Raw genomic sequence first — 288,358 nt, forward strand, 5'->3', positions numbered from 1 at the left:
CTTTTTGATAACATTCAACTCGCAAATGCAATGGTTTTATGCGTTATCTGTCCATCTTGTTCGTACTGTTGAAATAATACTACACCTAACCCAGTCTTGGCGCAGTCTGTTGCCATACAAAAGTCTTGCGTAAGATCTGGGTGTGACAGTATCGGTGCTTCCACCAACGCCTTTTTCAACTTCTGAAATTCTTGTTCTGTAGTATCATCCCACATCCATGGAGTGTTTTTACCAGTTAAAACTGCATAATCTGGGTATAGCTAGAGTGTCTATACAGATGAACCTTTTAAAAAACGTTACTAGTCCTAGAAAGCCTCTGAGCGTCTTCCTATTATATAGCGTTACAAAATTTCTTATTGCTTCTAGTTTTTCTGGTTTCGGTATTATTCCCTGTGCAGATATGACATGTCCTAGGAAGTCTATGTGTTGTGTTCCAAATTTGGATTTTTCCAAGTTTACCGTTATCCCATGTTGTTTAAGTGTTTTCAGTTAGGTATCCAAAATTTCATTATGTTTTTCCAACGATGACTCTGCTATGAGGATGTCATCCACATAACATGTCAATCGTTCCTTACTCCTTAGATAAAATACTTACTAGACCTCGAATAAAAGCTGCGGATGAAATGTTCAATCCGAAGTGGAGTCTTTTAAACTATAACACCTTCCAAAAGCAGTAAATGCAATACATTTCCTGCATTCTGGAGCTAATTCAATTTGCCAAAAGCTCTATCGTAAATCGAGTGACGAGAATACTTTTACATTATGAAATTTTTGGAGCAAATCTTCTAGTCTCTCGGGACGATCTGTTTCTGGAACTATGCTTGTGTTAATTTGTCTGTAATCTAACACCAAAGGTATTGTTCCATCCTTCTTTTCCACAACACGTAGTGGGCTGTTATAAGTTGACGGTACCTGTTCAGAAGCACTATCTTGTTCCATCTTATTTAACATCAAGAACACAGAATGTCGATAACTCAATGGGATGTTATATGTTGTTTGTTGTTGTGGTCTTCAGTCCTGAGACTGGTTTGATGCAGCTCTCCATGCTACTCTATCCTGTGCAAGCTTTTTCATCTCCCAGTACCTACTGCAACCTACATCCTTCTGAATCTGCTTAGTGTATTCATCTCTTGGTCTCCCTCTACGATTTTTACCCTCCACGCTGCCCTCCAATACTAAATTGGTGATCCCTTGATGCCTCAGAACATGTCCTACCAACCGATCCCTTCTTCTGGTCAAGATGTGCCACAAACTTCTCTTCTCCCCAATCCTATTCAATACTTCCTCATTAGTTACGTGATCTACCCATCTAATCTTCAGCATTCTTCTGTAGCACCACATTTCGAAAGCTTCTATTCTCTTCTTGTCCAAACTATTTATCGTCCATGTTTCACTTCCATACATGGCTACACTCCATACGAATACTTTCAGAAACGACTTCCTGACACTTAAATCAATACTGGATGTTAACAAATTTCTCTTCTTCAGAAACGCTTTCCTTGCCATTGCCAGCCTACATTTTATATCCTCTCTACTTCGACCATCATCAGTTATTTTGCTCCCCAAATAGCAAAACTCCTTTACTACTTTAAGTGCCTCATTTCCTAATCTAATTCCCTCAGCATCACCCGACTTAATTAGACTACATTCCATTATCCTTGTTTTGCTTTTGTTGATGTTCATCTTATATCCTCCTTTCAAGACACTGTCCATTCCATTCAACTGCTCTTCCAAGTCCTTTGCTATCTCTGACAGAATTACAATGTCATCGGCGAACCTCAAAGTTTTTATTTCTTCTCCATGAATTTTAATACCTACTCCGAATTTTTCTTTTGTTTCCTTTACTGCTTGCTCAATATACAGATTGATCAACATCGGGGAGAGGCTACAACCCTGTCTTACTCCCTTCCCAACCACTGCTTCCCTTTCATGTCCCTCGACTCTTATAACTGCCATCTGGTTTCTGTACAAATTGTAAATAGCCTTTCGCTCCCTGTATTTTACCCCTGCCACCTTTAGAATTTGAAAGAGAGTATTCCAGTCAAGGGATGTTATATGGAACTACTCTAAAAGGCTTAAGGTCCTTAACCTCGAATCTGTATTGTAGATCTTTAACTGCTCCAGGTTTCAGTTCAAATACAATCGCATGCTTGCGTAATATTCCATCTAATTCCAACCTTTGGTGATCTGTTCACCCTTCTAGACCCTTTTTTTTTTTTTCGATCTCTGTGTAAACGCCCTCAAGTATTCCCAAATCCATAGGCACTGATTCGTTCATCCTTAGATATCGCGGATTATTCTGGCGAGCAATATCTCCATCTACTTGCATTTGTAACTGTGTATAATTCCCATACATATCTTCATGTCTCAGGTTTTCCTCGAAATTTAAGGTGACTTCTAAAGTGACACTTCCTCTGCCCATATCCAACACAGCTTTATGTTGATTGAGGAAGTCAGCTCCGATAACCATATCGACTGACATCTTTGGTACTTTGACAGAATTCGTTTCTATCACATGACCCTGGCAGTGAAATCCAAGTCTTGTCTGCCTTGAGACGTTCGACGAACTTTCCACAATTGGTCCGTGTACTTTGACCTTTCGTGCTTTTAACACTAGTAAGTCATTGTCACTATTGCAACTATTGATAACGGTTCTGATACCGCCGTTAACTCACTCCCACTATCTACTATTGCGTTAACGACAATACCTTGACTGTTACACGAAGTATCCGAGTTATCTCTGAAGAACTCTCGCCTTCGACTTCCTCCATTAATATGACCTCAATTACTTCGTATTTTAACCGATGTATGTGTGTTTGTTCTGTCACAACTGGATGTTTATAGACATCCATAGTTGCGTTATTTTCCGTCAACATTTGATGGTCTTCATCGATAGTTTGGGGAGAAGTACTTCCCTTTTTTAACTTGTTCAACTGTAGTCTCGCTGCTTCTATATCGGCTTCTGCAGTAACCAATCTAGATATTAAAGCCTCATTTTCACACCTTGATACTTCCTTTATGTTTGTTTCCTCGTCACACATCTGTGTAATCGTGTTTAATTTGGATTTAAGAGCCTGGCAAGTATTGTTTAAGTGTGACATTACTTCACACTAAGATTCTGGGGAGTCGTCAGATTCTACATTAATTGTGTCTGTACTCGCACCCTGATTCAACTTGTTATCTGCCGCTGAGAGTTGCAGATTCAAATTTTCAGCTATGTCATCATTTATTACAACGCTGTTTTCTGTGTCTGGTGTGATAATTACGTAGTCTCGGCAATACTGCCATACTATGTCCTCGTCTGTGCAAAAACTGATTTATCAGACTGTTCATATCCTTTATAATCTGTTTCGTTTTCCGATCTAGACGGGATATTTCCCTGTCGTTTTCCTCTCCATTATCACCCTGTTCTTCCGGATTTTGTTCGATTCCCGCTATCCACAACGCCTCAGACTCTTTCTGCTTTTCTTTCAAAGTTTTGTGGAAGGGATCTTGTAGCATGTCGAACTTTTGATGAGGTGTACTTATCTTTACTTCCTTCTTTTTTCTATAGCCCGTATTAGCCGTATTTTGTCGGTTAATCCTATCGTCTTGATCAGTCGTAGCGTTACAGCTTACAGTAGTCTTATCCTGCTGAAAATCATTTTTCGTCTGTGCAAAATCAAACATCTGCACCACATACATTAATGCTTCGTCATAATCAAATGGTTCATTACTTGATAATGCTGGGAGTTCATCCTCATCGTCAGTGTCAGTCCAATCTATCTCGTCCCAACAACTCAGTTGTGACTTCCTCACTTTTTGTAGTATCTGTACAGATACATTTGATGATCGTTCTGTCGTTCCTCTTCCCAATTCCGACTCTTGTACGTCACACCTTAACCTATTTATTGCTGCGGTCGCCTTGTCATTCGTTTCTGCAGAAAGTGTATTATCTGCTTGAACTCCTACAATACCTAACGTCAGTCAATCCTCACGCCTTCCAGGATTTGATGGTAGTAATTCAACCTCCATCTGTGGTTTGTTTCTCCGGTAATTACCCGAAGTATTTGCCTGTGGCTGCGTTCTCGCACCACCTCCCCATCTGCTTTCTCTCCATGGATCTGGAGATCGCTGATTAAAGTCAGTCTGTCGGTTATCTCGAGTTCTCCAGTTTTCATTCCTATTTTCGTCTATATTCCGCCTGTTCCAATCACTATTAAAAGCATATCCATTACGCTGTGATCTAGTGTTTCCAATACTTCCCTTTCTGTAATTATTCCCATTTCGTCCAGAATTCAATCCCAATATCGGCCTACCATCGCTACCATTATTATTCTCTTTAGTGTTACGTGTTATTTCTAAATTATTCTGTCCTGTATTTGAATCAATTCTCCGTCGCTATATGGGTTATCCCTTTCCACCCGAACCCACACGATCGTGCGGGTGCAGTTTTTATTTTTTTACAACAAACTGTATCTCTTGCCTTGCTACCAACCGACCTGCAATGATCGTGCAGGCTGTGCGCTACGCGTTTCTCATGTTTATGTTGTCATTCGGCGCCAACAGAATGCAGCACATGTTGTTTAAGTTGATCGAGAAGTGAGCATCACAGAACACCAATATAGTAGAAGTGCAAAGACCACGTTATTATACGGAAACACAAAACGACACCAGCGCTACTTGTGACCTGGCTGTCAACTTCAATACGAAAAAATATGGCGCGAAAATCTCTTATGTGTTTTTCTAAATACGCGAACGACGCGCAGGTCGCCGAAGTGGCGTCAAATCGAAAGACCTGCACCAGGCGAACGGTCTACCCGACGGGAGGCCCTAGCCACACGACATTTCCATTTAGATGACAATATTTTTCATTTTATCTTTGAATGTGGGCCGCATAGTGCAGTAATAAAGGTTTTTGAGATATTGCAAAGTAATATATAAAAGAAATCTCAATCAAAAACAAACATTAACTACTCATAGCTGCAGTTTACATTGTGAAAATTTTCGTAAATTACGTCACCTTTTGACTGTGAAATTTTTTTGTAAAACTCAATATTGCGATTTTGGCCGTGTTGCCATTATCATGTGGAAATAAACGAGCTTTAGCACATGTCAGACTAAAAAATCATCTGACATTGCATGCATATATAAATGATTTTTAGGTTTCCACATATCCTAAAGCACATTATGTCCACTCGCATGATCGAAAGTGGAATAGTAGGTTACACAAATAAATAACTACACAGCTAAAGGATAACCAAGAGGTCATTTACAAAAAAAAAATCTGTGCTAAAAACCAAGGATGTACTGTAAAGTCTACAAAATCTGATTTATTATTTTTTCTGTTGATTGTTATTTATGGTTATTCAGTCATCCGAAATTAAACTTCTGCACAGTTCAAATAAATTTATGAAACACACAAAATACTACTTTACATCAACTGAAAAACAAATTGGGAGCAGAGCAGGTAGACACTCCATGAATGTAGCCAAAATGTTTTTGCCAATGAGACATACAAAGAAAATGAACTGCAACACACATAACATTTTTTTTCTTTTTTCCCCAACTTGGCTGTTAATTTGGCAACACCCATCATGTTTAAATAATGAAAGAAGACGCTGGAACAAAATTTGTTTTTAACATTTTTATTTATTTACTTCCTCTTTGAAAACTTTGTTTGGTACACTACTGAAAATTAACACAAATTCCCCTTGACAGCACTTTATTCATTATACTTTTGGAGGCCAATCATCACATCTAGAAAGTGTTAAGTTATGTTCCTGCTGAATTACCAGATTTTGTCATAACAAATCAAAGGCATGATTTTGATACAAGAACATGTAATTCTCTGCTTTTAACACAACATTTGTATATGTATAGGGAGCTTACTCACATTGTACACATAATAAACACTGAAATACAAAGTCTTTTAACATGATTTGAACTTCTTTTTAAGTTGTTGAATACACAATTTCCTCTTGTTTGTAAATTTCCTTTCTTTCACATACTTGTAGTTTATAAATGGAATGCTTGTCTTCAGAAGTCTCTCTTCAATGTCATGTTTATTACAAATTGTTGTATGAGACAGAACAAATGTTTTTTTAAAAATTATCATGTAGTCTTGTTGTGTGACCATGACTATTTAGATACTCATACAGCTGATCATGGAGTGCCCTTAGGAAAATCATGACTCTTTCACTTGCATATTTCAAATGAGAATGCTCCTCACTATTCTCTTTAAATGAGGTAAACAAATGATTTTCAGTCACAACAGAGGAGTAGAGACTGTTATTACATGTTTCACAATCATCTGGTACATCTATGGCTTTTAGAACACAGCCTGCTACATAGGCTAAGGATTGTTGATCTTCTACAGACTCGATGATACCATCTGAGTAAGAATAAATTTGCTCAGGTGTATCAGTGTCATTCATCTCACATTCACTTAAATGTTCACTCCTACCACTAGCTGCCAAAAAGTGACACAAACTGCTCAAGGGAGTGTAATCATCATTTTCACAGTTACTTACACTCATGGCTTTGAAAGGCAAAGTCATATGATTGACAACACAAGTCTTCAGAGCTTTTACAAACTGAAAACAAGTTGGGTTTGTATTAGCAATACCATGTTGTCTTATACAACAAAAGAAATTTTCTGAAGCATCTTGATTGATCGCCTTTAAATTTAAAGTACTTAAAGCCAACCACTTTCAAGGTCTTCCACAAGAACATAATAGACTGTAATGTAATCTGCCAACCTTTTATGATGCTAAACATATTAGTCTTGTTTCTTCCCGTTTTTAAATCTATTATTTGCCAGCTGCCTATTTCCCTCAATATGCTATACCACATTTCTAAATGTGGCGAATTTTCTGATAAAGCACACCTAAATTGTTTTCCATCCCTGGGATATTGCTCATTACTGTTGAGTGAATCAAAGAGATTATCTACCTTTTCCACAAACTCAGCTGTGTGTATAGCTTCAGATGGTAATGTGTGAGTAGAAACATATGTTTCAATTGCAGCTGCAACAGTATGGCAGCAACTTTTACCTTAATTTTAACATGGGAAACAGAAAAGTTAAAGTGTTGTGCTTTTAATTTGGGTAGAGTTTTGAACCGTTTTTTTATCCAAAAAGAGCACTGTACTGATGTACTCAAACTTTGCTGCTTTGTGAGGTTCAAATTGAATTTTATTATCTATCAAAGCATTTCTAGTGTTTTTGAGCAGATGTGGTACATCATAAATGGTAACAATTGGTTGATTATTGACGACAAAATGAAATATACTAGGCTTCAACAAATTTGCTTCACACAGTTGCTTAAGGGCCTTTTGGTTTGTTGCATTCTGGTCACATACAGTACAAACCACTTTGAACCCAATATTCTGTAGTTCACTTATGATGTGAACAATGAGTGATTTCAAATGGGTGTAGTGGAAAGTGGTTGCGGTAAGGTAATATGCTAGAACTTGTTTCCAAGTTCTGTGAATGCCTTTCAGCATAAAAACCAATGCTTGACTAGCAGCTACAGGTGAATGTCCTGAATGACCCATGTCCTGATACCCATAGATTAGCTGTTTTTATGCATCATAGTACATACCATCATCCAGAGACACTTCATCACAAAGTAGAGCACAATACTTGTCATTTTCATGCATATTACTTACTTCCCTTGCTAAAAAGTTTAATAAAGCTGGATTAAGTCCTGTATCGAATGGTATGTTGGAAAGCACTCCCTTGAGCAGCCTGACAGATGGAAGGGAGAAGTATGTGGCCAAATATCTGTACAACCGTGGTCTACGCTTATAAATAGATAAAGCAAATGCCTTATCTTGTATAGACCACCGTACTGCTGTGGACTGCATATTGGCATTTCTCAACTGACTATTACTAAAAGTTTTAGTCACATCATTCAACTCTTCTTCAATTAACTGAAATTTCCTGTCATCATACAACTCTTTTAGAATTTTCAATTTATTCCTCTCATTTTGTAGCTGTTTTTACAATTTACACACTCTGGAAACTGTAATTCTATGCAGTTTATACATTTTGTGTTTTCTTGGAGTTAAATCACGTTTAGAAACGCCAGATCCCATTACACCTGGACTACTTTCAACATCATAAACAGGTGAGGATGAAAAGCTGTACTCACCATCATCTGTGCTCTGTAAAGGGGGACTGCTTCATTGTATTACTGTACATTTTGCATTGTGACCTGTCTCGTGCACACTTATATTTGCACCCGATGTGGTGAAACCGCCACCACCACCACCACCACCACCAGTGTAACACAGATGGGTGGGTGATACAACACCAATTCCATGTGCTTTGGTATAACACCAGGATTTAGCCTGTGTCTAGTAAAGTTCACAAAATCTGCTTCATAAAAATGATCCTCACACACATAATAACTACCGTTGACACCATCTATATTACAGATCAATTTCCACTTCTTTAAAGTCTCACTTTTTGATGCAGCTGGAAATTTATAGAAATGTTTATTCTTGTGTTTGGAATTTGTTTTTACATAATAACTACTCCTGCATCCGGGAAACTTGCACGAGTATTTCAATTTCAATCTCAAACTGGATTCTTCTTCTCTTGTATGATCCATCCTCATGTGTCTGAAATGTTATTCAAATCTAAAATTAGGAACGACAAAAAAGATCAGGTATGGTTTACATTGATTAATGTTAAAGAAAATTCAATGTGAAATTAATTTCCTTATCAAAAATCATATTTGCTTATGTCTAAATGCAGCTATCCTGTAGTGAAGTATTGATAACTGTTATCATGGCTTGTAATCTGATGTGGTATTGCTACAAAATAGTGAAAAAACGAAACAAATTCTCATTTCTACTACGGATATGCACATCACTCTATATATAGCTGTGTGAGCGTAGTTGCACTATATTCTATATTCAACACTACTTCGTTAAACAGTGCTATCAGGCAGTAGAAACACTGCTTATTGTACCATTTCTGTATATTTCAGCATCTAGATACCATGGTAGATACCAAATTCAACTGTACATTATCAGCAACAGTTACAGCTGTAAATCTGTATTACATTGTGTTGAGCATTAAAGTGCGAGAAGATTTCTACTGCATTGGATATTGCCACAATAATACGTGTAAATGTCCAACTGCTTGAAGGACCTGCTTTGTGTGACTTCCAAACAAATGTCTTATTATGTGAGAACACAACCTTTGTCAATACAACAGCAACAAACACTTTTTACGTGGATAGAGTGTTATGTACTGTACAGAATATTTACTGTCGAAAACGGGAAATAGAACACACTCGAGGCATTACGAATCAATTGTAACACGTCCAATATTTGGTGTGTAGTAAACGGCACACTAAATGGTACTTATTATGTCACTAAGAGTACTTCGTGGCAAAAAGGAAGATGAATCAAAGCCAGAATTATATTCCGTTACAGGATTCGGGAAGTTGAATACCAACTATGTCAAATTCTGCTAGCATGGGATTCTCTATGAAATACAAGGAAATAGGAACAGAAATAAGAAATATACTCACCCTTTAAGTAAACTGAGCAATGGAAATTGTATTTCTTTGCAGTAACAAATATACAAGAGTCCACAGAACGTAATGTGATGATACAACCTCGTGTTCTATATGAAACAAAAGTAAAAAAGTAAATACTGAATCATCACACCATCAAATATTACGAATGCATCCCAGAATTAAGCAGAATAATAGCAACATACTTACACTGCAATTTAAACGAAAAATCACGATCACGTTGCTACGATACCAAAACAATTATAGAAGACTACAACATCCAATACGAACACGAGACTATAAATTGCTATACTTGCAGCGCTCCAAGTGGCCTGGGACCAAACCAACGTCGTGTTACCGGAAATCCCTATATGAGTTTCACCCCCCTGGTGAGCATTATGCCGGCGTCTGTTTAGTAGCTCATAATTAAGTTAAATTGAATTGTTTCGGCGATTTGCGCTGGATCTGGTTATTTGTAATAGTGTGTACAACATTGTGATATTGATAATTATTAGTAACTTCATATCTTTGCACAGTAATTGTGCGTTAAATTTGTACAATCACGATTGTGCGGGTTAGGTGTTGACTGTGTAACTTCATCCTCGAGTGGGTGTTGTTGATTGTGTCATTGGCCTCCCTATATTACTGCTTTTCATACAGTTTTGAATGGGAAAGTTTTTATGCACATTCCCGTTATTGTATGCAGGTTTATCAGACAATCAAATCCGTTCTGTGTTAGAGGATTCGGATTTGAGTGGCATTTCGTCAGATGACGACGACGAGTTCGTTCCGTCTCCTTCAAATGATGATTTGAGTGCCGAAGGAGTTCACACAGTGTCACAGAAGGTGTCAGACCACTGCTTTTTTGGAGATCAAATTTTGTTCAGAAGTTTCATCCACCAAACATTAATTACAGTGCTGTTGAGGTCAGTGACAAAGAGGTGTGATCTGAGTTACCTATTTCGTGTATCATTCCCATTTTCTTACTAAAATATCTTCTTTTTAATTCTAGAGTCTTTCACCAATTGGAACTCCTGCTGAATATTTCTGTTAATATTTCAGTGAAAAGTTTTTTGAAGAGGCAGTGAAATGTACAAATATGTAACGTGTTTCAAAGACAGGGAAATCCCTGGGGACTACAGCTCATGAACTGAAGGTGTTTTTTGGGATAAATTTACTGATGGGGTGCATGAGGTATCCTAGGCTACCCATGTACTGGAAGACATCTATTTCTTTATCAGCTATTAGTGACACTATGTCTAGAGACCGGTTCCTTGCGCTCAGGAATAATGTGCACTTTGTTGATACTATAAAACCACCTGAAGAGGCTAAAACTGATAGACTGTGGAAATTTCAGCCAGTGATCGACACAGTAAAAGCAAGATGTCACAGTTTGCCTCGTAGCTTTAACTACTACAGTATTGAGAGCTGAAGAGTTTGAAACACCGTTAGATGATACGTTAAGCACCTCCACAAAGGCAAAAGTTTACAAACCCCATCCGAAACCAGGTTTGGACAGGCGATATGATGGGTATGATCACTGGCTGACAGTGGATGATATTTTGTCACCACGAACATGTCAGTATGAGCGCAGCAGTTCCAGAACAAAGACAAAGTGCATAAAATGCAACCAGTGCTTATGTCTTGCAAAAGGAAAGGACTGTTTCAAATTATTTCACGAAAAGTGAAGCAGTCTGAACGATGACTTTGTGTTACAAAATAAATAAATAAAAATTATTATTAATTTTTTGGCCACAGAATATGATCTGCAATCTATGTAATATTTTTTATAATAACTAATAAATAAAAGTAATGAAAGAATAATTTTTTATTCATAACTGTTCCTCAGGTAACTTATAATATCAAACAAATGGCAGGAAGTCAGAGAATAATTTTAGTGAAATAAAACCTGACCCTCACGATTGTGCTAGTTGTTTTCCCGCCACATTTTTTATGGAAGAGTTTTTTTAATTATTTTTCCCAGTGTCTACTATGCCCAAGTATACAGAGAATTCAACTTTATTTACCATTAAAAAAAAAGGTGTTCAGGGTGAAAAGGGTTATATAAGTATTGGTTCCTTTTAGCTATATTATCAAAGAATTTGGCTGCTGTTTTCTCACGCGTATTTTCGCATGAGACGTTTTGTAATAATCCATATTTTATTTTCATCTGAGCATCAGGTGACCAACATCTTGCTATAAAGGCAGGTCTAAACGAATCATACGAATCGCAAGTTTCTGCTATCTTCGGCATAATTTCAGCAACACTTCCCTTCACATGTGCGCAAACAAAATCTAACTTGTGTTTCAGTGGTCAATGTGTCGTTATTCCTACTTCAAATTGGTCAATAAATGTGCGGAGATGGAAAATATTTGCATCTTCCTTATAGAGCTGGTATTTCCACACTGTAAGAATGTGGATATCACCAAAACCTCTCGCTTCTCTCGGTGATGTACCTTCTGAGTTTTGAAGACTGGAATTCTGTCCTTGGTTTGCGTCAAATCTACGCAAACGGGTGTAACTTGGTTCATCTGTAACATTTGTGCTGTAGAATCACTTGCAGGTCTCACTGCGCAATATGCGTGCATACCGCCCGCTTGACGTGAAAGCAATTCTGGCTCATTAGACGCCACAGTGTATTCGTCCTACAGGTTGCGGCGTTGCGTAACGTATCTCTTTAGTTTGATCAGCGTGTCACGCTTTGTGCTGTCCGCCCCCGGTAGCTGAGTGGTCAGCGCGACGGACTGTCAATCCTAAGGGCCCGGGTTCGATTCCCGGCTGGGTCTGAGATTTTCTCCGCTCAGGGACCGGGTGTTGTGTTGTCCTAATTATCATCATTTCATCCCCATCGACGCGCAAGTCGCCGAAGTGGCGTCAAATCGAAAGACTTGCACCAGGCGAGCGGTCTACCCGACGGGAGGCCCTCGTCACACGCCATTATTATTATTATTATTATTATTATTATTATTATTATTATTATTACGCTTTGTGCTTGACGTACTGATGGTGGTGGTGGTGGTGGTGGTGGTGGTGGTGGTTAGTGTTTAACGTCCCGTCGACAACGAGGTCATTAGAGACGGAGCACAAGCTCGGGTTAGGGAAGGATTGGGAAGGAAATCGGCCGTGCCCTTTCAAGGGAACCATCCCGGCATTTGCCTGAAACGATTTAGGGAAATCACGGAGAACCTAAATCAGGATGACTGGAGACGGGATTGAACCGTCGTCCTTCCGTGACGTACTGACCCTTGCTTCAAACCACCCCCTTGTATTCCCGATAGACCTGTTATTCTTTCTTGAACAAGTGGTCCCAATCCATACTGTTCCCTGCGGTTACCGTGATTTTCTGGCATACGCTGGTTTGGACTAATTTCCCGTTCGCCGTTTGCGGTTTCGGACTGGCATCCACATATGCCATTCCGTCTTACGTCACACGTAATTTCGCGCACCCTTTCTGTCGTATTACCGGCTACTGTTGGTTTTGCAGTCTTCACAGTAGTATCTACCGACACTGAAGTGGATTCTGTCGTCGTTTGCGATTCCTCACTAACGCTTTCTACATCACCTCGACTTTCGATCGAACGTAAAACTTCCAATTTCAGCCACTGAAATTGATGTTCGTTTTTCTCTTGTATTTTTAAAATACGAGCCTCGAATTTCTTTAATGCTGCATTTCTTTTCTGAGACATCGTCTGAGCAATAACAAGTTCTTTCGTCGACGCTTTGATGGCAAAAGCTTCGACCTGTTGTTTAACCTTTTTGACACTTCACGCAGCGTAATCTGGTCTATTTGGACAGTGTCAATGTCTGTTCTCAATTGTTTGTGCCCTGTAACGAGCGTTTGAAGCGAGATTTGCGCTTCCTTAGCTTCAGTTCATGTTTGAACTAACTGGCCTTGAATATTATCACGCGTTTTTTGTATTTCCTTGTTAGTGTCTTTCAGCCCCAGTGTCATGCGCCCTTCTATAAGCTTTTCTGATTCTTGAAACTGTGTTGTTTGATGTGTTGTGCGCCCCTCTAATTCTTTTTGCCCTTGTGTTATGTGCCCTTCTATACGCTTTTCTGATTCCTGAGATTGTTGTAATAAAAGCTGCAACATTCCAAATATATTGGCGTTTTCATCTACACCATTTTCACCAGTTACCATCTCATGTAACCGTTCCCTATCTCGTTTATCGTGAACTGTTTCCTTCACTTCCGAACATAGTGTAGGAGCACTAACACTCGTTCTTTCATGCAATTGCAAGCCTGCCTGATTCAATATAATTACGTTCTGTTCAATATGCTGTAAATCACCATCTACAGACTCAGCGTCTGATTCATTAGCAACGCCGTTCTCATGTCCTTCTTTGGACCATATTGAATATCATGTGTTGCATTTTCGGTCTCATTCGGTATTTCTATGTGTTCTGTCACGTGGTGTTCACGCTGATGTACCTGTTGCATGTCCAACTCGATCCTGTCAATATCTTCCACGAATTCTCTTTGTCTTAATCAATTATTTTCTGTCATTTTTGAGCGTTCCACTAAGCGTGACTGTTCGCGAATTTTCCGAACCTGACTACGCGTTAACATCTGATCATAAGACTTGATTCCACCCCAAAATATCATCCAAGGTCCTATATTCAATATTTGAACACGTTTCCTCGTCCTTTGTTTAGCCTTTTGGTTAATGGAATTGAGTCAAAACTCAACAAAACCCAATTCAACGATGTGTTGCGCCAGCAAATAAGAAGTATATGAATACAATTCTATCTACATTTACTACACAGTTGAGTCACATTTATTTTCACATTTTTTCTCCAAATTGCGTCAGCTTATTGTTTGGGGGGATTATGTGTTTTGTTCGTATCAAAAGCAAACCCTCAATCTATCAGAATGATGTAATTTCGCATCCCGGCAGGGTCGCCATTTGTGAGTGTCCTATCTTTGTGTCTGCACAGTGAGGGTACCAATGTGTGCAAACTTAGCTTACCACTTAGCGCGAAAATGGACAAAACATCTGAACTGTCTTCTCAAGCCCAGGGAGTTAAAAAGACATTCTAAATATTTATGAACCTGGCCCAGTAAGGCAGTTAATACTATGTGTATATCATAACAAAAATCTTTAGAAATGCTGCTGTCACTTAACTGGAATGCATGAATTGATAAAAGTGAAAGTTTGGGGTGTATTCTACATATAATTTATCAACTATGCTTCCAGGGGTCAAGTGATGCACTACAATCATGTTCAATTACTTTTGACTCTCAATAACAAAATATTTAACTGTTGGACATTCGAAGTGACGATTATTAAATCCTTATCTCTATATATGAAAAAAATTTTATCACAGGAAAGAATGATTAAAATCTTCATTAGCTCATTTACATCGATGATGTCATAGCTGGTCAATACACTGAGTTGGTGGAGAATAAGTTTACTTTTTAAACCAATGAAAAACTCTCATGTACCCAATGTGAGGGTAGGTTAGTATCCTAGCTTTTGATATTCAATGGTCAAAGCATACACAAGTTGGAGTGCGCAAAATCTTGGCTCAACATTTACCGTGGCCTAATGCGTGATGTCATTTTAACATTCTATTTTGATTTGAAATGTATTGCTTTACATGGCAATTTCTATTTAGATGGTTATTATGTGGCTTTACAGTCCTTTATAGCAGTTATTTGACTAATTTTACATTTTTCTCTAGTACTTGTGGTTAAGTTCTATTAAAATGGCTCATCCACCCTTTAGATGCTTTCTTTACAACAACTTCAGGCATTCTACAATTCTCAAACATTCATAATATTGATGATTGTGAAAGATGAGTGAAGTTAAGGAAGCATTTGTTTCTCTTATCTCTATTCTCAACATGTAAATACTACATGAGTATTGAATTGTCATCATGTTTAAAATAGTTAATATTTTTGCATAACACAAACTTTATATTCATTGAAATTTTTAGGTTCTAGGCACTTCTGTCCAGAACCACGCTGCTACTATTGTCACAGGTTCGAATCCTGTCTTGGCCATGGATGTGTGTGATGTCCTTAGATTAGTTGGGTTTATGTAGTTCTAAGTCTAGGGGATTGATGACCTGAGATGTCAAGTTCCATAATGCTTAGAGCCATTTGAACCATTTTTTGCACTCTTTATAATATTACAATGAATTCGTCACACGCATCACTTTCTTTCTTTCACACCATATACTTCAAACTTTGTGCTGGTTTTGTTTCCTGATGCTGCTGTCGATTAGTGGTGGTTGATGCTGCTAGTCAGTTGTAGACTCTGCTTGATGTTGGTGAAGATTATCGACATTTACAGTTCTGAGTGTTCAATCACAAATGCCATTACATGGTCAATTCCATGTTGCATTGTTTTGACGACAAACTGCTCGTCCATGGCAATACCATGACGTGACAACATAGGTGGCATAGTCCTTTATTGGTGTAGTTGCCATTGAGGTTGATGAGTGTAGCCCCTCGACGATTGCTGCAGTTTGATGACCCCATTATACATACTCTGTTTGATGATTTGACCACCTTTGGTTGGTTTGATAGAATGAAATAACTGCCATGGTTTAGTTGAATATTGATTTCTGTTGATTCTGCCAAGTCTCATACTGGTTTAAGGTATAGGATTTAGAAAGGAATCTTGCTATATTCTGCCCTCATATTGGGACTCTTTTTTTCTCTTCGGTTCTTGTTGTTTCTTCATGTCTTCTTTCTTGGAACTTGCAGTTTCTCGGGCTAGCGCTCCATACGGTGCGATTCAGTGCTACAGAACTACTTGAGACAAAACTTGATGTATTTCCCTACAAATTGACATTACAATCAACTCTGCAGGTACTATGAACTAATTTATATGAATTTTCAAAGATTTAATGTCCGCTTTGAAACACCCTGTATTGTTTGAGAAAAGTTCCAGCTGCAGTACGACAATCTTGGACATAGAGAATTTCGGAAACATTACCTTAGAATTAATAGGTTTTGGAACTTTCATCTGCTTTTCTGCTACATTTTCCTGAGGGTAAAATGAGTTTAGGAACAGTTTTTTTCTCATCAAACACGCTATATCACATAAAAGTAAACTCAGGTTCCATAAAAAGTGGATTTCACTAATTTTGAAGTGCTTTGCTTTTATGTTCAACAATAGCATCGAAACTTTGTGATTATTATAATAGTGCCATTAATAATGGTTTGGCAATTACAGAATGATACGTCTACAGGAAGTTTCCACTCGAGACGCCAAACATCACTCAATATTAGAGGTGTATTGCATACAAGTAAGCCCAACTCTAAAGTCTGACCATCAGTGAGAAGAAAAAGAAATTACTCACATATTATAACCAATTTTATTTGCAAATTCATAATATTCTTTATTTACCTAAAAATTTGGTTACCATCTACTTTTATTTATTATAGTTTTTTGTGTGGGACGGGCTAATTTTTCCTTTGCTTCAAGCCAAAATATCCATTACTGTAGAAGGACATTGCAAGGCAAAGAAACTGGAAGGCAGTATTGTAGAGAGCGAAGATGAAGTAGATGAATGTGTGATAAGAAATGTGATACTGTGATACTGCGGGAAGACTCTGACAGAGCGCTGAAAGACTCAAGTCAGAACAAGACAGCTGGAGCAGGCCACAGTGATTCACAACTCGAGATTCCTGGGAGCGCCAGACACGGCGAGACTGATCCACCTGGTGTGCAGAATAAATGCGGGAGAAATGTCCTCAGATTTGAGGAACAAAGCAATAAACCCAGCAGCTGCTGACGTGTGCCTATTACCGAAACATCAGTTTCATAATAATGTTAATTCTCATATTTTTCCAAGTACTGACGAAAAATTCAGTTAATCAGATTCATGAGTTATGGTTGCAAAATAATGACACGAAGTATTTAGTGAAGAATACTTACTTTCTTGTTTCACGTCATCTGCACTTCCCCTCCTTATTAAAGTTCTATGGTGAAAATAATTGTAAAAAATGACATTTAATTAGACATTGAGTACACTTTATTTGTGGTAAAAGATGTTCTCGCTGAGGTGTCAGTTGAACAATAATAACAGACATTTATGAACTGAAAAGGAATTTATATGGTTATGTGCTGTTCGTCTGCAAATCTGTACAAACTTTCTTTGAGAAGTCCTCTGTGGTACAGGAAGTGTTGTCAAGGAGGAACGTCTAACATAAGCATTTGAAATTATCACTGGAGTTATACTACCCATACTCCGAAAGAGACACTGTCCATATGTTGTGACTTACAACTCTGTACGCCCAGTTACTAACAGGAATTTCCCCGTCCTCCAATCCTCATGATCATATAATTTATTGACCTGTGGGTAATAAAAAATTTTTTGTTTGTGGATTGGTAATAATCTCTGCTTCTTGTATCATGTCAGCGGACAACTTGTGAAACTGAACCCTTTGCAGATGGGATGTTAAACTCAAATCTCCTTCCTGACGCCTTTCGAAAAATTCGGGTGCGGTGAAGTAAATACGTTCCTTGCTTTTATGTGAAAGGCCTTTACTGGAATTTCGAGCTGGAGTGATTGTTTTTTTAGTTTTGCACTCGCATTCGGTAATTAGAAACAGTATTTTATTTTCAATAGGACATACTTTGGGAGTATTTGTACAATTTTTAGGTTTTATATAACAGTTTTCATGATAAAAAGAATCACATTGGAAACGGTGGGTAAGAGAGGAAATACACAAGTATGTATACTAAACTCTCTTCTACACTACTTCATCCTAGAATTCTTACTGCCTGGAGATACTAAGGGTGCGCTGCGACCATTGCTGTTCTTGTTGTATATTAATGACTTTGTTGACAATACTAGTAGCAGCCTCAGACTTTTTGCAGATGATGCAGTCATTTATAATGAAAGAAGCTGCATAAACATTCAGTCAGATCTTAATAAGATTTTAAAGTGGTGCAAAGACTGACAATTTCCTTTAAATATTCAGAAATAACCCAGTAAATGAAGCAGGCAAAAGGGAATACAAACGTCTCAGAAATGAGAACGACAGGAAGTGCAAAATGGCTAAGCAGGCATTGCTAGAGGACAAATGTAAGGGTGTAGAGGCTTATCTCACGAAGGGTAAGATAGATACTGCCTACAGGAAAAATAAAGACACCTTTGGAGAAAAGAGAGCCACTTATATGAGTATCAAGAGCTCAGATGGAAACCCAGTTCTAAGCAAAGAAGGGAAAGCAGAAAGGTGGAAGGAGTATATAGAGGGTCTATACAAGGGCGATGTACTTGAGGACAATAATATGGAAATGGAAGAGGATGTAGATGAAGATGAAATGGGAGATACGATACTGCGTGAAGAATTTGACAGAGCACTGTAAGACCTGAGTCGAAACAAGGCCCCGGGAGTAGACAACATTCCATTGGAACTACTGACGGCATTGGGAGAGCCAGTCCTGACAAAACCCTACCATCTGGTGAGCAAGACGTATGAGACAGGCGAAATACCCTCAGACTTCAAGAAGAATATAATAATTCCAATCCCAAAGAAAGCAGGTGTTGATAGATGTGAAAATTACCGAACTATCAGTTTAATAAGTCACAGCTGCAAAATACTAAGCGAATTCTTTACAGACGAATGGAAAAACTGGTAGAAGCGGACCTCGGGGAAGATCAGTTTGGATTCCGCAGAAATCTTGGAACACGTGAGGCAATACTGACCCTACGAGTTATCTCAGAAAATAGATTAAGTAAAGGCAAACCTACATTTCTAGCATTTGTAGACTTAGAGAAAGCATTTGACAATGTTGGCTGGAATACTCTCTTTCAAATTCTAAAGGTGGCAGGGGTAAAATACAGGGAGTGAAAGGCCATTTACAATTTGTACAGAAACCAGATGGCAGTTATAAGAGTCGAGGGGCATGAAAGGGAAGCAGTGGTTGGGAAGGGAGTAAGACAGGGTTGTAGCCTCTCCCCGATGTTGATCAATCTGTATATTGAGCAAGCAGTAAAGGAAACAAAAGAAAAATTCGGAGTAGGTATTAAAATTCATGGAGAAGAAATAAAAACTTTGAGGTTCGCCGATGACATTGTAATTCTGTCAGAGATAGCAAAGGACTTGGAAGAGCAGTTGAATGGAATGGACAGTGTCTTGAAAGGAGGATATAAGATGAACATCAACAAAAGCAAAACAAGGATAATGGAATGTAGTCTAATTAAGTCGGGTGATGCTGAGGGAATTAGATTAGGAAATGAGGCACTTAAAGTAGTAAAGGAGTTTTGCTATTTGGGGAGCAAAATAACTGATGATGGTCGAAGTAGAGAGGATATAAAATGTAGACTGGCAATGGCAAGGAAAGCGTTTCTGATGAAGAGAAATTTGTTAACATCACATATAGATTTAAGTGTCAGGAAGTCGTTTCTAAAAGTATTTGTATGGAGTGTAGCCATGTAAGGAAATGAAACATGGACGATAAATAGTTTGGACAAGAAGAGAATAGACGCTTTCGAAATGTGGTGCTACAGAAGAATGCTGAAGATTAGATGGGTAGATCACATAACTAATGAGGTATTGAATAGAATTGGGTTAGAAGAGGAGTTTGTGGCACAACTTGACAAGAAGAAGGTACCGGTTGGTAGGACATGTTCTGAGGCATCAAGGGATCACAAATTTAGCATTGGAGGGCATCGTGGAGGGTAAAAATCGTAGAGGGATACCAAGAGATGAACACACGAAACAGATTCAGAAGGATGTAGATCGCACTAAGTACTGGGAGATGAAGAAGCTTTCACAGGATAGAGTAGCATGGAGAGCTGTATCAAACCAGTCTCAGGACTGAAGACAACAACAACAAAATTGTGCACCTCACAAAACGAAAAAAACGTAGTATTCTATGATTATAGTATCAGTAAGTCGCAGCTGGAATCGGCCAACTCACGCAAATACCTGGGTGTAATACTTAAAGGATTTTGAAATGGAATGATCACACAGGCTCAGTCGTGCACTGAGCAGGATTAGATTAGTTTTGATTAGATTAGTACCTCTTCCATAGATCATGAATACGACACTTCGTAATGAAGTGGAACATGTGAGGTTAATAAATGGTGTCCATACAAGATAATACAATACACAAAATGTTACATGACACTTAATATTTGTAATTTTTCTAGGGGGGGGGGGGTCGGGAAATTACCCGCTAACTATATCCAAAAATTCATCTAATGAGTAGAAGGAGTTGCCATTCAGAAATTCTTTTAATTTCCTTTTAAATGCTATATGGCTATCTGTCAGACTTTTGATGCTATCAGGTAAGTAAGACTTTTGTGGCAGCATAATTTACCCCCTTCTGAGCCAAAGTTAGATTTAACCTTGAGTAGTGAAGATCATCCATTCTCCTAGTGTTGTAGCCATGTACTCTGCTATTACTTTTGAATTCGTTCGGATTGTTAACAAATTTCATAAGTGAATATATATATATATATATATATATATATATATATATATAATTTTGTGACGTTACAGTGAATATCCCTGGTTCTTTAAATAAGTGTCTGCAGGATGATCTTGGATGAGCTCCAGAAATTATTCTGATTACACTCTTTTGTGCAATGAACACTCTTTTACTCAATGATGAGTTACCCCAGAATATGATGCCATACGAAAGCAAAGAATGAAAATAGGCGTGGAAAGCTAATTTACTGAGATGTATATCGCCAAAATTTGCAATGACCCTAATAGCATAAGTAGCTGAATTCAACAATTCAGCAGATCTTCAGTGTGTTTTTTCCAGTTCAACCCCTCATCAATGCATACACCTAGAAATTTTGAATATTCTACCTTAGCTACCGATTTCTGATCTAAGTCTATATTTATTAATGGTGTCATTCCATTTACTGTGTGGAGCAGCATACACTGTGTTTTGCAGGTAGAATAATGGGGAAATGCCATCAGTCTACGGAGATGTTGGTTACAAATTACTCTGCAACCCATTCTACAATATTACTCCAGTGGGATGGACCCGTACCATATAGGACTAAAAGGGGATACTGAACATGTACAGGAAGGACACTACGAATGGTCACAGTTTTGGTTGCCCCTCAGAGATGCTGAAGAAACTGAACTGGTAGACTCTTAAAGATAGATGTAAACTATCCCGACAGAGCTTACTTTCAAAGTTTCTAGAAACGGGTTTAAATGGTGACTCTAGGAATATACTACAAACCCCTACATATCAGGCACTTGTGACAAGATTAGATTACTTACAATGTGCACAGATGCTTTTAAACAATCATTGTTCCTATACTCCATACTCAGTGGAACAGGAAGAAATCCTAACAACTAGGACAATGGGACATACCCTCTGCCAAGCACTTCACATTGGTTTACAGAGTATAGATGTAGATATAGGGTAGAGAATTTAAAGGGAAATGGATAAGTTACATACGAGTATGGTGGCGATTAGTGACGTACAGTGACTGGGTGAACAAGACTTGTGCCTAAGTACACTGCCATAAATAGAAAATCAAATAGGGATAATACGGGAGTAGGTCTAATAATGAATAAGAAAATAGGAATGCGCGTAAGCTACTATGAACAGCATAGTGTATGCACTCTCGTAGCCAAGACAGACACGAAGCCAACACCCGCCACGGAGTACAAGGCTACATGCCAACTAGCTCCACAAAATGGTTCAAATGGCTCTGAGCACTATGGGACTCAACTGCTGAGGTCATTAGTCCCCTAGAACTTAGAACTAGTTAAACCTATCTAACCTAAGGACATCACAAACATCCATGCCCGAGGCAGGATTCGAACCTGCGACCGTAGCGGTCTTGCGGTTCCAGACTGCAGCGCCTTTAACCGCACGGCCACTTAGGCCGGCACCTAGCTCCACAGATGGCGAGGAAACTAAAGGAATGTATGATGAGGTAAAGGGATACACCGTAAGATTCCAGACGGATTGTATGATGTTAAGTCAGATATTTCTTAACCAGGTTTTAAACTGTAAGATATTTCCTGGAGAAGATATGAATCCTGAGCATAATATATTGCAGATTACAACTGAAGAAATTGCAAAAAAAAAGTAGGAAACTAAGAAGATAGAATCTGGATACAATGAAAGAACCTGAGATTATTGAGATTTTCAAAGGAAGCATTAGGCAACGTTTGAATGAAACTGGGGAAGCCAACGCTGTAAAAGAAGAATGGGTAGATTTGAGAAATGAAACAGTAAAGGCAGCAGACGATCAAACAGGCAAAAGGCATTTTTAACAGAAATCCTTGTATATCACGGGAGATATTGAATTTGACGAAAGAAGGGTACATAAAAATGCAACAAATGAAGCAGGCGAAAGGGAATACAGACGTCTAAAAACATAGCTGACAGGATGTGCAAATAGTTAGAGAGGAATGGGTGTAGGAGAAATGCAAGGCTATAGAAGCATGAATAACCAGGGGAAAGATGGATACAGCCTGTTGTTGTTGTTGTTGTTGTTGTTGTTGTTGTTGTTGTGGTCTTCAGTCCTGAGACTGGTTTGATGCAGCTCTCCATGCTACTCTATCCTGTGCAAGCTTCTTCATCTCCCAGTACGTACTGCAACCTACATCCTTCAGAATCTGCTTAGTGTATTGATGTCTTGGTCTCCCTCTACGAGTTTTACCCTCCGCGCTGCCCTCCAGTGCTAAATTTGTGATCCCTTGATGCCTCAAAACATGTCCTACCAACCGATCCCTTCTTCTAGTCAAGTTGTGCCACAAACTTCTCTTCTCCCCAGTCCTATACAATACCTCCTCATTAGTTACGTGATCTACCCACCTTATCTTCAGCATTCTTCTGTAGCACCACATTTCGAAAGCTTCTATTCTCTTCTTGTCCAAACTGGTTATAGTCCATGTTTCACTTCCATACATGGCTACACTCCATACAAATACTTTCAGAAACGACTTCCTGACACTTAAATCTATACTCGATGTTAACAAATTTCTCTTCTTCAGAAACGATTTCCTTGCCATTGCCAGTCTACATTTTATATCCTCTCTACTTCGACCATCGTCAGTTATTTTACTCCCTAAATAGCAAACCTCCTTTACTACCTTAAGCGTCTCTATTCCTAATCTAATCCCCTCAGCATCACCCGATTTAATTTGGCTACATTCCATTATCCTCGTTTTGCTTTTGTTGATGTTCAACTTATATCCTCCTTTCGAGACACTGTCCATTCCGTTCAACTGCTCTTCCAAGTCCTTTGCTGTCTCTGACAGAATTACAATGTCATCGGCGAACCTCAAAGTTTTTATTTCTTCTCCATGGATTTTAATACCTACTCCGAATTTTTCTTTTGTTTCCTTTACTGCTTGCTCAATATACAGATTGAATAACATCGGGGAGAGGCTACAACCCTGTCTCACTCCTTTCCCAACCACTGCCTCCCTTTCATGCCCCTCGACTCTTATAACTGCCATCTGGTTTCTGTACAAATTGTAAATAGCCTTTCGCTCCCTGTATTTTACCCCTGCCACCTAAAGAATTTGAAAGAGAGTATTCCAGTTAACGTTGTCAAAAGCTTTCTCAAAGTCTACAAATGCTAGAAACGTAGGTTTGCCTTTTCTTAATCTTTCTTCTCTAAGATAAGTCTCACGTGTTCCAACATTTCTACGGAATCCAAACTGATCTTCCCCGAGGTCCGCTTCTACCAGTTTTTCCATTCTTCTGACTTATAAAACTGATAGTTTGGTAATTTTCACATCTGTCAACACCTGCTTTCTTTGGGATTGGAATTATTATATTCTTCTTGAAGTCTGTGGGTATTTCGTCTGTCTCATACATCTTGCTCACCAGATGGTAGAGTTTTGTCATGACTGGCTCTCCCAAGGCCATCAGTAGTTCTAATGGAATGTTGTCTACTCCCGGGGCCTTGTTTCGACTCAGGTCTTTCAGTGCTCTGTCAAACTCTTCACGCAGTATCTTATCTCCCATTTCATCTTCATCTACATCCTCTTCCATTTCCATAATATTGTCCTCAAGTACATCGCCCTTGTATAAACCCTGTATATACTCCTTCCACCTTTCTGCCTTCCCTTCTTTGCTTAGAACTGGGTTGCCATCTGAGCTCTTGATATTCATACAAGTGGTTCTCTTCTCTCCAAAGGTCTCTTTAATTTTCCTGTAGGCAGTATCTATCTTACCCCTAGTGAGACAACCCTCTACATCCTTACATTTGTACTCTAGCCATGCCTGCTTAGCCATTTTGCACTTCCTGTCGATCTCATTATTGAGACGTTTGTATTCCTTTTTGCCTGCTTCATTTACTGCATTTTTATATTTTCTCCTTTCATCAATTAAATTGAATATTTCTTCTGTTACCCAAGGATTTCTATTAGCCCTCGTCTTTTTACCTACTTGATCCTCTGCTGCCTTCACTACTTCATCCCTCAGAGCTACCCATTCTTCTTCTACTGTATTTCTTTCCCCCATTCCTGTCAATTGTTCCCTTATGCTCTCCCTGAAACTCTGTACAACCTCTGGTTCTTTCAGTTTATCCAGGTCCCATCTCCTTAAATTCCCGCCTTTTTGCAGTTTCTTCAGTTTCAATCTGCAGTTCATAACCAATAGATTGTGGTCAGAATCTACATCTGCCCCTGGAAATGTCTTACAATTTAAAACCTGGTTCCTAAATCTCTGTCTTACCATTATGTAATATATCTGATACCTTTTAGTATCTCCAGGATTCTTCCAGGTATACAACCTTCTTTTATGATTCTTGAACCAAGTGTTGGCTATGATTAGGTTATGCTCTGTGCAAAATTCTACAAGGCGGCTTCCTCTTTCATTTCTTCCCCCCAATCCATATTCACCTACTATGTTTCCTTCTCTCCCTTTTCCTACTGACGAATTCCAGTCACCCATGACTATTAAATTTTCGTCTCCCTTCACTACCTGAATAATTTCTTTTATCTCGTCATACATTTCATCAATTTCTTCATCATCTTGAGAGCTAGTTGGCATATATACTTGTACTACTGTAGTAGGCATGGGCTTTGTGTCTATCTTGGCCACAATAATGCGTTCACTATGCTATTTGTAGTAGCTTACCCGCATTCCTATTTTCCTATTCATTATTAAACCTACTCCTGCCTGTAAGAAAATTAAAAATACTTGTTATGAAACCAGAAGTAGCTGTGTGAATATCAGGTGCTCAGCTGGAAAACCAGAACTAAGCAAAGAAGGGAAAGTAATATATAGAGAGGCTATACAAGGGGAATGAACTTGAAGGAAATGTTATAGAAAGGGAAGAGAAAGTAGGTGAAGATGAGACAGGAGATATGCTACTGCAAGAAGAGTTGCGCAGAGCACTGTAATAACTAAGTCGATACAATGCCTTTGGAGTAGACGATATTCCGTTAAAACTACTGATGATATTCTTAGGAGAGCGAGCCGGGACATAACTATTCCACCTAGTGTGCAAGACTTCAAGAAGAATGTAATAATCCCAATTCCAAAGAAAGCATGTGCTGAAGGGTATAAATATTACCGAACGGTGAGTTTAATATGTCATGATTGCAAAATACTAACACAAATTCTTTACAGAAGAATGGAAAAACTGTTATAAATCGCCCTTGGGGAGATCAGTTGGGTTCAAGAGAAATACAGGAACATGTGAGCCAGTAGCGATCCTACGACTTACATTGCAAGATAGGTTAAAGAAAGACAAATTTATGTTTATGGCCTTTGTAAATTTAGAGGAAGTATCTGACAATATTGTCAGGAAAAAAGGTTTTGAAATTTTGATGTTAGCAGGGATACAATACAGGGAGCGAAAGTTTATTTACAACTTGTAAAGAAACCAGACGGCAGCCATAAGAGAAGGAACGAGAAAGAGAAGCGATGATTAAGAAGGGAGTGAGACAGTGTTGTAGCCATCCCCGATGCTATTCAGTGTGGACACTGAGCAAGGAGTGAAGGAAAAAAAAAACTGGAGAAGGAATTAAAGAGCAGGGAGAAAAAATAAAAATTTTGAGGCTTGCCAGTGACATTGTAATTCTGTCAGAAACAGCAAACGACTACGAAGAGCTATTGAATGGGATGGAAAGCTTCTTGAAAAGAAGATATAAGTTGAAAAGCAACAAAAGCAAAACAAGGATAATGGGTTGTAGCCGAATTAAATAAGGCGATGCCGAGGGGATCAGATTAGGAGACAAGACACTGAAAGTAGTAGATGCGTTTCGCTATTTGTGCTGCAAAATAACTGAAGGAGATATAAAGTGCAGACTGACAATAACAAGAAAAGAGTTTCTGAAGAAGAGAGATTTGTGAAAATCGAATAAAAGCATCTGGAATGTAGTTCTGTATGGAAGTCAATAGTGGAATGGTTCAGACAAGAAGAGAACAGAAGCTTTTAGAGTATGGTGCTGCAGAAGAATGCTGGAGAGTAGACGCGTAAATCACGTGATTAATGAGGTAGTGAATCGTATTGGGGGGAAAAAGAAACTTATCCACAACTAGGCGAAAAGAAGGGATCAGCTGATAGGATACATCGTGAGGCATCAGTGAATCGACAATTTAGTAACAAAGAGATGTGTGAAGCGTTAAAATTGTAGAGTGGGCCCGAGACTTGACAACAGCAAGATGTTCAAATGGATGGAGGTTGCAATACTTATCTGGAGATGAAGAGGGTTACACAATTGTATCAAATGAGTCTGTAAACTGAAGACTGCAACAACCTCTACGGACTCCTAATCTGAATCTGTGCTCAGGTCATAACAGGGCAACTGGGGAAAACTTGTGAAGACTCAGAAAAATAACATTTTACAGATATTTTCGTATTAAAAGGCTATAATGCAGCATTTATGGTTTGTTATCTAACGGCATAAAATTTTACGTACTACTGTTTATTTGTCGAATTGATGAGACTTAAAAAATCAAAGTAGTTGAAATAATTAAGGTATTTGTTACAGTTTATTAACATTTATATTTTTAAAAAATATTTGAGATTCATGTTCATTCAAAGATCAGAATTCATTTTTAGAATAACGTATTCTAACTATAAGCAAATATGTTTGTCAGGCAAAAGCAAGATAACAAGATAACAATAGGAATTTATGACTCAAGCAAATTGTACCCAAATTTATTTCATGCAATACTTTTCCGAATAATCTGCTTTAAAATGAAAGTTTAAATAATCTTACTGGTTTATGTCTGCACTTCGTACCAATTAAACTAATTATAATCTGTTAATAACTTAAATGTCTTAAAATATCACTTCCATTATCACATGAAGCCGAAACGGAAAGCATGTCTTCTAATGCTGATTCCTCAAGCCTGTTTTTGGGAAACTTCATTTCTGCACAGGACATTTTTGCACTGCTGTTTGCGTTCGTGAGATACACACTAGTAGACTGACCTCAGTATTATGGAAACAAACTTGGGCGTTTTGTGCTGCCTGGTTTGGATGAAACGAGGTACGGGAGTGTGCAGTTTTCCAGAAAACAAATTCACTTCGAACTTCAAAATTCTGTTAACCGTACTTTTCGTCAGCTGAAGCGTCATGCATATGACCCGATGGTGCTAGGAATGTGGCGCGAGCTGGGTTTGAAAGCTGAATCTTGAGTTGATTCGTGTCGGTTGATCACTAATAAATGCATCCGAATGAAGCACACACAAAATATTCTACAACTTAGAAGAAAGTTCACATCACACTAGTAAAACAAGGACATTCTTTAATTTAGGTGTGGTGCAGGCCAACAGCCTGCACATCAGAATTGCTGATAACTAACTTAAGGAAGTTTGCTACCTTGGGAGAAAAATAACCTATGATGGACGAAATAAGGAGGACATAAAAAGCAGATTAGCACAGGCAAGGACGACGTTATTGGCCAAGAGAAGTCTACTGGTATTAAGCATAGGCCTTACTTTGCAGAACAAATTTCTGAGAATGTACGTTTGGAACACAGCACTGTATGGACCGTGGCAAAACCGGAAAAGAAGAAATCGAAGCGTTTGAAATGTGATGCTACGGAAAAATGTTGAAAATTAGGTGGACTGATAAGATGAGGAATGAGGAAGTTCGTGGCAGGCGGCATCAAACCAGTCAGACTGTTGACTCAGAAACAGAAGACATTCCACATTTAAGGTGTAAAAGCCACTGGTGTATTGCATGTCCGCTAGTGGAATTATGTACGTCTCCTTTCTTCTACTTTTCATCTACACTACTGTCCATTAAAATTGCTACACCAAGAAGAAATGCAGATGATAAACGGGTATTTATTGGACAAATATATTATACTAGAACTGACATGTGATTACATTTTCACGCAATTTGGGTGCATAGATCCTGAGAAATCAGTACCCAGAACAACTACCTCTGGCCGTAAGAACGGCCCTGACACGCCTGGGCATTGAGTCGAACAGAGCTTAGATGTCGTGTACAGGTACAGCTGCCCATGCAGCTTCAACACGATACAACAGTTCATCAAGACTAGTGACTGGCGTATTGTGACGAGCCAGTAGCTCGGCCACCATTGACCGACGTTTTCAATTGGTGGTGGAGAATTTGCTGGCCAGGGTAGCAGTCGAACATTTTCTGTATCCAGAAAGGCCCATACAGGACCTGTAACATGCGGTCGTGCATTATCCTGCTGAAATGTAGGGTTTCTCAGGGATCGAATGAAGGGTAGAGCCACGGATCGTAGCACATCTGAAATGTAACGTCCACTGTTCAAAGTGCCGTCAATGCGAACAAGAGGTGACCGAGGCGTGTAACCAGTGGCACCCCATACCTTCACGCCGGGTGATACGCTAGTATGGCGATGAAGAATACACGCTTCCATTGTGCGTTCACCGCGATGTCGCCAAACACGGATGCGACCATCATGATGCTGTAAACAGAACCTTGATTCATCCGAAAAAATGACGTTTTGCCATTCGTGCACCCAGGTTCGTCGTTGAGTACACCATCGCAGGCGTTCCTGTTTGTAATGCTGCATCAAGGGTAACCGCAGCCATGGTCTCCAAGCTGATAGTCCATGCCGCTGCAAACGTCGTCGAACTGTTCGTGCAGATGGTTGTTGTCTTGCAAACGTCCCCATCTGTTGACTCAGGGATCGAGACGTGGCTGCACGATCCATTACAGCCATGTGGATAAGATGCCTGTCATCTCGACTGCTAGTGATACTAGGCCGTTGGGATCCAGCACGGCGTTCCGTATTACCCTCCTGAACCCACCGATTCCATATTCTGCTACCAGTCATTGGATCTCGACCAACGCGAGCAGCAATGTCGCGATACGATAAACCGCTATCGCGATAGGCTACAATCCGACCTTTATCAAAGTCGGAAACGTGATGGTACCCATTTCTTCTCTTTTCACGAGGCATCACAACAACGTTTCACCAGGCAACGCCGGTCAACTGCTATTTGTGTATGAGAAATCAGTTGGAAACTTTCCTCATGTCAGCACGTTGCAGGTGTAGCCACGGGCGCCAACCTTGTGTGAATGCTCTGACAAGTTAATCATTTGCATATCATAGCATCTTGTTCCTGTCGGCTAAATTTCGCGTCTGTAGCACGTCATCTTCGTGGTGTAGCAATTTTAATGGCCAGTAGTGCATTTTAGTGGCAGAGCAGTTAGAAGCTGTAATAAATCCTCTAAATAAATGCTTAAACTACTCTCCTGGCGTACTGCTGCGCCACACGAGATCAGCGCCAAATAAGCTGACAGAAGACTCGAAAAAGTTCAGATAATCGCGTCCCTGTTTCTGTTACACCAGAAAGGAGGGAAGAGTGTCGCAGTTCTAATAGCCATACTGGAATGGCTATCATTAAAACTAAGAATATACAGTTCAGGGGGAAGAAATAAAAATTTTGAATTTTATCTATGAAATTGCAATTTTCTCCGAGAGTGTGAAGGACTTGGAAAGACAGCTGAGTGGAATGGATAGGGTCTTGAAAGGAGAATATAAGACGAAAACCAGCAAAAGGAAATTATGGGTAATGGAATGAAGTCGAAATAACTCAGGTGATGCAGGCGGAATTAGATTAGAAAATGAGACACTAAACGTAGCAAATAACTTTTATTGTTTGGGCAAAAAACTAATCGGTCGTGGCGGAAGTAGAGTGGACATAAATTGCAGAGGGGTATTAGCGAGAAAACGTTTCTGAAAAAGACGATTAAAAATTGAATGTAAATTTAAGTATTTCGCCGGCCGGGCTGGCGGAGCGGTTCTAGGCGCTACAGTCTGGAACCGCGCGACCGCTACGGTGTGTGATGTTCTTAGGTTAGTTAGGTTTAAGTAGTTCTAAGTTCTAGGCGACTGGTGACCGCAGAAGTTAAGTCGCATAGTGCTCAGAGCCATTTGAACCATTTTTTTGAATTTCCAAAACAATGAAACACCCATTTTTTAAATTTTTAACAGTGAAACCAAATAAAAATTTTCATTGATTTAGTTCTGACAATGCATTGATAATGAAATAATTTCATAAAACTTTTCATCACCTATTTCACTCCCTTAGAGGGTTGAATTTCCAGAAACACTGAAACACACTGTTTCTTATTTCTGAACGAAATGTGAAATACCAATTTTCCTAGATGTAGCTTTAAAAATGCTTTAGTAGGTCTTCAAATAATGACGTATTTTCAAATAAACTTCCACGCACTATTTTACTCCTTTAGGGATTGAATTTCCAAAAATGCTGAATTTTTTTTTTTTTTTTTTCAAGAAGCCTTTTATCCCATTTCTCATTCCCTTAGGAGTGGAATTTGGAACAATTTCTTGTTAAGCGATACCTATAGCATGAGATCCACACCCTCTCCGAATTTCAAGTTCTTATCCTTTCGGTTTGGGCTGGGTGATGATGAGTCAGTAAATCAGTCTGGCCCTATTTCACCCCCCCCCCCCCCTTAGGGGTTGGAAAAAAAACCTTGAACACCTGTTTTTTCAATTGTGAGCGAGTAGCTAAATACCATTTTTCAGAAATGCTTGATAGCCTTACCGAAAGAGTTCTAAGTTTCTCGTAGAAGTTTCCCCATCTGTCAAAAGCGAAACTGTAATTCTGCTGTTCCTAATCGATGCAAACGATTTAGGAGCAATCTCAACAGTCCTTTTAAACTGTTTGCGGATGATGATGTTATTTAACGTCTCGTAAGTCATCGAAAGGTCAAACCCAATCGCAAAATGATTTAGGCAAGATATCTGTATGGTGCGAAACGTGGCAATTGTCTCGAATAAGGAAAAGTTGAGCTCATCCACGTGAGTACGAAAAGAAATCCGTTAAATTTCGGTTCCCGATATACCTCACAAATTTAAAGGCTGTCAGCTCAACTAAACGCCTAGGAAATATAATTACGAACAATTAAAATTGGAATGATCACAGAGATAATGTCATAGAGAAGGCAAACCAAAAAGTGCGTTTTATTGGTAGAATACTAAGAAGGTGCAACAGGAAGAGAATCCCCTACTTTACGCTTGCCCGTTCTCTAGTGCTAGAGCTTCGTTATGCGGTATGGGACCCTCACTAGCTACGATTGACGGAGGACATCGAAAAAGTCATAAGAAAGGCAGCTCGTTTCGTAATAACGCGAAACAGGGGAGAGAGCGTCACGGATATAATAAGCGAGTTGGGGTGTCAGTGATTAAAACAAAGGCATTATTCGTTGCAGCGAAACCTTTTCACGAAATTTAAATCTCCAGCTTTCTCCTCTGAATGCGAAAACATTGTAGTATCACCAACCTGCAGTTGGAGACACTATCAACGTAAAAAAAAATAAGAGCAATCAGAGCCCCTACAGAAAGATATGAGTGTTAATTTTTCCCATAGGCTGTTGGGGAGAACTGCAGAGAAATAGACTGAATGTGGTTCGAAGTATCCCCTGCCAGGCACTTAAGTCTACATATAGGTGTAAAAAGAAGGTGCTTTTATTTGACATGACTTGGGAAAAATGATGTCCTATGCCAACTTTGAATAAACAAATAGCTATGAGTGAGAGGGATGCTTGAGTAACGTTGAAAGAAGTTGTTACTATGTTCTCGGGCAACAAAAGGGGCCCACATTATACTTCTGTTGTACAGTTGTAGACAACGCACAAGAAAAGTTCAAGATTCTTACGTCAAGAATCACTTTTTGAACAGCCGCTTGATTTTTTATTTCCAAAACTTTGCATGACGCCAGTGCGAAACAAGTAGCACTTTCATCAATCCATATATAGAAAGACAGTGTCGAGATCTCTGGGCTACAGTGTGGTGGAAGAGATGCAGGAACAGTTTATCGGTGAAAAGACAGGTGGTTTAAGAAGAAAAGAGAAAAGAAATATAAACCAATGGACACATAGTTCCTTTGTAATGAGAAGATGTTTGTCTGTTAATACTTCCATAAACCTTTGTTCATATTGACAGTTAAATTACGTTTCATTCCAATGTCACGTATACTAAGTTCCTAACTTATAACGTAGTCACATTGTGAGAAGGTTGTACGTTATGGAAAAAAAGAAAAGAGAGCTGAGGTCAGATAAGGATTCAATGCCCCATGGCAAGGTTAGGCTATTGCGGTACCTAACAACAGCGATGGAAAAATTTTTTTCGTTGGTCTATGTAATGTTAATTAATACCACTAAAACTAACTTGCAAAACAAAGTTATGCGTAGTAATAATAAGTCTGTTATGTTTATGACAAACAGTTTATTGCAACTTGATCCTCAACGAGGACGTGTGATGAAAATGTTCTCTGTACACAAAAGAATGGATTTTAATGGATCATCCAAGAAAGTTCCGTCAAAACCTTTCTCAAGCAAATACAGAATGTTTCTTCCAGCGTATTGAGAGAAATATGCAAGGGCGATATCGAAGTATTAAGGTTTTTTGCTTTTCTTTGGGGCTACTATGCCAAAATTAGCGACTACCTTGTGAAGTAAACTTGCATTCGCAACGTGTGGTCGTTGCTTTAATACAAAGTCCACGCAAACTAAGTTGACACTGCGCGATAGCTGATGTGGGCGACCGTAGAGGCATGTCTCCATCAGCCACCGTGCCGAATGTCAACTTAGTTCGTGCAGTCAGCATGTGGCCTCAACCGCAATGCCAGGCGATCAATGTCAATTTTTGAAACATTCGCCTTGTCAGATGAGCAGACTCCAAACAGCAGCGAAGAGCACTGTAACTTAGCATTATTCGTACTAGCGTGTACTTCATTAAGTGCTGACAAAATAACTCTTGATGATTCATCCTTTGGAGAAGTTGGATCATTCTCCACAAAGACGACCCTCAAATGGTCGACAACTAACAGTCGATGCACGTGTTAGTTTTCTCTGTCACACTGAGATACTCTGTGTTACTTGTGGACAAATGTTTTTGCACCACTGCAACGGTACTTTTACTTTGCTGACACGGCCAAATAGGAAAACCAATTCAGCGGATTTCTTTGTCCACTCCTGCAACCAGCCGGTTTTATTGCTTCGCTGTCCAGAATATAGAAAACAATTAGTGAAGAAAGAAAGCATTTATATTGTCACTCACATCTTCGAGCAATAATTTGCCATTTATTATTATACCGAACGATCTTAAGCAACTGTATTTTATCTATGTAAAGGACTTCGTTGATTCTCGTCGTATATGTTGCTTGTAGAAGTCTTAGTGAAATGGAAGACCCGTAAACTTCGTTGCTGCTTTCGATGGATCTGTTTTATTGACTCGCCGTTAGTGATACCGAAAAACATTTTAAACTTCTTTCAGAAAAATGCGTCCTTATAGCATCTACTATTATATTCGCCAGGTTTGCTTCACAGGCTGGTTGTTACAACTGAGGCGCAGATTATGTGCGCGTCTGTGTTTTAACACAAACGTCCGTACAATAAAGCTTAAAATTGCAAGACAATTTTATTTAGTTGTTTTTACTTTTGACCTGTACTGCAAATTACATTGTAACCACCGTAATGGCCAGTGGGCTGTTCGTTATCTCATAACGAAACATTGTAATAAACATTATATACATAGTATTTGCTTTCCCGGCACGGTCGCATCAGCTATTGTGCGACGCTTCTACTCTCCGAGTAAAGCAGCTAACGGTTAGAACGTTAGTGCAATGTCTTGCACTCCGGCGCTATGTTTGGCATCGGATTTTGGGAAGGGGAAAGAGGGGCAAAGGGAGAAAAAAGTATGGCGCCGAACCACACGCTAGGAGAGGGGGCAAAGGCAAGCAAGCAGACTGGGAATGTGCATGTGAGAGCGTTCGGGAGTGGGGAGGCGGGCTACATGAGACTTTCGGCAACCGCTGCTGCCTGGTAGGCGAAGTTCGCAATGAAACATGCTTTGTCCGGGTCTGCCAAGTTCGCATCGTAGCTGTCGACGTTGAAGATCACGGAGCCTGCGTTGCGACTCATCACATCTCCTTGTGCCTTCAGTTATTTTCTCGGCGTGAACTTGTGTCTGTCTGAGCTTTCTTGGATTCCGTGCGCGATAAATATTCGTTAGTGCCCCGACTTCTTATCTGTTACGTAAACAAGTGCCAGCGAGTGACGATCTCGGCAGATGTTAAGCGAAGCGTCAACTACAACGGAAAAGAAAGAAGCTGCAAGAGACGAATATGATTCACGAATCTGCAAATAACTATACATCAGTGTGAGCCCATAGTGAAAAAAATTGCCTTCTATCTCTAATCTTCCACAAAATTGCTGCAGGCTACAAAGCTTAAAAATCCTGTTGTACCTATACGTATTCGGAACAAAGACGGACAGCGTGAGTGGTGAATAACTTCAGAACTGCTATTTTATTAGTTGTGACTTTCGTAATGGTAAAACAGGAAGTGATATTCTGAAAATGCGCCTTACAGGAAAGATCTGTTTTAAAATAACACTATAAACGAAGTACTGAACAAGAGCGCAGTTTATGGAGATACTCGCTAGACCTTCGTTATAAGTATCTGAAAGAGCGATCTATTGGTAGAGGAAATAATTCGCTAGAATATTTAGTCATGTCTCTATGTCTAGTCTGCAAGACTTCGCGGAAGAGTGGCTTGGCGACAGTGAAGTGGATGAATATTCCTCTCAATTTGCGAAACACACCTGAGAATTTCAAATAAATGTAGTTGCTGTTTTGTGACCTAGTAGAAGACGCAACTTCGCCTCCAAAGACATTTCTGGGTATTATTTACCCACTGCGGTGTGTAGTACGTAACTCTTCCATGTGCTTAATTAAACGTCTTCGTAAGTAATACTGCAGTGCATCCCAAAGCCATCGCAATCGAAGACATTTTTGACTGGTAAGTACAGCCGTATAAACGAAGCATTGTTGAGTAAGGTGAGCGTTACAAGTTACTGTTTTCAAGAATTATTTCAAAAGTTCTGGGGAATTATTTGGCATCAGTCATAGAAAGGAAAGAACAGACTGCTGTGTATCTTTGGCTGAAAAGATAACATTGTTTTCGGGCAGCACTGCTGTATACATTGAATCTCGAACATCTTTTTGTTTAATCGTGTCAAATATATTTGGACGTTGTACTACATTATACGTTGCACGCTGAATAGTACCGACCCGTACAGTCACTGCAACACCTTGATCATAAAATTAAAAAAGTTTTACATTGTTGCGCATTGTTGTGTTACTGTGTTGATTATTATGAAGTGAGTGGGGGCAGTAACTGTTACCGCTAATACCTGACGACGTGCCGAAAAGTATTCGCCGGTGTAATATTCTCTTTTTCTACCCACAGTATGGACGATTGATTATTAGAATTATTATTTTTATCTTTGCCGGTGAGCAGATGGAAACCCATTAAAGCAGTAAAAGTATATTGATGTGCGTACACTTAAAATTCACGTGTAATACACCTGCATAGTATGTTTGGTTACCATTACACTCAGTAATGATTTTTTTTTGGAACATATTTATTAAGGGCGGGGGTGGAATAGCTCATTAGCGCATGGATATAGGCTACATTTTTATAATTCTCGTTTTCATTTCGTATTTTCCGTTGAAGTGCTTGTTTTCAGTAACACCAGTTATACAGCAAAAACGAATATTTATAAATTAAATTATTTCTTTTGTCCGATTTATTAAATCTTTGATTATTATTCATGTAATTTTTGTTTCCGTATCCTTCCGCATTTTCATTTGCGCCCTGCGGGTCACGCACTATTTTTAGTACCGAGTTATTGCGACAGATGTCTCGCGCGACGTTAAAGAATTAGCCGATGGAGAATTTTTAAGAATTACAGTTTTTGGCAGTGGTAGTTCAACAAAATGACAATTATTTCACAATTTGCACACATTTAATGTGCACTTCAATTCATTATATCGCTACGAATTAAGAGGAAACACCGAGCGTAAAAATGTTGTACATTCGTATTTGGCGGTAGTCATAGAGCCACCCGCAATCCCAATTTTTGGGACGCCGCTGGATACGCGTTTACGCTTGGCCGATGAGGCCGGTAGGAGAAAGAATGTAGAGGCAGGGTTAGAAGCAGCTTCCGTTCCAAGTAAGTATTTTGTAGTGGTAGAAGCAATATCGGTGGTAAGTTCGTTGTTTTTACGCATGTAGATGTATTTTTGTTGGACGTATCTGACGTAAGGCAATGTCAATGTCAATTACTAGAAAAATAGTAGCGCGAGTGAAAGTGAAAGTGGTTCTATTTGTAAGCGAGAGTTGTAAACACAGGAAGTTGTGGAAGGAGCTCTGTGTTGTCATTCCCCATATTGTAAATATTGTCACTGTGAGGAAATGAATTGTGATTGTGTAATGAGATGCTGGATTAATTGCACTTTTTTTATGGACGCCATATTCCACCATTTTTGTTTCTGTAGTTCAAGGACAGAAAATATCACTTTCATGTGATGAAACAGGAGGGATGTAAGGATAATATATGCGTAATATTCCATAAAAAAAATGATAATGCGAAACAGCAGAAGACTCTTGATATGCATGCCGTGTGATTATTACTGGCCTATTACTGACCGGCATTTGGTAATTATATATCTTGACATTTAAAATTATTCGGTTCGTTCACGTAGGTACTTCATATAAATTCTAACGTGGTTGCTGTTGTTATACTTGCAGATCAGCTATAAAAGAAATATTTTTCACCTGACATATCTGGTTACTTATGTCCAGCATATTTGTTTCTACATATAGCAGAATAATGTACTGAATGAAATTGAAATTTTTTGTTTTATTGAATTGATTGCTTTGAAAATGCGAAAACCCAGTAAGTAATGTTTTTGTCATTTTTATTATTTGCAGGCAGGTGAATATACGTAATGATGGCAGAAACACAGCACTTTTGCCTGCGTTGGAACAATTATCAGAGTAGCATAACATCGGCTTTTGAAAACCTTCGTGATGACGAGGATTTTGTCGATGTGACACTAGCATGTGATGGAAAGAGTCTGAAGGCACACCGTGTTGTCCTCTCAGCATGCAGCCCATATTTTAGAGAACTCCTTAAGGTAAGAGTATCTTGTATTTTCCATTTACAAACTTGATAAAATCACCATCGAGTTCTGTAAATGGCATGGAATGTCTTTCCTGCCTTTTAGCCTTGTAATTCCTTTAATTTTACAAAGTTGTTATTCCAGAGAAATTTATACATATGGTGTGGTAAAAATTTAGCTAGTTGGTGGGCATCATATAACTTACAGGGTTGTTTGAATTACTTAGTGTTTTGTAGTTTTACATAGTCTCATTAAAGTGATGTACAAGCTGAGTACATGTCATATTCGTAGAGTATATGCTGTATTTGCATTGCTGCAATCCTGTCTGTGTAATTAAAGAAGTTTTTCTTTTCTTTTTAACAAGTGCTGAAGCATATATTGTAGTGCGACTTATCTTTCAAATGTGCCAGTGAATCTGTTTTATTGTATAGTAAATATATGGAAAACAAAATTGTGATAATTTACAAAATGCATCTGAGAACAAGGCTAATTTATGGATCTGGAAGTTTTCAACTAAGAGAGGAAGAATTAAGAGAACCACTTACCATGTAGTACATGTAGTTAGCAAGTGATAAGTTGAAACTTCTTGCACTGTATAAAGTAGCTTCAAACCCCTTTTGTGTTTGCAATCCATTGTGACATATCATGCCTATCCATTGTCATATTGTACCTGGAAACAAAAATAACAAATTTAAGTGTTATAAATGCTGCTGCAGTGTGTTGACCACTTCACAAACGGATTAAATGTAATAGCTGCATTATTGACATTTTACTCATAGTTCAGGATGATTTCATTAATGCAGATCACGTGGTGTGTAGTCCTAAGAACACAAACAGTGAAAACTACTACAAAATCATCACATCATATGGTGTACTAAAAGGTTGAATTAAGTTAATTGTTTAATAAGTTTTTTGTACAAGTGTCTGGTGACGATTGGCACAGTTCATGTACATTTGCACACTTTGTTACGGATGCACGGTATCTGTATTGCACCTTTTGTGAGTTACATACTTCATCGAGCAGCAATATTGGCATATGTCAGGAACTCATAAGTGATGTATATAATACCCAATGTAATTTACTGAACAAATTAAACATGTTAGTACCAGGTGAGTTGTCAAGTGTTTAACATCCAGAGAACAATGTCCAGAAACAGCAGGAACTATATTTCTGGAAACAGCAGAGAGACCTCGGGTTATCAGAAACTTCGGTCATGTTAGGTGTTGAAAATACGTCAATGAACTTCATAGACAAATTGAGTGGTTGTGGCACAAACATTTCTCACACACTACGTAGTATAAGGAAACAAATTTGTAGATTTCCTTATGAAAGTAAGGAACTTTGAATAGATGCCTACACACTTGAGAATGACTGACAGTTGGCGCATTAGCACACATCTGCTGTAAAAAAAAAAAAAAAAAATCAGATTAAATAAAGAAACCGTATAACTCCACGGTGTAGAACCATGTAATTTTTTTCTTTAGAACTGGGTAAGAAACTTGGAGATATCTATCCAGAGATATGAACAAACTGTATCAGGCTATTAACAAATTCCAGGGGAAATTGATTTACTTCATGTCAAAACACCTTCCACATTCAGTCTACTACTCACAGGACCTGTTACAGTCCAATTAGAATTTTTGTACATCCATCCTACAGCCCAATCCACATCAAATGAATCTCAGTTGTTCTCATTGTTGAAAGAGTATCTGACTGGAAACAATTTTGCAGACAGTAAAGAAGTTAAAAGATTCAATTTGTAATGATAATGTTCTAGTAAAGCTGGTGATTGACATATACACCTCGTTAAATGAAAATTTTGAGCGTCATAAATGCCTTTACTTTTTGGATAAACCTTTTGCTTCCAGCTAAGTAGTTGAACTTTATATTTCTGATGCAACACACATGACATTACTGGTACATTTAAGAAAGCTATAAAATTATGTGACAGATCGTTGATCAGTACTTACATTCAGGAGATGGCATTTTAGTCATGTTGATGCTTACACAAGACCTGCCCTTCTTTTTCAGCCAGCCCCACCATGTCCCTCTCCAGAACTAATAGTTCTGAAAGCTAAGGTAGTTCTTTATACTTTTATTGTGTGTATGGTAGTGGAAAGGTAAAGGCACCAGAGAGCCAATTCTGATGTTACCGTTGATAATGGAAGCAGAACTAAAGAAAAGTGAGGTCACATTCATTGGAAAAGTGTTCAGCAATGTCGAGTGGTGCAAGATGTTCAAAATTCTGAGAAGAATAGGGATAAGCTGTAGGGAAAGATAGGTCATATACAGTGCGTACAAGGACCAAGAGGGCACAATAAATGGAAGACCAAGAACGGTGCCGGCTGCGGTGGCTGAGCGATTCTAGGTGCTTTAGTCCGGAAGCGCGTGACTGCTATGGTCGCAGGTTCGAATCCTGCATGGGGCATGAATGTGTGTGATGTCCGTAGGTTAGTTAGGTTTAAGTAGTTCTAAGTTCTAGGGGACTGATGACCTCAGATGTCAAGTCCCGTAGTGCTCAGAGCCATTTGAACCAAGAACGGCATGTTTGGATTAAAATTGGTGTAAGAAAGGCATGTAGTGTTTCACCTATACTGTTCAATCTGTACAACAAAGAAGCAATGACAGAAATAAAAAGAAATCTTCAAGAGTGGAATTAAAATTCAAGGTAGAAGGATACCAGTAATAAGATTTGCTGATGATATTGCTCTCCTCAGTGAAAGTGAAGAAAAATCACAGGATGTGGTGAATGGAATGCACAGACTATTGAGTACTGAATATGGATTGAGAGTAAATCGAAGAAAGAGGAAAGTAATGAAAAGTCACAGAAATGAGAACAGCATGAAACTTAACATCAGGGTTGGTGATCATGGAGTACATGACAGTAAGGAAATGTGCCACATAGGCAGGAAAATAACACATGACTGAAACAGCAAGGAGGACATAAAAAACAGACTCTCACTGGCAAAAAAGGCCATTCCTGGCCTAGGCAAGTCTACTAGTATAATCCTTAATATAAGAAAGGAATTTCTGAGACTATACATATGGAGTACATCATTGTATGGTAATGAAACATGGACTGTAGGTAAACTGGAACAGAAGAGAATTGAAGCATTTGTGATGTGGTGCTACAGACAAATTTGGAAAATTAGGTGGACTGGTAAGGAAAGGAATGAGGTGGTTCTCTGGAGAATGTCAGGAAAGAAATCTGTGGAAAACACCGACAAGAAGAAGGGACAAAATGGTAGGACTTCTGTTAAGAAATCAGAGAGTAACTTCCATGGTACAAGAGGGAGCTGCAGAGGGTAAAAACTGTAGAGGAAGACAGAGATTGGAATATATCCAGCAAGTAATCGAGGACATAGGTTGCAAGTGCTACTCTGAGATGAAGAGGTCAGCACAGGAGGGGAATTCGTGGCAGGCCGCATCAAACCATTCATATCTGACAACTCAAAAATGGTAGGGCTAAAAATTTTACACCCAAAAAGTAGATGTTGGCCAGCAATTCTGTCTCATAATTTTATAGTTTTCTGAAATAAATTTTCTATTTGATACTATTGTTACATTTCTACTGGTTTTAAACAGTTGTATGTTCAGAGTATGATTCAACGTATAAGGGCAAAAGCCGAAGTAACGCTTCATCAGATTTTTTGCTGTTACAGCCTTCAGTCTGAAGACTGGTTTGATGCAACTCTCCACACCAACCTACCCTGTGCAGGTCTCTTCACCTCTGAACAATTGCTGTAACCCTTATGCCTCTGAATATGCCTACAGTAATCAAGCCCTGGTGTCTCTATCTAGAAATTTTACCCCATGCACTTCCCTCTATTGCCATATTGACAATCCTTGATGCTGTGGTATGTACCCATCAACTGATTATTTCTTCTTTTAAGCAGGTTGTGCTGTAAATTTCTTTTTTCTCCAGTGTAATTATGTGCCTCCTTGTTAGTTATGTAAATGATCTGGTCATCAACTTTCTTCTGTACTACCAAATTTAAAAGCTTCCATTCTATTCTTGTGTGAATTGTTTATCAACCCCATTTCAGTTCTGTATTAGGCCACACTCAAGACAGATACCTTCAGAAAAGGCTTCCTTAAAGCATTTATATTCAGTGTTAGTAATTTCCTCTTTTTGAGTAATGCTTTCCTTTCTTTTGCCAGTCTCAGCTTCAGCTATCTTCAGTTACGTAACTCATTTACTACTGCTGGTGTCTCATTTTCATATCTATTTCCCTCAGCATCACCTAACTTCATTTAACAGTCTTTCATTATTCTTGTTTTACTTTTGTTTACTTTCATCTTATAATGTATTTTCAAGACACTGTCCATTCTATTCAGCTTGTATTCAGAGTCCTTTGCCATCTCTGACAGCTTTCATTATCACCTACTTCCCAAAATATTATGAAAAAATTGTCACTGTTCCATCGTGGATTTTCTATACTGCCTTCTCAGAGAAACAGGTTTAATAACATGGGGCTAGGCTACAACACTGTCACTCTCTTTTTGGCTGCTTTTTGTGTACAAGTTCTGAATGATGTTTTGCTCCCTGTAATTTACCCCTGCTACCTTCTGAATTTCAAAGAGTGCATTCCGTTCAACATTGTCAAGCTTTCTCGTAATCTGCAAATGCGAAATTATAGATTTCTCTTTGTTCAATCTTCTGACATAAGTCATAATGTTGGTATTGCCTTGCAAGTTGCCATATTTCTTTGGAATCCAAACAGATCTTCCCCAGGGTTCCTTTTTGTCAACTTTGTTATTCTTCTGTAAATATTTGTATTTGGCAGCCATATCTTATGAAATAAATAGTTCAGCAGTACCTGTCAGTACCTATTGCAGCTATTGCACTCTTTTTAATTCTGGGGTAATGTGCCTGTTTTGTATATTTTCCCTAACAGGTGAGATGGTTTTGTCATGGTCGGTTCTCCTAAAGATATCAGTAATTATGAGGGAATTTTGTCTACTTCAGGGGCCATTTTTTAATGCTCTGTCAAAGTCTTTTTACAGGATCATAACTACCATCTTGTGTACTTCTTTGCCCTTTTCTGTAATACTGCGTAATATTCTCTTTAATTTCATTTCTTTTGTGCTGCCTTTCCGTGTATTCCTTTCACATTTTAGTGTTCCCTTTTTTGCTTGGTGCTGATTGGCCATCTGAACTCTTGATCAAACAGCTGTTCTTTTTCCAGAGGATTCTTTAATATTCTAGTAGGCAGTTTTTATTTTTGCTATGCTTGTACAGCCTTACTTTTCTCCTCTAGCTGTTTGTGAGTGCAATTTTGCACTTTTTCGCTCTCAGTTTTTAGACATCTGTACTCCTTTTTCCCTTTATCATTAGCTGCATATTTTTACTCTTGCCAGTTAAATTCAGTGTATTGTGTGTTATCCAAGGATTTCTACTGGTCCTTACCTTTTTTTATGCCTTCACTATTTCATCTCTGAAAGCTACCTATTCACCCTCTGTTGTACTCCTCTCTGTCAGTAGTCTGTACAGTTATGACCTTTTGTTAGTGCCAAGCAGTGTTTTGGTTTTTGTCCTAGCTAGTTTAGTGCAGCTTGAAAAGCAAGAAGATCTTATTCACAATTCCCACATGTTGTCAGTACAGGAGACTCTTTCCAACTGAACTAATTAACATAACTCAAAACAAATACTTGTAACTAAATAGGAGGAGGTTACGTGGATAGGCCAACATTATGTATGGAAGCTTAGCTTTTCTTGTAATTGTACTGTATGTATATTAATTTAAACCATTAACTTTCCCTGTTTGTGTGTTCGTGGTAGTTAATAGTGATGTTGATATTGGCTATGTAAATTACGTGTACTGCTGCCATTGGCTCGAGAGATCACACAACATGACGTATGGTTGGCTGATAAAAGTGCATCACAATCTCGATTTCAGTGCTTCAGAAGCTACTATGCTGTGTTTAGTGGCATTTGTATTTATACTTACGTAATACAAAAATATGCAGTGTACTCATTGCCACACATCAAAGATCTTTCCAAAATGCATTGTTTTGTGCTAGGTTTAATTCTCTAAAGTGCTGGGAACTTCTACACTCATGTATAAAACCTTTATTGTTCAAAGGATTGATAATTTTTACTGCTCCGAGGGGAAAGTGTATTGTCACTTAACATGGAAAAACGTACTTTCACCAGGGGTACAGAGTATTTTCACCTGGAAAAAAAACGTGTTTTCACTGAGCGGAAAGTAAGTTGAAATGGGAAATCCAGGAAAAATACTTCCCCATCCCTACCAACCCCCTTATCTGTGTATACACCCTGTCTTTGCAACTGTGTTTTTTTGTTTGCAGATCAGTCATAGGATATTAAAATGTTTGTGTAGCAGAACAGGTACAACTGAGAGAAAGAAGTTTGTTTCATGTTCCATGGATTATTTTCCCCAATAAATCATAATGATGTGGAACAAGTCACTTTATATTCACATCACAAATTAATTTGCAAATATGGCTACACACTGAATATTTATAAGGTGGCGGTGGTTTTTTTTTTTTTTTTTTTTAATCAGTTGTGAGATAGTGATTCATGCCTACCACTTTTTATATGTTACAGAAACAGAAATTGTTTTTTGGAATGCAAGGAGTTGTCAAGGTTCAGTTTTTTACAACTTTGTCTTGCTGTCTATCAGACATTTTATATCACTGCGTAAGTGATCAAAAATTTTTGTTACACCATTGTACAACCCTTTTTGTGCTAGACAGTCTTAATGTGGAGTAATGAATGTCATTTTTCCTTTTGGAATTGTAGTTATGTTGTAATCTCCCCCCCTCCTTCCTTCTTCCAGCTATTGTCCATATTAAACAATGCCCATTCTCAGTAATTAATAAGCAAAGCCTTTATGAAGTCTTTGAGAGGATCAAAGATTACAATAAATTTTCATGTTTACTTAGCTTGTCACGTTGATATGGCTCCAGTTCTTCTTGTCTAGGGGTCTGATTCTTGAAGCTGTGTGTGTGTGTGCGTGTGTGTGTGTGTGTGTGTGTGTGTGTGTGTGTGTGTGTGTATTCTCACATTTTAGTATATCATACAGTCTTAAGATTTTTCACGTTAACAAAGCCGAAATTACATTGTTCACACCTATTATACAAAAAACCGTCTGTTCACATCAGAAGCAAGCTTACGACTCTCACACTTTACGGAGAAAACAATATTCCAAAGGGTTTACAATTTTGATTAACAAATGAATTCCTACTAGCTTTGAATTCCTATTAATTTCTGTTATTATTTCATAAATGACTCCAGAAATAAACACAGTAAGCAGTAAAGGATTGCATAATTAATAATAGAAATTTAAAGTGTGCAAATATTTCATAATTTCATGTGTCTCTAAAAAAAATAATTTTAACTGTTCATTCAGAACTAGTACATATCGATTATAACACTGAAACTATAATATTTTATAAAGTAATGCTTTTTCAAAAAAATTTAGCTTAAAATATAACATACTGTGTATAAAATTATATGAAAGTTTTCAGAAAAGCAACTGAACTGAGATAATATTGACCTGTCCAAAATTCGAAAAATAATGCTAGTATCAACAACTACTGTTGAGGAAAAGTAATGCTGGAGGAGGATGTCCCGTTACAACATCCCCCTCGCATAATATGGAAACCATGCGTTTACAGTATTAGGTTTGCCAAACGGTGTATAAAGTGATGCCAAAAGATAGCATACAGATTGCCAAAGTTAAATTCCAAAATTATGAGGGAATTTGAGGTTGTATGATCATCGCTTCCCTATGAACATAAGTATAGGTTAGCTTACAAAAAACTGCAAAAGGTATAGAAGGAAATACATAGCATCTGACAAATTTCTGATTACAACAAATAGTTCTTCTGGCTTACAATTTGTGTACAGTCCAAATAAGAGTGAAACCTGAGTAGTGAAATGACAAAATTAACATATGATGACAATTGCCAAAATTATGGACAAAATTCACACAAAGTTGCTCAAAACGTAAGAAAAATATAAACTATACAAGTCATAATTGGTACATACATGAGGACATGGCATTCAGATTTTCACATCTGTGGAACATTCTGTCCCAAGACAAATGCTACAAAGTCAAAACTACAACATTACAACACTAAACTATAGAAATAAATGCAGAGACAATTTAAATTACTAGAATTACAAGTTGCAAGTTTACATCTATTAAGTCACACCTTCAAAATCTTCAAAAGAAAAGAGAGAAAATTCAAAGCCTAGGCGTGCAACGAGTGAGCTGATTTGAAAAACTGACGACACCGGGTATAGACCAGAAGAATATACTCAATCATGAGTAGGACTATAACACAGAATCAATCAGCCACATAAACCAAAGTATTTAAGGATATGTTGATTCATGAAAGGAGAAAATAATGAAAAAAATATTAGTTCCTATGCTTATGATGTGACCCATTAATCCAAACCACAGATCAGCAAAAATGTTTAGACACAACAAAATGAATAAAGTTCTTAGATATCAATAAGTTCAATCATATGTAAAGAGTAATTATAGGAAGCATCTTGCCTTAATCAATTGTTGCATGCTCTCCTTGAGTACACACACACACACACACACACACACACACACACACACACACACACACAGTCGCGATGACTGTGGGTACCTAAAATAGAGTTAGGCATGTGTTTGCACATAACTCAAGTTCCAATGAGATATAATAATTCAGTACTCGGGATAAGTAGAGGTAATCAGAATCTTATAACTTTGAATGATGACATAATCAAGTAGCATGTGGACCAAAATCAGTGTGTGAAATCAGAAATTCATACATCTTGTTGTCAGTCTATACACAATTTATGGTCACAAACGTAAATGTCTTCCACACTATTTGCTAACTGTTCATACTACCTAACATAGAAGATTCATTTACAATTGATAAAAAAAAAATACATACTGAGTGTTGGGATAAGAAAATTCATTGAAATGTATAACTACTAACCTAACAGTGCCTAATTTTATCAGATTCTGACAATCATTTACAACATGGTTCATAGAACATACTTCTGAACTTTCTAAATTTTCGCATTTCTGTGCTGAACATAACAAATCATCAGTCATAGAACATCAACCTTCCACAGCATTATATCCGAGTCAAACCAGATTTAAAGTTACAAAATGTATTGGGAAGTTAATCCCCTGACTTGAAAAAACATACATTTATGTGGAATAACACTCTCCTTAACAGTGACTTCTTTCCTAAACAAATTGTTCCTTGAAATTTATATAAATACATGAACTTTGCATGTTGGCTGATTTCCTGGCTAGCAATTTATAAACTTCAGTCACAAGGCGGATTTAGTTGACATGCTTGAGCAGCCATACAGGAGAGTGGGAGTGGATACACCCATATCTTTCAGTTTCCTCCCTAGATTTCCCATCACACACTCCAATGCATAGGTAACTTCCTCTCTAGCTTTCACATTGACTCCTGAAACATTGTTTTATGTGCTAAGTATGCCTCACATCACACAGCATATGTTTTGCTTATCTATATTGAAAAAATAAGTATTTAGGGTTTACGTGTGGTCACACACATGGTATATTAATAAATAGAGCTAAATGCAGTGGAAAAAGACCTAGTAAGGTAATATTCATATATATACTAAATATATCTCAAAGTAACATTTACTTAGCAATTAGCAGATTAAAGAAATTATGTACACAAGCAAGACAAGTTGGACTGCATTGACACAGCATCCGACAAATGCCTACAAAATGAGGTATGGACCATAGTCCATGATGTACTGATATAAAAATACTGTGTTTAACATACGTCAGTGTTTGGTTTACACATGAAATTTCAAGATAGTGTTCCTAATGTTTACAGTGCACATGAATAAAATGAGTCTTCACTCAATTTGCAACAACACCCATGACTTTACCCAAAAGAGTTCGTGACGATTAAATTAAATCATTTTCTGCAAAGTACACAATAATAATAATAATAATAATAATAATAATATTTAATACTAATAGCACTCTAAAATAAGAAATCCATCACTAGATATTTAATGGCGTTGTCACATTTCAAAATTGTGAAAGAATCTACCCATTTAGTCACATGGCATATATGTATCAAAATCTAAAGCTCACATCTGTCACATAACAGAATTATATAGTTGTATGAACCTGCAAATATAGTGTGGCATAGATTTAAACTCAGTCAGTAGATAACAGACTGAACTTAAGAAATTACATCATCTTACATACTATCTTCTTGACAAAGGAGAAAGGGAAAGGAAAAAAAAAAAATGCTTACGGTACTCGTCTATAAGTGTGCAGTTCAGTGAATTTTAGTATACGCAAATCTGTATGCATTAGAATGCGGATTTTCAAGAATTTTGAATGGAAATATGTAAATATTGAAGAATTTCTTTATGTCAGATGTCAACACTTCAGATTTCTCTTTGGATTTCACCAGTGCAGGAACAATATCTCATACCTCAAACTTAGAAAATTTGCCTTTACCATAATGTTTCTGCTTTTCCCCTATCTCCCTGTTTTTCATCATCTCCCTTACACACACTTCTCTCTTTTGTGGTGACAGGATTTTACATGGTTGAAACTCAACATTCTCAGAAACAAAGGTAGCGGGTGTGCGATTAAACATGATTTCAAATGGTGAAAAACCTGTTGAAGAATGTTGTAAGCTGTTCATAATATCCTCAAAATTATTGACATGATCTATCCAACTGGTATTACTACAATATGTCTAAACAGTCTTCCAATTTTTCTCATATGGCTTTCTGCAGGATTTCTCGACAGATGGTAGACAGAGGTTAGAATATGCCTTATTTTAGCATGATCAACAGTCTTTTCAAGCTTGTGATGTAAACTGAGAACCATTATCAGATAAAATTGTTTTAGGAATACCCACCTGATGAAAAAATTTATTTTCAAACTTACAAATGATTTACTTACTGGTAGCTTTCTTAAGAGGATACAGCCGTATGAACTTCGAAAATACAACCACAAAAACATAACAAATTCCATTCTTAGACTTAGGGAGAGCTTCATAGAGGTCCACAGACACGAGGTCTAGGTTAATATTCGGCAGTATGTTTTGCATTTGACCTTTACTTGTTTGGTTACTTACCGTCACTTTTTGACATCTGTCACAGCTAACTGTCCTTCCTATGTTATAAAAATAGATCTTCCCCTGAATCTTTTGTGTACTTTTGGTTGATCCACAATGACCAAAACTCTCATGTGTATAAGTAATTAAAGTATCAATACATTGTTCCAGCCATCATAGTTCCCAATCATGTGAGCCAGTCTTATGTCTCCTGAATAAAATACCCTTGTGTACCTCATAATATTGTTCAGTCTTTTCTCCTCCTTTCTTACCCCACATGCTCTTAACCAATATCCAATTTTGATCATGATTTTGATACCTGCGGATGTCTTGCAAATTTTCAAGATATCTTTTTCCTCTTTCACACCTCTCAAGTACATAATTTTACACTCTTTAGCTCCTTCTCCAAAGTTGTTAGATGAGTCACTCCCTAAAGTTACCCTAAGCAAAGCTTCAGGAACTACATTGTCTGTGCCCTTAATGTAGCTGATTTCATAATTGAACTGCAGCAAAAACAAGGCCCAACGAGTAATTCTGTTATGGAACAGCTTACACTCCTTTAGATACAATAATGCTTTGTGATCAGTACAGATGACGACTTTGTGACCTAGTAGATAATTTTTAAACTTCTTGAATGCCCAGTGTACAGCCAAAAGTTCTTTCTCAGTTACAGTGTATGTCTTTTTGTGCTTCTGCATACTCTACTAGCAAATGCAAGTTATCCATGTTCAAGAACACCTTCAGCATCAACATCCAGAAATAAATGAGCACCAAATCAACATCACTACTGTCTGTGATAATACAAAAAGGAAGAGACAAATCCAGTCTGAACAGTATCCAAATGTGACACAACTGTACTTTGATCTCATCAAAAGTGTCCTGACATTCCTGATTCCAATCCCAAACAGTATTCTTCTTCAAAAGTTGACACAGGCATGAAGCATTCAAAGCTTAGCTGATACAAAATTTTCTAGAGTGTCCAGGTAACCCAAAAAATGACTTGTTTTTTGTTGCGAGGAGCAGGAAAATTAGCAACAACAAGAAGTTTCTCTTTAACAGGTGCAGTTCCTTTCACAGATTCAACATGTCCTAAAAATTTTACTTTTTCCACACCAAATTTACATTTACCTATTTTCAAAGCTGTACGTCCTGATTCCAGTTTTGAAAACACATTGTTAACAGATCCAGATGATGTTCCCAAGTCTTATCAGTGACCAAAACGTCATCAACATACACAATTAATTTTGAACTCACTTCACTTCCCAAGATAGAATCTAGAGCTCTTATGAATTCAGCTACATATACATTTAACCCAAATGACACCACACAGTATTGAAAAAACTTATGTACATACAAAAATGCAGTATACTTTCTAGAATTAATTTCAACTGGAATCTGGTGAAATACAGAGGTAAAGTCCAAACTACTCATGAATTTTACATAACCAGATTTGTGTAACAACTTGTCCATGTTTTCAGGATGGTCATTCTTTCTGATAAGAAACTTACTAAGATGTCTATAGTCCAAAACAATTCTCATTCCACCATGATAGCCTTTCACTTTTCATGGTCTTTCACTGAACACATTTCTAAAGTCCAATAACAAATTCCTAAGTTTTCCGTTTTGTTGGTCATAAGAGTTCTAGCTTACCTCACTTTAGAATCTACCATACTTTCAAAATACTGAGCCTCAGTCTCATCAAAATCTGTATAATCATCAAACATGTGGTACTCACCTTGGTTCACAATGTTTTGCAGATAGTTACAACTTTTCCCACAGTTCAAAATACCGAAATAGTTACAACTTTTCCCACAGTTCAAAATACCGAAATTAGTTTTCACAAGTTTTCACATAAGTATTACTTGTAGGTTCCAAAATAAACAATTCTTTAGCACTCCATCAGAAACAAGCCACAACTTCCACTGTCCAATCTATACCGTGAATTATATTTTCTTCCAGACTGGGGACGACTAAGCATCCATGTTCAAAGGTCTTGTCTTCCATACTAAACGTTAAAAGTACCTGACATTTTATCAGTTTGCTTTGCTTACTTGTACTCCTCTATCTTTACACCTACAACAGACATTTCCACAAAATTCTTACTATACTTGATCTTGTCTCTAAATTATTCAGATATGCCACAAATTGGGCTACCGGTATCAATCAAACAGTTGCCTTACCCCTGGTCAATCTTAATTTTAATGTAAGGACACTCAAAATAGGAATCATTCCCCTTGTCAGACACTTGATGCAAAAGATCACTTTCAATTTCATCAAATGCTCCATCCACATTGTCATCACAAAATTTTGTCAACTTTACAGGTATCATAACATTACTTTGATTACCCATGTTGTCAGGTAAAGATTGAAGACAATAAATAGATTCCATGGCACAACTAATGTCACTTGTTACAGAAGGAACACAAAACACATTACTGTCAAAGTTACATTTCCTGCTTTGGTTCTCTTTCACATCATTCCACCAATTGGGATACAAATTCTGACTAACCACAGCTAACTTATTCCAGAAAGCACCTTTATCTAAGTTATCATCAATCTGCTCCCAAACAAACTTCAAAAAGTTTTCACGTTTATTCTCCAGGCTCAGAGATACCCTCACCTTTACTGTTTGGATCATTACTCTGCATGACATTAATGAAAAACTGTTCTGACTCGACTGGTAGTCCATGACCCTCACTTATATCACCACATATGTCACTTACCTTTATTGCCAACATCATTTACAAATAACTCTGAAACTTCATTATTCTTAAATTCCACCAATACCTGATACTTAATCATCATCATATTCCTTCAAAATTACTTCATTAATAGCATCACTCATATACAAGTCTCATCTCTATCAATGTCCCTTACCTCACCTACATTCATTTACAATAAGCCACCAGTCTCAGACTTACAAACCTCAGTTGCTTCATAACTCTGTCACATCTACATCAGAAATACCACCTAGTTCAGATCCAATACTGTCATTACCTGATTTACATACATCAACAACACTGTTTTCCATACAGCAAAAGAAATCGTTAGTACATACTACACCAAAATTTTCAATACTCTCACATTATGGTTTGTGATTAGCACTTACATCAACATAATTAAATACAGTATCCCAAAATTCTTGATCAAAACATAAATTAGAAATCTGATATTCCTTCTGTTCAATTTTAGATACATAAAAATGTTATTACTGCCCAGTTGCAAGTGTAACTTAGAGGTCCTGTGCTTATTATGTTTTATTGCCCCAAAACCATGGACCTTCATTGAGACGAACACCTGTTTCCTGAGGAATTACGTCTGTTTCTTCAATTAAAATGCACTTGATTATTCCTATCCTGCTGCTGTTCAAAATTTCTCTTCCCATTGTGACTTTGATCTCAGTGGAAATTACCATTATCACTGTTTCTGTGATCACTCCCATTGTGGTTTCTATCATTCCTATTATTATGATACATACTTCTTTCTACTGCATGTAAACGTATTGTAAAACCTGTTCAAAACAATAGTCAGGTGAGTGTACCAAATCCCATTGGAATCTTTCTGGTAATCTCCTGTTAAGTGAACCAATCAAGGTCATTTCGTCCAATGGTTTGACAAGATATGATAATTTTTTAAACTGGTTAGTACAAAACTCTTTCAAATTGCTGTCCCTATTCCTATAATTAGGACCATTGAAAAATTCACTTTTGGTTCTCCCCTGTTCTGCTTCCAACCAAAATATATTTAAGAAATTTCTCTCGAAACTCATATGTTTCCCACTGATTTAAATTTAAGTATACACATGACAGAGCTTCGCCATCAGGAAAACTTTTAACAAATTTAATTTTTTGATTGTCATTCATGCCAGACACAAAGCTTAACTATGCAGTGCTGCAGAAAATCCACTGGATGTAAGTTATCTGATGGAAAGCTTTTGTTAGGAGTGTTGGACCATGCATTACCATTGTTTGCAGACTGATTTTTGTTAATACAACATTCCTGAACTGCTGAAATTTTTTGATCTAAAACAGTTACTTTGTTTTCCACATTTAAAATTTTTTATTTAACTTGGTGACATTTTGTTGGGTGGTAGCTCCTATCTCACGCAGTTTACCTGCTACGGTCTTTTGTTCAACTCTAAAGCTCTGAGGGAAAGTATATTGTCACTTAACATGGAAAAAATGTACTTTAACCAGGGGTACAGAGTATTTTCACACGGAAAAAAAACTGTGTTTTCACGTGGCAGAAAGTGTTTTGAACTGGGAAAGCCAGGAAAAATACTTCCCCCACCCCCTCTGTGGGTGTACACCCTGTTTTTGCAGCTGTGCTTTGTTGTTTGCAGATCAATCATAGGATATTAAGAGGTTGAGTAGCAGAACAGTTACGACTGAGAGAAAGAAATTTGTTTCATGCTCCATGGATCATTTTCCACAGTAAATCATAATGATGTGGAACAAGTCATTTTACGTTCACATCACAAATTAATTTGTAAATATGGCTACACGCTGAATATTTATAAGGTGGTGGTGTTTTCTTTATCAGATGGGAGTTAGTAATTCATGGTCACCATCTTTTATATATTACAGTAACAGAAATTTTTTTTATGGAATACAAGGAGTTGTCAAGGTTCAGTATTTTCCAACTTTTGTCTTGCTGTCTATCAGACATTTTATATCACTGGGTAAGTTATCAAAAATTTTTGTTACACCATTGTACAACCCTTTTTGTGCTAAAGACAGTCTTAATGTGGAGTAATGAATGTCATTTTTCCTTTTGGAATTGTAGTTATGTTGTAATCTCCCCCTCCTTCCAGCTATTGTCCATATTAAACAATGCCCATTCTCAGTAATTAATAAGCAAAGCCTTTATGAAGTTTTTGAAAGGATCAAAGATTACAATAAATTTTCATGTTTCTTAGCTTGTCACGTTGAGATGGCTCCAGTTCTTCTTGTCTAGGGGTCTGATTCTTGAACCAGAAAATCTCGTGTCAGGTCCTCACAGTTGGTTTCAACTAAATAAATCTGAAGATTGTTGGTTATGTAAATATATTTTCCCACATGTTGGTATATCATACAGTCTTTTGATTTTTCGCATTAACAAAACCGAAATTACATTGTTCACACCTATTATACAAAAATATGTCTGATCACATCAGAGCCAAGCTTATAACTCACATTCTGCTGGGAAAACATTATTCCAGAGGGTTCACAATTTTTCTTAACAAATAAATTCCTACTAGCCATTGTTCCATTATTAATTTCAATTATTATTTCATATATGAATGTGGAAGTAAACACAGTAAACAGAACAGAATTGCATGAGTAGTAATATAAATTTTAAATGTAGCATAAGTAATAATAGAAATTTTAAATGTGCAAATATTTCATTAGTGCAAATATTTCATTATTTCAAATGTTTATAAAAAAAATCCTGCTCATTCAAAACTAGTATTTATTGATTACAACATTGAAACTAAAATATTTTATAAAATAATTCCTTTTCATAAATTTTAGCTTGAAATATAACATACAGTGTATAAAATTTGAAAGTTTTTAGAAAAACAACTGAGATAATATTGACGGGTCTAAAATCTGAAAAATAATACTGGTATCGACAACTACTGTTGAGGAAAAGTAATGCTAGATGAAGATGCCCTGTTACAATGTGCATCATTGTTCATTTTGAACTGTAGTGGCTGGATTATTTACAACAAACTTCATGAGAGAATAAATTACTGTGAAGCAGTAGTCAGAATGCCCAACTCCTTAAATATATGTCTACAGTATGATTGTGTGTGATCACATAATATTCTTGCAACACATTTATGAGCAACGCAGACTTACCCCACAACATTATTTCATATGACATTATCAAATGAAAGTATGCAAAATATGTCAACTTGCTGTTTCTTTTCTCCCCTCTCCACAAGATTTACAATCATTCTGAGCACAAATATAGCTGAACTGAATTGTTTTAGCAATCCCAAAATGTGCTTTTTCCAGTTTAAATTCTCATCAGTATGGACTCCTAAGAATTTTGAAGTTCCTACTCTGCTTATTATCTCATCACCATGTGTTACACTTTTCATTTGTGTGGTGCCCCCAGATGTGCAGAATTGAATATGTGTGCCTTTTTGAAATTGAGGATGATATCATTTGCAGAAAACCAGTCTGTTAAGAGCATTGTTTACAACTTCCTCTGTTTGTGTATGTGTGCTTGGATTGATTACAATACTAGTGTCTTCATCAAAAAGAACTAATTCTTCTTGTATGTTAGATGGAAGATAGTTCACACATAAGAGGAACAGTAGTGGACCTAAGATTGAGCCTTGGAGAACTCTAAATGTGATTTCTCCCCATTCAGAATTAATTCCCTGGCTGTATTGTTTTAATTACTAAGTATAACTCCCTGCATTTTTTTTGTTTTGTTTAGATACGACGTTATTCATTGGTTGACTGTACCATCCATCCCATAAAACTTGAATTTGTCTAGCGTAATACTGTGATTCTCACAGTCAGATGCCTCATAGGTCACTGAATATAGCTACTGGCTCTGTTTTCTTATCTAATGTTCGTAAAATTTGATGAGTGAACATCTAATTGGCTCTCTCAGTAGGGCAACCCTTCTGAAACCCACTCTACTGAGGCTATTATTGTTGCTAAGGTTGGAAAATGATGTCAGCAGTGAAACAGGTCTGTTGCTTTTGACATCTCTCTTATCACCTTTCTTAAATAGGTGTTTAATGGCATATTTCAGTCTTATCAGTAAAACTGCCTTGAGTTAGTGATGCATTACATATTTCAAATAAGACTGGAGCAAATCCTAAAAACTTTATTGGTAACACCATCAAAAACAGATGAGATTTTATTTTTGAGAGAACATATAATTTTCTTAATTTCAGAAGGAGAAGATGGTGATCTATTCATATGATTGAATTTTAATAATGTTACGTTTTCAACATACTGCTGTGATTTTTCTCTTGAAATGTTTGTCCCCATAATTTCTGTTATATTTAAGAAATGATTATCAAATATATTTGCTACCAGTTAGATATCATTTATAGCCCTTCCATTCATTCAGTAATGTCATCCTGTTATCAGGCTGGTAGGTCGGCCTCTCATTTCGGTAAATCCCATATAATGTTAAGTCTTTCGTGGGACTTACTGATGTCTTGACATTATGTGCATGTGCTTTGATTTTTTCCAAGTTTTTGTAGTAATTTTGAATAGCTTTTATAATGTGCATCTACTGCAGGATCTCTACTCATTCTTGATCAGATACATTTCACTTTTCTTTTCACAAGGTACTTTAGTCCCTTTAGTGATCCCTTTTTTAAACATGTCTATTCACTGTCCGTGCTAATTAGCTTAGACAGAAAGCCATTTTCAAATAATGACATGACTTTATCATGTAATAGATTAAATTTTATGTTACTGTTTGGTTCATAATAAATTTAATACCAGGTCATCTCCTATAAATTGCTCATAAAAACATTTGTCCTGGAGTAGACATTAATTATTCTAATTTATTTGCGCTATGGAGCAACCATACTGTGAGACACTATGTTGTTTTTCCTAACTAATTGTGCACCAAGATCAGAAAGAGCATTTGTTACTAGATAAACAATTATTTTCTTGCTATGAGGGCACCACAAATGTACAAAGATTTGTTTAACTCATGGGAGAGCGTAATAGAAATACTGGAAAAAAAGGAAAAAAGTGAACTGGCTTATACTTGAAGATAGGCAAAGTTTCAAGAATAGGTATTTAATTGACGAATCTAGGAATACGCTTCAGGCTCTACGTATCTACCCCATAGGGTTTGCAAAATCTTGCTTAGACTAATTAAAGTGCACACAGAGGCAGTTCAGCAATCATTCTTCCCACATTCAGTATCCAGATTGAATAGGAAGAAGCCCTAATAAATTGTAGAATTGGAAGTACCCCCTGTCATGCACTTTACAGTGGTTTACATAGTATGGATATTAATGTAAGGATGTTATCTGAGCAGTGTGATGTGTCAGTAAAACTAGGATAAATATTAATGAACTTTGCTCGAGGGTGATTTTACACTAGCTGCTTAATGCACATAACTGCCAAAATAAGTTGAACGAGTGAAAGAAACAAATAATTAGCTTCATTTTAATATTTAACTGAGATTTTCAATTTTACTGTTGAAAGATTCTGTGTTACATCAACAATAATGTTGTTGGTGGTGGTTTTCTGCATTCATTACAGTGCTTGACTTAAATGCAGTTAATTAATTTGTCCCTAAAAGCTACTTCAATCTTGGACTTTGTTGACTCCCGTGTTCAACAAAGTTATAATGATTTTGCTAAACAGAACCAAGATATAGAATTTAGCATATTACAATTTTCTGTGCTGATCCCAAACTGTGACACTTAGGGGCGATTGTATAATTATTGCTAACTGGAGGTCAGTTTTGACATTAGTTCAGAAATTGAACTCTGTTCAGGACTCCACTTTCTTGTATAGCACAAAATACACTGGGCAACATGGCTAAAATCAGCTGTTGATATCATTATTGCGCTTTGGCTGCAGGCATGAATTTTACATTGTAGATACACAGTATTTATTATTGAAGGTGTTGTGTTATAAACATGGAGAAGAGTAAGCAGAAAAAGGTGTGTTCTTCAAACTTCTCCCCAGCCGAAAAAGATTTATTGTTGGACATTGAATTGGGTCAATATAAGACACAAAAGAAGACAACAAACCGATGAAGTTGTCGTTGCCGACAAAGAAAAGACGTGGGAAGAAGTCGCTGTTAATTTTAATTCACAGAACATATTAATGAATCATGACTGGAAATATTTGACAGTGTTGTGCAGCAGCATTAAAAAAAGAATCGGGGAAGATTTTAAACTGCAGTAAAAACAGTGTCAAAAATTTCCAAGGTTGAAATGGATAGACTTGTACATAAGTTCCCCAGTCTTATTGTAAACATCAGTGGAGACTTTAAACATCCCAGTCAATTGGGAGAATTAACAGCTTTGTTAGTTGCAGGCATGACAGGACATCTTGAAAACTAAATGCTTTCTCTGAAAACTAGTAGAACAAATTGTTTGGAACTCCACTCACAATGGAAATAGATTAGATCCAGTGGTAACTATTAGACCTGACTTCTTCGAGGATGTCTACATTGAAACTGGTATCAGTGAGCATGACACAGTTGCGGCAACAATGATCTAACTACAAAGGATACCTAAAACAAGTAGAAAATATATGTTCAGTAATTTAGATAAAAAAGAGTAGTGTCATGTATCAGTGAGAAACTTGGAACGTTAGCACAGGGCAGGTGCATGTACAAGAAATATGGCTCACGTTTAAAACAATAGTTGGCCATGCACTGGATAGACATGTATCCAGAAGAAAAGTTCATAATGAGAGGGCCCCTTCATGGCATACAGGCACTGTAAAGACACTTCTAAAGGAGCAGGAATTACTGCTTAATAGGTGTAAAACAAAGCATATGTCTATAGATAAAGATATGCTGAATGAAACATATTTCGCTGTCAAGAGAGCAGTGTGTGAAAAGCACAAAGAAATTCTGGTCATATGTAAAGGCTGTTAGTCCCACCAAAGGGTTTAGTTCAGTCATTAAAGAATGAGAGGAGAACTGAAATTGAGGGTAGCAAAACAAAAACTGAAATGCTTAACTTCATTTTCAAACTTTTCTTTATGAAGGAAAATCCAGGCAAATTGCCCCAATTTAATTCTAGGATCAGTGAAAAGATGAGTGAAATAAGTGTTATGGTAGTGTGGAGAAACAGCTAAAATCACTAAAATTGAACGAATTCCTGGGGCCCGATGGAATCCGTGCCAGATTCTGTACTGGATTTGTTGCCAAGTTAGCCCCCCTTTAACATCATCTGTCGTATATCCCTTTAACAGAGAACTGTGCCCAGTAGTTTGAACATTTGAACAAAGTACAGGTCACACCCAATTACAAGAAGGGCAGTGGACAGATTCCATATTCCTAGATTTCTGTAAAGCATTTGACAAAGTAGATAAAAAAGAGTAGTGTCATATCTCAGTGAGGAACTTGGAACTTTAGCACAGGATAGGAGCATGTAGAGGAAATATGGTTCTAGTTTAAAACAATAGTTGACCATGCACTGGATAGGCATGTATCCAGAAGAAAAGTTCATAATGAGAAGGTATGACCATATGGAATAGGTTCCCAGATATGCAAGTAGCTCGAAGACTTCTTTAAGTAATGGAGCCTAGTACGTTGTCCTCAACGGCTTGTATTCATCAGAGACAGTGGTATCATCAGGAGTGCCCCAGGAAAGTGTGATAGGACTGCTGTTATTATCCGTATATGTTAATGATTTGGCAGACGGGGTAAGCAGTAGTCTGTGGGTGTTTGCTGATGATGCTTGGTGCATGGGAAGGAGTGATCTTTGAGTGACTGTAGCATGATACAAGAGGACTTCGACAAAATTGCTAGTTGGTATGATGAATGACAGGTAGCCCTAAATGTAGACAAATGTAAGTTAATGTAGATGAGTAAGAAAAGCAAACCCATAATGTTAGAGTACGGCATTATTAGTGTGCTGCTTCACACAGTCATGTCAATTAAATATCTTGGCTTAATGTTGCAAAGCAATATGATATGGAACAAGTATGTTATGTTTGTAGCAGGGAATGCAGTATAGGACGCTATTGCTACCCATTGTTGAGTACTGTTTGAGTGTTTGGAATCTGCACCAGGTTAGGTTAAAGGAAGAATCGAAGCAGTTCAGAGATGGACTGCTAGATTTGTTACCAGTAGTTTCAAACAGCACTCAAGTAGAATGATAATTCTTCAAGAACTCAAATAGGATTCGCTGGAGGGAAGACGATGTTCTTTTCGAAGAGCGCTATTTAGAGAATTGGCATTTAAGGCTGACTACTGCTGTCAAGTACATCTCACGTAAGGGCCATGAGGATAAGATTTAGAGAGATTGGGGCTTATACGGAGGCATATAGACAGTCATTTTTCCCTCACTCTATTTGCGAGTGGAACAGGAAAGCAAATGACTAGTGGTAGAGGTTACCCACCGCCTCACATCGTACGGTGGCTTGTGGAGTATGGATGTGCATGTAAGAGTGATCCACAAAACTACTGTCTGATATCTTTGACATCAATTTGTTGTAGAATCTTAGAGCATCTACTGATCTCAAAACATAAAGAAGTATTTTGAAGAGAATGACCTCCTCCAATGCAACCAGCAAGGATTCCGAAAACACCGATAATACGAAATCCAACTTACACTTTTCTCACATGACATACTGAAAGCCTTGGATCAAGGATAAAGCAGATGGTAGACTCTGGTTTATTGGCAGAGTACTAGGAAAGTGCAATCAGTCTGCAAATGAGATTGCTTACAAATCACTCTTGTTACCCATTCTGGGATGTTGCTCAAATGTGTGGGACCTGTACCAAATAGGACCAACAGGGGCATGAATGTAGGAGACTGTCGCAGAGATGCTGAAGAAACTGAACTGCCAATCTCTTGAAGGTAAATGTAAACTATCCCAAGAGAGCTTACTTACAAAGTTTCAAGAACAGGCTTTAAGGGATGATTCTGGGAATATACTACAACATCCTCCGTATTACTCAAATAGGGATTGTGAGGACAAGATTAGATTAATTGCAGCACACAAAGAGGCATTTAAATAATCATTCTCCCTGTGCTCTTTACATGAGTAAATGGGAAGAAGCCTTAATAACTGGCACAATGGGACATACCCTCTGCCATGCACTTCACAGTGGTTTGCAGAGTGTACATGTAAATGGATAAAACTGGAAGCAGTAAGTTTGTCAGCCCTACTGTTATGGAAAATGGACAGAAGCTTATTACTTTCCTGAAGCCACAATTTATTCCTTTTTCAACTCCCTATGATGACACTGCAGACTTTCATCCCATTGTTATTTGTGGTGATTTTTGTACGTTTTAATACACTTAGATAAATTTTTGAAATAAATTTACTGCTTAAAAGGTAGTTAATGATACACAGAAGCACCAAAGAGACTGGTATAGGTTTGCGTATTCAAGTACAGATATATGTAAACGGGCAGGATATGACGTTGCAATCTGCAACTATACAAGGCAACAAGTGCCTGGTGCAATTTTTAGATCAGTTACTGCTGTTACAGCAGCAGGTTATTAAGATTTAAGTGATTAGAAACATGGTGTTATAGTCTGTGCATGAGCAATGGGACTGAGCATCTCTGAGGTAGTGATGAAGTAGAGATTTTCCTGTATGACCATTTCATGAGTGTACCATAAATATCAGGAATCCGGAAAACATCAAATCTCCAATATTGCTGCAGCCGGAAAAAGATTCTGCAGGAATGGAACCAACAATGACTGAAGTTAATCGTTCAATATGACAGAAGTGCAATGCTTCTGCAAATTGCTGCAGATTTCAATGCTGGGCCATCAACAAGTGTCAGCGTGCGAACCATCACCGATATGGGGTTTCGGAGCTGAAGGCCCACTTGTATACCATCTACGACTGCACGACACAAAGCTTTACGCCTAGCCTGGGCCTGTCCACACCAACGTTGGACTGTTGATGGCTGGAAACATGTTGCCTGGCTGGATGAGTCTTGTTTCATGAATCCATATACCCTGCATGTCAGTAGGGGACTGTCAAGCTGGTGGAGGCACTATAATGATGTGAGGCATGTGTGGTTGGAGTTGATATGGGACCCCTGATACATCTAGATGTGACTCTTGTCAGGTACTTGGGCATTCCAGCTTTGGTAGTGTGACACCCCACACGTACAGAATTGCTACAGAGTGGCTCCAGAAAAACTCTTCCGAGTTTAACACTTTCACTGGCCGCCAAACTCTGCAGACGTGAACGTTATTGAACATATCTGGAATGCCTTGCAATGTGCTGTTCAGAAGAGATCTCCACCCCCTTGTACTCATGGATTTATGGACAGCCCTGCAGGATTCATGGTGTCAATTCCCTCCAGCACTACTTCAGACATTAGTCGAGTCCATGCCACATCTTGTTGGGGCACTTCTCCTGCTCGCAGGGGTCCTACACGATATTAGGCAGGTGTACCAGTTTCTTTGGCTCTTCAGTGTATTATTAATTACATTCTTGTTTGCTTCCTGGCCTAATAGAGATTGAAATAACAGCAAAGGTGTTCATTCACATTGTCAGTAAACGAACAGACAACTGTAACTTCAAATGAAATTATTGTTCTTGCAGAAAATAAAAATGAAGAAGAATGTGTACATTTAGTTGGTAAGAACAGTATTGTGAGGTGACCGTGACCTCGGTACGTTACTGGTGCGGGATTTCACTGGAAACTCCTCCCCTAATAAATAAAGTGTTATCTGTGTCAGGCTCCTCATCCAATGCACTGACAGCGAATATTGTATTGTGCAAGTCAGATGCTGCAGCTATGCTAATTGTCATGTGATTTAGTTATACTCTTTAAGTCCTAAAGATAAACAACTCAATATTTTGCATATTGACAAACATTGACAGGGGGGGGAAGTTGCAAGTGAAGTGAAAAAGTTCCCAGGACTGACATGAGATCGAACCTTAGATCCTTGGAAAATTGTATTCCTGCATGATGCAATCACTGAGTCACTACCTGATTTTTACTAACTGACTTACTTGAGTGTACTGCTAGTTCTGTTCGTTAATTGTGCGCAGTTGCCATAGCAATTTAAACACTTGTTTTATAGTTAAAGTTTAATGTGAATTGTGTAGTTACTGCTGTTCTAGCCTAAAGAACATATTGTGTGTTCAACCATTATTGGTTGCTACATTAATTATGAGTAATCACCAAGAATTGTTAGGAGAATAATTATTATCTGCACTCATTACTTACACAGCTGATAATCACCCAACCCTAGTGAGGGGAATAATGTTTATGTCTTCAGCAGTGTATATTTATATATTTACTTAACATTTTTAACAATAATGGAAATACCTGGATATAGCAGCATGTAAAATAAGGGAAAAGCAACCACTCACCTATAGCAGATTGATGTGTGGAGTGCAGGAACACACAATAGAAAAATAACATGTGGCCACTGAAATGGGGGAGGAAGGGGGGGGGGGGGTTGCATGCATATGTATGTGTGAACGTACACACAATTGCTATAAAGAGAGCTAGTGTAAATGCTGTTTTCTGTGCTTGGTGTGTTGATCCACTATGAGCGAGTGGTTGGCTTTCCCCTGTTTTATGTACTTAATGTTTTTTAGGTCAGTAACAACTTCTTTATAACATCAATGTAAATTTGTGGACATATGACACATAAACTAAAGGAAAGATTCACCTCTAGATGACTGATGTTACGGCACGTAGAAATACGCAACAGAAATAGCATTGTTTTGAGCTCTTGCTGTAGTAGATGTACATACATTCATACACAGGAAACTTGCTGCAGTCATGGTCATGTGTGTTCTGGTGATTGTGGTTGTGTGCGTGAATGTGTGTGTACTACTACCACTACTATGTTAGTTATATTTTACAGTACAGTGTTAAAGATTAATATTTCTATTATTTACCCCATTCCCTTAAATGGCACAACATGCATATACTATATTAATAGATTTATTTATTCCTATTCAAGAATTCATCTATGGTATAGAAGGAGTTGTCAAGGAGATATGATTTCAATTTATTTTTGAAGCTATTACTGCTGTTTGTCAGACATTTTATTTCATCTGGTAATTTGTCAATAAATTTTATAGCAGCGTATTTTACCCCTTTCTGTGTCAAAGATAGGTGAGTAAAGGATAGTGTAAGTCTTTCTTTTTTCTGGTATTATAATCATGAATGTCACTGTTGTTTTTAAACTGGTCCATGTTGTTGAGAACAAATTTCATTAGTGAGTAAATGTACTGTGAGGCCGTTGTAAGAATTCCCAGTCTTAAAAAGATGCCTACAAGACGTGCGACTATGAACCCCACACATTATTCCAACCACCTTCTTTTGTCTAAGTGTTGAGTTACCCCAAAGTATTATTCCGTATGACATCAGAGAGTGAAAGTATGCAAAGTATGTTAGCTTACTAATTTCTATGTTCTCAAAATTGGAAATTATTCTTATTGCAAAAGTTGCTAGAACCTAGTCACTTTAGAAGACCCAAAATATGAATTTTCCAATTAAGATTCTCATCTATATGTACACCCAAAAACTTAGTATGCTCCACCCTGTCTGCTGACTTCTGTTGATGTATTATATTTATTGAAGGAACTGCATTTTTTGCAGCAGAAAATTGGATGTACTGTGTTTTTCCAAAGTTTAGAGCAAGCCCATTTGCAGAAAACCAGTTAATGACTTTTCAAAGACCTTGTTTGTATAGTTTTCAATTGGAGTTTCTTTTACTGAATTAATAATGATGCTTGTATCATCAGCAAACAGTGTCAGTTCACCTTCTTGTTTCAGATAAGAAGGGAGGTTGTTCACATATATCAAGAATAGAAGGGGACCCATGATTGAACCCTGTTGAACACTTAATGTAATTTCACCCCAGTTAGATGACGTGGCAAACTTATTTAAATCACTTGATCCTTATAAAGAAACTTCTTGTTTCCTGTTCTGTAGGTGTAACTTAAACCACTCATATGCTATCCCATTTTTACCATAGAATTGTAATTTCTGTAACACAATGTCATGGTTCACACGATCAAATGCTTTGGACAAGTCACAGAAAGTTTCTATTGGTGACATTTTACTATCTAAAGACTCTATTATGTGGACAGTGAAATTGTATATTGCTGTCTCAATGGAACAGCATTTTTTAAATCCGAACTGTGGTTTACAAAGTATCCCATTACTTTTGAGATGGCTAACTACTCTTTGAGTACATTATTTTCTCAAAGATTTTTGAAAATGCTGTAATCAAGGATGCTGACCGATAATTATTGACATCTGTGGTGATCAAGAGCTTGAAAGCGAGTAAAATGTTGTTTCTGTTGCTTGTTTCTATGCACACCACACACATCTATCAGCAATAGGTGAATGATTGCCTTTCCTTTATTTTATGTTTTATTTGCTTCATTTTAACTTGTATTTGCACAGAACATGTAATGCACTAGGTTTTGAACTGACTGTTGTAGTTGAACTCCACTTTATTCACAAAATATAGCCCAATCAAAAATGATCCTACTTCATGGAGACATAATCTGCAGTATTAACATTTATACACTGCAGATTTCCAAGGTTGTCTTGATCTGAGGTCATGTTCTGTGTTAATCTTAAGGTCAACTGCTTTATATTATCAGCCCGTAAAGAAAATTAATTTTTAATCTAAAGTGCTATTAGGTTTAAGGATGCGACATATGGTCATCTACTTCTACACAAATAATGAGCAGAAATTGGCATTTTAGCATGTAGACTTGTACCACACACTCATTTGTAGTAGCTGTCACCTGGAATAATTTTTCATTATGTGTGAGTTATGATTAATTATTGGCTCAAAAATGTCATATTTGTTGTGTACAGATATCACCATCATTTTATATGTGAATTTGTGTATAGCATTGAAAGAACACTGTATGTACCACATTGTTTGCAGTGTAACTTTTGAAAGACTGGCACCGTTACACAGCTCTTGTTTCACTATTCTTGTATCAACAGATTTCTGCTGATCATCTCATGGTCAGTATGGGAGTTTTTCTAGTACTCCATCTATAGCTTTGTTGTTTCTAGAGTACTCCTTGCAAGCACCCAGTGATAGTCCTCCAGGATGTGGCATTTGCGGATCTCCATGCACTTGTTGAATTTATCTACCATGGGGAAGTAAATGTGCACCAGCGCAATCTCAGCTCCTTTCTAAAAACTGCTGAAGTTTTAAGAGTTAGTGGACTTACGCAGCAAGCAGATGAAAGAGAAGAGGTAAGTCTGTAATTTCATTGAAATCTTTACCATAACTGTTTTTAAACGAATTCACCATAGCAGATAATTCTTCGTTTGGTTGTAGTCTGATGATGCAACAAGCCTTCCTACGTTTAATTAATGGTTCTCCTCCAGTTCTTAACAGTTCAAGCTTTTAAAAAGTTGTATGTGTAAGTAGTCTGCGAAATAAAAACATTACATTGCTGCTATAATTGCAGTGTGAAGACGCATAACATCACCTCATTTTGTTTTGTTGTCTCCCCTTTCCTATCTAACCCCATTTGTTGTCATTATTTATGTAGTGTTATTCTTCGCTTTCATTCCTTCTGTTTCAGCAGCTAATAAGTTATATTTTTACTACAATTGAAACTTGAAAAGTTCATGATTATTCGCATTCAGGGTAACTGCTGCAATACTACACAAAGTTAATCATATAAAAAGAATTTGCAAGATCCTTTTATTAAAGGATATGACCAACTATTGTGATTAAAATAATTTGTAAATGTTTTGAGTCCTGTAATGAGATAACCAACTTTAGGATAGGCCTGTCATCCACTTTTGTCCAAGCAATATAATCATCATCATTTGAAAATATATGAAGGTTAGTAATACACTGAGATGATAAAAGTAATGGAATACCTCCTAATATCACATCGGACTTCCCATTTCCCAGCATAATGTAGAAACTCTATGTGGCATGTACTCAGTAAGTTGTTGGAAGTTCTCTGCAGAGTTATTGAGCCATGCTCCTTCTGTAGCCACCCATAACTATGAAAGTGTTGTCTGTGCAGTATTTTGTGCACAAACTGATTTCTCGATTATGTACCATAATTGTGCATAGGGATTCATGTCGGGTGATCTGAGTGGCCAAATCATTTGCTCGAATTTTCCCGAGTTTTGTTCACACCAGTCATGAATGATGTGGTCCATCGACAATTCCATCATTGGCACTTTTATTTTCACAAGTCCATCTTGATCACACAGATTTCTTTACACTTTATTACCAGTTTTGGCTTCAGATCGATAAAATATTCTGATAAAAAATCATTGTCAAGTTAAACATGTGAGTACATGGTACGTGCTCATGGACTTGTGAAAATAAAAATTCCAAAAATAAAATGATTGCAGACTCATTTACAGACTTCTTGTCTTCAGTTGATAAATTCCATCATTTTTTAGGAACATGAAGTCCATTAATGGCTGCAGATGGTCTTCAAGTAGCTGAACATAATCATTTCCAGTCAAGGTTCGGTTCATTCGCACCAGAGGATCCGGTCCATTCCATGCGAACACAGCCCACACCCATTATAGAGCCACCACCACCAGCTTACACAATGTCATATTGACAGCTTGTGTCCATGGATTTGTGCAATCTGCCACTCTTGAGCCCTACCATTAGCTCTTTAACAGCCTAAATTGGGACTTATCTGACCAGGCTACAGTTTCCCAATCGTCTAGGATCCAATATGACCATATGGTCATGAGCACAGGAGAGGTGCTGCCGGCAATGTCTTATTGTTAGCAAAGGCACTCGCATTGGTCATATGCTGCCATAGCCCATTAACGCCAAATTTCACTGCTCTGTCCTAATGGATATGTTCGCTGTACATCCCATATTGATTTCTGTGGTTATTTCATGCAGAGTTGCTTGTCTTGTTTGCATTGACAACTCAATGCTAACACAGCTGTTCTGGGTCATCAAGCGAAGGTTGTCAGGCGCTGCATAGTCCGTGGTGAGAGGTAATGCCTGAAATTTGGTATTCTTGGCACACTCTTGATGCTGTGGATCTTGGAATGTTGAATTTCCTAACAATTTCCTAAATGGAATGTCCCATGCATCTAGCACCAACTACCATTCTGTGTTCAAACTCTGTTAATTGTCGTCATGTGGCCATAATCACGTTGGAAAGCTTTTCACATGAATCACATAAGTACAAATGGCAGCTCCACTGATGCACTGCTATTTTATACCTTGTACACATGATGCTACTGCCATCTGTATATGTGCGTATCACTGTCCAATGACTTTTGTCACCTCCGTGTTTTATTTCAGTCCTAAGTCTTTTAAACCTTCTGGTACTCTTGTATGAGAAGTTTTTTTTGACAGAGTCTCAATGATTTTGGTGGAAGTTGAGGAGATATCTTATTGTAGAGCCACCGAAATCATTTCCCATTTTACATTTGCGACATGTGGAATGGAATTTCGTCATCTTGAAAGTCATTTGTTATGTTAGTGGGAAGCAATTTTGTCAAAGAAATTTCTGATCTAATTAATAGTTATATTGTGAAACCAGTTTTTAGGCATACAGCTGAGTGTGTGTGTGTTTTATTGAAACAGAATTTTGTTGACATAGCTCACCTCCATCATCAGCTGTTACTAAAACAATTAGTAGCACCAATTGTGTCAATGAACTACGGCACCAAAGCATTGTTTTAGGAATACACACTCAGCTGTATGCCAAAGGATTGGTTTTGCAGCTACAATGCCAGGAGAACATGATGATTTATAACAGTTATGTTAATTTGTAATGCGAGTTTGACTGTCTATAAACACATTGTGAGTTAGTAATCTCATTTGAGCTAACCTTACTGTAATTATTATTATTTTGTATTTTATATAAAAGAAATCTGAGATTACTAGTGTGTTTAGTCCGCCGACAAAGTGAAAGATTACGAGGTGAAGAAGGTATGAACAACAAACATCAACCGTGCTGTGCCCCCCCCCCCCCCCCCAACTTAAATAAAGAGAATGGAGCCTTATTTCCTGAAGGGGGAAAAAAGAAACAAAGAGTTGGACTTATGAATGGCATTATAAGAGTGGTCAGAGTAGAATGTGTCTTCTGTTTGGATACTAACATGATAGTCTATTGGTGTGAGATGGAGAAGCAAATAACAGGAATGTAACATTAATACAGCATGCCTGGGGAAAATGTGCCAATAATGGAAGATAAAAAAAATGAGAGTAACAATTGAAATCTTTAATTATAATTTCCAGTTTTGTTTCAACTTTCTTAAAATACTGTTACCAACCAAAGTAGTTGCACTATTTGAAATGTGGCGACTAAAATAAATATTGGTTAATAATTGGCTAATTCACTTAAAAGATGAGTTGTAGTCATCATTTCACCTGACATTTAAATTTTTCTGAATGAGATATTCATTAAAAATAATTCGAGTTCATGAATTTGTGATGTAATGTATTAATGGTTTAATAGTTCTTTGAAAGGACTTTATGTGAGGTACAATTTGTTTCTGTTATGATGTCTGCAGGTGCCAGTTCCACCACACAGTTCGTTCCCACGCAATGCCCTGCACCACAGTCTCATGGATGACACTTTCTTCACCTCCCCACACTCGCCACCAGTACACTCGACTCCCACTGGTGTTCCAGTGAACCAGTTGCTGCGAAGAGCTGCCATGGCAGGCGGAGGCAGTGCCATCACAGGTTTTGGGAGGCGGGAGAGGCGGATGTCTCCAGATCATCAGCACCACAATTTACAGGATCCATCGGCCGATCAGTCACAGATTCCGATAACAAACAAACGGGCACGCACTTCTGAACCCACTACCGAAACAGCCCCATGCCCCAGCCAACAGCAGCAACCGTCTCCAGCCGATTTCTCGACTTCCAATTTTCCTTCTGGCAAGCAGTCACACCAGGGAAACATAAAGATGGAGGCAGAGGGTAATGGTGGTGGCGAGCGCGAAACTTCGCCCTCACCAAATGGCAGGAATGTGATGGACGGTGTCAAGTCGGAGCCTGCCGAACATTGTGGCACAGGAGGAGATGTGGAGAACAGCACTGACTCTGTAGAACAGGCTGATGAGACCCGCCAGCAGCAAACTAAAGGCGAACAAGATGACCATGACAGTGTTCAAGGACAGCCACCTTCCTATCTCTCTGCTGCTGAAAGCAAACTCTTTGGTTCCATTACCTCTGCTGGTAGCTTCAACTTCAGCATGGCAGCACTTGCAGCAGATCCAATTACAGGTGAGAACATTGGTAGATTAAAATGTCAATGGTGATGTTGTTTTAATCACTTTGAAGCAGCTTCATTGCTAATCTTGTGTGAGTCTTTTTGTATCTTCGTGATCATTGCATGCTACATTCATATGAGCTTTATTTGAGCCATGGCCTCCCTGTGTGTAGTCCCTCATAGATTTTAACTTTAGGTCAGTTACAGAGCCAAAAATATTTTGTTAAATATTTAACATAAAACATCAATCTCAACGGAAATAAACTTCTGAATTACACCATAACCTGCTATACTACCTTATTATCCACTCAAATGCACCAGAAGCACATGAAGTGCATTAAGAAGGTTCATTTTGTTTTATTTAATTTTTTTATTCTGAAACTCTATACTGTAAAAATAAAATAAATTTATTTTCGGTCACATCTTTTACTAAAATGTCCGTCGTCATTAAAATTACCCTTCATTTTGAAGCACAGTGAACAATCAGGTACTCTTCCAAATCCTCTGCGGTCATATAATGTTGATGATCAGAAAAAATGTTTTTGTAGGAGGAAAATGATCTCTCCCCATGACATGATGATGATGATGATGATGATGGATGATCATCATCTTCCTTTCAAGGATTATGCTGTTCTCTCTCCCAAACTCAAACAAAATAATTCCCATCTTTTTTTAGGCTTTCCAATATCTCTTTTTTCTATTTTGGTTGTAATTGAAGATCCTCTGAGGAATTCTGTGACCTGGAATTCTCATGAGGTGTTGATTCCAACTTCACGATATTTTTGAATTTTTTCATTCGTGCTGAAAATATTTAATTTTGTTCTAATATTTTAGTTTCGAAGCATATCTCTCCTTGTGCAGCCTTTCGTCTTTCTTAGGAAGCTCATCTCTGCCATTCAGATTTTGTTTTTTTGTCTTTTTGTGGCAAGCCAGCTTTTGTTTCCGTAGGATGACACCAGAATTGCTGTTACTTGATAGAATTTCATGATGGCTTCTTTTTGTACTTCATGGCCCAGTATTCTGCTGATGGTACCACAGACAGCCTGGAATTTTGTGTATCTTATTTCAATATCGGGATGCAAATCAAAACTTGGAGCACAGCCTAAATTAGAGATTTGAGACACTTGTTCTAAAACTGAATTATCCAAAACAGTTTTTGATCTGGACTGGATATTTTCCTCGGAATGCCATTATTTTTGTTTTGTTACTAGCAATTTTAAAGTTGTACTTCTTGCAAATTTTGTTCAGCTGGTATACTGATCTTTAGAGGTCACCTTTATTTTTTAAAAAATAATGATGTTATCAGCAAACAAAAGTATATTCAGGTATTCCTAATTAGTTATCTCACTTCCTTTGTTTACTTTACATTTTCCGTTTGCAAAGAATGAAGTCACTGTAGAGATTAAAAAGGATAGGTGGTAGTCCACATCCTTGTCTAATGATTATTTCTTCGAATTGATTCCTACCTGTTTCTTACTGTGTATGTAGTTTTGTAAAAACTTTTCACTACCTCTATTAGGCGATAAAGACATCCATACTCAAGGCATAATCTTCCATAGGCTATCGTGTCTCACAAGTCAAAGGCCTTCTCAAGGTCGATAAAGGCCACATGGGTTTCTTTATTAAATTCTCTTGTGTTTTTCTATGATGTTTTAAATTACAGACACATTGTCTGTGCATGAACTACCTGATCTGAATCCATTTTGTTCTTCAGAAATAATAGTTTCTGTAATATTCATCATGCGGTTATTGATGATTTTTAATTATAATTTAAATCCAGTGTTTAGAATATGTATGCTGTGAAAGTTTTTACAGTCATTACATTTCCCTTTTTTGAAAAGAGAGATTACTTCTGCTGTATACCAAGCATCTGGGACCTTGCAGTTCGACCAACATTCATTTATTAATTGTGAAAGTCTTTTATCTAGTGGTAACCCTCCATATTTAATTAGCTCTGCATTTATTCAATCTATTCAAGTAGCTATTCTGTTCTTCATGCCTTTCAAAACCTTTTGTAGTTCGTCCATAGTAATTGGATCTACTGTTTCATTGTACATACTTTCTTCACTGTCATCTTCTGTCTTCTGTATACTCCTCAGATCGGTATAATGATTAATCCATTGTTCATTGGGTATAATATTCAGTGAGACAGTGTCCTTTTTCTTCCTTGTTGAGGACTTTCATGACCTTGTGTGCACATTGCTGTCTACCATGTACTTCGTGTTCTAGGACCTTTATGAATGAGTCTCACGACTCTCGGTGTGCTTTGCACACTATTTGTTGTGCAGCATTCCTTTTTATTTGGTGTGTTTCCCAGCTTTCTGATATTGTTTTTGTCTGTATAAACTTCAAATAAGCCATTTGTTTTTCTTTAAGGGCTTCTTTAATTTCTGTGTTGCAAATTCTGAGTTGTTTTTTTTCCCATCCGTTTTATTCCTTTTACCAAGTGCTTCTGAGACTACTTCAATGATGCAGGTTTTGATATTATTCCATTCTGTATCGATGTCTTCATTGACTTATAGTGAATCAAGCTTTTCTTGGAGTCTGTATTGATAAAGTTTTCTAATACTGTATTCCAACAGGAGATATACTTTGAACAACTCCTGTTGTGGCTTCTTTTGGAGTTTCTTTGCCTTCTTCCATCTTGATAGTAATGTTATCTTACTGCCTAAAAGGTAGGGTCACTGCCTATGTCACTTCCTCTGTAAACACATACATCTTGCATGAGATTATTCATTTTATCATTAATGAATATGTAATTAATCACAGACCTTAATCCATGTGCACTGCATGTAAACTTGTGTATGTCTTTCTTTCTGTAATAAGTGTTAATAATTTTAAAATTGTTGAAGGAGGCAAACTGGGGTAGTTCATGTCAGTTATTATTGAGGGTCTTTCCTCCAAATAGTCCTACTATTCCTGGCATAAATAGATTTCCAACTATCGCTTTAAAACCGCCAGTGATGACAACATGGTCCATCTTGTTGATTTTGTTCGCTTCTTTCTGAAGATCATCGTAAAAAGTATCAGTATTATCCTTCCTTCCCTCCTCTCGGCAGTAGACAACTTTAAATGTTAGATGACCTCTTCGAATTTGAAATCTATCATTTTTCTTTCATTTATGAAGCTGTATTCATGAATCGTTCCTCTCAATTTCTCATTGACTAATATTTCTACTTCAGCATTAGCTCATTTTCTTCGTGGGACACCACTGTAAACCATCCAGTAGCCTGTTGAATCTTTTGTTCCTTTTAGTTTTTTCTTAATTTGTGTTATTATTGCAGTGCCTACTTTCCTTTCTTTGAGTACTTGATTTAACTCACTCTCTTTGTTGGTCAATCCTCTAACATTCCTTGTTACCAAAGAGACATAATCCATAATGCCAAATTGTTTGTCCTTTTGAGATTTTCTGGTTCTCACCAGTTGATCCAGTTCTGTATCCAAGGCTGTTTGTGAGTTTGCCGGTAATTTTATATTCACCTACCTGCGTTACGAGTGCTGTGCAAGTTGTCATGTGATGGGGCTGCCACTTCTAGGTTTCGCGACCTGCATGATTTTCTGTCAGGGTTGTCTCTCTGAGGGAAGCTGGCTTCACTTCACCTCTAGAGCCCTAAAAGGATGTTAGTGGTGTTAATTTTAGGACATGAAATATTCCAGGTGAGATGTCTGCTGACGTGTCTTTTCCTCGCCTATTGAGGATATTGCAGATTGTAGTTGAATTAAATATCCCGAATTTCTTACTGTTTCTGCAAAGACAACACAGTACAGAGCTTGTGATTCTTCAGTGCTGCTGCCAAGGAAGCCTAAGTTGCTGTGGATGTACACAGGAGCATTTTTGATTTTAGGTTCAGTGAATGCATTTTGTACATCTTGAATGCATTTTGTGCATCTTGTAGTGAAACTGAGGATTCTCTTAGGAATGAATCAGTCATAAATTTCATAGCTTGTGAAGTTTCATTATAGAAATCAACAGCTTCAGTCCATGTACCCTAACCTTGTTAGGGCATGTTCAGGTGCCAACACTATATTCGGTAGAAGTTCTCTGTAGAGCAGCACACAATGTGGGGTTTTGGGAACCACTATCTTTGTAATTATTTTATTTACTTCCAGTCAGCTGCCAAGCACTTCTTCGGCAGTATGTTGCTGTGCATGGGCCAGGCATGTGAAGTGTATTTTAAATATGAATAGACTATGTTTAGGACAGTTGCAGTCTTCAGCATGTAGATCTGAGCAGTTGGAATACATAACAAGAACTTAGTCTTCTTGAATTACTTCAGGCCTAGCACTTTAAAGACTTCCATTCCAAACCAAGCTATTGTTGGCTGATTTGTGCGTTCTGACACTTTGCAGGAAATCAGTAATTGCTTTGAGGCATCTTCTCCATTGAGTTTGCCAACATTGTTTTTTGTGTGTCTAGTAAACACAATTGTCAACAGTTTATGCTTATAGACTCATATATAGAAATGAGAAATAGTGAACTGATAAGTTTAGATATGTGTCATAACTGAATATCAAGTTCTTCAGTCCATGCATAATGTGTGGTGTTGCTAGCAGGAAATCATCTTCAAGACTGTGATGTGCTCGAATCTGGTAGTAAATGACAGTTTACTGTGTAGCCTGGCATGGAGCTCCACAGTCCCAATTAGGATTATGCAGCTTGTTTCATTTGGGATGTACATCTTTTCTGCCACAGCCCATTCAGTTTTGATTCAGGGCAGTCTAGGCCCTGTGTGGCGTGTGAGAGCCAGTTGGGAACCCATCATCTTGAGATGATGATATGCAGGTGCACATCTGTTTCTACTTCACATTGACGTTTCCATTCTGGCTATCATGTGAGAAATGTCATGCTGAGTAGGATTTTGTGACTGTAGCCTTTGAAGATTTAAAAGTAGCAGGTTCATTTGTGTGGGTAGATTATAGTTACTGGAGATCTTGTTGAGTTCCTCGTAAGAACAGTAGATCCGCCTGAATGAACTGGCATAATATCTGTTAACAGCAGAAGCCAATGAACTTTGGTAGATCTGATAGTAACAAATTTTATGCACATGGTAGAATTCAGTATGGTGTCAGCAAGCTTTGAATAATGGCTTTTCATCCAGACAGATGTACAATACTTGGCACCTGAGTACAACAAACCCAAGGCTAAAGAACACGGGATCCTCAGGTAATTCCTCATACTCATGAGGATGTTGTCACAACTCTTTAGTTTCTGAGCTAGATTCAGAAGCTGCTGTGTGGAGGGCAGTGTGTGAATCTACATAAATATTCCACAAGCCACCATATGGTGTATGGTGGGGCGTATCTTGTTTTCTACAAGTCATCCCCTTGTTGTTTCACTCACAAATGGAGCAAGAGAAAAATGACTCGCAAAAGTGTTTCACAAAAGAACGTCACCTCCGCCTGCCTCAAGGATTTCCATTTGAGTTCATGAAGCACCTCTGTAGTACTTACATGCTTATTGTTCCTACTGGTAACAAAAATAGCAGCATTGCTCTAAGTTATTACTTCAGTGTCTTCCTTTAAAATAAGCTGTTGTGGATCTCAAATACTTCAGCAGTATTCAAGAATGGGTTGCACTAGTGTCCTATATGTGGTCACCTTTACAGATGAATCAAACTTTTCTAGAATTCTCCCAATAAATCCAAGTTGATCATTCACATTCACTACTACGAGCCTTACATACTCTTTCCATTTCATATCGCTTTGTCATGTTATGCCTAACAAACCACTAATAATGTAGTTGAACATTACAGATTATTGTACCTACTCATCTGCGTTAACTTACATTTTTCGCTTGGTCCAAGATGAACAGATACTATGGTTTCTAATTATGATGATGAATGTTGCTTCTGGAACTTATGTTCATGATTGCCAGATGATTGTTCAAATGGAAGCAAGATACTTTTGTTTTGATCTTACTGAGATGTAGCCTCCAGATTTTGATACAATTCTCCCGTATAAACAATTCACTGGTCAGTATCCCTTCTGTCTGCTTCAGTTCCTTCTGTAGTATGACAAGAGTCAGGTCATTGGCATAGCAGAATTTTCTGATTGTTACGTCAGGGAGGTTAGACAGGTACCCATTGAACACATGTAGTGAGAGAACTGATCGTTGGGTCAATCCATTGTTGAGCTTTCTCTTTCCACTTATCTTATTTGTTTCCAATAATTACTGGCAATTTCTAATCACGTAGCAAAGCTGTTAACGAATCACATTATCATTCTGCATAGTGTATGTCAAAGAAGTTTATAGATTGGCCTTCCCTCCACACAGCGCTGAAGGCAAAACAGTGAGATCAGTAAACACTCTAAGTGTTTCCCAACAATGAGATAATCAGTGAAACGTCCACAATGCATCCATTGTTTCATCAACAGCTATCCATATGAGGTAGTTATTTATATAGCTGCACACCCGTTTTGGAGTCTTTTGATAACAAAAATCTAATTACTTTTTCTTTAAAGTCAGCTCACCAGGAATATGTTGCCTGCATACCTTCTGTAGTACCACACAATATTCAGAATATTGAAGTTTGTTCCATGGAATTTTCACAGTAACTGTAGCAAAGCACATACAGAAAAATTTGGTGGTCTGCTTTTTACACAAGTGCAGGGCTTTGCTTTGTGTGTGTGTGTGTGTGTGTGTGTGTGTGTGTGTGCGCGTGTGCGTGCGTGCGCACGTACATGTTGCTGAATTTGGCACTTAATACAGTAACCAGTCTATTTATTGCATGCTTGACATAAACAATCTGTCCATAAGTAGTAAAAGCTTTGCCCACCATAAGCTGAGTCTTAATTTAGATGATAATTTTGATGGAACAGAAAAACCCTTGTACTCTAAAGAAGTGCTGTGTGGCAACTTTTCATAGTACACACGTTCCCTAGTTCTGAATTGGCAAAAGTCGCTCGCAGTCAAAAAACTTGGAACCAGTAGTCTTTTGTTTGCGCCTCTGCCAGTCTCAACAGCACACAAACCCCTTTAATAACCCATCAGTGGTTACTATAATGCTATACATAGTTATGTTAGTGCATCGGCTTTGCTTTTGAGGACTGAAATTCGAGTCTTGCAGAAGCATCTCCTTCACAATCCAACTCCAAATACAATTAAACATGTTTTATTGCACTAAAAAGGGTTTTTTAGAAATAATTTATTTTCTATCTTCAGCTTTTATGGTAGGCCGGGTTTGGACATTTTTCTAAGGTTGTAGCCTACTGAGGGTGATAGGCAACTTGAAGAGGGTAAAAAGCAATAATATGTAGTTTTATGTAGCGTAAGGTGAAACTACGTAAAAATATATAATTATAGTTAAGTACAAAAAAGTATGTAACGATAAAATAAAATATGAGGGCTGTCCAGAAAGTAACAGACTTTTGAAACAAAAAATATAAACAGTTGACATCCACATCTACAACTATACTCTGCAAACCACCATGAAGTGCTTGACAGAGGATACTTCCAGTTATACCAGTTATTAGGGTTTCTTCTTGTTCCATTCACATATGGAGCATGGGAAGAATGACTGTTTGAATGCCTCTGTACATCCTGTAATTAATCTGATATTGTCCTCATGATACCTGTGTGAGCAATACACAGGGGGTTGTAGGATATTCTTAGTCATCGTTTAAAACTGGTTCTTGAAACTGTTAGTAGACTTTCTCAAGGTAGTTTACTTCTGTCTTCAAGAGTCAGCCACTTTAGTTTCTTCAGTATTTCTGTAATCCTCTCCCACGAGTCAAAGAATGTTCTGACCATTTGTGTTGCCCTTCTATGCAGACGTTCAGTATCCCCTGTCTTGTTTGATATAGGTCCCACACACTGGAGCAATATTCTAGAATAGGTTGCAAGAGTGATTTGTTAGCATCACCTTTGTAGAATGATGGCACGTCCCTAGTATTCTACCAATAAACCAGTCTGCCACCTACTTCACCAACAACTGAGCCTATGTGATCATTCCATTTCATATCCCTGCAAAATGTTACATCCATGTACTTGTATGAGTTGGCTGATTCCAACAGTGACTCACTGATATTCTAGTCATAGGATACTGTGTTTTTTCATCTTATGAAGTGCATAGTTTTACATTTCTGAACATTTCAAGCAAGTTACCAATCTTTGCACCACTTTGAAACCTTATGAAGATCTGACTGAATATTTATACAGCTTCTTTCAGCCACCACTTCATTATAGATAATTGCATCATCTGCAGAGAGTCTGAAGCTACTTTAAATACTGTCTACAAGGTCATTACTACAGGGTTTATACGACCCAGGACAACCAGGAGATCTGGGAATTTTTAATCCGGAAGAAAACCAGGAAAAACCCAGGAATTTTTTAGAATTATGGGAATTTTTCATTGTTTTTGTTTTCAGTTAAATTTTTGTAATTTTGACTGGTAAGAACCAATACTCTAACAAAGGGTATTACTGTATCCCACTACTGCAGAATAATACTGCAGCAATAAATAATGAACAAGAGGAAAAAACAAAAATAAAACTTAAGTTGCAAAGGAAATGTAACACAGTGCTCACACAAGCATCTGCCAACAGCAAAATGTGTCAAAGGCTTTAGGAAGACTATGCAATGCTTTGTAACAACAAATTGCCTCCGATGAGTGTGACATCACAACTGTTTACATCATATTTGTTTTAGCAGTTACGAGCGGGATCGTGTGCCTGTGCAGTTGATTAGTACCTTCTCCCGATTCTGGCTACAGAAATGTGGCTGTTTTTGTAAGCAGTCGCTGCCAGCAGTGAGATGCTACTGGGAAAAATTTTGCTGGCACGCCCAAGCTGCCAGATTCACGCATGCGCAGCAGGCCGGGATCTAGGAGGGGGTGGGGAGGGGGCAAATTCATATCCTTGAGGGGAAAAACCTTGTTTCACAAAGCACCTAGCATACAGCGCACGTTGGTCTATCGATTATCATATGACTTTGAAACGTATCCCTGTCGGTTTTTGAACATTTTTGAACACATTCTGATTTGATTTCTGACTGAATCGTAAGTTGATTTGTGAATGTGTGCATAGTGTATGTGATGTCTCTGTCAGGGGAATCCTCATTGCATCTAGAAATAAAATTTCCTGCGTACAAAAGGGGTTATACTAGCTGAGCGGAGTAAAGCCGAATGGATGAATGCCAACTGCTGTCTGATTATGTGGATGATTGGGTTTGCGAATGATGAGCGTTGTTATAATTACTAGTGTAAGCCATAGATTGAGAATACCAGAGTGGAAATAAATGAGCAACAGGAATAACAGGCAAGAAAGATTATGTGTTATCTTCTCGGTGTATCCAAGAAAATGAAATTTTGACAGAAAATTTTTGGTCAGATCGCTATACTAGTAAGGGCCAGTTGTACAGTCCCCGGCTAGCAGCTGCTTTAAGTTATATTCTGGAAGTAACGCGGAAAACATGTTGTATGACCATGTAACAATGCCTAACCGGAGAATAATCGCAGGATAACTAAAATGGTGATTTTGGCAGAGTTAGTGAAGTTAACCGGTGAATAAGCTTTGACATTGGCAGTAGTAGTTACTGAATTAATGATGACAAGACTGCTTGTTAGAACAAGAAAGGAGAAGGAACAGGGATATCGCACAAATTGTGGAAGAATATGACGATTCCAACTTTGTATAAAAATTTCGTACTACTACTTTTCAATCTCATGCTTGAGAAACTGGAGCATATGAATGAAATGTGACACTATTTCCTAACATAAAGCTTTTTGCTTGTAGTAGGCCTAATAAGCATTTGATATTGGTACTTCGTGAATTATATTCTCTGGTGTTTTGAAAATGTCCATTTGTGCCAAAGCAGTCTCGTTTATTTGGTGTGTGTTACAATTGCTGCAGTTTTGGAAAGGCCTGTTTCGTTTTATCTAGCAGACTGTGAGAAAATAGACGTAATCAGATTGAAAAACCACGCCAGTCTTGGATCCTATTTGTATTAAAAAACCATATCAGTCTTAGATCCTATGTGTATTAACAGCTTTTTTAGTATTAGACAACGACATTTGGATTTTTCATGTAGCAAAAAGTTTGACGAACCTTTGATAAGGTAATAGATACTTTGGCAGAAAGGAAGGCACACCATGTAAAGCTGTAGCAAGATTAGAGAGAAAAAAATGCTAGGAGCTAAGGATTGAAGAAATGTGTATTGTCTTGCTTGTCTCTTGTGTTTACTGGTTTTGTGTGTCCTATATTTAATTTTATGTCACACAAAGCAGCAAGCCGTTAGCTGATAGGGAATAAAGAGTGCAAATTTTCTGAAGTTGGTTTTTTTTAAATCTGTGTGAAGAGGCCTGGCACTGCACTTTGGCAAATTTCCCGGGGGTGGGGGCACTATCTAGTATTGCCCCGGTTCGGAAATATCATAGATACGAGGCTGATGCACGGAGCAGTCTTGAGTTATAGTGGGGAAGTGGGTAGTTTGCACGTGTTCACGTTAGGAATTTTGCTGTTTCCTCTTCGTTTACTGCTCTCACGTCAAATGAAAATGAAACAGATAGATATGGAAGGTTAAAATATGTTATTAGTTTCAGATTTTATTTTATTTCCACCTTTCTGACAATCAAGCATTAACTGCCTTGCAGAATAATGAAGTTATTTTTGTTGTTTTGATAAAGAAATTTTCTTTCATTAATCTTTTCCGCTGAGGCAGTCAGTATATTTGAAATGAAATGAAGTGTTTAATTCTACACTATGGGCTAATTAATTTTAACTGTTCGCTGCAGTTCTAGTGCACATTTTCATCTTCTACCACGTGTGGCATTATGCCATAATAAAGAACCAAACCTGAAATAACACATTACTGGTAGTCCAAGAAAATTTACATCCCGAAAACCACATTGAAAAGCTTAATATCAGGTCGAGGCCTACTTCATTGGTAATCTGGACGTACAAATGTGCACTTTAAATATGCACATTTTATTCTTCTTCTTCTCCTTCTTCTTCTTCCACTTGTGCCTTAGTCCCACAGTTATTGCAGGGTCGGCGTGGTTAAACAGATTTAGCAAGGTTAATTGAAAGGGGTGACCAGATGTGCACATTTTAGTCGGGGTCACAAAATTCCGATGTTCTTGGAGTATCCTCTGATGTCTTGTTTCTTTTATGACATAATGTAAGATACAAACATATGGGCCTCCTACGTCATCGTAGCTGTGCAAGCGCGATGACGCCTGTTATCTGGTGTTCTCTGGCAACTGCTGAAATGAATCTATTTCTAACAGGTGACGCGAAAATATTGCGAATGGTAGTTTAAAAAGTGTTACTTTTAAAGTAAATTTCCTTTTATGCAAGTTGAACTATGTGCGAGAATGTACGATGAATTTCTTAAATCACAGAGCGTTTGACTCTCATTTAAAAGTCAACTCTTTGATGTCGACCCATTTTGAGCCCAGGAAATCGGACATTTATGTCGTTATTAAAAGTTTTACTGGCACATTTGTGAGATATATCTTAAAGCGTAATATGCGCATAAAAGACCAACATTATGTGTGAAAACTTAGCTTATCTTGCAGCGTATTAACCTTAGAGACCAATATTATATGAGAAAGCTTTGCTTTTCTTGTAGCAACACTATGTATATTAATTTAAACAATTAACTTTTCCTGTTTGTGTGTTCGTGCTATTTAAGGGGATCACACCGTGCCTATCTAACCCATGTTAATTCAGACAAGTATTTGACCCATTCCTAAAAATAACTATTTGATGCAGGACCGTAATATTTTTACTGTATGTTACATGATGCTAATAGAGTCAACTGTACTAAAATCTACTTTATCCATTTTATAGTTTTTCAGAAATACTTTTTTAAATTTATTAACAAAAAGTATTTCTGCACAAATTATTTTTTGTGAACTTCGTGATGGGGGAATATTAATAAATGTAGTACCAGAGGTGGCTTTTTATGTTATGCGGAGTCTCTGAAAATTTCATTCATTTATCTATGATAGTTTCTGTTATAATGGGGCATATGTACTGAAAATTTTAGTTTGCGGGAAATTGACTTTAAAGGAAAAACTTTTGAAAATTGTTACTTACAGTTAATTAAAACTGTCCTGCTGCATATGATGGCCCTTCTTTGGCCTCTAGCAGGTCTTCCAGCTTCTTTTTTCACCTTTCTGGATGTTTGTCTTGCTTTCTTGGCCATATTAGATGCAGACCTGTCTGCATCAGCTATCCTCATTTTATCGCAGTGTTGCAGCCCAGTGATTATATTTTCACCAGGATTAATTCCCAGATTTTTCAGTACCCAATACTTTCCAATATTACCACAATTGAATGTAATAACAGCATCAGGAACTCCTAGTTTCATTGTATGCTTGCCTACAAGCAGGAAGGCAGTTCCAAATTATGCTGTTGAAACATTCATTTGGGTCCTGTGTCTGCCCATGCAGACATTTCCTTAGAAGGGCAGGATGAGCCAAGTCTCTGAAAATACCGTATTTACTCGAATCTAAGCCGCACTCGAATCTAAGCCGCACCCGAAAAATGAGACTCGAAATCAAGGAAAACAAATTTTCCCGAATCTAAGCCGCTCCCGAAATTTGAGACTCGAAATTCAAGGTGAGAGAAAAGTTTTAGACCGCCCCTCCAAATCGAAAAACAGTTGGTCCATTGTAACGTGAAACACAATTGAGGTCGAATGGATGAAGATACAGCTACAGTAGTTTGGTTCGAGTCGTAAGCTTAACAGTTAAGCTTTACCAGGTAGCCATTGCTATGTCAGGCGCTCCGTCCGTATTTATACGGGTACCCTTCCTCTTTCGTGTGCTTCGTCTGGTTTGAATCGATTGCTTATTTTGCTTTGATCTGATAAGTGCCGTTCTCTTTGTTATAGGTGTTTATGTCACTCTAAGCTGAAAATGCATTATTGTACTGTCATGCATTGTTTGTTACGTTCTGATAATGCGTGTTTACGACCTGTCGCCCCTCGCGGCAAGGCTTGCTTTTGTGCGCGCTACCGCAGCTTGCAATTTTAAAAAAAAGGGAAAAAAAAGAGAGGAATTGTCTCATAAGCGAAACAATGGCGAGAGTCTGCTATTTGTTGTTACTTAAACTGCTGCTTTCTTTGATAATGATCAACAAGAACCAAATAACAAACTGCGTATGATAGAAGATGTTCTGAACGAGAGTTTAGCGAAAATTTTTCTCTGTTTGAAAATCTTTGCAGACGACTTCTTTAGTACATTACATTCTGCACAGAAATTAGGGTCATCTTAGATTTAAAAATATAGTCAGTTGCGTGCTTAGTTTCTGACTGTATCACTATTCAGCATAAGAATAATACGAATATAAACACGACATGATATGTATATTCTTCCGCGTTTGCTGTTCTAGTTTCGTAGTTTATTAGGCAGACAGGATTTAAATGAAATAGCAGCAAACACGAAAGAATACATTGCATAATGTTTACATTCTTCTACCTTTTAATTTAGTTACTGACGCAGAGGTTTTGGCGCCAGTATTTCTCTTTGTGCCTGCAAAGCCTACCTGTCTAGCGCGACATATATTTGATGGCAGAAGTTAGTTGTGACGACACCTACCAACATTTTTCAGAACTTCCGCATACTTTGCACTCGATTCTAAGCCACAGGCGGTTTTTTGGATTACAAAAACCGGAAAAAAAGTGCGGCTTAGATTCGAGTAAATACGGTAGGTTTTATTGATGTAATAACAGCAGCAGGACGAGAATGCTGGTGAGAATAAGATTCTCCAGTTGCCTGAGCGCTATTGTATTTGCATCACGAATTTTCTACTGATGGACACAATCCATGACATGGCTTGTCATCAGTAGAGAACTTGTGGAAGAGTATGGCTCAAACATCTCTCTTCATTGCCTCTAGATTTTCTTTATTTTTCCTAACTCCTGCCCATAGTATACCTGCAAGTTTTCTATTTCAGTTTCAGTTAACCGACCCTGTCCAGTCAACAATTTTACATCATCTAATTTTTTCCCTCTCATATCAACAGTTAGTTTTCTCAGCCTTGTTCCCAAACATTTTTGAACATGGTCTACACATTCTATTTTGTTAATAATGGCATCTCCATATGGCTTAGAGTTCACCACATTGTTGTATGCCTTACTGTCACCATCGCCCAAATATTTGGTGTACCGTACGCCTCTTGTTTCTATGGAGTGATGAAATATTTGTTGTACTCCATGAACTTCCATACCACCACTTGTTCCTCTAAAATTTGCCACACAGTTGTGTTCTTTACCAACTTCTGTTTATCACTTACAACTCCTTCTTGGTGTACATTGTGATAATTGTGTATATATTGACTTTACAACATTAGCAATACTTCGACATTATCTCCACATCTAACACTTTACCGGTGTCTATATTTGTGACAGGCACTACTCCATTCAGAGACGTAGGCCTATGACATCTTTTCTGCCAACTTCCATCAAGTGCAACTGCAATATCCAAACAGCCATCATTTTCTTCCAATGCTTCCCTAGCAGCCAGTTTCATGCTTTCCTCACTGACCTCACATAAAGCTTTCTCTAATATTGCAGTCAGTTTTTCAAATTTATTTGCTGGTTGATGTAAGTTCATCACTGAACAAAATGTTCTCCCTGCAGCCATGCCCTTGCCAATGGATCGTAAGGCATAAACTAATCTAGTATTGAATTCATAAGGGCCACTTGCATCTGGTTTTGAAGAACTCATAAATGAAATCACAGCTGAGCATTTAGTGCAAATTAAATCCAAAGCAATTGCTAGGCCTTTTCTCCCACTGGCACTCTCACAAATTTGACTCACCACACTGTCTACATTGTACAAATTTAGAAATGACATCTGATAATATTCTCAAATTTATAACAATGTCACTGCACCTCTTGTCACTTACAGTAAATTCATTGTAACTCTTTAAATGGTGAGAGCTTCTTTGATGATGCACTTGTTGAAGAATTACAATTGGAAACATCATTGCCAGGCGACATAACCTCTTGTACAGAAAGCTTTCTAAACCTGTTTTCTCTAAATTGACGTTTCTTGAAAATGCCTTTACGCTTTGTCATCTTCAATAAAAACACGTAAACAAGCACTGCAAACGTAAGTATAACAACTACTCGCAATCACACTTGAACAAAACTAACCGCGTGTTTGAAAGCATGTTGTTTACAAATAGCAGAAACAAAAGAATACCGACCGTTGCATTCCAAGGATAGCCAACACACTCGTGAGTAAAAAAAAAAAAAATCCCTAATGTGCAGTGTAGGGGATATAAAGATCTAAAATACATGCAGAAAAGTGGGTGACAGAAAAGTGGGCGTGGCACATAAACACACGTGGTAGGAAAATGCTCTTTAAATGTTCGAAAAAAAAGTTTTTTCGGCAAAATCCTTTTCAGAATACTTTAATAAAACCTTAATCATATCGAAATATGATGAAAACCGAAAATAGATTTTTTTCGACCTGAACCACTGTTTGGTCCCCTTAACAGTGATGTTGCTATTGGCTGACTACATCATGTGTCCTCAGCTCTGAATATCCAGTCATCGGCTGGTGAGTTCACGTAACATGGGCTATGATGCTTACAAAAGAGCATTACGTTCTTGATTTCAATGCTTTGGAAAGTAACAAGCGGTGTGGGAATTCAAATTTATACTTCCGTAATACGAAAATATGCATTGTACATGTTGCTGCACATCAAAGATCTTTCCAAATCATGTCGTTTTCCCCGAGTTTTGTTTTCCAAAGTGCCGGGAAATTCTGCACCTGTGTATAAACCATAACCGTTCAAAGGATTGATAAGTTATACAGTTCCGAGAGAAAATATACTGTCAGCTAACAGGGAAAAAGTGTGTTTTCACCTGGGAGAAAGTGCATTTTTAACCTGGAAATCCGCAATTTTTTTGCGTGTACACCCTATAATATACAACATGAACAGCAAGGGTTCCAACACACCTCCCTGGGGCACACCGGAAGTTTGTCTACATCTGACAGTGACTCCCCATCGAATATAACATGCTGCGTCCACCTTACCAAAAAATCTCAGTCCAGTCACAAATTTCACTTGATGTCCCAAATGATAGTACTGTTGACAATAACTGTATGAAAAACCCAAATTTTTGTTGATAATTGCCATTCAAAATTGAGGCACATATCATACCGTGGCAATAGTTTCTCAATACTGTCGTCGTATAAATCTGCCGCCCTCGATTGCAACCACAGATTTATACCGGCACGCAGTTCGGCGTCAATATCAAAGCATTATGTAGCGAGGCACCTCTTTATTGCTGGGAAGAGGTGGTAGTCACTCAGTGCAAAATCTTGGGTGTATGGTGGATGATCGGACTTCTCCGAGCCAAAATCTCATAGGAGCTGCCTGTGTTTGGACGTGTGTTGTCATAAAAGGCAAAGCTTTTGCAGTAGGTTTTCCCCAACATTTGTTTTGTATCGCCAGTCTTAACTTTGTCAGTGTTTGGTAATACCTCTCTGAGTTAATTGTTTTACTGTGTTCAAACAAATCAACGAGAATCACTCCCTTAAGAGTCCCAAAACACAATAGCTGTGATCACGCTTGCTGACAGTGCTAGCAAACACTTCCTCTCTTTCTTCGGAGAATTTTTGTATCCCCATTAGGTCACCCACCTTTTTGTCTCAGAACTGACATGCTTCACCCAAGTCTCATCCCCAGTTATGATGCAATTTATGACTTAGTTATCATTTTTATCGTAATCTTTGAGGAAGGTCAGTAATGCAGCCAATCTATGTTTTTGTGGTCTTCTTTTAGTGTTTTGGGAGCCCACCTAGCACAAAATCTCTGGTAACCGAGCTTCTCCACCACAATTCCATGCACCAAACTCCGTGAAACATGGGGAAAATGTTTCGAAAGTTCTGTAATGGTGAAATAATGATTTTCACAAATTTTGTTTTTGATTTTCATCACCAGTTTGTTGGTCACAGCCGGCCGAAGTGGCCGTGCGGTTAAAGGCGCTGCAGTCTGGAACCGCGCGACCGCTACGGTCGCAGGTTCGAATCCTGCCTCGGGCATGGATGTTTGTGATGTCCTTAGGTTAGTTAAGTTTAACTAGTTCTAAGTTCTAGGGGACTAATGACCTCAGCAGTTGAGTCCCATAGTGCTCAAAGCCATTTGAACCATTTTGTTGGTCACAAGGCTAGTCCTACCACTGTGCTCCTCATCATGAATATTGGTACGACCATTTTTAAAATCAGTGCACCATTGCCTCACTTGGCTGTAACTCATTATTCCTTTTCTGCACATATCACCTAGGTCATGATAAATTTCTGTTGGTTTGCAGTTTTTTGCCAACAAAAATCTAATCACAGAATGCACCTCTAACTGGCAGGATTTTCTGTAGCTGCATACGTTTTGACACATCACAGAAAGCAAAGTAGCAGGGACAAGACCACACACTACCACTACTGTATACTTGGTGTAAGAATGTTATGGCACCGAGATGATGGCTGTATGCCAACCCGCTACTGCAGTAGGCCAAAATGTCTGTTACTTTGTGGATAGTCCTCGTATATCAATGCTGGCAACATAATTTGTCAAAATTTACATTTTTGTGTGTGAAAGTATGAAGAAAAATAATATGTAATGACATAAATATCTGGTCTCTAGTCTCTTACATGTATTGTGAAGAGTGGGCTATCACTCTATTTTGTTTGCTTTGCGACAGTGAGGCACTTTACGGAAGTCAACAAATGTTGTTCACATCTTTGATCGTAAGATCGATCTGATTTAGCTCTCCGTGCTTCCTCCTATCCTTTTCAAGTTTTGTCATCTCAGCTGAACTAACTACTACATCTGACATGTTTGAACTTGCTTGTTGTAATCAAGCCTTAGTGTCCATTTACATTTTTTAAATTTAAAAACAATTGGTGAAAATTTGTGAGGAGTATTTCTATTGGCTAGCTGTTAACATCCTGCAACATGCTGTAGTGTATTTGATCAGTACTGGGAGCCTTGTCCAGATCCTTAAACAGAGTGGGCTGTAGCTCTAAACGGAAAAAGAGTAGTGTACTACTCTTCTTTGTTATACGTCTCTCCACAATTTAGTGGCATCAGCTCCATGTTGACAGTGGTAGTCCAACTGACTATGCTCGTGTGTAGACTTCGTTGCGTGAGTATGTCTGATGTCTGTGACCAGAATAGTGTGTTGTAAATCCTATGATAGGGTCTCGTATGTTAATTAAACCACAGTGAACTCTCCTTGCTGTGTATAATGAATTTTCTTGCATTTTGGTGATAAACTGAAATGCTGCAAGGTTCTCCGCAATTTGGATGCACTCCAGCCTTTACGGCACTGTCTGCTTGTCCCCGTGGTATGAGTTTTAAAGTTCCGTGTTGTGTCTTTTTAAATTGTTAACCAGGAGATTTTAGTATGACCTCAATGTGGCTAGTTCATTCATTATTTACGTAAATAATCACAAATTCTTCAATTACTGTTGTAGTTTCATTTGTTTGTGCATTTATGAGGGTCATCCACAAAGTAAGTTCCATTTCTATTTCTACCCGCAGCAGCACTACGATCGTAGTTCCGAGCATGCGCGGCAGTTACTCTGACTCAAAGAGAAGACATGTACGCCATATTCAGATCGCTGCTGCTGACGTGTGCTTTGTGGTGCTTCTTTATAATGTCAGCCGTTATTGAAAATGCCGCTGCATGTGAAATCAGATCTGTGATTCATTTTCTAAATGCAAAGAAAGTTAAACCAAAGAAAGTTCATCGACAAATCTGCGAGGTTTACGGACAAAATGCTATGAGTGATTCAACGGTTAGATGATGGGTCAGACTGTTCAATGAAGGACATGATCAAGTGCACGATGAAGAACAAAGTGGACGCCCGTCTGTGGTTAATGATGAACTAGTTCACACAATTGAAGAGAAGATTAAGCACAACTGTAGGCTTACACTTAGTGCACTGGCTATGGAAGTTCCGCAAATCTCACGATCACTAATTCATGAAATTGTTACTGAAAAACTGAAATTTTGAAAACTTTGCTCATGTTGAGTACCCAAAATTCTTACCAAACAACACAAAAAACACTGGATGGGCACTGCACTTCAGTTTTTGACATGCTACAATGAAAAAGGCATGGTTTTCTTTCTCGGATAATCACGGGGATGAAACTTGGGTATCGTATGACACCCCTGAAACAAAACGGCAATCAGTGGAATGGAGGCATACTGCATCCCCAATGAGGGTTAAGTCTAAACAAATCTTGACATCTCGAAAAGCCATGTGCACCGTTTTTTGGAACAGAAAAGGCATTTTGCTGATTGATTTCTTACCACGAGGCCAATCAATCAATGCACATGGTTACTGCGAGACCATTAAGAAATTGCACTGTGCACAATACGCAGGCGGCAACCTTCTATGAAGAAGGCATACAAAAACTTGTGCCACACTATGTAGAAAAGTAGTTTAGTTGTAGATTTTTGTACAGTAAATATTTTTTCTGTATCTGTACACGTTTGTTTTATATAACCAAACTGAACGTACTTTGTGGACAACACTCGTATATTTCAACACTAATTGTGAAAACTTGGGTTTTGTGTGTAAGGGAATGAAAGTGTATAAGTATGTGAGAGTGTATTAGACCTTAGTGAGATGGCATTTGAGGAAGATTTTATGGTATCAGTTTTCAATTTTTCAACCACATTCCTCATGGGACTTCCAGTAACAGTGCTATTAACAATAATGTTGAGTTTTATGTCCAAAATCGTCACCATACCCCCAGAGAAAACTTCATTAAGTTTTAAAGGGATATGTTTGCCTGTCTGCGTTCCATTTCACATTTACCATTTGTATTTTCTGTCTTCCTCGTTTCAAGCTTTTTTGTGGAAATTCCTATTCTTTTATCAAATTTTTATTTTCATGTAGGAAGAACCTCAGCCATAAGAAGGTTACTGTTCTGTCGTGAATGCTGTTGACTTGTTTTATTTGCCTTATGACACTCGGCATTCTGTGCTCCAGAGCTGGTCAGCACCTTTCTGCTCACCTGTTGGCTGCCACTATGGGAGATGGAGTGCTCTCATAATGATGCTGCTGCTCAGTAATCTGAGAGGTCTTCAATTTCCACTTCAGTTCTCTATTCTGTTTGGTATTTGGTTCTGAACCGAGGGTTGGTACTAGTTACAGCAAATTCCCACAGAATTCCCCACCTCAGTCATCATCTGAGTGCATGGTGTGCAAAGTTTGACGCGCGCGTGCACACACACACACACACACACACACACACACACACACACACACAACCTGATTTGTCCTAGCTGCAGCATAGACTGATTTATGTGCCTGCCAGTGGCTCCAGCACCTTGCCTATCTGGTGATTTGAGATTGAAAAATACTGCTTAAGCTTTCCATTTCTCAATGTTTAGCTTCGGTTTATAGTTTATTTTCAGTACTACACCTGATGATGGGCATGTAATAGCTCAAAACTGGTCATGGTCTAAGCATTGAAAAATAAAAAACCTTACAACTGAAGCAGTATTTTCAGTCTCTACTGTAATATTCGGTTGCAGATGTTCTACTGAAAGGGTTGTTTATCTGGTGAGGTATTATTACTTAGCAAATTGTAGTTACAGCCATAGAGGGAAACTTTGCAATGTGAAAACATACAACTGTGCTCCAATTCTGGGTAGCTTGCATTGTAACCTCACAACACAAGCACGAAAATTGATTGCAGTAGACGTATTCATGGGCAGGCTTGTTGTTAACATAATTAATATTACAGATGATGAGAGAAGGAGAAAAGTGTGATAATGCCAGCAGAGTAGGTGATGAAATGAGACGCAAATGTTAAGCAAATAGGTGCGCAAATTACAGGAGACACACAAGTCTAAATCTGTTCAACGCACAGTGCACAAAGCTGGATCGGATTTAGGTATCTGCTGCAATGAAGAAGAAGCAGAATGAGCACCATAAATATACTGTGTGAGTGGATGGTTTGGATAAAGTGATAGTAGGTGGAAATTTCTGCTATGATTTGAATCGTACAAGGAAATACTAACTCGGCAAAAATCTCACAGCGAGCACCATCACCAGTGCATGATGGGACTGGCAACTGGGTGGGGGTAAGGAGGAGGCTGCGTCGGAGAAGGGGAGGGATAGTATGGTGGGGGTGGCCGACAGTGAAGTGCTGCAGGTTAGGCGAAGGGCAAGAGACATTGGAGGGGGGGGGGCATAGTAGAGAAGGAGAGAAGTAAAAAGACTGAGTGTGATGATGGAACGATGGCTGTGTAGTACTGGAATGGGAACAGGGAAGGGCCTGGATGGGTGAGGAAAGTGGCTAACGAAGGTTGAGGCCAGGAGGTTACAGGAACATATGATGTATTGCAGGGGTAGTTCCCACTTGCACAATTCAGAAAAGCTGGTGCTGTTGGGAAGGATCCACATGGCACAGGCTGTGAAGCAGTCATTGAAATGAAGGCTGTCTTTTTTGGCAGCGTGTTCAGCAACAGGGTGGTCCACGTGTTTCTTGGCCACTGTTCATTGGTGGCCATTCATGTGGACAGGCAGCATCTTGGTTGTCATACCCCTGTAATAGACCTAAATTTAAGACCTGTCCCATACATCCTCCCATCACCACCTACTCCAGTCTGTTCACAAACATCACCTGTCCCAACATAAACAGGGCTACCTGTGAATCCAGTCATGTGATCTACAAGCTAAGCTGCAACCACTGTGCTGCATTCTATGTGGGCATGACAACCAACAAGCTGTCTGTCCGCATGAATGGCCACCGACAAACTGTGTCCAAGAAACAAGTGGACCACCCTGTTGCTGAACATGTTGCCAAACATGACAGCCTCCATTTCAATGACTGCTTCACGGCCTGTGCCATCTGGATCCTTCCCACCATCACGAGCTTTTCTGAATTGTGCAGGTGGGAACTTTCCCTGCAATACATCTCACATTCCCATAACCGTCCTGGCCTCAACCTCCGTTAGCCACTGTCTTCACCCATCCAGCCCCTTCCCTGCTCCAATTCCAGCACTACACAGCCATCATTCCACCATTACACTGTCCGCCCCGATAGCTGAGTGGTCAGCGTGACGGATTGCCGTCCTACGGGCCCGGGTTCGATTCCTGGCTGGGTCGGGGCTTTTCTCCGCTCAGGGACTGGGTGTTGAGCTGTCTTCATCATCATTTCATCCCCATCTGGCGTGCAGATCACCCAATGTGGCGTTGAATGTAATAAGACCTGCACCAAGGTGGTTGGACCTGCCCCACAAGGGGCCTCCCGCCCAACGACGCCAAATGCTCATTTCCATTACCATCACACTCCGTCTTTTTACTTCTCTCCTTTACTGCTACTCCCCCCCTCCCCTACCCACATCTCCCCTGCCCTCCACGTAACCTGCAGCACTTCACTGTCCGCCACCCCCACCATACTATCCCTCCCCCTCCCTGCCCCAGCATCCTCCTTACCCCCACCGTCACCACTCCTGTCACGCACTGGTGCTGCTTGCTCGCAGTGTGGTTTCAGTTGCCTGAGACAGCAGTCGTGTGTGTGTGTGTGTGTGTGTGTGTGTGTGTGTGTGTGTGTGTTGTGAGCTAAATCCCAGAGATGTTTGGGCTCACATGTGGTTCCTCTTCGTCAAAATGTCTTGGCTCAGACTCGTCTAGGGGTTGAACCGCACGTGTCGCAGTGCACGACCTAAATTAGACACTTGTGACTCTTAGGTTAAATTGTCTGGATGATGGCAAGTTTGCGAAATGTGAAGTTAACCAAACATATAGTAACAGTAATAATAATATCGGGAACTACATTAACAACCCATAAATGATGTACGCCACACAGTTGCGATTTGGTTAGAATAACGTTTATTCAGAAAGCAAACTAATAGCTCAAGTGGTTGTATTTAGAGTTACTGCTACACTCGAGCATATATATCCATTTGACACAATTCGGTCATTCACAATCTCATCGTGAAATACAAGTTATCTACGCGAAAAGTTAAGAGTTCACATTAGGCACGCGGCTGCTCACCGCTCAGAGACTAAGTCCCGTGACACCACACAATGCCAAATTTTCTAAGTCGTTTCATTTCCTAGCTGCCTAAAGACCAACTGTCCTCTTTCGCGTCTGCACCCGACCTGTACCCTTTGGTCTCCAGCCGAACTGTCCGCTTTCATGTCTGCACCAGCACTGTCTCTGTCCCCGGCCGCTCTTCGCGCACGCCGAACATACTCGCTCTACTGATTACTGCAATTGCCTTTCATAAAGCCGTCCATCTGATTGGCTACAGCTTATTCTAAGTTATTTTACATTTTAACATATTTAAATAATCAAAGCATGACCACTTTCACATTCTAAATAAAATAACAGTAATATTCATTGTTAAATTCTTTTACATAAAACCAGTACAATTTCCCTCTTAACTTTGAATGTCATGGCCAGTAGCCTTGCACAACTGTGTTCTCTGATAAATAAATAAAGAACAAAAGTAACTATTATGCACTAAACTTTACAACAAATATTCTGTTACATAATGATTCAATAAGGTGTCATGCTGCCATCGTTCAATGTGTTTCGTCTGGAGGAAATGATGACCTTATGCTTAATTGAAAATACTGATAATTTAAATTTACTATATCTTTTGAACAAATGATGTTACAGAGTTAATATTTACAACATTTGTCATTTTAATGATGCGCTTCTATATGAAATGTCGATCGTTAAGATTGACCAAAGCATTCAGGTTTTAGCATTCAGCTCTTTGTTACAAAACGTGTTAATTTCACTTTAACAGTAAATACTAAACTGTTATAAATATGATCAGTATTCAAGTTTTATTGGGATCACCCTGAAAATGTATGAAGGATGGCAGATTAAAATTACTGTGGCTTCATTCCATGAATTACTACAGAATTAAATAGTTTCCACAAATGTTTCACTTTATGGCTGACCTTAGGTCCGCCATATCTAACACTGCTATGTCTCCCTGGCCACAAATGCCTTCTACCGAGTTTCCCTATGGTGTAGGTTCTTGTCTGTCTCACTCACACGCTACAGCACTTAGGCCTCAGTAGACAATAGACTCCTGTAAGTTTCCCATCTCTTGATGAATCTGCACCCTTTGTGGCACATGGTCCTGGACGACAGGGTTCATTTCACAATTCCTGTAGGATGACTCTTTCAGCCATATATTTAAATGAGAGCGAAATGCTCGTTAACTCACAGTATGTGTCTACATCTATTGTTGACGAAGGCCTTAATGGCCGAAAGCTTTATTTCTGACAGACTTCTTGTTGTGACTATCTGCGACTCAGCATCTCCGCTATATGGTGAGGAGAGACACTTTGACGGACAAGGAAACTGAAAATATAATAAAATTGGCTGCCATGACTCAACAGTATCTTCTGCTATTGAAACACAGGCAATGAATTGATAGATACAGCTGATGAAGATAGTAACATCACAGAGGAAGATAATTTTATGGATACTGCCAGTGAAGCATTGTGAATGGCAGAGATGAGATGTCATGTTTCTGTTCTTGTTCAAAGTGGGGTCTTAGTTCAGTGTGGTGTACAGACATGTGTGTGACACTGCTGTGTGTGGTGGTACTGCCTGCCCTCCCGCTTCTCGCGTGGAAAGACTATAGTGCTGCTGCCCTGGTCTGGTCGTCAGCTGGCTTTGCATTGTGGTACCTTTACTTGTGCCACTACTGGCATTCAACCTGGGACCTTCCAGTATAATATTCAGTTCATAAAAAAATTTGTTTAATAACTTCTCACCAGCTAACTTGCACCCATCAGGGACTTCATAACAGAGCAATCATTCTCTGTCGATCTCCATTTGAAGTGAACTCCACTGCCACTCGCAAACTAACCTGATACTAATAACACTTTTCTCCTCAGATTGCCATTCACTCTAACACTACATCGTGGCAGCCTCTTACACGTGGATGACAACTTAATCTCTCTGCTCCTAGAATGTAACACGAAAAACTGTATCATGCTTTCGTTCTGATTTCTGTCTACGAGTCACCAGCAGTAAATACAGAGTGCACACTATCTTATGCGCTGGCAGGTGGTGAAAGCTGGTTTCTTCTGGCTACCCCTTCGCAGACATAGCCAATCATGTTTTTCTCCATCTTGAAATCATTGCCTTAAAGTAGATGTTATGTGAGCAGATTAGAGACCAAAATGATGTCCCTGAAACAGCCAAATGTAAAAACCTGTAGTCTAGTCATCACATGTTGCCTGCAACACTGTGTCCCTTCAGGCCTGCTCCAAATATCAGGTTCCTTGAAGGGGACATAACTGGGATCTTTATGCAATTGAAATGTGACTGTAGAAAATTGTACACTGTTTCCTTCATCATGGGCTATTTGACATAATGGCTGTTAATTACCTCACCATTTTGTGCTTTTAGTACCAGTTCCTAAGAACATACGACAGTCAGATTTGAACTACCATACCTTTATTAGGTAAACCACATGAAGTTTACAGGCATATAATAGCACCTGGGGGTGGGGTGGGGAGATAACCTTATGTGACTGTTGAATATTCCCATAATTGAATTAAAATATAAATCAACGCATCATGTGCTCTGCACATTGCACATCTACATGGATACTCTGCAAATCAGGCATAAGTGCCTGGCAGAGGGTTCATCAAACCACCTTCTTAATAATTTTCTATTAGTCTACTCTCGAACAGCACGTGGAAAAAAGAACACCTATATCTTTCCATGCGAACTCTTTATTTCTTTTATTTTAATGTAATGACTGTTCCTCCATATGTAGGTTGGCATCAACAAAATAGTTTTGCACACAAACGAGAAAGTTGGTGACTGAAATTTCGTGAGAAGATTCCACCGCAACAAAATCACCCTTCTTTTAATGATGTCCACCCCAAATCCTGTATCATGTCAGTGACACTCTGTCCCCTATTGCTCAATAATACAAAATGTGCTGATCTTCTTTGAACTTTCTCGATGTACTCTGTTAATCCTATCTGGTAAGGATCCCAGACCACTCAGCAGTAGTCCAAAAGAGGGCGGACAGGCATAGTGTAGGCAGTCTCTTTAGTAGACCTGTTGCATTTTCTAAGTGTTCTGCCAATAAAATGGTCTTTGGTTTGCCTTCCCCACAACATTTTCTGCGTGTTCTTTCGAATTTAAATTGCTCGTAATTGTAATTCCTAGGTATTTAGTCAAATTTATAGTTTTCAGATTAGAGTGATTTATTGTGTAATCAAAGTTTAACGGATTCATTTTAGCACCTATATGGATTACCTCACACTTTTCATTATTTGGGATCAGTTACCAGTTTTTGCACCATTCAGCTATCTTTTCTAAATTGTTTTGCAATTTGCTCAGAGCTTCTGGTAAAGTACAGCATCGTCTGCAGACAAGACAACTACTCAGATTGTATCCTAAATTGTTTCTATAGATAAGGAACAGCAGGGAACCTATACCACTACCTTGGGGAATGCCAGAAATGACTTTTTGTCAGTTACTACGAACTGTGGCCTCTCTGACAGGAAATCACAAATCCAGTCACATAACTGAGATGATATTCCATAAGCACACAATTTCACTACAAGCCGCTTGTGTGGTTCAGTGTCAAAAGCATTTTGGAAATCTAGAAATACGGAATCAGTTTGAAATCCTTTGTCAGTAGCTCTCAACATTTTGTGTGTGTAAAGTGCTAGTTGTGTTTCACAAGAACTGTTTTCTAACTCCCGTGTTGAATGTGTGTCAATAGACCATTCTCTTTGAGGTAGTTCATAATGTTTGAACACAGTATATGTTCCTAAATCATGCTGCATATTGATGTTAGTGATAAGGACATGTAATTTAGTGGGTTACTCGTACTAGCTTTCTTGAATATTGGTGTGATATGTGCAACTTTCCAGGCTTTGAGTATGGATCTTTCGTCAAGTGAGCAGTTGTGTATGATTGTTAAGTATGGGACTATTGCATCAGCATACTCTGAAAGGAGCCTAATTGGTATTCACTGTGGACCAGAAGACTGGTTTTTATTAAGTGGTTCTGAGGATAATGTACTTCTATGTTACTCATGTTGGAAGCTGTTTTCGATTTGAATGTTGTCTTCTTTTGTGAAGTAATTTCAAAAGGCTGTGTTTAGCAGCTCTGCTTTTGCAACACTGTCATCAATAGTATTTCTATTGCTATCGTGCAGAGGAGGCATTGTCTTTGTCTTGCTGCTAGCGTACTTTACACATGACCAGAATCTCTTTGGATTTTCTGCCAGGTTTCAAGACTGAATTTCTTTGTGGAAATTATTGTAAGCATCTTGCATTGATGCCCACACTAAATTACGAGCTTCTGTGAAAGGGCACCAGTCTTGGAGATTTCACATTTGTTTAAATTTGGCATGTTTTTCTTGTTGTTTCTCAAACAGTGTTCTGACCTGTTTTGGGTACCAAGGGTCATCAGCTCTGTCGTTTGTTAATTTATTTGGTAGAAATCTCTCACTTTTTCAGCATTCTCATTGTTGTCCTCATAATGGTCCTGCAGAATCAACAGTGTAGCCTTAAAGTAATGCTAGAATGTACCAAACTGGTCGAAATGTGTTAACACTAAAACACCTGGTGGATATCAGTCGACCAATTTTTAAATTCTGAGATGCAGTTTCTTCTGTGTTTAAAATAGTCTGTTTGTTTAGTTATGTGACTTATAACTGTTTTAGAGGAGGTTTAATTTGCCTTAATTTTTTGCTTTGTAACACAAATTTAAAAAGAGAATTAACATTTACTATTTGTTGCCAAAGAGTCAGTTGACCACTTCCCACAGAAATTTATTTAACCTGGTTTATTTGTCACTTTTGTTAGCCAGCAATGACGAACTTCATACAGTGTAGTATGTGAAAGTTTTTGCTTGTCCATTGTCACTAACATGTCGACAGATAACTGTAATAGATTTCTATCGTGGTCGTGGACTTTCTAATACTGAAAAGGATTGACTGCTCGCAGACACTAATGTTGGATATGTTCTAAATGGTTTCCCACATTTGGGTCAAGGTGAATTGAGATCTGGGAGAACATGTTATGCTGTGGCTCATAGTACCTTACATACAAAAGGGGAGAAATGTTACATTAGACAGCTTCTTCCCTTCTCTCAAGCTGTTGAAAGAGCTGAAAAACCAGGATACAAGATTGATGACATTATTCTAACGTATTGCAGAGGGAAGACTAAGAAAAATGTGCTTATTCTTAAGTCTATGCACTCAGCTGTAGCAGTTCAGGAGGGTGCAGAAAAGGGAACTCCAGAAACAGTCAATTTTTATAACAGTGCCAAATTTGGCGTAGATGCGGGATATCAAATGCCACACAAATATAGCATAAGAGCCGTGATGAGATGCTGCCCTGTGCATGTTTTCCGTTACATTGTAGATCTGGTGTCATCAGTGCCCACACCTTGTGCAAGCAGATAACTGGCTCTACCACCTCTCGACAGTCTTTTATAAAGAAAGCTGTAGAAGAATTAGTGATAACAATCAGGAATTGTCACCCTCAGAAATTCCAGACTCCATTCATTTTGGCTGCTGAGAGACTATAAGGAACATCTAAAGGTGCTAAATGAAAAATTTGCCAAGTTTGATTGTGCAATAAAAACTAAATTAGAGATAATGGTTGTAAATGTAAAAAAATTGCATGCGACTCGTATGTAGAGATATGCAAAAAAACGCAGTCGAGATTCTCGGAATATACAGAGTTCTCCATATAGATGTGTCTAGTAAAACATTACTTATTTGTTACAGGATAAAAGTATAACTAATGGATAGCTAAGAAACTCTAAGATAATAACAGAAGTCACCTATTGTTATATGTTGTAAAACAATGACACTAAAAATGTAAGCAGTTTTATGTATTTCTAACACAGTGTCACTTAATTTTTATATGGTGTAACATAAAAATGAAATTTAGCAGGTTCAAATAAAAAATAATTCAGGCTTATTTTCAAATTCCGTCTATTAGTTTTTTTCCATTAGCGGTTGAAGTTTTGTCAGACAAAATCCTCGTATCACAGCTCCACTACATTACATACCGCCTGGATGGTCTACCTAAGATCTTCAAGAACCGTATTCCAAACAGCAGGGACATTTTCAGGAGTAATGCCGGCCCTGAATTGCTATAATTGTCAAACGATGTTCTGCCATTTAGGAAACGTTTAAAACATTTCTAAGTTTGACTGTGACCTATGGTGTCTTCCATAAATGCTTGTTTCAACATGTCATGTGTATGTAATGGTTTTTCTGAGTCTGAAATCAAAAGCATATGCACACACGCTGTTCCCAGACACCCTCCATTGTTAATCTTGGAAGATGGGCAACACACGAGAATGGCGAAATGCACGTAAAAACTAAACGTGACCATGTAGCAAAAAGCCACACTCAAAGGGAGTGCGAAGTACCAACTGGCGGTATTTCATCGTACTAGGTAGACCTCACCAGCTCCACATACTTTCCCAGAACTTGTGAGATACCAACTGGCGGTATTTCGCTGTACTAGCTAGACTTCACCAGCTACACATGCATTCCGAGAACTTGTGGTTAGCACCATGTAAATGGCTTTAAACATCTCATTTGGCATTATAAACCTTTAAAGACGTCTTGGACTGCTTGCAAAGTTTTCTTGCTGTTCTTAGCTATTGTGTTGTCTGCTATCTTAACAGACTACATGTAGTGTCTGCAGCATAAATTACCGTGTTGTCTTCTTCATACTTTTATGCTTCTCAGTTATTTGTCTTACCAATTTTTTATGGTGTTTTCTCATGTCCTTTTGAAGACACTGCCTATTATTTGTTTGTGTATTATCTGGTTTGCAGATTATTCAAGTTTGTGGATCATTCGTCCCTTAAAAAAAGTGCAATATTTTTCTGTGGCAAACAACAATAAACAATACGTCTGGTGACAATAGAGTACCGTTTCCATTGTTATCAGCCAGTCTGTTCTGCGTAAATTGAAAACAAACTCCGCTTTCTGATGTTAATCAGTGTGTTAGTGTCAGTGGAGCAAGTTGAAAGAAATTTGTAAAAGATGTGATAAAGAAACGTGTTGACAGTAAACAAAACTTAATAATTAATTGGAAGATTTGAGAAGGGGTGTAAAACTAAGTGGTGATTATGGTCATTGTAATTAAGTTTTCACCTCCTAATGTGACTGTTGTTATACAGCCAGTGGACAATTGCATCAGTAAAATGGCACAACTGGGCTGACCTACAAAGAAAGTTTGTTGATGAGGATGATTTGGTGAATTTCTGGAAGAAGTTGACATTTCTAATTGCCATAGACTGGATATCTGATGCTCGGCAGGAAGTCAAGCCACATATATCAGTTCAATCACGGGGGAAATTCTTTGTGATATTGAAGAAAATGATTTTCATGGTTTAAATGGCAGAAAAATGACAAATGTCACAAATAATGAATCTGGGAACAGGTTTAAATGGTTTTGAAGATCTCAATGAAGAAAACTTGGCTGAGTGGCTGAAGATTACCACATGTGAAGTGGCTTCCAGTACACGAGTGATACCGAAATTGCGACCACTGCTTCACAACGAAACAAAGAAGAGAACAGTGAATGTGAAAGTGGGTATGAAGACAGTGACCATGCCAATCATTGTACTGCATTGCAATGTTTTGATACTTTTCTAGGTTATATGGGCCAGAGAGGGTTTCAGAGCAGTGACATTATTTGCTGCAAGAAAAATTCGAAATTCCGTCTGAAAAAATGTGAGCTCCTCTCAGAAACAGACCAACATCACGGACTATTTTAAGAAATAAACAGGTCTCCAGTGCCCATGCTCAGAACTTGAATAAACTTTTGAACAAAGAATGCAGTTTGAAAATATTTCGTTTATTTGTGTTATAGGTTATTTGTGTGTCTTCTCCTTCATGTTACCTCAAATAATCGGCAGTGTAATGTATTTCTTTTTAATGCTATGCAAAAATGTATTGAAATTTCTGAAATAACCTGTGTTTTTGTGTTTAAATAGGCATCGGCGGCCAGCCATTACAAGGAAATACAGAAACTCCTCCAGGCACTTCTTCACAAGGTAAGACACTAATTTATCTGACTTCCATATCTTCACAGACATATTTATCACATTGTTTGAGTGGTAAGGGACAGTTTGTTACATATACCTTATATCCACACTAGCAAGGAACAAAGCCTTCAATACCTTTGTATCAAATATAACAACTGCCATTATACTGGAAAAAGTCATGTTCTTGTCAGTAGTGTGACACATATGGATATTTAAAACCATTTCAGATTTAATTTTTACAGGATCTACCAGATATTTTAGGCTGTGGATATGTTTGGCAGAATTGTAGTGTTTATTCTGTGTGCTTAGATACAAGAAAAAGAGGGGGGGGGGGGGGGGAGAGACAGTCTCAGGGATAAATTTGGCAACAAACAGAGAACACATAATTCCTCTCTTTTATCATCTGTGGAATGAAGGAGAGCTGGGTGTAGAAAGGCAGAGCTTCTAGTTTCTATTGTTACTTCATTTAAGCTGTAAATATTCTTTCAGAATTGCAATAATTGATGTTTTGTAAAAGATTTTAATCTAATTTAGGAATAAATTACCTAATAAGGTTAACATATTTTCATTTTGCGGAAATGTTATTCACTTTTATTGTGGAGTTGTTATATCATAATTAGGACAATGAAGGCATATCATAGTATTCTTTATTGAGCATCCTCATTCCAGTCTCCAGTTATTGTTTTAAATGGTGTGCCATATTCAACCTCTTGATAGTAACATTGTTATTTCCTGGCTTCATTATCATTTTCTGTGATCCAGTAAAAACTTTTTTTCCAAACATTCAGATATTGACACATACAAGTTTTAATTGAACCCTTAGAATGACCTTAGAGATACGTTTTCTTTTACTTCCAATATCTACTAAAACAGCATAATTCCCAAACTTCTTTTCCTCTGACACCCTGTATATTTCTGCTTCTGTACGTTAGTATAGGTTGAGAACACATTTTTAGTTTACAAATGCCCACTAGCTCTACTTCAGTTATTTATCTATTGTGGAAGTAGCAGCTCGCTTCCTTCTTGCATTGCTGGCACTTAAATTTGATCTACAATCTCAAAATAGTATTCCATGAATGTTCACAAAAGTAGAGTAATTAAATTTATTAGTCTTGCTTCCATCTGTTACTCATTTGTTTGCCTATATCAATTTCCTACAATAGCATTCCCATTGTCAGCACATTATGAAACAACTGCCATGAAGTAGTAGATCAATGGAGAGCAATTAAGGTATTGTTTTGATAGTAAAATTTGTATAGTACACCAGTTTTAGTACATTTGTTACTAAATATACCCTTAATAAATAAGCTGCTCATCAGTACAACAGTATACGAGGTACTATCCAAAATTTTCGGGACTGGTGCTGCCATCTGTTGAAACCTAACCTTCAGAGTAATGGTCACCATCACCCTCGGAGTAGTTCCGATCCACACGTACACACCGGTCCCAGCACTTCTGCCAGTGGTCAAACGTTTTGTGGAAGTCCTGTTCTTTGAGGGTGTTTATCACTGCCAGTGATGCTTCTTGGATCCTCTCTAGATTGTCGAACCGACAGCCTTTCAACTTGAGTTTCAGTTTTGGAAATAGCGTGAAGCTGGAAAGTGCCAAATATGGCAATTACAGTGGGTGGGATACAAGCGCCATGTTGTTTTTTGCCAAAAAGGGCCTGGTGAGGAAGGACATGTGACAGGGCGTGTTGTCGTGATGCAGCAGCCAGTTCCCTTGATGCCAAAGTTCAGGCCGCCACGCCACACGTTTTCACGGAGCCGTCGCAAAACTTCACAGGAGTACACGGAATTAACTGTTTGGTTGCGTGGGATGAATTCTTTGTGAACAAATCCCTTTGTATCTCGCTTTTTTGGGTCTTGGAAAGCCTGGGCTCTTCCACTCAAACATACATGTACGGCTCATGCTCTGTCCCCCAAACACTTGTTGAATCATTGCAAGGGTCTCCATACCACTTTTCCCGAGATTTGCACAGAATTTGATACACACGCACTGTTCTGTTTGTGGATCCATCGTAGAATCGCCACACACCAAACACAGAGTATTACGGAAATCACTGTGGACATGCAACACGTCCTGCCAGCTGAATGCCACTCTGCACACTGACTCGTCAGATATTCAGCTCTCGCCACCTGGTGGTGCAAAGATCTACTGCTCCTACTTTCCAGATGGCAGTACCAGTCCCGAAAATTTTGGATTCAACCTCGTAGTTGTTATCTACAGCTATTACATGGCATCTAGTTCAATTGGCTCTTCACACAGTTAACAATGCTATGTGGTGGCTAAATTAGGATAACATATGTAACCACAAAACATATCATCATACAGTATCAGCTGTTAACATGTTTGACGATGGAGCAGACGGCGTCTGGCTAGGGAGACTGATCAGGGATTGATTAGGAAGGTAACTATGCACCTGAGGGCAAATATGGCAGAAATATTGGAAGACCTTATATGTAGCAGAGGTAAAGGAAGGGGAGACTGAAAATTGAAACCCAAAATGAGATGAAAACGGGCAGCAGAAGAGGAAGTGGGAAGTAAGCAGCCAATTATAGAGAACGATTGTGCTGAGGGCAAGAAATATCCAAGATCGTTAACAAAAGATAAATGGCAAACAATGACCTTTTGGGGGGGGGGGATCAGAAAAGAAGGTAGACATCTTATATAAATGTTAAGATTGACAATGATGGCTAACAGCTCATCTATACCTTTTTCGGAAGCACTGGTTTGAAGTGTACAATATTAAAATATATGCTTCTTGGAGGATGCAGTTATTTAAAAGCAGGGAGGAGGGCATCTACATCAGTAACTACAACCATACTTCGTAAATCTCTGTATAGTGTGTGGTAAAAAGTACTTTTTATTTTACCATCTTTTCATCCTAGTTATGGTTGAAACGTGCCTGTAAGCAACAGTGTTAGTTGTTGCTAATTGTATGTTGTGTTATAAGGAAAATGCACTGAAAATTGTAGACAGAGCTTTGTTTCCAGGGGCGACACTGTCTTAGCTTTTGGTCTCATGTGATCATATGAATGAGGCATGGGGTGTTTGGAAGTTACTACTTTTCTGCATTTGCTTTAAGTTTGAAAAAAACTTGTACAGTTTGGATCACAGAAGTGACAAAAACTTAAATTTTGAAACTAAAGTGATGTCTAATGTTGTACTGTTTTGCACTGTAAGGCATGTTTTGATGGTTCTACTAGAAGAATTCTGCAGAATGCAGATGTTTACCGCTCTAGTCCTAATGTGAATGATTGTAGATGTTGCTATACCTGTTAAGATTATTAAGGAATTAAGTGGTTATTATACCAAAAGTTCTCATCAAATGCAAACACTGCAGGACAAATTGAGAGCAGAATCAATATCCTTTTTGTTAGTAATTATGCCATTATTTGTCCTTAAAATCTCACTGGTAACAGTGCCTCAGTGTGCGATGCTGGTCATGCATTATTAATATAATCATTCTTTTATGTCATTGCACAGCAGTGCACTGGCTAACTTTGAGGCAACTGATAATCCAAAACTACATGCAGAAGAAGGTGACTTGTTTCAGCCTTAAAACTGAAAGATAGTTAAGAACTACCATATAATTGTGTTGAAGCATTTGAGGTGTTCTGTAATCGGATATTAAAAGAAATTGTATTTGTAAGAGGAATGCACTACAGTATATAAAGAGTGTGTCCAATTTAGAAGAAACAACCGCCTTCCACCCCATATTTATAGCACTTCATCTTACATTTTAGAACTGTGGTCAGAGTAAAACTCTTGAGGTATTTAATGACTTCAGTGTGTTACCACCCAAGTAACTTCTACAAAATATAGAGATTACTAAATAGTAGTTGCAAAGCTCAACAGTTTCATGAAAAGGACAGATTGCTACTCACAAAATAGACTCAGTAGTTAGAATATTACGGCCACCTACCTAATAGCCGGTATGCCCACCTTTGGCACGGACAAAAGTGGTGACGCATCATGGCGTGGAAGCAATGAGGCCTCGGCAGGTCACTGGAGAGAATTGGCACCACATCTGCGCACACTCACAAGTAACTTAATTCCAGTAAATTCTGGGGAGGGGGTTGATAAGCTCTACATCATGTTCACTCATGTTCCAAGTGTGTTTAATCAGGTTAAGATCTGGCAAGTTGGGGGCAAGCACATGAATTGGAACTTGCCACTGGGTTCCTCGAACCACTCCATCATGCTCCTGGCCTTGTAACATGGTGCGTTATCTTGTTGAAAAATGCCAATACTGTTGGGAAACGTGATTGTCATGAAGGGGTGTATGTGGCCTGCAACCATTGTAGAATACTCTTGGCCTTCATGGTACCTTGCACAAGATCCAGTGGACCCACAGATGCCCATGTGAATGTTCCCTAGAGCATAATGGAGCCACCACCAGCTTGTCTCCATCGCGCACTGCAGGTGTCAAGGAGCTGTTCCCCTGGGAGACAACGGATTCATGCCCAACTATTGGCATGATGCCATCACAATCTGCCCTCGGTCAAACTCAGGTAGATTGTGCACCTTCCCATTTTACACTCGGACAGCACGCTTACTTCCACTTCTACACTTCTACACGGGTAGCAGGGGTTGTGTGGCGTGGGGCTGGGCGGTTTTTTAGGTTAGACGGCCTTGGGCAAGTACAGAAAGGGCAACAGCCCTCAACGGGTGCAGGCAAAGTCAGGACATGCGGGGACCAAGCAGCAATCAGTATTGTAATTGTAAACTGTCGGAAGCTGCGTTGGTAAAGTACCGGAACTTCAAGGCCTGATAGAAAGCACTGAAGTTATAGGACAGAAAGCTGGTTGAAGCCAGAGATAAATTCTGCCGAAATTTTTACAAAGATACAGACGGTGTTTAGAAAGGATAGATTGCATGCAACTGGTGGTGGAGTGTTCGTCGCTGTTAGTAGTAGTTTATCCTGTAGTGAAATAGAAGTGGATAGTTCCTGTGAATTATTATGGGTGGAGGTTACACTCAACAACCGAGCTAGGTTAATAATTGGCTCCTTTTACCGACCTCCCCGACTCAGCAGCATTAGTGGCAGAACAACTGAGAGAAAATTTGGAATACATTTCACATAAATTTTCTCAGCATGTTATAGTCTTAGGTGGAGATTTCAATTTACCAGATATAGACTGGGACACTCAGATGTTTAGGACGGGTCGTAGGGACAGAGCATCGAGTGACATTATACTGAGTGCACTATCCGAAAATTACCTCGAGCAATTAAACAGAGAACCGACTAGTGGAGATAACATCTTGGACCTACTGATAACAAACAGACCCGAACTTTTCGACTCTGTATGTACAGAACAGGGAATCATGATCATAAGGCCGTTGCAGCATCCCTGAATATGGAAGTTAGTATGAATATAAAAAAAAGGGAGGAAGGTTTATCTGTTTAGCAAGAGTAATAGAAGGCAAATTTCAGACAACCTAACAGATCAAAACGAAAATTTCTGTCCGACACTGACAATGTTGAGTGTTTATGGGAAAAGTTAAAGGCAATCGTAAAATGCGTTTTAGACAGGTACGTGCCGAGTAAAACTGTGAGGGACGGGAAAAACCCACCGTGGTACAACAACAAAGTTAGGAAACTACTGCGAAAGCAAAGAGAGCTTCACTCTAAGTTTAAACGCAGCCAAAACCTCTCAGACAAACAGAAGCTAAATGATGTCAAAGTTAGCGTAAGGAGGGCTATGCGTGAAGCGTTCAGTGAATTCGAAAGTAAAATTCTATGTACCGACTTGACAGAAAATCCTAGGAAGTTCTGGTCTTGCGTTAAATCAGTAAGTGGCTCAAAACAGCACATCCAGACACTCCGGGATGATGATGGCATTGAAACAGAGGATGACACGCGCAAAGCTGAAATACTAAACACCTTTCTCCAAAGCTGTTTCACAGAGGAAGACCGCACTGCAGTTCCTTCTCTAAATCCTCGCACAAACGAAAAAATGGCTGACATCGAAATAAGTGTCCAAGGAATAGAAAAGCAACTGGAATCACTCAACAGAGGAAAGTCCACTGACCTGACAGGATACCAATTCGATTCTACACAGAGTACGCGAAAGAACTTGCCCCCCTTCTAACAGCCGTGTACCGCAAGTCTCTAGAGGAACGGAAGGTTCCAAAATGATTGGAAAAGAGCACAGGTAGTCCCAGTCTTCAAGAGGGTCGTCCAACAGATGCGCAAAACTATAGACCTATATCTCTGACGTCGATCTGTTGTAGAATTTTAGAACATGTTGTTTGCTCGAGTATCGTGTCGTTTTTGGAAACCCAGAATCTACTATGTAGGAATCAACATGGATTCCGGAAACAGCGATCGTGTGAGACCCAACTCGCTTTATTTGTTCATGAGACGCAGAAAATATTAGATACAGGCTCCCAGGTAGAAGCTATTTTTCTTGACTTCCGGAAGGCGTTCGATACAGTTCCGCACTGTCGCCTGATAAACAAAGTAAGAGCCTACGGAATATCAGACCAGCTATATATATAAATGACCTAGTAGATAGTGTCGGAAGTCCCATGCGGCTTTTCGGCAGATGATGCTGTTGTATACAGAGAAGTTGCAGCATTAGAAAATTGTAGCGAAATGCAGGAAGATCTGCAGCGGGATAGGCACTTGGTGCAGGGAGTGGCAACTGACCCTTAACATAGACAAATGTAATGTATTGCGAATACATAGAAGAAAGGATCCTTTATTGTATGATTATATGATAGCGGAACAAACACTGGTAGCAGTTACTTCTGTAAAATATCTGGGAGTATCCGTACGGAACGATTTGAAGTGGAATGATCATATAAAATTAATTGTTGGTAAGGCGGGTACCAGGTTGAGATTCATTGGGAGAGTCCTTAGAAAATGTAGTCCATCAACAAAGAAGGTGCTTACAAAACATTCGTTCGACCTATACTTGAGTATTGCTCATCAGTGTGGGATCCGTACCAGATCGGGTTGACGGAGGAGATAGAGAAGATCCAAAGAAGAGCGGCGGGTTTTGTCACAGGGTTATTTGGTAACCGTGATAGCATTATGGAGATGTTTAACAAACTCAAGTGCAGACTCTGCAAGAGAGGCGGTCTGCATCGCGGTGTAGCTTGCTTGCCAGGTTTCGGGAGGGTGCGTTTCTGGATGAGGTATCGAATATATTGCTTCCCCCTACTTATACCTCCCGAGGAGATCACGAATATAAAATTAGAGAGATTAGAGCGCTTTCAGACAGTTGTTCTTCCCGTGAACCATACGCGTCTGGAACAGGAAAGGGAGTAATGACAGTGGCACGTAAAGTGCCCTCCGCCACACACCGTTGGGTGCTTCGGAGTATAAATGTAGATGTAGATTCTCTGTGGCACCAGATGAAACTGCTATTGCCTGGACGGGTTTATATTGATAGTAGGTCGGAGGTCATAATGTTGTGGCTGATCAGTGTAAAGGGAGCATTGAGTTGCTGATGCACACAATGAAAAGAGTGCTAAATATTTAGTTGTGAGTTGTGTGTGTGTGTGTGTGGTGTGTGGGGGCGGGGGGGGAGGGGGGGTGAGGATTCTACATTTTTAACCTAGTATCTAAATTTTCTTTCATTGAGTTTTATAGATCACAGATCTCAAAATATTTAATATCTCAAAGTGTATGTGTGTTATACATGAATATTGTTCCACATAAATTATTAGTCATTACTGTGGTATGCTGCTTGCCAACCCCCCCCCCCCCCCCCCCCCCCCCCCCCCCCCCCCCGCCCACCATCCAACAAACACACACACACACACACACCAGGAATTCCTCCTACTCTTCCAACATTTTGAGTTTATCAGTTTTTATCCAACAAGTTGAGGTGAAAAAAAGGCTGTTTCCTTCAAAAAGATTAGATGGTTACATTTCTCGCCTCCAATTCAATCAGTGCCGTTATCAGTGTTGGTAGGATTCTAAATTAAAACAAACACTAACTCTTTACTGATCAAGATTGGGATTATTAACAGAAGCCATCGGTTTGTGAATCTTAAAATTTATCAGTTCAATTTAGAGAAATTACTGTATTTTGAGAAAGTGACTCTGTTCTTTATTTGCATCTGAGTTGTAGACTTTGTAAATTAATCTGACAGAGTTATTAGTAATGAGAATGGGAAGAAGTATTTGACTAATAGGGAAGTGTACTTTTTACAAGAGAAGGGTAGTCAGTAGTCTGTTTGAAAAATTAAAAATGGGAGAGTCTCAGGAGAGAGTCTCGAATATCAGGAGAGACTTCAGAAAGCTGCTTGGACAAGCCCCTTTTAATTAGAGGAGCTGTGATTAAACAAAAAATGCCAAATTACACTATCTTCCTGATTCTATTCAAGGTTATGTAAGTAAGTTCAAAGGTCAATTGAAAGCAGTGGCATCACATTTCTACGAATGCCTGCCAGTTAAGCAGTAAAGTATTTAATATCGAGAGTGACTTTTATTTTCAGCAAAGTAGAGCTGTATTCACATAGCAATAGAAATACTGGCAAAAATGTCAAGTTATGGAGACAGCCACTTAAAAGTACTTCCACTACCTTAACATTCCAGTGGTGTGCAGTATTTGATTGCATTATTCTTTGAACTTTTCAAATTCTCTTCCTCTGTACTTCTTGCTCTTTTTGTTCTGTGATCTGTGACTGGAAAGATACTTTATATATATATATATATATATATATATATATATATATATCACACACACACACACACACGGGTCACTCTTAATAAAAGGGTCTGAGTTGCATATAAAATTTTTACGGAAATTCAGATTTCTGCTGGACAACGAATTACATATTTTAAAAGATATGAGAGACTAAATACTGTTCGCAAGTGACAGCCAGATCATTTCCATTTCAGCCTAGTGTTAGTAATGGCCAGGGACCTGAAAAATTCACATTTTACAATAAATATGAATTCTGTTTCAAAATGCAAAATTACCTATAAACAGCACTTGATAGCTAATTGTATCCAGATGAACTATTTTTTCAAAGATATTTTGAAATAGCTTTATTTTCTGCCAATAAATATCGAAAGTGTAACCAATTTTTGCTTACTGGTATCACACATCATCTGGCGAAGGCCAGTTTGGAGAGCGGAATATGTGTAAGGGCATATTTACAAAATAAAAAGTACATAAACACTATGATGTATCAGTATGCTTGATGCTCTGGTGCCACACCAATTGTGGGCCATTGAATAGTCTGTATGAAATATAGACTGCGTAATGCAACATAGTACTCAGCCATGGGACCTAGCATCTTAGAACAAAGAAACACATATGTTTGTGTGCTGTCTATAAAGTTTAAAAGTTAGTATAATACGGGCACATTTAATGTGGCAGGTTTATGTGGTGGGTGTTTTAAACTCTGGAGCATCAAATACCAATAGAAGCAGGGCCTGAACTCTCATCATTTACGACCGACAACTTCAGCAAACAGTTGTGTGGTAGCTGTCACCAAATGCTTTATGTTGTGCATTACTTGCTGTTTTCTTATTTTGAAAAGAGTGGAGAGACTAATCCAGGTCCATTATGGAGTTTGGTTACGATCCTCAAAACACTACAAGGATTGGTGATCCTTGTGACCATAGCTGGGCACAAGACCATTAATCTTTCAACTGTTAATTATCAAAGTTAACTTTTTGAGCAATGGATTAACTTTGAAGTTAATTTTAAAACATGAATAAATAAAAAATATTAATGGACCTTTTAACTCCATTAACTTTTTTTTAGTCCACTAATCATTGATTAGGTACCTACTATCTGTGACAAAAATTATGTTGCACCACTCGTGGACACCATGTTCTCACAAGTTCATGTCATGTAGATGTGTGGCTATGCTGTGGTGCACGTGATTGGTGTAAACAATTGAGAACGAGTGAGAATAACTAAGTTTCGACTGTTTATTGTTGTTTGTTTACGTTAAGTACAACTCAACTCAACCAAAATAGCCACGTGGTCTGAGGCGCCTTATTACGGTCCACGTGGCTCCCCTCGTCAGAGGTTCGAGTCCTCCCTCGGACATGGGTGTGTATGTTGTCCATTGCTTAAGTTAGATTAAGTAGTGTGTACGCTTATGGACAATGACCTCAGCAGTTTGGTCCCATAAGTTCTTACCATAAATTTCCAAATTTTCAACGATAATATTATGGCACTTTGCCATTATCAGAAGCATGTTACAGTAAACAATTGCAGTGATGACTGCAGTAAACCCATGGCACTGTCAGTGCTTTCAGGTTAGTTGTGCATATACTATGAGTGCTGATTATGTGCATAACTCACTGTAAGCTGATTAAAACACCCCTCTCTTAGATGCAGTGATATTGTGGTCAACTAATATTAAAACACCCCTCTCTTAGATGCAGTGATATTGTGGTCAACTAATACTACGATTTGTTAGTGGATTGACTGTGGAAACTAAATCATGGAATTAGATTCTAGCTCTACAATTAATGATAATTGGTGGCACAATGGTCGAGTGCAGGTTGCAAGAAAACAAGTGGAAAAAGTTGTAGAAGAGGCTCTGAGACCTGAAGCCATCAAACGTTCAAAGGACGGAGATAATTTAAGCTCAGTGGCGGAAGCAACAACAACAAAGAAAAAGAGGAAGATTTTTTTTGTGCGCGTCACTACGTCTAAAGAGGAGCATAGTACTAACACACCTGTTGACTTCTTCGCAGGCTGTGGGGGATATATTTCCTACTAAACGTACTTCTTTACAGTGTTTAAGAGAATATGTGCTACCAGTTCTGTACACTCCTGGCATCTAGTGACAGTCTGCTGCACCAGCTGTTGTTTTTGTTTGTTGTGAAATTTAGCTTTCAAGACTGTGGGAAATATATATTCCACCAAACAATGCTGGTTTAATGGTTATTGGGAAGTATGGTTATCATTGAAGTAGTTTCTGGTACAGGCATGGGAAGTATACTAACCGCAAAATTAGTCTGTCGTTTGTGGTCCTTGGGAAGGATACTTACCCCCAACTTACGGGTATCTCTAAGGTTTTGGGAATACGTGTTACCACCTCTGTCTATGCCTGATATCAAGTGGTAGTACACTATGTCATATGTATGAAAACTGCTACAACAATCAGTTTCTGTTTGTCGTGCGATCGCTACTGTTGTCGGAACACGTTGCTTCACTTGTGCCATAATACAGCATTGTGACTTGTATCAGCCATACCTTTATTGCATGATAAAGTTTCAAGGATTGTTTTCACATTGTGGTAAGTAAACTTTAATATTGGTAACAATTATTTTTTAAACAAAGTAAAAGAAAACACAAAAAGTAACAGAAAACACTGTTTATTATTTTTTACATCTAATGACAACACATAACAGCTCACCAAAGGGAAGTGGAAAACCCATTTGCCATCATAATTTTTATACCTCACAAAGGTGCCATGGTGATATACAGGGTGGTCCATCTGAAGTTTTAGATGAGATTATCTCGAAAACTATACATCAGGTAAAAATAGTGGGTAAGACAAGTTCATAAGCTCAAAAGGGGACATCAAATGATACTACACGTGACGTCCAGCCCCTGCCCACTTGGGTGGGGTGGGAGGCAACTTTTAAATCTTGAATGGAAACACCCATTGTTATTGCAGATTCGGATTCTCCATAAAAAAAAAGTAATCAAGTTTTGTCTGAAACATTTTTGCAAACCTTTGACAGATGGCGCTGAAATCGAGATAAAAGTAAAATTGGGGAAGAACTTTGATTTATTTAGAATTACCCGAGAAAGACACATCAAATCAATTAAAAATGTGCACCGATTCTTCATTAGGCCAAATTTAGCAATTTTTGTACAAAATGTACTGCATCCTACTTTTAGCGTTACCCAGGAACGAAGACATGGACGTAGTAGAATGTTGTTCCCATGGGGTGCTTCATTAGTGTGAGTGCCCTTGCCTCTCACAATTTGGGGTGCTTAATTAATGAAATTAGCCATGAAGAAATTGTTCAAAATTATCCCCATTTGCTTCAATGCATAAAGTCAATCATCTGTGAAAGTTGTCCACAGTTTTGAGCAGCACATCCCGTGGTATGGCTGCACACTCTCTTCGGATGCGTTGCTCCATATCTTTTTGGGTTGTGGCTGTCTTTCATAAACAATATTTTTTAAATAAACCCACAAGAAAAAAATCAGGAGATCTTAGGTCTTGTGAACGTGGAGGCCACTGAATTGGTCCGCCGCGTCCTATCCACCAACCAGGGTACTGTAAATTTAAAATGTTCTGCACATTTTTAGTGTAATGGAGAGCTGCTCTGTCCTGTTAGAACCATGTTGGTTGCCTAGTTTGAGTGCAATTTCGAATAATGTTTTCGCTTGGATGTCATCTGTTTGGGAAACGATCCGCATACAATTGCGCAGCTGCAGTGTAATTGTTATGGCATTCACCTAAAATTAACGTCATATCAACAATCTCTGTAGGAGGATAGTGAGCCATGTTTCGCTAAAGAATAGTTTACTGTCGTCAGTTGATGTTTGTGGTTCACAATCAGAAAGTGAAATGACATCTGATTGCATTGCACCGACCTTTATACTGAGCCATAGTTTGCAGTTTCGCCACGGTAGCGCTACAGTTGGGTGAGTAATGCAATGGTGAAGAGTTCCCTAATGAGATTTTAATACCATTCCACCTCCCTCCATCAAAAACTGTGGCGGGTAGGACACATTTTGTAAAATAAATAGCTTAATTTGGTGTAATGAAAGCATTGGTGCACATTTGTATCGAATTGACACGTCCGTCTTGGATCATTCTAAATAAATTGGAGTTCTTCCCCAATTTTAATTTTTCCCAATTTCAGTGCCATCTGTCAATGGTTTAAACAGATGTTTCAGACAAAGCTTGATTACTTATTTATGGAGAATCTGAATCTGCAGTGAAAAATGGGGGTTTCCATTTAAGATTTAAAAGTTGCCCCGCCCCGCCCCGCCCCACCCAAGGGGGCAGGGGCTGGGGGTCACGTGTAGTATCATTTGATGTCCCCCTTTGAGCGTATGAACTTGTCTTACTCACTATTTTACCCGATGTATAGTTTTCGAGATAATCTATTCTGAAACTTGAGATGGACCACCCTGTATGTACCACCATAGTTTTCTGTCCTAAATCACAAAAATAAAATTATCAAAAATAAGTAGAGTCAGTTGATCAGAATTCTAATAGGATAGCAAAAAAAATTATCTTAGCTGACATGCTTAAAAAAATGCGCCTGTGGGAGGGTTAAAAGCAAAGCCCAGAGTCAAGTAAAAACGTGACAGGACATGAAAGCAAAAGACTCGTTCATTGTTGTATTATTTCTTGTAGAACAGGTGTTAGTAAAGTTATTTATTAAATGCAATACCCTTATACCCTTGAGTGCAGCTGTGGAACAACTTTTTACTGTGGGCAAAAAAATGTCGTGCTAGTTGAGCCTTGCTCTCAGTTGGAAACTTTAACATTTTGATTTTCCTGAAGGAAAATATGCACCTTGTGTCAGAATTACAAAACTAAATGATTAAACTGTTGTATTTATCTTTGATGTCCTATCTGAACTTCCGCAACCAAAACATTTTTATTTGAGCACCGGAAATACATTTATTTCGTTTGCTCGTCTCACATCATCTGCAACATAAAGTTTATGGGTTAACAATTAGTTTTCACTTCTAATAAATCTAATACAAAGAAACACTTTTAATATTCAATGAAGGTAACTTTTTTAATGACGGATTAACGATTAGTGAAGTTAACTTTTTGGTTCACATTCCCATTTATGCCTGTGAACATGTCAGTTCTGCTTTCACAGAGACATAGGACACAGGTTGGCTGGCTGCCCTGTGAGAGGAAAGTGGGGCTTGTTTCCCCACATCACTCTTCTCCCATCTAGTGGCTGTAATTTTAGTTTGTTTATGCTTGCAGCGGACTGCCACTTTGTAGTGTCCCGACACTGCACTGTAGAGATAGGAAAACAAAGCCAGTCAATGTGTTTTGACTGCACCTAAATTCTTCCCCTAACATGCATGTAGAGTTATTTTTGAACAGTGGAAAGTAGAGGTTCGAAGATCAACAATATTTCATAATAGCCAGTTTGTTATAGTTCTACACTAAGTGCCTTGTTGGTTCTATGTGCATTGTTGTCAAGTATGGGCCGCAAGGCTATGAATACCAACAAAAAATTGAAATTGATACTCTGCTGATTTTATAATTATTGAATTGGGTGGGAAAATAAAAAGTCGAGTAACATCTGAAATCAGAGGAGTATTAGGTTCACCAGTGGGAAAATGCTGCTGCTTCTTAACTGAAACAACAGTTTGTTGAAAGTTTAAATAAAATAAGAAGAAGAAAACAAGCAAAGATCATTTCAGTAAAAGAAACTTGAAATTTTTGCAAAAGCAAACATTCCAGTCAAAATGCTCGCACATTGTATTTTGACAGCCAGTTTCAAAGCACTAAGACTTCACTTTCAAGCATGTAGCTTGACAGACTTTTAATTTTTATATAGAATCATTTATAAACAAAGAAAAATTAGTTGTTAATTTTGACAAAAGTAGATGTGAATTTTTCCAGAAATATATGCTTTTTTCTGCTCCTTAGTAATGACATTCATTATCTTTTGACAAGAAAATAGCTTTTTTAAGATGCACTGTCATGTTTAACAAATTCTCATATGCTAATCAAAATTTATTTGGTTGTAGTTCTCCTTTCCAAAGTGATGTTCAAATGTTTCAGGTACCAACAACTTAGTAAGCCCATAGTCAGAAGTCATTATCTGTGAATTCAACCATTTTCATCTTAAAGTCTGGTAACTTCCTACTTACTCTCAAAGCCATATGCTCACTGGATGAGCTGAACCAACCAGCACACAGTTCCAAAATTATCATATCATTTTACTTCTTCTGTATCATAATGCTGATGTGCCTCTTGCAAAAGTCATAAATATATCCTGTTCAATTATGGTGTTACTATATGAAGTTTTTTAGCACACATTAATACACCAGCATATTCTTCTGTCTCACATGATTGCTGTTGGAATAGTCCATACACTACTATTGAATGCATCATTGGATATTTGAAAGTTGGATTTCCCGTGAATGTTGTGTAGGATTATATGGTTATACTAAAGAGCAGTGAAATTGGCAGCTGGAGGGGTAAGTATAGAAGACAACTCCTCCACCTTTTCCTACATGCTTCCGCCACTCTTGTTTTCCCTGCACACGTCAATCACCACAAGTTGGCAGTCTTCCGCTCGCGCGTGTCGAGCTGAATCCAGCAAACTATGCCATGAGACAGTGGCTGGCACATGTGTTGTCAATGCATTACATGGCACTCACTTGAAAATGACATGATACCCTAAATCAGCAGATAGCACATTGTAATAATGATTTTGGAATCAGAGGTGGACAATGACTTATTTTAAACACTTTATTATGGCTGAGAAATCGTACACCAAGAAAACGCTTCAAAACTACTTTAGTGAATCAGCAGCTGCTCCGCATTAATGTAGACTTATATGTGACTCTTCAAGTTTTCCCGGCAGATATGTTGTAAATAGTCTTCACAGGTTTGCTGCCAGATGATGATGTGCAAATTCCACAACATTTCACTGGAGCAACTGTTTGACATCTTTAGATGGTTGAATCTTGCTGGTGTGCGGGTATGACTGACATACCTAGCCACCAGCAAGGTTCAACCATTTGAAGATGTGGTACAGTTGCTCCGAGGAAATATTGTGAAATTTGCACAACTTCATCTGGCAACAAACCCTTGAAGACATATTTAGCCTTATATGTTTTGTAAGGTGTATTACAGCCAAATACGTTATTTCTGCTAATCTGATAAATTATAAAGCTATTTTGGTTTTGATTATGAGAACATTTAAGCCTTCCTGTGCTTAGCTGCCCACATGTAACACCAACAAAAATATCAGTGCAGGCAGTGTATGCCCGGCAGTTAGGGGAAGGAACAGGAAACATAACATTTAATGCCATTTTTTGCAGTTTAATTGTCTTGTTCTAGAAGCTCATTATCTTTCTTTCAAAGAACGTTTCTCAAAACCCTTCCTTCAGGAAGTAATTTTCTTGTTGATTTTCAGTGTGGCATATCCACTTAAATCACAGTTTTTCACTGTGACATCACCAATTGTTCCTTCAAGAAAATTTTGCACATTTCATTCTGTTTTATTTCTAAACTTGGTCCACTTTGATCACAAAAATTGTACATTTCATAATTACCAGTTTTGATCATTACCATCTTCAGATCTGTTACAAATAAAAATACAGTAGTGTAACCAACCAAGTTCAGTTAGTTGAAGTAAAATGTATACAGGCCTAGTGATACATAAGACAACAAAAATATTAACATAATTAATAGCCATACATACCATAAAAATATTGTGATGTAGGTATCAACATCAAAATCTGTACATCTAGGTACATAGTAAGTGCTGATTACTGCCTGGGTACGTTCTTATTTATATGAGTAACTGAGGCCAGTAGAGGCCACTAATGCACATAGGTAACCAGTATTGTATCTTCAACAGTAAAAATTCGGTATCTGGAGTCATTAATTGAAAATACTTCATATGGCAATAAGAGCGTCTGACAATAAAACATCAACTGCCATAAAGTATGTGGAAATAAAACCCGTACCTAAAATCCACATTAATTATAAATGTGGTAAAGGAATAGCCTCTCAACCTCATGGCCCATGCCTGCTGCTGAGCTGTCAGTTTCCTGTTGATTATAAAGGTGCTTGTGCCACCTGATTTTTGTACAGCAGCCTAAAATTTAAATACTTTCTCGTGCACAATTTCTGCCTTCTTTGTACTTTATCAGGAATTTTCCCCTTTCTTCTCAAATGAGAATCACACAGCCCTCTTACTGTTTAAATACATCACTATTCATTCTTTGTGGATAATTACTGTGTTTGAGGGCTATAAATATTTACTTTGCACTTTTGATAAAGTCATATTCAGATGATCCTGTATGACGGGCATTGTCTGTTTCCCGTGCCAATCAGTACTTTCATCCAGTTGTTGCCTTTGAATAAAAATAAACCCTAGCTGTTACAGTATCAGATTTCTCTATCAAATTATTTTTCCATTGTTGCATTTTCTGTATCTAAGGCCCAGAAATTTTAGAATTCTTCCATTCGTATGGCAGCCCCTGTGAAAGCAGTCTTGTCATGTAAAACACTTTCTGCCTTTTGCCTTGTAGGATATTCACCAAGATCATAAAATTACAGTACAGTGCAATTAACCAAGTAGTTTTGGAAATTGTCCAAATCAGAAACAGTTCTTACACTAAAATGACCACGTTTCCATTGCCCATGCTTCCGCAAATGTTCTTGTTGTGACACATAACATAAATAAAAGTACAGCACAGTGGGCAACTGGCATATATCATGGCAGAAGTACGATACAAACTTTCAAATATGTAACAAACAATTCCAAAGAGGAAAACAGACAGAGTAATCCAGAGTAACAGTGTGAGTAACTTGATATGCTGAGACAGTAGGTAGCCGGTAGAAGAGATTGAGCAATGCAACTTCAGTATATTATGCTGCCATACTCCGGCCCAGCGGCAGTGGCACTATGTGGACGCCAGCACAGGGCATCGTGCACAGGTGCAGTGTTGCGGCTATCTGGTGGCTGGACCACAGCTGGATCGGCCATCCTTTCTGACACACTGTGCGGTACCCTGTGGCTGCTAGACCAGAGCACAGAGTGGTTGTAACTGCAACCAGCAAAGGGGCGGTGGCATCGACTATTTGTTGTGCCTGTTGAAAGGTGCGGTAACCCAGCAAGTAACTGCAGTTATCTCTGTGATTTGTTGTGAAACACCACATGTCTGGCAGTAGCTTTAAAACATCTTTGGGAGTGGTGTCCCCATCGTAACAATTGCCTGTATTCAGGTATAGTTGGTTCTCCGCATAACTTGGAGAAGTTTTGTACCGGTCTCGAACTGACGTTGTCTCAGTATCAGACACTGTAAAGGAATAAAGAATAGCTCTTACATTCTCACTAGTTTTTTTTCTAGATTTTTGATATTCTGACACTCCTTTGTAAATAATCCCTTTCCACCACCATCACTCCTGTTGAGACAAACATTTAAAATCTATAGTTATTATTCATAGCATAGGACCTTAGCCTACCACTTTTTACTTATTGTTGTTGCTCTTGTCCCAATGTAAAGAAATAAACTGTATCCATTGGTGGTGATAAAGATGTGCTAAAAAGTGGAGGGAGAGGAAAGATACAAATTCCTGGTTCATAACTTTCCTCTCTTCCCTACACATTTACATGTTCCGTGGAGTTCTTGTCAAGCACATCATGTGCTTGAAGTTAATTTTGTTACCTATTAGCTTTCCCACATCATTGGTCATGTGGTCAACAATTTTTATGGGTGGATATTTCACTCCCTTCTGTGGCACACTAGTGCTTAGAGGTGGACAGTGCAAGTGATTTTTCTTTCTGCTATTATATTTAATGCTACCATTGTTTTAGAACTGTGAGTAATTGCTGGCAACTAACTTCATAAAGGAGTAAATGTGCTTTGGGGCTGTTGTCGGTATACGTGACTGTTTAAGTAGCTGGCTACAATAAATTCTAGTGAGTGCCACAAATCGTCTTTATTTCATGTTTCTGTGCAAAAAGGTTGTTTACTTGTTGAAGAGTTACATTAGAATATGATGCTCTAATTAATTGAGGGGTGGAAATAAGAAAAGTAAGTAAGCTTTTTTTATATTTTCATCTCTAAAATGCGCTGTTATTCTAAATGCAGAAGATGCTGCACTCGAATCCTACCATCAGTTCTTACCAACTGAAAGTGGGACTCTTCTGACCAGACCACAGTTTTCCAGTTGTCTAGGTCCAAGCGATACGGTCACGAGCCGAGGAGAGGCGCTGCAGGCGATGTCGTGCCGTTAAGAAAGGTACTTGCGTTTTTCGTTTTTCATTTTCTGCCGTAGCTCGTTGATGCCAGGTTTCGCCACACTGTCCCAACGGATATATTCGTCGCACGTCCCACATTGATTTCTGCAGTTATTTCACACAGAGTCGCTTGTCTGTTAGCACTGACAACTCTCTGCAAACACCACTGCTCTCGGTCTTTAAGTGATGGCTGTTGGCCACTGAATTGTCCGTAATGAGAGGTAATGCCTGAAATTTGGCATTCTTGGCACACTCTTGACACTGAATCTCGGCATATTCAATTTCCAAACGATTTCCAAAATTGAATGTCATGTGCATGTAGCTCTGCCTACCATTCCGCTTTCAAAGTCTGTTAATTCCTTCATGTTAGAAACCTTTTCACATGTTCACTGAGTACAAATGACGGCTCCACCAGTGCACTGCCCTCTTATACCTTGCGTACACGGTGCTACCCTCATCTGTATATGTGCATATCGCTACACCATGACTTTTGTTGGTAACAAGACCGGATCAGATAATACGTGCCTGTAGCGATTACTCTCCACTTTCAAGATGCTGTTCTGTTCTGTGCATTCCCTGGGTCTCTTAATGTGACACCCCACATTCTTTTAGTTCAGTAAGATGAAAACTAGTTACCAGCAACTGTCAACTGCATAATTGAGTGTGTGTGATGCTTTGCAATTGCTAAATACGCATGGGAATTGGACATACACCCTGATCTCCTTCCCCCCCCCCCCCCCTCCCCCTTCTTTTTCCACCCTTTCTTTTTCCATCTCCTCATCCTCCCGCCCACTGTTGTCCATCCCCTTCTTCCCCTCTCTCTGTCCATCTCCTCCTTCCCAATCTCTTTGTCCATTTCCTCCCACCCTCACCCCCACCCCTGCACCCTTTCTCTGTCCATCTATTCCTCCCTCTCTCTCTGATACTGAGTCTTGTTTATTGTCATTGCATATTCAGATTCCATGGTAGTATTCTAATTGTAAGCCGATAAGCTGTAAATACGACTTTACTGTTTTCTGTGAAAATCGACTGCGAGGGAGAAAACAAAACAAAACCGCACATATTCGTAATACAACAATGCACAGCATATTATTTCTCACAATCAATTTAATGTTGTTGGTTAATGAAATATATATTCTATGTCCATATGAATGTTTATGAGACTGTCGTGTAAAAATTTTGAAGTAAATTGGTGAAGAACTTTCTGAGCTTTTTGCTAACAATATATAGTTTTTTAGTGTTTTGGCAATTTTTCAGCTTTATGTATAACTTATATATTAAGAAAATACATAGCAAGTGCCCATCTAAATGTTCATTAGAGTATCATCTATATTTGTTTGTTCAGAACATGAAATCTGCAGAAGTTCTTCACAAGTTGCTTTGAAATTTTGACACAATTTTTGCTTCAAATACGTACAGTTTTGCATACCAATTGGAGTGCTGTCTTATAATATGTAAATATGTATTTAATCTAAAAAGCGGGAACATTATTACCGAAAATCTCGAAAAGTACTTGACCGATTTATTTCTAATTTTTATTCGTTCATCTAATGAACATTTGGATGGACATGTGCTATATATATTTTGTAATAAATATAATATATAGTTTTTGACCGATTTACTTCCTATTTTTTTACTTGGTACTCTAATGAACATCCGGATGGACATAGGCCAGGGGTGGGCAAATAGCGGCCCGCTGATCACAGGCGGCCCACTAATGTTTTTTGTGTGGCCCATTAAGACACAAAAATCAGCCTTGAATTGAGATTTCTTTCCTGTGCAGAACCCAGAAGTTCTACTAAGACGGCCACATCGATACGTGTACACACAGCGCAGTGTACATAATAATCCCACAAAGTTGAAACTTGACATAGTGACTAACGGGAACACCTATAAAGGAATTTTCAGTTTACTTACTTAGTTGACAAGAACTACAAAATGAACCTCCTAGAAGACTTTGAAGTATATAATCATTCCCACCTAAATTCAAAAGATTTATTGAATTATCAACTTGCAAAAAACAGACACTATTTTGATTCTGTATCATCTCCTATAAAATGTTAAAATTGGGTCTTTCCTTTTATATATTGGAACTGTTTGTCTTTTTTTTATTCAAATGTATTATATATAATTCCCTTGGTTATATTTTTAAACAATGGAAAATCCAGGATGGAGTAATTACGGTATTAGGGAAAGGACAGTTGCTACACACGATATAGCGGAGATGCTGAATTGCAGAGTTCAACAAGTACGCATGTGATTCGGGTACTGTTCATTGTCGATCTGTGTTTACAGTAATCATATATAATAATACATTTCTTGACATACCATGGCATTATGCTTCCTATGTAGAAGACACTGACATATGCAAAAACCAATACTAAGTTTCTGTAATGTACTAACAATATAATGAAAAGGATAGTTGCTACTCACCATAAAGCACAGACACTGAGTCGCAGAAAAGCATAACAAAAAGACTGTCACGCAATTAGCTTTCAGTCAACAATATATTTTTGAAAATTGGACAACATACACACAACCACTCACTCACGCAAACACAACCCATACACATTACCACAGAGACAGTAGTCATGTATGTTAGTTGCATTTGCATGAATGTGTGCTTGTGTGTATGTTGTCTAATTTTGCTAAATGCCAAACATAGTCATCTAACAGGTACTCAATTTTCCTTTCAATTCATCTGTATATTATTCTTGTTAGCAACTTGGATGCATGAGCTGTTCAACTGTTTGTGCAGTAGGTCTCTCACTTATTTGCACATGCTGTCTTCAGGATAGTATGGATGAAATTTCTCCGAAATTTTGATGATACGTTGCCAGTCTCATAGCTTTTACTCACCAGTGTAAATAGTCGTTTGGTTGCGCTTTCCTCCAATGAGTTTAGAAATGGAGTGTTATTGGTCCCTTCTGCCTTATTTGATCTCAAGTCTTTCAGAGCTCTTTTAAATTCTGACACTAATACTGGATCCCCTATGTCTTCTATATCAATAGTGGAATTACCATTGCACTCTTTAATGTTAGACCCTTGCTTTTAATTTCACATTTCTCAGTACTTCAGTATCTCACTTTCTTTCTTACTGATTCTTTTGAACAACTCTCTTAAACTTCAGTTTGCTCTTAATCATTACTAAATTGTGATCAAAGTCTGCATCTGCACCTGGGTAGGCCTTAAATTCATTATCTGATTTCAGTCTCACGTTGTGGCTATGATTTAATCCAGCTGAAATCTTCGTGTGTGTCTAGGCTTTTCCCAAGTAAACGTCCTCCTGTTGTGATTTTTGAACAGTGTATTCACTATCACTAGTGAAAATTGTTGAAAAGAACAGTTATTCCTACTCCCCTTTAATGCTGTCTACCAAACCCATATTCTCCTGTAACTCTGTCTTCTATTCGTTCCCCTATTACAGCATTCTAGTCATCCATGATTACTAGAATTGCCATTTGTGACAGGGTAAACATTTGTAACTATTTCTAAGCATTACTCGTACATATTAATCGTCTTATTAGCATTCTGCTATCCTGTGCAATTGTTGTAGGAACAGCAGGAGGGCTCAGGTTATTAAGTTTTAAGTGACAATTCCAAATCATTTCTTTTATTCAATTCTTACTGAAAATTAATATTAAAATCTCCACAGATTAACATAAGCTTTCTTTTGTCATCCGGGTGACATAATAAAGGCACAGATGTTTCAACAAACATTTGAAAATAATAATTATAAATGAGTGTTTAGGTAACAGCAATTCACAAGTACATGTTTCCAGTTGCTGATCTAACCAAAAACTACTGGTTTCTGTAGATTTGAACGTGGTGTTGCTTTTAACATACCCAACAACTCCTCCTTTCTCCCTATTTTGCTCGCAGAAATAGGACACTATCTTCTGCTCCTTTATGAATTTCTATGTTTACATGTAACAATATTATAAAAGTTGCTACTCACCTTATAGCAGAGATGCTGAGTCACAGATAGGCACAACAACAAAAAGACTGTAACAAATAAAGATTTTGACCAGTAAGGTCATCGTCAAAACTAGCCCCCCCCCCCACACACACACACACACACACACACACACACACACAAAACTGCAGTGACAACTGAAACCACACTTCACAATATTGTTAACTTCCATCTTGGATTTTCCATTTTTTGATCTATATTTACATGATGCTCTGACAGCAACAACATGTTAACATTCTTTTGGATTCCTCGATTACTAAACAGACCAAGAGTTCATTAACGTTATATTTTAGTTGCATTACTGTAAGCATAATCACACAAATGTTTTTCATGAGACTCTATTTAACTTCATCTGTCTTAAAACAGTGTGCCTGGATGATGTATTTAGCTTAGAAAGGGCTCACCTTGCACTTGAAATCAAATTAATTTTACTATTGGTGAATCTGACAAGTCTCTTGACCATAAAAATAAAGAAAGAACAGCAATTTTTCCCCCTCCTGTAGTAAGGTGTAGGCCATTTCTTGCATATCCCCACCTATAAAAAAACTGCACCTGCAGAGTGATGTAAGCTCCACCTGAAGTTAGCACTAACTCGATCATTTCCTGGTTAATTAGCCTTGATGGCTTTGTTCAACAAGGGTTGATCATGTCACAGAAAAACATCAACTAGACTCACACTTATGTGTGAGGTGGTTGCATGTAGCTTATCTAGTTCACTCCTTTGAATGAAAAGAAGCTATAGATTTATGTAAAAAATAATCCTCTAAATGGACAACATGTTGCCATATTTTTCACTGAGCCAGTGTGCTACAGTTGAGGTGTCTAGTATCAAAACCAACCCAGTCATTGAAGAGTTAAGTTCTGTGTGAAACTGATTCATAGTGACCCCGTCTTTTGTTAACTTGAGTTTTGATTTGGCCATTTTTGTGGCAATTTTTTTAAATTGTGTTTTATTAGTCTTATAATGTGGTGAAATTTCACCGTAAACATATAACAGCTAATGTTAACAAAAAGCATAATAATAATAATAATAAAATTTTGTTACATATACATACAATAAAAATTCTAAACTTAATAAACCCTTCCTCAAATATCCTCAATGGATTCTTATACAGAATAATAGCATTCCTCCCACAGAATCTGCTGTTGCACGGCCGCCTGTATTAGAGGCCGGAGTCGTCAAGCTGACGACGACGTAGCCTGTGACGTCAGTAGGCCGGCTAGCGTGACCAGCTAGGCCGAGACTAAAGTTTAGGTTTCGTCGAATGGAGAAGACGTGTCAGATATAAATACGCAATCACTTTCTTTTGTAGATTTGGTCCCTATAAATAAGACAGTAACCTAGAAAACCTAATTTGTCGCAGTATTACGCCGACTTTATGTCGGAATTACGCATTTTATTCTCGTTTCCTTGCAACGATGAACTTTTCAATAACTCACATGTTCTTCATATTATGACGTTTCTTACCCGAGATTTGGATATACAAGTTCAGCAAACAATTTTGTGAGTTGCCTACTAACATTATTTGCAGACTTGCAATTATTTCAGTCTGTTATTTGGAATGTATTATGATATTCCTTCCTATATAAATGACAAACATGACAAACACCTTCTTGGAGGCTGCACCTTACTTAAATACGATAGTAACCCAGGGAATATTTTTTGGCACAGCTTCTGGTAAAAGCTGGCCTTTGACGAGGAAACTCGTGACAGTTCCCATCAGAATCCTTGTAAATCTCCACTCTTGATACGTCACTTTCTTCAAAATGTTTAATGCAAACAACACTTCCATTTGATGGAGTCGAGTCCTTTCTGGGGATATTTCTTGTCCATCGTTTTCTGTTTTCCTCTTCAGTAGGGAATCTGAACACTGAGATGTAACCCTCTTCATTGCTGGATTTGTAGTTGCTGTTGCAACCAGGAACACAACATTTTTCTGGCATCTGCAAATAGAATGATGCATTAATTGCTAACATCTTAAATCAAAATACTATTATGTAAAAATAGCAAATGAGAATTTGAGTGGACTGGTTTTTTCTACTGCTTGGACATCACGAAACACAAGTCTACAATAGAATCAAATGTGTAGAAATATTCATAATATTAACACAAATCACTTAGGAGAAGATTCTGATACTAACCTTATGAATTCAAAACTTTATTTTCAAATTGTATCTAGAATATAGTAGAACATTTGTTGCAATTGTGTAGACGAAAGTCGTTCACGTAGCACACTTGCACATATACATGTAAAAACACTACAAACTTCACAGAATTGTATACTTACATTGTGTTATATCTTCTACTGTAGTCACGACTACCTGCTATAATTTTTGCAGAGTCCAGTATAGCATAATTACACTGTAATGTCGGATAAAACAGACACCGCGAAAGTACGTAAACAACTGCTTCCGTTCGCTACCTTATAGCCACAGCCATGCGGTAGGCCTTAACGTAACGTTGCTACATTTCAGTCCTCCGGCCTCTAATACAGGTGGCCGTGGCTGTTGCCTTGTTTTTAGAATCTCTGGCATCATATTAAATATGTATTTGCCCATTAACTTGTTATATATTGTCATCCCCATGTTCTGTGGAGTCTATGTATATAATTTCAATTGGTGCCTAGGAGGAATAAATTATTTCTCATGATATATGTGTGATGAAAATTATTCTCCTCAAGTAATTTTTCTTGTGTGTCAGAAGATTATAATTTCATAAATGTATATGGAGGGAACAACTGATATTTGCAGTTTCCAAAGTAACGGGCGACAAGATTGTGTTTGCTGTGCAGCACACGTGTATCTGATTATTTTCTTCTGCAGTTTCAATATTTGAGATAAACTATTTGAACTTCCCCAGAAAATTATACCCGATATAATGACAGATTCAAAGCAACTGAGATATGCCATTGCTTGTGTACTCAAGTAAGTAGAATTTGCTAATATTTGCATTGCAAATGCAAAACTCCTTAATTTATTTGATAGAAAGTCAGTATGTGTATTCCAGCTTAAGTTCTTGTCCACATTTAATCCTTGAAATTTGATTGTGTCATCTTCTTCCATAACTTAATTGTTATGTTATATTTTAAGGTCCACACATTTCGAATATTAAAATTTTAAATGTACCATATGGATTTTTGCAATGTTCAGTTGCAACCCATTTTAACTGGAACCAGTTTTCTAATGTATCCAATGTGCAAATGATGGAGCTCGGAATTTTTTCTGCATTACTATCTTCAATTAAAACAGAAGTATTATTGTCTGCAGACAGAACTGATGGGGAATTTATATTTATGAGATAGGAACCCTTTATTTTTTGTTGTGCACGTATGACATGAGCCAGTTCAGAACATTGCCCTTAATCCTATATTTGACTAATTTGTAGATGAGCATGACGTGGTCACAGAGTCAACTGCTTTTGTAAAATCATAGTAGATAACCTGCAACTTTACTCCTTGCGTAGCTTTTCAGTAAAGTTATTCACTGCACACACAGTGTTTTGTCCTCATTGAAATCCAAATTGATTACTACTAATAATAAAGTACTATTTTTTACAATAAAATTTATGATCTGGCTAGCAGCTACTTTCTCGAACACTTTCAGCAGGACTGGAAGAATAAAAATAAGGCTAAGGTTGCCATGTCTTCCCTCAACGCTTTCTTAATCAGACGTCCGACTTCGGCATACAACACATCAGGAAAGCGTCCCTGTTCAAAAGATTGGATGATTATTTTAGTTAGAGGAGGTGTTGTTATGCCACACATTGCTGTAATCAGTTTAGTGGGTATCCCATCCCACCCAGCAGAGTTTTTATTTTTTTTATGATAATATGACATTTTCCACACCCCTTATTGTTACTACTAACTCTAATACCTAACTCTGATTTGACAGTGGATCACACTGTCTTTGTCTTACTTTTATGTTGTACAATGAATTTATTGTTCGCCAGTTGTTTGGCTGTCTTCACAACTTTTTTAAATACAGTTTTATAATGTCTAACACACTCAGTAAAATGTCATATTTATTATCTTTCAATTCATTGTGGAGGTGCCTCTTCCTTTCATTGTGGAGGTGCCTCTTCCTGAAACCAGAAATTTTTATACCCTGAGTTATCCATTTATTAGTTAAATGTTATTCTAAGTGGAAAAAATTCATTAAATATTTCAAGAACACTAATTAAAAATTTGTCAAAGTTACTAATACTTCAAATATTGCTGTTAGAAGGCCATCCAATCTCTAAATATAGTTGAATTTTTTTCATTTAAGTTGATTTCATGTGGCTGTGGTTGCATGAAATTTCTTTGTTAATATTTGGTACTTCAGTGAATAATGTAGTGTGTTTAGAGATCCCTAAATCTATGCAAAACATATGAATATCTTCAATGCATAATTTGTTAAGTATTATCGCTACAGGTCGCTGACTGTACACTTGCTCTAGCGTGTTGCATGAAGTTTACTTGGAAGCCAAAATTTTTTTTATTAAGCTAGTGGATTTGGACACATCATTGCTTTCAGCTGTGATAGTAATATTGAAGTCAGCAGCTATTACAGTCTTTATCCTTTTTTGATTACCGAGATTTTCAAGCAGGCAATGAAATTTCTCCAGGAAAGCTTCAATTGTAGCTTTCTCTGGTACTCTAAATTGATAGTTAGGTCCCTCAGTTCAATACAGGAGCTTTCAAATATACGCTCTTCATTCAAATGATTAAAATCGTTTCTTATTTCATGTTTTATACCAGAATGAGTGAGTATGCAAGAGCCTCCATGTGGTTTCTCTCGTCTACAAAAGCTGTTGGCTACTTTGAAGTTTTCAGTTTTATTTAGAATTTTAATATTATCAGATGTAAGGCGATGTTCATTGAGGCAAATAACTTTTATATTTTTATGGAGAGAATATTTGTAATTCATCAAGTTCATGACTTTTCATGTAATTTTAGTCTTTTTTATATGAAACTGTACGCTTTTTAAATTATCAAATCTTGTGAAAAGGCAGTTAGATGACAATAAAGTGACATTGTAATTACTTTTCTTTATAGCAATAAAAAAAGGCATTTCAAAATAAATTGAATAATAGTATATCAAGAAGAATATCAGAAAACTGAGGAGAAAACAAAGTAGGATTTCTCTCACTAAAAGTTTGTAGATCACTCAGATCTGAAACACAATAAAAATAAAATGATCTGCAAATAATCAAGTGTGTTAGTAAAACCATTATTATGATAGACACTGTACTGAATAGTACTGTTTTTCAAGTTTTCAGTTTTCTCTCATTTAGATTACAATATCAGCATTTCATGAGAGCTGTTGACCCGGACTTGGAGACTATGTTGGAACGCTTATTCCCACTGTCGTCTGTTTCACTGTCTGATGACTGAAGATCTTCCCATGTTGAGGAGACTGTTTATGTCTTTCGTTTTAGAGACAGGGAGAGTATTGCCTTCGGTCACTGAGTGAGGTGTCATTTGAGCCAGTGATTTTCTTCTTTTATATTGACTTTGTTGCTTTCCAATATCTTTTTGTAAAATACCTCACCTTTTATATGGACATAATTTTGTTCTCTTCATAAAATTTCCTTTGGTCTTAGCTAACGGAAAATGCCATTGAGAGGGAGGCTTCAGTATATCACCAGCCTGTGGTTTCCAATCATTCAACTCAAAAAGCCACATTCAAATGGAAAACAGTTCTATGATTAGGTAACATCTGTTCATATTCATCAGGGTAATAAGTCTATGAATTAGTGCGAAACATTGGTGTTGTCAATGTTCAAATGAAATATTGCCTACTGATGTGGTCACATTGTTGCATAATTTTAACACCACAAGATTCCAGACAAAAATGTTGGAGCATGAAATTGTTGCTCATTTCTTGACATGCTCGCTTATGAACTCACTGCCCTGCAAGACTTGACCCATCCTGTTGCACGATCAAGAATTCAGTGCTCTGTAAAGGTATATCCACATGATGTCTCTTTCGTCATGCACAATCGCAGATGCACAGGAATAAAAGGGCATGCACAAAAATTTGTGGAAAGAATGCATATATCCGGGAAGGACACATGTACGCACTGGTGTTCTCGTGTACACATGTTGCCTCATCGCACAAGCAATCTGCTATGTATTCTCTTATTTGCTTGGGAGCATGTATTGTGATGAAAAAGAGACAAAAATATGTGACTGTAGGTAAAGATGTATATAAACAACAGAGGTATCAGAAATACGACGTGATAACAACGTTTTATCTGCAAATTTCAGGTGGCGGTTACAAAGAGATTTAGACTTTCTGCTCGGGAAACCACAGCGAAGGCTGGCAATAAAATTTTGTTAGCTAGTAATTGGCAACTCATTTGAATTATTTATTCCTCACTTCATAACAAAGCATTTCACTTCTATCAAATTTGTAACGTGTAATGTGGAATAATTGTAATTTATTATTTGATTGTTTTATATCTCTTTTTACCATAGGAAATGCCTAAGATTGTAATTATTAGCATATTTTGTTCCTTACAATATCACAATTTGTATCTACAAGGTATATAACTTTGCTTCAGAGTCTCATCAAATGCTCTCAAGTACATATGGTAACAATGCTGTTATTGAGAGGACGTGTCGTGAGTGGTTTCAACGCTTCAAGAATGATGATTTTAAAATTGTAGACTGGCATAGTGGTGGAAGTGAGAATGTTTTCGAAGATGCAGAATTGGAGACACTGCTGAGTGAAGACTCGCGTCAAACTCAAGAAGAATTGGCATGATTAGTGGGAGTGACACAGCAAGCCTTTTCAAAACGTCTCAAGGCTATGGGCATGATTCAGAAAGGAGGAACTTGGGTCCCGTGTGAGCTGAAACCAAGAGACATTGAACAGCATTCGTGTGTTTGTGAACAGTTGCTTCAGAGGCAAAAATGGAAGGGATTTCTGCATCCCATTGTGACAGGGGACGAAAAATGGGTTCATTACGATAACCGTAAACACAAAAAATCATGGGAATATCCCGGCCATGCTTCTACGTCAACGGCCAAACCGAATATTCACGGCTCCAAGATCATGCTCTGCATTTGGTGGGACCAGCTCAGTGTTGTGGACTATGAGGTGTTAAAACCAAGTGAAACAATCACAGGTGCTCATTATCGAACGCAATTAATGTGTTTGAGCAGTGCATTAAAAGACAAATGGCCGCAATACAACGAGAGCCATGATAAAGTGATTTTGCAGCATGACAATGCTCGACCCCACGTTGCAAAAGAGGTTAAAACGTTCTTGGAAACGTTAAAATGTGAAGTCCTACCCCACCCCTTGTATTCTCCAGACATTGCTCCCTCTGACTGTCACCTGTTTAGATCAATGGCGCATGGCCTGGCCGACCAACTTTTCCGATCTCATGAAGATGTCACAAATTGGATCAATTCATGGATCGCTTCAAAAGATGAACAATTTTTTCAACGCGGGAGTCATACACAGCCTGAAAGAAGGGAGAAAGTGGTGGCCAGCGATGGAAAATACTTTGAATGATACGTGTGTAACCAATTTGTTTCGTTAAAGCCTCAAATGTTGGGGAAAAAACAGCGGAAGCAAAGTTGTACACCTTGTATTAGCATCTATGAGTACCATTTGCGGCGGCGCGGTTCCTTCCGTCCCTTTATGATGGACCTGCACCTACCTGTGAACATTGTCTCAGCAGATCATCAGTAGGAAAGCCGAGTGAAACCTACTGTACTTCGACGTGAACCAGGCTGCAATTTAAGTCACTAATCTACGTTTCGGGAGAAAGTTTTCACACTAATGAAAGTTTGGAAATTTTGTCCTCAATTCATATATTCTGAAACTTAGGTGAACAAGTATCACTGCCAAGCCCGTGCTAGTCTTAACACAGTCACTCACAATCCCTTTCACTCACATTAGCAAGTTTATGGTGCTGCATTTCCCAAAAACGTAATAGCTACAAAAATACTGATTGTTTTTGATTGATAATGCTCGCCAAATATTATGTCTGTTGGTACCAAATGCAGTCACAGTTTTTAGCCACGACCAGCTCAATACGCTATGTGGAATATATGTCTTTTCTCGTTACAAAATTCACTTAGAAATTCCGAAATTTCTGCACATCCATCGGAATAATTATGCCATGACTTTACAACACTTTTGATGTATGAAACTCTGCTAGATCGGGCAACTTATCATTTCCATCAGAACTACTCCTACTACACACGTCCGAACTGTTTCATGGCTAGGCTCCCACTCTTCTCTAGGACACTCTTAAGTCTTCTCTACCAGCAGAGAAAGGTGCGCGAAGAATATTGCTTTACCATTGGTCAGTTTACTCAACAGCTAATAGCAAAACAACATTCTCCCGCGTCAGTCCGCACTTTTCATCCATAACCAATTGCAAAATAGTAAACCTCATGACTGCACTTTTTACCGACATAATTATCTAATATGCTAAAGTTTTGCTTATGCATAAAGTTATTTACTATTGTTATTTATACCTGAATTAACTTTCCCTTTACCATAAACTTACTTTACAAAACTATTCTACAAATATCCCCTTCATCCATATCCATACTTCTTCCAAATGTTCCCACACTAAATCCTACTACATAACTCGTTAAACAATTATCTTCATATTAACCTTAAACCACACTCACGCATCATTCATACTGCTAAAACACATAACATTTTACATACACAAAAAGACATAATAACACTTTATGAAAATACTAGAACAGTTTATGAAAAACATGCTATTACTTTAGTGCACTCTAGTGGGCACAATCAAAACTAAAATCACAGTCCCCCTAGCCAATATTGTCCTGTATCGGCTGATACATAAACTACGTGCGTGTCCATGCGCGTTCAGTCTCGCATCACCATCTGTCACTATCCAGCTCTGAGACACATCTCTCACTTAACCGCCTCCAAGGCAGGATCGTTATACAACGCTACGCCTCACATTCTCATGTATGATTATGACTTGTTCCATATCCATGCAATTGTCGTGCGTAATGAATCAATGTTACGCGAGTAAATAAAAAAAAAGTGATTATTCTGTAAACTGAGAAATACTTAAGGGAGTTTCATAATAGTTATGTGAAGGTTAATTTGCTTTGAATGTGTTTTGTATCTAATCATGAAATACGATATGTAGATTAATGTCCTCAAACTTGAGAAATTTGGAAATTTCATAGATGCCAGAATACACTAGAACAGAGGTTGTGTTTTTTAGCTTCGTGTTTTTTCCTTAATTTGTGTGCTGCATTTCTATTTTCAGGAGTTTGTTGAGGAGCTACACATGCCCCATCACTTGTTTTATTCTGATGTCAAGTTCCTCAGTTGTGCTTGTTAAGTTGGCATAGCATGAATATTTGTCCACAGTTTCCATATAAACTTTTCATAAATTTTTGGCTTATTCTTCACAGTTTTCATACTTCTTAACTTATGGTATCTTATTCTTTACAGCTCGGAGACTTTATCTAATATGTAACACTCAGGGGAGCACATCTCAAATTTTTATTCAAATGATCTTCATAAGTGGCATTCCACACAACTTTTTTTTTTCTCTGTAATCATCTATAAACTTCCTTTGGAGTCAACAGACATTACTGCACATAAATTGCTTTACAGTATAACTTCAATGCACTATATAATCCTACACATATGGGCCCCAAGCTAAGTGTCGTCTGCTTAAAACCGAAGACGGGGAGGAATACACTTTAACACCGCCTTAATTTCCAGGAAATTAAGCATGCATAAATGTGCATGCATAGTTGCGCTGTTAGAAATTTATGTGCGTGTGCAAAGTTGAATACAAAAAAGGCATCATATGGATGCACCTTAATATGAAGACATGGGCAGTTTTGCACTTGTTTCACATGATAATGATAGTCTTCTACTTTAAATTGATAACTTTAACTCCTTTTCATAAATTTTGTGCCTTGTCCAGTTTTGATTTTAGGCATTTCAGTTATAAACAAATTAATACATTCCATTAAGTAATGAGAGGTTGAAATTATGAGCCATGACACACACAAATAACTAATCTTCTCCTGAGACCAGATGTACTTTCTGAGGCTTTTTCATTTGAATCTTAGTTTGTAAGATTTGTAAGATTGGTTTTGAGCAATAATCTTAGGTGCTCATTACTTGTATGCAAGGAGAATGGAGCAATGTAAGTTTATTGATTGAAACAAAAACCAAGCCATTGCAACTGGAGAGGAATTGCAGATCAATTATTTTGCAATTGCCAGAAAAATACATTAGAGATTTGGTAGAATGAAATCCTTCCTTCATAAAGTAAATTTAATATCTGTGTTAACTTAATGTTTCATGTTACCCTATTTCACGCAAGAATACTTGACTATGAAACAAGCATGACACAAATTAAGTGATTACAATAATAACATATTGATCCTAAATAGAATCATCTGTTGTTATAACTGAACTGTACAGCCAGTGTCAGTTTGAAGAATGGCGTAGTTCTCATACGACGTTAAAGTTGAAGTTCTGCATAAATAACTACGATAGTTTGTTGGTCAGAGTTAAGGAGGAATGTTTTGCCAGTAGGATGTTGTTTAGTAAAGCATGGTGAGCACTGGTGCCGCCTGAAGTTGTGGTTTGCTTAAATGCTTCTAGACCTGAGGGCACCAGATTAGATTTCCAGCCAGCATGGACATTTTCTTCACTCAGGAACGTGGTACTTGTGTTCTCCTAATCGTTTCATCTCAAAGATATGTGAGTTTCCGAAGTGGTGGCAAATAGAAATACTTGCACCAGATGGCCGAACAACCCCAGGTGGGGACTACCACAGTTCCTGTGATAATTTCTGTTGATGCTAGTTGACAACTGTTGCAGTTTATTTTTCATTGTGTGTGTGTTTGTGTGCATGTGTACAAAGTTCCCTTTGGTCCGATAATATGTCATTTTATATTTGATAATACCCAATTGCTCTTTGTGTTCCAGTTTTAAGACGATTTTAATCAGTTGATCACAATTCGATTTTGTGTCACACGTAAAGATCTCTCATTATGTAAATTATTTAGTTTAAAAATATTAGCACAAAAATAAAGAGTTGCATATATCCGTTACAGTTTCATAATTTACAGCACTTAAAACATTTATTTTGAGACTGTTCAGCTGCTTAGTGATGAATACAAAACAAATTGCCAGAACATATTGTTAAGGGAACCCTTTTATTGTTAACATTGATACAGTGTTTAACTGTATGAGGCATGTAATCCAATGATAAAGAATTGATTAAATTTATTGTAGATCACTAGGAAGGTGGAGCAAGGTGTTAAATGGTGCGTTACAATCGTATGATTCATCCAGAATTTTATCCAGTTTTCTGGTTATCAATTTCTTGAAGAAAATCATTTGTTGACGTTTAACTGCAGACCAGTAACAAAACTTGAAAACTACCTGAAAATTTGTGATTCATATTGTATAATAATCATTATTATTATTTACATTAATTATTGTAATTACATTATATTTATGTAATTCAAAATTTAATGTTTCTTAGTCAGATTGTGATTAAACTGTGGCACCATTTAACTAAATGGCTGGCAGCCAACGCTAGACTCCAAAAAAAGATGCCACAAATATTAAAATGAATACTGAACAACTAAAAATAATTATAGATCTCAGAAAACCTAACCAAAATTTTGGGTGAATTTAAATGATTTGAGTTCAGTACTATATTTCTTAAGCAATTATTATTGTGTTGCATCGTGTAATAAATATATGCTGCGGGCTCTGTTTGTTAAGTTACAAACAATTCAGAAAAACATACTGATCTGTTGTTTGTATTTGACATGTAGCTGGAAAGTCCAGAGGTGAATACAAATAATGAAAAAAGTATAGGTAACGCACCATACAGTTGAGGCATCAAGTGGTTACCAGGAACACACAAGCTAGATGAAAACGCTGCCGACCATTCAAGAAATGTCCTACACACACACACACACACGCGCACACACACACACGGGACAGTGTATCCATGTACATTCATTTCGACTACTCAATGCTTCGGTTACAGGACGAGTGGTTATATGTACCCCTTCCGTAATTCACATTTGAGAAATATAGTATCTGTGTGTGTGTGTGTGTGTGTGTGTGTGTGTGTGTGTGTCACCTACTGGGAGGCCCCCTTTCTGCCGTGCTGAGCCCCTTCCTTTGCCTGTGTGGTTGCAGAGCTACAAGGAAGGGGCCGGAACGGAGGGAGGGCGGCTGACCCAGTGATTGGGGCCGCACCCACACCCGCGACCGAGCCTGGCTCCCCACACTGCCCGGTGTGCCGCCGCACATTCACACGCACCTGGTCCCTCCAGCGGCACCTGGCTGACACGCATTTCTACGTGCCCCAGAACTTCACGTGTGATGTGTGCGGCAGGTCTTACCGTTCGCGCAACAGTCTTGTGAGTCATAAGTCCCAGTACCACGGCCGCTCTAAGGAACTGGACACACCCTGTCTCGCATGATGTACGACGGGTGGGGAGAAATAAAAGGTGAAGGTACTTTCTGAAGAAAATTGGATTATCACATTTTTAAGTACGTGTCTGAGCTTTCGATACTGTTCTGAATTAAACATTTTGCAGAACGTTTAGTGAGGTGCTTTGTTTATTCATGATCTTGAGTGTTATAATGTGGAATTGGATGTAATGTGGAGAATGTATAGTCCATTTTAATATATGCCAGAGCATTCATTGCAAAATGTCTTATTGATGCACTGGTTACTCTTTATTGGTCTTCATGGCTTTAACTCTGCTTACCAATTTTTTATTGTGTATAAATGTATTGGTTTGCACGTGTAGAATGTACAGCCTTGAGTGTAGTGAACATGAAATGGGATCACTTTGATCTTTGGAGAAGACCAGTGCCCTCAGTATGTAAATAAATCAAAATGTGATTGAGATATTGAATTCTTCAGTTTATTTGCAAGTGTATTCTCCTTTTTATCACGGGCATGTCATCATCACCATCATCATCATAGCTTTCTGTTGTGAGTAGAATATAAAAGATTTTAAAGCTAGATCTGTCGGGAGCACCCAATACTGTATGTTAATGGAGGGAGTGTTAATTTATTCAGGACTGAAGCACCCAGTTGTTGCTGCAGCTGTATTCTATGTGCTGACACACATGAACTGACAGTATCACCCCCTCCTGTGCTCGACTGTCAATCACTTTGTTATTTTTATCGAGGTGTAACATCTGCGATATTTTTGCAGCCTTGTTGCTATAGTTTTTCGGTGCTGTTTTTAAATTTTTTCAGTATAGTTGTGTTGTAGGATGTGGCAGCTACACTAGTATTCTGTGCTTTGTTCTGCTGTGAGACAAAGTGTTTCAGTCACTAGCTGGCCCAGAAATTATAAAACTATACACGCTGCACTACCACCATTTCTGAGCAATTTACTTTAACTTTTGGCTCAGTCCACATTGACTACGAATACAATAAGAACATGTTTGATTTGTTGCTGTTACCTTGTCTTTGCAGTTAGGTTAAACTGTTGCTTTTAAATAGTTGGTATTTTCAAACTTACAATCTTTTATGTCATTGACAAAACATTTTATAAAAAGTTGTATGAATTTACTTGGAAATCTTAATACAAGGAGCATCATTATGGGTATGGGTGGATCATGTCATGAATTACAACAAACTCTTCCTTATTTCATCTATTTGTCCAATTGTAATAAATTCGTGTGTTGTCCTCTGGGGAAGTAATAACTAAAGATTTTTGTTATTACATTTCTTAGAAACAAACAGCAGAGCACTTGCCTAATTTGTAAACAACTAGGATATAACCTGAAAAATCAAGGTGAACTTTACAGTGGAGTCTAGTGTCACAAAACACTGTGGACTGTCAGAAATAGCCTTTGTAGCAAGTGCCCCAAAAAAGCAAATTTTCATTATTACTTTCGTCTTTAAAGTTACAGATTCATTGAAGAGTGTACTTGTTTCAAACCTTTTGGCCATTAACTTTTAGAATTCTCTCTTCAGTGAAAACACACACCATTTTTGTTCTTTACCATCTTCCCTGAAAGATAGGTTTGACCACAGGTTACCCTTTCTACTTAGTTTTTGCCACACTGAATTAGATAAATTAATTTTCTGCTTGCCTGATCTGTTTGACAGATTAACCTTATGTAATGCTGAGCCCAAATTTTCTTCATGTGTTCACTGTGTTGTTTCTTTCGCTCCGCTGTCCATTTGCATCCTGGTCTCTTCTGTGTTGTGGTGTCAAATTTATGTTTTTTGATGATGTTCCTGAATTCAGTTCTGTTTTCTGCATCGTTTACTGTTATTTGTGCTTGTCTGAGGTCCTCTTCAACTTCTTTTATCCATTTTGTTTTTCCCCTGCCTGAGTTGATGACTTTAAGAATTCGCTTTGAAATTCTGTTTTCATTCATCCTGTGGATATGTCCGTAGAACTGCATTCTTCTTTTCCTTACTGTATCTGTAATCTTGTCTGTGTATTTATATAATTCTGATGTTGGTCTCTTCTTCCAGATTCCTTGCTCTTGTATCGGGCCAAAAATTTTCCTGAGAATTTTCCTTTCTTGTTTCTCTATTTCTTTGATTTTAGTTTGCCCACCTATTTGTGTTGTTTCAGATGCATACAGTGCCTCCGGAAGTACGACAGTGTTGTAGTGCCTCAATTTTGCGTTAGTGGATATGGACTTTTTGTTATAATAGTTCCACGTGAGTTTATATGCTTTCTGTAATTTTTTTATTCTTTCCTCATTGGCCTTTAGGTTGATCCCTGATGGCTGAATGATTTCTCCCAGGTATTTAAAATGTGGTACTTGTATGATTTTCCCATGGGTTGTCACAATAGGCAATTTGTCTTGTGGCACTCTTTCTATGTACTGGGTTTTCTCATATGAGATTTGCAGGCCAGTTCTTTGTGCAATTTCGTGTAACTTCTCTATGGCGTTAGTATTATTATTATTGTTATTATTATTATTCAGAAACTTTTCATTACAACTTTCCGACAGTTCACAGTGTTTATGTGAACTTATTGTACGGTTTTGTCAATTTTCTGGATATTTAGACAAAATCATAAATTCTACTCTATATATTCAGCATATCTCTCAATTTCATTTGTATATGACATGTGTTGAATGAATTTGTCTAATTTTTTATAGCTCACAGGAACATTGATGTTAGTTTCTAAAATATCTCTAAACAATGCAGCTCTGTTCTTTATGCTGTTAATGCTTGTTACGTTTTTGGGCAACTTATAAGGTGCCATTTAATATTGCTGTCTATTGTTTGCACTGTGTGTCAGTGACGTGTTGGAACTTCTTGCTGACTGCTTGTGAGGGCCCTGTTTATTTTTCACTTAAAACATTTCTCAGAAAATTATTTCATTGGGCTAAAGGATTTTGTCATACAAAACTAGCATTTGGATGGAAATACTGATTCCAATGATTGTATGAGTATGTTGTAATGTAGAGGACTGGGAAAAAAAAAAGAAATGTGGAAACTAAATATTGCATACTTCATACCTCCAAGCACAGTGCAATTGGTTGGTTCGTTTGGGGAGAGGGGACCAAACAGTGAGGTATTCAGTCCCATGGGATTAGGGAAGGAAATTATCCGTGCCCTTTCAAAGGAACCATCCCAGCATTTGCCTGGAGTGATTTAGGGAAATCACCGAAAACCTAAATCAAATGAGAGTCCAGTGTGCTACCCACTGTGCCATCTCACTTAGTACAGTGCAATCTAATATGTAGTGCTTTAATCGGGTAACTATCTTTTGATAGCAGATACCGTTAGAGTTACTGATACCTGGCATAAGATGCCTTTTTTAACCTAATGTGTTGTATACTTCATTAAAATTTATAGATTTTAAATTAACTATTTAGGAACAAAGGAGACAACTCACTGAAAGGCAAAAGTGCTGTGTCGTTGATTCACATGCACACATCTGTCTCCATACGTTGTGCTCAGTTGACTGTCAGCTCTTTGCCAACCCACGGTGGCGGTGCAGGGTGGAGTGGGATGAGGGATGGAGAGAGGTGAGAGGCAGGGAGAGGGTTGTGGAGAAGTGTCAAGTGGCTCAGAGAATAAGGAGCCATCTATGGGTTAGCTAGGGGGTGCAGGTTCACGGGCAGGTGGCAGATGGTTGGGCACTAGATTCCACAGACTAGGGCACGAGATGCTGAAGGCCTCACAAAGGCTTTCTGAGATAGGCAATACCCTTCATAACTAATTCACAAACATATCTCCCATGCCATATCCCCAGACACATCTGATCCTCACATCCATTCCAAGAATCAAGAAGCTCCCCCGTTGGCACCCAATACCAGCCGGGACTGGAACGACTGAACCATGTCCGTCAGAGCTTTGATTATCTATCATCAGGCCATGAAAGGAAGGACATGCTACCAGAGATACTTCCATCCCCTTCCAAACTGGTGTTCCACTGCCCACCCAACCTCCACAACATCCTAGTCCATCCCTATGCCACTCCTGTCCCCAGTACTCTGCCACACTGATCATACTCTTGTGGGAAGACCCAGATGCAAGAACTGCCCAATCCACCCACCGAGCACGTCTTACCCCAGTCCAGTCACAGGCTTAGGCTTATCCTACCTCAGCAGAAGCAAGCCCACTTGTGAAAGCAGCCATGTTATATACCGCTTCTGCTGCAACGACTGCACAGCATTTTACATTGGAATGACAACCAACCATCAACTAGAATGAACAGCCACAGCCAAACTGTTGCCAAAAAGAAGGTGGGCCAACCTGTGGCACAACATGCAGCAGAGCACAGCATGTAAGATTTCAGTGGCTGCTTCACAACTCATGCCTCCCAAGAGCCACTAGACACTTCCCAAACCCTCTCCCTGCCTCCCTCCACTGTCCATCCCTCATCTCATCCCACCCTGCACCCCACCTCACCATCCCTCATCTCATCCCACCCTGCATCCAACCTCACCCCAGTACACTCACCATGAGCCAGGAAAGAGGTGGCAATCAATGGAGCACAATGTAGGGAGACAGGTGTGTGTGTGTGTGTGTGTGTGAGTGAGGGGGGGGGGGGGGGGAATGCGCACGTGTTTATCTTGCAAGCTAGAAAAAGGGAATTCATTCCAAAAGCTAGCGAAGCTCTGTACCTTTTCTTTGTGTACCTGTTGACAACATAGCACTTTTGCTTTTCGGTGAGAAGTCTCCTTTATTCCTAAATAATTTGTAATTCTCAACCAGATTTTAAACTAACTTGTATTGGATGAGCATGTCATACTTGATATTAGCTAGGACTGTTTGACTACCTTCAGGAGGCCAACTGTTTAGTATTGCCAGTACATACATATAAAAGTAAAAGGGAGGAAACTATTAGTTCCTTCCTCAGGGAGGAAAGAGGAATAGTTTGGTGAAAGGTCAACAAGGAAGAGCGACTTACTCAGACACGAGAATGAGAGGGACTCACTTTTATTGTGAACTGGGGTCCACAAGGGTATCTAGATGTATGAAGAATGCTTTTGGTACAAAGAAATGTGTACATCATGACTTACATGACTTAACCCCATTAATGATCTGAGGGGTGTGCATTCCTGATTTCACGAGTGATTGCATGCATACAGTGTCAGAATCAGTAAAACAAAATGAAAATGCATAGGATTCAGTGCAGCACACATGCACTTTGTCAGTGCTTTAGCTTCCTATGAACCCCCACCCTACCTGCTTCATCTACCTATGTATCACATTCACTTTCCATTCTTAACTCTCCCCATACATCCTTCTTATTTGAAATCGTAACCCTTAAGAATATAATATTCAAGCTTGTGAATCCAAGAGTTTTTACATCAGATATGCTAAAGAACTGCTGATCGTACACCTTCGAGGCATACCCCATCAATCTGTAGCACTTTGTAAATGTTTTATCAGGAAAAATCTACTATCAGTTTCAGTTGAGTCTCATTGTATGATAAATGTCTCCTTTGTCATGTATAATAATATGTGGAATGTTAACAAAAGAGGACGTGGTAAGATCATTTTCCAGTTCTCAGAGGCCTTGGGATAAGTATGTTTCACAAAAACATTAAAGGCAGTTCTATAGAAACAAAGAAAGAAAGGAAATGAGTTTACTTGGTATAATAAGAAAAGAGAATGAAATACTACAGTTGGTGAATGATAGAGTGTAATACTAGAGACGTTAAGTAAAAAGTGCAAAGATGATGAACCGAGATGCTCATAGAAGAAACAGTGCATGTTATTCTGTTAAATCTGGTTTCAAGAAACTTGTGCTAATAGAATTGATGGCAGGAATATGCTGGTCAGTGCGAAGTGTGAATCACAGAGAGAAAGGCATAAATAATGTTTATAAAGGGAAATAGCTTCCCATCATTGAGATATTTGAGAAATAAGTGATTCAGAACTACTGTCAAGAGTTAGAGCACTGAAAGATAGCACAAGAAGGTTGTATGTGTTCTCGAAATACTTCATGTTATAAAAATCAATGAGAGAGCTCAAGAAATAGTACATCAACCCATTACTGCCGTGTGTTGCCATATGGCAACATTTGTAACACTTTTTAAAAATCGTTGATTCCACGACATCAATGAAGCGAGAGTGTTGGTAGCACTGGATTCCATTCTGCAAGACTGTAAAGATCACTACAATGTAATAGTTTTAACAATACATTAAATTCTGCGGCGCAAGCAGTGTTGGAACTCGTTGTTTGCTGAATGACGAAGAAAAATGGAGTATAAGTTCGAGTAAGTATGTTTTGCACAGTAACTTACGATATATAATTTGGTTTTTTAGTATGGTTCTGGTTTAAATACTCAAATATATATTCGGTGGAGGTTACTGCTTGCTGTGAAATAATCTGCGTTCATTTAGGCCGCTTGAACGTCGGTGTTGCCATATGGCAATGCCAGGTGCTTGTACTCAGTAAAAGGATGAGCTTTCTCTTTTTCGTTTTAGAAGAGGTTTCTCTCTTGCTGAGGCGCTGGAGATTCTTTATAATAACGATATTGAAGGTGATGTGTTTGTTGAGCCCCCAGATCCGAATGTAGACACAGATGAAGATTGTGTATGTGCGGTGGCTGGACAACTCAGTTGTCACAATGATCTTTTCTTCATGTGGTGCACAAGAAGTTGGCCAAGTCAAGAGATTCTCGCAACTAAAAAAGCAAATTATACTGATTCCCAGACCAAAACTGGTAGCCAAATATAATACATATATGGGAGGTACCGATCAGACGGATCAGAATGTAGCATGTTATCGCATTGCAATAAGAAGCAAGAAATGATACTGATGTCTCTTTACACGGATGTTAGATGTCACCATACAAAACAGTTGGATTTTGTATAATAAAGCAAGAAACCAAACTATTTCCCAGCTTGATTTCAAGAGAGAAGTAGCAACAGTGTACTTGCAAAGACACCAAGCTTTACCAAAAGGAGCCGGGAGGCATATTCCGACAGCTGCATATCAGATTCAATTAGGTTTGATAGGACTGATCACCTCGTCCAGCACACAGAAGGAAATAAGAAGAAAAGGTGTGCACACAAGGACTGTAAATCTATTGTGAGAACAATGTGTTCAAAGTGTAATGTGGGACTGTGTATTGACTGTTTTATTCCACTTCATGTAAAATAATGCTGGGTTTAAGGTTTGATTTTTTATTATTAATTGTTCTGTGTTATAAAATATCAATTGTATGATGAAGACTGAATAATAAATTTGCACAAAACTTGTATATGTAATAAGAAATTTCAATAACCTACTTATTTTAGTTGAAGTTGTAATCCATTTAAATTTAGGTAGTGAAAGCGCCTAGCGTTGCTATATGGCAACATCAAATATCTCGCTAATGGCGGTAATGACTTTCGTCAAAACAACTCTGTTGTGTAATTTATGCCTTTTACAGACATAATAACGCAATTTTTTAAAAAAAATTCGCGGAAAAATTAATTCCGGCACTAATGGGTTAATTAATGTAGGCCTTAAAATATTTGAAATGGAAGATATACTTTCATGTTCTGAAAAAAACCCATACAAGGCACCAAAGAAAGCAGGAGATGATAAATGTGAAGATGTCCTTATGATCAGCACAATATCTCTTGACTGTAAGTGTAAAGGAAAGATAAAGAGTTACTAGTCTATGGGAAATTTGACTTAAAGAAATAATATCGCAATAGACAAATTTTGCTGTTCTTATTAACAGACAGAAGAATCAATAAAAGTCTAAATGGTTCTGGACATCAGAAAGTCCTCAGCTATAAGATTTGACGCAGGACATGTGAGAGCCTGAAGAGCGTAGTGTGTATGTAAACAGATGATAAATTTTCAATGGCTGCAAAAAGCTGTAGCCGGCCACGGAAAGAAATGTCTATAAACAGATGATCATTTTGCAAAAGTTGCAAAAAGATATAGTCAGGCCACTGAAAGAACATCCATGATGGCCAGTGACTATGTAGCCAGTGCTACACAGCTATTTGTTGTTACGCCATGCTGATCACCTGAATACAAATATCACACCAGGAAATTCTAGAACTGTTGCAATCCCCTACAGCTAAAGTGTGAAAAAAACATTGATAATCTCAGGGGATTGAAATGTACTTCCTTTTTAGTTAAAAAGAAAAGGTTAAGAAATATATGTCAAGATAAAATATTTATGATGTTTTAGTATTTTAATAAATAGATGCATCTCTTACCTGTGTCTTGTGTAAGAGGGTAGTTCCACAGTATTCAAAAAGTGTGTCACTAGACACACATTCTGTGTCACTGTTACTATCTTTACTGCTGCTGCAGCTGTGACTATTGATCCCAGATCTCACTGTTTAACTCTCACACTCTTTGTTTCAGTGCACCTTCATGTTGCCGTGCCTTTTCTAAGATGTGCCACACATATTTGGCAATATTGTTCCATTTTGTTGAAGTAATACTGCCTAATGCCTCACACACAACTTTCATTTTTGTCTTGAACATATGATTCAACCTGTGCCCACACAAGTTCTATTGCACTGAAATGGCAATGATAGGTGTGATATGTAACACTCTGTGACCATCTTCTTCTGCAAATTTGTCAATTTCATAAATGCTATTACATAATTTATGCACTTTCACAATTTTCAGCAGTTCTGTCATCTTCATTTCCTTGTCGAATGAGCCTATACTGTTTTCTCTAGCCAGTACATGCTGCTTCATGTAGGGGCTTTGTTTAATTGAATGGTGTGATATGATGCATTATCGAATATTGTAGTGGAGTTTTTTTACTATGTTTGGATGCAAAGTGTGTACAAACCACTCTTTAAATTTTGTTGCTGTCATTTCCTTGTGGTAGTTCCCAGCTTTCGTTGATGTAAACAACAACAAAGCATTTGTAACAAACCCACCAATTGTTCCAACATGTGAAAGAATGAACTTGACTGTCTTTTCCAACTGGAGCTTTCATTGTAACTCTTGCAGTATCATCAGTCTACGCAGTTGGCCTGGAATGACCAGCATTTACTCACCTTTTTTCCAATTACATGATTTCGTGAGGTTTGCAAGTAGGTACCTCCCTCGAAAAACAGCCTCTTCAGGGAACGATATCTTCCCTTTCAAGCAGAACTCTTCTTCCAGAAAATGGTTTCCTCCAAAACGGTCTTCTTTAGTATTACTGAAAGGCTGGTTTTTGCCCTGAAAAGCAGCTCACGCTCTCATAGTGAGAGAAGCAGTTCTTCAGGGAGGGACATCCTTTCTGCGCATAAGTCACATATATGTTGCCAAATTGTCCTTTTGAAAATTATAAAGTTCTTTTAGCAGAACACACACTGGTTTTTCCTGGAGTCGAAAGGGCCACAGTTGGTTCCTGCAGATGTCTTACACACTTTTCCACGTTGTATTCTTCGTAGAGGTTGTTCCAATTTTCAGAGGTGCAACTACTTGTTCGACGACTTTTTACAATAATGTAAGAGACCTAACCTTATAGTTTTATTCCTCAGAATAGCATCACACATTGTATACGAGCTCATTTGAGTCTATGCGAGATAGCACTACTGTCCACTTTCTTAAGGAAGAGGCCATATCACTTAAATTTGAAATAAACAATACTACACTTTACACCACACAGTTAACACAAGCTGAACAAGTAACTCGATTTGTGACAAACTGTGAGCACACGACTAATGCTTTGCTGTCACAGAGAGCTACTGCTTGGGACCCAGAGTCGCAGGGGTGGCAGTGCAGGACCATCACTATGGCAGTGTTTACAAATTCCATAGCACAGATTGGAACCAGTGTATCCTCTCTGCACACAACATGTTCTAAATGTGTAAAGTGTCAGGGATGTTCTTAGTAATAGAAGTGGAAAGTCATAAATGACAAGTTGATCTTAACCAAAAATCCTGCCAGGAAAGAAGCAAAGAAAGCAAAAGAAAAGTGCAGAACAAGAACAAATGATCAGGGGAGGGGAATATGTACAGCTTGACCAAGCAAAATGTGTTCCTGAAGTGAAAGTGGCACATTTTCAAACAAAATAATTATTATGCAGTCAGTACTGTCTGCTGTGCAGAATGATTAGTACTGTGTGTATCAACAGTGCATATGAAACAACTAGACAGTTAATTTTAGTGTGTGTGTGTGTGTGTGTGTGTGTGTGTGTGTGTGTGTGTGTGTGTGTCGAGAGAGAGAGAGAGAGAGAGAGAGAGAGAGAGAGAGATTATTGGCTTCAGTGGTGCAGGATTTCATCTTTTCCTTCTGCTTTCCTTCTCTGCAAGGGTAGTAGTGACGATTATGTACAGTTAACTGCTATTGTTCCATTTTTGCGGTGCTCCCTCTCTTTTAAATCACACCTCAACAGACCAGTTTGCTGCCCTCACCACCAGGGCCCCATTTCTTGTAAGGCATTCTTTACTTGATTCAAACATATTCTGTAAGTCCCACAACATACTTATGTAACTTTACTAACATTGCAGAACATCGTGAGCTTTCTGTTGATTGGCAAAGTTAAAACCTGTTCATTGTGAACAACAGTATTAACTACTATTTAGAACCTCAAGTTCATATATTCAACAGTGGGATAAGGTACTCATTCACTTTGTTATTTATTTTTGAATCACAGAATTCCTGCCAGAATTTAGGAGAAATCTTTTAAAAAAACTTTTGCACCATAATATAGAATCCTTTACGATATTAATAAGGAAAAGCACTTCCTAATATTCTGCAAAATTTATTTATTTGGTCACAAATTTGTTTTCGGCTTCTCAGGCCATCTTCAGGTGACAACTGAATGTCACCTGCTCTATCACCTCCTAAACATTCTCATTTCACCCTCTTTGTTTGGCGCCCTCTGCCAATGCACCTGCCCGTCTTTTCCCCACTCCTCTCCTTTTATGCTCCATTTTTGCCACCTCCCTGCCCCACAACCTCCTGATGCTGCACTTGTTGACATTCAAGTCCCCCACATACTCCACCAAACAGCGTTCCTCATCCCTCTCCTGTACATTGCTGCCCCTTCCCCTTTCCTGCCCCCTCCGGATTGCTGCTACCATCCCACGTGATAGTTGCACTGTGGCACGAGCTGCCAGAGTTGACAGTTATGTGCATGAGGTGTGCTTGCTTGTTTGAATGAATGGTGTGTATTTCTGTTTTTCCAATGCAGGATGTTGCCAAAGGGTTTTGTGTAGTTGTCTTTTAATTGTGCGTGTCTGCAACTTAGCATGTTATCTTTGGTAACTGTAAGTAATTTTGTTTGTTTTGATTTCATAATATGAGGTTTTCTAACATTAAGAATTAAGCTAGTGATCTACTTCTGGTCGACAGCAAAGGAGGCAGAACTGTGGAATTAAATGGCAAAAACACACACACACACACACACACACACACACACACAATATTAATTCAACAGCATTGAGAAGAGTCAAGAATAGCTATCAAAATAATATAAAAATTGGTGAAAATGTGGAAGGTTACAATGTTTAGGAAACAGAACTATATAGATTGGTAGAAATGAGAAACAATGTTTGGACTGTCATTAATGAAGAAAGTTTTCGTAAATAATAAAATCTTATACTTCAGACATCGGCATAAGAGGTAAAGGTATTCCTAAAATTGTAAGTTTCTGGCTTTATATAGAAGTTAAATGTGAAACACGAACAGAAGAGAAGAAATGAGGATATTCATTTCTTGTCACTATTACGCTAGAGGTGGACAGAAAAACGTGTAAAAATCATCCAATTGAATTTGTTGACAGAGTACTATGCTACTTATGTCTGACGGCCTAAAGCAGTTGACAGGTTGGAGTTTAGTTGTGGGATTCCTATTTTTATATGCCTCCACAACAGATGCCAGCTGCCAGATTCACTACAAGAGGAGAAATCCTTGCCATGTTGCAAAATGAGTTTATCAGAATTTGGTTCCCGTGTTATTACTGTAACCTTGTTGTTCTGCAAAATGCACCGTTTGACTGAAAATTGGTGTGATTTATGCCAAAGGGAAGTTTGCTTACATTGCTTGTTTGGTGTTTATTAATCTTGGTTTATGAAATTGTTGACAAGCAGATTACCGCAGTGTGTAGCACGGTGAAGAGTTGTTTGAAAATGTCAGAGAATTTGAGAATACAGTTATCCTTAATCAAAATCAACAGAGGACACAGGAATTACTATAAAATATGTGTGGGAGGTTACAGAGTCCAGAAGAAAAAGGGCACCTTGAATTATGGGAGACATGCAATACCAATTTCCTTTCACCTACTATACTTCACTTTTTTATGTATTTTGTTTTTAGCTCTCTCTCTCACTTTCAGTAGTCTTTAGTTTTTACAGATATTGCCTGTACATCTCCATTTAAAAAGCTTTCATATTCTGAAATAAGACAAAGATGTTGTTTTCTGTTTAAGGCAAAAAACAAAGGTAATTTTATTGTGAAAGTTTAATATTGACTTGGCAATGTGCCGAATGTACCAGAACCTATAACACACTATTTATTAGTGAATTTTGTTGAACAGGACTTTAAAACTTAATGCATGTGGGTGAACTGAAAGTTCATTTGATCTGAGTGGTAATCTTGAGTGCACTCCCTCCTAAGGAATAAAATGTCCCGTTTGAATTCGGGAATCCTAGTAGTCAGGAACAAATTGCAGATTTTGAGAGAGGTTCAAATGCCACTTTACTTTTCTTTTCAACATTTTATATAAGACAGCATGAGCCCATAGGATGCAGTCATCACACTTGTGGTTAATTCGATAAGAAATTAAAACCAGTCAGAATAATTTATACCTGTAAGAAAATTGAATTTATAAGAATCATCGTTGGTATGATTGAACAATTTTTATTTACTTAATTATAGTATGCCTGAATTTTTTCCGATGTTTTGTTTTTGGTAATTAAATGAAATTAGTTATACAGATGTACTTCTCTCTCTCTCTCTCTCTCTCTCTCTCTCTCTCTCTCTCTCTCACACACTCTCTCTCCCTCTCTCTCTCTCTCTCTCTCTCTCTCTCTCTCTCTCTCTCTCACACACACACACACACAGTCTCCCGTCTCTCTCACACTCTCACTCCCGTGCGCAAGCGCGCGGGCACGCGCACACACACACACACACACACACACACACACACACACACACACACACCTTCTGTCAATAAATAAATCACCACTGTAACCGTTAATTCCATATTTGGTGAGAGTTATGGATTACATTATCTTTTGTGTTTTCTTTCGCCTGCTTGTTTTTCTTGGGGAAATTAGGTGCAAAGGAATGATTAGTTCTTTCTCCAGAAACATCAGATTTTTGTGAATGTTTGTGTGTGTGTGTGTGTGTGTGTGTGTGTGAGAATTGTTGGAAAAGGTACAGTAAATTGTTGTGTATTCTTCCAACTGGCTGTCAGCTCAGCAACTATTTTTCTGTTGGTTGCAGCTGTGCTGCCTGTTGGTTTCGAGGCACTTCAGGAAATGGATGGAGTGCTTTTGCACGAATGCAATACTGCAAAGCTATCTTTAGAGGCAAGAAGTGCCCAGTCGAGCACCTCAGATTTTAGTCATTGTGGTGTTCGATATCACTGCAGCCAGTGTGAAAAATCATTTACTCGTAGTTGGTCCTTGCAGAGACACATTGATGATGTTCATAGTCAATGCCACACTAGAACATTTGTGTGTAATATTTGCAGTCGACAGTATAGCACTAGAAGTAGCCTAATATCTCATCGATCTCAAGCTCACAAGACAAGTGTGACTCAGAATAGTGTAAATATGACATCTATTCTACGGACAGTTATGTAGATATTACTAACAGTGCAAAATTTCTCATAACAGTATAACTTTGTTGACATATTTTTATTTGTAGAATTAAATACAGTAAATACTTGTCTTGGTACTTATTATTTTTAACATAGAGATTTAGTAACTGCTCATATATCACAATGTTGAAGTGACATGGATCTGCTTGAGAAATTGGATTTAAAACTTGGTTTTGTTAATTTAGAAAGTTTTTAAAAATAAAGTTGATATTCATTTTCATATCATGTAGCTTAACCAGGCAATTTGCATTTAACTGTCTCTTAAACAACACTTTTCCCAAATCTTTGTTTCCTGCACACTAGTCATTGTACTCCATTTTTGTTTCCAGAAAAGCAAAGCAGTGGATACTTTAGTAACACATTTTAAATTCAGGGTTTTCTTGATAGTTTTACCAATGAACTGCAAGCGATAGTTATAAATTATTGATTGTCACAGCTTTGTACGAGGTCTGTTCAGAAAATTTCAGAACTTCGTCCACAAAGTTTTTCTGAGCTTACTTTTTACTTATTGTACCTGGTCTCCTTTGAAAACCGTCATCTGCAGTCGATACATCGTTTCCAATGCCGTTTCCACTTCCGGAAGCAGTCTCGGTATGCCTCTTGCTGGATCACGCAAAGTGCTGTCTGCGAATTTACTTTTATCTTGTCTATCATTGCAAATCTTTGTCCTTTCAATGGGTTTGTCAACTTTCGAAATTAAAAGTAGTCCACAGGGGCCAGGTGTGGAGAATACATAGGATGAGACAGCACAGTAATGTCATTGTTTGTGTAATAGTCACGCACAAACAGGAATAAATGTGGGTGTGGGTGTGATGCAAGAGCCATGAATCGTCTTGCCACATTTCAGGACATTTCCTTCTTGCAGGGTTTCATGACATGACACAACTGAAATGCCACATTCTTCGGCACTCATAGACAGTGAGTCTTTGATTGGCATGCACAATTTCTTTGGCTTTCCTGACATGAGCATCATTGGTAGATGTTGAAGAACGTCCTGAACGAGGGTCATCTTTAACTTCTGTCCAGTCATTTTTAAACTGTGTGAACCATTCGTAACACTGAGCACTCATCACCATAGGCTTCCTGCATCATTTAGTGTGTCTCTGTAAAGTCTTTCTTGAGTTTCATACAAAATGTAATGAAGAAACATACCTCCTCTAACTTTGTCATCTCAAAATTCACAAACTGTGTGACACAATGTTCTGCTCAATATGGCACTGAAGAATAATTAACAGGTGTACAACAATGAAACTTCTAGCAGTTATGCATCAAACACAGGTATATGCAGGGATGCCAACCGCATTTGACTCCAACACACCACTGGCGTGAAATCATGAATGTTCCAAATTTTTCTATCAGACCTCGTGTACTGCCTATTTTTCTCACCTTTGTAAGTTACATTACAGACCGTGAATGAGTAGTAACTACATGGAAAACACGAAGATATGATAGTAGAATATTTATATAATGAGCTACATTATTATTCTCTTAGAAGGCCACATGATAATACTGTCAGTTGAAACTGTATTAACTGTTAAAAGGCGGCAATCTATTCATATGTCTGCTCCTGTTCCTCTAGTTCATTCACAAAATAATGGCTGCAAACCACTGGCAGCAAGCAAATGTTTACCAGTTGTACCACCATCAGCTACTGTTGAAAACCTTTATTACTGCTACCAGTTTCAACTATCATAAATCTTCACCAGGCACCTGGGATATATAAACTCTCATAACTTTTTAAAAATAGGACAGACAAAAGCTTTCCAATCTTATAACATCAAATAGTTTAAAGTAAGTTTTTCTGTCACTGTATTTCTTTGGACACATAACGTGACATTCAGCTACGTTGTATATAATGTCAAAAATGCCACCAGATCATTAGATTCTGAGAAATAAAATCCAAACATTGTTCTAAACAACCAGTGCTGTCAGTAATAAAACACTATGGTGCATCCAACTTCTGAATACATATAAAGTGTTAGAACAAATCACTATTAAACAACTGAACTATCATTAACAGCACATGAACAGCTGTACTCGCTCATAACAAGAAGTCGAAGAACTAAGATCATTATTTAAACTGCCATGAATGAAATGTAATAATTCATTTATATTTAATAGCTGAGTATGTTATTAATGACATTGGCTCTTCGGAGTAATATACAGATTTTATGTATCACATTCTTAATTTCTTAATTTTATCCATGTCATGTGGATGTTGTTAACAAGTGACTGTTGCAGTATATATTATTTCATAAAAATTATTAAGTGAATGTTGTTACATGTCATGATGTATCCACAAAAATATTGTATGTAGAAAACTACCTATAAGTACTTAACTTGACATTATAAGATTGTACAGCTTTTTATCTTTCCTGTTTGTAAGAAGTTCCATTTATTTTTGTATCCCAGATGTCTGATGATGATTTGGGGCAAAACTGGTAGAAATAAGAAAAAAAATTTCACAGCAGCTGGTGGTGGCATAATATGAGTTTTCATAAGTATTTTACAAAAAGTGGGATACCACTTGCTTTGAAAATATTTACTGATATATTGTAAAGAGGTTCCTTTGCAAGATATTGGTGAAGTGCCAAAATTTATGTTTTCTGTAGTTTTCACAAATAACTTTTGGTGAATACTGAGTGGGTTTCATTTGAAACGCCATAGCTAGTTTCTTTTCTATCCATATCTGACTTGTGTTCATGCATTTGAAAGGCCACAGCCAGTTTATTTTCTGTCCATATCTGACTTGTGTTCATGATTTACTGTCAATGGTGTCATTGTCAGCAGGATGTTAACACTAATCTTCCTTCTTTTTTGCTAAAGCATTATTATGTGCGAGTAGACATAGTTATTTTTTGGCATTAGTTGTTCACACAGATGATTGGAAAATGGTACGAAACAAGTTGTATTTTTTTTATATACTGATCTCTGACACCAGTTAATCAGACACTGCACGTGAGCCTTCCTATGTGACTGTTCCTTCATTTTATTCCAGCCATCTACCTGTTTTTTTGTAACCAAAAGACCCACTCATATCCTCCCAATTTCAGTTGCACTGTCAGTCGCGACGGTACTAAAGGCACTCTTTTTTCCCCCCTCCTGTTTCAAAAGATGGTGCCTACTTAAATTTATTTCCTCCCCTGCCACTGTTCCCAGGATACAGTAGTCTTACCTGTATCCAAAAATACCCTCTTTCACCTAAACCGTATCAAAATCCATTATTCCAAGTTCTCTGTTCTTTGTTTTATTTCTTCAATTTTCTATTTGTGCACTGTTTCAGACTTATTTTATTATCTTTTCTTTGTTATCATTGTGACAAATTACCATTTACTGCTGTCCTGTTCTTTAAACTGGCTTTAAACTTCTTGTTTTCCGTATTTGCCAGTGGATTCCAGTTTCTCTTGTTTATATTGACATGTTCCCCATCACAACATTTACTGTGAATATGAGCTCTGGAGTGGATTACTAACTATATTGTGACATTAGCACAAGTTTTCCGCACCAGTGGAAGATAGGTCCTTTGTACCTGCAAAGTGCATTGACATTGTGTTCAATTAATTGAGTCCCTTATCTGGAGTCTCAAGTCACTCATCACAACCCTTTATTTTGTGTTTGATCTAAAACAATTTAATTCTGTTTCCTAGAATATTGCTAGCTGTTATTTTGAATTAGTATTTTTCTACTTTTGCAGGTGGTAATTAAAGCTATTTGAAAAGATTTTTTAAAAGTTGTCATGTGGAAGGAACCCGATGTTTTGAAATGTAGTGCCCTATTACTGTTTTAAAACCCAGACACATAAATTTTAGGTTCTTACTTTGGAAAATAGTGACATGATATATACTATGGATGCTTATGGTATGAAACCCTGTTGTGCAGTGAATGCTTAGTGAATAGTGTTGATGATAGTTGACATGGTATTGGCTGGTGGATATCATTGAAATTTGAAATTCTAAGCTTAAACATAATTGAGTGATTACTATTCTCTGACTGAGATATTGAAATATTGCAGTTCATCGCTTGTTGTAAGGATTTCTGTTTATTTATATTGTCATCACTCAGTTATGTTTAAACCCCAGTATCTTGAAATGAACAAAATTAAAGGTATACCACTATTGAAAAATAAAATAGCTTTGATACAATTTTATAATTGGTGCAACTGTGCACGTTCTTCATTACTTTTACTGTGTTTTGGAAACGGTGTCATTTGCCAGTATAGTTTCATCATTCAAAGAGCTGTAGTCTCTCAGGATGGCAAAACCTACGTACAGGTGTGTCCATGTTGCTTTGGCTACACCTGGAAGATAAATTCAGATATAAAGATACAACCCCCCCCCCCCCCACCACCACCACCACCACTACCACCACACACACACACACACACACACACACACACACACACATATTATAGGTATATGCAGTTAGTTTCCCTCTGTTATTATTATTATTATTCCAGCCAGTGCTTTCATTTATTGCTGAAATTTTAACCACATTTGACAGATCTTCTTCTCCCCCCCCCCCCCCACCCCCCACCCCACCCCACCCCACCCCCACCCCCCCCTCCAGGGAATAATTTCACAGATCATCATTGGTAGAAATATATTTTCTAATTATCATATCAATACTTGCCAAGAATTCTACAGTCATTCACATTACTGTACATTTTGTCCTCTATTGAATTTTGAGACATATTTATGAATCTGTGATTTACTCATTGATTCATCCAGGTAAATGGGAGTGTCTGTTAGTGTCAGGTTGCACACATGCGGAAGGTTTCACGCATGCAGAAAATGAATCTCTACCAAAATCACAGAAGCAGCTGCTTTTTTAAAATTATATCCACAAATAAATGTAAATTCTGAAAAAACTACAATTTCCATGTGGCACACTTACTAAACTGCATTCTCAATGTAATATTGACAGGATTAAGCACTATAACAAAAGTTTCATCTGTTATTTTGTGTCTGCTTTTTTGCAGTCTTTGCTTATATCCTTTCCAAGAATTTAAAAGTACAGAATCCTGAATGAGATCATAAAAAAAAAAAAAACAAAGTGCTTTAAATATGATGATAAGGAAGGATGTGAACATTTGAATTATAACTTCATCTGTAGTTATTATTTGTTAATGTAAAAGACAACAGTAAACACAGCAGATGAGATAATTATGCTGGATTTCACATTCTGTCATCTGTTGGACACTTGCCAAGGGACTGGAATTTGTGATATATCAACAAAAAATGTCTGCAGATTCAAGCAAAATGATTTTTTGTAGTTGGCAGGTGGATTTTCATTGATGCCAGTTCTTTTAAGCGTCTTTTCTATATATTCCAGCACTGCACCTAATGTGGTTAGAATTGTTTTATGCCAGACCTGCTGAAACTTGATTTTTCAGGTCTTCATATCTTTCTTGTAAGCTTCATTTTTTCTTCTTAATGTTACTGTTAATATTGACACCCTTTCAACCACCAATCCATATGAATGTTATATCTTGACTTTAACATGATTTTCTTCACTTCCATTACCCCCCCCCCCCCCCCCCCTCTCTCTCTCTCTCTCTCTCACACACACACACACACACACACACACACACACACACACACACACAATCATCTGTGCACCTGTGCATTCGTTAAAGTTGGTGATCATGCATTATTTCAAAGTCAGTATTATTTATGAGCATAAATGACAGTGACCCACAATGCGATTTCCTCACAAGTGTTTAGTATTGTCTTCGCCTTCATGATGTGTCATTGTTTTTCCTGTGTGGATTGTATGGGCCATTGTGCATTGTGACATGTTGGTTTATATGGGGGTAGGGGAGTCTTCAGTACCTAACTAGTGTTCTGTTTTGGTGCGTTGTGTAGGTTGCAGCATGCCAAATGAATCTTCTCTGCCAGTGTGGCTGCCAAACCAAGAGATAATTGCAAGGGAAGTCCTGTTAGAAGCTGAACGTGGTTTTGTTTGTCCTGAATGTGGCAAAAAGCTGCGCAGCTCTGTTACACTCAAGAGGCACATCCTCGATCTCCACCGGGTGCAGACTGAACAGTTTTGGTGCAAGATATGTAGAAAACATTATCGGACAAAAAACAGCCTTGTTGTGCATTTGTGCAAATATCATCCGAATGATAAGGGGTTGTAGTCCAAAGACACTTCTAAACTTATGTAATAGCAACATCTCATGCACTGGTATCTTAACATTTGGTGTCAGATGACTGAGTATGATAAGTGTTAACTGATAGCTGGCTAATAGATAACAAATTAGAGGATTTTCCTATCTTTTAACTCAATTATTTCATTTAACAGGATCATTATTTTCTATTGCTACAGCTTATTGAGACTGCTTGCAATAATGAAGAGGTCCCACTATGGGACCAATTTTCAATTGCCACAACATCTTCATTCCCTTACAGGGTCACTATATCAGAACAGTATACTCTGAGGCCATTTCACGTCATTGCATCTTCTTTGATTTTATCATCACCAATCCACTCATTCCATATCAGTGCATTTGATTCATATTACTAATTGAGATGGTTGACAGGCTTATTACACGCTAAAGAGAAACCTTAGTATGAAAAGTATGATGGTAATTTATGGGTGCCCTGTAGTAAAAGGCATAGATGTCTACTTACCAATGGCAATGGACATACTTCATGAAAATTCTTCTTGAGAGAGACATAAATCCTAATGTGGAAACTTTACCGTGAAGGATAATTGCATAAAAAAGAATTGAATTGTGTTTTTGGTTTATCTCTTCTTTGATCCATAAAATATGTGTAGGTAATGGCATGACTTTTTTGTCGCAAGACTTCAATGTATATTAATGTTACCTAGTAATTATTAAATTTTCCATTGATTATGAGAATTCTGCAGTTACAGCCATTGGACAAATAATTTCTTAGAAGCTCTGTCGTACAGAAATCAGCCTTTGCAGCAACTGGTAAAATTTGGACACAATAATACTTAATATGCTTTACTACATGCTATAATATCTAGCAAATGATAACAATAATGGAAATTCCTGAATGAAGCAATATATAAAATAAGGGAAGGGCAATTTCTCAGCTATAGCATATCAATGCTTGAAAATTTACTAAGAAAATCACTTACATGAAAGCAGATGAGTTGCCATTATATCATGAAAGCATTTTGGGAATGCTAATTACACAAGGAGCCATTCTTGAGAGCTAAGTGTGGCTGAATGAAGAACTTCTGTTGGAAGGATGTTGGACTTGAATTCAAGTGAAATGGAATTAACACACACCATCTGAACAGACCTTGAAGGCCCAATGGTACCAACCGGCCACTATGTCATCCTCAGCCCGTAGACATCACTGGATGCGGATACAGAGGGGCATGTGGTCAGCACACCGCTCTCCTGGCCGTTGGCAGTTTTTGTGACCAGTCAATTACCACACAACTTTGAGAATATGGTTTTCCTACACAACCTCAAAAATTGTGGGTAGCTGCTGTAACAAGATTCTGAAAGACAGAAAATCATGGTAGAGGTCAACAATAACGGTGTGCTTATCCAGTGAAAGAACTGGTTATATCACAATTTATATATCCACATCAATTGGAAATTCAATTTCGCCAGACTGTCATCTCTGATGACGACAGTCTGGTGAAACTATAAAATTTATACCAAAAGCAATCAATACACAATTTTAAGGAGTTCTCAAACAACAAAGTCACACTTACATGAGAGAGAGAGAGAGAGAGAGAGAGAGAGAGAGAGAGAGAGAGAGGTGGGGGCACATGTGTGTATTTTGTACTAGTTTGGGTTTAATGTAGTATCAGTTTTGTATTTATTATGCACTTACTTTCATTCAGAGACAGAGAAGTGAACAAATACTTTTGTGTAAACCATGAACACCACTAGTTTGTAGAAAGTCAAATTTTTCTGATTTACGCACTTGTCTAGTGTAACAAGCCTGACATCAAACAGCTCCTCATGTCACACCGAACACACTTATGACTTTCTTGAAGTCTGGAACACAATTGTGGTTTTCTTGGAGTCTGGAAAACATTTCTGGTTTTCTTGACCTGTCCTTCACTCTTACTGTCAGGCAGTTTCTAATAAGATTTTAAAAAAATTATTGTGAAAGGTGATATTCCACATACAAGCACGAGTAACCTATTAATTCGTGTAACTAATTCAGTTTATGTACCCAGTACCTGAGTTAGTTACTGCTTGTGGTGTTTGTCCCAAATTTTCCCACAGGACTGCAGCTATTTTTTTCTTATTTGTTCTTTTGGCGTATAGTGGGTCAAAATACCCTTTGTCAGAGATGTGAATTTATCCTGTCCTGTATCTTAAACTTTGTTCAAAGATAATCCCATTTATTTTTGTGTTGTATGTTTACCATAAGTTAATTTGCTTAAACTGGTGAGCCCAGGTCCCTAATTGGAGGTCTCTGTCTTGTCAGGTGTTGTGGCTGGGGAGGAGTATCGTTGCGAGCCATGTGGAAAAACTCTGACCTCTCTTCAGAGGCTGCGGCGGCACGTTCAGAATGTTCATACTCACCCAACTAAGGTCCCCGTGTGCAACATTTGCAATAAAGTGTACAGTACTCTAAACAGTCTGCGCAACCACAAGAGCATCTACCACAGGGTACGCAAACCACCAGATTCACAAGAGAAAACTTACTCGTCTTCAGCATCTAGAAGTGATGATGTTAAGGAGTCTGACAGTGAAGCTCTGCAGGAGAAATTTGACTTCTAAAAACTATGGACTGTCACTTTTCATTTGAATTCCCATACACCCAACTGAAGTGGCGTTGATTTACATGCAGACTGGCTATTGTTCGTTTAATGAGTGTTGTTCACTTCATGATTTTCCAAACTTTTTTAGGTTGTTGATGTAATGTAGAATAGGGACGGAACTACTTCATTAGTCTGAAATCTTCAAATTAATAAAAGGTGCATTTTCAGAGGATACTATCGCTACCAATACACGTTATTCTCTCTGCTGTTCATGTTTCATTTTTCTTCAATGTTTGTATACTAGTTTCAGTTCAGTTTGTCCATACCACTCAACTGTAGTTCTGAAGTTCAATGTTTGGCTTTTTCTTCTCCAGAATAACACATGGAAAAGTTTGTACCTTTTTTGAATAATTGTAATAGTGACATATTATTCCATTCATTTGCTCAACATTGCTCTGATATTGTTTATATAATTTCATGCAATGTGCTACCAATGTTATTTATATTTCTTTCTCAGCTTTGTGGGTTAATTGAAGTGTTACACTGGCACAATATTGTTGTATTGTACTAACTAAAAGGTGCACCTTGCATTTGATTTTATTTGACTTAGTCATCCAGAGAACGTCTCACATTGATATAGGATTTGTCATCATAATTCAATGAAAATAAATAGTTAAAAAAATACATACACACAAAATAAGTGTGCTTTTATGGGGATAGGATAGCTGGTCTGCTGAGGCCTTGCTGTCAGTTTCCAGTAATAATATGACTGTATCAACAAAAAATGATAAAACTAGAGTAGGATTAGTGAAGATCTAGAATGAAATGCTGTGGAGAAAAAAGTTGCTAGAAACTCTTCTGCTACTCGTTTCAGAGTAATAATTATTTCAGTTCTCTCTTTTGTAACAGCGAAACACAGTCCTGTATGTGTACTACAAAGCAGTAACTCTACAGAGAAGACTATCTGTGGCTTAACTCCAATAAACAGTGTATTTAATTTGTAAATTTTGTTGAAGAACTGTATTGGTTGTCAGCTGAAGTAGTTCTGTACAGCACAGTGATCTATTTTCACATTAAATTCTTGTTTTTCTCCTGTCGGAGAAAGAGAGAGAAATTGCGTAATATATAGGCAGAATGAAATGAAATGTCTGATAACACCAGTCAACGCAAATACTTGCCCCTATTCTATTTTCTTTCACTTTGTTACACTGTTGTTTCCAAAATATAGACCTGATCGCTGTCTACTAGGCAGAATAAAAATCAATTTGCAGCTGCTAGAATTAAAAATTCCTGTTTATCCTTCTAAATCAGAAGAAAATAGCAACAGGTAGGGAAAAATAGTGAAGTTGAATAACAGCTTACCCAAACCATGTGAAGTTAAATCTGGCATTTAATAGAACAAAGGAAATTTGCAGTAGTCGCTCACTGCTCACCAGCCGTGTCCCATTGACAACTCATTCTGGTGTGTTACTGTGTTTTGTTACATGGGAGAAAATGGGTGATCACAATAGTCTGGAATTGTCTTTTTCATTATTGAAGATTGACATTTTTCTTCTTACACTCGTTGTATCTTTGAGATACCAAGTACCTCAAGCTCGCACATTGTTTTAATTCTGGGGAAACAAACATTGAAAATTTTTTTTCCTGTTTTAAATGTCCGAAAATGATAGAATCCAAGGATTTATAGTCTTAATCTTCGTGTATCTCTCATAGTTTGATTATTTTTCTCAGGGAAGTAATGTCTTACAGTTAAATTCTAAAGATTTTGTTTTGGTACTTCCTTTTGTGTGTGTGTGTGTGTGTGTGTGTGTGTGTGTGTGTGTGTGGGTGTGGGTGTGTAGAGAACTGTAACATAACATCCATGAATGGAATTCCAACACAACTCATGACACTTATCCTAATACTCTTCCATTGTCACATAACTGCACCCATATACTAATTCATTGCAGAACTGTAGTGTGTGATTATTTTTTGGGAAAAGGGGAGAGGGAGACAATTTAGGAAGCAGTAGCCAATAAACCAGTTGCAGAATAAATAATGCAAACTTCTGTTGCTTTACAGTAAATGATCTTACCTTTATCCCTGTATATACATTAGCGTTGTTTTTAAGTTTTTCTCCTCTGTGTAGTCAGATCCATGGTATTATTCTGACCTTGAGTTGTGAAGTCATGGACATAGGTAGGAAATAGCTGGGGCTGGCAAGCAATGCAGTCTGAAAGACAAGAATATCTACTATTTGTCAAACTTCCCCCTGTTGCTTACAGAGAGGGGTACAGGAAGTCGCAGAATCAGGCTTCACCCAGCATACAGATTTCTGCAGAGGGAACATCTTCTGCCTTCTTTGTACAATGTTGGATTGCACATGTGTATTGTGTTTTGTACCATGCAGTACCAATGCTTAAATGACATTAAGAAGTAAAAAATGCTCAGATACCTCATGAAAGTGTCTTATTGACATGTTCATTTTCAAAACTTAAACTTCAGTGTTATAAATTTTATATTGTTTTTCAGAAATAGCATTCAGCAGCACCTTTAATTTATTTTCCTCACTTAACTCCATATTATAACAATTCTCAGAGGAGTCATGGGTAACTCTTGTGATGAAGCCTGAATGCTTCATTAACCCTTTAACTGCTCTGGACGTGTTACGTGCGCAGCTTTGAACGTGTCTATGCACACAGGGACAGGTACAGAGTACCAGGTAGAAGGACTGGTGGTGCGCGTAAACACGTTCGGAGCACACAGGGACACATCCAGAGTAGTTGAAGGGTTAAGCATTTTGAAACAAACAGGCACAACATGGCATTCACGGCAAAGACTCCTACAGTGCTACACCGTGTGCTTTTATTATTTGATCTGTAAGTTTGCCTGTGGTTGGACACAAAACACTAGGAGTTCAAAGCCTCCAGACTTTACCAATTTAGAATAAGGAGTCAAACAATAGAGATAAGTTTGACAATTAGTATAAAAATATTTTGGGCGTGAAATAATCACTGAAAGAAGAATAGTAAAACATTTATCTGTATGGTGGTAGCAAAATGATGTACAGGAACAAAAGGTGACTGCACCACTTGCTCTGAAACTAGGGATTCTTTCATCCAGAAAAGAAAGGAAATCTTTGCAGGAACTGGACGGACTGAAGTAAAGTCAATGCGGAACTCAAATTTGAGTGAACATTACAGAAAAGAATGAGATGGAAATCATTGACATGCCAGTAGAAAGCTTAAGGCAGAGAAGGCCGTCAACAAGACAGGGATATGGAAGTGTGTTAGTGGATGAGTGGGTTAGTGGGTGTAGAAGCGTAAATGACCCAGATGTACAATAACAGTGTTGTATAGAGAGGAGATAAAGCAAGTGCTGGATGAGAAGTGGGAAAGAAAACATAAGAACAGAAACCACAAAATGTCAAAGACAAATCAAAATGTAAATCATAAACCTAACATGAGGGTAAGATACGACAGTGGTAAGACTAGAAATAGTAACCTGAGTTAAGTGTATATTGATGTCAAGTGAGCACTGTGTGATGTAATTGCATGTAATTACAGCATATTTGTTATTACATAACACAGGTAAGTAAAGTTATTAGTGTCTCCTCAAAAGAGGCAAGTCTTCCCTTTGATGACATAGATCTTATAAGTAACAAGGCCGGTTGAATAGTTAGTTGTTGAACAATTCACAGGGCAAGTTTTACATTAACAGCAGCTACAGGGATATGGGCTATAAAGCTAACAAAGAGGTTAAGGGGAGAGTTTAACATTGTGGTGACGACAAGTTCATTAGAGGTTGAGTGTCCACAAAGGGTCTGACCAGTTGTAGAGGTAACTGACAAGTAAAGTAAGTAGGATGATAACGCAATTTAAATAAATATTCAGAAATGGTAGTCCTGTCAGAGAAGTTCTTTGGTGTGTTACTGACATGGATAATATCAAAGGATGAGATATGACCTGTGTACCGTATTCCAAAGAGTTGTTAGCTCTGGGAGCTCCTGAGACTGCATGGAAATCAACTTCTGAACCTACTGCTTCATTAATGGTGAGAAGTGAAAACAGTTCTTAGTTTTGCACACATAGAAAATCAGCATCTAAACATACAAGTTTATTACGAATTCAGAGTCCCTAGCTGAGTGAGTGTTTTACACAGAAAAGGACAGAACCATCCCTGTGGCTTCTTCTCATGCCATACTTTCCAAGTATCACTCATAGGGATGTCATGAAGTTCAGAGACATGAGCATAAACTTCATTTCTTTTTCTGAATCTCATCCTGCTTTCCTCAGTGTTGCTACTCCCTCTGCCCTCAATATCCAGGATGGAATAATAATAATAATAATACGAAAAGGCTGGGTTACTAGTGACTTTATAGAAGAGGTGTTAAGATGCAGAGAAGCACAACAAAGAAGAATCCTCCAAATGATTTGCCATCCTCTGTCAAGTAACCAAAGAAGCCTTTTAGGAAGTAGTCCAATTTTCACTCCTACGTGCTCCCAGTATGCCTGCCTTCATTTTGAGCTCTGAGCGACCAGTTTCCCAGCAATATCTTACCGTTCCCATAACATCCTCCCCCTGCACCCCACCCCTGTTCTCAGCTCTCACTAGCCCCTGACCTTCACTTACCTATCCCCTTCCCTCCTCTCACTCCAGCGTTACACAGCCTTCTATTTCACCACCATATCTACTAGTCTTTTTTTCCCCTCCTCTGCCCCTCCCCCCCCCCGCTCCCTCTCCCACCCTGGTCTCCCTACGAGTCTGCACCTAGCAGGCCTACCCACTCATCACCGTTTCCCTGCATGCTCCCACAAGCAGTATTATACCTTTGCCCACCCCTACTTTGCTATCCCTCTCCTTCCCCTCTGCAGATTCCTCCTTACTCCCACCACCCACAGATTGCTTCTCCTGTCAGGCGGTGTTGCTGTATGCAGTGGCCAGAGACAGTGGTCATTTATTTGTGAGTTATGCTTGTGTAAATGTGTGTGTTTCTGCTTTTGAAGAAGACCTTTTGCTCAAAAGCTCAAATGCGCAGTTGTCTCTTTTATTGTGCCCGTCTGCATCTCTTGTATAAAAATCATTGTTCTGTATTCATCGTGCTATTTTGCACATAGATCTGCATATGGTTTCTGTTGTGTATTTGATGTTTAAAATGATGAATTTTTGGTAATTATTTTGTCAGCAGGTCAGCTCTAAAACTTGAATTCGGTAAAGATATATAAAGCAGTTTTCTAATGGACTTCCGTATTGAACATCTATAAAAACATTGTTACTAGCTCATGGCAGGTAGGGGAAGAGGTATTGTAATTGTGTTAGAAACTGTAGGATAATTTTCACATTATAATAGACCTGACAATTACTACACACACACACACACACACACACACACACACACACACACACACACACACACAGAGAGAGAGAGAGAGAGAGAGAGAGAGAGAGAGAGAGAGAGAGAGGGGGGGGGGGGGGGGGGGAATATGAGGCTTTGTGTTTCTTTATTGTATGTACTAAAAACTGTCACCTCTTAAACCTTCTCAACATTGTACCTATGGGCTGCACATTAAATCAGTCTCTGTAAAGGAATTATGATGCAATGCTGCCACATGTGTTTAGTAGGTCCTAAATTAATTACCTATGAGGGAGTCAGCTTTGACTGCTACAAACTGGTGTTATTTCTGTCACGTCTACCCACATTGACGGAAGGGAATAGGAGAATATAACATTTCAAGAATTATGAAAATGTTACACAAACCAAACAGCCACTTCAAGCTCAAAATTGGTTATTCTGAGCTCAAAATTATGGCAGGTATACTGGAAGTTAGTACAAATGGAAATCTGACTACGGCAGATAATACTTCCTAAAAAAGCTTCTTTAATTACTTAAGAGAACATGGTAAATAATTTGGAGGGTTTCTGCAAGACACAAAAATATAAAATTAAAAAATAAAGACATATGCTACAGAAAGAGAAGCACATTGCACTGGGTTACATGACAAAAAGCACAATTTCAGTCTCCATACAAGTGTTGATGGCAATTGGTAACAACATACTTGGGTGTTACAAAGACACTCTCTTTGTGTTCACTGAATCATTTCTTTTGAACGTTTCATGGGAAGCATACTAGTCTAAAATGTAGACAAATGATAGTGTGCAAAGATCTCCTGTAGCTGACAATAGTCTTGCAGTGAACAGTCTACAGCATGAAGCAGAAACAGAAACTGCAAATTGAAGAGGTGTGTGTGTGTGTGTGTGTGTGTGTGTGTGTGTGTGTGTGTGAGCAGTGTAGATTGTTGGGCAAGGAGGTTACTGTAAACAGTGTTGGAACTAGAGATTCATTTCAGATGTGACATTTATGAAGATTATGTCCATGATGCAAATTCACATTTAAATAGACTGGTATGACTATTATTGTGTGACGAGAGGAATAACTTAATTTGCCATTGATGTTTGTGACATATAGTCCAATCAGGTGACGTGCATTCATGGCAGTGAGACAGTATTGTGCCTTATTTTGAAATGGAGAATGGTACAAAACTGTATAGTTTCAAAAGGAAAATTCATTTGATGCATAAATAATAAAGTTATAAAGGGGCCTTTAGGAGCCAAAAGTTCGTACTGATGAAAGATGCATTTAAAAGTAGAGAAATAACTACATCTAACTTTACTCTTAGAAGAAGGAACAAATGATTCCTAAAGCTAAGTGTGGGTTTTTTAACTTTCAAATGTGTCAGTGGCAGTACTTGTCGCCGTGTGAAGGTAAGTGCTTGTGAGCCTGTTGTTTTCACTCAACGAATACATATGAAACAAAACTTTCATGGGCATATCAAATCTCAGACCAAAATGCATTGATCTTGAAATACGATATGTACGTATGAATTAATTCTGTTGAAGAACATGATAGTTTCCTAGGTGGTAATTTCAGCATTAAACTTTTTGCCTACACCCAACTTCAAGATTTCGAATTCTAGTGGAATTTCGACTTTCACAGTATGATTTGTTTCTGGCACTCTTGGACACAAGTTTTCGTTAGTCTGTTCCATTGCCATCAATTATATAATCACCTACACTCTTTCGTGAGTGTATTTTTTTTTCTCCCATCTTTTTCTCCCTCCTCTCTTCCTTTCTCTGCCTGGTGGAATTTCAGAGTTTTAACTTTTTTCTTTTTTTTTTTAGCGGAATACTGATGTTATGACACAAATTTGTATCTCTGCATTGCACTGCATTATTCATTCCTAATTATTTCTTAAACTTTCCCCCATTTTTCCCCATGCAGAACATATCTCTTGAAAATCTTAACATTGACTGAGTTACTGTCCCAGCTAGCACAGTACTCTCTCTCTCTCTCTCTCTCTCTCTCTCTCTCTCTTTTCTTTACACGAGAACATATGAGGTAGCTGTGTTAAATGGCTTGCACTTAACAGGAGCAGAGTAATATATTGGTTGCAACATAACACAGAATTGTAGCAGTACCAGTAACACATGAGGATTGCTGTGAACTTTGAAGATTTCTCCAATTTGTATAGTGTCAGTTATACCACCAAGCACTGATGATAAGGAAACACTTCCTGATCGTTGAAAATATATATTCAGCTGCTTACTGTTGTTACACTGCCCACATTTTTCTGTACTCTCTAGTTCTGTAATAGAGATGAAAGAAATTGATTAAAAGGTGGAAAAGAAACCAATTATTGTTACTATTATGCGTAATAGGTATTGCATGTAGAGACTATATCAAACATCGACAATTTCACTTTCAAAATTCGATTAAGGGAAAGATTCTGCAGTGCCTCATTTATAATGAAAAATTCAGGACTGTCAGTTGAGGCATGAAATAGTATTTAAGTTGGGATGTTCAAACTGTTGAGAAAAATAATTTAAGAGGTCTGCTTTAAGGCTACCATTAACAAAATCAAGGAGTAACATGAGATGTTTGTTGTTGCTTCATTGTCTCTTTACTTGAGGAATATAAAAGGCAGTTAGCTAATTCAGAGCAGTTCCTTGTACACAAATTTGCACTTAAAGAAAGAGCAAGACAATATGCATGTTTCAGAAGAAATTAAGTTTGCACCATAGATGTTTACGACTTAAGCAACAGAAGTGTTTCACATGGCAGACCCATGTCCATAGTCTTTACATTTCATTTTAGTGTATCCATGTTCAGTTTATACATACAATTTTCATATACCTTCAAATGCAAGTATCTATACATTTGACAATATTGTGAAAAGGATACTTGCTACTCATCATATAGTGGAGATGCTGAGTCACAAATCAGAAATAGGCACAACATAAAGACTCTCGGAAAGTAACAGTTTTTTTGTTGTGCCTGTTTGTGACTCAGCATCTCCGCTATATGATGAGTAGCTACTACCCTTTTCCTAATACTGTTACATTCCATCCTGGATTTTCCATTTATTGTAGCTATGTTCCATTATTTTATTGTCAACTTCCCATTATCTATACATTTATGTGTGCATGTGTGTGTGTGTGTGTGTGTGTGTGTGTGTGTGTGTGTGAGAGAGAGAGAGAGAGAGAGAGAGAGAGAGAGAGAGAGAAGATAAATTGTTGATATAGGAAGTACACTTCAGTCCTATACAAACTAATTCTCATATATAAAATGGGTTCATACCATACACTTGGTCTCATAAAAATTAAATCATTTAGCCTGACTATAAAACACTTGCAGATATGGAATTGTTCCTCCAAGAAGCAACAGAAAAAGCCACTAACATAAAAGAGAAACTGTTAATGCACACTGTATGATTGCTAACATCAACATGTGTGTAATGTTCATATAGACAATGAAGACATTGGAAAGAAAGTACATACATTGACAGGGCTTCGCGTTCTTGGCTCCAATTTGTATCTGCAGAACAAAGATTTTCCCAGTTGAAATACAGTTTCAGGAGATTCTCACTGGGCTACATAATCTGCACCAAGCAGTTACTACTGGTAACAGTAACTAAAATTAAACTGTACTCAGAATAGAACCAATTCTCCAGTAAAAATCAGAATTTGTGGAAACATTTGTCGATATTTCTGATGCTAATTCATATTTCAATCAGAACTTTAACACAGTTGCCTAGGAAGATGACATGTAATGTGTGCTGTAGAATTAATAAGCCAAAGTTACGAAAGTGAAGTGCTCACTTTACAGATGAGTGACAAGTGGCACATACAGACATTCTGTCTCTTTTTATAGTAATGTGAATTCATTTACTTTCTACATTCCGGTAAAGTACTATTTGGTGTATTGTCCAGAAATCAGTATTTACATACACCATAGGTTCAGTAAGTTCCAGGAATACCTCGAAATAAAATACAATGTGATCTTTAAAAAGAAAATCATATTAATTTTGAACTTGCCACACAGTTGCAGCACCATTTGTAGAGTCTTTGAAACGCCATGGCAAAATCTTTGACTGGAATGCTGTTCAGAATTGTCATGACATTCAATTGATTTATTCGACGCTCTCGATATGCATGCTCTTAAAGGTATTTTGTGTTAATGGATGAACGTGTAGTCTGCCAGGGCCAAAGCAGGCAAATATGGAGGCTGTTATCCTCTTGGGGACCAAAAACAATGCATGCATATGCTGCTGTGAGCTGGAATAAACATATATTTATATTAGATAGATACTGCTAGTTGTAGTTCTGTGTGCAGATAAGTGTCCATATCCAGGAGATAATGCTGTTCAATCCAGTTATTTTCAGCTTTGACTCGGTCATATTTCCAACCTAGACAGAGTTTCATTTGTGAAAGAAGAGTTTGTTGTGCCCCATCCCGTGGCTGATTCAACCTGTGTTAAATGGACATGTGCCCTTTTAACACCGCCAAAATTGGCCCTCCACTGGACCACAACTTCTACACTTCTTTCACAAATGAATCAGTGACAAGGAACAACACATGTGGATATAAGATGAAGTTGTGGAAATTGGACTGAATGTCCTTTACCTATCAGTAATTGTCTAGAATTGTAGCAGTTAGTGCCGATTTTAAGTTCATTCAATTTGCTTTCTCAGAAGAAATGGAAAGTAGTTTTCCAAATATGTCATTAAATTTTTTTTTTTTTTTTTTTTTTTTTTTTTTTTTTTTTTTTTTAAGAATGAGTTAATATGTACAGGCTGCAATCATTTTGTGTGGCCCAGAGAAAGTTAGTCTTCTGTTTGTCAAAGATAGCTTTGGTCTTGTACCAGAGAATGAGAACTGTCAGGTGTATTGCCAGATGTTACTCCTCTGCTTTCTCATCATGCTAATGACAAGGCTTCAACACTTCCTTTGGAAGTAAAGTACCTATAGTTAATACTGTTTTATTGAGGTGTAGAGCCCAGCTGGTATCTCACACATAAATATCAAAATAATCATGTCAGAATTCCTTTTTGGCAGTATTACGTAAGTTTTAAGTTTCTTACCTATATTCTTTTTATAGGAGTTGGGTGCAGTACTGAGTTTGTTGTAATGACATCCTATTGATTCGTAGTTTGTTTATCTAGAATAACGCCTTCTCCTTTGTGTTCTAGATATGATACGCATTTATCCCATGTATGTGGAAGGGTAATTACATTGGTTTTACTCCCATTGCTGCTTCAAATATATGTTCTCTCTACCTTTCTTTTCATGTTCTTTCCCAGAAATATAGCAGTGTGGCTTTTTGCGGCCTCTGTCAGGGTTTTAAATCGTGCAGTAGTTTCCTATACTGGGCTTGGCTTTCCAGATTAATTCCAGAGGGCCTCTCATTGGCCATTATGGAATCCTTTTCACTTCATATACCTAATTTGATTTGAAGAAATAATCAGTTCTTTTCTTTGTTGTACTCTACAAACTATAGATTATTTCACATCAAGCTGTAATTGCCCTATATATTAGGCTATTATGATACATTCTCTTGTGTTCATATTAGAACTGGCTCACATTTCAGAGTGTAACTGTAGTGAACTTAGAGGCAAGTATCTTGTGTAGCAATAACTGTAGGCAGTTGTGGGCGCAGGTATGGCGGAGGTGTAATGGATGCTCTTTGTCTGTGTGTTCAAGGCGTGAGCTGGCCATTTCCTACCGCCATGCCCTCGCCAGCTGACGGCCACCTACGGTGTGACGTGTGCGGCAAAGTGCTCAGCACCAGGTTAACTCTAAAGAGGCACAAAGAACAGCAACACTTGCAGCCTCTGCACAAAGCCTTTTGTCTTCTGTGCAATAAAGTGTTTCGCACCATGAATTCACTGAATAACCACCGTAGTATTTACCATCGTAAACAACCTAACTTTGGTTCCAACGCACAGAAAAGCTAGGGAATTTGATGAAGCTATTTGCCTTAATATTCTCACCTCGATTGATAGTGGGGGCAATAAGTTGAGGTGAAGCCCCTTTTAGAGTAGTTCTTGTCCTTCCCCCCCAACAGAATGTTGACTGAAATTAAATGAGGTATATTTCAGCTCAATGCTTGTTACAGTTTTCTAAATGCATCTAAGCACATAGTTCCTCAAGATGTATGAAAATATATAAACATTGTAGTGCGGAGCCCATAAAACGACACAGGACATTGCATAATTATGTGCAATATCGATTAATTACTTTTTGTGGTTTTTTTTTTTTCCATTTGGGTGATAAATTTTTATGAAGACTCCTCTGCTTTTTTTTGGGGTCTAGATGTTTTAAAAGAAGAAAATAATTATGTAAAAACCATTGTGTATTATATGTTGATCTGATATGGTCTGTGAGGGTTTTTTCTGGTGATAAGCATTTAATAATAATTCGTTGATATTGAACCATTTTTATAGGCGTTCTTTTTAAAAGATGTAGCAAAAGAGTTGGAAATGATACGAAAGAATCAATTCGAATATAAAATAGATAATGCCATTGCATTTGTTTTACTAAGCTCAGGTATCTTATCACTGGAAGTTCCATGTTAAAAATATATTAAAATGCCATACAATATTTTTAAATATATTTACTTCATATGCAATCTGTAAAGCAAGTAAGATCCTACATCATGCCTCATGACTGGAGGATACGTCAAAATACGTACACATATTTGGGAGTCAGTTACTTGTTGCTGCCATAAATAGTTGTGTAAATTGGACTAATAGTTAAAAATTTGTGTTCAGCATTTGCCCTCTGCACTGTACAATGGAGATTACAGTGCAGGTGACTATGTAGTCTCTCATGTAGGTGTAGAAATTACACACACTGTTATGTATGTACAAAAGCAGAAAGATGGCTTTGAAGTCATTTAAGGGTTGTCTGTAGCTACAAAGCATCAATCAAAAAAACCCTATAGAATAAGCTGCAAGGAGTGAATGACTAAAGCGAGACCTATTGACAGCAAAGGGTGAGAGAAACTAGCACAGTAATTTAGGAACATAAAACAGCTGCTCACAAGACTTGAGCTTTGTGAATAGCACATACTTTCTTCTTTAGGAAGCTAAATTACTTTTTTGTCTCCACTGTGTTTTCCCAATGGATGCCAACAATCTACCTTTGTGTCGAGAAAACCCTGTATGAAACTGTTTCATCTGACACCTTTCACTCTGCCCCCCCGCTCCCATTCACCTTCATTAATACCGAGCGAGGTGACGCAGTGGTTCGACACTGGACTCGCATTCGGGAAGACGACGGTTCAATCCCGCGTCCGGCCATCCTGATTTAGGTTTTCCGTGATTTCCCTAAATCGCTCCAGGCAAATGCCGGGATGGTTCCTTTCAAAGGGCACGGCCGACTTCCTTCCCCGTCCTTCCCTAATCTGATGAGACCGATGACCTCGCTGTCTGGTCTCCTTCCCCGAAACAACCAACCAACCAACCTTCATTATTTTGGCTGTTTGTTTATATTAGTAGGTTTCAGGAAGCAAATACTCATGTTTGGTTCTGGGAGTATATCTCTCAATTAGACTGTACTTACCAAGAATCCGACATTTACTCCAGAAAGTATACCAAGGAAGTTTTGTAATATTTTACAGTGAGCTGATTGTCTAACCATATTTTATTGTTTTTTATCCTCTATCCTTGTGGATTTAATGACTATTGTTAAATCCTTTTCTCTGGAACACTGTATGTGTTGAATTTATTTACTTCATTTGATGATATATTAGTTTCATTTACCTACCTTTTTAAAATTATTGCAACTCTATAGTCTGAAAAAGGTTTGGGAGCAATTTGAATTTTCGTTTTAGGTTGATATGCTCATATTGGAGTATTCAGTTTCCAATACTTCTGACATCCTGCAGTGTCTTGGAGTAAACAGTTGAAACGTTGATCTAGGACTCTCGTAGATTCACTGAGTGAAGTGTAGCTGGCCTACTCTTTATAAAACTAGTCATGATATTTTGGTAACTGGCAGTCAGTATCATTTGACTTTCAGTTAACTTGGATTACAAAATCTTGTCACCACTTACAGACTGAAAGCTGCATGCTAAATGATGTGAGATACCCTTATCACCTCTTACGAGATGGTTTTTATTATTTTACCCATCACAATTCTTCTGGACCATATTTGTCTTAAAATATATTGTTCTTTTTTCTGCATTTTTTTTTTTTTTTAGAACAAGTATGCCTTGCTGTCACGTTCTGTACTTTTGTCATTCCACACTCTCTGATAAATTTTGTGACCTTCACTGATACATGCATTCATGAACCTGCTACGTTGCAGCTGTCTTAATTACATTAATAGACCAGACAATAGGTATGTAATCAGCATTAATTCTGAACTATTTATTTCTAAAATCAGCTGTTTTGACTTACGCAGCAGAGAAGAAAAGATTGGAGGTACAATTTTATAACGAAGTTTGCAGAAATTATGGGGTGGGGACTTATCACTCATTTATTGAAGAACCGGAAATAATTCTCGAAATAAGTTTTCCTCTATACGAAGAGTTTGATGCATCAGTTGTGTTAAATTGATCTAACATTAGTAGAAAAACGTGTGTCTGGTATTTTATTTGACAAATAACAGTTATTATTAAACATGAACTTAAGACAGTTATGCAGTGTATGTTGTCACGCCCATAACTTCAACAGGACGAGTGTGTTTTTATTTCTTTCCCCATTATGTAAGCAATTTTATTGTTAAAAAATATTAGTAGATAATACCTATACGTTCTGTATGAGACAAATGAATGCAGTGTTATATTTTAATTATAAGTAACCTAATTTTTAAATGAAAACCAGAGAAAACTGTCTCTTAGGAAACTGTTTTAATTTTATTGTGGAGAGAGTAATTTTTGTACCACTTGTATTTTTGTATTATTTTATGCAGTGATGGATGTTAAAGACTTATTGAATGACATAAAACTGAAACTGTTGCTTGGATAATAATATACATATTGTTTAAGTTTTTTTTAAAAAAAAGTTTGAAGAAACATTGTAGTTGTTACACTGTGTATGTACTGTATAGCAAATAAAGTCTGACGAGCAATAAATTCGTGTTGTTTGCATCTTCCAGTTGCGTTGTGAATAGGTAGTCCTGTGTCAATGGTGTTGCATGTCCTTACTCCACTCTCTCTCTCTCTCTCTCTCTCTCTCTCTCTCTCTGTCTGTCTCTCTCTTTCCCCCACCTCCTTTTCACATTTTTCTCTTTCACTGGGTACATAATATAACAACAGTATAAGCTTAACTGTTATTACAGTTATTCACATTCGTGCAACACGTAGCTTGGTACATTAAAAAAGTCGTGACTTAGTTTCAGGCTAGAAGTCTCTCCATTTATGTCCACTTACAGATCTTGCCATCTATTCCAGAATGCTATCAAAAATGTCTGTTTTAAGTGCAGTTCATGTTTTTCGTCAACTATTACATAATTTGCGTGTGTGAGAAAGAGAGATTGAGAGAGAGAGAGAGAGAGAGAGAGAGAGAGAGAGATCATTATATATGAGAAAAATGTGTGTAAAATTTATGTTAAAAAAAGGAGAAAGTACATGTCATTGTACGTGGGAAACAAAATGACACTCAAATAGATAACATTGGTAGTGTACCCCGAAACAGAAATTTTTAGTGAGTGATCTCTTCCCCAGTGAATGTAGTTAATCAGTTTTGGAAAATATAATGTTGTCGGATAGATTAAAAAACTAATCACCAAGCAGTAACAAGAGCAAACACATAAAAAGCTATTGAAATTTGCAAGCTTTCAGAGCCAGTGGCTCATTCTTCTGGCAAAAGGGTTGAAGGTGAAGGAAGAGGAGTGAAGGAAAAGGATGGATGACGTATAGGAAATGGGGAGAGTTTGGAAAAGTTGCCCAGAACCCTGGGTCAGAGGGGACTTACTTGACGGGATGAGAAGGAAAGACTGATTATTGAGAACTACACTGGATGAGATTTGAAAACCTGAGAACTTCCAGGTGGAAGGTAGGATAGTATGTGATACAGAGATTACTGAAGAAACATCAGTCACAGGCTAATAAAAGGGAAAGCTAAGTGCAATGTTTGTGGTAGGTTGTAGGTAGAGAAAAATAGACACGTCATAAAACAAAAGATATAGAAAACTAAAAGGGTGTGAGGAAAGTAATAGTTATTGTGAAGAAATTCTGAGACCAAAGAGATTAAATTAGGCCATGTGGGTGACAAGAACCAAGGACATGTTGTAATGCCAGTTCCCACCTGCGGAGTTCTATGGAACTGTGTGTGATGAAACGCACATTGAGGTCATAACTGCCAGGTTGTAGAGCATGCTCTGCAACAGGATATTGTGTGTTGCCAGTAAACACCCTCTGCCTATGCCCATTCATTGTAACTGGTGGTAATCAAGCCAGTGTAAAGGCCAGAGCAGTTTTTACATTGATAGTTGGTATATAAGGTTTCATTTTGCAGGCCCTTTGATAGTATATGTTTTGCCAGTTACAGGACTGGTATAGGTGGTGCTAGGAGGGTGCAAAGGGCAAGTCTTACAGGGATGGTCACAGAGACAGAAGCCATAGGGTAGGGAAATAGGTGCAGAAGGAGCACAAGGTCTGACAAGGATGCAGTGAAGATTGGGAGGGCGACAAAAAGCTATCCTGGGTGTTGTGGCAAAATGTTAGACAGATTATACCTCATTTCAGGGGATGATTTTAGGAAGTTTATAGCCTTGTCGAAGTAGCTGATTAATACATTCAAGAGCAGAATAATACTGAATTACAAGATGTGTACTTCTAAGTTGTATTTTGGAGGATCACTGGTACCGGGATTGGAAGTGATGACCTGGGAAATCTGCTTTTGAACCAAGCTTGTGGGATAATTACATCTAGTGAAGGCTGGGATGAGAAGGGTGTTCCATTGCTGTAAAGTCTGCATCTGAACAAACATGTTTGCCTCAAATGCCAAGGCTGTATGGGAGGGAACTTTTGACATGGAAAGAATGGCAACTATCAAAATATAAATATTGTTGTTTGTTGGTAGGTTTAAAGTGAACAGAAATTTGTAGCTGACCCTTGGTGAACATGAGGTCAACATTAAGGAAAGTGACATGGGATTCCGAATAGCATAATGTGAAATTGGTCCTGTTCCAAATCCCAAGCTACTTGCCTTGATGTTGATCTCGTCCTCACCAAGAGTAGCTACATACTTCTGGTCTCATTAAACCAACTAATTAACAACAGTACTTAAATTTTAACAGTAGACATTATTCAGGGCAAACATGTTTGTTCATTTGCAGACTCATTACAGCAGTACACCACCATTCCCACCCCAGCGTTCACTGTATGTAACTAACCCACCAGCCTGCTTCAAAAGCAGAGTTCCTGGGTCATCCATTCAATCCTGGTGCTGCTGATTCCTCCAAAAAACCACTTAGTATTACACCTCTTGTCACACAGTATATCCTGGTCTTGAATGTATTCATTCCTGAAGACACCTTCTTCCTTTGCCTGATGAAAATACAAGCAGTTTTTTATATGCATTTTTTGTGATAATTTTAGTGGATCTCTTGTACATTTCAGAGAGGAAGCCGATTTTAGTGGACATATTGTACATTTCTGAGAGGAAGCTGAAAGTTTTTGTAGTCAATATACGTTCAGTGCGATCTTTCTCCTTCCTTGTGACATAAAATAATAGTTCATGATTACAAATCAATTACAAGTCAAAACGGAATAGGATGAAAGGTTTTCAAAAGTCTGTAAATATCAAATCCATCTGGTTACCTCTCTCTATAACAGTTGGGTTGTGGTGTGTGATGAGTTGTGTGATGAGTGCTAAATGGCTTTCATATGATCAATATGTTTGGAATACGATATGGTTTTTGTGTAGTACGATAGTTTGGTCCATGCAAGTTATTCTGGTTAATTTGGAATGGAGGGGTGGGGGTGTTTTTAATTTTTTAATTCTGCTAAGGTGTGTGTGTGTGTGTGTGTGTGTGTGTGTGTTAGTAAGCGTTGCTTAATACATTTAAAGGTCAGAAAATTTTATTAGGAATGAGCATCAGTATTAATATTTTAATTAAACTTCATGGCAAAAAAACCTCACCAAGTGTCTGAAATAATAAAGAGGCTGCTATTGTTGAGGCAAGACCACAGGTCAGAGCCCCTGAAGAAGAAAACTAGGTCAAATACTGAAATACTGTATGCAAATGGGATAGTCATCTCTGCTAAAAACCAAAAAATAATATGCCACTCCAAAAAATCACACTATGCCACCAGTCAGTCATGCTGAGAACAACTAAAGGATCTTGTCATGCATCCTGTAACTTGCTACAGTATTTGTTGATTTTAATAGATTTGGGGTACTTCCGATATTTATCTGCTTCAGTTTACTTAATGTGGGAATTGGTATGTTGCACGAGGTATGATCAAAAAGTATCGGGAATTTTTGTTTTTCTTAAAGAATCTTCATTTATTCATCATCATCATCATCATCCCCCCTTCTCCCTGGTATAATACACTTCCGCCAGCTCTATTCCAGTCTTGGAAACACTTCTGGAAATTGCTTTCCTTTATGGTGTTCAGTGATTCTGCTTTTATCTCATCAATGGTGGCAAAACAACGCCCTTTCATGGTTCTCTTCAGCCTTAGACATAGAAAGAAGTTGCAGGGGGCCATGTCCAATGAATACGGTGGCTGAGGCAACATAATGGTTTTGTTTTTTGCCAAAAAATCATGACCAAGCATTGAGACGGGAGCAGGAACATTATCATGATGTAATTTTCACAAGTGGTTTTGCCACAATTCTAATCTTTTTCTGTAGATTGATTCACGCAAACTGCTTGTAACTTTCAGGCAGTATTGCTTATTGACTGTAAGCCATAAGGCAGTGATGCACTGTCTCATTTTAATTGAAGAAAACTGTCAGATGAACCTCCACATGTGATTGAACTTGTTGAATTTCTTTCGATCTTGGCTCTTTAGCAAGTTTACATTGGGATGATTGTATGTTGGTTTTGATATCATACCCATCTTTGAAATAATGCATCATTGTCAACTTCATTCAATAATTTGTGAACGATGTGTGCGCATGTCACAATTCAAGAATTTCAGAACAAACTTTGCTGCTACACATTTCATTCCCAAAACTTCTGAAAACATTTCTTGGCATGAGTCAAGGGATATGCTGACACCGTCAGCAACCTCTCTGATGGTGATTTGGCAATTTTTCAGAACCATTTTCTTTGTTTCTTCCACATTTTCGTCAGTAATTGATCTGCTAGGTCAGGCTGTTCCAACCCAGCTCCAGGGAGCCGGAGCGCTCCGGAGCGCTCACTGCGGCAGCTCGGAGCCCGCGTGGAGGGGGAAAGCGAACTCACTGCCCCCTGGCCGCATGCAGCCGCAACTGACGCAAAAATCCGTGTTCAATGACAGCTATGACTAGCCGCGGGAGCCCTGTACCTTTATTGGAGGATACCTTTCTATTCATTGAGAGGGATGGTCGTCCGCAGTGTCTTATATGTCATAAAGTACTTGATTCTTCGAAGAGGTACAATATACAACGACATTACACACGTCTTCACGCAGCGCACTTCGATCACGTAGAAGCCGTTGCACGCAGAGAACCGGTAGCCATGCTTAAGAACGACATACCAGGAGACGTAAGTTTAAAAACGGTAATACGGAGGGTATCAAAACATGCAACATAGTTCGTGTTCTGTAATGCGTTTATAATTTTGAGGTGAATGAGAGCGGAGAAAACACTACTGAACCTGCAATTCAAGCAAGCTACAGCATCGCTCACATCATTGCGACAAGTGGCAAGCCGTTTTCGGTGGGACCACTCGTAAAATCGTGCATGGTAGCAGTTGCAGAATGTTTGTTTCCAAGGGAGGTGCAGGCACCAAGGGAGGTGCAGGCAATTGAAGAGGTTCGCCTGTCGAAGCAAACAATGTCTCCTCGAATCCTGGACATGGCAGCTGATCTAGAGACACAGCTCAGGAAAAAGGCGGAGAACTTTGTTGCATTTTCGCTAGCGCTTGACGAAAGCACCGACATATCGGACTGTGCTCAGCTTGCATTCTTTGCGCGTGGAGTCGACATGGAGTTGCAAGTAACTGAAGAACTCTTGGATGTGGCACCACTCGATTACACCGCAACAGGACGTGACATTTTTTAAGCTGTTGGTGAATCAGTGGACAATATGAATTTGCCGTGGGATAAGCTACATTCTGTAGCGACAGACGGTGAACCACAAATGATCGGGCGTCACCAAGGTTTTGCTTCTCGTTTCAAAAATAAACTCAGGGACGAATTCAGGAAAGACATTTTGACTCTTCATTGTTTTATTCACCAAGAGGCACTGTGTTCTGAAACAGTAGAGCTACGTGCCGTAATGGAAGATGTCGTGAAGTGTGTGATTTTTGTGCGGCGTGACGGTATGAATCATCGCCAATTCAAAGGATTCCTGAAAGATATGGAAGCGGAGTATGGGGATATACCTTACCACAGTACAGTTCGTTGGCTGAGTTAGGGAAAAGTTCTCGATGTTTTGTTTGCCATTCGTGAGGAAATATCCCTATTTCTCGAAATGGTTAGAAATGCGTTGTCTGATAGATATAAAATAATAGATATCAGACCTGGCGTTCCTAGCTAACTATGCATCTGAATAATTTAAATTTGTCATTGCAGGGCAAAGGGCAGCTAATCGTTGACATGCACGACCATATCAAACCGTTCATGGAAAAGTTACGTTTATTTGAGAGGCAGATGAGCAATGGACATTTAACGTTCTTCAATCGTCTTGCTTCTTTAAAACTACCTGTAGGTACTACTTTCGGCGATTACCAAGCAAAGTTCAGGTCATCACGTCATTTGAAACACGATTCTGAGACCTCACTAGTTTCGAAATGGAAATTAAGGTGTTCAGCACTCCTTTTTCAGTTTCCCCTGATGACTTGTCATCGACACTTCAATTGGAGATTATTGATTTGCAAAATTCAACTTTGTTGAAAGAGAGGTACTACAACACGTTGGATTTGTAACGATGGTATCGTTCATTACAGCAAAAAACTTTTCCGAAGCTTCAGAACAATCCTGCTCAGATCATGTGCATGTTTGAATCTACGTATTTTTGTGAGCAGCTTTTCTAAGCAATGAAAAGAGTAAAAAGTAAGGAACGACCGTTTCTTCATGATGCAACAATGAAGGCCATCCTCTGCATTAAAGCTGCGAACACTTTGACGCCTGGTATTTCCGATCTAGTAATGGAAGAAAATGTCAAGCTACAGAGGCCCAATAAGTTCAGTATGCAGTTGTTTCTTATTTAAAGCATGTCACCACGTCTTAGCAGCTAAGAGTATGAGGTTGTCGATCTTGTAAGACGCAACTGGCACATCAAAACGCTTGCCTTGCCGCCTGCCTCAGCCAGCCACGCCGGCATGCCGGCCCACTTGAATGGTCACAGCGAGCGACGCGGCTCCCTGAAGCAGGGAGCGCTCCACGGCCCACAACGGAGCCGACGAGCTGGAACAGCCTGTGCTAGGTTGTCCAGGATAGTCGTCGTCTGCAACATCTTGGTCCTCTTTGAAACGTGTATACAACTAATTTTTGTCTTATTTGTAGTGGAGTTGCCAAAAGATATAATCAACATTTCAAATGTGGTGCTGTGCTGTATTCCATTTTTCAAGCAAAATTTAATGCAAATTCTGTGATCCCTCTTTTTCAAAAGTAAAAGTGAACTGAACATTTGAAAACGTGTAACATTTTCGACTCTCAACAATAAACTAAATATTCGAAACAGCTGAAAATGTAAACATACATCAAGAACAAGCTTAAAGCAAAGTTTGAAACTCAGATGTATAAAGCCTGCGAAATTGAGAAATTCCAGTTACGTTCTGATCACACCTCTTATCTATTCATGGAAGACTGTGGCAAGAAAACAAAGTGTTAAAAGAAGAATGTAACCTATAACACTAAGTGACGAGTCATCGCTGCTCTCTGTTATTGCTTATTTTTGCTGTTTTTGTTGCTGTCATTCTTTCTCTGGCTTTATAAGAGTCATTGAGTATTAACAAAAACAATGAACTCTTATATAAGATACACCCTTCCACCCACCTCAGTCCGCCCCTCATCATAGCAAATGAAACAGCTGCAAAATCAGCCATAAGTATCGTGTTGCCTCAATGTATTGCCCAATTATTTTGTGATTGGTTGAAAGATAATGCCAAAAATAATAGTGTCTACTCAGATAATTTTAAGCTACATTTCATAGTTGCTCAAAATTCTACATTCAAAAAACGCCTGTAGTTGCCATACCACATCTTTGTCACTCTTACCAGATCTGTGAAGTGTTTTCCTTTAGTTTTATTTTTATCTTTGGGAACTGGTAGCAAACAGGAGGAACAAGGCCGGGCAAATAATATTGGTGTCCTGTGTAGTAACCCTATTCTTGGAGGACATAATTTAGAACCAGGGCTGACGTTTGTGCAGAAGCTTTATCATAGAGCAAAATAATTGTTCCTTCCCAATTTTTCTATTTTCTTCTGATAGCATCTTATACAGAGCAAGTAGGTTCACATAATATTGCCCTTATTGTGGCCAACATTTGTGAAGACCTAGCTTTTAAGCATGTCCTGTGTGAATGGCAATGGTAAGACAAAGACAGGTGATGCTGTAGTAAGACAACGGGCTTACTGTCAGGACGACAGCACATAAGTACCCATCTGACCATCCAAATTCAGGCTTTTTTGGTTTCTCTAAATTGCTTATGCTAAAAACAGGAGTGGTTCCTCTCAGTCTACCATTATATCCATTCTCTGCAAACCACTGTGAAGCATATAGCAGAGCTTACTTCCCAAAGTATCACACATTAAGAATTTCTTCCTATTCCACTTGTGTATGAAGTCTAGGAAGAGTGACTGGTTAAATTCCTCTGTGTGCACTGTCATTAATCTATTCTTGTCCTTGTGGCTTCTGTGCGAGCACCAGTGTGTGTGCATGTGTGGTGGGGGCGGCTAGAATAACTTCCTGTGAGTCAAACAAATCTTTCACCATTCATGTTATTCTTTATGTACATTCAATATCCCCTGTTAGATCTATTTTGTGTGAGCCCCTCACATTTGAGTAATATTCTGGGACGGCTGGATCCGAGTTTTGTAAGCAATCTCCTTTGTAGACTGATTGCATTTTCCCAGACGTCTACAAATGAACTGAAGTCTGCCATCAGATTTAGATAAGAGTGAGCTTATGTGATAATTCCTCTTTATATATCTACCAATTGTTATACATAGGTATTTCTATGAGTTGACTGATCCCATTTCTGACCTATTGATAATGTAATAGGATATGTTTCTACATTTTGTAAAGTGTAGAATTTTACAACCTGTGAAGGAACTTACTGATATTTGCACCAATTTGATATCTTACCAAAATCTGATTGAAAATTTGTACAGCTTTTGGATAGTACTTCTTTTTTACTTTTATACTTAAATAATTGCATCAGTTGCAGAAAGTCTGAGGTTACTGTTAACCCATTACTGCCCAAAATTCTATCGGATCATTTTTTGCAAACTTTTATACATAAATACGTTACATTGACTGATTAATTGAATAAAAAGTTGTTTTGAAAATTTTCAGTTTATTAGAACAAAAACTACAGACCGTCCCATTTTTGGGACATTGGCCAAATTCCCTATCCAAATTCACAACCTTATTCTCCATGCATAATATTGTAAGAAACAACACAAACAATAAATAAAGAATGTTTTAATATTATTGAATGTCTATTCAGTATGAAATGAAGCAAAACGCTTGTCGTGTACACAAAACATTGCACCTATCACAAATTTTTGTTGTTTTTTCTTCCAGTAAGCACATCTCTTCTGTGTTTTACTTGACACAATGAAATGATTTCCTGGATCTAGTCGTACATCTGTGCTCACCCGTCCTCCCATCAATTTGCTTCCTTGTGGTCCTCTGCATTTTGGTACTGATCCTGTTTTCTTTGATAGGTAAAATATCACTATTCTCCGTCAGACATCCAAAAGTGACAGCTTCTCATTAGAGTTAGCAATTTGGTATGCACACCATGTGTTTACTACGCAGATATCTATCATCTGTGTGAATAATGGCCACCACCATTTCTTTGACCTTATCCTCGTCCTATAAAGTGATATCTGCTTGTCCAGTAGATCTACGCCACCCTTATGGGCATTGTATTCTTCAATGAGATGTGGCATTGTAACAGATATTTCCTTTTTCTTTGCCTGTGAGTATCTTTTAGTAGAACTCAGAGGAGTAATAGTACTGTAATTTGTCACTATACATACTGGTTTGTTGTCACTCCATTTCACAACCAGAACTTCGTTCTCTTTGTCAAACATGTAGTCATAGAATCCTCATTCCTTTTCTTTTGCCATTCTTTTAGAGTCAATCAAAGGACATGCATTAGCTTTCATTTTACTCTTTCCGAGTGTGATCAGAGTGTCAACAGTGGTGATAAAGTTGTCAAAGAAAAGCTTATAATTCGGATATTCTGATTCTGGAATCATGTTGGTTAGTTCATTTATTATCCTTGCACCTAAAGGCTCCTGTTTGTTGTCAGTCTTGCCGCAGTATGGCGAAAAATTATAAAGAAAGCCATTGGAACTTACAAGACACCAAATTTTATATCCAAATTTGATAGGCTTTCCCCTCAGAAACATTTTAGCTGAATGTTTGCCACAATAACGTGCCATCATTTCATCAGTTGAGAGTTCTGAATGAAATACGCCAAATTTACCAAATTCCTTTTTCAGCATTTCAAAGTACAACCTCAGTTTGTACATCTTGTCGTTCTTGTCTATTTTGGAGTTGTCATTGAGATGAATGAATCTCTTTATTTCTCGAAACCTATTACTTGACGTGGAGTTGAAGACTAAAGGAACACCGACATCAGGAGCCTGTTCGCAGTACATATTCTCTTGGGGAAGCTTATGATGACCACTCGGAAGTAGTATGCCAATAAATGATTTTAGTTCTTCTTTGGTTATCAGAAAATTTATTTTGGTATGTTGGCAAGCATAGATTTCGCTTTGTTCAATAATAGTAACCATTAGTTTCTCTGAGAAAAAAAAAAATCCTCAAACACCTGGGGCACTGTCTTATTTGCTAGACATTCCGCAACATAATGTTCGTTGCTCTTCCCTGGTTCACTAGTGTTTGTGTACGTTGGTTGACATTTATATCACTTACATTTACATTTTTTTGTAGATAACTTAACACTTTCTGCTGCATCTCCTAACACTTTCCTTCTTTCGGCTTCTGGAGGTACAACTGTAGCATTAGCTTCATCTCGGCTGGTTATGAGCTCTAAAGTACCGGCTACATCTTGTACAATAGACCCATTGTTCAGTACATTTTCGTCAATGTCTTCTTCATCTGTTATTACATCTGCATCGGGTGAAATAATCGCCAATTCTACGTCATCATCTTCATCATCACTCTCTTGACGGTTCTCTAGTTCTGCTAGAATTTCTTCAAGTGTAAGTCCACGCGGAATGTTTTTATCTTGTTGGAATTGTAAAATTCGAATAGAAAATATGAAAAAAAGCAGATATAAAGAAAGTAAAATGCAATTCTTCTCTGTATACTACGTGAATACAAGAATAGGGCACATCAACAATAAATGATAGTGTAACATGCCATTGTCCCATTATTGGGACGCATAAAATATATCTATATTGCACTTACTTGAAAAATCTGAAGTATACTTAATCTTACACGGACATCCATATGTCCATAACAAACACGCCCTAATTTTCCTGACGTGAAGTACTTAGAAAAAAGTTATTTATTTTACATTTACAGGCATTACAGCAGTTAGTTGAACCTGCAGGTGCAACAATAAAGGCTAAAAGCTCCATTGCTTACGTAGAAATAAGTATAATATATGCGTCCCAAAAAAGGGACAACGGCCAGTAATGGGTTAATATTGTTTGGCAGATCATCAATATAGACCATGAACAGCAAGGGTCCCAACACCATTTCCTGAAGCAGTCCAGAAGTAACTTAGTACTCAGTCAAATGCTCTTCGAAAGACAAGAAATTGATATGAAGTGCTGGTAGTATTCTGTCACTTGCGGAACTTACTGATTATCAAAATGTGACTGCTTCGATCCATTACTTTCAGGATTTCACAACTTATGTTTTGTTTTCGGAATCTGTGCTGGTTGGCATCAGGTCATTGTGTTTGAGGTACCTCTAAATTGGGACAGTACTCTCAGAACCTCTTTTGTAAAGTAGCAGTTGAATGTGGCATTCACCATTTCTGCTGTGTCAGTGTTTGAAGTGTTTCTTTGAAAAGGATACAGCCAGTTCTGTTTCGCACCATTCTCCAATCTGAGGTTGTGCTCTGTCTCACAGTGATCTTATGATCAATGAGATGGGTATCCCGAAACTTCCATTTTCCTTTACATACAAGCAGTATGTGAAGTATTTCATGTGTCCTCCCTAATTTAGCACTGTAAGACGTTAGCAACACCTCAGGTTTACATTACTTGCAAAATTATTGTGCGTGGTCTGTCAAGCTCAGTCCAGAACTCTTGTATAGACCTGTTGTGAATGTTTACAGTGTTCATCTTGTTGCTGGAAGGAGCCAGAGGTAATGTAATTTATTCTTCATTTCAGTAGAGTACTGTGTTTCCTGCACAGACCAGTTAAATGTTGTGATTTGTCTTTATTTATTTCTACTGCAGATTGAGACATGCATTCTATATTGCTTATTGCAATTTGTATTATGGTACCTAAATCTGAACAGTATTACAGCATGACACCATATCGGGACAGGCATAAAATTCAGAGACCACAATGACTATACTGTTATTGAAACTTCCTCAGAAAGAAATGCCTTGCCTGTAATATATATTTCTGGGAGGGATTTTATTCAAACCAGCAGTCACAGAGCAAATCAGTGGTACCCGTACTATGCCGTCGACATGCTGATCTGCTTACTCTTTGGTGTTCTCTTCCTTAAAAAAAAAACCTCAGGAAAATGTACTCGTAGTAGTGGTAAAAAACTGTGAGGTGTCATTCTACACTACCATTATCAGTAAGATGTACAAGTGACAGAATGCTACCTACGCAACAGATATTAAAACAAAGTAAGTAATATAAGAGGAAAAGTAAACTGAGGCAGGTATTTCTTTGAGAAAAGCAGTTCAGGAAACATAATACAGTATGACGAGAACTATGAGTAGGAGGATAAAAAAATCTGCAAAAAGATAAAAGAAAAGCCAATGCACTGATTTATTAACCCGGCGAGGGTGTGGTTCAAAAAGGGTACATCAAGGATGTGGAGGGTCAAGTATTTATTGGCACTTTATAACAAAATATGGGAATTAAATTTATGAATTATTTATTAATGAAAGGATTTTCGTAGAAATAAACACCATTAAGTGTCCAAATGCCTTATTACTTAAGGATACAGGGTACTTTTCCGGCTCAATATTATGTAAAAATCAGCACCTATTTCTTTCAGGCACTGTTTATAATGTATATGTTTTACAGATTTTTTGTTGATATCAGGTAATGCAGCACACTTTCTAAACAAATTAGAAGTATTTTGGATATTTTTTAACCTGGTTAGGATTATTTTAAAAAATTACAAAGAAATTGATGCAATTTTTATTCCAAAATGCTTCCTCAAATTGAGGTACCATTTAATCCAATGTTAAACATTTGAAGGACACCAAATTTTTACCAGATATCTACGACATGATGGCTGAGGTACTAGACCTATTTAATTCCACCTATTTGCATATTACAAGGATAAATAAATATCACATCTTACATTTTAATTTTTATAATGTTTTTCGTAATAAAACTTATTTTTTCTATAATTAGTTGATTCTGCAATAAAGCTTAGGTCTGCTACATAAGTATGGCTATTGGAAGTTAAAGAAAAAAATTACAGCAATGCTTTATAAACTTTAGGAAATATTTTTACCTGAATCCTAAAAAATACAACTTGCAGGAAATTGCGAATGAAGATACGAGTCCAATTAAACTGTACCTCAGAACATTCCTGGAGCATAGTCTTCATCCTGCAGCATTTCTTCATCTTCAAGCTTCCTCTTGGCATTCCTTTTAGCATTTCCTGCTTCTTTGGTAACTCGAAGAACGAATCTTTCAACTTCATGCACCTGTTGCCTGTCACATGCAAGCACTTGATCTTCCATATTAGAGCCACATTTTATGCCTAAATTTCTCAGTACTTCCAACCTTCCTATCACTCCATCATTGAAACATATCACTGCATCTAGTACACCATCTTTTAATGTATTTAGTCCTACAAAAACATTCTTGCGTAATCTTTCCCATATGCAATGGTCGAAACTTTCCTTTGTATTCTGAGTACCCCCATAAAGCCATTTACAAAGAAAAACAGGGTCACTCAGGTCTCAAAAAATTCGTTTTATTTCTTTCATAACAGGCTCAGTAAGAGAATGCTTATGATGGTATACTGGACCACTTTCTTTTGCTTTTTGGTAACCACACCGTGAATCTGCTCCTTTAGGGCAAACTCCGTGAACAGGGTGGTCATCCGTGGACGACTTATGAAAGTAGATGGCCCTTACAGCTTTTCTCATTGCCGTAACATCATTCAGAGGTGCAGTTCATGTAATGGCCAGTCCATAAGAAGGAGGTCTATTTCAGTTTCTGTGGACCTGCTTTGGCCAGACAGAGATTTTCCATCATATAGCAACTTCCCTTTCATTTCTCTTCATAGCTTCCTCAATCTCGCACCCATCCTCTTTGGCAGATATCCACAGCACTCCAGTTTTGTCACCAAGGTATCACCATAAATATTGAACTCATTAATTTATTGAAAGCTTTAGAGTCCCCATCGCCTAAGTACTTCATATATCTATGGTTATAAACGGGCACCGGCCTCTGAAATATTTTTAGAGCTCCATCACACTCCATTTACTCCACTGCAACCATCATAATTCTTAGAACACTGATGTTCAATATGTCCTTCAGTGTTACCATGGCAGGTGTGGCAGTACTTAGATAAGCATTCAACATTAACAACTTTTCCATTCTCCAGAGAAGTAGCATTTACCACACCATTCAAGGAACAATGTCCTTGATGTTGCCTTGTCCCATCAAGTGCAACAGCAATGTCCCTGGTTCCCCTAATATTTACAGTTTCTTCTACTGCACATTTCATAGACGCTTTAGACACAACCATCAAGGCACCTAAAAGTATTTTTATGTACTTGCTGAACCTACTGGGAGGAGGAGGAGGAAGGTCCGTCAAAACACACAACGTTTGAGACGCCTTTTTCCCTTTCCCTATTGCACGCATTGCATACACTAACTTCAAATTCAGATCATATGAATTATGCACAGTGTTTGAAGTCATTTTCAAAGTAGATTTATTGCAGGATCTACACAGAACAACTAATTTTGATGCTAAACTCTTCCTGCTACTTTGTTGTTCATTTATTTCCAGACATCCTACACCATCACATTGTTTACATTTCGCCACTTCCTTTATCAAAGAAGATAAGATGGCCACATCAACAACTGCCAATCCACTACAAACAGAGTCATTGTTAACACAAAAATTTGAATCACTAGGAGGTGTACCATGTGGGAGTTTCTTCCCTGAAGAACAGATACATAGGTTACTTTCAAGAATGTGGCTTGTTTTTTTTTTGTGAACTGTTTACCACGGAATTTCCTTCTATTGAATTTCTTGATGCGTGGCATAGTTGATATTTATTGCACAGTAATGAAATTGTACTTCCACAAATATATGTAGCCCTTCGGCAACAAACATTCAGTAACATGTGAACAAATTGCTTTAGCAAAACAAAAGTAAATACTAGCAAAGATAATCATTTAAAGATAATAGAAACTGGCACTGTTACCAATAAATACAATGTATCATACATATAATCACTGGAAACAGAAAGTTCACAGTTCTTTTTTGAAATAATACTGGTTTCTGTAACAGAAACAAAGGGGGCGTGGCGATATACATGACCATAACTATAAAAAGTTTTATATATAGGTCATTTTTCATTTGAAATCCTATAATGTATACATCAATGTAATCAGGAAAGACTATAGAATTTAATAAAGTCTACAAAATAATCATTATAAACAGCCCTTAACAATGCATATTTTTTTAAATCTACAAATCCATACATTGTCATCAGTAATTCATATTTTGTGCCAAGTATTTACAAAATAAATCTTCTTCAAAGACAAAATGAACAGTAAACTTTGACATAAGCTGTTATCATCTCTTGTCATAGCACATTGTTGGCAGAATGGAACAATGTGTTCTTGACAGATGTACTTAAGACAACCTTCACAAACATGAGGTGTCTTACGATGTCTAGCATAGGGACACTCCTGACATTTTTTTCGTACACCTTGGACTCCGGCAGTCGATTCTTGTGAAGATTCTCCACTAAATTCTCTGATTCTCTTACACAAAGTTTTTGGCAGTTAAGGTATTTCTTGACGGGCACTCATGTGTTCACTGACAAGTGTATGGCCTAGTGTTTTTATGAAATTACGACACTTTTGGTTTTTATTGTTATTTGATCGCTGAAAAATAGCAGCAGTAATGCTGGCCATATTCAATATTGCGTAGAAGACAGTCTGTGGCCCTTTTTTTTGGGGGGGGGGGGGGGGGGCGTATATCATTGAGTCGCTGATAGCTCATCTGCAACATCAACTCCATCTTTCTTAGAATTATAAAACATGTTCATCTCTGGTTTCTCTTTATCGCCTGTAAATTCATCAATTTCAGCATTGTGGTGAAGACTACACATGAGCAAAACAACTTTGTTTTTCTTTGACATATGAGAAACAAGTGTAATATCCTTTTGGGAACCAAACTTAGGTAAACAGATTTCTCTACCACAAATTTTGCAAAATAGCGGAGGGATTTGCCTCTTGTTCTTACGCACTGTTGCTACAGACTTTAGCTTGTATTCTTTCAGCACATGTGACACTAGATCATAGCTCGTAAACCACTTATCAAAAGTGACATTATGGCTTGTTTTTGAAGTGGGTTGCACCAGCCGATTCACTAATTAAAATGGATTATTACTCAGTGAAAACAGTCCTTCTGGTTGTTTCCCAGCATATATTTCAAGGTTGAAGATACAGAAATTATTTGCGCCGACGAAGGCAAATATTTTTATCCCATATTTGGCCAGTTTTGATGGAATGTATTGTCTAAATTTGCATGTGCCTCTGAATGGAAGCAGCATTGCATCTGTTGTTATATATTCTCCTAGTATATGGACTTCCTTGCAGTTTTCAATGAATATTTCAAATATCTGATGTATTGGTGCTAAGTTGTCCAGATGTTTTCTTTATTCACGTGTGGATTTATCGTCAAAACAAAGACAGTTTTGAATAAAATGAAAATGTTGCCGTGTCATTGTCAGCCGGAATATTCCAATGTCTGTTCTATCTGAAGCCCAGAGGTCAATGGTGTTCTGCCTCCCAGATCGGTAAAATCCAGCTATGTACAACAAGCCTATATAAGCCTTCAGCTCGCTCATGGTCATTTCCTTCATAAAATAGTGATTTGCAACTACTTCACAAGCTGCATTTCTGCAGTTTGCAAGTTTGTGTATTTCAAGTTTATACTAAGCGTATTATCATTGCAAAACAGACTCCAGCATTCAAGCTCTGCCTTTCCTAATCTTGCCACTAAACTCATGCCAGGTACCTGCCTGATGATATTTTCAGAACGGGTCCAAACTTGTTGTTGAGGTGGATTTTTGCACCACTTGGATCCATCTTTACCAAAATAAAATGAACTGTGTACCTGATTTTACAATCGCTCAGCTAATTCCGGTAACACAGTATTGTGGGCAGAATTTTCTAGCTCATGTAGTGGTATTGGTGTATTACCTTCTTTGTCACTGCCTTCAATTGCATCTTCCTCAGTTCCACTACTGTCACTGCGCTCACTTGCACAATCTTCATTTTCACTGACATCTGTCATAAAGTCGTTTTCACTGTCTGATAATTCCGCCAGCCAATGACGTATATGCTCAGCTTCCCTTTCTTCGTTGTCCATTTTGACTAAATAATCAGCAAACACAAAACATTCATGAAAAAAGAAAAATTGGAAAATGGCACAACTTTATGGTTGTGGTTGTGGAAGGGTCAAAAATACCTTCTTACCATTTGCACTCGTGTATCTCCTTTCACAGATGGAAGCCAGGAGAGTGTGTGCACGCATTAGGGAGGAGAGATCAATAATTACATCTACTGTGAACTTCGACAGTGTGCAACTGTACAACAAAGAACTGCCAGCAAAACAAAATGAGCAGGGTAAAATTGACCCTACCACATCCTCACCGGGTTAACATTGAAATCAGTAAGGGGAAACTGTAACTGCTTCTATGTGTGTGTGTCTGTTACAAAAAACTGGAAAGAGAACACAGAACATTTGTTAATTCCAATAACATTACAAGGAATTGTCACTACTCATCAGTAGTTTGCAGATAATGTAGTTGTCAAGAACACAACCATCTGAAAGGTGATGCACAAAATGTCTTGCTTCTTACTGATAAGCAAGGATTTCAGCAGCATTGCTCATATCAAGCTGAACACTCCAACACAATGCATACTATTTTGAAAACTGCAAACAGAAGGATTTCACAGCTCATTGTTTCCAAATGAAATTTGCAAAACATATCATTAATGACTGGCAAAGGACAGAAAATTATATAAATGAAACTGATAGAAGATGAACCATAAATATTGTGTCACTTTCATGTACTACCTGTAATTTTTGCATATATCTTGCTAGAAAAGTCATAAAATTCAAGAAAAGTATTTTTTGTAGTTGCATAAAGTCAAGATACATTTAAAAGTACCTCCTCTTTTGTAACTTACTTCTAAAGAAAGTTTCCAAAATTTTAGTTTCTGGAAACATTTTTGTGTTACCAAATAGTGACTTTTACATCTTCTCACACCTTCCCTCCCCTTTTTCCTTCTACTTCCCTTGACCTGTGTAGGGGTTTCAATACTTCAGAACTGAGCCTGGAAAAACAAGTGCCTGTTGTTTTCACCTACAGTATGTAATTCCTCTACTGTTTTGCAACTGCATATTCCAGGTGTGAAAACTACTTTCCGCACCGCACCTGTTTTTCATGGGAACAAGAGGATTGGTTGAAGTAATCTTAGAACATTATGTCCTGTGTCTAAGGAGGTTGGTGGTGTGTGATGTCTGTATGGAATTCAAAATAATATTTGAAGAGGTGGCCTCTCAAATCCCCAACTTGAATGAGACTCTCTCACACATTAGTCTTTACCATTGTTTCACTGTCTCTCTTCCTTACGAAACAGGATTAACAGAAGATGTTGGGGACGTTCAGATAGCTACTACATTCATCAGTGGTTTATGTAGTCAAAGTAAGAGTGTCATAGATATACTCGGCAAGCTCCGGGAGGAAACCTTAAACAGAGTTATTCTGCCGAAAAAGTGAAACGCCCATCTTCTTATAGATGCCGAGGCATGTTGCCTCATGTTTTACCACCATTTCTCCACTGCTCTTCTTACTTCATGGCAACAGTGGAGTTCAGGATAAAATACTTGGATGAGATGTTTATATATCGAAAGTAATTTATTTTCACAGGATCCCCCATCCCCTCAAAAAGTATATGAAATCATCACGCCAAATTGCTATGCATCAAACAACATAAGAAATCTGCTTGAATGAGTAAAAGCTGTAAATAATTGGTCAAATAATTGTGCATTAACAACACTAGTATATGTGAAATGGGGAAGGATTCACTAGTGAGCAATAATTTGTTGATTCTTAGTGGACTGGAGTTTGTATGTGAAGCAGTTTGGTAGAATATTGTTACTGGAATATTGTTAGAGATTGTTGGGAGGAGCTGTATACCTTGTGAACCAACTTTGGAAGGGAAGGGAGCACTTTAAGAGCTTGTATTTTTATATTTAAGAAAACAGATAGATGCCCTGAAAAAATGTAAGTATCCTAATATTTTATAGAGAGACCCCTTCTGACTGTAGATTTTGATCAACTTTTTCAGGCTACCATATTCTTCTAATGAATCATTACCTGCAAGTTTTATGTTAAGACTGATTCATGTTCTTCAGATTGCTCAATATTTTGCAGGTTCTGTTGATGAGTATATTAAAAGATTAAGAAGCTACTGTAGATATTTACTTGTGTGCACTGTTCCTGTAAATACACCAATGGAAAAAATCACAGCACCACAAAAATAATTAATGTAGAGTAATGAAATTTTGGGACTATCTTTGTCTAGGTAACATATTTAAGTGATTACATTGCAAGATAATAGGTTAATGTAAGTGCAAGATAAGCCATTCCAAATCTGAACTGCTGGTGCATTAATAACAAGTGTAACCATTAGAATGTTGAATGCAGGCATGCAAATGTGCATGCATTGTGTTGTACTAGTGCTGAATGTCAGTTTGTGGGATGGCATTCCGTGCCTGTTGAACTACATTGGTCAATACAGCGGCATTTAATACTGTTTGTGGACGACACTGAAGTTGTCATCTGATGATGTCCCATATGTGCTCGATTGGAGACAGATGTAGTAATCGAGCAGGCCAGGGCAACATGTCAACACTTTGTAGAGCATGTTGGGTTACAACAGCAGTATGTGAGCGAGCGTTATCCTGTTGGAAAACACCCCACGGAATGGTGTTCATGAATCGCAGCACAACAGGCTGAATCGCCAGACTGACATTCACATTTGCAGTCAGAGTGTGTGGGAAAACCATGAGAGTGCACCTGCGGTCATATGAAATCAAACCACAGACCATGATTCAAGATGTAGGTCCAGTGTGTCTAGAATGCAAAGAGGTTGATTGCAGGCTCTTAACCAAAGATGGCCGTCACTGGCACTGAGGCAGAACCAGCTTTCATCAGAAAAAACAACAGCTCTCAACCCTACCTTCCAATGAGCTCTTGCTAAACACCACTGAAGTCTCAAATGGAGGAGGTTTGGTATCGGTGGAATGCGCGCTACAGTGTGCCTGGCTTGGAGCTGTCATTGAAATAACAGTTTGTAACAGTTCATTGTGTCACTGTGGTACCAACTGCTCCTAAAATTGCTGCTGCAGATGCAGTACTGTGCACCAGAGCCATGTGCCAAGCACAGTGGTCTTCCATCTTGGCAGTGCCACATGGCCATCTAGAGCCCAGTCTCCTTGCGACTGTACATTCTCATGATCACCACTGCCAGAAATCATGTACAGTGGCTACATTGCTGCCAAGTCTTTCTGCAATATCACAGAAGCAACATCAGCTTCTCATAGCCCTATACATGACCTCGTTCAAAGTCAGTGATGTGTTAATAATAGCGTCTTTGTGGCCTTAAAGGCATTCTTGACTAACATCAATTCACCATGTCCAATCTCAAAGGTAGCTAACCACTCATGACTGTTATAGCGTGTATTTAAAGAAAATCTTATCTGCATCCTTACAGTGGGGCTACTAGCGCCACTCTTATACCACTGTTGCCATGTTGAATAATCATCTATCAGTTGCAGAAACACGCCTACCAGCTTTACATTCACTTACATGTGGACTGGCTGTTATATCTCGAACCCCTCTAGATCTAACACAATTGTTTTTCTTGTTTGGCATTTGTTTCAGTATTTTGCCTTGTTTCAGTATTTTGCCTTCCTTTCCAAAAATGCTATTGTAGTTACAAATTTCAGTAACCTCTCTGTTTAATTGTATGTAGTAATTGTGTTTAGATCGTGGGGTTGTTAATATGCTTTCATTTATAAATTTTCTCCTGAGTAACAGTGGAGCATTCAGTCATTATACCAAAGAATTTTGTTACAATTTACTGGTAATAGGTATTATGCCCAGCTGCTGTCTTCATCACTTTTCATCCATAAAGTGTAGTACTGTGAATCTCCTCTTCCAGATGTGTCCTTGAAACTTGCTCCACCGATATGCTTATTTCCTGTCATTCACCTAACCCCAAAAATTATATTTATCTCTGATGTTCTCGTGAAATTTGCTGATAGAATGAAACTGTGAAGTTAGACTAGAAGTCAGATTTGTATCTGAACATCTGCTAGCAATGACTTGAGCTGTCCAGAGTGTCAGTCTGTCAGTACTGTTTCCACTCCTAGTCGCCAGACTCGAGGCAGATCTGCCACACACTTTGTTGGACTAGCATCACTGGGAGAAAGGACTTACCAGAGAATAACATAGTTACATAGTAACAGTTGTTTCAGAACATCCAGCAGTGTGCCGCATCTATTGAAACTGAGATTGATGACCCCGACCCCCCCCCCCCCCTCTATCTCCTAATTTTCTGTGTAGCAATATTTCAATATTTTGAAAACACTATATCATTCACTCATGTTCCTGATGCACAATGTGTGTTCACTTGAGGAAGGTGTTTTCTGTATTACTGTGTTCTTAGAATATTCCGCTGAATGTTGGGGGGGGGGGGGGGGGCGTACAATAAGATGGGCAAAACACTGTAGTCTCTATGAAATGTTGTTTTTGAAACAAGTAAAATAAAGTGATGGAAATATGTTTTTCAGAAAGTGCTTTTACTCCAGAAATATGACATTCTTTTTGAAATGTAGGTGATTTTTCTATTTACATTGTATGTTATGGAATCATTTAAACAGAACACTGGAATACGTCATGACATAAAATTGAACCCCAGGCAGGGACCAGTTCTAGGGCATTTCAATAATTGCATATAGAAGAAGAAATGCTAAGTTATTCATATATGCTATGCATTTTCAGAGAAGTATGTGCTTGCAGTTTCATGTTTTCTGAATATTATCTGATGGGATGTCTGCTTAACTTATTGTTTTTGTAGCAGTTAGACTAGTAACAGAAAACTGTTTGACTGTATAATTAATGTGTAGTAATACATGGGTTGCCTGTTTAGTTTATATAGCTCATTGCATGACCCTTAACTTTCTGCATACACAACACTCATTTGCTTCAGCACCACTGTTTCTTGTTGCTGGTACTGCATTGTTGGCTAACATGATTTTAGTGTAGTGTTCGTTATAGTTTATTTGTTCGCATACCAGTATTTTGATAGTAAAAGACACTGCCAGTTTTATTCTCTAATTTCATTATAATTGTCACCCAAAAACAAAATAACTTAATACAACATATTTCATTGAAATACTATCCACAGTTACATTTTTTTCTGGAAAATATGTACATAGTATCATCTATAATCGCATTCATTGTTAAAAATCTGGACTTCCTTGTTTTACTCTCCTGTTGCTATTTCTTTGTTTTGCACTCCCAAAGGAAACCGTGAAAATAAAATTAAATCGTTTAGTATGAAATTCGAATAAATATCCAGTATACTACCTTCCCGCCCCACCCCCACCCCCAAATAAATAAATATATAAAATAAAAGACTGCATTTTTCAGGTGTATATCCTTTCGCCTATGTCAAAAACCATGACTAAATGAGAATAGGAAAAATAAAAGTACTTATTGATTCATTGTTGAAACATAAGAGTCATAAGCATGCCACATCTATCAGAAAAAATGGCAAAGGAACTTCAGAAGGTGTAAACAGGAAGGACAAGTAATGTAGTCATCAGCTGTTCAGTGACTTTCCTGATTAAACCTTGTGAAGTCCTGCTTCCATTTGACTTCTTTTTGTTCCTTCCCAGATGAATGAACGCCAGAGTCTAAGATCTAATAAACTTTAGGATGTGCTTGTTGATTGCTTTCAATTTAAATGCATAAGTGTGTTCTGTTTTTCTTGTTCTCCTTTTTTATCATTATTCAGTTGACATTAGATAAACAATAATATCTGTTACGATGACATTAACTTACACAATAGTGAAAATACTGTGGCATAAAATATATGGTTGTACGGGTAGCTTGTTATGCATTAGTTGTGCAGATATTTACCATTTTGCAACTCTTAACACTAATGCTACTCTGTGAGAGTAAATCTGTATCTTCTGTTGAAAGTTAATCAAGTACGTTCGTGGATATCTTAATTGTGAAATTGAAGGGTTTCTATGGGATTTTCAAATCTCCAGGTCGTGTTATCAGAATTAAAATTATCGGCAAGAAGCCTTTCAAGGAAAGCTTTTTAACATTCATTCACAAAAAAAAGTGAAGTGTTATTCTTTAAGTCGAGGTTTAATTACGAATGCAAAAAATGCCTTTGTTAACAGTATGTGAGTGTCTAGATTGAAATAAAACATGTTCATCATGTTTTAGTACTGATCTTAAGCTTTAGATTTACATGTACTGTTCAGAAAGAAATTGAAAGTTATAGTTGCTGACAAGGGGTAAAGGGAAAAGACCTTCCCAGAACACTTGTGCGTCATAGGTAACCATTGTTATTTTTCCAGTGATTTTCACCCAAGTACTTCTTCAAATAATTATTTACTTTGCTTCAAAATTTTATCACAGCAAATATTGCAGTCCTTTCAACAGATGTTCCTCCCCAGTACAGCCCACCTGAGACTAGGACTTTATTTGCTTTTTATTTTTCTTCTTTGCTTGAACAGGCTATTACTTTTAAACCCACGCTCACGCTTCCTCGCATCTTTTTTTTATGTCTTATATTTTTGCAGGCTCAGTCAAGAAACTTTTCCCTTGCCAGCGCTGCGGTAAGGTGCTGTGCTCGAAAGCGAGCTTGAAACGACACATGGCGGACAAGCACGCTGAGCGCCAGGAGGAGTACCGATGCGTGATCTGCGAACGGGTGTATTGTTCGCGCAACAGTCTCATGACCCACATCTACACCTACCACAAAACGAGGCCTGGAGAAGTCGACATAAAGTTCTATTAGAGAGAGAGAAAGAGAGAGAGAGAGTGAGGGGCGCGCCCTCCCACACCCAAAACTATTAACACTTTTCTCCCTCGGAAAAGGTATCTTGTTTTGTTGTAACAGATTCTGTTCTTCCAAGTGGCAGATAAGAAGTCTCTCACTACGTAGGAACACCTTATGACGTGCAGGCTGATGAGCTGTTTGGCTTTAGTGGAGAATTTAACCTCCTTCTTTGGCTTTGAATAATTGTATTCTCCATTGTGGCATTGCATATTGATTGCAGAACAGTTAAAATCATTACCTTTAAATGCTTTCCTTCTTATTTTGTAACATGAGTATTGCTTTTCACTCTCAGTAGTGTCTCCAATATAATCTTGAAAGAATGCTCAGACACATATTTTTGCTCCGAAAGTAAGCTGTTTGTGATATGTGTACATAAGACTTCTTGTCTGCTGCCTCCTTCCCATCTCTCTCAAATATTTGTTATAAACATAATCTTTGCTTAATGCATTTAAAAATGTGAATGTCTTTAAAAGTTTCTCTCTCTTCTTTTTATATATTTTTTCTTTTTTAGTGCATGTTGCCACAAGCTTTTTTGCTCTTACATTTCCTTTGTAATATGATATTATTGCCCATCTCATAATATTCTCAAAACAATGTTGTGTTACCTGCAGATTGCAGTGCTACAGTAATCTCAAGGTCACAGATACCGCAGTTCTTTGTTTGGTCATTCTTTGAAAATGCAAGCACGGTAAAAAAGGAAACAAAACTGCACTGCTGTAATAGAATTATTCTGATATTATGAATGCAATGAAACATTTAGTGCATTTAGTGTGGTATCTACTCAGGGCATTCTCTCGCAACTATCAGGCTTTCATTTATAAAAACTTTTCCAGTTTTAATCAATTATATATAGTGTGAACAAAAGTTATCTCAGGTTTCTTTTTCCATTAGTGGTATTGCTGATGGATTATGTGTTTGAAGATATGTGCAAAAATCAGTGACCACTCATAATGCGCCAGTATATAAAAGTTTCTTAATTGTAGCTTCTGTGTGTAAATGATGTGGAGAATCAGTGAGCACTTACAAAAGTGTAATGCACCAGTGTAGTCATCACTTTTAACCGTAGCTGTTGTGTGTATGTGTGTGTGTGTGTGTGTGTGTGTGTCAACTATAAAAGAATAAAACCCTTATCTCGCTTTTATCAGTTCAAGATTCTGGCAAGTAAGCCCTAGGGTGATCTTGTTTCTGTGGTTACAGAAATTTCTCTCTCAGATTAATTTTTGATTAGCATATGAAGTTTCACCTCTCAGCTGTTATTGCTTATGTTGTACGTGTAATATTTCATTAAAGTGTGTTGTACATAGTAATCCCTTCACTTATTCTTCGCAGTTAATTGACCACTGTACCTAGTACAGTATCTGACTGATGGTTTTAACAAGTGCCAAAAAGCATATGTAAAATACTGTACTGTGAATATACAGAGTGAGGCACTAATTTTTCACCTAGACAGATAGTGATCAGTGACTCATGCAATAGATATCAGTCCATTTCTGCAATTTTGTTAATCACTTAGAAACGGGCAGCAATTTCTCTCAACAGAATTTTGCACCATTCTGTTGATTGGCAGTCTTGCATGTGTGTCATACTTTACCAATGTTTAAAGATTTTTGGAACCAAAAAGACAGAATATTGTTGAAAGTCAATCAGTCTGACGAAGAGTATCTTGTTTCAACAATTCTTGTTTTGATAAAGAGTGCTGCAAAGATCAACGTATTAGGTGCCCTGGTGGTGCAAGTTATTCTCATCAAATTTCAAGGCAGCACACCGTTCTAACGGCTGCAACAGCAACATAAATATCAACATAGTCAATGTAGTTTTAGTCTGTAATTTCTAACTGGGTCTGCTGAAGAGCTATATCACTAATGGGGTAGGTTTGATAATCCAGTCCCAAAAGGTACCACAGTATCTATTAGAAAAAGTGGCGCTTGAATTTTGTAGGTTAGCGAAGTTACATCTTCTGGCTCATTAGCCCCTACCACTATTGTCTAGTTGAAAAGAGATTACAAATATCTTTAACGAGTCAGAAGTAATTTCAGGTGAAAAAGTTAGATGCTTGCCCTGTATACCTCATGATGATAATGCAATAAGACTTCACAAATATATATATTTCCCTTGTATTGCACTATTCATATGGACACCTTGCAGTATCACCAACTCCACACTGTTATAGTCTGAAACAAATTCTATTTCTGTCCCATATTTAACCTGATGTAATAAGCCAATGATGGCATTTTCCGAAAGGCTCTTTAATGAGGCTGGGTGCATTGCAGGTGGCAGCAGTGGAGGTGGCACGGGCTCACAAGTCCAGCAGTTCCGCATTCCCCCGCCAACGGCGGGTGGCATCAACGAGCCGCAGGAGTGCCCCTACTGCCGCCGCACCTTTTCCTGCTACTATTCCCTCAAGCGACACTTCCAGGACAAACACGAACGCTCGGACCAGCTGTACGTGTGCGAATTCTGCCAGCGCCGCTACCGCACCAAGAACAGCCTGACGACACACAAGAGCCTGCAGCACCGTGGCTCCAGCGGCATGCTGAAGCGCTTCCTCAAGACCTCCTCAGCCCTCCATGGCATTCTGGCTGTCCCGCCACCCCCGCCGCACCTTGCACAGTAGCGGGCTGTGCCCTGAGCTCGTGTAGGCGCCTCGTTAACACGCTGCTGGTCAAGAAGGGAAATTTTTTTCTTCATTTATTATTTTCTTTTTTGAGGAACTGGAAGGTGGAATATTGTTGTCCCTTGTTACATTTGTAGCCACCGAGTTAATACGTGTTCTTCTTTTTTAAACTTTCATACATTTCGTCAGTTCCCACATTGTAAATCGTCATCCTCAGGTTGTGGTTGTTGTCTATTTTTGCGTCATGTGTAAATGTAAAATATTACATTCTTGTGAAGATTTCTCAGTATTGTTCATGAGAACAAAATTTGGAACTGTAGTAGTATGCTTGAAGGTGTTTGTTTGCCAGTATTTTATTATCGGGTGATGGGATGACCGACCACTTGTACGCTCTGTACTTAAAGTGTGTTACAATATTTTTGAAACTGATGCTATTTGTGGACAAGGGATTGTAAAAGAGCAAACTGAGGTAGTTCAAATGTAAGGAAGGTGACTGGAGAAAAAGATTTGGCATTGGATTGTGAAATTTTAATTTATTGCGAATATTAGAGCCAGAAGATCAAGTATGGGTAAGTGTTATACCGATCTTATCTGGTAAAGCTGGATCTGATGGGACTGTCAAGATTACATTTCATTAATTTCATTTATATTTACAGTACACATGGAAAAAGTCTGCAGTCATGTAAAGATATAGTCAGCACACGAGCTGTTGAATCTGTGAAGCACCCGATTGAACATAATCCATTGTCATTTTTTGGTCACTAATTCTAAATAGTCAATCATTGTAAATGCAATTACTGTGGCTTAATAGCATTAGCAGTTCAGTACCTTAATGATTTCCAAACTGATTTCATTGGTCTTTTAATAGGTGTTCTATATCATTGTGATTGCTGTCTCCATTATAAGTCGTTTATGAAATGTTCTTTATAATTTCTTTCATTTGAGACCTCTTCCGTTCTTCCTTGGTGAGTCTTTGTTGAGAACTTAATTTGAAGTGCAAATTTATTCAAAAAAGTTAATCTTCTTGATCCTGGATGATATTTATATGGAGAATTAGTATTGATATAGTTCAAAATTGTCAGAGTTTCTCCATTTTTGTGATTATTTCTAACAGCTTTTTATTGATGTTTTAATTCTCTCAAGGACTGATATGTCATGACATTTATATCAGGCTTCAAATTACACTGTACAGTATGGATAAAAGATCTCCTTAGCTGATGGAAGTGGCACACACACATGCTGAAAGATGCCACTTTCTTTCATCTTCCAGACGAGACAGGACAGATTCAGAGGAAAGTGACTTCTCAGTTTAGGCATGAAAACCTATATTTGCTTGGAGAATTTAGCAGTTCTTCACTTGCAATAATTCTTTGTGTGGAACTGCCTGACATGATCATCTTGAATCTTAGACCACACATTGATTGGTATCCATTATTGTTTTACATACTTAACAATGACAGCAGCTAGTGGGTACTGTCTGATGTAAACACTGCACCACTACCACATCTGGATGATTGTGTCATAGTCACAACATTATGATACTTAAGATTTGTCACCCATGCTGTGCAAAGATCTCAACACACACGCACACGCACTCACCAACCTCTAAAAGTTGGATATTTTATAGCAGCAGCATTTTAAACCTATCATTATGCGTGTAAATGTAATTGCCAGTTGATATTATTCTTTGTTTTTCCCTGTAATGACAAAGTGTTTAGATAATGTCATCTACAAGCAGTTTTTTTTACTATCAAAGCTTTAATGCCACGGCTGTTAATAATTATTGCGATAATTTAGAGCGATATAGAATACGTGCAGTTGTTAGAGATTGTTGTAGGTTTCTGCTGATACACTGATCTCATTCAGTTGATACAGAAGTCATGAAAAACCAGGCACACATTGTATTACTTTGAGGGGTTATAATGGATTTAAGGAGTTACAATTAATTGTAGTATTAACCAGCTTAATTGTCTCTAATAGCCTAATCTTTGAGGAAAATTCAAGCTCTAACCTTTTTTCTTTATAAAAGTACAAGTTTTTAGTTTGACCTCGTGTAGAGGTTGTTGCGTTTTCTGTAATTACATGTATACGGTTCTGTATTGTGTTGGCTGTTATTTACATTTGAGTTCTGTGTATGCACAGTTTTACAATACGAGCATAGCTTTGTTGTGTACAACTGTTCTTTCTACTAGTAATATTAACACAATGAGGAAATTTGCAAAAATTGGTAATAACAGTAGAAGACAGAAAACACACAGGTGAAGCATGATGGAATACTGTCAGAGAGATGAGTTCTTTTGGGAATCTTTTATTCCATATGCATAGGCAATGATATTTATTTTGCACAATTTGTCGTGACCAAACCAAAAATTCCATGATGTTATTTGCTACTAATAACTGTAACAATTTCAGTTAATTGTGACTAAAATTATGTGGAATTGCTGTCGCTGTATCAGTGAATCATTTATTGTAGAGTGAATTGTTTCAGAACTATTTAATTTGATTCTCTATTAGGTTTGTTGAACAATGCACTGTATTGAGTGAAAGCAACAAAACACTTGCTAATCTACAGCTCTTATATGAGCTGTTCATCATGAATCAACATAATGCGAGTGTAATCATTTGACAGTTCCATCAGTGATCCTTATTTTCACCAGTGGATTAGAATTGTTTTGGCAGGGGAAGGCAGTATCTGTTTACGGTACTGCTAGAGATCAGAACTGCTGAGGTAGAATGACGACGTCTCAGAACTAGAAGACCTGTTTGCATTGCTGGATAATCTGAATTAAATTTTATTCGTGACGTTAAATGTAGGGAAGGACAATAAAGAATCATTTGCTTAATGAACTTTGGTTACAGACCGATGGACAAAATTCGGTGTGAAAAACTGAAAATTACCTCAATTAAAACTGCAGTGGGAGCTTGCACTGAGCAAGCAACATATTTAAAACAAACCGATAATTCTGAAAAGTACAAAATATGATAAATATTGCTCATTGGTGTACAAAACTGTAATTTTTTGATTAAAGTTTACTTATAATTTTGTCTTCATAAGTAACTAAATATATATGATTAAAATTTTAAATCTAAAGTAGTTGTAAGTTTTTGACTGAGAAAAATCAGGTATTTAATTCAGATTTTTCTAAGCACAGTACTATTTTCAGAGACTCGTCACACTATTCGCAAAAGTTTGTTGTGGCTAAATAAATAATTATCCTACGTACATATCTACTGCCATCTCAGCTGCCACCTCAGTGACACTACAAGTACAAAATATACATTATTTTTAAGTAGCATATTTTCAATTTGTGAGTGCATGTTACATGTAATGGTTTTATGTATACTATTGAAAAGGATCCTATTATGTAAAATCAGCATTTATACATCCTAATATTGAATTTACTTGATGAAGGTATTTACTCATGTTGAAGCAAAAATTAATCCCATCTCTCCCTCCTTCCTCCCACTTTCCAAACAGAATGCAGCTTAAACAAGAAATAGTTCAAATTTTGATAAATCGGACAATTTTAGCTGTCTTTAAGATACACCCCTCACTTCCACTTCAAACACATTCCCATTTGCACTTGAAGTTAACATTATCAGTCAGATTTCTGTAATCAAAATTTGTTGTTGTAATAAATTTAGACTTATTCATGATATTCACCAGCTTGTTGAAGCTGTGAATAACATGCAGATACATGCATAGAATCAGTACCCCTTGCTCATTAAACTTCCAAACCGACAATGTGGACTGCTCTCATACATAACACAGATTTATTCTTTGCTATAAAAGCATAATGAATATTATAATCACAATTTAAACATGATGTCAACTGTTCCTTTGCATTATAATACTTATAAGAGCATTTCGATAAATGGAGAATTTTTGCTGCTCTTTCCTGCATTTCATTTTGGGCTTTGTACGTTATACTGTGGTCACAGTAAATACCTCATCAGTAAATGATATACTTGGATACCATGGCAAATACTGCCATTTGTCTTGAACTCCTTTTATTGAATCACCTCGACACCTTTATAAATTGCCATGGTAAAGGCCACAAAATATTTATTTTAAAATCATTGTTAAGCTTGTGGGTAACACTGGGTGTTTTTCGTTATTAAATAGATGATTAGAAGGCTAGGGTAGACTATAGACATAAAGAATATTTGTAAAATGGTGTACATTTTTATTTGTTATTGTAAGCAACATATTCACAGTAAAAGCACTGAAGTTGTTGTCCCAAGGATAATAATTTTGACAGAAATCATTTTTTAAATAATCTTTATAAGTGTTTCCTTTCAATTATACTACGCCTACAAATTCCTATTGTGTTAATGGAGCTGCCAGTATCAATATTTCATTAAATCATCCTAATGGAAAGAAATTTTACAAAGGTATTGAGCCCCACAGTCTAGCCTTTCAAAAGTACAAAAATACTGTAGTGTTTCTATAATATTTTGAATGACCTCCTCAGTGTTGAAATTGCAGAGTTAAAGAACAGATAAGACTTTCTTCAGGAGAGTGCAGCAAAGTTTGTTTCAGAGCAGTGGGCGCAGAAAAAGAACACAAAAGTGAAAAAAAATTCTGAACTATAATCAAATTAAAATTGTGTTTATCAGACACTGTAGCATGCTATATTTCATATTTTGAAAATGTTTTGTATTTTTGTTGTTTTTTCAAATCCTCTTTCTGAGGAATTCTAACAGTATTTAAAAAAATTGTTATATTTTGCATTTGCCTTGAGCCAAGCTGTACTCTACACAGAAGAATGTATTGTGTGAATGTGACTACTGTAATGTAGGCTTACTCATTCTCAGAGGAAAAAAGTGAAGTGTAATTTAAATTGAATCTGTCTTATTGACAGCTTACTCAATATTTAAGATTTTTGTTTTACACTGAACTGTGTCTGGCAGCAAGAACACTTAGAGTTGTACAAATCCACCTGTATACGTGTGCATATGCATCAGTAATCATGCTTAGAAATCTCCAAGTACTTTTTACTAACTTGTTCAGCCTTCATGTCAGAAACAGCTGAGACAGATGTGAAGTGATTTATAAATATTTTTATAGCTGTTCTCTTCTGTAATGACAAATGCCTCCAATAGGAAACAGAACTCAGGTTTGGCATGCACAAATGTTGCATGTCATGACATGCAGATGTCGCATCAACTTCCACTTTATCACTCAGGAGATTTTTGTGTGTGTGATTTCATCTAGTGTTCTGAATCAGACATTAGAAGATATGTTTTATGCCATTGTCTGAATGGATGTCTTTATTAGAAATGATCATAAAAAACAGGCCTCAGCCTGTACAGCTTTTTGCGCTGACTGTGGAGTACAAAGCCTGTTCCTCGCAGGCTACAGTAGTTTTGTCGCTAGTCTTGTGCTTAAGACACTTTACAGTAAATGAGTGAATGGTGTTGTATGGACCTACAAATTTGCACCGTGTCATTATTAATTGGCACTGTGGTGCGAGCAGTGAGATTTCAGTAATAGATATACCACGATTCCTATTTATCACTTCTTCAGTTAATCAGTAATTTCAGAAAAGAAATATATGCTAGACTTTTATCGTAGACTTAGAAAAGGTGAAAAGGAAAGAAAAAAATATGGGCCAGTGTGACTTTCTCTCACCTTCTTTCTTCTACTTACTATTTTTCTCGTTAAGTGTTTCTCCACAAGAAGTCACATTCTGGCTGCAGTTTATTTAAGCCATATTAGTATTTAACTGAGATAAAGCAGGTATATTTCTCATCAAGAAATAAAGAAGTCCCATAAAGCATGTACCTGCAACATTCGCCTGCAGGTTTGATGCTTTTTGTATTCTATGAAGCTTCTTTAATAGTGCAGGTAACTTTCCTGACACTTCTCTTGGTAAGTGCCGTGACTGTGAATAAATTTAAATTGTTGTTTTATGTACAGTATTTAAAATGAGTATTAATTTTTAAAAGTGTAATGTATGTTATTTATATAGTAGACGTTAACATTGTATGTGCACTATGCGTTATCTAATCACTGTGGGAAGAGCTGTTTGAAAATATTGAGGTCCTGATGTATCTGAAGTATGTGCAGATCTCATCTGTAATTTTTGTGTATGACAGTGTGACTTTTATTCTCTTTGTGATCTGTCATAGTGTTTCTGAAAATGTGTGTTAATTAGGGATATACTTCACAGCACTTCAGTACAAACTGATCAGCTCTTCCTGTCATTTACGTGTGCATTCCGCTATTGTATCTTGCAAGCATTACATATTAGGTGTAAAGCTTTTAGGTGATTGAAGATGTGTTGTGTCCAAAACCAGTATTTCTTGAACTTTTATAATCCAACACTTTGTTGAACTGAGATTCCCTTTGTAACCTTCCGTAGCTTGGCTGCTGTTTGTAGTGTGTAAAATTGACTTTCTACCATTATCTTGTTCAGTGATTTATATCAGTAACAAAAGAGGTTTCAACATTTCAATTTCACAGCCAATTCATTGATTTTCTGGCTTTTGTTGTTGTTTATATCTGCATATTTATTAGAATATGTCTGAAATGTGTTATTACATCAAAATTCAAATTTGTGATAAATATGTACCAAAGAATTGCATTTATATTGTTCCAAAATTTGTCGTGACCTCTTTTCAATATATATATGAAATCACTATAGACTAATGTTCATGCTCACATGGAAACCAAAATACGAGAAGCACTTAAAGTTTATATGCTACATGAACGTAATTGTATGCAATGCAATATTTGAGTGACTGCCAAATTCCCTTGAAATTTTAATTGCGTTTCTTTATATGATTGTTTTAAAAAGGATGTCTGGTATTATAATACATTAGTTTTGGTTCTCATTCCAAAACAAGTAATGACATGGAATTGTTGGTTTCATAGTAACACTTTTTAAAAATCTGTGCCCCTGAAAACCAATTTAAATGTTCCAGACACAAGTCTAGTACTATGGACAATCACTCTAATTGGAAATATAATTTCAGGGAGACTTATTCTGCGTAATTCAGAAAATTTTGTTGTGCATATTCTATTCAAAAGTACCTTTTCACATGGTTAATTTAAACCTGGAATTAGTTGAACGTTGACTGATCAGCAAAATACACTTTCAGTCTCTGGATGTGCTGAATAGTTCTTAGTATTCCAGCCAAGGTGTATTGTGTTTGCTAAGTGCCATCTACACTTCAATGCGATGGATATGAGACATCACTGAGATGTCTCAAAAACTTGTCTCGTGTTGCTGGAATAGTGACAAGTATTTCTCAGTTGATCACTTTTCTCATGTCTTGTTAGTTAGTTAGCTGGCAGTGAATTCACTACTTCATAAAATCAAAGCATTTTTACAGTTGAAGTCTACACAAGAAAAATAGTATGATCAGATAATATTATTGGCAAGTCACAAGTAAAAAAAAATAAATAAAAAAAAATCTATTCTCACCAGTGACTTGTGACTATTCTTATTAGAATTGCCTGTAGGATATGTTTGAAGGTATGACAAGTGGAAGAGTGGTCACAGACAGTGTTAGTGCTGGGGAAGGTGCAAAATGTGGCTGTTTGAGTGGTTCTTTACACGTTAATTGGTTAATACATTAACAGTCTCTGCTATAGAACTGTCAAAGTAGTCCTGATTCCAGCATTAAGAAAAACTGTGGCTCATGTCTGAAAGAAACCTACAGAATAATGTCTCAGTATGCCACAGGCATCCTATTTAACACACTAAGTACTATAATATATCTACTCACCAATCAGTGGCAGGAGAAGACGCATATGACACATATAAAAGTTAATTAAATGTGCGAGCTTTCGGAGCCAGTGGCTCCTGGTAGAAAGGTTGAGGGAGAAGGAAGAGGGATGAAGGTAAAGGACTGGTGAGGGGTTTAGGAAATAGGGAGAATTACAGAAAAGTCACCCGAAAACCTAGGTCAGGGTAGACTTACCAGATGGTATGAGAAGAAAAGACATTGTTGGCGTCTGCTCTGGACGAGATTTGAAAATCTGAGATGTTAAAGATGGAACATAGGGCAATAAGCAAGACCGAGATTACGTCAAAACATCTTGCAAGAGTTAATAACAGCAGAAAGCAAAGTGCATTGTACGTGTTAGACACAAGGTGTTGTGGGTGTGGAGAGGAGAGATAGGACAGAAAGTAAAAGATGTAGAAAACCAAAAGGGAGTAAAGAAATGAATAGTTACTGAAAAAAATGTTGAGACCAAAGAAATAAACAGAACTGGGAACAGGTATTACAAAATGTCCTCGGTTCTCACTATTATCCTGGCCTTAATTTACATCACACACACCAACGCACTCATGTTTAACATGTATAATGCACATAGCTGTCAGCCCTTGTTAACTCTTGCACAGTGTTTAGTCAGTATCCTTTGTCTTGCTTATTACCATATCTTCCATCTTTAAGCTCTCACGTTTTCAAATCCTGTCCAGTGCAGTCCCCAACAATCAGTTTTTCTTTCTCATCCCACATGGTCTCTCTCCCCTGACCCAGGTTTTGGATGAATTTGCCATAACTCTCCTCATTTCCTAAAACTCGCCAGTCCTTTTTTTTCCTTTGTCCCTCTTCCTCCCCTTCCATCCTTCTGCCAAGAGGAGGCACTGGCTCCAAAAGCTTGCACATTTCCTTAATTTTATCTGTGTTTTCTCCTGACACTGCGTGGTGAGTAGATCTTTTACCTATCCCATTATACCATATTTTCAAAAATTGATTCTTTTTGTCAATACATATTAGACACTTTTAATTAAGATGTAACTTCACATATTACTATCACTAAAAATATTTCCCTGTTTATTACAGTTGATAAAAAAATTAGAAAATTGCAAACTGTAACAGTTGCTCAAATTTTGTGTATTGCGTGCATTGTACTGTACATGAAGTATATTAATGTTTTCATTCCTGCATTAGAAGAGAAATGCTGAAAAATTTCTTGGTATTGTTTCCTGTTATTTTTATGTGACTACTACTATATTTTCTCATATTCTTTGTTCCATTATTGTAGCAAGTAATTGTGGTTTTAGTTCCAAGACTTTGTAACCATTCAAACTGGTAGTAACATTTCCTATCATCTTTTGAGTATTTTTACAATAGTAGAAGTAAAATTACACCATATTTACTAATGTATATTAAATATTTTTTCATGTGTCACAGTTCTAGAAAAGATTATTAATTAGCAATGGAGGTTGTAATTGTGTCCTTACAAATACGATTTTACATAAAATTATGTGGGTGTGTTTCTATGTGTATAGAATATTTATCATTCATGAAGGATAGCTCAGGGTTACCTGTTTGCAACAGGACTTCTGACACAATATTTCACTTGACATGTGAAAAAGCTTGCATACCGTCCGAAGCAGAGTGTTGATGTTATTTTCCCCCCTTTCCATAACTGTCATACTTTCCTTTCTTGCTTCATTTTCGATTTAAACTGTAGCTTGCCTTGTTTTCTGGAACAAGTGATTTCAGGACATAAGCACCCTGGTTGGCGTAACAGACTGAATAATGTGTGATAGGGTCTGTTGATGTCCTGTTGAGTAGAAATTCTTTTAACATTGCAAGTGTACAAGTGTTTTCATGAGCAGTTTTGCAAGGAGCACTTGTGTTTAAATATAAAACTTATTCCAACACATTACATTTCTCCGCTAGAGAGCAGTTTAGTAGTATTGGAAGACAGCCAGTCAATTACATAAAAAAAGTTATTTTTGTCTGAAAACATGAATGTTTAATTGCAATGCCAGAAGATAAACTTTATTACTTTGTATAATGCAGACAGTGGAGATCTGCCTCTGACAGTATGCCTTAAAATTCTGTCTTGGCCGCATAATAATTGTAAAATCTTATTGTCCTCAAGTTCTGAAAAGTAATGCAGTTGTTGTTCAATGCGTTGGTAAATGTGTATGCAACAGGTATGTACGTTTAAAAGTAGCTTTCCCAACACAGTTTAATCAGTAAGGAAAATTAAATCCATAACTGTGTTGTATCTCACTGGAAGTCATGTGATCTGTATGTGTTCAGAATCATTTGTCATGTTGTTAAGGTTGTAAGTACAAATATTAGCTCGAGAATCATACTATTTCTTCAGCATGTCACACTAGTAACATATCATTGGCTTATGATGGTGAATCTGTTTCCTTCAACCTTCAAACAGTAACATTCATTTTTTACACCTCTTTAGTTGTAAATGCAAGTAAATAAGAACTGTCTATTTCATGTAAGGAAATGGCCATAGGTATGTAAGTGAGAAAAAGATTCATACAGTTACTATTAGGTTCTCAAGAATGAATGGTTTTTCCATACTAGTGCTAAGGGCAAGGCTTGACATTAAGATTGCATGTGAAACTTGATGTTTGCAAAGACTTTGTGACTAATGAAAATATTGATTGAAAGTTACAATTTGGTGTTTGGTATTGCCACACTGTGCAAAACTGCATTGCAGAAAATTATAACTGTTGTTATTGCAGATGATGGTTAGAATGTGTAACTTTGAATATTTAAGGGTATTAAGGGTTAATTTAGTTTAAACAAAGCCTTCCACAAAGAACTGTAGGTATTCCAGTAGATTTATAAGTTTTCTATTGTAAATATATGAAAGTTGAATGATATGATTGTATGATGAAAATATTTATGTTTTTAGATAAATAAGTTTGTTGGGTCCCAGTTTTGATAAATTCAGTTACAGATATACTTCATTTATTTTTATAAACAATTTTATTTTTTGTTAACAAAGCGGTCAACAGTTTGAGACAAGACTATGTACGCAATGACAAATGTTACATTAGTTTTTTACCTCTCTTATTGTTCGTTAAATTGTTAATGTATTTCCTCAGATGCACAGATTTAATATACTCAATAAGCAGAATATATTCCATTAAAAATTAAGCCTTCGAATATCAGAATTGTGGCTCAGCAACCTAATTTAATGTGTAAGTAGTTTGTCACAAAATACGGAGGCAGTTGATGACACTGAGTCATTAATGTTAACCGTGTGCCAGTTTATTTTGTAATCGCACAACCATAGACGTGTCGTTCCAACAAGATGCCTTTCTGTCAGTACAAGTAATGTGTTCTTCAACACTGATGACCACTACAAATAATTCGGGTATTATTTTGTATACCTCATAGCAGACCATAGTAAACCTCATAACAGATACCAGGTGCATATATTCTCCTTTAAACAGTTGTTTTACTCAAGCATTATTTTGTTTTTTGATAGATAAATTTATACAGAATATATTAAAAATAAAATAGGCATATCAGGATATTTAGCGCAAAGCGCATTTTCACGTAGTGACTATTGTATCTTAATAGTTGGTGTAACAATAAAAAACAAAAGAATAAATATCAAGTGTGTAAAATTGAGCCTTATTTTTTTACTACAAAAATATTATGGAACCTGTTTTCATTTGATTGCTAGACTTTTGCTGCTAGCATACAATCTGATCATTAGTTCTAAGTGTATTTGTATTGTTTCACAACAAAAATGTAAAAAATTCAACTTTACTATTTAAACTAGGGGTTGGGAATAGTAACAGACATTATTGGAATACATTCAGTTATAAGAAGAACCCAAGTAACGCTGCTAATACGTTAACATTTTAAGATTATAAGGAAGGTCAGCGTTGACCGTAATATTTATGTTTTATTGATAGCAGAATCATTATTCGATCACATAGTGATCATCTTCAGTGCTGTACACATTAAACTCAAACACTGGTATCAAGTTATCAATAAGCAAAACTGAGAAGTGATCACAATAACTCAATCGCTTAATTAAACTCAGACACTGGTATCAAGTTATCAATAAGCAAAACTGAGAAGCGATCGCAATAACTCAATCGCTTCTCAGTTTTGGTTATTGATAACTTGATACCAGTGTCTGAGTTTAATGTGTACAGCACTGAAGATGATCACTATGTGATCGAATAACGATTCTGCTATCAATAAAACATCAATATTACGGCCAATGCTGACCTTCCTTTTAATTTAACATATATGGTCGTTGTGCACACAGCACTCCATGGAGTCGCCAATCAACATTTTAAGAGTTATAAGGCCCAGAGTAAAAATAGTTAACTAACCTAGAAACAAACTCGTCAGGCAGGAGGTACAACAATGTAGGTAATGAAAATTTGTTTAAGAATTTGGAGATAAGCCATATCAAATTAAGCAATAAGTTCAGCATCTTAGACAATAAAACTTACACAAACAATTTTTTAATAAGAGCATTGAGGCAAACAACAAACATTGTGAAAAGTACAAGGAACACGAAAGAGAAGAAACTTCCAAATGGAACAAAGCAACTATTAAAACAGGTGAGGTGAGATATTAGAGTAAATTATAAAGGGAACATGATACACAAATTATCTCTGAAAGGCTGCGAGAAGGCACACCAAAAATGTTGTAAGAAAAGCTATTGAAAACAATAGGGTACGAAGAAAATGAAAGAGAAATTTTACTTGGGTAGACAACATGTTTCATTATTTTAAAATAGAATATGATACAGCTACTTAACAATAGACAGAAAAAATATACAAACCCTCATACATTTTGTTGAATGTATCTTGAGGAATGAATCTATGACAAAGCTAGTAAGTAACGAAAGTAATTACATTTTCAAAGTTAGTGCCAGGTGTACTGTGAGGAGTGTGCTTCACTAGCAATGTTTAAAATAAGAGGAAAAGTTATACAAAAGGAACTTTGGTTTTTACAGACAGTATGTGAAAGAAAAAAATTTCTCAACCCTGGAACAATGCTGTAATTGTCCCACTTATCACGGAAGGAGAGATTAAAAAAAAATTATAGAGCTATTGATCTGCTGTTTGTGATATACCGGGTTTTCATTAAAATCGTTTCCAGTTACATAGGAAAAACAGATTTTTTTCATCAAGCTGGTTTGACAAATGCATGAAACTGAATTGCTGCTGTGCTTGCGAGCCTTAGATTTTGAGAAAGCATTTGGTTCAGTTTCAAAAGAAACCCATAACAGACATTCCTGAGTTAAGGCAGATGACACAGTAACCAACAACAGAGCAAAACTACCTCTGAAGATTTCTTTTAATGTTTGTATAGTTCAAAATATGGATCAGAAGAACAGTTAGTTAAACATGGAAAATCCAGGATGGAATGTAACAGTATTACGAGAAGGAAAGTTGCTACTCACCCTATAGCAAGAGATGCTTAGTCCCAGATAGGTACAACAAAAAGTGTGAAAATATTTTTGTTGTGCCTATCTGTGACTCAGCATCTCTGCTATATGGTGAGTAGCAGCTTTTCTTCTTATAATATTGGAACAGTTAGTTAATAATGACATTCTGGAAGTGAAGTTATCCCAGGCATATAAAGTCATTCTGTATAAGAAGAAGGAAAGGAGCCATGAGGCGACGAGGTTTCTGTTTAAATTATTTGAGCTGGAAGAAAATTCATGCAATTTGAATTGCAAAATATATGCGGAAAGATTGTGACAGAAGCAAGTTCTCCAAACTAGAGTAATATCTACATCTGCATCTATACTCTGCAGACCATCGTGAGGTGCATGTTAACAGACTTTTTTGAGATAGTTTACGTCTGTCGTAAACAATCTTCCATGTAAGTTCCTTCAGTATCCCTGTGACACTCCCACACAGATCATACAAACCTTGGATCACCTGCTCTTCTCTGTATATGCTCAATACCCTGTTAGTCCTATTTGGTACATGTGAGCAATATTCTAGAACTGGTCACACCAGTGATTTGTAAGTAATCTCCTTTCTAGACTGAAAGTACTTCCCCAGTATTCTACCAATAAACCAAAGTCTACCACTCGCCATACCCACGACTGAGCCTATGTGATCATTCCATTTCACATCCCTGTAAAGCGTTACACCCTGTTACCTGTATAGGATATTATAGTTATAGGATACTAGGTTTTTCATTCCTTGAAGTGAAGTGCATAGTTTTACATTTCTGAACATTTGAAGCAAGTTGTCAGTCTTTGCACCAATTTGATATCTTACTGACATATGACTGAATATTTATGCAGCTTCTTTCAGATAGTACTTCATTATAGATATGTGCATCATCTGCAAAATATATGAGGTTACTATTGAGATTGTCTGCAAGGTCATTAACATACAACATGAACAGCAAGTGTCCCAACACACTTCCCTGGGACACATCTGAAGTTACTTCTACATCTGATGATTACTGTCCATCTAAATTAACTTATTGTGTACTCCCGACCAAAAAGTCCTCAGTCCAGTCACAAATTTCATTTGATACCTGATATGATTCAATTTTTGACAAGAAGCATAGGTGCAGCACTGAGTCAAATGTTTTTTGGAAATCGAGAAATAATGCATCTACCTGACGGCCTTGATCCAAAGCTTTCAGTAAATAATGTGAGAAAAGTGCAAGTTGAGTTTCACATGGTCCATGTTTTGGCATTGAGGAGACCGTTCTACCCAATGTACCTCATTGCGTTTGAGCTCAGAATTTGTTCTAAGATTCTACAACAAATTTATGTCAAGGATATTGGACGGCAGTTTTGTGGATCATTTGTACTACCCTTCTTGTAGGTGGGTGTGACCTATTTTCCAGAAACTAGCCAAAATTTTTTTGTTTGAGGGATCTACAACAGATTGTAGTTAAACGAGGGGCTAACTCAGATGCAAATTCAGTATAGAATCTAACAGGAATTCCCTCGGTCCCAGGAGCTTTGTTAAGTTTTAATGACTTTCAACTGTTTCTCAACATCATTGACACTAGCACTTATTTCATTCATCTTTTCAATGGTACAAGGATTAAATTCGGGCAATCCTCCTGGATTTTCCTTTGTAAGGGAACATTTGAAAACTGAGTTAAGCATTCAATTTTTGCTTTACTGCCCTCAATTTCAATTCCTGTCTCATTCACTAGGCACTGGACACGTAACTTTGGTGCCACTAACAACCTTTGCATATGACCAGAATTCCTTTGGGTTTTGTGAAAATCATTTGACAATATTCTGCTATGGTAGTCACTGAAGGCATCACTCACTGCTCTCTTGACAGCCAAATGCATTTGATTCAGCATCTCTCTATCTATAGGCCTACACTTAATTTTACACCTATTATGCAGTAATCTCTGTTTCTTTATAAGTTTGTTTACAGTGACTGTATACCATGGAGGTTCCCTTTCATGATCAATTGTTCTGCTGGGTACATATCTGTCCAGTGCATGCTCAACTATTCTTTTAAACTTTAGTCATATTTTCTCCACATGCTCCTGCCCTGTGCTGAAAGTTTCAGGTTCCTCATTGTGATATGACACTACTGATTTTTAATCTAGTTTACTGAACATGAACATCTTTTTTCTTGTTTTAGTTGTACTTTGGTAATCATTGTTACCACAACCACATCATGGTCACCGATACCAGTTTCAATGAGGATGTCATCAAACAGGTCAGGTCTATTTGTTGCCATTAGATACAATGTATTTCCATCATGATTGGTCTCCTTACTATCTGTTCCAGACAGTTTTCAGAGAAGGCATCTAGTAATGTTTCACATGATGTCTTATCATGCCCACCACTAACAAAGCTGTATTTTTCCCAATTAATTGTTGAATGATTAGTCCAGTGATTACAGTATGTTTGGGGAACTGAAGTACAAGTGTATTGAGGGTTCCTCTATAAAGTTTTCGGTTACATTAAGAGAGGAGTCTGGTGGGCAATAGAAGGATCCAATTATCATTTTATGCCCATCCCTGATACCAAGTCTTACCCAAACAATTATCACATTCAGCTTCAGTTTTTATCTCAGTGGATTTGAATTTCTTTTCTGCTGCGTCAAATACACCACCTTCATTTCCCATTTGCCTATCCTTTTGATATACATTTAAATTTTCCCCAAAAGTGTCACTGCTATCAATTTCAGGTTTCAACCAGCTTTCTATACTTAGTATTATGCGAGCTTCACTGTTTTCATGAGTGCCTCAAACTCTGGTATTTTGTTGTGAGTGCTTCGGCAGTTTACCGTTAGTATTTTATTACTCTCCCTATGGGAGGTATATCTTTCAATCTTAAACCGATACTTCCAGGTTTTCTACAGCAGTTGTTATCTGCACTCCACACACCTGAGTAGCAGACTCGGATGTGTAATTCACGTCCAACCCATTTATGGAGACCTTTCACTTCTCAACGCTATGGTGCAAGTCCAGGTAGTAACAACCTAGTTTGTCACAGAACCTTCGAAGTCTCTTGTTTAGTCCTTCCACTCAACCCAGAACCAAAGTGCGCCATCAGTTCTGGGGACAGTATGCAAATTGTGAGTTTTTTGAAACTCCAAGCACAAGGCTGGTCATCTCGACCTTCTCTGCCAGTCACTGGAATGGTCCAAGAATCACGTCAGATCCCAGACGATGGGCATCATTTGTTCCAATGTGTGGCACAATCTGCAGTTGTTTGCACTCTATTCCCTCAACGGCTGCGGGAATTGCCTCTTCAGCATGTTGAATGAGGCCTCCAGGCATATGCACTGAGTGCACCTGAGGTCCTTTCATGTCCCTTGCTGCCATTTTCCTAACGGGTACCATCATTTGCCATACATTGGAATTGACGATGATTAATAACCCCTATCTTTTTGCGTTTGCCTCCTCTTGACACCAGAGATAATATGTTTCCGCAAAACAGGTGAAGTGAGTCCCACTGGCTCAGTTTCAGTGAAAGACAGAATCTCAGACTTGTTTAGGGGGACCAGTGCAACACCCAACTCCATCCTGGTCCCTGCCCACCCGACACATGATGCCCAGACCTACCACTGACACATACACTCACAGTCAAGTGGATGAGTAATGACATATGCTGTACTTTCTGCAGAGGAAACAGCAACCACAGGAGAGGGTAGTACTTGAGGTACCCCTGGTACCAGTATCACAGGTTCACGACTCTTGGGAGCTCTTCCAACACGCTGGTTTGCCACATCTGCAAATCATTTGACTGTGGTCAGGGCGATTACCACCTGCTTATAAATGTCAACCAACTCATCCTGTATTTGAGAACAGCATTCACAGTGGGGCTGCTTTTTAACTGGTGCAATGTATTACAGGACTGAACAAATAATTTTAAATTAATCCCACTGATTAACTTTCAATCTATGGAGCTAAAAAGTTCCTAATTCACTGTAAGAATTGAAGCAAATATACAAAACAAAATTTCTATTAAGGTAACACAAAAACGTGTGTTAAAAACTATTAGGTCCCTAAAACGTTTTGAGGTTAATTACAGTTGTTAGCAAACTTGAAAACTGAGTTAATTTATGATAAATGCAGATAATATGTTGGGCTACTCCTCTTTAAGGGAAAACTAGACGTAACACAATGTTTTTTAGAATATCTGCTACAGTAGTTACATACAAATGCCAATTTACTACAAGTTGCTTGTAGATTATGCAGAGGACAATGGCAGCGTATGAAAATTCTCAAAAGCGTATGTTTATTTGTGTTGATATACAGTGAAATTCATGTATTCTTTGGCAGAACTGTGAACCACAAATACTGGTTTTCTGTGACATAAATTCCATATTCAAAATCCTTGTATCGGTAACTTACAGAAGTATAGTTTTGTAAGTGTCCCAAAATTCTCAAAAATAACTTATTTCTCCCATAATTATTTTGAATGAGTATAGGCCCACCTTCTTCAAAAATTTCCAAAGAGCACAATTAAGTTTGAGCCTAAAATTGACAATAACAGTGCAAGTTCATTGCAGCACTCATGAATGTTCAGAATTTAGCTATATATCACAATACGAACAACTGTTGATGCAATTAATGAAAAATCATGCAGAAGTGATGTGAACAGTAAAATATGTGAATCTAGAACTTTAAATCAACTCACAAATCGTGTGGTCTCTCACAAAGGAAAATCCCGAAGTTGGATTACGTATACACATAAACGTGTATATCGCATGGATTTTTCGCTTGCTGTTTCTGTCTGTCATTTTTCTGCTTAATATTAAATGAATTGGACAACATACAAAAGCAGCTATAGACCTATCAGCCTCCTACAAGTTATTATACAAAATTATCTCTAAGCACATAGAAAATACATTGAATTTTTAATCAAACAAAGGAGCAACATACTGAATGAGGCTCTGTGTGTTAAGTTACTAATATTCCAGGTGGATAATAAACTGAGGTGGCATGAGTACCGTATTTAGCATCTGTGTAGCCCTAGGCTTAAACTTTGGTAAGAGCCTGCCAGACAAAACTTTACCGCTAACTCTCAAATATTGCAATTTTCAAATTAAAAGTCTGGTAAGCAGAATTTAATAGATTAATATTTAATTGTATACAGTTTTACTTTACAGTTTATGATTTTACGAATTGAAATTTTTTTAATGGATAAACTGAAACCATTAAGGTATTCAAGATGATTTATTAACATCACTAAACAGTTATATTTTTAAAAATCCTCACGTTTTATATTCATTTCAACTTTAAGAATGACACATTGTAACCATAGCATAAGCAAAAATACTTTTAGGCAAATGCAAGATAAGAAAATGAATGCAAAACAACCAAGCAAACATTACTTATATTTAATTCAGATACAGTACTTTGCCAAGCACCTGCCTGAAGATAAAAGTTTTAAACTATAGGCTAATTTGTTTGTGCCTACACTTCAGTGTAGTGAGTCTACATATAATACCTTCATGACTTTTTTTGTCTTAAAATATCACTTTCAGTTCTGAGCATATTCAAAACATTGAGCATGCCTTCTAACACAGAGATTCAAAGCTTGCTTTGATCAATTTAAGTTTGATATGACTTTCCTTCACTGCTGTTTGTGACTATAAGCGACATTTACATTGTTAGAGGGACCTTGATATTATGGAAACAAACTTCTTTTTCCAAAGAGGAGCTCATACAGCCACTTCTCCTGACTTTTTTATTTTATTCCTTGCCTAAATTAGTTCATTTCCGAATTCTAAGTCATCTTATATGTCTCAATTAAATTTTGAGCCACTGCTGTTATCTCTGTATTGGTAAGAAAGAGGTGACAAACACGTATATTTTGCACTTGCGCTGTGTTTCACTTGCATACTCACTGAAGTATTGAAATGTATTGTTAGCTTTGTGCTCCCAGCTAGGCACAAATGTTACAAATATTTCAATAGGGGTGTGTCCTTTTGACTCTGGAACTTAAAGTAAGTTGACTGAAAGTGGCTTTCATGATCATCTGGGAATTTTACCCGATGCAGTGCAAGTGTGCAGACTTCATTTGTATCAGATATGCACTTGAAAATTTGGCCAAATAAGCCTTTACAGAATAATCACACTCACCTGGCATGCCTTCACTTCATCACTTAACAGCCCCACGTTATCATCTGGGTCAATGCAGTTCAAAAGAAGCATGCGATACGACTATTATGTTATGGTACGCTGATGGGCTGCTAATGTGAGGGAAAAGACGATTCGCTGTACAAGATGACCAAATGAGGTGACATATTGATTAGCACACTAGACTCGCCTTCGAGATGACAACGGTTTAAACCTGCGTCCAGCTGTCCTGTTTATGTTTTCCAAGATTTCCCTAAATCAGTTCAGGTAAATGACAGAATGGTTCGTGTGAAAGAGCACGGCTGAATTCCTTCCCTTATCCGATGGGACCTATGACCATGCTGTTTGGTCCCCTCACTCGAATTGACCAACCAACTGCACAAGATGTATGGAAATAATTGCAAATGTGGCACAGAGCAATATGACATTTCTTATAAAGTGTACCTAAAATGTAGAAAAACATTATAAAGCAGAACTTAAACTTGCCAAAGGAGTGCTTATGAAAATTATGTAGAAGGAACTCCAAACAAATGTAAGGCTGCCTGGCATATTATAACACAAGAATCCACTTCTACCCAAACTAAGGATGTTCAGCTTGAGCCAGAAGAGCTCAATAAATACTTTACCACTATAGTAAATTAATTAAGATATAAAATTAACCAATCAAACACATCAGTTAATGATATACTTACTGATCAGCTTCCTAGATGATGTGAATCCAAATGGGATACTATCACATCCATAGATACAGTAAATGGTCTTTCAAAATTTTCTAACTCAAAAAACATGGCCTGCTACTGACTATCTAACTACACATAAAAAAGGACAATACACTTTATTTGCAAACCACTTGCTTTTGTTATGAATAAATACTGTGAATTTCTAGTTCTCCCTGACCAGCACAAAATTTCAAAAGTTATACCTCTACACAAAAAGGGGGAAAGGCATCTCCACAAGAACTACAAGCCTGTGTCTATTGTGTACGACAGGTTAATATAGGATAAAATATTTTACATGAAATGTGAACGGCAATTAATATAGTGATTGCTGTTGCTTATCAGTGTATAGCTTATTCCGCTGCTTGTGGTCAATGGCTAATAAAGAACCTGAATAAAGAAAATTTGCAGTTAGGTAGGTGGTTCAAATGGCTCTGAGCACTATGGGACTTAACTAGGTAGTTGGTGTTAGGTGGTTGTGAGTTACTGCACAGAGCAGATTTTACTTCTGGGATAATTGTAGGGGTAGGGACCTTTGGGACAGGGATAGTGGTGTAGGAATATGTTACAGTTTGAGAAGGATTGTTACAGAGCTTAAGAGCAGTATGAGGAAGACACTGTGAAGAGGGGGTGGGGGTGGGGGAATCTTGTGTCAGAAGGTAAGAGCAAGTGGTTGACATCACATTGTCTAGATAAATCTGCACCTTTTTGTCTATTGGCACTAAATATCCTACATTAACACTCTGTGAACCAATGTGGAGTGCATATCAGAGGGTACTTTCCATTAAACCACTTATTAGGTCTTCTTCCTGTCTTTTCTTCTAACAACTGGGCATGGTTTTTTGTTTGAGAGTTCTTCGGTGTATTATGATTAAAACAGAAGCTAACACAGGTACAAGTTCATATTGGATCTCATAGTTCAATTTTATCAGTTTCAGGTGTTTCTCAGTGTCACTGTCATTAATGTCTGTATCACCCATTTTTGCAGTGGTGTGATAATTAAATGCAGGCAATGCTTTTTTGAATGATTTTGTGATGCCTTCAGCTGCCATTCTTTAAAACAGAAGCATTGCACATTGGATACAATAGTGAAACTTGTATTCTGACATAGAAACAAGTCATATCTGTAGATATACTAGGCACATTATAACTTACTTTATGGATTATTCTTTAGTAGTAAATTATGCAATGCGAGTATACATAAAGATAATGGCAGCTGAAGGCATCATGAAATCATTCAAAAAATTCGTCACAGATGCACACCCTATCACATTGAAATTTCCAGGCAATACTCTTGAATGTTCCTTTGTAAAGCAAGAAAATGAAATGAAGCATTCCTGCTTTCGCTATGACTCTCAATTTCAATCGTTATGTCATCCATGAGTTTCTGGACACTAACTTTGGTGCCATTGTCTGCCTTTACATGCCTCTAAATCAGAAAATGGCCACAGTGAAAAAAGTGTACTATACGCATGCTGGAGGGGAGATCTGTTAGTTGGTCTAACTGATATAAATTGACACATGACTGTTCTCAGAGCATTTTATTTGGTTTTAATAGAACGAATATGCAATCTCTAGTGATGAGCTTAGGAAAAAAGAACTACAAATCAACTTATAGTCTCAGCACCAAAAGGAAGTTCTTGTTGATTTTAGTTTGTAATGAGAGACTACACAAAAGCTCCACAGTACACTTTCACATGTAATGTCTGAATCCACAAGTGAGCAGTTGGGGTTTATATGAGATACTTAGCAAATGCTAGTGAGTAATAGTGACATTTTAAACATCACTGCGGGTTGTGTATCAGATGGTAGTGATGTATCAAGTGAAGCTCTCCTTGCACTCTCTCTCTCTCTCTCTCTCTCTCTCTCTCTCTCTCCAACTGGTTTAAATTGGAGAGATGTTTTTGCAACAGTTTTCTTGCCTTCTCATTGTGTGACTGTACCAGCCGAGATGAGTTTCTCTCACTTTATCCACAACTGGGTCGCCAGCAAATCTTTTGTGAACATCCTCATTTTTAAATGGTCCTATTGAGTCAGTTTGAGAGTCCATCAGAGTATCTCAATCTCTATTATATGAAGAGTCTGCTCGTGCTTTTTCATTTTTGGATGCACAATAAATGTCTGCAAGATGTATTACAGTTTTGTAAATTTTTGCCGTTAGATGTTGAAGCATCTTTTTATTGCAGAGGACTCCAGTGAGTCTTCTACACTCGAGTTAAGCTACATTTGCCCACACTTGGGTACCAGAAGTGTTTGAAGTGACAATGGATCCTCGGTTTTCTAAAATGCAAGCTCTTCTATAGATGGCTTACATGTCATGTTTCAAGTATTCAGTCTACTGAGTATTTAGATGCAGCACTTTATCAACTTGTCGATCCATCCAAGTTTGTACCTGATGTTGCAGCTGAAGACGTATCTTGAACTAAGATCACATAATCCACTTAAGGAAGTGTCCAGGGATATGGTGTCTGTATGTCAGCTGTTGCTGTATGTGTGCAGAGGATGAATAGCAGAAATGATAGTGCAGAGCCCTGGTTAACACCAACATTAATTACCAAAGGATGATGAAATTGTAACAGGGCACTGCACCATGCTAGTGGCATTGTGAAGCATCTGTACGCTGATTACATAGGCCAATGCTCAGAGACATCACGACAAATAGGAACTCACCAGGTGAAACTGTGCAGGGCTCGGTCAAAAGGAGCAATTGCTGACATCTCCTTTACCCTTCCAGATTGGTACTCTCATGCTAGTTGTTCATATGTGAGGAAGTTAGTTCTCAGTTATGATTTGATTTAAAAGTGTGGCAAGGAATACTGAAGCAGATGTTTCAAGCACTTTTCCAGGTTTGTGCTGTTACATCATCAGGGTCAGCTGCTTTATCTTTTTTCATTTTCTTGATGGCAGTCATTACTTCCTCTGCTGTAATTAAGGCCATAAGTTCGAAGATGGGATAAGGATTTGCAATTGATGAATGTGCAAATTCTTTATGCTCATGGCAGAAAAGTAGTTTAACCATCATAGAGACATACTTTGTTGATTTTGTTGACAGTTCGTTGTTGGCTCCTTTGACGGCACGGTATTTCTGATATCCTGAATTGGGCAGTTACAGATTTGAAAAGGCAATAAGTGTTGTTTTCTTCTGAAGGTGTGTCAAGCTGATCATATAGTCTTTTGCAGTAGCCAGTGCTCTCTATGGTGCTGGTTTAAAGACTCTGTATCACTGGAAGCTCTACTTCTGGATCCCATCATCATGTCTGTTTATTAATTTATTGTCATCCCAGAGTAGTTTTTGCTGCAAGGTGTTTCAGTTTCACAGAATCTTTCCACATGTCTGCTACTGATAAATAGGGCTTAACTGAGAAGCGGGTTAAGGCTCCCATCAGCTTTATTCTGTTGGGCATTCATTCTCTACCGTCTGATTTACCAAAGCACAGTCTTGGATGTTTTGAGTTGTTTGATTTTTTTCTTTTTATATCAAAGCTAAGCAAGTGATGGTGAGCACAGTGCTATTATATGGAAGCACTTTGATATTTGTCACCACTCTGATATTTTTACTCAACTGTCTGGTAGTTGATCTGTACAATATGTAATTAGATGTATTAGTATTTTCTTGAAGTATGTGTCGACCACAATCAGGTCGTGATCTCCTGCGCTTGCCACAATGTGACATCTGTTACCATTTTGCAGGCCAGCTCCACATTTTCCATATCTCTCATATCCTTCCCAGTGTGATTCAACTTGTCCATTTAACTCTCCACCAGTGTTAGTAAATTAATCTAGGTGCGACTATTTGAAGACTGTACCAGAAATCATATTTTTAATTGTCAGTGCATCTGTGTGATGTATAAAGTGATGATAAATATATAAATTTATATAAGACAATGTTAAGAGATCAATATTCTTGCAACAGAAATTAGAAATTGGATGAATCTGTGAAGAGCTAAAGCATCAAGAAAACTGCAGTGGAACATTTGGTCAAATATACACACAGCTAAAGGCAATGAAGTGAAACCAAGAATTCAAAAATTTGTTAAAGTGAGTCATTTGAAGTACAAAGATAAGCTTGATAAAGAGATGTTCATAAAATGGATGCTTCATAATACAAATAGTAATGTCTCTCTAATGACTGTCGTTATAACAGAGATTGTGCTACACTGAGAAACCAGCATTTTTCCAACAAATATAAGGAAATAAGAGACCATTTTTGTCATTTTCTCGCTTATACATATGATATGGAAGTTACAGACTGTACTTAATATGATTTCAAGCATGTAAATTGTTCATAAATTTTATTTACTGTGAATAAAATAATGGTCTAGTTTCTAGAGCAATATATAAATGAAGAGTGCAGGAAAATAACGTGCATTGTCAGTGTTTTTTCTTTCAAAAATGAATTATTTATGACATGAGATGTAGGATTCTGTGTTGTTTAATATTGTTAATTGACCAGTGTGATGATATGACTAGTCCACATTCTATAACCTGTTTTAGATTCTGTGTGCAGGGAAAGAATGTGCCAATGTATCTCGCTGCGGTGAATAAATGTGCTTTGTCCAATGTTACGTATTAAGTTTTAGATTCCTTGTGGACAGACAAACAACGTTGAAGCGAGACAGAGAATTTTCCTTTATTGTGCAGTGTTGGTACTAGTAAAAACTGTTTCTTTAGTTTAAGACATTCTGTTTAGTAATGCTGGTGTCCTAAGTGATCCATTTCATTTTAACCCTTTATTAATTAGTATACTGAATGATGAGTATGTCATCTGAGACTGAATGACTGAGATCTTCAGATTATAACAGTGTTAGGAAAAGGCAAGTACAAGCATGAATGAGTACAGTCATGAAGAAATTAGGGGTTCGCTGGCACGAACTAGGAGAAGACTAAAACCGTAATTTAAAGAGTTTTAGGTAGTACATGCTGAAGGAAGGTATATTGTATGAAAATTTAGTGATAATGTACAATCAAATAGAATGAAGAATCAATAGTATCTGACAGGCCTCATTACAATACTTCACAGAAGGTAATCAAGGAAGAATGAAGATGAAGCACAGCTTCAAGAGTGTAATTTCAGTTACAGACTAAGAGCGAAAGGTGATGACATTATACATGAAATTCCTATTTGCAGAAAAGCCTTCATGGTATAGTACATGGAGTAACAAGGCGATGATTTATGACATAAATTTTTGAAGCTGGGCAAGTCTCCTCGTGCTGGAAGGGGTAAAAATGGAAGTAAGCCATGGAAAATTAAGGAAGAAGTAGGAATGGCAATTTATGATCACATTTATTCGTTTAAGGATAGATCAAGTCACTACAGCAAAGACAAGACCAAGAAATTGTAAAAGACAAGACCAAGAAATTGTATCACCCAGATAAATTTTTGGTGGAAACATTGCATGAATTGTTCCAGGAAAAATACTAGAATTTTGACATTTCATGTGAAATGTATAGTACAGCATTCAACACCAAATTCAGTATAGCATTTGGGTGTATAAGGAATGATGTGTGCTCAACCTGTGATAGGGACACTGCTGAGATGAAAGTGCTGAATGCAATGTTATACGAAAATGTATATAATGACATGAAGAAACAAGTCTACAAAGAAATTAATAATATCATCATTGAGAAGAAAGTACACAAAGTCAAAGATAAAACATTTTATTCTAGAAAGAGAAATTCTCATTTAAGAAGTTAAAAGTCTCATGAAACAGAACCAATATGTATGGACTAAGTATGCTTATCAAACATAAGTACTAATGATCTAATGATGTCTGTTACAAAAGGCAATTGTCTGGTGGTGGCTCTTTCAGTATTCATCAGCTTTCAAATGCAACTTCAATGTTCTACACTTACACTGAAGGTACAAAAAGAAAAAGGTCCAATGAGGTTGTTTCCTTTTTAAATCGCTTGCTGATAGAGTTACTGCACAAGAAAGTCAAACATATTAAAGATTTTGTGATTCATGCTCAGGCCAAAACAAGAATTATATTGTATCAAGGTATCTTAATTGTTTTGTGAGTAAACTGAAACTTTTGAAGACAGTGAAAGTAACTGTCACTATTAGAGGGCACTCTTTTATGGACAGTGGTAAGACTTTGGGATTCATTATCGCATAAGCATTTAACAGTTTTGTTAGTGGTGGGTGTGATAAGACATCTCGTGTAACTTTACCAAATACCTTCTCTGAAAATGAGCTAGAACAGATAGTTGGAAACCCTACTCGTGAAGGAAATATATTAGATCTGATGACCACAAACAAACCTGATGTCTTTGGGGTTGTCTACATCAAAACGTGTATCAGTGACCTTCATACAGTTGTTGCAACAATGATTGTCAAAGTATAAGGATAAACTAAATTAAGCAGAAAGACATATATGTTCAGTAAACTAGATGAAACATCAGTAGTGTCATATCTCAATGAGGAACTTGAAACATTCAGCATAGGGCAGGAATATGTAGAGGAACTATGGCCCAGGTTTAAAAGAGTAGTTGACCATGAACTGGATGATATGTATCCAGTGGAATAGTTCATAATGCGAGGGAACCTCCACGGTATACAGTCACTGAAAGAAACGTCTAAGGAAACAGAGATTACTGCATAATAGGTGTAAAACAAAGCATAGGGCTATAGACAGAGAGGTGCTGAAAGAAACATGTTTGGCTGTCAAATGATCCCAAGGAAATTCTGGTCATACGTAAAGGTTGTTAGTGGCACCAAAGCTAGTGTCCAGTCCCTAGTGAATGAGACAGGAACTGAAGGTGAGGGTAGCAAAACATAAGCTGGAATGCTTAACTCCATTTTCAAATGTCCCTCTCAAATGGAAACCCAGGAGAATTGTCCCAATTTAATACTCATACCACTGAAAAAATGAATGAAATAAGTATTAGTATCAGTGGTGTTGAGAAACAGCTGAAACTGAACAAAGCTCAAGGCCAGATTCTATACTGAATTTGCAGCTGAGGTAACCCCTCTTCTCACTATAATCTGCTGTAGATCACTCAAACAAAACTCCATGCTCAGTTCCAGAATGAGATTTTCACTCTGCAGCGGAGTGTGCGCTGATATGAAACTTCCTGGCAGATTAAAACTGTGTGCCCGACCGAGACTCCAACTCAGGACCTTTGCCTTTTGCGGGCAAGTGCCTGCGAAGGGCAAAGGTCCCGAGTTCGAGTCTCGGTCGGGCACACAGTTTTAATCTGCCAGGAAGTTCCATGCTCAGTTCTTCGAAAAAAGCACAGGTCATACCCATCTATAAGATGTGATCCACAAAACTACTGTCCAATATCCTTGACACCAATTTATTGTAGAATCATAGAACATATTCTGAGCTCAAACATAATGAGTTATCTTGAACAGAATGACCTCCTCAATGGATTCCAAAAACATCAGTCATGTGAAGTCCTACTTGCACTTTCCTCACACGACGTACAGAGCTTTGGATCAGAGCCGTCAGGTAGATGCAGTATTTTGTGATTTCCAAAAAGCGTTTGACTCAGTATCATACCTACACTTATTTTCAAAACTACGATCATATGGGGTCTCAAGTGAAATTTGTTACTGGGTTGAGGACTTTTTGGTATAGAGGGCACAGCACGTTACCTTGGATGGAGTGTCACTCTTAATGTAGAAGTAACTTCAGGTGTGCCCCAGGGAAGTGTGTTGAGACCTTTGCTGTTCATGTTGTATATTAATGACCTAGCAGATAATATCAATAGTAAAATAGGGCATTTTGCAGATGATGCAGTTGTCTATAATGAAGTACTATCTGAAAGAAGCTGCATAAATATTCAGTCAGATCTTAATAAAATTTCAACGTGGAGCAGAGATTAGCAACTTGCTCTAAATGTTCAAAAATGTAAACGTGTACACTTCACAAAATGGAAAAACATAGTATCTTATAACTATAATGTCAAAGATACACAGCTGGAATCAGCCGAATCATACAAATACCTGAGTGTAACACTGTGTTGGAATATGAAATGGAATGATCGTACAGGTTCAGTCATGGGTAAATCATGGGTAGACTTCAGTTTATTGGTAGAATACTGGGAAAGTGCGATCAGTCTACAAAGGAGATTGTTTACAAATCTAGAATAATCTATATTCTAGAATATTGCTGAAGTTTGTGTTCAACCTGTACCAGATAGAACTAACAGGGGGTACTGAATGTATACAGAGAAGAGCAGCACAAATGGTCACAGGTTGGTTAATCCATGGGAGAGTGTCATAGAGATATTGAAGGAACTGAACTGGAAGACTCTTGAAGATAGACGTAAACTATCCAGAGAAAGTCTGTTAAACTATCCAGAGAAACTCAGTTAACAAATTTTCAAGAACTGGCTTTAAATGATAACTCTTGGTATATACTACATCTCCCTAGGTATCACTCACATAGGGATTGTTAGGATAAGATTAGAATAATTACTGCAGGGACAGAGGCACTCAGTCATTCTTCCCGTGTTCGATACACGAATGGGACAGGGAGAAACCCTAATAACTGGTACAATGGGACCTACTCTCTGTCATGCATCTCATGGTGGTTTGCGGAGTGTAGATGTAGATATGGAAGCAATCACACACATAGGGATCCTGAAGATAAGAGTAGAATAATTACTGCATGTATAGAGGCATTCAAACAATCATTCTTCCCATGTTCGATATATGAATGGAACAGGGAAAAACCCTAATAACTGGTGCAATGGGATGTACCCTTTGCCATGCATCTCATGGTGGTTTGCAGAGTGTAGATGTAGATGTAGAAGCAGTAGCAGAAGTTCCAATGTATTGGGTTTGGATCATGACTGATGCTCACTGTAAACCGAAGCCGTTTGATGTTATGGTCCTCAATCAAGATATGATACAAAACTGGGTGTCATTTCTGAAGAATAAACAATTGAGGAGGAAACACCCTTTCTAACAAGGCCTGTCAGAGAGGTAGTCATCACAGAGAAACATCCCCACCTTATTCAACATTAAGTAACATATAACGGAGCTTGGATTTTGTTGGTGGCGAGAGTTTCACAGCGACTTCAAAGAGCAGCACTCTGGAGAATATCCATCCCCTGCTTACAGAAGTAAAATATTTAAAAAAATATTTTTAGAATAATTTTATATGATGGTGATAATAATAACAATAATAATTTGTCTTTATGGGTCCTCCGGCAACATCAAAAGGAAAGTATCAGTACCTCCAGGTTTGAAGAAATATTGCAGACAAGAAGCTAGAGTGTTTTACACAAATGTTTTATGCTAGGATGAGATGTGCATCTTGGGACAAAGTTATACTATATTTTATTATTACTACCACTTTATCATATGAAGTTAAAACAGAAAAGAGAAACTGCTTACCAAGAAGTATGTTTACTGTCTCAAACATTGTTTTTTATCAAAAAATAATCTGATACCTAATGTTTAGCAAAAAATACAGTTTTACTTGCAATATCTTCTATTTCGCAATATACAAGTAGCACTTGTTTTTTACATCATGACATTTCTTTAAATATTGTGCCAATAAAGCCACAATTTAAAAATTTAAAGAATCAGTTTATATTAAATTTAATTTATATAACATGTCCTTTCAAATGACTTTTGTATTCATTAATTTTGTCCATTAGTATCCATGAAATTCTGTTTCAAACTTTAAAATTGCTCTCCTGAACAATCCGATGATGTGGGCAAAGTACTTTCTTTTCCTGTGCTCTTCAGAGGTGAGTTTCATAAAATTAATTTAAATTCTAAACATGTGAATGATGATTAATGCCATGAAAGTGATATTTTACAAGTTAGTAAGAAGTTTTCAAATATGACTGAGAAAGTTGCTGGAGAAGAAACTGAGCAGGCAGATATTTTGTTGCCATGTGTTGCTTTTATTGAAAACGAACTATTTTACATTTACAGACCACATCTTTCATTTTTGCACTTTTAGTCGGAGTAAACAAAAGACAATATTGATAGAAGATGAGACCAAACAAATCATAACAGAAGTTTCCTTTCTGCAGATTCTTTATTTAATGAACAATATTTCAAACAAACTGAGAGTTTTGTTATTGGTAGCCCTTTTTACATCTACAGCTATACCTATACCATGCAAACCACCGTGAAGTGCATGGCAGAGGATACATCCCATTGTACTAATTATTAATATTTCTTCCGGTTCTATTCACATATGGAGCACGGGAAGAATGATTGTTTGAATGCCCCTGTGTGTGGTGTAAGTGAGCTATACACAGGGGTTGGAGTATATTCCTAGAGTTGCTATTTAACCCTTTCAGACCTGAATATTTCTGGACGAAGGAAAGTTTTCATTCATGTGTTCATGCTCTTAGGTGATTTTTTAATGATTTTAGATGCAAGATTTATACAAAAAAATGTACCTGCTTTCAAAATATACTTTTTACACTCAGCTTCATTTTATGGACTAAAATACCTAATTACAAAATATTCTGTTGTAATAAAAAGTAAAATGATCATTGAATTATGTTGTTGTTGTTGTGGTCTTCAGTCCTGAGACTGGTTTGATGCAGCTCTCCATGCTACTCTATCCTGTGCAAGCTTTTTCATCTCCCAGTACCTACTGCAACCTACATCCTTCTGAATCTGCTTAGTGTATTCATCTCTTGGTCTCCCTCTACGATTTTTACCCTCCACGCTGCCCTCCAATACTAAATTGGTGATCCCTTGATGCCTCAGAACATGTCCTACCAACCGATCCCTTCTTCTGGTCAAGTTGTGCCACAAACTTCTCTCCTCCCCAATCCTATTCAATACCTCCTCATTAGTTATGTGATCTATCCATCTAATCTTCAGCATTCTTCTGTAGCACCACATTTCAAAAGCTTCTATTCTCTTTTTGTCCAAACTATTTATCGTCCATGTTTCACTTCCATACATGGCTACACTCCATACGAATACTTTCAGAAATGACTTCCTGACACTTAAATCAATACTGGATGTTAACAGATTTCTCTTCTTCAGAAACGCTTTCCTTGCCATTGCCAGCCTACATTTTATATCCTCTCTACTTCGATCATCATCAGTTATTTTGCTCCCCAAATAGCAAAACTCCTTTACTACTTTAAGTGCCTCATTTCCTAATCTAATTCCCTCAGCATCACCCGACTTAATTAGACTACATTCCATTATCCTTGTTTTGCTTTTGTTGATGTTCATCTTATATCCTCCTTTCAAGACACTGTCCATTCCATTCAACTGCTCTTCCAAGTCCTTTGCTGTCTCTGACAGAATTACAATGTCATCGGCGAACCTCAAAGTTTTTATTTCTTCTCCATGAATTTTAATACCTACCCCGAATTTTTCTTTTGTTTCCTTTACTGCTTGCTCAATATACAGATTGAACAACATCGGGGAGAGGCTACAACCCTGTCTTACTCCCTTCCCAACCACTGCTTCCCTTTCATGTCCCTCGACTCTTATAACTGCCATCTGCTTTCTGTACAAATTGTAAATAGCCTTTCGCTCCCTGTATTTTACCCCTGCCACCTTTAGAATTTGAAAGAGAGTATTCCAGTCAACATTGTCAAAAGCTTTCTCTAAGTCTACAAATGCTAGAAACGTAGGTTTGCCTTTCCTTAATCTTTCTTCTAAGATAAGTCGTAAGGTCAGTATTGCCTCACGTGTTCCAGTGTTTCTAGGGAATCCAAACTGATCTTCCCCGAGGTTGGCTTCTACTAGTTTTTCCATTCGTCTGTAAAGAATTCGTGTTAGTATTTTGCAGCTGTGACTTATTAAGCTGATAGTTCGGTAATTTTCACATATGTCAACACCTGCTTTCTTTGGGATTGGAATTATTATATTCTTCTTGAAGTCTGAGGGTATTTCGCCTGTTTCATACATCTTGCTCACCAGATGGTAGAGTTTTGTCAGGACTGGCTCTCCCACGTGGAATATAGTGAACCAACCACATCTGTGTTTTCTGGTGGTCACAAGCCTGCTGTGCACTGCTACCTTGCCTTTTAACATTCACGCAGTGATGCCCGACAGTTGGCAGCACTTCCACATTCTGGTTCAACAATTTTAACAGCCCGCCAGAAGGCTTCAATGTAGACAAAAGCTGCTACGAGACGTCCCTATAATCTGCAAACACTGCCGTCGCCGCCACAGTACTTTGCGAGGGCCAAGGGTGCTGCACCAGCCTATTGGTGCTCACGGTGGTCGTATAAAGCTGACGGCACAGGAGCTCAGACTGCAGTCAGGTACCAACAGTGCTCGTGATTGTTTATCTATCCATTGCTGCTCAGGTCACTGATAGGTGCTATGTCTTGTTATACGATTTGGTTTTGGTCTCTGGTCTTGGTATTTCACCGTGTAGTCTGTGTTGTCAGTCATCGGTGTTCTGTGTGTCTGCATTGCACTGGTGATTCCCCATTAACGCCATTGGCCTGTCTTGCGATGTGCTCCAGTCACTCCTGATTCCAGTTACTAGACACGTGGTGAAATGGTTGAACATATACAAATGTGTACCTCAAGTTTTGATTGTGAAAATACCTCTGTTGCAGCTAAAACACATCAAAATTTAATATACACAATTATAGACAGAGAGTCTGGGAGGGTTCAAGCTGGTTGCTGAATCTTTGTTAGTAGACTTTCTCAGGACAGCTTACATCTATCTTCAAGAGTCTGTCACTTCAGTTTCTTCATTATCTTTGCGACACTCTCCCATGGATCAAACAAACCTGTGACCATTTGTGCTGCCCTTCTCTATGTATATTCAATATCCCCTATTAGTCTTATTTGGTATAGGTCCCACACACTTGTGGAATATTCCAGAACTGGTCACAAGAATGATTTATAAGAAATCTCCTTTGTAGACTGATTTCAATTCCCCAGTATTCTGCCAATAAACCAAAGTCTACCACTTGCTTTTCCCACAACTGAGCCTTCGTGATCATTCCATTTCATATCCCTTCAAAGTGTTACACTCAGGTGTTTGCATGAGTTGGCCAATTTCAACAGTGACGCATTGATATTATAGTCATAGGATACTACATTTTTTTTCATTTTGTGAAGTCTAAAAGTTTACATTTTAGAACATTTAAAGCAAGTTTTCAATTTCTGCAACACTTTGGAAACTTACCAAGATTTGACTGAATATTTATGCAGCTTTTTGGGACAGTAACTCTTTACAGATAAATGCATCACGTGCAAAAATTCTGAAGTTACTATTAATATTCCCTGCAGATCATTATTATACAACATGAACAGCAGGGTCCCAACACACTTCTTTGGGGCACATCCGAAGCTACTTCTACATCTGATGATGACTCTCCATCTGAGATAACATGCTGTGTCCTCCCTACCAAACAGCCCTCAATGCAGTCACAGATTTCACTTGACACCCCATATGATTGTACTTTTAACAATGAGTGTAGGTGTGGTACTGAGTCAAATGCCTGTCAAAAAACAAGAAATGCTGCATCTACTTGACAGCCTTGATCCAAAGCATGTCATATGAGAAAGTGCAAGTTGAGTTTCACATGACTGATGTTTTCAGAATTCTTGCTGATTGCCATGGAGGTGGTCATTCTGTTCAAGATACCTCATTATGTTTGAATTCAGAATAAGTTATAAGAATATACAACAAATTGATGTCAAGGATGTTGGATGGTAGTTTTGTGGATCAATTCTACTACCCTTCTTGTAGAAGGGTGTGATCTGCGCTTTTTTCCAGGAACTGGGCACAGTTTTTTGTTCGAGGGATGTGCGATAGATTGTATTTAGCAGAAGTGCTAACTCAGCTGCAAATTCAGAATAGAATCTGGTAGGGATTCCATTGGGCCCTGGAGCTTTGTCCCATGTAGTTGCTAAGGGTCACAGTGTATTCTGTAAACCAACTCATTCTGACCTACATATATGAACTGTGAGCTGCCCACACCCATCTCAATGCAGTGGTGTATTATAGACTCTTGTTCATAAGGCTAGAGTTATCTCAGACTCAGAAAGCTTATCAGCAGAGCTTAACCATCTTCACTTTTGTGTGTATACAAAACAGGTACCCTGATAGGCAGATTCTAAATGCATTTCAACCTGCACATGCATTAAACCTCAAGAACAGCCAGACGAAACGCACACGAAGATGGTTTTTCTACCATATGTTGGTGGCGTGTTCTTTAAGATCAGCAGGCTGTTGAAGAAACATCAAATAAAATGTGTCTCTGCCCTTCAGTGCAATTGCAAACAATGGTGCACTCTGTTAAATACAACCTAGGTCTAAGGAGACTAGGGATATATAAAATACCTTGCCAGCGATGGAAGTCATACATCGCCCAGGTGTGTCACATTGTTAAAGATAGATGTGCCGCACGTAGAGGTCATGCTGTCCACTGTTGGTCTATCATCTCAAGTCAGAGGTAATGAGGTACATTAGCAGCGAAAAGCAAAAATCTTCTGCCAAATAAATCGAAATCTGTCTTCAGCCATGCATTGTCTTGGAATCTCTTTGAGAACTTGTGATGAAATATTTCAATTACTGAAACTCATTCAGTAATGTCTCATCCACAAATGGCTGCCTTGAGTTGTGGGAAATGTTTCATGTCATGAACCTGAAGCTGATTTTTCCACATGGTTGATTTTCGTTTGAAAGCATCAGTCTTGTCCACTACATGTGTTACCAAACGAGTTTCCTCATGCATAAAGACATTTAATGAATTCAAATAATTTGTGATGTCAACGATAAAAGATTTTTTCATGACTCTACTTACCTGAACTCAGTTTTAATTCTCTAATGGGTGTCTTCAGTTCAGCTAGCATTACCATCGTTCATCAGAAAACAAGTACTTTCTCTTGTCTTTGTAGCTGTTTTAATGATGTTTCAATAAATGTTTTTGTAGCTCATAATAGTGCAGTGGCATATTGAGCCCTTTTCTTGGCCTTTAAATAATACAAAAAGAAAGGCAATTCCCATTTGGAGTTAAATGAGTGGCTTGTTCATTTTTCCTTTTTCAGGCAAGTGTGCAGGTGCCATATTACTCCTACTGTAGAACCTAAATCTCATTTAACACAAGTTAGTCAGCAAACTGCTTCACACATGACAAGATGCCTGTCTAACCATGGTGGCGTCCAGCTGCAGCTTTCATTCTTCTCTTCCTCCCTGCCACCTCAGCCTCACTCACGGCTGTGCTCGGAGCACCGGGCAGAAGCGCGGCTGGAGTGCTCATACTCTTGGAGCACTGTTTGGCCGGGTCCAGTCTACTGCAACATGTATCTGTGCTTGTCATCTTGGCACACAGTGCATAAACAATGTGTGAAAAGGAAAGTCAGCCAGCCGAGTTACAGAATCTGTACCGAACTTTTCACAAGAGCAGTTACTCAGAGGCACAAATAAGACACTCTCCAGCTGAGCAAGAAGAAGATAAAACAGTCTAGAAGAAGAAACTGACTGCTCAGTGTCCCTTCTGGATACTGGGCTCCCCACAGCCGAGATTGCCAGGATAATGGAGGAACACTAAATAAAAACCATATTCCACTCAATGGTTAAAATAGAGACTGTGCTTGGGTCAGTCAAATACCAACTAGGACTACAGTCACCTGGCATCTGCATCACCAGTTACAAATGTGGCACACAGTACTTCAGCCAGATGCAGTGATGCATCTTGCAGTGCTCTTCAGAATGCATGAGGAGCATTCACCTCAATCAAACTGTGTCTGCAGTAGCAGAGCATAGCAACAGCAAAGGAAGTATGTTTGTTTTTGAACAGACAAAGGTGCTGCACCACCCAACAGATTCTTGGAAATCGTCATCAAAGAGGCAGCAGAAACAAAAAGTTTTATAAGTGCCAGTGCACTTTATATAGCAGATTTCTTAAGTTATTGTTCCAGAGTAAAGGCATTGTCATCACTAATTGTGTCTTTTTACTCTCTTCATATTGGTGTATTTGCCTGTTATTCATTTTATCTGCAACCTATAATTTTATAGTCCCTGAATATTTATATTCTCCATAATCTGCCACACTGTGCTGAGGTCAAAACAGAAGCCATTTTATGCCTTCAGAAGACTGGTCTCCAGAGGCTTTCCCCTGCCATCATTGCTGTTGTGGGTGAGTGTTAGCTGTCTTCAACCAGCCACAGCTAACCATCCTACTGAGCCCTCACACCAATTTCCAGCTCACTAAAATTCACTGCATCTGTACTGAAAAGGCCCATGCCTAAATCTGTCATCTACCATCATGGATACATATACATTAAGGAACATTTCTTAAGCTTTCTTTAAAATCTTTTGTAGTTTTGTCGTTAGTCAACCTCACTGATTTCTTAGAGTGTTTAAATTGTACCTGGAGCAAAGTTACAGAACATGATAGTTTTACATCTTGTTAACTGTCACTTGTACGCATACATTATATATACTGGTATTATCATCTCGAGCAACACAAATAGTGTTATTTATGACTGAATTACAAGTGGCTAACAGCACCTCAAGATAACATTTACTGTCAGATTCCCTCCAGAAATTTACCTTAAAATCACAACAAATTAATAATCCTGTCCTTTTGTTCAACAAACAGCACAATAATCCGTCAAAATTTTTCAAGAAAATTTCTCTGATACCCAGTGGAGACCTGTATTGCATTTCCCAACATTAACTCACAAAAACATGCTTCTATATCTTGATCTATACAGAATTTACTTATTTCTGCATTTTTGTATGTGTATTCCTTTTTTATGTAACAATATTATGAGAAGGAAAGATGCTGAGTCACAATAGGCACAACAAAAATACTCTCACAATTATAGCTTTCGGCCGTTAGGCCTTCATCAACAACACACACACACACACACACACACACACACACACATGATGCAGTCTCAGGCAACTGAAACCACACTGCAAGCAGCAGCACCAGTGCATGATGGGAATGGTGACAGGGTGGAGGCTGGGGCAAGGAGGGGGAGGGATAGTATGGTGGGGGTGGTGGACAATGAAGTGCTGCAGATCAGACGGAAGGCAGGGGAGAGGTGTGACAACTCCTTTATCCATGTCAGAGGTACTTGAATATGCAGCTAATTTATAACCACTGGTTTCAGTCTTGTTTATGTGCCTCTTGACCACTAAAAGCCTCAACCATGTGCTGAGTAGTCACATCACTCCGTCCATTATTTATTTTTATGTGGTGGTGTATGTAATATGTATATGGCGATAGCTAACTGCTCACCATAGAGAAGAACACGAGCTATGACAAAGTGCTCAGCTTTCAGAGAGAATTATTCTTCCGAGCTAATGTATGCACACACACACACACACACACACACACACACACACACACTGCAAGTTGCTTAACCCTGTAAATCACTGACTCTCTCTCTCTCTCTGTTAGTCTAGGGGCAGACTACTTCTTCCTAAGGTTCATTTGTTTCAAATAGCTTGAAAAACAGTAAAATAGTCGCTGACAATGAGTCAGAAGTCCTGTATCAAGTAGGTCGAATGTAGGTGCCACTACAAGAACCACATACCCAACTACTGATGATTAAGCTTTAATAAAGTAGTTCATTGTGCCATTAATCTTTCACTAAACTGTTGACTGGTGATAAACACAAGTTACTATGATAAACTGATAAAATATGTTGAGCCCTCAATGTAGTGGACAGCAACTCACTATATAAATTTAATAAGTTAGCTGGAAAGCACCAGTCTCTGTTCACAGTTATAAAATTATTCAGCTATCCTCTCAATACACTGACACAATGCTTCACTATCCTATATGCTGATTAGTTAAGAAATTAATAGAGTCCCCACTACTCTATCTGAGACTAAGTCCAACTCTGCAGAAAACGGGAGTCTGAACAGCACTGGAACATTTCTAAGACTCACAGAACATGAAATATTTCAAACACCTATTGAATGCAGTCGTACCACGCAGATGCTACCTCTTTCAACTCATCCCAAACTGTGTCTTCTGCCTTCCTGCACTGAATGACTGTGAGGAACATGGCCACTGATTTCATAAAGCCTTGGTCACTGACTCCAGTAAACTGTTGCCCTTCTCCAACTCTCAGCACCCTCACCCACAAAAACTGCACACATTGACATCACATGAGAGCCTCATATGATAACCAATTCTTTTAACAACTTTTGATACATAAGTCTGATTGAAATTCTGTTTGTAGCATTAGCTCTGTGTTGAAACTCCACACTATAAACGTATATAAGAATAAATTTTAGGTGCCATAGTTTGCCCTCAAATCAAAGTTTAAATATTCACAGTTTGTGTTTGCAATGGTGAGAACTGTTTATTCTCATGGTACCTTTACTATTAATGGTACAATTATGAATGGTACATCAGTTTAATAGGATCTGTCTCTTCTTTCCATTGCTATTATTAATATTCATGTATCTTCAATGACATTTAAATTATGGGCAAAAATATATAAATTTAATGTAAGCCATTTGGCTAGTGGCACAAACTCTGCCTGCACTCACTGACTGCATGTGAGTGCATGTAACATAAATGCTGCACTTGACCAAACAGAAACCAAGTACATAGATATGACTTGGCTTGTTACAATACCTTTACTTAACTCATCTCTCATTGCGTGAATGAGATAAATCAAATGGTACCAACATTGATTAGGTCCACCAAAAGAGACATGTAAAATTTCAGCAACTGAAAATGTATACAAATACATTTTGTTTGTTGCCAAAGTCACTATGTGTGGTGCGTTCTTGGCATCTTAAAAGTAACATGTAAATTAAACAAGTTCTCATACAAAAAATCATGTAATAAATACAATTAATCTAAACTAGAATGTATCTGTATGTGAGTGAGAATGTAACATTTTCTATGCAAAAATAACACATTTTAATAAATGGGTACTGTTTTAAATTAAGGACTCAGTGTCTGTGCTCCAACTTGGCTCATAAAACACAGTAAAAATATTAAGTCAGTAAATTTCTTGGTACCCCATGCCCTTTTCATATCTTTAAATAATCCTTAATGGTAGTCCACAGCTTGTTTGCAATTGACAGCTTATATAAAGTGATCAAATCACTTTGCACATTTTAAGCACTATCATGAACAAAAAGAACAATACGAGGTGCTTGGGGTGGTGTTCATTTGATCCAAATAAATTCCTAAATGATAACTGCTTAGGAAAATATGGTCAGCATCTAAATAAACTGGGGTCTCAAATACTTAGTAGGATGTTCACAGATGTTTGCAAGATAATTAGAAGCAAGGGAAACTAAAATGGCTTTATGGGAGTGCAAAACTGGACAAAGTAACTAAAACATCCACCCAATCATCACCCAAGAAACATAGAAGAACAGAATACAGACCTAAAAATTGGTTTTCTAAACACCCAAGGCTTGAGCGACAAGGAACTGGTATTAAATGATTTTTCATCAGAAAATAAATTTGACTTGTTGTGTTCAAGTGAACATTGGGCCACTGAAGCCAAACTTCCAGCCTGTAAATTAGAAAATTATAGTCTATTAAACAGTTATTGTAGAAGAGTTCACAAGAGAGGTGGTGTAACAATCTATGTTGACATATCAATCAGCTGCTTAATTGCTAACTTAGATTTAGATTATTTATGTGACGAACTGAATTTTGAGGCCACTATTATAGTTATTGGTAGTATGAAGCTAATAGTAGTATCATTGTACAAGTGTACAATGATACTACTATTAGCTTCATTGTACAAGTGTACAATGATACTACTATTAGCTTCATACTACCCAGTAGTAATATTAGCGTATTCTTAGAAAAACTGGACATCATCTTATGTTCACTCACTGAGAACAAATTTACAAACTATGACATTGTAATAGGTGGCAATCTTAATTCTGATTTTGATGTGTTGACTGATAAACGTAGTGTTAGTGACCTGAAAAACCTATTACGACAGTTCAACCTACAGTATCTAACTATAAACCCACCAGAGAACTAGCATGCTTAGACAACATATTTGTTAATTTTAAATACACCCAAGATCAATGCGATGTAACCGTGTTCCCCCTTTCAGACACAAATCAGTGTCCTTAATGTATGCTGATAGCATCAGCTCTGTCACTCCTAGTGGTGCATTGTCCAAATCAATGGTGACCACTAGGCCAATGAATGAAAGAAAAACTGACAAGTTCAAGAAATCTCTTACAGATAGTACTTGGTTTTTCCAGAAAAATGATAGTAATATTTGTGTATCAAATAATGCGACAGCTAAGCTAACGTTTGAACATTTCTTCAACTCATTTCTTCAAACATTCAGTGACAGTATTCCCATTAGAAGATGTAAGATAACAGACAATGGCTGTAGAAAAAGGGGGCCGAAAAAGAAAAATACCTGGTACACAAAAACACTATCAGATATGAAGGGTCATTTAATGACTCTGTTAGATATATACAAAATTACTACATCATAAACAGTGTTGTCAAAGAACAACATAAGGTCAAACTCAGCATCTCTTCAAAGAGTTCAATGAGTATTTTATTAAATCTATGGAGGAAATAAGCAATTGCATTAACAAGCCTAATAAAAGTGCAGCTGAACTATTAGAAAGAAGCTATCGTGGAAGAGCCTATGATAACATTCTCACTTTCTCTGAGGTTACACCTAATACCATATCAAAAATAGTAAGGAACTTCAAACCATCAGATAGTATTGATATCTATGACATGTCATGCAACTTACTGAAAAAATAATTGATCCTATTGTGTTTCCATTGACCCACTTTATAAATAAATGTATATCACGGGGCTACTTTCCAGAGGAGCTGAAACTATCTAGGGTGGTCCCTGTCAACAAAAAGGGTGACAAAGACAACCCTGCAAGCTTCAGACCAATATCAATAGTTCCAATCTTGGCCAAAATAATAGAATATATCATATACCATCAGTTGACAATCCACTTCGAAAAACTTGGAATATTTAATGAATCACAGTGTGGATTTAGAAAACAATTATCAACAGCTGGTGCAATAGACTCTGTAATTAAATATATACTTGAAGTGTTTGAAGAGAAGGGCTATGCTCAGGCCACTTTTTGTGACCTGAGTAAAGCATTTGACTGTGTAGGACACGACACATTGCTAAAGAAACTCCATTTTTATGGCATCAGGGATAACAGCCTTAAACTATTAACATCATATCTCGAAGACTGTAGCCAAATTGTGTGTATTGGCTCAGCAAAGTCTACTAAGAAACATACTAAGATGGGAGTTCCGCAGGGCTCTGTCTTGGGACCATTTTTGTTTCTGGTTATGATTAATGACTTACCCTCCTTTATAAGTTCCAGTACAGTCCTATTTGCAGATGATGGAACCTTCTTAAACTACAACAATGACCTGAATAAGCTAAAAGATTCTGTTGACAATACACTTGCCCAAGCATCATATTGATTTAAGTCAAATGGTTTTCTCCTGAATGAGAACAAAACACAAAAAATGTCATTTAGCCTAAGGGATAAAAGCCCTATTGATGATCGCACCTATGTAAAGTTCTTGGGGATATACTTAGGTGACAGATTGTCCTGCGAACAACATATAAAATACATTAGTGTGAAACTGTCTTCAGTAATTTATTTATTAAGATGTCTTATGAAATATGTACCAGCAGCCTATGTTAAGACTTCTTACTTTGTATTCTTCCAAAGTATTATGTCATATGGACTTATTCTCTGGGGAAACTCGAGCCATGTCCAAAATATATTACTCTGCAGAAGAAAGCAATCAGAGTCATTTTATGTTCCCAACACAAAGCACATTGTAAGCCCTTGTTTGCTGAAAGCAGAATAATGACTGTTATAAATTTATACATATATCAAGTGTTAATCTACAAAATAAAGAACCTACATGAAGTGCAATGTAGAAATAATATCCATGGTCACAACACAAGGAAAAGCAAGTCCATATATACATCATACCATAGACTAGGAAAGACAGTCAATAGCTATGAGATTGTGGGCTACAAACTATTTAATAAGCTTCTGCAGATAGTACAAGACCTTCCAGAGTGTGAATTTAAGAAAATATTAAATATGTGGCTTGTTGCCAACACCTTTTATGAATTAAAAGAGTTCTTTGACTGTGACACTGAACTGCAAATCAAAAATGCTTTATTATTCTGCTTGCTAATGTAATGACTGTGCTGTACAAAAAAAAAAACTTGTCTGTTGTACAAAAATTTGTCTATTGCTGTAACGGCCTATTGACAGTAAAAGTATCTTATCTTAATTCACTGTGATAGGCGTTCATGCAATTCTTCTTGTGACAGCAACAGTCTCATATGAAAGAACATTGACCACAACGCTGCAACATAAGAAACGTTGTTTCATTGTGAACAATGTCTTTGAAATGCAAACAAATGAGTGGAACAACACATCAGCTGTCCTTTTACATAAACCACTATAAAATATGTATCTAACTAACGCACAATAAAACACCAAATAAAATTCAAAGCCACCTCCATGCACCAAAATTAATTTGGAGGATTAATTATGTCAAATTTGCACACACTGAATGAAATACAAAAATTAAATGCACCCCCTAGAAATTTTAATCTCTGTCTACATACAAACAACATAAACACCCACTACACAGACATATCATAGGTTGCTACTCCTTACTGGTTACACAACCTCAGTTCTGTTATATTCTTCAGTCAGACCCTTTGTGTCATTCCACCTTTTCCTTAATTCTGTCAGTTACATCTATTTCAGTAAGACTGTTGTCTATAAATAGACTTGCCATCACTTTATCCCCAGCAAGTGATCCTTTAAATCTCACACACTTTCTGGTTGCTCCAGCATTCAGTTCAATGAAGCTTTGGTTAAAACAGACATTTGGCCAAGAAATATGTGTTGCCACCAAAATATTCATACACAAATTAGGTACAATGAAAAACCCATGTACATAAATTACATCATCTATTTTTTTAACTTCAAAGCTGAAATCATTTTTGGTTGGCCTATTGTAGCTCCCAGTAGCTGTTTTAATTTTCACACTGGACACAGAATATGTTACAGTGTCCTCATTCTTGTGTTGTGGTCTTCAATTCAGAGACTGGTTTGATGCAGCTCTCCATGCGACTCTATCCTGTGCAAGCCTCTTCATCTCTGAGTAACTACTGCAACCTACATCCTTCTGCATTTGCCTACTGCATTCATCTCTTGGTCTCTCTCTATGATTCCCCCCCACCCCCCACCCCCCACTTCCCTCCAGAGCACTAAACTGGTGTTCCCTTGATGTCTCAGAATGTGTCCTACTGACCAATCCTTTCTTCTAATCAGGCTGTACCACAAAGCAGTACTGCTCTGTATACATTCAGTATTCATATGTTTGCGTTTAAAGTCCTGTGTCATATATCTACATTTATGGCATGCACTACGCATAAGTAGTGACTAATGCAATATGGTGGCTTAAACCATTTTAACCCTCATCCGTGGAAATGGTCTAAGACTGAAACCAGTAGATATTTGGGTGAAAAATAAAAACAGTTGATGGTTCAAATATGCATTTTATGTGTTACTTAATGGCTGTAAAATGTCACCTTCCAAAAATATTCATAGTTTTTATTTTTTCTCCCAGAACTTTAATTCCTATTCCAAATTTTTCTTTTGTTTCCTTTATTGCTTGCTCAGTATACAGACTGAATAATGTAGGGGACAGGCTACAACCCTGTCTCACTCCCTTCTCAACCACTGCTTCCCTTTCTTGCTCCTATGAAACGTCCCCTTTGAAAAATTATACATGACTGTGCTTAAACTGACACACAATATTTTTAGCGCAACACAATCTGACTTTCAAAAATCCCTACAAAAGAATGGCCCTGACTAACATTAACCTATACCTTTCACAAATCACTTACCTCACAAAATCTTTGTTACTCGAACTACTGCAATACAGCGAGCGCCACTACTGCCAGCTAAATAAAAGATTCAAACTACGGAAGGCACTAACTACTGATAGGCATAGTTAGCAAATGAAAGATTTTAATAGCGAACAAACAATGTATTTACCTTAACAGTGTTCAAAAATCATAATATACATAGCAGTTCATGACATCCAGTCTTACAAATTTCAAAACTCCGCCATTTCTCTCCCCACATCCACCACCGCTGGGGGCTCACCTCCAACTGCGCAACGCTACGTGCTGTTAACATCCAGCTGCCCAACACTTAATAGTGTTGAAAAATCATAATATACATAGCAGTTCATGACATCCAGTCTTACAAATTTCAAAACTCCGCCATTTCTCTCCTCACATCCACCACTGCTGGCGGCTCACCTCCAACTGCGCAACGCTACGCGCTGTTAACATCCAGCTGCCCAACACTACAATGGCGAGTATTACAACAATGCCAACCAGCCACTGACTGCACACAGCACAGCCAGTGATTTTCATACAGAGCGCTACGTAACGTTGCCAATAAGAAAATATAAACGGCCTACTTACACTCCTAACTCTTACAACTACCATCTGATTTCTGTGCAAGTCATAAGTAGCCTTTTGCTCCCTGTATTTTACCCCTGCTACCCTCAGAATTTCAAGCTTCCTTTAAGTCTACAAATGCTGTAAATGTAGGTTTTCCTTTTTTTAACCTAGCTTCTAAGAGAAGTCGTGGGGTCAGTATTGCCTTGCATGTTCCTACACTTCTCCAGAATCCAAACTGGTCTCCACCAAAGTCATATTCTACCAGTTTTTCCATTCTTCTGTAAGGAATTTGTATTAATATTTTGTAGCCATGTCTCATTAAACTTATAGTTCAATAATATTCATACCTGTCAGCACCTGCTTTCTCTGGAATTTATATTCTTCTTGAAGTCTGAGGGTATTTCGCCTGTCTCATTCATCTTGCTCACCAGATGGAAGAGTTGTGTCATGGCTGGCTCTCTCAAGGCTATCAGTAGCTGTGATGGAATATAACCTGCTGATAATAGGCAAGGCAGTAATCAGAATTAAAGTGGGAATCATCATTGGCAGCAGCCGGGAAACTTAATTTTCTCCCCACTGTGGTCCATGAAAGTAGGAGGGCATAATTTAATGATGAATACAGGACCAAAGAAGGTTATGAAAATTCTAGTTTTAGTAATAGTGATTTAAGAGAAGCTGGAGTGTTTCACATGGAGGCTGTCCCTGGAAACAATGAGTTGTGGAGAGGCTCTAGGCAAAGGTTTATTGTGCACCAGACTTTTAATTCAGCTGCAACAGGCTCCATTTCCTAGCCGCATAAATTACTTATGGGAAAGTCTCAGCTTGTTCCTTACAAACATTAATATAGCCTCTGCTGTCTGCTGCCAAACACGGTATTACAATCTGATTGTTTAGTGATAGTGCCGCCAAACTGATACAATCTTCTTCACAAGCTTCTTGACAAACAAATAATTTAAATGCAACTTTTGCAGCTCTGCTTCACAAAATTTGTGCAAGTTACTCTGCTCTGATTACTATCATAGCTTAGGTCATTGAGGAAAGCATTCTACAGTTTCATCTGCTTCCTAAGGCCCCAATACTTGCTGAGCAGAAGTGGCTCAAATGTAGCTTAATCAGAATATGCGCACACATTCTGATTCATTCATGTTTGTGCACTTCCATCTAACTGCAATTTAATGAACATTACTTTCATCTTGTCACTCATTCCTTCTACAAAGCAATCTTTGCATGAGGCTAAGGAACCACATAGTACTTATTTTCTCCATTAAAATATTTAATCTTAGAGCTTGCCATAAACTGAGTAGCTGCTGTGCCCCCCTTGATCCGTAGCTACATTACGCAGTGTGGCTCTAATGGATGCATTTTCTTTTGCCTTGACCTCAACTTCCTTCTGCAGTTCCCGTCACACATTATCTATGCTCTCACACACTGTTCTCATCACAAATTCAGTATCTTTAGCCTGTTCTATGCACCCTGTCTGCACAGCATCTGTCCTACGCCCCCAGAACCTTCTCCACTGTGTTAATCTGATCTGCCAACTTCTTCCCCACCTCCTCTACTTTGTGAATGGTCCCTTTAAAAGCCTTTGATCATCCAGTTTTCAGTTATAATATTATTTCTGATCCCTAATTTTGGCTCTTGATTTTATCTGATCCTCCCATCCTTCCCATTATAAACTACATCTGTGCCTTAAAATTCCCAGCTACTACAAATTCGCTAATGTCTCCCTCAGATTCACTATGGCTCCCCATATCACTCCCTAACCATTCAGACCCACTCTCACTTGGTGAGTGCTTAATTCCATCAGCCATGGCTAAAAACTGCAGCAACAAGGCAAATGTAAATGCTGCTTTCACTGTCTGTGGCTGCCATGCTGCTGCGCACTTTTGAGGGTTGCTAGTGTGGTGTGATCGGTATGGTAGCATGCTGGAAAACCCCAGGATGGCTAGGATTCTGCTTGCTGTGTGTTGTTGATAACTGCTCAGTGTGTGGCTGTTATGGCATGCAGGGTGCTATTGTAACAGACTCATGTTGTGCGTAACTGAATGAATTTGTGGTGCAACTCTGTCATCAATCTTGCTTTTGGGTCTGGATGTGTGGCAAACTAAATACTGGACAAGAGACCCCAATTGAAAGCTGCTTAACCTTGTAAATCACTCACTCTCTCTCTCTCTCTCTCTCTCTCTCTCTCTCTCTGTTAGTCCAGGGGCAGACTTTTTCTTCCTTAAGTTCATTCACTTCAAATTTAATAAAAAACAGTAAAATAGTTACTGACAACTAGTCATGACTCTAATATCTACTATGTTGAATGTAGGTGCCACTACAAAATCACATACCCAACTACCAATGATTAAGTTTCAATAAAAGAAGTGTATCGTTCCATTAATCTTTCATTAAAATGTTGACTGATGATTAAGACAAGTTATTATGATTTTGAGCCCCCAATATAGTGGATAGTTTCTCACTATACAAATTAGGTAAATTAATAAATTCAGTTTCTATCATACAACATTTCCGGATCATACCTGTATACTGTTGGATTCATAATCAAATTCTCTCTTGTTTGTCACCTCGTGCTCCCCTGTACTGAGCACAGTTCATGCTTCTCATATGCAGATAAGTACAATACAATCTGAAAAACTTAACAGCTGCCAGACACTGAAGTCACATCTGGCCTGTAAAAATCCTTATGGAGTCAGGCCATCTCTGCTGTAAGTGAGCCACTGCCCACTAGCACTTGGTCTCAGCCCAGGCAGCAGTCGGCTAGTGGCATGAACTCTGCCCACACTCAATGGGTGCGCACACGACTTAAATGTTCCACTCATCTGAACAGAATCCTAATATTCAGATATGACACACACACACACACACATACACACACACACACACACACACACACACACACACACACACACACACAAAACAAAAAAAAACACACACACAAATCCCTGCAACTGGGCATTTTAGTTATCTTTACACCTGGTATTCCACATCATGAATTCATTTATGTATTTTAGGATAAGCGCACATTGTAATTCACATATGCGCAAAATTTAAAAAACATCATGTAGACATATTATGTCATACTTAAAAAATTGCAAGGCTACAGGCATTAACTGATTACCAAATCATCAAGAACCACTTAACTGAAAGATATTTAGATTTTTAATGAAAGTCACAGTGTAATAGTACTTTCCTCTCAGTAATTTTTTTACCCCTACCTTTCATTTCCGAATAGGTGCCACCGACACGCTGGGACTGGGCGACGGCACCCGCAGCCCGAAGGTGACCTGCTTGCAGTGCGGGAAGGCCCTCAGCACTAAAGCAAGCCTGCGCAGGCACATAAGTGACAAGCACAGCCTGTCAGATCAGGACTTTCGCTGTGTGCTCTGTTCTCGCAGCTACAGCACGCAGAACAGCCTCAACAAACACCGGTACACGTACCACCGAGAGAGCAGGGTAGCCGTCCTCCCTCCAGCTGCTGACTATGGCTCATGTACCTGGATATCTGGTCTCAAGTTCTCCTGAAGGAAAATGTGCCTGCTGTATGTATTTGTGTATTTTTCTTAGAGGACAGCACAGTGAGATGATTGTGTTTACAGATCTCATTATGTGTCGGTATTCAAATTACAAACTGTGTTACCTACATCACGAAAATAAATGTCCATTTTTGTTTTTAGAGCATAAACTACTCAGAAGTTTGTGTTAAGTATTTTTAGGGATGTTACAACAGTTCCAAAAATTTGTAAATTATATTAATCACAATGAGGGAAACTTTTTCACCTGAGTGTTCTACCAGTTAATGTTTTCTGGTGACTACTTGTTGTACTTACGAGTCAAAAGGAATTTGTTCTAGGCATTTACAGTCTGTGGATGAGCCTACCTGTGTAATCAAAATAAAAACTGAAGAAGAGACATCAAAGTGAAATAAGCAATGGCATGCAAGTAGCATCCGTAGTACTAAATCTTAACTGAATTTCTTGAGGACACTGTAACTGTGATGCAAACATCTCCTATGTGAAAGCACAATAATAGATAAATGTGCTATCTCCAAAGAGCCACATCCAATGAAGAAACTGATTACATTGTAATTTTGTGTCTCTGTTTCTGTGGTTGTATTGTGTTAGTTTATATGTTACTTGAGGTAAAAAAATAAACCTAATACATTATCTGTGTTTCTTCTTTTCTTAAATTTTGTGAATCTCTTCATATCATTTGTATGCCTGTTGACAGAGGAAAAATGACATATTGGAATGGAGACAGAAGTGTGAAAATTTCACTAACAGGCATTGACACATGTCAATAAAATCTGCTTTTGCATGGAGAAAAGGAATTAAACATTTAAATTCTGTTTCTGGAAATGTAGTCTTACTTTATTTGACTTAGAAAGGCATCTGTTCCAGAATATGAATAAGAAAGTGGAGATAAACAAGTGACAAAATAACTATAGATCCATCTCCCTCCTTCTTATTTTCACAAAAGTTTTTGAGAAGATAACATAGAACAGAACACTGAACCACCTTGCTGATAATAAACTTTTAACAACTGCTCAGTTTAGCTTCCTTAACAGCTTTTCTGGCTGCATCTGGTGTGGCTGTGTTCAGCTCTTACAGCAGTATACGTGTAGCATCATTTCTTTTCACGTGGCAAGTAACGTACAGGGACAACACTCACCGTCAAGATGGAATGGGGATCGCAGTAACTTTGCAAGAGGAAGTATGTGCACGGGCATTATGTGTACGCTTTGTGTATTACCCCAGCTGGTGTTGGGGTAGTACTTCAGCCCAGGAATGAAATGAACAATCACTTTAACAACTCAGATTTCTAATCACAATCTTGTAGTGATATCCTCAGTTTTATTATGAAGGTGAAAGTATCTGTAATGGAAAGATTCTTGTACTGAGTTGGAAGAATACATTGGAATATACCTATGAGAACTGTAACCATCTTTGATTTTAAAAAAAATTAGCATTGTGCTCAATCATTGTCTTCCAATATATAACACAGACTCATAAGAAGTAATCCAATATTTCTACTATCCGCAATGTATCATAAAACTGATAAATAACAGAATAATATTTTTAGTAGTTAATGCCTCAAAAAATTATGAATTTCGAGAATAACTAATGAGTGCTACAATTCTGGTGCTCTACTGCCATCTGAGGTGGTGGGTTGTTGCCAGGATGATGACCAGTAGTTGCTCAAGGAAACACCATTATTATGGAGAACAAATTACAGCACTTCTGGGGATGCTCTGTCGTAGCAACACCCCCTAGGCAGGTGCCGATGACACTGGCTGTGGTGGTGCTGATGCGATAGGTGGCCTGCACCTCACTCGAGGCCAGTGGCTGGGCATGAATGTGGGCATGCAGAGTCCACAACAGCAGCATGTGCACTACCTGGGCACGGCTCTACAGCTCGAGGCAGGGTGCGCCGGAAAGTGCCAAAGCTGCTGTGATCCACACAGAGGAAGACGACCTTCAACACTGGTGTCTGTCCTTGGGAGTGGAAGTGTATGGCGTCAGCGTGCACACCCGGTCACAGATGGTTATGCGGCTGCACTGCTCTGGTGTCGAGCAGCTGCACTCCGGAGAATAAGACTGCTTGCAGCCAGAGTGAGCCTGGTGGTGGCCCCGAAGGTGGAATTAGCACCAGCAGCAGGCTGGTCATTGGCGAAAGCCAAGTTTCTTAGTGGATGCTTGCAGAACTGTGTCTACATCTACAGCTAGTGGATTTGTGATTGTTTGATTTGGTGTGTTAATTTCAAGGGGTGGCCGGATGCCCTTCCTGCCGCCACCCTGTACCCCCTGGGACAGTAGGTGCACCCCAATTGTCTGCGTCTAGTGTAATCCATAGAATAGTGCGAACATGTTTCAAATGTCTGCGAGTTATGTAACTGAGGTGGAATGTGGGGACCAGCCTGGTATGTGGAAAACTGCCTAAAAACCACATCCAGGCTGGCCAGTACACCAGCCCTCAAGGTTAGTCCACCAGGCAGATTCGATCCAGGGCCTGCGTGCCTGCCCGAATCCAGGAAGCAGTGCGTTAGCATGCTCAGCAACTCTGGCAGGTTACATCTACATCTACGTCTATAATCTGCATAGGGTACGTCCTATCATACCAGTTATTAGGGTTTATTCCCATTCCATTCATGAATGGAGCGAGGGAAAAATGGTTGGTTGAATATCTCTGTGCATGCAGGAATTATTCTAATCTTATCTTCACAATCCCTATCTCAACGATACATAGGGGGCTGTGGTATATATTATGTTCATCCGCAGCTCATGGTCTTGTGGTAGCATTCTCGCTTCCCACGCACGGGGTCCCTTGTTCAATTCCCGGTGGGGTAAGGGATTTTCCTTGCTTTGAGATGACTGGGTGTTGTTGTGTTGTCTTCATCATCATCATTCATCCCCATTACAGTCAGAGGAAGGCAATGGCAAACCACCTCCGACAGGACCTTGCCTAAGCGGCGGTGCGGGTCTCCCACATCGTTCCCTACACTCCTCGGAGTATGGGACCTCATCATCATCATCATGTCATATATTCCTAGAGTCGTCATTTGAAGTTGGTTCTTGAGACTTTGTTAACAGACTTTCTCAGGATGGCTTACATCTGTCTTTAAGAGTCTGCCAGTTCAGTTTCTTCAGTATCTCTGTAACATTCCCCATGGACCAAACAAACCTGTGACAATTTGTGCTGCCCTCCCCTGTATGTGTTCAATATCACCTGTTAGTCTTATTTGTTATGGGTTCCACACACTTTAGCAATATTCTAGAACCAGTTGCCCGAGTGATTTGTAAGCAATCTCCCTTGTAGATTGATTGCACTTCCCCAGTATTCTACCAATAAACAGAAGTCTATCACCTGCTTTACCCACAACTGAACCTTTGTGATCATTCTACTTCATATCCCTACAAAGTTTTACACCTGGGTATCTGTATGAGCTGGCTGATTAAAACAGTGACTCGTTGATTTTGTAGTCATAGGGTACTACATTTTTTGTTTTGTTTTTTGTTTTGTGTAGTACACACTTTTATACTTTTCAAGATCTGACTGAATATTTATGAAACTTCTTCCAGATAGTACTTCATTATGGATAACTACATCATCTGCAAATTTTCTGAGGATACTGTTAATATTGTCTGCAAGGTAATTAATATACACCATGAACAACAACTGGCCTGGAGCATGACTTAAGTTACTTCTACATCTGACAGTGACTCTCCATCCAAGATAACATGCTGCATCCTCATTACCAAAAAGTCGTCATTCCAGTCATAAATTTCACTTGATATTCCATATGATCCTACTCTTGACAAAAAGTGTAGGTGTGATACTGAGTCAAATTCTTTTTGGAAATCAAGAAATACAGCATCTATCTGATTGCCTCGATCCAAAGCTTTCAGTATGCCATGTGATAAAACTGCGAGTTGGGTTTCATATGATCGATGTTTTCAGTGTCCATGCTGGTTGGCAAAGAGGATGTCATTCTGTTCAACATACCTCATTATGTTTGAACTCAGAATATGTCCTAAGATTCTAGAACAAATCGATGTCAAGATATTGGACAGTAATTTTGTGAATACCTGTACTACCCTTCTTTTATATGGATATGACCAGTACTTTTTTCCAAGAACTTGGCACAGTTTTTTGTTTGGAGGATCTACAATCTACAACAGATTATAGCCAAAAGAGGGGCTAACTTAGCCACAAATTCAGTACAGAATCTGACAGGGATTCCATCGGAGCCTGGAGCTTTGTTCAATTTTAATGATTTCAACTCTTTCTGAACACCACTGACACTAATACTTACATCATTCATCTTTTCAGTGGTAAGAGGACTACATTGGGGCAATTCTCCTGGGTTTCCCTTTGAAAGGAACATTTGAAAATGGAGTTAAGCAATTCAGCTTTTGCCTTTCTACACTCAGTTTCAGTTCCTGTCTCATTCACTAGGTACTGGACACTTAACTTTGTTGCCACTAACAGCCTTTATGTATGACTAGAATTTCTTTACGTTTTACGAAATACCATTTTACAATATTCTGCTACGGTAGTCACTGAAGGCTTCACACATTGCTCTCCTGACAGGCAAACGCATTTCATTCAGCATCTCTCTGTCTATAGCCCTACGCTTTGTTTTGCACTTATTATGCAGTAATCTCCATTTCTTTAGAAGTTTCTTTCGAGTGACTGTATACCTTGGAATGTCTGTCCCATTATGAACTGTTCTACTGGGCACATATCCATCTAGTGCACGGTCAATTATTCTTTTAAACTGGAGCCATAGTTTCTCTACAAGCTCCTGCCCTGTGCTGAAAGTCTTAAGGTCTGCATTCAGATATGACCTACTGATTTTTTTGTCTAGTTGGCTGAACATATACATCTTTCTGCTTGTTTTAGTTGTCCCTAGTATTTTAATAACCATTGTTGCCACACAGCTTGGTCACTGATACCAGTTTCAATGTGGACATCCTCAGTGATGTCCTGTCTATTCGCTGCCGTTGGATCCAATGTATTTTCATCATGAGTGGAGTTCCTAACTATTCTCTCCTGGTTAGTTCTCAAAGAAGACATTTAGTAGTGTTTCACAGGCTGTCTTGTCACCCCCATCACCTGGCTTAGACCTTCTCTTGTAGATGGTGCTGCCAGACTGAAGTCGATTTGGCTAGGAAAGATGGCTGTTGACAATGGTTCAGTACCTACATGCTTTGCTGAAGCACTTGTAATGGATCTGGGAGATGTTATTTTTTTACCGTATTTGTCGATACCGAATTGTAAATGTTTTCTTATATTTTTTGTCAGAATTTATTATAATTTGTCTTATTATATGTTAATTTACTTCTGTTTTTGAGAGTGAAAGCATATTGATTACTATTAGAAAATGTATCGAAGAATAGCAAAGAGACTGATTACAAGTGGAAGCTTGTGTGTTGTGTAAAATATCTTTGACGTTGGAGTCGTCTTTGACTATAGTCAGTCGGCTGTTAACTCTTGGTGTGTGTTGAAGGAAGAAGAATGTGAAGGTCGCTGTCATAAATAATTTTGAATTATGTTACTATTTTTTTTTTTGTATTAACTATAAAAAAGAAATTCATTTGAAGAAATGGTATTTGAAACACCAAAATGAGACAAACACGTTGAACCACGTCTTTTCTGCAGCCGACAAAGATGCATTGTGGAATCATACTTAGACAACTGAAGCCAAGACTAATATCGCCTTGCAAACGTCTAACGGAAAAGGTACTGTCACGAAATATGGAAAATTTAAGTAGATAAAAAATAGAGACCATATTTTCAACTTGTGTCTTAGCCAGGAACCATATTTCAACTGTGTCTTAGCCGGGATGCCATATTTCACACTGCTTCCAACTACATGCACCAAACAGGCCTTTAGTTTGGCGGTGTAATAACCAGCCTGCAGTACTGCAGTCACTCTGTCTCTCTACCGTATCAACATTACTGAGTTGCTGAACCTGTCTCGGCCCGCTATGCAGAAATTGACCAGTGGCATTGCTGCATTTCATGTAAAGGTGTTTTTATCAGCTCTGCACTTGTTGAGTTCCAGGCCTTTTGCAACAGCAGTACCAGAATCGCAATTTTACTCAGTAGTGCCAAAAAATAGTGGCAGTGCTACACACCTCCAGTCTCCAGATCTTAGCTCAGTGTAATTCTGCAAAGAATCAACATACATTCCCACATTGATACTTGTATACTGTTACGGTTATATTCTGTAACAAAACCAAGCCATTTGAACATCTACCAGAGAAGTATACATGCTGGCCACAACTGCTGGAGGTTCTATGGAGCCCACATTGATGAGCCATCTTTCCAATTATGTTCTTCCCTGTCAAGCCACCAGCAAGAAAACATTATCTGCTATCACAACAGCAGTGCTTGAGTTTAGTGCCATGTGCCTAAGCCTAGCAAGAAACTGGACTTTTTGATTGCTACTGTTTGTTGTTACTAATGTAACTGTGTTCTTTTAATTCTGAAGAAATGTTTTGTAATTCATTACTGACTAATAGCCATAGCTTCCACATTAGTTCACATTTCTGATTGAATGGTGGTTCTTATGGTTTTCACATAGGGGATCTGTGATAATTGGTTAGCTACCTTTATCGCTAATGTTTTAACTGTTCTGTGGTTTGTGTGGCCACATTTAAACTAAACAATGTTCCCCCAATCTTCTGGTGGTTACTGTTTGGGATTAATTTTTTGAGAGGACTAATCTGGATTTGAAATTGCGTGATTGTTTTTAAAAAATGTTGTTGTCTTTTTTTTATGTAGATGGAATCATAGACCTGAGATATTTAGGATACTTCTTTTAATTGTGATGTTGGCAACTGGGCACTGTGGTAGTTAAAATCTGTAAACTTGATGCTGTGCTGTATTTCCCTTTTTCATTGGCCATACAGTGGGCTCATTGTATTATGACTTAAACTATACAGATGTGAACTGGGATACTGCCTCTTGACTCTGATTTGTCAGTGAAGATTTTTGAGTTGTTGATAATGATGAAACCTAAATGTTACTGCACACCTTAGTTGAGCACCACTACTCCTAACTGCCACCAAATATTGGTAGCAGAGTTTGGTTACAGTTGTGAGTGGTGTGTGCAACTGCAAATTAGTAGAGGCATCAACCCTCAAAATTTTGAAATGTTCAGAATTTTAGTAAGGCGATTGTCTTCTGTCTTTGCCTGGTCTAGCGGACACTACTTGTCAACAGTTGTATTTCAGAATGTCTGCAAGGGAGGTGCCCAATATCATACAGATGCAGAAGGATGAAATTGTTTATGAATTGTCCATTAGCAGTGTGCGACCTTTCCAGGAGTGTGGCCGAGTTGGCACGCCAGCTGAGGGGGACAGCCTCTTGCAGCATGGCCTCACTGAACTTGGTCCCCACTGAGGTGAGTGATGCTGTCACTAGCCTTCAGAGTGCACTAGGAGAGGTATATTGTTAAGGGTTTTTTTAAACTACTGAGCCACTGTGCTCACAAAATGCAGGAGCGATACATTACATTAACAAGGTTTGAGATTTGGGTAGTGTGTACACAATGAGTATGTGCTGTAAACAGCTACAAGAGCAAGCTGACAAACTGCTCATGAGAAGGCAGAGGTTGATCAGTTGTATAGGACTCAGACTTATCTATGAAACCAGTACCTAGTGAGCAAACTAGCCAAGAATTGTGTGTGGATCTATCTAATCTTTTTATCAAATTGCCTAACCCATAGTAGAATTGCTGAGGGAAAGGAGAGAATTGTCTGTGATATGCAGTGAGGAGGTTGAACACTCATTTTATTTCTTTCTTGGATTTACAGTGTCCTGGTGAATCGTTCAGTCTGAGGGATGAGCATTTTACCAACTTTTGTGTCTGATGCTCACTGGGCATTTAGAACAATCTTTGAAGGAGGTGATACAGAATAAGTCGTCTGTTCCGGACTTAAGTGGTCAGTGTGTAGGGACCCTTTGTCCACACAGGCACACCATCAGTTGTTAGAAAAGAGTTAGTTTGGTGTACTAGTACAGTACACAGTGAGCTACTGGAGAAGTACATAAAAAATGTGGCGGACACTGTTAGAAGAATATGTTCAGATTTTCAGGAGAATGAGATTATTTGTAATATTTTGAAAAGAATGTATCTCAGTGTCTGGTTTAGAATCACTTTTAGTTAGAATCCTAGGAACTTTCACCAGTTAGAAAGATTGATTCGTGAGGTGGAGGCTGTATGCCACACAGATGGTACTCAGGTGCAGAGAGTGAACTATGGAGTCAGCAGCTGTATGGGAACAGGCTGTCAGATAATAGGTTAGTCTTATCAAATATCAGGCATTATAAATTCCAGGTTAAGGGTCACCTGGCAGGTGTCTGCCCATAGCCGAGGAAATGGTCTTGTGTATTAGAAGAGTTGCAGGGCATTTCAGCTCAAATCTCATTCTGTAAATGGATCTTGGCAGCACCCAGTTCAGAGGTCCCATACATCAATGAAGAACCTGTGTGTGTGCTTTTGAACTGCAAAAGTTCTCTGAGCCTGATCAGTGAAGATCAGTGTCTGGTGCAGCACACGGCGTGCAAATTTTCTGTTCTTGCTGGCAGGACAGAGTGCTGTAGGGTAGCAAATTCTGAGGAAATGCAATTGTCTTGGGATGTTCCCATTAAGCTTCAGATTCAAAATTTTACCAGTGTGATTCAAGCCAAGGTGGCTTGGGCTTTGTCAGTTTCCACTATTTTGGGATTTCATCTGACATGTGGGCCTAATTCTGTTAGTGAGAAGAAGAAAGTTTTCCTCTGGCTTTGTTAGGGTGCACATCTATGGTTTTTGTAAGCACTTTTTGTGAAGAGCGGCTGGGAATTAAATGAGAGTAGCCACAGCAGGTGTTGCTGAAGGAGACAGTTATAGTTTTAGTCATTTATCTCCTGAAAATTGTCACCAGTTCTCCCAGCTGTGTGCCAAATTGAGTGATGTCTTGTCTGATTGCCTGTGTGAATTGAAAGGGGGAGAATAGCAAGTAGAGCTTACAGACAATGCCTCTACAAGACACCCATATCTCCACTTTGGATTAAGCAGCTTAAGACTGCTATAGATGAGATATTGAAACAGGAAGTTATTCTATCCCCATATATTTGGGGAAAGGCAAGGTGCGTCCTGCTGTGGATTATTGAGCTTTAAACAAAAAGGCCATTCTTCAGCCAATACCGTTACTGCTGTGCATTCGTTTTGACACGGCAGACTATGTTTATGTGGAGATCTGGTTCTTAGCCAATAGTGCCCTTTGAGCTGCACTTGCTCCACAGTGCAGACTCCAGGCACACATGGGATCAGGCCCAGGCTAAACACCACACAAATATCAGGTGGTGGCTGATGAGGAAATATCAAAATTCAGATGAGGGGGTGTGATTCAGTATCAAGCACTGAAACTGGAGCTCTCTATAATGTGCATTGATTGAGATACTCACAGGTTATGTAATGCAATTAATGAAGTGGTGAGATGCATTTTAATTAAAAATCAATATAAAATCTGATAGAAGATTAATGCACATCAAGCAAGGCAGAATGCCTTAGCAAACATTGATACACACAATACTAACATTTAGTTCTTAAGATTTCTGTCTTTTGGTATGTGTCTTTATCAGTTGTTTATAAATTTGCATAGTTTTGCCCACAATTCAAAAATTACTATAGATATCTTAATTCTGAATAGTGCAATGGAAAGAGGAGTAAAATTCTGGTAAGAAAGTGGTACCATATTAATAATTGTTGTAATATTTGATGGCACAAAAAGTAAGAACTGTTTTTAAGCACTGCAACCATGTCAAATTGTTTAACTTTAAATTTAGAGTGAATTACTGCATGTAAAATTAAATATAAAATATCTCTGAAGATTAGAATTTCAGCAAGCATTTATGTGATTCAAACAAAAACTGTAATTATCTATGAGCCATGTTCATATATCCGAATAAATTCTTAAGCATTAAATAGGTTAGGATCCAAAATTTCTAGTAAAATGTTCACTGATACATGTAAAATTCTGCAAAGTAGGGGAAACTTATAAGAAATGATAGGGATGAGAAACAGTATTCAGCAACGAAAACAACAAAACCGAAATGGTACCAAAGAATCAGTATGCTTGAGATCATAAATAAAAAAGAATGTCCTTACATAATGCACTTGAATATAAATGGTCTTAGTGCTGACTTTTCAAACAAAAGCCATAAAGTGGACAAATAACAAATTATTCTATCTGAATGTAGAAATATCAAAATTATTTGCCTCAGTGAACATTGGCTTACATCTGACAACATTCTTAATAAAATTGAAAACTTCGAGGTAGCCAACAGCTTTTGTAGATGAGAGAAACCACGTTGAGGCTCTTGCATACTTACTCATTCTGATATAAATGATTTTAATCATTTGAATTAAGATATATATTTGAAAGCTGCTGTATCAAGTTGAGGTACCTAAATGTCATGGCAGTTTCTATTTATAGAGTACCAGAGAAAGATAAATTGAAGCTTTCCTGGAGAATTTCATTGACTGCTTGAAAAACTCAGTAAAGAAATAAGGAAACAGATAGTAATAGCTGCTGACTTCAATATTAATAGCATAGTAGAAAGCAATGATATGTCCAAATTCATTGCATTAATAAAAAACGTTGGCTTAGAAATAAACTTAATGCAGCCTACTGGAGTATATGCACAGTCAGCTACCTGTATTGATAATACTCTAACAAATTATGTATTTAAAGATGTTTACAAATTTTGCATGGCTTTAGGAATCTCTGACCATTCTGCATTATTCATTGAACTACCAAAAATTAAGAAAGCAATTTCATTTAATAAAGGCCATGTGAAAAGGAACTTAAATGAAAAAAATTCAATTACATTTATGAATACACACATAAAAAAAAGTTTTGTACCACCCCAGTTCCCAGAAGTCCTGAAGACAGATGTTGACTGTGGATATTGTATCACAGACACAGTCCCTTTGACTGTTCAGAGATGTCACTAAACCTGCCCAAAGATGTAAACAGCCAGGCATGAGCAGCGCCTATTAGACAGAGGGGATCCTACAGCCGAGCAGTTCCAGTCATTCATTCAGGAAGGAGGTGCACTGCGTGTGGTGTCTGTAGTTCAACCGTGCCTAGACGGTCAATACCGCAGCTTGATTGTGTCCGCATTGTTACTTTGTGCCAAGAAGGGCTCTCAACAAGGGAAGTGCCCAGGTGTTTCAGAGTGAACCAAAGCAGTTTTGTTTGGACGTGGAGGAGATACAGAGAGGCAGGAACTGTCCATGACATGCCTCGCACAGGCCACCCAAGGGCCACTAATGCAGTGGATGACCACTACTTATGGATTAAGGCTCGGAGGAACCCCGACAGCAATGCCACCATGTTGAATAATGCTTTTCAGGCAGCCATAGGACATCATGTTATGACTCAAACTGTGGACAATAGGCTGAATGATCCGCAATGTCACTCCTGATGTCGATGGCGAGGTCCATCTTTGCAACCACAACCCCATGGAGCATGGAATAGATGGGCCCAACAACATGCTGAATGGACCGCTCAGTATTGGCATCACGTTCTCTTCACCGATGAGAGTCGCATATGCCTTCAACCAGACAATCATTGGAGACATGTTTGGAGGCAATCCAGTCAGACTGAATGCCTTAGACACATTATCTAGTGAGTGCAGCAAGATGGAGGTTCCCTGCTGTTTTGGGGTGACATTATGTGGGGCCGATATACACCGCTGGTGGTCGTGGAAGGCACTGTAATGGCTGTACCATACATGAATGCCATCATCCGACTGATAGTGCAACCATATCGGCAGCATATTGGCGAGGCATTCATCTTCATGGATGACAATTTGCGCCCCCATCAAGCACATATTGTGAATGACTTCCTTCAGGATAACGACATCGCTTGTCTAGATTGGCCAGCATGTTCTCCAGACATGAACCCTATTGAACATGCCTGGGATAGATTGAAAAGGGCTGTTTATGGATGATGTGACCCACCAACCACTCTGAGGGATCTATGCTGAATCGCCGTTGAGGAGTGGTACAATCTGGACCAACAGTGCCTTGATGAACTTGTGGATAGTATGCCAACTAATACAGGCATACATCGATACAAGAGGATGTGCTACTCTAGGTATTTGAGGTACTAGTGTGTACAGCAATCTGGACCACCACCTCTGAAGGTCTCGCTGTATGGTGGTAGAACATGCAATGCGTGGTTTTCGTGAGTAATAAAAAGGATGGAAATGATGTTTATATTGATCTCTATTCCAATTTTATGTACAGGTTCCTGAACTCTCGCCGGCCGAGGTGGCGGAGCGGTTCTAGGCGCTACAGTCTGGAACCGCGTGACTGCTACGGTCACAGGTTCGAATCCTGCCCCGGGCATGGATGTGTGTGATGTCCTTAGGTTAGTTAGGTTTAAGTAGCTCTAAGTTCTAGGGGACTGATGACCTCAGAAGTTAAGTCCCATAGTGCTCAGAGCCATTTGAACCATCTGAACCTGAACTCTCAGAACCGAGGTGATGCAAAACTTTTTTTGATGTGTGTAAGTTAAGAGAGGTTGAGCGGTCTTACAACAGCTGTATTTCAAGTAATAGTAACTTTAACAATTTTTAAGAACCTTTCTTGAAATATTTAATAAAACTTTTCCACTTAGAACTACATGCAAGAAAACTAATAAACTTAAATGGATAACCCAGGGTTAAAAAAATTTCTAGTGCCAGGAAGATGAAACTCAACAATGCACTGAAATACAATAAAAACAGACATTTTACTAAGTATGTTCGTCATTATAAAGCTATATTTTAAGAAGTTGTGAAGGCAGCCAAACAAATGGCAGACAAGAAGTTCATTATACAACATAAAAGTAAAACAAAAGCAGTATGGTCTGTTGTCAATTCAGAGTTAGGTGTTAGAGTTAGCAGTAATGAAATATCTGGGATTAAAGGAGATAATAGCTTTATTGTAAACCCAGCTCAAATATCAGAGTCTTTAAATGAATTCTTCATAAATGTGGAAAAGTCAGATGTTGATGTGGCAGAGTATCAAAGTAAAGTAAGTCCCTTTGGACTCCACCAAGAAGCTGAGTGTCTCACAAATTTTAAAAAAGTCACAATAAAGGATGTGGAAAATGTTATACTATCATTAAAAAATAAAAACTCTGCTGGATGGGATGGGATACCCACTAAAGTCATCAAAATAATGTGTGGCATAATAGCATCTCCCATAGCTAAAATATTCAATCAGTCTTTTGAACAGGGATGCTTTCCTGATGTTTTGAAGTATGCCAAAATCAGACCTCTGTTCAAGAAAGAGTCACAGGAAGACATGGGAAACTATCAGCCTATTTCTGTTCTTCCAGTCCTTTCAAAAGAGTTACAGAAGGTAGCTGCAAACCAGATCAAAAGCTTTATTGTAAAAAACGATATTATTGTAAGTAACCAATTCAGATTTTGTGACATTCTCCTGCTTTCCTGCTTTATTTCCTCATAGATTGCCCTCGGTTTCGACATACTGCATTGCTATACTGGCTGAAAAATGGGGGTGGGGGTAGAAGTTGAACACTGACTATTTTAAATGATGTAGCTGACAGGTGCACATTTGCACTTCATAGTTCTGTACTTTCACTGTTCACAACTCCCCCAGTAATACACAGTTTTATGGCCAGTGCACTATTCTTTAAACTTTCAATAAACCTCATTAATAGTTTGCAGGCAAACATACACATTCTGCTACAATAGTTTACTATCGAACATCTACGAGCAGTGAAAACCTAACCACACAGTTCTTGAAGAATAACAAGGTACGTATGGAACAGACACTGTCATTGTTTTAACACATGGCCTAATTGTGTTACACTTATTTCATGGATGCATTGTTGTTGATCTAACCAATACAGGTTCCTTGTCTGAAACTCGGCCGTGGACTGGCTGACTCGGGACCAAAAATCGGGCCCTTGCATATCCTCACAATAATGGGTAGTGAAACTACACATTCTTTTTAACAGCTTATTCTACTACAAGGGTTATGCCAAATTATTTGTTTAAATGATGAAATTAACAGATATCATTAAGCAGACAATACTTTTGACAAAACTGTTAATTACTTGGGAATTAATTAACGACTGGCTTTGCTAACATGTTTTCGAAAAGAGACAAATAGATACTTTAAGAATACTATTAGTTGTTCCTCCAAATGTTTATAATTAATACAGAATTTATATTTGTTTATATGTCAACAAGAGAATTTAAGTTACAAAACAATGACTGATTTCACCCTATAACAAAAGATAATAACTAGGAATAGTCAAAATAAATTATAAAATCAATTACATACATAAAAATGAGCACAAAATTAGATTTGGTGTTATATTCATTAAAACTGAGGGCCAACCTTTCTCTTTTATGAAAATGCAGTTTATACTTACGTATGTTAATGGTAATCAGTTCAAAAATGAAACAAATTAATTTTAAGGAGGCAGATGGCAAAACAAGAGGGGAATTAAAAATATTCCAGCTTGTTTCGTCACATCACCCCCCCTCATTGGATTGATCAGATAGATATTGCAAATAGCTAACTGGGCAATTCAATGGCCACCAGTGACCACATAAATTGTGTTTAACAGTGTACACAAAAAAGTATTACAAATGAAATCTTATCAAATCTACAGTACATATGTTTCTTCAAATTGATACTTACATGGACTGGCCATATGAAAACCCCTATACAAAATATTTACATACACTGTATTATAAAATGGCATAAAATATCCTCAAATTATACTTTTAACAAAAATTATTCATCTTTATCATAAGTGATGTCCATTTTTGGTGGACAAGGATTACATTCATAGATACACACCACTTGATACAAGTCTTGTCTTGCTTAAAAATAAATATATAAATAAATAAATAAACCCTAATGGATTGCAAAAAGTTAAATTACACTGCACATTGCAGTTCACTTTTTAGACAGAAAATTTCACATGCCCAGTGTTTTGTATTTTTCATAAGCGCTTACACACTTTTAATGAGCTTTTACACATTTTCTCACCAAGTTGTCCACTCCTTCAACAGGTAGTCATAACCCTATAGCCCTGTCTGAAACTGGTTAAACTTGAAAGATTTGGGTCTCTTTCCCATTTGCAAAAAGCAGAAACCCAAGGTTTGCAGTAGCGTACATTTGCTAATCATTACATTATGAATAAAGAATAGAGTCACCATCACTTAACTTAATTACTATTCAAATCAAGATTAAGGGGATGGAAATGGTGCCAAATCATTGCTCTATTTCTCCACTCTGAGTACTACTCTCATTCAAACAGAAAATTAAATCCTCACAAAATGTTACCAAATAGTTGACCTGTCAGAATATTCACATCAGTCTAGCACCGCACTTAATCAGCAAAATTACTTTTCTTGATCCCCATATTACCACTTTAAATGGGACTGATGACCTCAGATGTTAAGTCCCATAGTGCTTAGTGCCACTTGAACCAACCACTTTAAGCTCATAATTCCTCAGAACACAAATAGAAGTTTTCAGGTAACTCATAGATCCAGTAATGCAGCATTATATGACTTGTACCTCACAAAATTTTTGCTTTTCTGTTAAGCTCTCATTCCCAGCTGCAGTCTCATGAATTGAATAATATACACAGTACCCAATGTTGCCTAGTTCAAAAATAGATCATCTATACAGTTATACCACATTTGTTTGTATACAGTTATCTTCTTCATTGCCACCATTATGATTCTTATTTTTTAGCTAGGCTCCTCTACTGGGGTTGTCTGTTGGCAAATATAATTTTGGGACGTGATTTACGCCTAAAAGCTACCAGACTTCAATTTGTGAAAACTGAAAGTTTAGATGCAGGTTCTATTCTGAAAGCAAGCCAAACGTATTACACTGATTGGTGCTGTTAATACGCAGTCATTCACTAACAGACATGCCCACACAAAGTAAGCCATATTTAATTATCAGATTCACAAAAAAAAAACTGAGGAAAAATGTATGATTAGTCATAATAACAAACACAATGAAATTAAATAGGTATTAATATGAAAAATGAGCACAAACAACAAAATCTCTACATAACATAAACCAAGCAATATATGTTATGACTGTACCAGACAATGGCTGACCAGAAAGAGAAAAAACAAAAAAGTTGCAAGTCTTTGTTCACTTACATTACATAGATAATCACAGTGTCTTTTGTCAGCAATAAAAGAGTCTCAGTGCTACTCACAGAAACACACAGTCATGTAATCTGCTAACACTAGGGGAAACATTATACTCAGAAAACATGAAAAATGAGACAGACAGCTGGGATAAGCATTATCACTGCATAATGAATCCAACACAGAATGCTGAACCCACTACTTGCTAATTACACAAGAAATTAGTCTCCAATATAAAATCAATGCTGAGATTTTGAATCACAAAGAAATTGCACTCCAATAACTGTCCTGCCAATTCCATAGTTAATAGTACCTCTCATGTCACTCTTAGTGATAGCTTCCCAGTAACACCAATAATTTTTTATTCCAGAAATATGCATCACTACTACACTCTCTATGTTCTTAGTAGATTCAAAAAATGCTCGTGAAATGCCATTGAAATCACTACCACTGTCTAGTAAACTCTTAACCTTGTACACTTTTTGTTATTACAGGGTGCTACACTTCCTTCTTACTTACCATATGATCTTCTTCATACAACAAATCCTCATTAATCCTTTCCCTGGAAAAACTATCATCGTGCTTGCCAAAATGATTATCAGACAAAGTCAAATGACAGATAGCAAGACCCTCTTCCTCATTACCACTCTCAAACACTAACTCTTCATTAGGCCTAATATTATCCTCCTTTATTCTTTCTTTACTTACCACATGGCCATCATTATCAATTATAAATTCAGATACCTCATCCTCATCACTACTGGATTTGTCACTGCTATCTTCATTGCCACTACTGCCAGAATCAGATCCACTGTCACTTTCACTGTCCTCAAATACTTGGCTAATTAGTTGATCCTTGTTTCCAGCATTAGGGCACAAAGCAAAGCACCTGAATTCCCTATGTTCTCTTAAAAATTTACCATCCATTTTGACACTTTGGACACCCTGAGCAACAGCAACACACTCTGTTTCATCACTTAATTTTATTATAGTAACTTCCTCCTCTCTTTTTACAGGATAAACACTGCTACACGCACTATCATCCAACATCTCACTAGAATTAGAAATTACACTTGTCTTACTACTATCATTTACATTAATTTTACCTGTGATCACAGCACATTTATATACAATTGGCTCTTCATCACTACTTGCTTGAGTGCAAGCCAAAACTGGAGCATTATCTAGTTTAAATGGTTTGATTCAGAATTAAAATCATCTCCTCCATTTCTTATACTTGAATTTCTCCTACTATTTCCGTGATCATTCTGGCTATCCTCCACCCAACCATTCCTCGAATTTCTACTTTATTTAGTCCTGTTCATCCTATTTACCTGAAATTCTCTCCCTGATTGATTATTGTTGTCAAAATTCCTCCTACAATCTTCCACTGAGGGCTTCACCCTCTCCACTTATTCAACATAATTCAAGAAATCACTGATGTTACCTCTAGGAGCAGGTACAAGCAATTTTCTAACTTTCTGAGGCAACTTAGCTTCTAAACCCATAATTATTGATTCGCTACCTAGCTCTTTGTCCATATATTTCAGTTTGTTTATCCAAAGATGACAGAACCTTTCACAGTACCCTTCCCAGAATCAAATCTTTCTTCTTCCCAAAATTCACTCAAAATTCTCTGCTGCTTCTCTTTGGACCAATATTCATCTAAAAAAGCTTCCTCAAAGCTTTGCCACGAAGTACAACTATCATCTACCTGAGCTGCCCATCTATAAGTATCCCCTTTCAAAAAACCTCTCACAAATGACATTTTCTTTGTCATTCCATGTTTCAAGCAACTCATTAAATTCTCTAATGAAATCCAGTGGATGCACTTCCCCACATGGTTCAAAATTATTAAATTTCTTGCAGCTAACAAACGAAGGACTGTTTGGGGCACTACATACTCTGTGCTTTAGATTTTGTACCTGTTCCATCTTTTTCTCTGTTTCAGCCAATTTTGAATGTACATTTTAATTCACTTTTACCAGTTTTTCCTCTACCGATACTGCACACTTGGTTTCTACCTCCATTTATAAATCATTTTTAATCTGATCAATTTGGTTCTCAAGTTTAACCCTATTTTCAGCACAAAACTTCCCAGCAGCTTTGACTTCATCTTTACACTGTTTTTTGGGAGCCTGCACCCTCCTACTACAGTCATCACAAAGCTTCTTTCTCTATTCTGTGCATTTACTACTTATTAATGTTAATTTCTCATTAGTATTCTGTTCTACTTCTTTATCTTTTCATCACAATCTTTAACTAATGCTTCAACCTTCTTATTTAATTCTGAAAGATTAGAGCTGACTACATTAATCTCCTTTTTCATTTCTTTCTTCAGTTCGTACTTTAAGTTATCCATGTCAGTTCTAATGCCACCAGTTTTCTTTTCCACCCTGCTAATGTCTTTTTTCATACTACTTTCCACCCAAATAATGTCTTCTTTCATACTACAATGTCTTCTTTTGTACACCTACTACTCATAATTTGCATTAACATTGTTTCCACTTTTCCATCCGCCATAAATTTTTGCCTTAGCTGATTTTCATTAGTAGGTTCCTCCTTCTTAACCTTAATGGTCTCATCCACTTCAATACTGTTTTCATCCATTTCGATCACATCGCCATGCAATGTATATGATGCTTTTATCATTCCATCTACAATAGGACTTTCGTCCCCATCATTCAACGTTACGTTCGTGTCTGATTTATGATCACCAACATCTACAGAACCAGTCTGCTGTTGTCCCTTGCCTCCCATCACACTGTCTTGTTCATTAAGGCCACTCATTATGTATCACTTAATATAAAACAGCTTTTGCTTTGAAATTACCTTACTCTCATTCATATGTCTCCAGCTGCTCTGCTGTTGCTACTGCTGCTCCAAGTTGTAATTCTCTCGGCAAGGCGCCTTGATTATCCCGGTCAGCTGTGTCCACCTGCGTGCTGATCGGCTATTCAAAGTAAATGGCATACTAGGAACAACTGTACCATAAGGCTGCTTAGCCAAAAGTCCTGTTGTCTCTGCTATACTCCATGTTTTCCATGTTAAAATATTTCCATCTGGAAAGGCTTCAAGGCCACCATAGTCTGCATGGTTGCCCCATACAACTGCAAGAGTAAGCCATGTACTACCTCCGAAAACTGCTTGTACATCACATGTAAAGTTCAAATGGAGTCCACGAAAAAAATTTGGACCTCCAATCAACTGTTGTTTATTAAACTGTCCAGCCAAATCGATGTCAATAGCTTTCAAACTGCGATACACAGGAAAGCTGCGCCACCCGCGACGACGCCATGCACGTCGCCGAGGCATTGCTGCTTCCATAGAACCCACTCGCTAATCGGTTGCTGTTATACGGTGGCCATAAAACCCATGTGCTGAATGGCTGTTGCACCTTTTTTCATACTACTTTCCACCCTACTAATGTCTTCTTTCATACTACAATGTCTTCTTTCATACACATACTACTCATAATTTGCATTAACATTGCTTCCACTTTTCCATCTGCCATAAATTTTTGCCTTTGCTGATTTTCGCTACTGGGTTCCTCCTTCTTAACCTTAGTGATCTTATCCAATTCAGTACCGTTTTCATCCATTTCGCTCACATCACCATGCAATGTATATGAGGTCACTGTTCAAAGTTAGCAAGTCTTATTTTATTGTGGCTTCATACAATATTCATCACATGGGCCACCAAATGTGGTGTTCTCCTGCTTTATTTCCCCATTAATTGTCCTTGGGTGTCGATGTACTGTGTTGCTATACTGGCTGAAAAATGGGGAAGGGAGAGGGGGGGAGTGGAAGTTGAACACTGACTATTTTAAATTATGTAGCTGACAGGTGCACATTTGCTCTTCATGGTTCTGTACTTTCACTGTTCACAAATCCCCCAGTAATACATAGTTTATCGCCAGTGGACTATTCTTTAAACTTTCAATAAGCCTCATTAATAGTTTGCAGGCAAACACCCACATCTACAGTAGTTTACTAATGAACATCTACAAGCAGTAAAAAACTAACTGCACAGTTCTTGAAGAATAACAAGGCACGTATGGAACACATACTGTCATTGTTTTAACATATGGTCTAATTGTGTTACACGTGTTTCATGGATGCATTGTTCTTGATCTAACCAGTACAGGTTCCTCATCTGAACCTCACCCATAGACTGACTGACTTGGGACCAAAAATCGGGTCCTTATATATTCTCATAATACCGGGTACTGAAACTACACATTGTTTGATGTTTAATTTACAGAAATTACAATTAAAACTTAACTCATTAAATTAAATTAATACATTGAAAACTTCATTCTTTTTAACAGTTTATTCTACTACAAGGGTTAGGCCGAATTATTTGTTTAAATGGTGAAATTAAGATATATTATTATGCAAACAATACTTTTGACAAAACTGTTAATTACTTGGGAATTAATTAAGGGCTGGCTTTGCTAACATTTTTTTTCAAATAGAGCCAAATAGATCCTTTAAGAATACTGTTAGTTGTTCCTCCAAAAGTTTATAATTAACACAGAATTTATATTTGTTTATATGAAACAATGACAGATTTCACCCTGTAACAAAAGATACTAACTAGGAACAGTCAAAATAAATTATAAAATCAATTACATACGTAAAATGAGCACAAAATTAGATCTGGTGTTATATTCTTTAAAACTGAGGGCCAACCTTTCTCTTTTATGAAAATGCAGATTATACTTATGTATGTTAATGGTAATCAGTTCAAAAATTAATTTTAAGAAAGCAGATGGCAAAACAAGAGGGGAAGTAAAAAATATCCCAGCTTGCTTCATCACAATTTCATCCAGGAAAAAACACTCTGGATTCAGTGAATAACTTTATTGAAAAGATAGGCAAATCATTGGATCAGAGGAATAAAGTTGCAGGTATCTTCCACAATCTCACAAATGCAATTGACTCCCTGAACAGTGACTTGCTTATCTACTAATTAGACAAATATGGGATTAAGTTCAATGTTCTTAATTGGCTAACATTGTTCTTACACAACAGAAAACAAAGGGTAATTATCACCTGAGATGCTGTGAACTATTATTCTAAATGGAGTACAGTATCAAAAGGTATGCCTCAAGGCTCCATTTTTGGGCCAGTCCTGTTCCTATTCTACGTAAATGACTTACCCATAAATATAAATTTCCCATCAGTTCTGTTTGAATATGATACTTCTGTTTTAACTGAAGATGATGATGCAGAAAAAATTCCGAGCTGGAGCATACTGGATACATTAGAAAACTGGTTCTATTTATATGAGTTGAAACAACATTGCAAAAACCCAACATTCGAAATGTGGGAAACTTAAAATGCAACAAAACGATTAACCTTCGAAAGAAGTTGACACAGTCAAATTCCTGGGACCAAATGTGGACAAGAACTTAATCTGGAATACACATATTGACTTCTTATCAGACAAACTAAGCAGTTTTGCATTTGCAGTGCAAATACTAGCAAATTCCACTGACTTGAGTAAACAAAAAATTTCTTATGATAGTTATTTTGAATCTGCCATTAGGTATGGGATATTTTTTTGGGGAAGTTCAAGTGGTGTATCTTGAATACTGAAACTCCAAAAGAAAATTGTCCGATACATCTACATCTACATCTATACTCCGCGAGCCACCTTACGGTGTGTGGCGGAGGGTACTTATTGTACCACTATCTGATCCCCCCTTCCCTGTTCCATTCACGAATTGTGCGTGGGAAGAACGACTGCTTGTAAGTCTCCGTATTTGCTCTAATTTCTCGGATCTTTTCGTTGTGATCATTACGCGAGATATATGTGGGCGGTAGTAATATGTTGCCCATCTCTTCCCGGAATGTGCTCTCTCGTAATTTCGATAATAAACCTCTCCGTATTGCGTAACGCCTTTCTTGAAGTGTCCGCCACTGGAGCTTGTTCAGCATCTCCGTAACGCTCTCGCGCTGACTAAATGTCCCCATGACGAATCGCGCTGCTTTTCGCTGGATCATGTCTATCTCTTCTATTAATCCAACCTGGTAAGGGTCCCATACTGATGAGCAATACTCAAGAATCGGACGAACAAGCGTTTTGTAAGCTACTTCTTTCGTCGATGAGTCACATTTTCTTAGAATTCTTCCTATGAATCTCAACCTGGCGCCTGCTTTTCCCACTATTTGTTTTATGTGATCATTCCACTTCAGATCGCTCCGGATAGTAACTCCTAAGTATTTTACGGTCGTTACCGCTTCCAATGATTTACCACCTATGGCATAATCGTACTGGAATGGATTTCTGCCCCTATGTATGCGCATTATATTACATTTATCTACGTTTAGGGAAAGCTGCCAGCTGTCGCACCATGCATTAATCCTCTGCAGGTCCTCCTGGAGTACGTACGAGTCTTCTGATGTTGCTACTTTCTTGTAGACAACCGTGTCATCTGCAAATAGCCTCACGGAGCTACCGATGTTGTCAACTAAGTCATTTATGTATATTGTAAACAATAAAGGTCCTATCACGCTTCCCTGCGGTACTCCCGAAATTACCTCTACATCTGCAGATTTTGAACCGTTAAGAATGACATGTTGTGTTCTTTCTTCTAGGAAATCCTGAATCCAATCACAAACCTGGTCCGATATTCCGTAAGCTCGTATTTTTTTCACTAAACGTAAGTGCGGAACCGTATCAAATGCCTTCCTGAAGTCCAGGAATACGGCATCAATCTGCTCGCCAGTGTCTACGGCACTGTGAATTTCTTGGGCAAATAGGGCGAGCTGAGTTTCACATGATCTCTGTTTGCGAAATCCATGTTGGTTATGATGAAGGAGATTTGTATTATCTAAGAACGTCATAATACGAGAACACAAAACATGTTCCATTATTCTACAACAGATTGACGTAAGCGAAATAGGCCTATAATTATTCGCATCTGATTTATGACCCTTCTTGAAAATGGGAACGACCTGCGCTTTCTTCCAGTCGCTAGGTACTTTACGTTCTTCCAGCGATCTACAATAAATTGCTGATAGAAAGGGGGCAAGTTCTTTAGCATAATCACTGTAGAATCTTAAGGGTATCTCGTCTGGTCCGGATGCTTTTCCGCTACTAAGTGATAGCAGTTGTTTTTCAATTCCGATATCGTTTATTTCAATATTTTCCATTTTGGCGTCCGTGCGACGGCTGAAGTCAGGGACCGTGTTACGATTTTCCGCAGTGAAACAGTTTCGGAACACTGAATTCAGTATTTCTGCCTTTCTTCGGTCGTCCTCTGTTTCGGTGCCATCGTGGTCAACGAGTGACTGAATAGGGGATTTAGATCCGCTTACCGATTTTACATATGACCAAAACTTTTTAGGGTTCTTGTTTAGATTGTTTGCCAATGTTTTATGTTCGAATTCGTTGAATGCTTCTCTCATTGCTCTCTTTACGCTCTTTTTCGCTTCGTTCAGCTTTTCCTTATCAGCTATGATTCGACTACTCTTAAACCTATGATGAAGCTTTCTTTGTTTCCGTAGTACCTTTCGTACATGATTGTTATACCACGGTGGATCTTTCCCCTCGCTTTGGACCTTAGTCGGTACGAACTTATCTAAGGCGTACTGGACGATGTTTCTGAATTTTTTTCCATTTTTGTTCCACATCCTCTTCCTCAGAAATGAACGTTTGATGGTGGTCACTCAGATATTCTGCGATTTGTGCCCTATCACTCTTGTTAAGCAAATATATTTTCCTTCCTTTCTTGGCATTTCTTATTACACTTGTAGTCATTGATGCAACCACTGACATATGATCACTGATACCCTCTTCTACATTCACGGAGTCGAAAAGTTCCGGTCTATTTGTTGCTATGAGGTCTAAAATGTTAGCTTCACGAGTTGGTTCTCTAACTATCTGCTCGAAGTAATTCTCGGACAAGGCAGTCAGGATAATGTCACAAGAGTCTCTGTCCCTGGCTCCAGTTCTGATTGTGTGACTATCCCATTCTATACCTGGTAGATTGAAGTCTCCCCCTATTACAATAGTATGATCACGAAACTTCTTCACGACGTTCTGCAGGTTCTCTCTGAGGCGCTCAACTACTACGGTTGCTAATGCAGGTGGTCTATAGAAGCATCCGACTATCATGTTTGACCCACCTTTGATACTTAACTTAACCCAGATTATTTCACATTCGCATTCGCTAATAACTTCACTGGATATTATTGAATTCTTTACTGCTATAAATACTCCTCCGCCATTGGCGTTTATCCTATCCTTGCGGTATATATTCCATTCTGTGTCTAGGATTTCGTTACTGTTCACTTCCGGTTTTAACCAACTTTCCGTTCCTAATACTATATGCGCACTATTTCCTTCAATAAGAGATACTAATTCAGGAACCTTGCCCTGGATACTCCTGCAGTTTACCAATATTACGTTAACTTTTCCTGTTTTTGGTCTCTGAGGACGGACGTTCTTTAACAACGATGATAATGTCCTCTCTGGTAAGCCGTCAGGTATTTTATCGTTTCGCCCAAGGGGGGGTCCCTCTAACCTAAAAAACCCCCGTGTGCACGCCACACGTACTCTGCTACCCTAGTAGCTGCTTCCGGTGTGTAGTGCACGCCTGACCTGTCTAGGGGGGCCCTACAGTTCTCCACCCAATAACGGAGGTCGATGAATTTGCAACCATTATAGTCGCAGAGTCGTCTGAGCCTCTGGTTTAGACCCTCCACACGGCTCCAAACCAGAGGACCGCGATTGACTCTGGGCACTATGCTGCAGATATTAAGCTCAGCTTGCACTCCGCGTGCGATGCTGGTTGTCTTCACCAAATCAGCCAGCCGCCGGAAGGAACCAAGGATGGCCTCAGAACCCAAGCGGCAGGCGTCATTCGTTCCGACATGTGCTACTATCTGCAGCCGGTCACACCCAGTGCGTTCAATAGCTGCCGGAAGGGCCTCCTCCACATTACGGACGAGACCCCCCGGCAAGCACACCAAGTGCACACTGGCATTCTTCCCCGACCTACCCGCTATTTTCCTGAGGGGCTCCATAACCCGCCTAACGTTGGAGCTCCCTATAACTAATAGGCCCGCCCTCTGTGACTGTCGGGACCTTGCCGGAGAATCGGCCACTGGCCCAACAGGCGAGGCATCCTGTGGTGGCTCGGAAACGATGTCATCACCACTAGGAAGCACCCCGTACCTGTTGGAAAGGGGTAAGGCAGCTGCCACGCGGCCAGATCCCACCTTTGCCTTTCGGCCAGGCACGCGCGAGCCCACCACTGTCCGCCATTCACCCTGGAGTGATGGCTGACCGGTAAGATGCTCACTGCCGGAAGACGCAGCGACATCAGGGGTTCCATGTGATTCCAAGGCCACCGAAGTAGGCATAGGTCTCACCACAGTTGCCCCAACGCCACTACGAGCCGACGCCTGCGCCTCGAGCTCGATGAGCCTAACAGACAAAGCCTCCACCTGCCCCCGAAGAGTGGCCAATTCTCCTTGCGTCCGCTCACAACAACCACAGTCCCTACACATGACTATATTTACCCTACTCTATACGGTGACAAATTCCCAAGATAATCTTCTGATGAGCTACTCTGATAATCAAGAAACACTCACTGAAATACGAGACGCGAAAACTACGCTAGGTTTTCCCAGAAAAACTATTTAAAAGCTAAGCGCAGCAAATAAGTACAAAAACGCTTTATACAAACAGTACTCGCTGCTGCTGGTGCTCTCGCTCTGGCTGTCACAAGACAACTGCTGATTCAAGTGACTAGTGGCTAACGGCCGCGAAACAAACAAAAGACGGTTTTAGGGCGCTTTCTGTTCTAAACGATCAAGAAAACACTAAGAAATCTAACACGAAAACTACGTAAAGTTTTATCAAGAACTGTTAGTTACTATGCAGAGCAGATAAACACAAATAGAATCCCTTCCTTAGTGGAAGGTCGTAAACAAAATGCAAAATAAACGCTTTATACAAACAGTACTCGCTGCTGCTGGTGCTCTCGCTCTGGCTGTCACAAGACAACTGCTGATTCAAGTGACTAGTGGCTAACGGCCGCAAAACAAACAAAAGACGGTTTTAGGGCGCTTTCTGTTCTAAACGATCAAGAAAACACTAAGAAATCTAACACGAAAACTACGTAAAGTTTTATCAAGAACTGTTAGTTACTATGTAGAGCAGATAAACACAAATAGAATCCCTTCCTTAGTGGATGGTCGTAAACAAAATGCAAAGTAAACGCTTTATACAAACAGTACTCGCTGCTGCTGGTGCTCTCGCTCTGGCTGTCACAAGACACATTTTCGCAGAAGAAAAAGAGGCCATAAACTCTAAACCGTGAGATTGCACAAAACACATTAACTTTTGGTGAATTACGAATTTGCTGCACGAATGCGTGAGGATTCTTTACCGCCCAGATTCACACATTGTGCCTGTTCACTTCACCATTAAGAAAAAATGTTGCTTCATCACTGAAAACAGTTTCGCACTGAACGCATCCTCTTCCGTGAGCTGTTGCAACCGCGCCGAAAATTCAAAGCGTTTGACTTTGTCATCAGGTGTCAGGGCTTGTAGCAATTGTAAATGGTAAGGCTTCTGCTTTACCCTTTTCCGTAAGATTTTCCAAACCGTCGGCTGTGGTACATTTAGCTCCCTGCTTGCTTTATTCGTCGACTTCCGCGGGCTACGCGTGAAACTTGCCCGCATGCGTTCAACTGTTTCTTCGTTCACTGCAGGCCGACCCGTTGATTTCCCCTTACAGAGGCATCCAGAAGCTTTAAACTGCGCACACCATTGCCAAATGGAGTTAGCTGTTGGTGGATCTTTGTTGAACTTCGTCCTGAAGTGTCGTTGCACTGTTATAACTGACTGATGTGAGTGCATTTCAAGCACGACATACGCTTTCTCGGCTCCTGTCGCCATTTTGCCTCACTGCGCTCTCGAGCGCTCTGGCGGCAGAAACCTGAAGTGCGGCTTCAGCCGAACAAAACTTTATGAGTTTTTCTACGTATCTGTAGTGTGTCGTGACCATATGTCAATGAATGGAGCTACAGTGAATTTATGAAATCGCTTCAATCAATTGTAATAGCCCTGTATGTACAAAGAGAATAAGAGCAGTACAATAACACTTCTAATAATATCCTCGTCAGTGATAAAAATGAAATGATTGTATGGCATTGTTGGCTGGGATGTCCCAGTTGGATTCAGTTGCCAAGTGCAAGTCTTATTTCAGTCAGTGCCACACTGGGCAACTTGCGGCCGATTATGAGGATGAAATGATGATGAGGATGAAATGATGATGAGGATGAAATGATGATGAGGACAACACAACACCCAGTCCCCAAGAGCACAGAGTCTCCAACCTGGCTGGAAATTGAACCCAGGTCCCGTGCATTAGAGGCAAACATGTTACCACCCAGCTAAGCAGGCAGACATTGTCACTGATGAACACTTACCATGAAGAACAACATACTTTGAGCTATTCACATATCTGGGGACCGATTACATATGCTTCCACCTTCATTAACAGTCTGTAGTGAGACACCACGACAAACACTGTCCTGAAGTGCAGAAATATGGAACTTACCTGTTACCCTTCATCCATGGTTTGCAAGATATAATGTGAGAAAAGGGCAAGTTGAGTTTCACATGAGTAATCCTTTCTAAAGCCATGCTGATTTGTTAACAGGTGCTTTTCCATTTCAAGGAAATTCATTATTTTCAAACTGAGAATATGTTCTGCAGCAAACTGATTTTAAGGGTATTTACTTGTAATTTTGCAGGTCTGTTCTTGTTATATACATGTGTCACCTACACTTTTTCCAGTCACTTGGAACTTTGAGCTGGATGAGAGATTCACGATAAATTCAAACTAATTAAGGGCCAATGCTGTAGATTACTCTCTGTTAAACAGAATTAGGTTTCCATCCAGACATGGTGACTTATTCGTTTTTAACTCTTTTAGTTGATTCTTAATGCCAGGGATACATGTTTTTTGTTTTTCATATCAGAGTCTGGCGATGTTCAAACAGTGGTACGTTCATACAATCATCCTGCGTGAATGATTTCTTAAACGTAAAATTTAAAACTTCAGCTTTCCTTTCGCCGTCCTCTGTTACCATACCAAATTGGTCAGTGAGTTATTGGATCGAATCTTTTGACCTGTTTAGCAATTTTACATAGGGTCAGAATTTTCTTGGGTTCTTGACAAGACCTTTTGTTAGGATATGATGGTGGTAGTTATTGTATCCTTCACCCATTGATCTTTTTATTGTGGATCTTTTCCATCATAAACCAACTTTCTTCGCATAATATATTGGAACTAAATGAAGTTATTAGCTAAGTGGGATGCCAACAATTGCTTATCTGCTTTTTCTAGCATAAATATTCTACTAGCCTTTCCTGTGGATTTATTAACATTAGTAACCACTGGTGCTTACACACCCACTGATACCTGTCTCTATACTGATGCTGTCAGTAAGGTCAGTGAAAATATCTCAAATAATAAAGTTATTGTAGAGCTGTGAAATCGCTGTAAATAATCTGATGGACAGGTTGAGCAATAATCTGCAGTAGTTTGCTGATGATGCTGTGATGTACAGGAAGGTGTCATCATTGAGTGACTGTAGGAGGATACAAGATGGCAGATAAAATTTCTACTTGGTGTGATGAATGGTATGAAATAGTGAAGGCAGCAGAGGATCAAGAAGTTAAAAAGATGAGGGCTAGTAGAAATCCTTGGGTAACAGAAGAGATATTGAATTTAATTGATGAAAGGAGAAAATATAAAAATGCAGTAAATGAATCAGGTGTAAAAGAGCATAGACGTCTCAAAAATGAGATCAATAAGAAGTGCAATATGGCTAAGTGGGGATAACTAGAGGGCAAATGTAAGGATGTAGAGGCATGTATCACTATGGGTAAGATAGATACTGCCTACAGGAAAATTAAAGAAACCTTTGCAGAAAAGAGGACCACCTGTATGTATATCAAGAGCTCTGATGGAAAACCAGTCCTAAGCAAAGAAGGGAAAGCAGAAAGGAGGAAAGGGTATATAGAGATTCTATACAAGGACGATGTACTTCACAGCAATGTTATGGAAATGGAAAAAGACATACATGAAGATGACATGGGAGATATGATACTATGAGAAGAATTTGACAGAGCACTGAATGACTTAAATCAAAACAAGGCCCCGGGAGTAGACAACATTCCATTAGTACTATTGGGAGAGCCAGCCATGACAAAACTCTACCATCTGGTGAGGAAGATGTATGAGGTGGGCAAAACACCCTCAGACATCAAGAAGAATATACTAACTCCAATCCCAAAGAAAGCAGGTGTTGACAGCTGTGAAAATTACTGAATTATCAATTTAATAAATCACGGCTGCAAAATACTAACACAAATCCTTTACAGACAAATGGAAAAACTGGTAAAAGCTGACCTTGGGGAAGATCAGTTTGGATTCTGTAGAAATGTTGGAATGCTGACCCTCAGACCTATCTTAGAAGATAGATTAAGGAAAGGCGATCTTCTCTATCTAACATTTGTGGACTTAGAGAAAGCTTTTGACAATGTTGACTGGAATACTCTCTTTCAAATTCTAAAGAGGGCAGAGGTAAAATACAGGCAGCGATGGGCTATTTACAATTTGTACAGAAACCAGATGGCAGTTATAAGAGTCGAGGGACATGAAAGGAAAGCAGTGGTTGAGAAGGGAGTGAGACAGGGTTATAGCCTACCCTTGATGTTATTCAATTGGTATACTGAGCAAGAAATAAAGGAAACAAAAGAAAAATTTGGAGTATGAATTAAGGTCCATGGAGAAGAAATAAAAACTTTGAGGTTTGCCACCAACATTATAATTCTGTCAGAGACAGCAAAGGACTTGGAAGAGCAGTTGAACAGAATGGACAGAAAGCAATAAAGGAAACAAAAGAAAAATTTGGAGTATGAATTAAGGTCCATGGAGAAGAAATAAAAACTTTGAGGTTTGCCACCAACATTATAATTCTGTCAGAGACAGCAAAGGACTTGGAAGAGCAGTTGAACAGAATGGACAGTGTCTTGAAAGGAGGATATAAGATGAACATCAACAAAACCAAAATGAGGACAATGGAATGTACCGGTAGTCAAATTAAATCAGATGATGCCGAGGAAATTAGATTAGGAAATGAGTCGCTTAAAGTAGTAGATGAGTTTTGCTATTTGGGCAGCGAAATAACTAATGATGGTTGGAGCAGAGAGGACTGAAATGTAGACTGGATATGGCAAGGAAAGTGTTTCTGAAGAAGAGAAATTTGTTAACATCAAATGTAGATGTTAGTGTTAGGGAGTCTTTAATGAAAGTATTTGAAGTTGACTGCAGAATGCCTCTACTGCCACCAATGCACATTTTGTGTAAGAACCATGAAGGTGAGAAAGGAGAAATTAGGGCTTGTATGTAAGCGTCCCTTTAGGAAGAATTATGGCTGTAGTTTTCCTTTGCTTTCAGCCATTCTCAATACCAGAACAGCAAGGCCATTTTGGTGATGTTACAATGCCAGATTAGACAATCATCCAGACTGTTACTCCTGCAACTACTGAAAGGCTGCTGCCCCTGTCTAGGAGCCATATGTTTGTCTGACCTCCCAACAGATAATGCCCCCACCCCTCTGCATTGTGGTGCACCTACAGTACAGCTATCTGTATCACTGAGGCACGCAAGTCGCCCCACTAATGGCAATTACCTTGGTTCATATGGGGGCTACAGTCATAACTTTCCCCCAGGGTATGTAGCTCTACTATATGGTTTAGTGATGATGGCATCCTCTTGAGTAAAATATTCTGAAGGTAAAATAGTCCCACATTCAGATCTCTGGGAGGGGACTACCCATGAGAATGTCATCATCAGGAGAAATAAAACTGGCATACTATGACTTGAAGTGTGGAATGTTAGACCCGTTAATCAGGCAGGTAGGCTAGAAATTTCAAAAAGGGAAAGGGACAGATTGAAGTGGGAATTAGTAAAGTTTGGTGGCAGGAGGAACAGTATTTCTGGTCAGGTGAATACAGGGTTATAAATACAAACTCAAATAGGGGTAATGCAGGACTAGGTTTAATAATGAAGAAGAAAATGCAAATGCAAGTAAGCATAGCGAACGCATTATTGTAGCCAAGATAGTCACTCCCACCACAGCAGATCAGGTTTACATCCCAACTAACTCCACAGACAATAAGGAGATTGAAGAAATGTATGACAAGATAAAAGAAATTATTCGGATAGTGCAGGGGGATGAAAATTTAATGGTTATGGGGGACTAGAATTTGGTAGCATGAAAACCAAGAGAAAAACTAGTGGATGAATATGGTCTGGGGGAAGGGATCTTGCACCTATCTTTCTTAAGAGGAAGCCAAGAGTAGCTGTTTTGCACAGAGCATAATTTAATCATCACTAACACTTGATTTAAGAATCATAAAAGAAGGCTGTTATGTGGAAGAGACATGGAGACATTGTAAGATTTCAGATTCATTAAATAATCATAAGACAGAGATTTAGAAACCAGGGTTTGCATTAGAAAAAATTTCATGGGGCAGATGTGGACTCTGACCTCAATTCATTGGTCATGAAATGTAGATTAAAATTGAAGAAATTGGAAAAAGGTAGCAAAATTAAGGAGATGAGACCTGAATAAGATGAAAGAACTAGAGGTTGCTGAGAGTTTCAGAGGGAGCATTAAGCAATGGTTGATTCGAATAGGGGAAAGGAATACAGTAGAAAATGAGTGTGTAGCTTGAAGAGATGAAATAGTGAAGGCAGCAGGTGATTCAATAGGTGAAAAAGGCCTAGTAAGAGTCCTTGGATAACACAAGAAGTATTGAGTATGAGGAGTAAGTTCGGGTCGGTTACACTAAACAACATTCCCATTTTTTAGTAGTTCATTTATTCACCTCTTTATACAGGCAAGGCTTACACAGAACTAACATGGCAGAACTGCACAAAGATAATGTTTAGCTTAGTTCAAAGATGATACTCAGATCGATACTGGCGTCGACCTCATTGGCACCACATAGCCCCCCCCCCCCCCCGCCACCCTGCCCCCCGCCCCCACAGTACGGAGTACTCTTGAGACGCCAGGGGGGCGGGGGGGGGGGGGTGACTATGGCATCGGCAGGGGTGGTCTGCGGGAGCCGGACCGTGGTCAGCTCAACGGCGTCGTCAGGGAGCTGCATGGGTAGGTGACGTGAAGGAAGGTTCGACCACCAAACCTGGAAGTCGTTGAAGTGTGCCGGGCATCGTACTGGGCATGCTGGTCGTGCGGCAACAGGTGGGCCGGTGCTTTGCAAGTGGAACGGAGCAACAACAACGGTGTCACCGGTTGGCGTGGCATAGACACGAGGCATGTCCAGGTCGAAATCGGGCGAGAGGGGAACACATTTCACAAGGAGGCAGTGAATGGCGGAGGTTGTGTCACGAAGGGAAACACACAACAAACAGTGTATCATCACATAGTATTATAGAGATGTTGTGGATAATGTCTGGGGGAACAGGCACAAACACCTCGAGCGAGGGCACGTTCAAGATGGGGGGGCGTGAGAAACCTCGACAGGGCGAGGCAGGCGACTGTGGAGAGGTCAAAGGGCCCGGTGGTGGGGGCGTGGTCGTAGGTAAGCTCGATGTGGGGAGCATGGGGTCACTCGACGGAGCGCGTGAGACTGGAGTAGTGGACGAGGTTGGAGAAGAGCTCGATGAATTGAGCTGGAAGTCACTCGACCGAGTGAGTAAGTCTGACATGGAGGGAGTGTTCGGAGCGTAGTGAGCCATGACAAGGAGTGGCATGGTCGTGGCCTGAAGGGCAGTAGAAGTGGGCTTGACATGAGCAGGCTTAAGTCTGTTGAGAGAGACTGTAACAGCTGAATCTTTTATCTGGATGTCGTAGGTGTTGGCTGAGCGCCGGAGAACTCAGTACAGGCCGGTATATAGAGGTTGGAGGGGAGCACGGATAGTGTCTTCTCGGAGCATGATGTACTTTCAATTGTCCAGAGATTCTGGGACGTGGACCTTAGGGTGGGAATGACTGGCAGGCAGAGGGATGTGGAGGTTGATGAAGTGGCGTCTGACACAGTCCACGAAGGAAGGTAAGTCAGATTGAGGGAGAGAAGCGGAAGGGCTCACAAGTTCGACAGGGAGAACAATGTTCTGGCCATATACGAACTCGGCTATTGTGCCTTTGAGGTCTTCCTTATAGATCGCACGAATGCCGAGTAGCATAAGGGGAAGGGCCTCTGTTCATAGAGAGTCGTGGCATCGAAGAACTGCCTTGAAAGTGGGGTTCCAGTGCTCAACTAGCCCGTTACTTTGCAGATGATATGCTGTGGTATGGATGCACCGGATGCCGCAAATGTTACAAATCTTGTTGAGCAGGGCTGACTCAAATTGTCTGCCCGGGTCAGTCGTGATGATAGCTGGACATCCGAAACGCGATACCCATGACTCGACGAAAGCTCAAGCAACAGTTTCTGCCGTGATATTAGGGAGGGGGACAGCCTCGACCCAGCGAGTTGTCGATAGACAAGAGAACATAACGAAAGCCATTAGAGGAGGGGAGAGGGCCGACAATGTCAATATGAATATGCTGGAAACGCCCAGGAGGGATCGAAAAGGTGCCAAGGGGGGTGAAGTGTGCTTGTGTACTTTGCAGCGTTGGCACGCAACGCAAGAGCATGCCCATTGCTGGCAGTCCTTGTTGACATTTCTCCACACAAAGTGCTCTGCTACGAGGCGGGTGGAGGCACGAACACCGGGGTGGGATAAATTATGCAGTGCGTTGGAATGGGATAAATTATGCAGTGCATTGAAGATAGCCCGACAGAGCGTGGTTGGGATGAGGGGGAATAACGTGCCCATACTGTCGTCGCACCAGATCTCACCAGATGCCAGGGAAGGTGGTGCGGACGAAGTGTACTGAAGAGATAGTGTCTGAAATCAGGTTTTGCATGTCCTCATCGGCGGGTTGGAGGTTATGCAGTTCAGAGAGGTCTAACAGTGAATGAACGCCATCGACTCGTGAAAGGAAATCAGCAACTATATTGTCAGTGGTGAACTGAGATATGAAGTCCATGTATCTGAATCGGCAAGGAGGCGGGTCAGCTGGTAGGTTTGTAATGGCCGCAGCCAGGGGTTTGTGGTCTGTTAAAACATAGAAAGGGCGTCCCTCAACGTCAGTCCGAGGGTGCGGCCTGTGGCAGCACGATCGCGGGCGAAATGCTTGGCACGATTGCACTGTTTGTGTTGTCAGTGGCGGTCGCACGGCGGCGCGCAGGAGCTGAAGTTGCATTGTTTGAGGTGCTGTCCATGAGGGGAGGGGTAGGAGCTGTCAGTTCGGGAACACGTGACGCTCGTCGTACATGCACACTTGTGTTCGGCCGAGTGTCAAATGCTGCCATGTTAGGAGGGTGTGGCCCTGCGGAACTGTCAGTACACGTTATGGCAGTCTTGATAGAACAGTTGCAAGGGTTAGTGGGAGGTAAACACACGGAAGCTCGATTGCTGGGATTGCAAGCAGATTCAGCGCACTTACTGACCTTGCTTTGTCCTTGCTGTAGTGTCTGTGATTCCTTTGCTGCATCAGAGAGCTGAAGCTGTGTTTCATGGAGCCGGAGGGAGAGCTCGAAGTTTTCCTTGCGTAGGCAAGCGACGTGTTTGAGCTCGACAAGGCGCTTATCGCTTATGAGTGATTTCTCGTAACATCGTCTACAGAGACAAGCATGTACGGATGAGATGAGCCTGGACCGATGTGTCACGGGGTGGATTGCTCAACGGAGCACAGGGGAAGTGAGTTTTGGCCGGATGGTGAAACACAGTGTTTCACACTAGGTTCAATGAAAGTTTGTGGTGTCACAAGAAGTCAATGCCTAGTATAGGTTCGTCAATTTCGCACACTAAAAGAGTCCACTCGAGTTTGCAGTTTGCGGATAGTGAGACAACGTGTGAGGCTGAACCCAAGCATTCTAGTTTAGTGGAATTCACGGCTTGCAGTGAAGTATGATGAGGGCAGATGTTCGACGATGCTAAGGACGTGGGCAGCAGTGAAACATCGGCGCCTCTGTCCACTAGGAAAAGGTATCCCGAAGAAATGTCGTTAATGTAAAGTCATCCACAATTATCCGGTCGTTCCTGGACAGAATGGAGCACTGGGGGGTGCCTGTCATGTTGTGTGCAGGAGGCGGCACCCGAACCCACCTGCGATTGGTGTTTGGGAAGTAGCAGGGTGGTCTGCAGTTCCGTGCCGCCTCACCAAACCGTGTGTGGAAGGAACAGTACAGGTAGTGTGGTTGTATTTCCTGTGGAAAGTTCATTGCCAGTGGTGGTGGCCAAGGTTGGTGGCCACAGCAGGTTCGGTTGCAGGAGGGGGCGTGACCACGGGAAGAGCCGGTGACGTCCCAGTTGCTTGTTTACTGCTTCCAGGGGCGAGCGGAATGGTCGGCACAGTACGACCCCTGTCACGTCCGGCCGCAGGGCGATGAACCTGACCATGAGACTTGTCAGGTAGGCATTGGCTGGCGAAATAGAGCAGTGATGTATCGTGTAGCTTGTCAGCAATCGTCATTTTTTGATGGACAGGTTCAGGAGGCCTTTGAGCCAGAGCAAAGCGGATGTGAGGAGATAGTTTATCTGACTAGATGGCGAGGAGAGCTGTGTCACAAAATAGATCGCCGCTGACCAGGGCACATAGCCGTCTCCAGAGCTGGGAAGGTTAGCCATTGCCTAGTTGCTCAACGTGGAGCACTTGCCGTATTGCTGCCTCAGTTGAGTGTGCAAGCCGACATGGAACTGTCTCTTTGGTTAGAGTGTAACGGGTAGATGAGTCCCGGGCGTCGACCAGGTCAGCAGTCAAGTCGTCCTGGTCATGCAGGTGGGTTATGAGGCACAGAAACCTGGTTGACTCGTCGAGTTTGTAATGGTCGAACACTTCCTCCACAATTTTGAACCAGGTTGTTGCTCTGTCAGGATTAAACAGCGGTGGCGGCGGTAAGCGTTACGTTGTGGTTGAGTGCGATCCGTCGCGACGTGGAAGGCCGACGCGGGTGAGACACCATAATGTGTCAATTGTGGTTTCGGAAGCTCAGCACAATGCGGGTGTGCTCGAATTGACGCGTTGCGAAAGACCAACGCGGATGAGGCACCGAGATGTGCCGACAACGGTACCGAAAGCTCGACTGGAGCCAGCACATGGGCGACAGGTGAGAAAAAGTTCAAAGTTTTAGACCACGGAAAGCTCGACGTTTGAACAGAGCCAGGGCCACCTGTGTTGCAGGGAGGCTGCAGAGGTGCGGGCTGTCCAGAAGCACAGTGCGGGAAATGATGTCGAACGTAGGACGGAATGTGCGAATGTTCACTGTTCATAGTCACTCCACTCAAAACGGTGTGCAGATAAGGTGAATATTGTGTCACAAAACACTGAGGTATAGCAGTGGGATGGAGGTGGAGGTCAGGCACAAATAACAAGTTATTGTTCGCGTTGGAGTCCGAGGTATCGAAGTAGGAAGGCATGTGCTGATGCTGAACCGAGGCAGGCGCGGGCGTGGTCGGACGCTGAGGAGGTTGACCTGTGAACAAAGTAGTTCCGGCCAAGTGGCAGGTATCCGCGTGGTACAGCATGGATTGCAGCATAGCAAATTGTTGTCCTGGCAGTGGTAGGTTGTCCAATGAAGCATTTGCAGAAATCGGCATTGGTCCCGCACTGCACAGAGATCCGTAAGAGGTAACTGCACAGTCAATGAGGGAGGGCACATGGGGAGGGAACAAAGGCGTTTGATAGCTGGAGTCATGCACACTCCTAACCTCACTTATTGTTGCAGGCTCGAAAACGTCCGGCGAAATCGGCATAATCGTTGAGTGAGAGGCATCGTGTTGCAGTCCTGGCGGGTGTACATCACCCGCAACACGATGCATGTCGATCGCAAAATCCAGCATTAGGCATTGGGCCGAAGTCATTGTTCGAATGTTGTGTTGATGTAATACACGCAAAAACAACCCATGCGGAGGCCACGGACACAGTAAAACTGCGAAAATGTAAGATGTTACAACTCGGGGTCACCAGTGAGGAGGAAGTTCGGGTCGGTTACACCAAACAACACTCCCATTTTTTAGTAGTTCATTTATTCACCTCTTTATACAAGCAAGGCTTACACAGAACTAACATGGCGGAACTGCGCAAAGATAATGTTTAGCTTAGTTCAAAGACGATACTCAGATCAATACTGGCATCGACCTCAGCGGCGCCACAAGTATAACTGATGTAAGGAGAAAATTTAAAAATACAGCAAATGAGGCAGGTGAAAGGGAATACAAACGTTTAAAAAGTGCAATTGACAGGAAGTGCAAAATGGATAAGCAGGAATGGTTAGAAAACAAATGTAAGGATGTAGAAGCATATTTCATTAGGGACAGATAGACACCACCCACATGTAAATTAAAGAGGCGTTTGGGGAAAAGATTGATTGATTTCTTTATTAATCCATGTAACAATTTACATTGTGTGGATTTCGTCAGCAAAATCATATACAATACAATATACCTACAATTATACACATAAAATTTGTATTTACACACATTTTTGCGGTATCTTAAATTAGTTTTATATCCTTGTGTAATTTGTAATTTTCTTATAGTAGTGTACAATTTTTGATTTCATATTATAATTATTTCCTCATGTATTACAATGCAGGCTACTTTAATTACACTACATGTTTTAATTCAGATAGTCCATTACTGTGTAATAACTTTTATTTAATAAAAAAAATTTAGTTTTGTTTTGAACTGTCCAATTGTGTCAATATCTTTTATTTTTTGGGGTAATTTATTATATAATTTAACAGCATTGTACAACAAGCTCTGCTGAGTTTTAACTTTATTTTTCCTCTCTAGATGCAGATTGTATTGGTTTCTAGTTTCATCTGGTGATTTGTCACTGATAAGAACATTTGAGTCATCTGCAAACAATATTGTTTGTCCATGCTTGATGCTCTGTGGGAAGTCGTTTATGTAAATGAGGAATAGTACTGGGCCAAGGACACTACCCTGTGGGACACCTATATTTACATAATTCGGGTCTGAAGTATACTTTACAATATAGTTTGAGCAACTTGAAATATGTGAGATTTCAGTTATCTGTCTTCTATTTTTTAGATATGACTGGAACCATTTGTTCACAAGTCCCCTTATTCCAAGTTCATCTAACTTATTTAAAAATATGTTGTGGTCTACTGTATCAAACGCTTTAGTTAGATCAAGAAATATACCTGTTGTATAGTTCCCTTTATCTAATGCTTCTAGAATGTGTTTTGTGAGGTGTGCTGTTGCTGATTCTGTGCTTTTCCCTGATCGAAATCCAAACTGGTCAACAGACAGTAAGTTGTATTTATTTAAATAATTCATTAGCCTATCTTTCATAATAGTTTCTAATATTTTTGCAAAGCATGATAGTAGAGAAATTGGCCTATAATTTTCAATTATTCCTGCATCACCTTTTTTGAAGAGAGGTAGTAATTTCGCATATTTTAAATAGTCTGGAAAGTAGCCCTGCTTGAAAGATTGATTTATAATATCAACTAAAGGTGGAAGTAGGCTCTTGATACAGTCCTTAATTATAAAAATGGGGACTTCATCCAGACCAGCTGAGTTTTTGTTTCTCAGTTTGCTGACTGCTTTATAGACTTCTTCCTGTGTTGTAGGGAATAACACCATTGAGTGGTGATACACCATTATTTGGCTTTTTGACCTGAGGGGCTGTTAGAAAATTTTCCTGTAATTTTATTCCTATGCTACTAAAATAATCATTTATATAGTTTGCCAAATATATTAGGTCTTTTATTAGAGTCCCTTCCTCTTTGATTTTCAAGTTTGACAGATTCATTTTCCTGGTACCAGTTTCCTGCTTCACAATCTTCCATACTGCCTTATTTTTGTTTTCAGCAGAGTGCACTATTTTGGAGTTATGAGCTCTCTTTGCTGCAAGCAATATTTTCCTATATGTTTTCCTATATCTTTTATAAAAGAGTGAGAAAGCAGGATTAGTTTGGCTGTGTTTAATGGAGCTCAGGTACTTTAGTGTTTCAGATGATTTTTTGATTCCTTTTGTGACCCACTTGCTTTTTCCTGCTGTTGATAATGGACATAATACTTTAGGAAATGTTTCTTCAAAATTTAATTTAAACAATGTCATGAAATTTTTGAATTTTTCATTTGCATCTACCTCTGAGTATACTGAGTCCCATGTTTGTCCTGCTATCTGTTTGGCAAACTTATGTCTATGTTTTTTAGAAAAAATTCGTCTGTAAATATGCATTTTCTTTGTTTCTTCTGGAGCCACTTTTATATTAATGATTTGAGCTGAGTGATCAGATAATCCTAGCTCTGCTACCACCACCTCACAGTTATCTTTGCCTAAATCTGTTAATACCTGATCAACAGCTGTCTTTGAGTATTTTGTTATTCTGGTTGCACTGTTAACCATTGGAACTAAATTGAAACTTTGAGCAAGACTTTGTAATGAGTCCCATGTAGAATCAGGATTCGGTTTATCCACATTTAGGTCTCCACATATGAGAATGTGGTTCTTTGGAGTGGATATCTTGTTAAGAACATGATTAAGTTTGGAGAAAAAGATATTGAAGTCTCCATTAGGAGATCTGTATATACATAAGATAATCAAATTCCTACACCTGTATTGGTCCCTGATTTCAACTGCTGCCAGTTCAAAATGTTGCTCTTCACTGATTACACATAAATCGCTTCTGGTCTTATACCGATAATTTTGTTTTACATAAATACAACACCCTCCACACTTCATAGAAGTCCTACAGTATGCACACGCTAAATTATAAGACTGCAAGACTAACTGATTAATTTCAGCCTCATTGCACCAATGCTCAGTGAGACAAACAACTGAGCACTCTGTAGACTCCAGCTCCACGTCTAGCTGTTGGGTCTTATTTGCTAGGGCACATATATTTTGGTGAACAACCGTTAAGTAATTTTTTCCAGCACTATTTGCATTCCCCCTTTTTTTCGTTTTAATGTCGTTCTGTTTTGGTTCAACTGCTTCCTTATTATGATTACACTCACGTTTTTTGTTTGCATATGGTATTCTTGGATAGTCACCCCCTGCAGACCGTATTAGTTTCCCTTATTTTTTATAATTTTACATAAATCCAGGAGCATTTTACTGAAAGTCATTGCACCTAGTCTGTTAAGGTGCAGGCCATCCCTACCCAGACATTTGTCGTCGAGAAATTTATTTGGGTCAACAAATACAACACCAAGTTCGTCGCACTGTTCCCTAATGCCAGTGTTTATTTTGTTTGTATACGAGTTACTCACCGATCTTCTTTGTAGAATTCCGTTGATAACAATTCTGGAGCTTGCAAACAAACCTTTGGCTGACCGAATTACATTACGAATATCATTTATGATTTCTTCTTGTCTGCTGCTTCTAATAGAGTTTGTCCCTACGTGAATTATCACGCCTTTAAAATCTGTGTTGGAATCACTGTTGTTTTGGTTGGATTTTTCCGTGTTCCTAATGTTATTGAAATGTTTCACAATCTGCTGTGGTCGGATTCCAGGGCGAACATCGACTTTACAGTTCGGAACCACTACATTTTTTAACATGGAATCGCCGATGACAAACAATCACTTTTGTCGATCTGTTTTGCTGGATTTCTTTCACATTTATATTTTTTCTTATACGTCACAGTTTTCCACTTATATTTGCTTACAGATTTACCGCACGA

At 38.3% G+C, this 288,358-nt stretch overlaps 3 protein-coding genes across 11 annotated transcripts; all 3 read left to right on the forward strand.

Moving 5' to 3' along the window:
- Positions 1 to 34,663: 34,663 nt before the first annotated feature.
- LOC124607467 (broad-complex core protein) lies at positions 34,664 to 196,980 on the forward strand. Of its 9 annotated transcripts, none has more exons than XM_047139817.1 (7): positions 37,060 to 37,408; positions 37,685 to 37,890; positions 65,678 to 65,863; positions 69,134 to 69,854; positions 100,798 to 100,857; positions 135,927 to 136,240; positions 149,591 to 149,672. In XM_047139817.1, exons 2-6 carry the CDS (start codon positions 37,702 to 37,704, stop codon positions 136,211 to 136,213), a joined length of 1,443 nt encoding a protein of 480 aa, XP_046995773.1. In that variant the 5' UTR covers positions 37,060 to 37,408; positions 37,685 to 37,701; the 3' UTR covers positions 136,214 to 136,240; positions 149,591 to 149,672. The 9 variants fall into 9 exon arrangements, with proteins under 9 accessions (XP_046995770.1, XP_046995769.1, XP_046995771.1 ...); XM_047139818.1 differs by having other exon boundaries at positions 135,927 to 136,246; positions 149,591 to 149,606; XM_047139814.1 differs by lacking the exons at positions 37,060 to 37,408; positions 135,927 to 136,240 and adding an exon at positions 34,664 to 35,707 and having other exon boundaries at positions 149,591 to 150,018.
- Positions 155,645 to 156,179, forward strand: LOC124607469 (broad-complex core protein isoforms 1/2/3/4/5-like). The gene has a single exon (XM_047139822.1). The coding sequence runs from the start codon at positions 155,842 to 155,844 to the stop codon at positions 156,106 to 156,108; it is 267 nt and encodes an 88-aa protein (XP_046995778.1). The 5' UTR covers positions 155,645 to 155,841; the 3' UTR covers positions 156,109 to 156,179.
- On the forward strand, positions 196,827 to 200,465 carry LOC124606454 (broad-complex core protein isoforms 1/2/3/4/5-like; the record flags this gene model as incomplete). Its single annotated transcript, XM_047138436.1, has 2 exons — positions 196,827 to 196,902; positions 199,135 to 200,465. Coding segments are annotated over 2 exons (420 nt in total), but the record flags the coding sequence as incomplete, so codon positions are not given.
- Between the last annotated feature and the right edge of the window lie 87,893 nt (positions 200,466 to 288,358).

Source organism: Schistocerca americana, chromosome 3, assembly GCF_021461395.2.
Source record: "Schistocerca americana isolate TAMUIC-IGC-003095 chromosome 3, iqSchAmer2.1, whole genome shotgun sequence".
Taxonomy (NCBI): domain Eukaryota; kingdom Metazoa; phylum Arthropoda; class Insecta; order Orthoptera; family Acrididae; genus Schistocerca; species Schistocerca americana.

Excerpts from the sequence above, each read along its gene's own strand:
- LOC124607469 (XM_047139822.1), top strand. The coding sequence starts at position 155,842 with ATGCCAAATGAATCTTCTCTGCCAGTGTGGCTGCCAAACCAAGAGATA.
- LOC124607467 (XM_047139814.1), top strand. The coding sequence starts at position 37,702 with ATGATGGCAGAAACACAGCACTTTTGCCTGCGTTGGAACAATTATCAG. Across the intron at positions 37,891-65,677 it reads ATTTTAGAGAACTCCTTAAG|AGTACTCCTTGCAAGCACCC; the intron begins GTAAGAGTATCT and ends TGTTGTTTCTAG. Across the intron at positions 69,855-100,797 it reads TGCAGCAGATCCAATTACAG|GCATCGGCGGCCAGCCATTA; the intron begins GTGAGAACATTG and ends GTGTTTAAATAG.